This window comes from Rhipicephalus microplus, chromosome 3, assembly GCF_043290135.1.
Source record: "Rhipicephalus microplus isolate Deutch F79 chromosome 3, USDA_Rmic, whole genome shotgun sequence".
NCBI classification, from domain to species: domain Eukaryota; kingdom Metazoa; phylum Arthropoda; class Arachnida; order Ixodida; family Ixodidae; genus Rhipicephalus; species Rhipicephalus microplus.
The window spans coordinates 211,874,686-212,135,943 of NC_134702.1; the positions used below are offsets into that span (position 1 = coordinate 211,874,686).

At 45.7% G+C, this 261,258-nt stretch overlaps 3 protein-coding genes, 1 long non-coding RNA gene and 1 other non-coding gene across 5 annotated transcripts; 3 read left to right on the forward strand and 2 right to left on the reverse strand.

Moving 5' to 3' along the window:
- Positions 1-95,856: 95,856 nt before the first annotated feature.
- LOC142803124 (caspase-2-like) lies at positions 95,857-100,860 on the reverse strand. The gene is made up of 4 exons (XM_075888227.1): positions 100,834-100,860; positions 99,661-99,883; positions 96,476-96,567; positions 95,857-96,401 (listed from the first exon to the last, which is right to left on the reverse strand). Exons 1-4 carry the CDS (start codon positions 100,858-100,860, stop codon positions 95,967-95,969), a joined length of 777 nt encoding a protein of 258 aa, XP_075744342.1. The 3' UTR covers positions 95,857-95,966.
- A 39,121-nt stretch (positions 100,861-139,981) lies between these two features.
- On the forward strand, positions 139,982-142,488 carry LOC142804120 (uncharacterized). The gene is made up of 2 exons (XR_012894465.1): positions 139,982-140,120; positions 140,774-142,488. It is a non-coding gene; the product is annotated as an uncharacterized LOC142804120 (long non-coding RNA).
- Positions 142,489-143,430: 942 nt separating this feature from the next.
- LOC142803125 (caspase-8-like) lies at positions 143,431-190,356 on the reverse strand. Its single transcript, XM_075888228.1, has 6 exons — positions 190,080-190,356; positions 185,581-185,718; positions 181,916-182,055; positions 164,321-164,397; positions 143,896-144,060; positions 143,431-143,460 (listed from the first exon to the last, which is right to left on the reverse strand). Exons 3-6 carry the CDS (start codon positions 182,028-182,030, stop codon positions 143,431-143,433), a joined length of 387 nt encoding a protein of 128 aa, XP_075744343.1. The 5' UTR covers positions 182,031-182,055; positions 185,581-185,718; positions 190,080-190,356.
- Positions 190,357-190,908: 552 nt separating this feature from the next.
- TRNAM-CAU (transfer RNA methionine (anticodon CAU)) lies at positions 190,909-190,981 on the forward strand. Its single transcript has one exon. It is a non-coding gene; the product is annotated as a tRNA-Met (tRNA).
- Positions 190,982-191,473: 492 nt separating this feature from the next.
- On the forward strand, positions 191,474-242,272 carry LOC142804121 (caspase-14-like). The gene is made up of 6 exons (XM_075890703.1): positions 191,474-191,692; positions 215,211-215,439; positions 218,635-218,711; positions 221,682-221,852; positions 224,987-225,209; positions 239,407-242,272. Exons 1-6 carry the CDS (start codon positions 191,555-191,557, stop codon positions 239,787-239,789), a joined length of 1,221 nt encoding a protein of 406 aa, XP_075746818.1. The 5' UTR covers positions 191,474-191,554; the 3' UTR covers positions 239,790-242,272.
- Positions 242,273-261,258: the final 18,986 nt, after the last annotated feature.

The window sequence follows — 261,258 nt, forward strand, 5'->3', positions numbered from 1 at the left end:
ACCGTATATGTATACGTAGCTATATATATATGAAAATGCAAGAAAGAAAATAACTAAAGACTCCGGCCCGTCAAATCAAACATGAGATCTCTGAAACGTGAGTGCGAGGCGTTAACCACACAGCCATGGAGGGGCACGTCCTTCACCGTTCAAGCGGCAAGCTATTTATATCTACAAATTTAACGCTGTTGACGGGCATCTCAGTGGGAACCATCGTGTTTTTAGCATTACCAGCAAGATGGTGCAATGATCATGCGTCGTTTTAGCATGTGGAGTTGTGGCGTAAATTGGACAGGGACACAGAAAGCAAGAAGAAAGACGACACTCGCTACACTCGCAACTATCTTTTTTGTTTTGTTAAGGATTTGGGTTATACATATGAAGTGCTGCTTCAGAAATAAAATTAGTTGCGAGTGTAGCGAGTGCCATGTTTCTTCTTGTCTTTGTGTCCCGCCGAAGTTACGCTACTACACCATATGTTAAAATGATATATGGACAAATCGCCCAGCTCTGAAGCCTACTGAGCGTGCGTCGCCACATCATCACGACGCGGCGGCGCGTACTCTCGTCTACCACGCGTACTTTGCCCCGCGGAGAGGAGGGGGACGGATGCTCACTCGCGCGCCCTTATCCGTCACCCCCGGAAGCTTTTCAGGCCTGCGTGTCACGTGACGTGACGTCGACGACGTCACATCGCGCCGGCCGGCCGGCCGCCCTTCGCTGGGTGGCTGCGCCAGCCGCGAGCGCTTGCCGCGCGCGCCCTTCACGCCTACCGACTCAGGCGAGGTTCCTTGACACCATTTCCGCACGATTTATCAAGGTATCGATTGATTGTATGGTTTAACGCGCCGACGCAACGCAGGCGATGAAGCGCGCCGTAGGGGAGGGCTCAGGATCAGGTTTGACTACCTGGGAATCTTTATTGTGTGCCGAAATCTCGTACACACGGGCGTTTTTGCTTTTCGCCTCCATCAGAAATGCGGCCGCCGCAGCCGGGTATCGAAACCGCGCCCTAGTGCTCAGCAGCGCTACGCCTTAGCCACTGAGCCACCGCGGCGGGGCAACTTATCAAGGTATCAAGAAATAATGAATATCGTGAATGGAATAATGCATATTTATTTATCACAGCCAGACGCCGTCTGTACAAATATCACAGTGCGCATTGTTCTCGGTCCAGGCAGACTACAGGCAACACAAGATGGTGCCCTTAATGCTGAAAATATGCCAAAGTACAAAACACAATATCTTGCCACATAAAACTCAGAAAACAAAACAGATTGTAACAGCAAAAACATCCCCGAGCTTTTGAACAGAAAAAGCACACTTTCATTTAAATTGTAGGTTAGAGGAAAACAGACCATTCGTTTATCATAGTAGCAGTAGCAACACAAGGTATCAGGTTCAAACACTTGCCAAAAATACAATACATAAGAACACTGGCGACTAAATTGTGGTCCACAGCATGATAATTGACAGAAAGAAAAGTAATTATACTGCCACAGGTAGGTGCATGTCCTAGGGAAAAAATCAAACAAAAATCTAAGAAAAAACAAATCACAGTGCACAACATGTCTGTACACAGAGTGCACAAGGAAAGTATACACAGCTTAGGTACCAAAACAGACTGTACAACTGCTACAGGAGGCACCGAGGCAGTTCGAGTTAAAAAAAAGAAAAAAGTACAGCACTTTTAAAAGCTAACAACTTGTAAAGAGATACAAAACAGGAAACAAGGCTCATTTTACATAAGGCAGAAGTATACCAAGGAAATCAAGTAATGACATGCAATCAAATACACTCTGTGCAGTTTCACAAGAATAAATGTGAAGAGAAAGACGCGACGCTTGGAAAATTACTTTCCAAGAAAAATTCGGGCCTTTCTATTTTTCGCCTTCTGATCTTTTTCAATGCGTAAAAGATCGTTCCTTTGCTTGCACAAGTTGTTGAGCATTATATTTGCTGCACAGTTTGCAACCAATGTGATGAGGAGCTCGTAGGTGTGCCCGTTTTCACACGTATCTATGTCCTCAAGCCTTGGCAGAGAGTCCAGTGTAAGTTGCCGAACGACATTCTTTTGGTTCAGCCCATGGAGAAACTGGGTAGAGGTACTTTCGGTCATGAGCTTTCTAACTACAACCTCCGTGTACATAACTACTGCGATTACAAGAGCAGAAGGAAATTTGAGGCCACCCCGATCCAGTTGTGCGATTAAAGATGGAGACCACTGTGCTGATGGAGACCACTCCGCCAGAAGCGCTCATCTCCGCTGTTGAGCTACCCTCACCTAGCCACCTTGGTCATTCAGGCGGCAGCCCTGTTCTACCAGCTGTGAAGCCTCTAAAAGACTGGTATGTGGATGCTTGGAGGTATACTCATGTTGTACGATAATCTATGGCTATGCAAGCAAAGCTGTGAGGGCACAGCTATTCCTGAAGCTCACGTGTAGGGAGGAAATCTATAATACCCTTCACATCACGTTCAGAGTCACTTTCGATGGAACGAAAGCAAAGTATTTTTTAAAGACGTGCATCATTTTCCCCTCAAAAACGTTTACGAATTCATGCCTCAAACACAAATACAAAGTGATATCATTTCACCAACATTGATTGAGGAGATAAAAGCCACTACGACGTCCTACAAAATTTTGGTGCCCGGCACGTGTGACAGCATTTCTTTTCTGCTTCCATGCTATACACAAGCCGCCACACTGGTGACTGGTATAACACTCTCTTCAGAAAGCACTGGCGACAACTTACTGTCGACCCTGTTGGCTGCAAGCTGATATCGCAATGTTGCAACCCAACGTGTTTATATTTTTTCTGCAAACAAGCTTCCATATAACATATGCACTCTTATGTGGAAATAGGTTCCTTCTGAATTTCCTACCAAAAAACTATGAACCGTCTCGGCGGAGGAAACTCTGATGGGATGCGAGGCAGCAGCGGTGCGCATGGCGTTGACCCGATTGAAACGTGTGTCGACACGGGTCCTGAAAGAACGGTTTAAGGCGGAACTCGGTGTAGCGTTTACTCGAGTGAACGCTTGCTTGAAATGCAAAGACAAGGAAGGCTGGATGCGTTGAAGACGCTTGCGCTTGGATTCCTTGGTTCTCGTTTCATCAGTGTTACCCGCACGCCATTTATACTCTCGAACGCAATTGAAGTTCTTGGCTCGCACGGTTTCGCTGGTCTTCTATTGCCGACGCTTGCGTTCAGCTTCCCTGGCTCGCGCCTTGTCGGTGTTGACGTCGCCATTCGCGAATGCAATCGGCTGCGATAACTCTCATAACGCTGGCGAAAGCCGGGAAAGGTACGCACGTGCACACAAGCTGGAAGCGTATCGCGACGGCGTCCTGCCCGTCGGCACGAACGCACGGCAAGCAGCGGCACGTTGTCCACCATGTCGGCGCCGTGATATGCTCGAGGCGCGCACAGCGCGCGCATCCACCGGCTCGCGGCTTCTTCTTGCCGTGAGAGGTGATAACGAACTTAATCGAGGGCCTATGATGAAGGTCAACGGAATCTGGACGTTGTAGCTGGCACCAGTTTGCAACTGGAGCTAGTAACGCCTTATTTTTTTGCATCTCTAAACAAACTGACATGCATGCAGACTTAGATGCTGATCTGTATAAACTGAGAGGGCATATCCGTGATTGAAGCAGGAATTTTTATCTGTGTTTGTGTGATAGTTTGTCTCTCTGTCAACCGAAAATATTCATCCACTGTGACAAAGCTTAACCATATCTTCAATATACGCGCATCTTGCTTGGTCTGGTGAAGACGTTTATACTAAAGACGATAGTTAAATACGATATTCTTTGTGGGATACCTAAACGCAAAAATTTGAGTGTGAATGTGAACCGAAATGATTCAGCCAACTTACAAAGCTTAATTCCCATCCATCTTTTACCTTGTGGATGCCTTCCTTTTTTTTCAATTGATACTCATGTATATTTGCGACATGACTTCGAAAGCATCGGTATCAATCACCAAGAACTGTCCATATATTTGCTATCAGAATAACAGGCAATAGACCCAACCTGGGCGACAGGTACCGCCGCTGGTAGCAGAAAATCTTTGCTTCCACCCACCACCTACGTAGCCCAAACACTACGCAATCAGTCCAAATGTCACGCAGCATCTCTATACAGAAGACTATCGCTTTTCGAGCTCCTTTGGAGTGAAGCACGCATACGGGGCAAATGTTTTAGTTTGTGCATTATTAATATGCACGTAGTACAAGTTTTCACAGGACTATCGAAGCTTTACCCCTCACTGGATATAGGGCATTTTATTTGAGTATACAATGTTTCCGAAGCGATTGTTTCCTCAATGCCCTACCATTATAATGAAATTCATGCATATACACTCATGAAATTTATTACTTATATTACTATTTAGAGGTGATAAAAAGCTGGTGGCAAAGTCCAGTAGAATACTGAAGTAACTACTGTAATAATCCTACAGATAAAAAAGTTGTAAAGGAACGAACTGCAATGTCGCAAAACCGCATTCGTATAGTGGCTAAGGTACTCGGCTGCTGACCCGCAGGTCGCGGGATCGAATCCCGGCTGCGGTGGCTGCATTTCCGATAGAGGCGGAAATGATGTAGGCCCGTGTGCATAGATTTGAGTGCACTATAAAAAACCCCTGGTGGTCGAAATTTCCGGAGCCCTCCACTTCGTCTCTTATAATCATATGGTGGTTTTCGGACATTAACCCCACATATCAATTAACAACTTGTCATGTCCCACGAAGAAATGCAAACAGCTCGAAGATTGAAGCACGCAGCCTAAGCAGAAAACACGAACGAAAACAGCATACGCTGCACGAGCGCGGTCTAGCAACTGCCACAGCTCGAGATTTGAAGCACGCTGCTCGAACAGAAAGAAACACGCACGAAACGAATGCGCAATTGTACACAGGACGAGTGCGAGCAGCTCTCAAAGTGACTTTCTTCATTGTATGTGGCCAGCGCGCTCCTTTCGTAAACGCGGCATCGGCAACGAGTGGAGTGACGTTCGTGCTCTCGCGAATCACCGGTCTGATAAGCGCGCTCGTGCAGGGGAGACCATCCCCCGTGCAGGCTCACGCTCATCGTAACGCTAGTGACGACGACCTTTAGAGGGCACCCAGCATGAGCTATTTGCGCCTTCTTGCAAGTCAATACAAAAAACATGCTGAAGTTGCGAAGCTCTGTGAACAGCTGAGTGGTTTAGAGTGTATATGAATTGCTTGCCGATAGCGACCTTGACAACGTACGCTTAGTGACCTACGCCATTTTCGTGATGCAAGTATGTCAGTGGAGCCGTGGTGGACCCCTGCACAAAACACTTTCGTGTTTTAAAAATTGTGGCAGATCCTATTCATTTTGGGAGCTGATGTCAGGTAGAACAGTAGGCCAGGGGTAGCTTGTATAGCCTTTTTATGGGATTAAGTCAAGCGTTGAAAATCTGACCACTTTCTTTGTGAATTTTAGTGTGAATTTTTTGTGCACGCAAATAGCAAGAATTTTTTATGGGGAATAACTAGTTGCTGGAGGCCTTAACTAGTAGCGAAGCTATGAGAAAGCAACAAGTCTTAGGTGGAAGTGGCTCGTAGGAGCATACTCATCTCCGGACCCCTGGCTGTCTCTGATCACGGGTTTACCATCTTAGAACGTCGACAAAACTGACGCTCAAATGGTGTCCCGTGGTAAGATGTATTGTCGCTGCTCACCTTAGAGCGCAAGCGTCGGCTTTATTGAAATGAAGTGCACATTACTATGCTGGAATGTGCACAAAGAAAACAAAGTTCCGAGGCCTGCAGTCATTGATTGTAGTTTTAAATTCATCTTGCACGTGTTCAGAAAATTACGGAGACTTTACCCAGCCCATGTAAGAATGTTCAGCCGTGGATTCTGCAGCATTCCCTCAGCTACAAATGAACACATATACAAACACCTACTGATTAGATATGTACAATCTCCCAGGATACAAAGACATGTGCCCACAGGGCGGGAGCACACCGATGCTTTACCACATCACGTGAGAATGCACAGCTCAAACCGAAAAGCAGGAAGAGAATAAAGGTGTAGCGAGGGGGGTGAGGGGCGGCAATGCTGTCTAGCCCCACTCATGGCTATCAACTGAGGCTCGTTAGGAGGGCTGAAAGGATGACGACAGCCAGCGGTGCCTTGTAATTAGGGCCGGACAACGCGGTATTTGCCCAGTTTAGGTGGCAATAGAGTTTTTGGACAAATTAATTTTTATTTTTCTGATCATAATGCCAAGTTCGTCACTCAAGTTTTCTTATGACCCAAATGAACCGTACGTGATCCTCAGCGAAACCGCGCTTACAGTGTTCTAGAAGCTTCTAAACTGCAGTAGATCTTTTTTCGATATACGTCCACGCTGTTGGCATTTCAGATTATTCTGGAATCTTCATCGCCGTAGCGATAACGCTAGAATGTTCGATGGCGAGTGTATAAATGTCGACACAATTTGCCACTTGTCAGTTGATCGACGGCCGACCCTGCATTTGCTGTTCTGAGTGCAAGTGGGCTACTACAACTCAACCGTCCGGTATCCTGCTTAGAGCCACGTCATGACCCGTGACATCGGGCGGAGGTGCTGGTTTGTTCATGTAACGACGCCTCCGTCAAGCCGTGAACCCAGACCATCACCCGGAGAAGACGCCGACACCAACCAGGAGCAGCGATTAAGCCGCTGGCAGCAAGGTCTACCTCCTGAGTACGGGCCTCTACAAGCCAAGGCGTGGAAGACCAAGAGCATGACCTCGAATGCGGCGACAATGGCAGCCGCTGCATCACAGCCCGCGGTCGTCGTGTGCTCAGGGAACCACCAACTTCCCGCAGGTCATCGTTCGAAGACCTGGAGACCTGGCTAGAGACATATGACCGCGTGGCAGCTCTCAATCACTGGAGCACGGAAAACAAGCTCCGTCACGTGTACGTCTACCCAGAAGGCACCGCAAGGACTTGGATCGAAAATCGGGAGTCTGCGCTTCAAACGTGGGATGCCGTCTGCGGCGCATTCCCGCAAACGTTCGCGAGCGTCACTCGCAAAAAAGGGCCGCTGCTGTGCTAGAGACACGGAAGCATCTACCAAATGATTGCTATTTAACCTATAAGATTATTATTTGATATGACCCGCCTATTTCTTCAAACGAGCCCGGACATGCCCGAGGAAAAGAAAGTTTGTTTGCTCATGCAAGGGGTCAAACAGAAGCTCTTTGCCGGATTGATGAGAAATCCACCAAAGTCCATCCAAGAATTCCTCTCAGAAGTGACAACTATTGAAAAAACCTCAAAATGCGCATTCTACAGTTCTTCAGGTCTCTGCATGGCTCCAGACCATGCAGAGATACAACCATTATGCTCTGGCGACCTGCGCGAGACCATAAGGGCTGTAGTGTGCGAAGAACCTTGCCGAATGTTTCCGTCATGCAAGCTTCAAGTTTCGTCGATCGCAAACATCGTCTGAGATGAAATAGAGCAATCACTGTGCATCTCTGACATACCGTAACTGCAACCTCAAGCCATGAGCTACGCTGTTGCTACACGGCGCTATACTTCACGTCCACGTCAAGAGGCCGTGCCGCCACATTTTCATCGCCAGACACCGCGGCTGCCACTGCCGACGCTATACCGTCGACTCGCCTGTCAGCGCAGTGCTCCGACTTAAACTGACGTGTGGCGCGCCCCCAATTACTGGCCTCTCTGTCACCACTGCGGGGAAGCTGGCCACACCTACCATGGCTACCAGTACTGCCAAATACGATTACGTTGTTTCAAAATCGACGCGCCGTGTCCACCGTGCGGTGGAAGACTACGTAACATTGCTATCTCGCTGGAGTGCAGAAAACACCGCGGGGATCTTCTCGTTCTCCTTTACCGAGCCTCTTTATATCACTGTGCCGACGTCATTACACTGGCCCAAGCTGCAGCCGGTCGTATAGTGTGTATCAAAAAAACTAAGGGCAGCAACCGATGGAGGTGTGGTTGCTGCACGGCGAACTGCCGAAGATCCTTAACCACTGACGACGACGTCACAAGGAAACTCCAAGAACCCGCTGTCACCCTCAACGTAGCCCCTACGTCGAAACTTTGTGACCAGAAGTCCTGATGACGCAATGTCGAAACAGTGGTGCAAAGCGTCATAGTCGTGACCCATCGCACCACCCCACCGCAACACCAGGTGATGAACTAACAACGTCGACATTCTCATCGATTATCACAGCGTCACAGCTCTCGTCGACACCGGAGCCGACTATTCCGTCATTATTGGAACTTTCACCGCGAAGTTGAAGATTGCTAGAACCGCTTAGGAAGGTGTCACAGGTCCCGTTAATTAGGGAGGCAACCGCCGGGCTAATTCCAAGGGCCGAAGTATCGGCCCCCCGAACCGCACCACGAAAGCGTGGACAATTCAGAAGTGGTCCTATTTGGCGCGCCAGTGGACGCCGGCTGTGGCCCAAAGAACAAGTCAGAACCGAGAGTTGATAAACAAAACCAAAAATTATATTCTCAATAATGGCAGATCAAAAACAATACACAAGTATGCACACTCCACAATAGTTGAATACAATATGTCACCAATCAAACAACGTACTACACAGTACAATCAGCCACACTCGAAACAACGGACACAGACAACAATACGCACTACAATGCAGTCGCATGCATTGAACAACCAAGACACTAAAAGACAAAAGAGATAGAAAACCTATTCAGTGCAAAGTTCTTGGAACAAAAGTCTGGATGATACTCTTCCGAGAATCACTCACTCAAAGTTCAGCATTGTAGTCGGTCCGCTGCCCCCGAAGTTTCTCTTCCAGGAAACCTCGCGTCTTCACTTGGCCGCTCTCCAAGCTTCAAACTTCTTTGCTGGAAACACGTCGGCTTCACATTCGCAGCTGTTGCCACGCGTCTTCGCTCGATAGCGGTAGACACACACTCTTGTCTGTAGCTCGAGCCTTCATTCCTGAGGTGGAAATCCTCTTCTTCTCCCCCTTTGTCAAGGAAGACAAAAGACTTCGCCCACAAGGCGGAAAACCCTACGCGCTCTGGCGCATACTTTCTTCTTCTTCTGCTTTGTCACTAAGGACAAAACCTTCACCGACTGACGCGGCAGGATACCCTACGCACTCCAGCATTAACTTCCTTCTTCTCCTGATCTCCCATCTCGGCTGCTCAATTAGATACCTTCCGCGCGAGATTCCAGAAAGTTCTCATCATTTGGTCACCGCGATGCGCAGTGAAGGCTGGGGAAAAGGGCGAGACGATACGGGGGCCGTTCGCGACGGATGACGCAACCCGGCATCACCACGCCCCTTTCCATCTAGAACATTGGAGGGCTTGCTCGGGCGCCATTGAGAGGAGGTTCGTCGGCGAACCCACGCTTCCGAAGAGAGAAGGACGCGTGCCCGGGGAGTCTTTGGATGCTTGTTCTTTTTTCTTTTTTTATCGTTGACCTCTCGGCGCTTCGTCGCGAGAAATTGGCGGCGCGCCCGTTTTTGAGCGCTGGTTTTGTGACAGAAGGCCCTGAAATCTGTACAGCTGGAAGTCACCTAGTGATACCAGCGGGAATCTGCGATGCTATAGTGTCCATTACGAGCCGCATTTATCCCGCAAGCTTCGTTGTACTGAAGCGTTCCTCGAGAGATCTCATTCTTGGATGGGACTTCTTGAGCCTCCATGGTGTGTTCATCAATCTGAGAACAAAGTCGATAACACTATTCACAGAAAAATCACTGCTGCCGCACACGCCGTAAGAAAGGCACGCCCTAAATTTGCTGGAAAACCAAGTCACCATTCCTCCTCACTCCAGCGTCCGCAATTCAGTCGGGACTCAAGAATCAACAAACATGCAAGGCGTCGTTCAAGGCGACCTGCTCCTAGTGATCAATCGGGAAGTTTGCGTCACCAGAGGAATAGCGAAGTTGCGAGGAGGGAGTGCAGGAGTGATACTCACGAACTTAACCAGTACAAGAACGTGAGCAAAGCATGACAGTTGCCTACATCGAAGAGATACTGAAAGCCAGCAACGCTTTCGCCCTCACCAATTCTGCTGAATCTACTCCGACGACTGAATCTCTTCAACCAGCTTTGAACGTTAATCCAAGCATTCCAACGCGCAAACAGGAGCAGCTCGAAAACCTGCTCCTGAAATTCAAGAATTGATTTTTTTCGTCACCCAAAATTCGACAGACCCCTGTCGCTAAAAATTGAATCGTAATAGAAGAAAACGCCAGGTCACTTCCATTAGAGTCCATACTGAGTTTCGGCGCGAGAACCCGAGGCCATAAAGAAACAAGTCCACAAATTGCTCCATGATGATATTATCTAGATTTTAAAGAGTCCATAGGCGTCATCGGTGTTACTGTAGAAAAAGGATGGAACACTATGCTTCTGCGCTGACTATCACTGGCACAACAAGATAATGAAGAAAGACGTATCACCTCTCCCAAAATAGATGACGTCCTTTATCGACTCCACAACGCCAAATACTCTGCATCGATGAACCTCAAGACAGGCTATTGGAAGATCAAAGTACACAAGGCAGGGAGAACGAGAAATGACTGCGTTTATAACAACAGACGGCCCTTTTGAGTTCAAGGTCATGCCCTACGGTCTTTGCAAAGCATCTGCGACTTTTCAACGCGTTATGGACACAGTATTGGCAGGATTGAAGCCGCAGACTTGTCTCGCTAACTTGGACGACGTCGTATTTTCTATTAGCTTCGTCGAGCATCTTCGGCGCCTTGAAGCTGTACTTCAAGCCATCAAGAATTCATGACTTACCATGAATCCAGAAAAGTGCCGCTTCGCGTATGATGAACTTTTGTTTTTGGGCCACGCGATAAGCATGTCCGGAGTAACATTGATCCGCAGAAGACAGCCGCCATTTCTGCATTTCCGCTGCCCACCAACATGAAGGCCGTGCGTTGATTTCTCGGCCTGTGCGCCTGTTGCAGGCGCTTCGTAAGAAACTTTACCCGCATCGCCAAGACACTCACTAACCTTACGATGACTGACGTCGAGTTCAAGTGGAAAACCCACAGGAGGAAGCACGCGGGGAACTAAAGCTACACCTTTACATGCCTCACATACTCTCGCATTTTGATGAAAACGCCGAAACAGAAGTGAACACTGACACAGGCAGCGTAGAATTCGCCGCCATCCTTGTGCAGAGAACTGACAGACAGGAAAGGGTTATTAGACAGGCTAGCCGATCGCTATCCAAGGTAGAAATCAATTATTCCACAACAGAAAAGGAGTGCCTTGCCATCATCTGGCTGAAGTCAAAGTTTCGTCTACCTCTACTGCAGTCCCTACAAAATTGTGAGCGACCACCACGCCTTGCGTTGGCTAACAAACATCAAAGACCGTTCAGGTCACCTTGCCCCATGGAGCCTGAAACTTACAGAATACAACATTGCCGTCATCTACAAGGCCAGCAGAAAACACTCCGACGCCGACTATCTCTCGCGAGCTCCCGTCGACCCGCCACCACCCGAAGACCTGAATGATGACTGCTTTCTGGAAACGAAAACTGCCGACAACTTCGCTGAACGCGAAAGGGCTCACCCGAAACATGGGAGCCCAATCGAATACATCGAGGGCAGGACTTCCGATGTTTCGAAGGCATTCATACGGACACTCACGTCAGTTTTGCTGCAAAATGTCCTTCTCCAAAAGAAGAACTTCTGACTGCTTCAAGCCAATTACATTCTTGTGGTGCCTTCAGCTCTGCGTCCAGAACTCTTCCAGGCCCTGCATGATAGTCTAACGGCAAGACACCTTGGTATTTCTAACACGCTCGCGAGGATACAAGAAAGGTACTACTGGCCGCGCCTTGCTGCCGATGTCGCTTGTTACGTGAGGACGTCCCAAAACTTTCAGCGCCACAAGACACAGCTGACAAGGCCAGCAGGCTTTCTTCAGCCGATTGAACCACTTCACCGACCGACGCAAAAAATCCGGATGGACCTACCAGGGCTGTTTCCGACATCAAACTTAGGAAACAAATCGATCGTCGTAGCTACAAACTACCTCACCCACGACGCCGAAAAAGCCCTACCGAAAGGTATCGCTGAAGAGGTAGCGAAGTTTTTTGTTGAGAACATCGTTTTTCGTCATGACGCCCCAGAGGTTGTCATCACCGATGGAGGTACGGCCTTTACTGTTGATTCGAATCGAGCGATCTTGAGACATAGCCAGACAAGCCACCGCCCCACCACCGCCCACGTTCAGCAGACAAGTGGTCTCACCGAGTGGCTAAACAAGGCAATCACCGACATGCTGGCCATGTACGTTGGTGTCCAACACAATACATCAGACGCCATCCTTCCGTACGTGACTTTCGCATACAACACGGCTGTGCGAGAGATGACGCAAATGCAACCGTACAAGTTGGTCAACGAAAAAAAAAACCGGCAACGACGCTCCACGGAATGGTGCCTATCGTCACTGACGGAGAAATGCTCGACGTAACCCCCTATCTTCAGCGTGCTGAAGAAGCCCGTCAACTCGCCGCCTGCGCATCATGAATCAGCAGGCGACCGACTGCCGCGTTTACAACCTTCGGTGACGTTTCTTAAAATGCCAGCCCAGTGAACTAGTTTGGGTATGAACGCCAATACGCCGACGTGGACTCAGTGATAAACTTCTGACACGGCATTTCGAACCATACAGGATAGTACGACGTCTCGGCCCACTCAACTAGGAGGTTGTCTACGACGGCATTAAGAACTTTAAACGGTGCCGATCGCGACCTGAAGTCGTCCGTGTCACACGCCTCAAGCCGTTATATGAGCAATAACGAATTCATTGATATGTGGGGTTTAACGTCCTAAAACCACCATTTAATTATGAGAGACGCCAGAGCAATAACGAATAGAAAGAGTGTATTGTGTTGTTGATATTATTGCTGTATTGTACTGTAACTTTGTAATTTCTTATAAAAACATTGCACTTTCACATTTTGCTAAAGCATCGGAACGATGCCTTTTTCTAAGGGGGGCAATGTCACGTTCCTTCCTCAAGTGTTCTCATCACCCAGTTACGCTGCACTTTGTAGATAAGTGTTTTGCATGTTTCCAGCTTGCCTATATATAATAAGGCAGCAGTTTAAACATTTATGACACTTATCACATTGTATGGCTTTTTCGGGGGTTAGTCACCAGTAATTTGCTTGTTTGGGTGTGTGTGTGTGTGTTTGTGTGTGTGTTTTCTCTTGCCACCCCATAGGGAAGGGGCACGTACACTGAACTCGCAATTTTTTTTCTAGTATTGCTTGAACTTTTTCTTTCTTAAGCCTGTTTCACATGCTAGCGATTTTGCTCCAAGAGTGGAGCGGCGGCTGCCGCGCACGGCTAAAACAGGTTTCTACCGCGGCGACTGGACGCCCTTGTGAAATTCGCCCGAGTTGGAAAAATTCGCTAGAGGCACAAGCGGCAGAGTGACCAGTGACGTCGTCAGACACGTGATGACGGGGGTGGAGTCGAGAAGTTGACGCGCGCGCTGCGAGGAACTGGTTTCACAGAACAACTCGCTCTGACTGAGTAGCAGACGACATCCGTCCTCTCCCCGGCTCACAAATGTTTCGCACTGCTTTCAACAAGCCGCTGATAGAAGTGTTGAAACGATCTCTTCTTTGGGACGTCAAGATGAAGGATTTCCGCAAGAACCATAAGAAGAGCATTCTTTGGGAATAAATTGCCGAACTCGTATAGTTTCATAAAGAAAACGTCGCGGCTTGAACTGGCCATGTTCACTGGTGAAGTCGAAGTGCAGCTGTTTTTCTTTCGTTGCTCTCGACGATGCTTTCGCCGTAGTGACAATCGCGTGCGGTGCCTTTTTTAATTCAATAACATTATTATAACATTATTTTTATTTCGATAACTATATTATGTCGCAGCAATTGTTGCTAAGTAACAAATGATGACATTTGGTGTCACTGTGCATAGATGAAAGGCTTCACACAAACGAGAGGGCACGGACGACTTCTACGGTAGTGGACTTGAGAAGGAGCATTCCACAGAGGTCACTGAAAAGGAATTTCATGATGTGACTCAAGAAAGAAGGGGCGCGAAGCTTCCTGTCATGGTTCGGAGAAATAAGGCACTCATCAGGGGCCTTTATTTTTGTTCTCCCCTTCAACAACACCTTGAATTCTCACTAAAACCCTGGCTGACTTGTCCGTGTCCTCTGCGACGCTTCTCTCCCAATGAGCAATAGCACCGCAGGGCGCTCAAGTTTGCAGGCTGTCGACAGGTCCTGCCACACTGGCCAGCTCCGTGACACTCATTGCAGGCTGGCGAGGCGAAAGTAGATGTTCGGTCGCGATCACAACATACACTGCGTAGATAACGAAGAACAGCTGTTGATTTCAGGCACCAGGGCAGCAACACATGCCTAGAAACATGCATCTAAATTAGACGGTCGAATACTACCAATGGAATGTCACTATGTCCCGACGGCAAAGGTGTGTTGTGTGAAATGATGTGATACTTCGGCTTTCGGCTCACCACCGCAGCATTTATGGACGCAAATGCAAGCTAAAGCAAGAATTGCTGCGTAGTTCCTTACCTGCGCCGCACGCAAGTGTATATACAGCAGCTAAAGAACCGGAAAAACGAGCGTATCACGTATATTATGCTACCTGCCGTGGGTGAAACTCTTCCTGGAGTGCTTTACTGAATCATTGAATAATCTAAGAGGCTTACTCTTTAGGGTGGAAGCATACGAATTCGAGCGCCAGAACAGATGTAGACCATTCAGAAAACCCCAATGAAGGATGTGCTCGCATGAGCCAAAGAGTGACCACAAACACTGCCGAAGCTTACTACTTAGAGTTTATAAAAACTCTTATTTTGACTCGAGCGAACAGATACAAAAGTTTAGGTATAAATTTTGCGAGTTGTGTATACTGGGCTGACAGAAACCTCGTTCAGTGTCCCAAAGTTAAATCGCTGAAAGCAAAAGCAATGAATTGTAGAAACATGGGAAGTGCTGCGCAAAACGCGCTCGCAGTTCTTAAGCATTCACCTAGCTGGAACAGCTGTATAATAAAACCATACAAGCAAACTCTTTTTTTTGCTTCTCCATGGTCAGCTATATCAGTTTTATAAGCACGCAACAAGAATCATACGTGAAAAAGCCAGTACAAAACAAAAAGCAACTGCAAACATTGCTTATTTCTTGTAAGATACATGTTAAAACTAGTTCATTCAGTGTACAGACGCGTAAAAGTCGAGCGGTGATTGATGATGAACCTCCTAGCACAGGGGCGCCAAATGAAGGACACTTGGAGGAGAGCACGGCTTTCTGATACCACTGAAAACAGCGGTTGACCGGCGCCTTCCGCGGACAACACTGCCCGCTATAGCGGCGGGCGTCGCGCAACAGCAGCGGTAGCAGCGGCGCATGTAAAACGAACGCGCGTCCACGCGTCCTCCCGCCGCTCGTTCGCTCGCATGTGAAACAGGCTTTACGGCAGGGTTTGTCGTACGCCGTGTTTAGTAATTGTCGAGTGGAACGATTCATAAGGACGATTCGTGTCAAAAAGACATGGTTAAAGAGACTGTAAAATGTTCAGGATGCGGGGTGGGCTTGAAAATAGACACAAGCGCAGACACGAAAGCAGATGAGGCCAATGACAAGAGTAGGCAATGCGAGGTCGAGAAAAAAATGGAGAAAATGGTGGTTGCCTAGAATAAACTGCTTATGAGAATCCCCAGAGCGTTGGCGACAGAGCAAGAAAAAAAACAAGGGCTATGGGAGAAAGGTTCAGGTCTACCGAGGAAGCACTAGCGAAGGTGAATAAAGTATTAATTGATTTTTGTGTTTAATATTCCAAAACCACGACATGATAATGAGACGCCATAATGGAGTGCTCCGGAAATGTTGACCCCCTGGAATTTTTTAACGTGCACCCAAATCTGAGCACATGGGTCTACAACATTTCCCTCTCTATCGCAAATGCAGCCGCCGCAGACGGGATTCGATCCCGCGACCTGCGGGTCAGCAGCCGAGTACCTTAGTCACCTGACTTCCGCGGCGGGGCGACGTGAACACAGGAGCGGCTGAGGGAGTGAACGGTAGGGAACCAGCACCCAGAACGGCAGAGAGGCAAGAGCAAACAAGTTCGGAAAAATTAGGTTTAGCCGGTTTAATGGTCGCAAAACCCAGCTTCAGCGAAGTAGTGTTGACGTTGGGATGCAACAGAGAAGCCGGTGTCAAAGGTGTAAGTAACCCGGAGGTACAGAACGTTCCAGCTGAAAACTCACAGCATGTAATAAGAGCCGGGGATTCGAATTTAAGTCGATGCGTCGAGGCAATCAATAAGAGGGTAAGAGTGGACAAGAGCATTGCAGTAGGGATGTTCCCAGGAGGCAAGCTGGAAGCAGTCACGACGAAAGCGAGCACAAAACTCAAAAGCACAGTTGATGGACGATAGCTTGTAATTATTGCAGGTGGTTTAAACGATGTCTTAACTAAAGATACGGCAGCACTAGCCACCACACTGGGGAAAGCGGTCGATGACATGCGCGCCATTTCTCCTCAGGTACAGGTAATAGTATGCACAATACCGGCGTTACCGGTACGTGACAGCAACCTGTAAAAGCGGTTGTCAACGCCAATCAAGAGATATGGCAGATCAGTCGAGAGAAAGGCTAAGAGGTGGTGGAAATAAACAGAGAGTTGTATGGGGGGGGGGGGGGGTTCCACAAGACAGAATTCACTTCGTTGGAAGGCTAATCATAGGGAGGTTGGCGACTTGCAGGACGCGCAGTAGCTTTCTTTTGGCGGGGGGGGGGGGGGGGGGGGGGCACGCGGGCCCTTTAGAGTCAATGATAGCTAGTAACTAGGAAACCAACCAGGGGGACTCTTTGACAGGTGGTATAGACAGATTTGCAACAGCACCGATCAATGCGAAGGGCAGATAACATTGGAGGTCGGAAGACTACAGTCGATGATAGATTACGCTATAATGTCCCATAGGATGTATGATCGGCTGAGGGTGATGAACACAGGTGAATATGAGCCCAGAGGTTTAGGTAGTGATCACAAACGTATCAAGCTGAGTTTTGGAAGAGAAATGACAATGTGAATACGACATTACGAGCAATCACACGGTAATAGTTATTCAGAAAGGCAAATATAAAAGGCAACAAAGAGATTGAGAAAATAACCACCACGGTACAAACAGTACCCTTTCTTGCATCGACGTTTTAACTTCTGGAGTGCCTGTATGAAGTTTAAAGAAAAATGATTTTGAACTAGGTAGGACAGCCATTTTGTTTTTAGTCGGGCCACTACATTTTGGCCACGCCCAGCAGGATATGAACTCCTGTAAAGTGGTACCGATAAAACAATGTCAAGGAGGTCTTTATAAAACCTTTTTCATTTTACTACCGTTAGATATTCGCTGGAAAACTGTGCCAATAAAAAATTGCATGCACCAACTACTTCTTTCAGATAACCATAAAGCGTCCCATGCACATAGCCCGTGGTGACAACGAGTGAAGGTAAAACTCTTCAAAGGCTCAGCCGAGTAACTCAACGTAGAAACGAGTTCCTTGTGTCTTGCAGAAACATAAAGTGACTAACGATCTGTTTTAAAAACAAATGTGGCAGACTGAGACCACCGAACTGAGCACGACGAAAAAGATTAGTGCAATTAGACCGTTCCCACACTAATTTACTTAAAAATACTGCAAACACACGGTCTAGCTTCTGCACGTTGTTACGCGAGCAGTGTAAAACCTGTATTATGCACGAAAGTTCAGACGCAAAGAACACAGTACAAATGCAAGCCCGCGTAGAGGTCGACAAGTCCAATCCTCTAACATTACCCGTTTTTTCGCGCATTTCAGTGGTTTGCCGCCGGCAGTGCGGCTCACGGTCATGATAAAATTCCAGTGGTACACCCAAGTACTTTGCAGGCTAATTCGCCCAGGACATGTTGGCAAAAACGTCTGGAGTGGAAGACCAATCCACATGCCCATATCCCAAGCACTTTTACCGGTTTACCGAACTACCACTGTCCCTACAAAACTATTTCGCAATATTGACTACTTCGTTATCACTGTCGCGATATGAACAGAATACTGCCACATCATCAGTATATGAAGTTATCGCACTCCATTCCCTTGCAATATGAATCCACGGATGGCACTGCTGTTCATCACACTCGCACAGAAAGGCACTAAAAACAACGTTAACAACTTTGGTGAAAGAGAGCAGCACTGACGCATGGAGCATTGCAGGTTACTGCCCGCGCCCACAAACTTATTAACAATTAATTCTGTTGTACAGCCCTTATATGCCATAGACACTCCCTCTTTGATAATACAGCCCACGTTTACGAAATGCGAGGCACTCATCAGAACATCAAGTGACACAAGATCATAAGCTTTCTCTAAATTTTACTGAATCATTGCCACAGATGTCTCAGCCGCAACGAAGAGCTCTAGAACAGCTCTGGCCTTATGTATATTCGTCACAATTGTGCACCCGTTGATTTCACACGTCTGGTGTCAACCTACTGTTTCATTTACTACACCCTGTAATCGCTTAGCTAATATTTTCATGAAGATCTTGTAATCTACATTTGTTAAGCTAATGGGGCGATCCAATTTTATTAGGCGGAGTTTAGTTTTATCATCTGTTCTGGGGATTAGTATGGTGTGCGCCGTCAGAAAGCTGGGCGCAACATCTTATACTTGTCAACTTCATTAAAGAGACTAGTCCAAATTGGAGAAAATTTGCACTTAGACGTTTAGTAAAGAATTGCGCTCAAACCATCTGATCCAGGTGATTTCCTGGGTTTAGCTGTTTATTAGCTTTTTCAACTTCCAAATTTCAAATAATTTTCTTCACCATCAGCCTGGCTACGTCCACTGCAGGACAAAGGCCTCTCCCTCGTTCCACCAGTTTAGTCAGTCCTGCGCTTGCTGCTGCCAATTTATACCCGCAAACCTTTTTGATCTCATCTGTCCACCTAAATTTCTGTCTTTCCCTAACCCGCTTTCTTTTTCTCAAAATCCAGTTAGTTACCCTAAATGACTAGTGGTTATCCTGTCTACGTGCTACATACCCGGCCTCTGTCCATTCCCTCTTCTTGATTTCAACTATGTTATCCTTAACCCCCGTTTGTTCCCTAATCCACTCTGCTCTCTTCTTGTTTCTTAAGTTTGCACCTACCATTTTTTTCCGTTGCTCAATCCGTCGTCCTCAATTTAAGCTGGACCCTCTTTGTAAGTGTCCAGGTTTCTGCTCCATAGAGTACCAACAAGATACAGCTGTTATATACCTTCCTCTTGAGGGATACTGGCAATCTACCTGTTATGATTTGAGAGTGCTTGCCAAATGTGCTCCACCTCATTCTCATTCTTCTAGTTACTTCGATTTCATGATTCGGCTCCAAGAGTACTACCTGTCCTAAGTAGACATAGTCTTTTACAACTTCAAGTGCACTATTAACTATCTCGAAACGCTGTTCTCTTCCGAGGTTGTTGTTCATTACTTTTATTTTCTGCAGTTAATATTAAGACCCACCTTTCGCTCTCCTTGTCTAACTCTGTAATTACCAGTTGCAATTCGCCCCCGAGTTATTCAGCAATTCATTGTCATTGGCTAAGCTTACGTTACTTAGGTACCCTCTATTAACTCTTATTACTAACTGTTCCCATACTAGGCCTCTGAAAACCTCCTGTAAGCACGCGGTAAATAGCACTAGGGAGATTCCCTGCCTTACACCCTTCTTAATTGGTATTGTTTTGCTTTTTTATGAAGCACTATGGCAGCAGTTGATATTCTGCAGATTTCTTCCAGGAAGTTTATATATGCTTCATTGACGCCATGATTCCGCAGTGTCTGCATGACTGCTCATGTTTCTACTGAATCAAACGCCTTCTCCTATTCTATGAAGGCTATGTATTGTCCTTCACTTTTTATGGGTCAACCGAATCAATGACAAAGAGGCGACACCACATTCCATCGTCGAATTGCGCATGACTCGTCTGCACTTTTCAGTGTCCTCAAGTACATTTTTTCGGGCTGCTGGACTGCAGCATCACATAGACGATTGGAAGAGGACAGAGCTCCTCAAATTCATACAGGCATTCAACCAGGTACACCCCAGCATTTACTTTACGCACACCTGCTCTAACACTGAAATAAACTTTCTTGATGTACTCATTCGAGTTGACGATGGTGCGTTGGTAACTAACGTATACAGAAAACCTACAGACAGGCAACAATACCTGCACTTCAAAAGCTGCCACCCGCGACATTGCAAGACCAGCATTCCCTATTCCCAAGCACACAGATTTCGACGAATCTGCTCCCGCACCGAGGACTTCCACAAAAACAGCACACATATGCGCGAAGTACTTAATCAAGAATACCCGCCAGCTATCACCGATGACGCCATCAAAAAAGCTGAAAATCTGGACCGCCAGATTCTTCTCAACCCCCAGAGAAACGCCGACCAACACCGCAACAAAAACTTGCTATTAACTTTCACGAGCAACCCACCGAACATAAACAAGGTCCTAAGAAAACACTTTAACATATTGGAACAGAGCGTGCGACTATCCAAAATTTTCACTTCCCCTCCTTGTGTTGTATACAGAAGGCCGAAAAATATAAAGGATCATTTAATAAATTCAAAGATAGGTGTGAAACCTCAAATTGGGTGTCACCCTTGTGGAAAAAGCAGATGCAGGGTATGCAAACACATGCAAACAACGACAGTGGCGAAAAGCACCCACTCAGATTTGAAGCGCAGGATAAGAGGTGCACAAGACTGTGACTCAGACAACGTCATATACCTCCTGGAATGTGGGGTATGTAACAAGCAATACGTGGGCCAGACAGACACTCCGTTTAGAATTAGATTCAACAACCATCGGGCACATGTACGATCTCTGCCAGGCCTTCCACTTTCAAAACACTGCACATTAAAAGACCACAGCTTTGATGACATCAGGATTACACTACTAGAAAACAACTTTCGAACAATCAGAGAACGGGAACAACGGGAATCTTATTTTATCTACAAATTTAGCACGATAAAATACGGAATAAATGAACACCCAGGCACTCTGTCTGCGTTACGACCGCTAAAAGACGCAAACGCTTCTCTCTAATCAGTCCGGTTTCATTACGACAATAATATTACCCGCTAACAAAGCTTTTGGCCTATGCATCTGACAACATAGAAATGATTTGCCTCATCAAGCACAGCCGGAACGCACAGATAAGTGGTCCCGGATGTCGTACGGTCCCCCCCCCCCTTCTTTTTTTTTCTTTTTTTCTTTCTCTTCTTTAAGTTGCAACTCACATTCTGTTCCTTCACTGACAAGGAGCTAACAGCTAGGTGGTTTCGTAAACTTTTTCATGCATGCGCGCATGTCTTCCCAGTGAGCCGCAACTGTGTGGTGATTGTCTCGGATGTCGTACAGTCTCCCCCCTCCCCCCCCCCTGTTTTTTTTTCTCCTTCTTTAATTTTTAACGCACATTCTGTTCCTTCACTGACAAGGAGCCAATGCATGTAATGAATATCGATGGCGGTGCCTCATTCACCGGCTTTTTCGCTCCTCCCGACGCCACCAGCACGCACTCAAAGCGCTTAAGCCCTCCCCATTAACTTGTCATACACTTCAAAGAGGAACGAGCCGCCAGCGGACTACACGGAAAGGTGAAATACAAAAACGGCGGCTTCCTGCCCACTTGGGGAAGTGTGGGTGCGGGGGAGGTATTGTTGACAATGATGACATTCCTCATCTACCTCTGCCCTACTCTGTTGAAATACTGCCCCTTTCTAATTACGCCGTGTCGGTCTTGCTTCTTCTCCTAGATTTTCTATATTTTATTTAAAGTTTGTCCTCCCGTTTCGCTGTTTCTTTTTTTTCTCTCTTGACCCCTCCCCTCCTGTCTCGACAGGATATAAGAAGACACGGAACATGTGTAAATAGTATTATGCCTTGAAAAAGACAGGGTTCCTGTCGAAACGTCGGCACAATAAACAGTTGTTATGTGAAAGTGCATATACTTTCATATATATATATATATATATATATATATATATATATATATATATATATATATATATATATATATATATATATATATATATATATATATATATATATATATATATATATATATATATATATATATATATATATATATATATATATATATATATATATATATATATATATATATATATATATATATATATATATATATATATTGCTACGAGAAAGACGGACTAAGAGAAGTAGTCACAGATGTATTTACAGCCGGTTAAGCGAGCAGCGCCAGCCACAGAGATTGCCTCGCGCCAGTCTATCTGCTTTGTCTTCTTCATCTTCATGCCCTGGCATGTAGCATGACCCCCAGCGGGGGAGGCACCGTCCTGGTGCTTTAAAGGTCGTTATCTGACGCATTCTTGTGGCGCTTGATCGGGGAGACGTGTACGATATCACTGTACCGCGCAGCATATGATGATGGATACATGGGGCTGATCTCGTAGGTGACAGGTGTTACTTGATGCAATACACGGTTAGGTCCCGTGTAATGATACAGAAGTTTTTCTTATAGGCCTAGCCGACGATGAGGAGACCAGAGTAAAACGAGAGTAATGGGAGCGAAATGTACGTCTCTATGTTCCGCATCGTACATACGGCATTGGTTGATTTGCGCGACGCCATCAGCCAAGCGCGGGCAAGATGACGGGCATGATCAGCTCACGCAATCGCGTCGCGGGCATACTCCTCGCTGCTGGACAACATATCAGCTGAGATGACTGTGTCCAGTGGTAAAATTGGCTTCTTCCACACAATAAGTAGAACGGTGAAATGCCCGCTCTGTCGTGACGGGAGGAATTATAAGCGAAAGTTGAGTATGGTAAGGCAAGGTCCCAGTCTCGGTGGTCGGGCGACACGTACATAGCGTGCATATTTGTTAGAGAACGGTTAAATCGTTCCGTGAGTTTGTTTGTTTGAGGCTGGTAAGCTGTTGTCAGGGTGTGTTGCGTGGAACAAGAATGCAGAATGTTGGCGATGACTTGGAATAGAATTGTACGGCCACGGTCTGTGAGGAGTTGTCTCGGAGCACCGTGAATCAATATAACATTTCGTAACAAGAAGTCGGCGACGTTGGTTGCACAGCTGGTCGGTAGAGCTCGCTTAATAGCGTAGCATGTAACGTAGTCTGCAATCACGGCTATTCATTTGTTTCCCAATGTTCATGTGGGAAGCAAATGACCAAGCAGGTCTAACCCAACACGGTAAATTGGTTTTGCAGGTACGTTAATTGGTTGAAGATTGCCAGTGGGTACCAGCGACGGTGTTTTACGACGTTGGCATAGGTCACAGGTGGCGATGTATCGGCCTACCGAGCAAGCAAGAGGTCAGAGGAAACGGCGCCAGACGCGCTCCTACGTGTGGGATACGCCAAGGTGTCCCGCCGTGGGAGCGTCGTTGAGATCGGTGAGAACACAGCGCCGCAAATGCTTAGGCACAACGATGAGAAGGTCAGGCCTGTCAGGTCGGAAGTTGCGGTGGTATAGCACACCTTTTTCAATGACAAAGTAGCGGACAGAAGCATCATTTGGGGAGGATTCCGTACGACTGATGATGTCAAGCAGCACTGGATCGCGCTACTGTTCTTCCCCAATGTCGGACACTGACAATATAGAGGGCTCTGGGGGCTCGTCACTGTCTTTAAGATCGTCGACAGGGCACCGGGAGAGGCCATCGACATCATGGTGTAGGCGGCCAGATTTGTACACCACCAAATAGGAAAACTCTTGCAGGCGCAAAGCCCAGCGACAAAGGTGGCCTGATGGATCTTTGAGAGAGTTGAGCCATCAGAGCGCGTGGTGGCCGTTAACTACAGATAATAAGCGTCCATGCAGATGAGGTCGAAACTTCGCCACCACCCATACGAGAGCCAACCACTCACGCTCTGTGATCGAATTGTCACGTTCAGAAGTGTATAGGAGGCGGCTGGCATACGCAATAACGCATTCATTGCGACGTTGTTTCTGAGGCAGCACTGCACCAATGGCATGTCCACTTGCATCTGTACGGATTTCCGTAGGGGCAGCAGGGTTGAAATGTCCCAGAATTGGAGGAGTAGTGAGAAGAGCGATGAGAGTCGAGAACGCAGAAGCCTCTTCAGAGTCCCATGAAAATGGGACGTCTTTCTTGGGGAGCTACGTAAGTGGCCTCGCTATGTGCGCAAAATTTTTCACAGAGTGTCAGAAGTAAGAACATAGTCCCATAAAGCTGCGCACATTATTCATAGATCACGGTACAAGAAAAGTTCTTGACGGAGGTGATTTTTGCCAGGTCTGGTTGTACACCATTGGCGCCTACTAAATGGCCAAGTACTGTGATTTGGTGACGTTCAAAGTGACATTTGCATGAGTTTATCTGCAGGCCAGTGCGGCGGAAGAGCCTTAGATGGCTGAGAGGCGCTCTATATGAGTTTCAAATGTTGGTGAAAAGACGATGGCGTCATCCAAGTAGCACAAACATGTGGACCCTTTTGGTGAAAAGACGATGGCGTCGTCAGAGAAACACAAACAGGTGTACCAGTTAAATCGTCTGAGCAGGGAGTCCATCATTCGTTCGAAGGTGGCTGGAGCGTTACAAAGGCCAAAGGGTATGACCTAGAACTGATACAGGCCATCGGGGTTGATGAATGCCGTGTTTTCACTGTCCATTTCATCTACCTCTATCTGCCAGTAGCCGGAACAAAGGTCTATGAAGAAAAAATAGTGGGACCCATAGAGGCAATCAATGGCACCATCTATTCGTCCTTTTTGTGTAACCTTGTTTAGGTGTCGATAATCAACGCAGAAACGCCATGCACTGTCTTTCTTGTGGACTAGCACTACAGCCGAAGCCCAACGACTGCAGAATGACACAATGATGTTTTTGCCAGCATTTTGTCGACTGCACTAGAAATAATGTGACGCTCAGCCGCCGACGCTCAATATTGACGCCTATGAATAGGATGCTCATTTCAAGTGTTTATGCGGTGGGTCATACCAGTAGCTTTCTCCAACGAGCGGCCGCTGAGGTCAAAAACGTCGATGTAGGACAGCAGAACCCGGTGGAGCTCGTCAGTCTGCTGCGGCGTCAAGTTGGAAGCGATCATCGACCTAACAGCGCTGTCGGAGCATGCGTCAGATTGATGTTGAGCATGGGGATCAGAAGGAGGGGCTATCGTGAGAACATCTACCGCGTTGTTTTCTAAGGGGCCGTGCAACGCCAAAGAGATTCCTTGTGGCAGCACTTGAGGTGTCAAGCTAATGTTGACAACTGGGAGGAACGTGGGATTCCTTGCGATTTAAAGAATCGTGTGCGGTAATGTAATGTAGTGGTTGTTGAGGACATTTGTGATAGGGGTCAGATCATAGTAACCGTCGGGAACAGGTGGTATTGAGACGAGCTCTACGTATAGGTCAGTGTCTGTGGAGGGAGGCACGTATGTTCCGTTGTGCAGAGATGACTAGGCCATTGTGCAAGAAGTTCTGTTGCAGGCAAGTGTAGATAGGGCGTACTGGTCTAACAGTCTATGAAAGAAGAATGCGCGGAAAGGAAGTCAAAGCCTAAAATTACGTCGTGGGGGAATTTATCAAGGACGGTGGAGGGAACGACTGTGTGTTGATCCACAATGCTTACATGAGCGGAGCACATTCCAACGATACATGGTACTCCGCCATCCGCAACACGGTCGAACTGAGCGGTCGCAGGTGTGGAAGTCTTCTTGAGGTTCCGGCGAAAATCACTCGTGATCACGGAAACAGGAGCGCCGGTGTCGACAACAGCAATGACAATTACGCCGTCTACTTGTACGTGTGTAAGGTTTCGTTTTGTCTGTATCGTCAAGAGAGGATTTTCTGTCAGTCCGAGTAATGCAGTGCCACCTCTGTGGGCTGCAACACTTAGCTTTTCGTCGGAAGACCTCGTGAAAAGGCAGGAAGATGGCCAATGGGGCAGTGGAAAACAAGACTGGCGACGTTGGGGGGATGGAGAGCGAGAGTAGTGGTGTTTAGAAGCAGGTTCCTGGGCGAAATGGTCGTGGCTGGTCTCATAGCGATAGGCGGGACATGCATGGACTGTTCGAACTGAAGCTTGGGCAGGAGGACCCCAGCGACTTCTGCAATGGCGAGAAATGCGCCCAATTCGGTGACACGAGAAGCAGGTCGGCTTGTCATCGTGTGTTCGCCATGAGGACGGATTACTGAACGTTGAGGGAGGGCTAGGTGAAAACGGACTTTCAGGCGTGTATTGCGGCTCGAATTCGATGCGGGGAGGCAGTGAAATAGAGTAAATTTCCAAGCTGGCGATTTCCTGCCTGACGACTGCTTGAATGATGGGCAACGTAATTTGAAGAGAGGAGCCAAGTAGTAAGTGGACATATTGAAAGCCGCGAGAAAGCGTCCGCTTCATACTTCCGTGGCGAGCACGGGGATCGCACAACTCCACCAAATATGTTACGAGAAGAAGACCGACTCGGAGGAGTAGTCTCAGATGTATTTACAGCTGGGGTTCAGCGAGCAGCGCTAGCCACAGAGCAGCGCCAGCTCGCGCCAGTCATTATGCTTTGTTTTCTTCCTCGTCATGCACTGGCACGTAGCAATATATATATATATATATATATATATATATATATATATATATATATATATATATACCAAAGAATGTACAGGGGAAGTTATTAGAACCAATGAAATGTAAATAAGAAGACAGAAAAGTGGGTGAAAAAATAACCAGCCGTGAGCATCCTGCTCACGGCTCACGGCTGGTTATTTTTTCACCCACTTTTCTTTCTTCTTATTTACATTCCATTGGTTCTAATAACATCCCCTGTACATTCCTTGGCATTACTGTCAGGCGTAGGTACTGTCACCGAACTGCTTTCGAGCTACGTTGATAGCCTGATTAGTATGCTTCCTCCCACTTTTCCATCTTATCCTAAAGACGCTTCCTGCCCGGCATCATTGACCTAACGGTGCCGAGTGATTCATTGCTGATAACATTAGATGGTGCCTCCCTTTACACAAGCCCCGTCATGGTGGCCTAATGGGTAAGCTACTAGGCTACTGACCCCGCAGGTCGTGGGATCGAAACTCGGCTGCGGCGGCTGCATTTTCGAAGAAGGTGAAAATAGTATATATATATATATATATATATATATATATATATATATATATATATATATATATTGCACTGTCGACTATGGGCACTGCTGGAGCAACGACGAAGACGACGTTTTTTGTGGCTGAGGCTCGTGGTGCTTCTGCTGAAACGACTGGCTTCTGTCTCGTTGCTGTCCTGCACATCAAATGGTTGCCTTATCTGAGCGTCTAAAAGTATTCTTACTTTGGTGGAGAGTGCTGGTTTTTTCAATCTGGAACCTTATTTTCGGACCCTAACACAACCTTCCACCACGCCTCAACGCCCGACGACGTGAGTCAGCCACCTGCAGTCCTAATCCCATATTTATACCTGTACTGAAACGTCACGACAGCGAAATCCTGTGCTTTTCAACGCGACTGACGACCAAGACTCTGAAATCTCGCTGTCCCAGTATGACGTAGTAAGCGCTCAAAATAAGTGGGATGACACAGACAAGCTAGCTTACCTTGATTTCTATCTTCTGGGTGTAGCACAGCTGTGTTTTAACAACCATAAAGCTTAAATTTCCTCATGGTCAAACTTTAAGACGCGCTTTGCGGAAGTCTTTTTCCGACCCACTGTTCGCAAGCTCCGCGCCGAACTGCGTTTGCGCAACCGCGCAGAGCGCTCTAGCAAGACGTGTACATCATATATTGAAGCTGTTCTGGACGTCTGCTGTCATGTTGATCGCGACATGTCCGAAACAGAAAAAATACGGCACATCATGAAAGGTATCGAGGGCGACGCCTTTCACATGCTTGTTGCGAAAAAACCCCAAATTGTTGCCCAGATTATTCAGCCCTGTCAAAGTTTCGAAGAGCTGCGGAAAGAACGCATTTCCATGCGACTTTCAAACCTCAACACGACCACCACATCTTTGTTAACCATTGGCGCTGTTTCTTCCGAACAAACCACACTAATGCAGCAAATCCGGCAGTTCGTCTGAGAAGAAGTGGTGCGACAATTGTCTTTTGTGCCCTACGTTCCAACCTGCTCGACAGCCTCGTCTCCTCTACACAGTGAGTCCGCCTATCCGTCCGCACCCACCTCCTTTTCGCCACGCCGCACCACCGTCAGGTAACGCTTGGCCCACACCAGACAACAGGCCAATCTGGTACTACTGCTTTCTCCCCGGCAATATAGTACGCTACTGCCGTCGTCGTGATTAAAACCCAAGCGCCGGTGAGGCGAGCTGCGGCTCCTATCATCCCGAGCAACCACAGTCGCCTCCGTTCCCCTCCATGTCGGTTGAGTCGCTGCCACGTCGCCACGGCTTCGACAGGGATCGGTCGCCCTCACCACGACGTCGTTCTATTTCTCCTATGCTTCCTCCATAGCCATCCGCCCAAGCGGAAGAGTGACCATCACAGTTTCCAAGGCAAGAGCTACGCCCAATTCGAAAACTTAAAGGCCTCCATTTTTACCCGCTAATGAAATAATCGTGCATATTGATGGTGTACCTGCGCAAGCACTCATTGATACTGGTGCTGCCGCGTCTGTGCTAACTGGTGAACTGTGCTGCAAGTTGAAAAAGCTGATGCTGCCACTGTTCGACGTCTCTCTCCGCACGGCAACTGCGCATCCTATCCAACCTTCTATGGCGTGCACAGCTTGACTGCTCATCCAGAATTTTTTTGTATCTAGTTGAATTCATTGTGTTTGCCCCATGTTCACACGACATTATCTTAGGCTGGGACTTCCTTTGTGCTCATATCATGCCGTCGATCACTGTGCGCGCGCCGAACTAGAGTTGCGGACGTTGTGCGAACTGCCCCTGTGTAAAGCGTCGACGTCTGACAGACCCTCTTTCCAGCCGTCATCATCTCGAGTCATCGTCGCCAAGGACACTCGCATCTATCTCCTCTATCCCGTGTTCTCGTGCCACTTTTCTGCGACGATGCGCCCTCTGTCGTCGCCCTCTTTATCCCCTCAAACACCTTCGGCTATCGTAAAAGCTTCCTTCTCCCGTTCACAGTTGTCACTGCTGAAAACTCACGTGGCTTCATCTATATAACGTACTCGCTTCCTTGCCCAGCCATCTTGTTCTGTGGCAAAGTCATCGGTCACCTTGAGGAAATTGATTCTGCTTAGCGATCTTGTTCCGTGGCAAAGTCATCGGTCACCTTGAGGAAATTTATTCTGTTTTGTCCAGTCACCTATCTGATTACTTACAATCATCTCACGTAAGCACCATTACTCATGATACCACTGCCACTTCATCTCCCGAAGTTTTTTTTTTCCATCGATTGACCCCGAGCTTCCCGTTGCTCAGCGTACCCAACTCCCAGCTCTACTTGATCGCTTCAGGATGTGATTTGATAATAGCCAACCTTCTTTAGGCCGCACGTCTGCCATCGTTCACTACATCGACAACCGGCAGCCATGCACTTTCGCGCCAGCGCCCCTATCAAGTTTCTCATGCTGAACGACGTGTCATTGATGACCAGGTGAACGATACGCTTCAACGCGGCGTAATACAACCTTCAAACAGCCCTTGGGCCTCTCCAGGCGTACTTTTGAAAAAGAAGGATGGCAGCATCAGATTCTGCTTGATTACAGGCGTCCTAATAAGATCATGCGAAAGGACGTCTATCCACTGCCCCGAATCGATGACGCCCTTGATCGCCTGCAAGAAGCAGAGTTCTTTTCTTCTTTGGACCTTCGATCTCGCTACTGGCAGGTCGTTATGAATGAAATCGACCGCTCCAAAACTACGTTTGTAACACCTGACGAACTGTACGAGTTCAACGTGATACCGTTCAGTCTCAGCAATGTGCCTGTCACCTTCTAACGTCTCATGAACAACATCCTCAGTGGCTTTAAATGAATCACATGCCTCTACTATGTGGATTACGTCGTCATTTTCTCCAAGGACTTAGACTCCCACCTCAGCCGCCTGGCAAGTGTCCTGGCTTGTCTTACGGACGCTGAACTGCAGCTGAATTCGAAGAAATGTCACTTCGCCGCCTGCCAGCTTGCCATCTTGAGGCATTCTGTTAGCAAGCATGGTGTCCGTCCTGATCCAGCGAAGCTTCGTGCTTTAACAGACTTTTTCAGGCTGGGTACACTAAAAAAACGACGCAGATTCTTAGGCCTCTGCTCAGATTTTCGCCGTGTTTTGCGCGATTTCACTACCATAATCAAGCCCCTGACACAGCTACTTGCCGACAACCAAGACATCTTGTCGTGGTCCCCCGCATTCGACGAAGCATTCACCTCTTCACGCCGTCTTCTGGCATCACCACCTATGCTACGCCATTTCGATCCAGACACTCCAACCGAAATTCATACGCACGCTAGTGGAGTAGGCCTTGGCGCTATTCTTGCCCAGCGTAACTCTGGTGTTAATGACTACGTTGTTTCTTACGCTAGTTGCACCCTCACTAACGCGAAAAAAAGCTACTCAGTCACGGAAGAAGAGTGTCATGGCGTTGTGTGGGCAATCACAAAATTGTGACCTTACGTATATGGCTGCCCATTCGGCGTCACGACTCACCACCACAAATTGTGTTGGTTGTCGTCATTAAAAGATACATCTGGTGACCTAGCTTTACTGGGCGCTACGTCTTCAAGATTACGACATACGTGAAGTCTATCGGTCAAGTCGCAAGCATTCGGACGCCTATGCTCTTTCTCACTCGCCACTTCTCCATGAATATATTACAGCGTCTGTTGCCAGCTGCGAATGTTCTTCACTCGAACATGTGGACATGACCTCTGAGCAACACCAGGATCCATGGATGATGATGTATGTGAGGTTTGACGCCCCAAAACAACCATATGATTATGATAGACGCCTTAGTGAAGGGTTCCGAAAATTTCGGCCACCTGTGGTTCTTTAACGTGCACCCAAATCTGAGCACACCGGCCTACATCATTTCCACCTCCATCAGAAATGCAGCTGCCGCAGCCGGGATTCAATCCCGTGACCTGCGGGTCAGCAGCCGAGTACCTTAGCTACTAGACCACCGTGGCGGGGCCAGGATTCATGAATAACGCCACTACCTGTCAGACGTCTACAAGTGCTGACAGTTGTTCACTTCTACGAATCGCCCGCCATTGTACAATCCGTGACGGCCTTCTGTACCGGCAAAATTACTTATCTGATGGGCGCAAATGATTGCTGGTAATCCCTCGCCACCAACGTTCTGAGGTTTGTGCCTCCTTCCACGTGGATCCGCAGTGCGTTCATGCTGGTGTAGTGAAGACGTATGCTCGCCTACGGATTCGATACTACTAGCGCGCAATATAACGCTTTGTTCGGCAGTACATCCGTTCATGTTCCTTGTGCCAACTCCCGAAGAACTCTCCTCGCTCAACCACGGGGCCACTCCAGCCACTGCCTTGTCTTTCTCAGCCTTTTGACCGCATCGTAATCGACTTGTACGGTACCCTATCATACATACCAAATAGAAATCGCTAGGTAATCGTAGCCATGGACCACCTTACGCGCTACGCTGAAACTTCGGCGCTTCTGGAGGCCACTGCACGTGAAGTCGGCTTGTTCATTCTGTGCAACCTCGTCTTCGGCATGGTGCCCTCCACGAGCTCTTCAGTGACCAGGGGTTGTTCCTTCTTGTTCGAAGCTGTAGAAGCCCTCCTATGCGAATGCGACGTATCGTCCATTGGAAAACCACCGCATATCGCCCGCGTATGAACGGGATGACCGAGCGATTTAATCGCAAGCTAAATGATATGCTCACCATGAATGCTTCCGATGACCACACAAATACTGATGCTTATAGGAGCGTCATTCAATATAAAACTAGATTTTCTACAATTTTCTGCTTTATGATCGGGAGACTTCCTCGTTCTTGGACACTATTTTTCTGTACCGCCCAGACTCTTTAGAATCGACGACTTTGGCCGAAAACACCGCTTATGCCGAAGAATGTCGGCAGATCGCATGTTCGCTTACCACGCACGATCAGGCTCGCCAGAAGCACGCTGATAACTGACGCTCACTACCTTCGTCATACGCCTCTGGAACAATTGTGTTCTGCGTGCAATCTTCTGCCCCGAGCCTTTCCTCAAAGTTCATACCCAAGTACGACGGTCCTTACCGGGCCTTGCGCCAGACATCGTCAGTGAACTACATTGATGAGCCTATTCAGGCACCTACAGATCAACGGCTCCGCAGGCGCGAAACTGTACGTCGACTGTTTGATACCTAACTACGGCCCACCAGTCTTGTCTGTGTCATAAGTCACCAGGATGACTACTTTTCGACCGGGGAGTTATTGTAGTGACAAATACGGACACTGCTGGAGCAACGACGAAGACGACGTTTGTTGTGGCTGAGGCTCGTGCTGCTTCTATTGAAATGACTGGCCGCAGTCTTGTTGCTGTTTGGCACATTAAATGGCTGCCTTACCTGGGCGTCTAAAACTATTTTTACAATGACACCACTGATACAGGGCGCCAACAATCAGTTTTCGCACAAGTAACGTGCCTTTGTGTTGTATAATAGCTAATCCTTGTAGTGAAAAATGTTTTTAAACATTACGCAGCTTACCTACGATAATGAGAATATAGTGTCATTAAAGGTCTCAGCTGCCAAATTAGCTTGTCATGTAGATAAATCTAGTGCAAGGTTTTAGTTTTGTTTATTTCAGCATATTTATCTTTTACAGGACATGCAATACTTTTGAAAAGCACTCTAAGAGAGATTTGTTGTTTACAGACGACTCATCAACTTGTGTTGTGCCAAGCTCGTCAGCTGCCCTTCCTAGGAGTTTATGTATATGCTCCCTAGGGGAGCACAGTTGCGCATAGGTCAGCCATTTTGTTCAACGGTCGTGCAGTAAAGCCTCTCGTCGCAGCAGAAAAACACAGCGCGATGTTCCGGTCCAAGCGGCATGCCGCACACTTATTTGCGCGAACTAAACAAAATTGCACTGTTGCATAGCTATAGGTTGCGAAAATGCTTGATGCCCATGTGCTTAGATTAAGGTGCACGTTAAAAACCCCAGGTGGTCGAAATTTTCGGAGTCCTCCACTGCCAACGTTTCTAGACCAGGTAAGTTGCAAAACTCTCCGCGTCAGCCAACCCGTCACGCGGCGCCGGAACAGTTTCCGGTATAGTGGCGCTAGCGGCGCAAGAAGCTTCCGCTAGCAGACGAAAACTCGTAGTCGCCGTGACAAGATGCCGGAGCGGCTGTTCAGAAAGGGCTTTGCGAACAATATATTGCCGGGATTTACTGTTATGCTGCCGCATCAAAGTATGACTACTTCTTATGTAGCAGTGTAAGGCAAAAACAGTATAATTATGGTTGTCTAAACTATCCATGATAAACGATGCTTTATAGCATAACATACGGGTCTGTTCATTAGCTGATAGTTGGTGTACGTTCGCAATTGATTTTTATTATTCGCAAAAATCACACAATGTCCCATGCCATCTCTTGTAGTTGCATTTTTCGTGCCTTAAAATAAATTACAACAATGTGTTGAAATCCCGTGCCATAATTCACTTTCACTTTTTTCGAAGGAGCTTCACTCCATATCTAGGTTGTCATTACTTCCAGTGGCAGAACCGCCGTGCGTACTGCAAGAAGAGTTGAATTTATTTACACATGCGATGCAGTGAAACAAATTTTCAGATACTGCATGTTAAGTGGGATGCGCACAGACTACACAATTGATAATCTCAGGCGTAATGCCTTATCAATGCAGCTCTAACTCCGAAAAAATTATTTACAGCAAGATTTTCATAATAAATTACACACACTTGTGCACTTAACACACACTTTTATTGACACATTACAGAAATATTTTCAACATTGACTTTTTGAATGAAAATTTATTTACAAAACTCGTGACTGCTTCCTGGCTGCTTTCACTTGCTCACTAACCTGGTTACTTTCAGCAAGAAACCTGGAGTAGAAATGCATTCGCATTACTAAATAAAACTCGATTATTTGGGCAGTGAACTTTTCGTAGTGGAGGTCACAGCCTAACCTTACAAGTTTGCGCTGGGACACAACGTCTACGATACACCAAAACAAGTTTCCAAAAACCTTTCAAGTTTTTGTTCCCTTCTGTACAGCTGCCTCTACAACAGCCAACAATGCGTTCAGGGCTTGTGATGGTTGCTTGAGGGCCTCAGGAATGAATGAGCGCTTTTCAGTCAGAATAGCTGCAGGAGAATTTCGTGTTAATGACACTCGCCTGGCACTCGTTGCACCTGGAAAATTTCAAAGCTTTTTCGCAACGCAGCCACTAGGGTTATATAACACACTGTCTTGAGCACGTGCACGATTGTAGCCATGCTCAAGGGCATTTGTGAAATAGACTTCAAAAGTTATAGACTTAAGAAGGCTGCCGAGTTTCTCGTTTCTTTTCTGCTTCTCAGTCAAAGCCAACATCTTCTTGCTTGTCAACGTCTTTTCCAGGGATATAAGCACTGGTTCGGATTGACCTGTGCAGTTACCCCTGACTCCCATTTTTAGGGGTGTATTTAAACTGAGGAGCCGGAAAAATTGGCTGAAACTGGTGATAGTGAGATGGTGCTCATCACCTCCAAATGTTCGAACCACGCCGAAAAATCGCTGAAAAAGATCGATTCACGTTATGGTTCTATAGAGAGACTTATAACAAACTTCGTTAAATTGCTTGAAGCCTCTGAAAATTTAGAAAAAAGGTACTTACCTCCAAAGGATCCTGGTTTAACTTTGCGGTGAGCACGTATGGCACTCCTTTGCTGTGCAAAATATCGATAATGTCAAGTACAGACATTATAGTGACAAGAAAGGACTCTACTGTCATCTGTGAAGCAAACATCTTTGTGTTGGTTTGCTGTCATTGCTGTTCCGTTGTGTTGATCATGTTGAAGAGGTCTTTGAGAAGCTGTGAAAAATAGGGTGTTGATAGATTGTGTACTGTTTCAAAAAAACTGAATATATTTTCTCTTTTTCGCAGTCTGATGACAACTAACATTTATTGCATTCTGCTACTAAAATTTTAAAAATTGGTTCACATGTAATTCAACTTCTGTAGGCTGAATGAAGGAAAAGAGATTTTACCTCGATTTCGCGAGAACCCTTCCGTATTCCCTCGGCAGGAATTCTTGCATTCAGGGCGTCAAAAACATTGTTGAGGAGCAGAGTAAAGCTCTCAGTGCCATGGGTGTCCTCAAATTCCGGTGTGTTTTGTTCTCTGCAGATACTAAATCCAATTGAAACACTCCTGCTGAAAAGCTGAAATACGAAGTTCGGCCTGTATATTAGTCAGCATGCACTTAAAACAGCAATAGAATGTACACGTGTACTTTTCTGCAAATAAGATATCTACCTGTGTGGCCAGTGACACCGACATCTACTTTTCTGCAAATAAGATATCTACCTGTGTGGCCAGTGACACCGACATCTTCTGTACGTTACTTGGATTGATGTGGGAGGTTGTCAGCTTCGGAAAGACTTTTAACTGGCTGTTTTGTTTTGTACAGCAGCCTGTAATGATCAAAAGCTGATCTTGTGCGGACCAGCCTGAAATACATAAAGCTTGGAATGGTCATCTTAGTGAAGAACGGGAATACAAAAAGTAGTCAGTTCTATTTCCAATTTAATTTGAAATCCTGCATAATTGTCAAAATTTATAAAGGAAATACACTCACCATTGCATAGTTGTGGGTCAGCAGGTTATTTCTGATACACTTAATTATGTGCAGGACATCACACAAAAAGTGAAGTGGGCACCTTCCGTGAAGTGATAAGTGTGGGATCTTGTTTTTGGCTCCATCGCGCTTTCCCGAAATACCAAGATGTGTCCACATGGAACGATTCTTTCCTGCACCATCAGATACAACGGCCATGATACACGCACCATTGCGTTCCAGCTGGAGAATAGACTCCAACACCAGTTTTGCAAGCTCAATACCAGGTGCTGCTCCTCTGGTTGCAAAGCTGGCCACATGTTGGACCCATGATTCGAAAAGGGGTGCAAACATAACAACGAGTGCATGGTCCGCGAGCTTCCCATGTTCACTAAGAGCTGTGCCAGCAAAGTCAACAAAGCCATCGAACTTGGCTCCATCGCGATTCATAACCAGGGGATTTGCGGCCGTGTACTCGATATTAACGGTGGCTGTTTACCTTGTGTAGGTGGACCACGCAACTGCTGTACAACGCCGAGCCCAGCTATCGTTGAAAGACGCTTGATCTGCGCATGCTGCACCAGTTCTTCTGATTGCGAGCAAATAGCGGATCACCAATCTAGAGGCCTTGGATCTGGGCCTGTCATCTGAAAATATCGCGCGTGCGTTCTCCCCTTCGCACTGCGCTGTCAACGGCATCGACAAGTGCGGCACCCCGTGGTCCATGGTTACCTACAAGTAGCTGCGGCGACGACGGACTTGCGGGATTTGCGGCCGTGTACTCGATATTAACGGTGGCTGTTTACCTTGTGTAGGTGGACCACGCAACTGCTGTACAACGCCGAGCCCAGCTATCGTTGAAAGACGCTTGATCTGCGCATGCTGCACCAGTTCTTCTGATTGCGAGCAAATAGCGGATCACCAATCTAGAGGCCTTGGATCTGGGCCTGTCATCTGAAAATATCGCGCGTGCGTTCTCCCCTTCGCACTGCGCTGTCAACGGCATCGACAAGTGCGGCACCCCGTGGTCCATGGTTACCTACAAGTAGCTGCGGCGACGACGGACTTGCGGGATTTGCGGCCGTGTACTCGATATTAACGGTGGCTGTTTACCTTGTGTAGGTAAGTGTGTAGCACCTATTTCACCTCGATTATTACCATTGTCACTGGCTGCAAATCCCAACTTTCTATTATTGCTTGTTTGCTATGGGTGTTGATGTGTGTACGTATCGCGCGCGCATAGGACGCTTCCTCGCGCGCCACTTACAACTCAAACAGCAATTCGCTGTCTGGCTCCGTTCAACGGCGTTTTTTGGTTACTGGAGACCAGGATGCCGTCTACTTGTAGTCTTGTTCAGTGTTGCACACATACTGCTTTGCGCTGGTGACATCGAAACAAATCCAGGGCCTGACAAAGTAGAGCAGCTATTAGTTTTGGTGAAAGATATAGGACAGACAATTGACAAATTCCAGAAAGAAACTTCAAGCAAGTTGAAGGACCTTCAAACGACTATTACAGATACAAAACGGCGACTTTCGAAAATAGAAGAGCGACTTGACGTTATAGACGTCTTACGTAAAGACGTTACAAGCGTGAACGAGGTCCTACAAGAATCACACGCCCAGCTGAAAAGCCTTGAAACGAAACAGACAGAGCAAGCAGACTTACTGGTCGACGATCTGAATAACAGAATGCGAAGGAATAACCTAGTCTTCAAAGGTATTCCGGAGCAGACAGCAGAAAAATGGAAGGACACAGAAAAAATAGTATCTGAATTTGTCACACAGCATCTTGGAATTCAATCGGGTGAAATAGAACGTGCCCACAGAGTAGGGCGAGTCACAGATGATCGAGTTCGGCCGATTGTAGTGAAATTTTTGAACTTCAAAGATAAGAGTAGCATTCTAAGAAACGCCTACAAGCTACAGAAATCTTCCCCTCGAGTCTGGGTAGAGGAGGATTTCTCGCCAAGGATACAGATGATAAGAAAGAAACTTCGCGATTTCGTAAAGGTAGAACGAAAGCCTGGCGAAAAGTATAAGCTGCTCTTTGATAAGGTTCTTCTGGGAAATAGATTGTACGGATTAGGGAATACTAACGACAGCACAATTGTTCAAATACCAAGGCACGAACCACGTGTAAACACGGCTTGACGCAGGAATCGTTGTGCGCATACCTTATCTCTCGTTGTATGTAATTTTCGCAGCATCTTGAACAAACAAGATCAACTTGCCACAATCGTTGAATGCTGCACTGCGGATCTAGTTCTTGGTACGGAGACGTGGTTAAATGCTGATGTATCGAACGGCGAACTCGCTTTGTCTGCTGATTTCAATATTTTCAGAAAGGACAGGTCATACCAGCGGGGTGGCGGCGTAATGATTGCCGTAAAAAGTCATTTTAAGGCGCAACTATTAGACACAGACTCACACTTAGAAATTTTGTGGATTTTACTGCAACTGTCAGCAGGTGAAACTTGTATTGTCGGGGTGTGCTATCGTCCGCCAGACGCTTCTATCGAGTTTGTCGATAATTTGAATGACTCACTTAGTTTTGTTCAATGCAAACATCCAACATCACCAATAATATTAGCCGGTGATTTTAATTATCCGGGAATAGACTGGCGGACATGCACACCTACGGGTGGTACAGGAAGAAATGAATGTATTGATTTCCTTGATACACTTTCATTATTTAACATGACTCAAATGGTCTCTGTCCCTACACGCGGAAGTTCTGTTCTTGATTTAGTGCTCACTACTGAACCTGAGAATATGCGCGTCCACGTACTAGATTGTATTAGTGACCACAATGTTCTACACTGCGAGGCCATGATAAAAGTGGTAAAACCAGAAAAACAGATGAAAGTATTGTACGACTACAAACGAGCTGACGTACTGAACATTCTGTCCGACCTGTCGTCTTTCTCTGATCATTTTCTCACCAGCCTCCATTCTCGTGACACGAATGAAAACTGGCAAATCGTTCACGAGAAACTCATACAACTAAAAAACCAATACATTCCTACAATTACAATCACATCTTCGACTCACAACTCATGGTTCACCTCGCATGTCAAGCGGTGCATCAACAAAAAAAAGCGCTTGTATTCTAAGGCAAGATTCTCGGGCACCGATGCTGCATGGGAAGAGTACAGAAACTATGCAAAGATATGCGACAGAGAAATAAAAACAGCTAAAGACAAATTTTTTAATGAGGATCTACCTGCGCTGCTAACAAACAATACTAAAAAATTTTGGAAAGTGGTAAATCCTAGGAAATGTTCGGGACAGCCAATTCATCTAACTAAAGACGATAAACTGTTGTCACCGTCAGAGGCTGCAGAAGAACTGAACTTATTCTTTGGATCTGTTTTCACTGAAGAGGAGCCCATTTCGGCCGATTTAAAATTTGACTCCATTAACGCCACAATGAATGACATCGTGATCACTCTGGAAGGTATCGAATCGGCTATTGAACGTCTTGCAAACAATTCATCCCCTGGACCAGATGGTATATGCCCGAAGTTACTTAAAATTACTAAGCCAGTCATATCCCGTATTTTTGTAGCTTTATTTCAGCAGTCAATTGACACTGGATGTGTGCCTGACACATGGAAAATCGCTCGCGTGACGCCGATATTTAAATCCGGTGATTCATCGATGCCATCTAATTACAGGCCCATTTCACTCACCAGCATACCCTGCAAATTATTAGAACACATCATATCATCTGCAGTAATGACGTACTTAACCGAGCATAATTACTTTTTTCCTAACCAACATGGTTTCCAGCGCGGGCGTTCATGCGAAACACAATTATTCGAATTAGTTACTGACCTCCATTATGCCGTTCATGCGTCTACAAAAATTGATGCCGTATTTATCGACTTAGCCAAAGCATTTGACAAAGTTCCCCACAGTCGTCTATTAATGAAGCTAGACTGCCTTAAGATAAACCGAAACGTTACCACTTGGATAAATAACTTTTTGTGTAATCGTTATCAATTCGTGACTGTAAATGATTGTTCATCTACATTGATTCAAGTTAAATCCGGGGTACCCCAAGGCTCTGTACTTGGACCGATACTGTTTCTCATCTACATTAACGACATTTCTAAAAATCTGGCATCTACTACTCGCTTATTTGCCGACGACTGTGTGATTTATAGAAAGATTACTAACCCAAACGACCACACTGCTTTACAAAAAGACCTCGATAGCATCGCTACTTGGTGCGATCAATGGCAAATGAAAATTAACGCTTCCAAAACAAAAGTTATAACTTTTACGAATACTACCCAGCCCCCGATCAATTCCTATCTCATTAATGCAATGCCAATAGAACACGTTTCATCAATAAAGTACTTAGGCGTCCATCTTTCCGCCGACCTGTCATGGAATGCCCACATTGACGCAATAACATCTAAAGCATCTAAAACACTTGGATTCATTAGACGCCACTTACATCAAGCTAACTGGAAGACAAAACTTACAGCATACACCTCACTTGTTCGGTCTAAAATAGAATATGCTTCATTCATTTGGAACCCACATCAAATATACTTAATTAACAAACTTGAATCCATGCAAAATAAAGCTGCCCGATTCATAACCAGAAACTACTTGCGTCATTCGAGCATCACTAATATCAAAGCATCACTGAGCCTCCCATTACTAGAGAAAAGAAGAGTGCTGGCCCTGCTATCCCATTTTCACAAACTTTATCATAATCATTCGTCATTTGCTACCACTTACATATTGCCTGCCCATCGCTATTTTCCGCGCCTAGATCACCCCTTCAAAGTTTTAGTTCCATATGCGCGTACAAACATCTTCTATAACTCGCCTCTGTTGTGCGCACTCCGTCTTTGGAATGACTTACCACATGATGTTGTGTCTGTAAGAAACTTCGACGCCTTTGTAGAAATGTTAAAAAGCTCACCTAATATTGTATGAAAAAAAAAAAAAAAAAAAAATTAACCCGTATGTCTAACCTTGTGAATTATTTTTTTGTACGATAGTGTTTCATTGTTATTTGTTGTGCTTTAGTGGTGTTACCAACTGTTTATTTGTTCAAATGTAACCTAACCCTCATCCAGTTTACTGTAACCCCCCCCCCCCTATGTAATGCCCGGCAAGGGCCTTTAGGGTATGTGAATAAAAAAAAAAAAAAAAACTTGTATGTCGATGGGTTGAAGACGACTGACTGCCTGAGTTTGATTTCATCAATCAGTAGCGTGCCGCAGTTACTGCTCCCTACTTTCCCTTGAAAGTATGCCTTGATTGTTTCTAGAGCAACTTCGTTGAAACCATATTGGCATGGCATGCCTGCAAGAATTTGGTTCAGCCTGTTGCAGGTTGGCAATGCGAGGAGATTCATTGACCTTATAAGCTTGTAAGCCTTCGGGCTAGCAATTCTCAAAAGAAGGCAGTTCATGATCCAAGTGCTGCTATAACGCATTTCTTGCGGGCCTTTGGCCTCTGCCTACTTTAGCGACGATTTAAATGCCACTTGCTGACTAGGTGGGAGTACGCTTCAAGCCTTCTGAAGGCTTTTATCTGGTTTTGTAGTCAGCTTTTTTTCATGTCAGTCACATTCTTTTCTAACTTGGACCATCAGAAAGCTCCGCGTGAGGCCCTTTGCTTGAGCATGTCTTCCCTCTGCTTCTTCTTCTTCTTGAGTTGCTCTAAAGAAGCCTGCTTACAAAGCTTCAGCCAAAGCTTCGAGCAGGGACCGCAGTTAGGGGTATCCCTGAGCACCTGACAGTCATTGCTCACGAGACTACCTGCTGACGAATTAGGACAACCTGAACACACTTTCAACTTTTCGATGTTTTTCGGTAGTTCGGTCTATCGGGTGATCCTATTTACGTCGTCGGGCGACTTGGCTAAGCGACCACGGCTAACGGTGACTGTCATGTCTTCGGTGACAACTACGCATTTCTCTACAAATAGCGCCTTGTTTTCGTTCTCGAGCATGAGAAATGCCATGAAACGTCCCATTGCGTCATTGTCAACAACTTTTCTCCAGCATGCAGCAGGCGAAAAATTGTTTTCCATGTCCTGAAGCGAAAAGACGCCATTCAATGACATGTCGGGACTTACTTCACTGTCTTCGGGCGCAGTGCTCGAAGATAGTCTTCTCTTTCTCGTCTATGACATTCCGGAGAATCTCCCGCTCCTATCGGGCAGCTTTCGTTTCTTTGTCGCTGGTTTTGACAAGTAAGCGGGCAAATTCGGAAATGTTTTTGGAACGCATCCTTCGACGAAGTCCCACTTTCCTCTGGCGATTTGTATGTTCTCACCATTGATGATGTGAGTAAAAGTTTTTAGGATGTCTTCCTCACGAAAGTGCATATCACACACACGTGACGTGTTGGACAGTTTCCTGTCTACACGAGGAATAGCGTTATCCCACGCCGCTCGCTGCTCAGGGTCACGCGGAGCACAAAAGAAATGTCATGGTGTCTCTGACGTCCTATAGCCACTCGTACAGCAGGGGACGCAACATGTTGGCATGATGAAGACATGTAACACATACACAGCACAACTTGGCACGGTGAAGCGCAAAACTGTTCGCGCAAAAGGCAGCCTCCACGAATAGCGACGCGCTGCAACATTCACAGCCGACGGACGTTACGAGAGTGACAGGAGACATGAGCGAGCATTAAGTGAGTGATTTCGGATGCGACCGCAGCGCCACATTTGTCACTGACAGCGGCCGCGCCGCACAACATCGCTAAGTTTTGCAACTTACCTGGTCTAGAAACGTTGTCCACTGCGGCGTCTCTCATTATGGTACCAGTGGTTTTCGGATGTTAAATTCAACAATAATTAAATTAGGTGAAAATGACTGAAAGGGTATATAATTCGAAATAACGTCGCTATGTGGTTTTTAAAGCAAGCGTACAATTCACAAAGTTTCTGCAATAACAATTTTGTGAAATGTCAATTCATTTTGAGCCCGCAAGATAGCGCCACATATCTATTTTGTCGGGGGCTAATACCTTTGCGGCTTTGATGTCTTGGCCATTCTAGCTTTGGTATTCCGGCTGAAACAATGTAATTGCTATTATTTCTCGCACTTCTGCTTATTTTGACTCTATGTCCGGAGTCTCCGCAGTGCGGATATTGCGAGTTCCTAAGAACGAAGGTAGATTTGCGAGATAGCGCCGCAAACGTAAAGCCTATTTGGCGGATAGTTTACGTTACGTAAAAGTTTACGTTCTGTGAAGCCCCGCACATGTGCAGATTCTATTCGTTAACACAGTAACGTAAAGAAGTATACGTACAAGCTAAAACCTGCTAATGGCAGTCACAATGAGACTGAAATCGGTGCGGGCAGAGAACGCGCGGCTGCCGCGCCATCGTGCACTTAAAATTGGCTTCGCCGCGTGAATTCAAAGATTTGACGTCACTTTGCACCACGTGACAGCACTCGCCGAATAGTGGCGTGGATGGCGGAAGGAAAAGGTATTTAAAACTCTGCTACCTCGAGGTAGCTTATACATAACTCTAACGCATAATGCGATGAGTCCATATGTTAATAAAATCAACGGACAAATGATGAACTACGTGAAGACCCACCGATTCCTCGGAATCATGGTTTATTGCGACCTCTCTTGGAGCTCTCACATCGCCCACATGAAAACGAAACTCACCATTATCACCCACGTGCTGAGGTTCATTCACATTTACACGGATGGGTCGGTCACTTCAACAAGTTCGACAGGCGCAGTGGTGATCCCGAAGAAATCCATCACGATAAAGTTCAGGACCTCGCATCTGACATCATCCACGGCGGCAGAACTCGCCGCCATTCGTGCCGCTCTGGAGTTTCTAGTTGAAGAACCGCAACAGACATGGTCAATATTCTCCGACTCCAAAGCAGCTCTCCAGGGAATTGCCTCGCCATATCGTCATGGACCAAACAAACAGCTAATTGCTGAAATACGACTGCTTCATCACCGGGCTATAGAGAAGCAACATGACATAGCGTAGCAATGGATACCAGGCCACTGCAGCATTGATGGAAACGACCGTGCAGATGAAGCAGCCCGAACTGCTCATGATGATGCCCCTTGTGTAGCTATACCATTATCAAGAACGGACGCCGCTGCAAGGCTTCGATCACTAGCACGAGAACTGACACTCGCTCAGTGGAATTCACCGGCATTCACCAACGTCCGCCTTCATAATTTGGACCCACACCTACAGCTCCGTCTTCCATCAGGAATAACCAGAGCAGAGGAGACACTTTTGTGCCGTCTGTGGATTGGGGTGGCCTTTACGAATGCTTATTCGTTTGGAATCGGAATGGCCAGAAGCCCGACATGTGACAACTGTGGCTGCGCAGAGACTTTCTCCCATCTTCCCTGCGAGTGTCCCCACTTCAGCGTACCAAGAAAAGAACTGTCAAAAGCTTTAGATAGAATAGACAATCACCAATTGTCGGAAGAAAGGGTATTAGGACACTGGCCGAGACCGTCCTCTGCACGCAAGGCATTGAGAGCGTTGTTGCGCTTTCTGCGGGCAAGTGGTCTTAGAGACAGACTGTAAACAGCGTCGTGGATCGTCTGATGACCTTCTCTCTTTTTTTTACAACGTCTCTTTTCTCTCATCCTTTATCCCCCTTAGCCCCTTCCCCAGTACAGGGTAGCCAGCCGGTCTGAGAACTGACTAACCTCCCTGTCCTTCCTCATTTATTCCTCCTCCTCCTCCTCCTTTCTTGTTGGAAAAACGTGGGGTGCATCGGTACGAGCAATGCTTTAACTCTACACTGTTCTGTTCCTCGGTTATATGCGCTACAGCTTACCCGTTCTTTGCGGGATCCGACGAACAAACTTGCACGTCCTCCAGTCAATCCAAGCCCAAGCACTGCGAATATGTTTTGGTCTCCCGAGATGCGCGTCTACAGCAGCGACAGTCATCATTGCGCGTGATTATCCAGTCAACGCATACACCCTCGTAGACACTTTGAGAATGCACTGAAGACATGTCGCTCGGTTTACATCACATCACCTCGCCTCACTTCTAACTTCTAGGCCCCACTCAGCGTTAAGCGCAAGTGTAGCTCAACATTTCGCAGTGCTTCCATTGCACTTCACACATGCAGCACGGCCGCCGTTACCATCGTGGTGCCTACACTCACTCAAAGCCCTTCTTATCATTCCTGGCATCCAAAATAAGAAAAAAGGCGTCGCATCTGGCCCTGAAACAGGCCACATTACTCTTCCTGCAAGAGAAGCACAACGGACGCCCTTACATTTACACGGATGGCTCTGTGTCTTCAGTAAGATCAGACGGGGCAGTGATTATTCCCGCGAGACACATCACAAATAAATTCATGACATCGCATTTGACGTCGTCGACAGCTACAGAACTCGCCGCCATACGTGCAGCTCTGGAGTTTATAGTTGAAGGACCTTCGGAAACTTGGTCTATCTTCTCGGTCTGGAAGGGAGCTCTTCAATGTCTGATGTCACTCTTTCGCCATGGACCTAATGAACAGTTAGTAGCTGAAATAAGGCTTCTTCGTCATCAAGCAATCGAGAAACAGCAAAGCGTAGTGTATAAGCGGATACTAGGTCATCGCAGTATACATGGCAATGACCGCGCAGATGAGGCCGCTAGATCTGCGCACGACGGTACTCAATACACAGCCATCCCGTTCTCAAGGAACGACGCAGCTAGAAGACTTCGTTCGCTTGCACGTGATCTCACACTGGTACAGTGGAACTCGACAGAATTCACAAACGCGCGCCTGCATAATTTGGATCCCGATCTGCAGCTTCGTCTTCCCTCAGGGATATCTCGAGCTGAGGAGACACTTCTATGCCGCCTGTGGCTTTAAAATGTCTTTACGAACGCATACTCCTATCTTATTGGAATGGCCAGCTCTTCTACATGCACTTACTGCAGCTGCGAAGAAACCATCGCGCACCTTCTATGTGAGTGCACCCATTTCAACGCACCAAGACAAGAACTTACTGCAGATCTGGATAGACTACATGATCGGCCTTTGTCGGAACAAATGATTCTGGATCATTGGCCGAGCCCATCCTCAGCCCAGAAGGCTTTGACAGCTTTGCTATGCTTTTTTGCGGAGAACAGGCCTCAGAGACAGACTTTAGTGTCTTATACTCTTTGATTTTGCCTTTTTTTCTGTCGCTATTTTTCGTATTTTCTCTCATTTTCTCTGTCTTTTTGCAGCATTTTTTTTTCTCATTTTTTATTCCCCTTACCCCTTTCCCCAGCACAGGGTGGCTAGCCGGTCTAAGAACTGGCTAACCTCCCTGCCCTTCCGCTTGACCTTTTCTCTTCCTCCTCCTAACCCCCGTATTCAGAAACGCTGCTTAACTTCAACTAGACTTGCAACCGACTTCAGTGCAGCACAAACGCATTTCGAACGCGCTGTCATTAGGCGGTGCAAAGGTATGCTGCAGCACAAACACACAGACGCGTTTTGAACGCGCTGCATTAAAGGCGGTTTCAAGTCAATTTCAAGTCAAAGAGCGTTTCTGAATACGAGGGTAAGGCTCAAGTTTGCGCAGCGCCATTCGCCGCCCTAGTGGGAGAGGGCAAAGCTCCGATAGCTCGGACGGGCCGCGCTTGCTTTGCACGCATGGAAAGCGTGTTCTTTGAGGCTTTTATTTCGCATGTTATGGGCACCGCTCTTTCGTCATCCTGGAAAGCAGGCGCACACTCCTGCTGTGCTGTGAGCTGCTACAAAAGTTTAGAATTTTCTCAGAGATTAAAACTGCCCCGCCGCGGTGGTCTAGTGGCTAAGGCACTCGGCTGCTGACCCGCAGGGCGCGGGTTCGAATCCCGGCTGCGGCGGCTGCATTTCCGATGGAGGCGGAAATGTTGTAGGCCCGTGTGCTCAGATTTGGGTGCACGTTAAAGAACCCCAGGTGGTCTAAATTTCCGGAGCCCTCCAATACGGCGTCTCTCATAATCATAGAGTGGTTTTGGGACGTTAAACCCCACATATCAGAGATTAAAATTACCTGTGATGTTCTACCGTTTCTAATGCAAGCAGTGCGAGAAGAAAAGGCTTCAAGAGTGGATTATGGCAGGTCGTCCATGATGATGCGATTTTGTCACTTAGAAGAATCTTTTCTCGTGCACTGTATTACCAACTATTAACGGGGAGAAATGATATCGCCGGACTTATATGGAATAAAATTGCGTTTGTAAACTGAAGCTACAGCAAAGAGACAACTGCTCTAATTTTCGAGATCTGGCACCAGTTTTCCGAGACAACCATTTGTACTGCAAAAGTGGCTGAGCTTGCTAGCTTAATACACAAGAGTTAAAATACCACAGCGTAGCCCTGCAAGTGCCTTAATCAGCTGATAATTGTAGACTTCTCGTCACCGTTCAGTGTTAGCAGGCTTATGTTGTGTGTTCGCGCTGAGCGTTTGCCTGTACATGTCTTTCAAGCAACACCCACTGAAAAGTCAGCAGGCTGAGGGGTTGTGATGCTGGGATCTAAATCATGAGTTTTGTTACCGCATAAGCCTGCTACATTTCCATGGAAGCGCAACGTAGTAACATTGTGGTTAGATTTATGTGCAAGAAGGGTAGACAGGGAGTGTTGGTACTGCATATCTGAAATGTACGATGGAATGACGCTCAATATAAATAGATGTGGCACTCGGTGTGTGTGCACCCTCTCTCCGTTGTTTTCGTCGCGCGTTTCACCTGAAATAGATTTAGGTGCACGCTAAAAAACCTCAGGTGGCCGGAATTATTCTAGAATCTCACGCCACCGAGTGCCTTATATCAAATCGACATTCGAAGCAGAGAAGACGCTGCGTGATCAGGCGTGAATAATAATCCAAAATGAAACACGCGCTGCAAGAAACATGCATGGTCGAAGTGGACATAATGTACTTTTTTGTGCGCATCATCATGCTTTCTAAGAAACTGTAAAAAAATCCAAGGTGGCGCGAAACTCACAATACGACGTTGTTAACATCTTATAAAAACCTCGGCAAGAGTTAAACTCTGATGAAACTAAACAGTGCGTATTACAATGGTGCCAAGGACTCAACAAACCAGACGTAAATTTAGTCTCTTCACACTGAGCTCCTAATAAATTTAAAGCAGTGCGACAAATTTTGCATCCAAGCTATTGAAATCTGAACGCTATATACAAAGGCACGCAAAAATGTGGTTAAGATTTGCCGACAGCTCCGGAAAGACACGACTGCCGCAGCAAATGCGCGTCTTGCCAGTAACATACATATAGAATTCGCTCCGTCATGTCACTTTTGATGTCATAGAAAGGTGGTTGTTCCTCATCGACATGCACATAGCACTCGCTCAAAGACATCATGCTTGCTTTCGCAAAGGTTATCAATGAATTGCTCTCTTGGCTCGCGAGATTCACAAAGTGAAAATGTTTTTACAATCTTTTTAAACCTTCGGAGCAAGTCACAGGCTGAGGTGACGCTGCGCACGCAGGGCGACCACACAACAGCACGTGCAGAGAGCGTGAACGCGCTGAGAGAGTGCAGGCACAAGGCGGGATCGGAGTATCGTGCGACCAGCTTTTGCTAGTAAGGTGGCGAAACGTTCGCAGCGCAGCGTCCCCTGGCCGAAGTTGGGTGGCTTATTGCTCACGATAGTACGCAGTTTACGTGCCCCAGGTAGGATGGTGGCACTATTTATCGGAGGGTTAATAAGGTAAATAACAGTGAAAAGGAAAAGAAAACGAGAATGCGTACATGTGTCACCACGCGAAGCAGTGTTACAGTTTATTTTGGTAAAAATAAAAGTGGATCAATATGAACCAAGCACAAAACACAAATACATTTATTTGGGCATGACGACAATCGAAATGGGAAGGTATCTCAAATAGAAAAAATTACGCTAACTTATCCGTAATACTCGACCATCGAAGCTGACTGCAGGCAAGCGAAGCCATATTAAACATTCGTTAGCTGCGAACAAGGAAAACCTTTCAATAACTACGCAAAAATCATTGCGCCACCACGGTTTCGTACACTACTTACACCACGCTAACACTGTAACGTTAAATTTAGAAAATGCGGTTCGTGCGGAGAGCGGTACGGGATGTTACTGCGAATGCGCGCTTCGATTCCATTATATCTGTAAGCCCGCTATTCCGCTAATCCCGATTAAGTATAACTGTCTGAACTTCGCACTGTTAGAACGTTGTAGAGGAACTAAACGTGACGGCGGGTGACAAGGCCGCGCCGTCGTCTCAGCTTCCATTCGAACAAGGGCGCAGAAGCGGTCGCAGCTTCCGCCCAGATCACGAGCCTGTTCGTTTTCTTGTTTTGTTCTGCAAAGCGTTGGCAAAGGCTTCGCCACTGAGGAATGGGAACCGCGTGCTGTTTTCGATGGAGATGGGCTCCGGTGTTCCAACTGGGTCCCCCCATCCATGTCCGTATTGCGGCTTTGTCGGTGCTTTCAGGCACACTTGGGGCCAGGTCGTTGTAGTGTCGACTGCCGCAGTAGGTGTACAGCGGCAGATCACTTCGTTCATTTCGGCTGGTAGTGTCGCTACCTCCGACACGAAGCTCCGTGTTGTTTAGTACTTCTCGTAGCCACCCCAGGCTCCTTCGTGCTGCTTCACTTCTTTTTTGGTGGCCTTCTTTTGCGCGGTTGTCCTCGGCAAGACGTTCTGCATTGTCGCGATATTCAAGTTCAGCTTTCACGCGTTCGGCATGGTGAACTCGCGTGCTTCGTAGAACCACCGGGGCTATTTCTACAGTCGGGTGTACCACCTTAATCGACTCCACTGGTTTTTTCTGTGAGTTAATGAATGAACTCTGACCGTCTTTGAGGAACTTCCTGTTACAATCCAAGGGCACCTGTTCATTCCTGGGTTCGGGTTACAGTGCGGCCAGTGTCGCGTCTGCCACCTGCAATTTGTCAGTGATGTAGCTTGGTTGGTTTGGTGAACGGCAGTCTACCCAAGGTGGTCATGAGCTGGCCAAACAGTTGGAAGGCTCGATCGCCGGTGCGTTTCACGGGCAGCGACATGCGGAAGTAGCCGGAAATCAACCAGAAAAACATGCACGCATCGGAGAAGGGTCCGTGCACACCACCCAGATGGTCCTTGTAGAGCCAGAACTCGCAATCACTGTAGCCATTCGTGTCGGGCGTCGGGGCATGTTGTTGCTTGGATGGCTTGGCGGAACGCAGCTTGACTCTGGTCAAGGTCGGAGTGGTTTGGTGGCGTTCCAGACTCGAACCCGACGTTTGTCTCCCCAGTTCTCTTCTGCACCGCTTCAATCATGGCGCTGTAGTCTGCTGACGGGTCGGAGACTGCACTGCCCTTTCTCAGAGCGGAAGCTTCTCGGGACGCCGGTGACATGGGCCACACCGCATGCACGCGCGGAGGCGAGAAGCGAAATGTAGTAGAACAAGAGACGGCGGCTGATGAGGCCGTGCCGTAGTCGCAGCATTTACTTGGGCGAGAGCGTAGTCAAGCGCTATCACCTACAGCGCCCAGCTAGCTCAAGAGCCCGCGCGTTCTCTCCAGCACGTGGCCCGAACCTTTCGTGCCACGTGGCTGACTTCTTTTAGATGCGGAGCATCTAATACTCGAGGCTTGTAGTGCGGCGCCGTCCGCAAGCTTCCTCCTCCTTCTTCCACCATCTGTGCATCCCTTCCTCCTCTACACACCGCGCGCGCTTCACTCCTCCACCATCTGTGCACCCTTCCTCCTCTACACACCGCGTGCGCTTCTCCTCTTCACGAACATTCGCTAGCTGTTTAATGTAGCGCGCATGCGCCGTCACGCTTCGAGAACATCGGCAGCTGACGCGCGCGCATGCGCCGTGGCGCTTCGAGAACATCGGCAGCTGACGCGCGCGCATGTGCGGTTGCGCTTCTCCCCCTTCTCGAACATTCGACAGCTGACAGTGCATGCGCCGTCGCGCTGTATATATACTCAAGGTCGGCGCTCGCTCGCTCAGTTGCCGCTCGTCGGTTGGTTTGTACGGCGCGTCGACGTCCAAGGTCGCGGTGAAATGAATTCCAACGAATCCACAAACACAATGATCGACGTCCCTTTGACCAGCGCCACCCTTTCGCATACGTGTGTACGTGTTCACTCATTTAACACCCCCTCCTACAACCACGTTAACCAATTTAGCCATCGACCCAAGTAAGTCGCAATTTAACACCCCATTTCACAACCACGTTAACCAATTTAGCCATCGACCCAAGTAAGTCGCACTTTAACACCCCGTTAACCAATTATATGCTCCGCATCCTCCTCAGTGTTCCCCCGATGGGAAGCTGCGGGCAATTTTTTTATGCGCGGCCAGCTGGCCAAAACTGGCGTGGCGCTACGTAGGCTCGAGCTAAAAAGGAGGCGTGGTGCTACACAGTTTGCACAGTGGTGGCCAACATATGTGGCGTGAGCTCGAGCGATCTCACGGTGCAGAAGGCTCTCCGAAAAGAATACCCGCTATCACCGCTCCTCTATATGCTCTATGTTGCACGGGTGGAGCGTCAAGTTGTGCAGTCACAACTGGGATTGCAGCTGTGGTATACTTGAGCGAGGGCATGAAAGGGCGCTGTATCTTGCCCTGCCAGGGGTATGCTGACGATCTCAAAAGTGAATACATTTCTTAGTCGGCATATGTCAGGCCTCCATCGGGATCCGTCCACCGCGCTCTCCCATAGCAACAGCTGCGGGTGTGCGCGTCCCTAGCAACCGGAGCCTCCACCATGTCACGCTTCGGCGTCGGCAGCTGTCAGAAACAACTGCGGGCGAGCGCGCTTATCCGCGCCCCTAGCAACCGGACTTTTCTGCTACTTGACTTGAACGTGGCTTGCCACCACCTCAATGCAGTTCATTTAAAACGCGTTCGTAACGTTTGGATACCAGCGTCTGTGTAGCGTTTTTGTTAATAGGACGCTGACATTATGGCCGTCAGGTAAACGACCGGTGCAGTGCTTCGCCACTCCTCTCACCATTCACTCTCTCCTCTCTGAGCCCCACTTTCTCGTCCACTCGCACCTCACTCTCGACCAGTCGCTGGCTGGGCACCTCTCAAAAGCGCCCGGAAATGTGTGCTCGAGACGCTGCTGTGAAACACCAAAGCCAAGCCGAGAACGCTGTTTGTTTTGTTCACTTCATAGTATTTTTTTAACCGCGCACTCTCGCTACTATACTCGGGGACTACTTTCTGTGACAGTGAAGAGAAGGCTACAGAGCCAAAGTCGGCATGTGCCACCACTGTAGAAGATAGTGCCAAGAATGAGTCCATGTTTTCCACGTGAATATAATAAAAAGAACAACATTATTTTTTAACGGATTTTCTTTATAGAGATACGCACACGCACCAAGATATTATTATTATTTGTTTTTGCTTTCTGAAGAGACATTTCACGTTTTCGCGCATTTGAAAAGGTCGCACGTTTTACGTGCACCACACAGTCAAAATGACCCCTTCGTCTTTAGGTGAGTGCGCGTCGCTTGGCCGCTATTCTGACGACTCGCCGAAGGAGCTTGTGTCAAGTTTCACTCAATAATGGCTGTGTAAGCAGACGTATTATATTGAGTGCAGGAGGGTTACTTGAACGCGGCCGTCATTCGGAACGCGAGCCGAACCCGACTACTTCGCGAAGGAGAACAGGAGCAGTAGCCCCGCCCACGTAGCTTTTCCTTCATTACCACAGAAAGTTGAAACGCATAGCGTGTTTCTAGCAACAGAAAAGCACCACGTGCGGCGAACAGCGCAATCGGCTGCACGGTGTAAAAAAAACATTGTTCTTCTAACATGGGGTTCTCACGTGCGAAACGCTGTCATAAACGCTAAGCAATGCATTCGCATTTCCTCACTATTCCCTTCAGGGAGGTGGGGGCATTTTTCATGCTGTTTGAGGCTCTGCTTAAGAGCTACTAAGCCTAATACCTGTGTGCGCTTAGGGGATGATACTTGAGCTGCGATACAATGCGAAAATGCCAGCCTTGGTGTCCTTCTCTCATTAAGCTGATTCAATGCTGCAGCTATACACCTTGCCGATGGAGAAGAGATAGCCCTTGCATCAAGGACATATACCTGAGCGTTCAGTTCGCTGGACGTGGCGCATATTTGGCGGCACACGAAGACCATCTCGGGCAGGCATCAAAACGCGCTAGCAAAATATTGGGTAAAGGTGTTTGTGGGGGCGCCACCGTTTTCTGATTGTTAGAGAACTGTGGAAGGTGGCACACGTTCTGGTGCTAACTTTTGCCAATGCCATCCTCTGCCTGACTGCACCGACACGCGAGTGGTTGGAGCGTGGACAGTGATCGGTCAGCCGACTGGTGCTTACATGCCGCGGTCGGGTTGCCAACGAAGCTGCCCAAGGCATCCTGGAATGGTTAACTTTTGAAGCACGTGAGGCACGATGCTAGGCGACGTACGACGACAGGCTGCGGCACACGCACAAGCGTAGGTAGGCACGCAAAGTATTGGAGTACCCGAGCCTAATCTGCGTGCACACACAGTGGGTCAGGCGCCTTCAGCACCATCGCCGCTAGTGGGGCTTACTGGCCAACCCAGTGCATGAAGAGAACGCAAAGGAATGCAGCGAAATGGTGAGTGTGCTGGTCAAGCAGCATGACAGGGACGCCTGGCACGCCGAGATGAGCAGAAAGCCAGCGCTCCAACTCTACGTGAGCACCAAAGCCAAAATACAATTGGAACGGCTATACGAGAAGGGTATTGGCAGCAGTTTAATTTTAGAGGCGTGTGTCAGAGTCCATCGAACACTCGGATACCACAGCCGCTTCAAACCTGCAGTTGTGTGCATTCGGTACACGATATGTACCAAGGACTCTGAGACTACTCAACATATTGTGAAGATGCGCAGAGCCCTTGCACCACCGCCATCACCAGTGCACCTCATATCTTCGAGCGCTCAGGTTCTCCTCGTCTGCCGAATATGCCTCAGAAGTCTGGGCGCAACACCCTCTAAAAATTTAAATGCCTCTTCACGTCCTCCTTTCCCCGCGTGCTACGGCACGCGAAGTGTCCTCCAGCCACGCTTTTGTCGGTCCAATGCACCGAAAAAAGCATGGCTTCGAGCTATTCGCAACTTTAACCGCCTAGAGAGGGCGCTATAGTAAGCCCAACATGGCTTACTATCTTCTGAATCGATCTTCTGAATCGCGGCGGCGGTAGAGGTCGGACGTGTTTTTGGAGAGCTCCGGAATGACAGCTACAGATAAGTGTTTTTGCATGTTTCCAGCTTGCCTCTGTCTGTAGCGTTATGAGAACGTAAGGCGCTAGCGTAAAGCTTGATTAGGTCTATTACGGTGTACGTTTTTTTTAGTATTTTGTACTGTGTCTTTTTTTCTCCAGCCACCACGTGGCTGAGGTCTGCGCGTAGACCGACCACGTGCATGCGCAGGTGCTGTGAAGTGTAGCGTATTTATTTATTATTGTGGTTCTTTTTGGCTTAGACCAGTGTATTTTAGTACAGTTTTCTAACACGTGGGCATCGGTAAACTGAGCTAGCCATGGTCAAAAAGACCGTAAAGTGTTCAGAGTGCGGGGCAGGTTGGAAGGTGGAAGTTAGTGCGGAGGAGAAAGCAGAAGATGACGCCAAGTGTAGACAGTGCGAGTTCGAGGAGAAAATGAAAAATATGATGGCGGTCCAGAGTGGGCTCATGGAGAAAATCGCAGAGCTGGAGAATGCATTGGCGAAGGAGCGAGAGAAAACGTCAGCCATAGAAGAAAGGCTCCGGTCAGCCGAGAAGGGCCTATCGAAGGTCGTGAAAGGGAACGAAGACGCAGGTGACGGCGGAAGCATTATGGCGACGACCCCCCGTGCGGGAGAGATGAAGGAAACAGGCATGACAAAGGCAGATACATTGGCCACAGGGCCCAGCTACCGGGAAGTAGTTTTGAGGGAGGGAGGGAGCAAACCAGCAGCCGTGACTCACGCTAGTCACCTAGTCAGCAGCCAGGTGCAGGTTTCAGAAGGAATGTCTGAACAGGTCATCATCGCCGGTGACTCAAATTTAGTCCGATGCGCAGCGGCAATCAAAGAAAGGGTGAAAGGCGACAAGAGAGTTGCGATAGGGACGTTCCCAGGACAAACGCTGGGGACAGTAATGAGTCAAGCGGGTGAACAACTCGCAGCTAAAGCTAACAATCGTAACCTCGTTGTAATTGCGGGAGGGCTAAATGACGTCCTGAAAAAAGAATCGTCAGGACTAGCGACGACCTTGGCGAAAGGGGTGGATGACATGCGCGCCGTGTCCCCCCAGGTGCAAATTGTAGTATGCACAGTACCGGAAGTACCAGTACGCAACGTCAACCTGCAAAGAGCGGTTGTCGACGCAAACAAAGAGATATGGCGAATTAGTCGAGAGAAGGGTTTCGAGGTAGTGGATTTAAACAGGGAAGTGCACAGGTGGGGTGGATTCCAAAGAGACAAGATTCATTTCGATAAGAGGCTTGGACACGAGGTGGGCTGGCGACTGGCAGGACGCGCAGTAGCTTTTTTGGGGGGTTCACGGGCCCTTCGGAGTCCGGGGTAGCTCGTAACAGGGAAAACAACCAGGAGGACGCTTTGACAGGTAGAATTGCGAAAAACCAGAAAAAAGGTAAAAGAAAAAGGAAAAAGGCGCGTGTTGCAATTAGTTACATAAACATGCAGGGTGGCAGAAAGAAGGCAAAATGGTTAGAGATTGAGGAGCAGTTAAACAAAGAACAGATAGGCGTGTATGCGGTTACAGAAACACACCTTAGAGACTTGGAAGAGCCACCACATATTGAAAATTATGTTTGGGAAGGGTGTAACAGGACCATATCGGAAAGGAAAGGTGGGGGTGTAGGAATGCTAATTCATCGCGGAGCCAAATGGGTTAGAGTGAAACAGACGTGTTCAGAGCACCTCTGGGTTCTGGGCACAGTAGGTGGAAAGGAAACGTGGCTAGGGGTAGCCTACTTGTGGACGGGGAATAACTGCAGAGAAAAGAATCAGGAGATAGTGGATTGCATGAGTGCGGATATTAAGGAATTTGGTAATGGGGCAGAAATCATCCTTCTAGGGGACATGAATGCCCACATACATGACCTTGACGGATATTCAGACACCAATGGGAAGTTATTACTAGAGCTTTGCGAGCAACATAGTCTGGAGATAGTTAACACGGGGCCTAAATGTGACGGCCAGATCACATGGGAAGTCGGAAACAGGCAATCAAGTATTGATTATTGTCTCATGACTGAAGGAATTTACCACAAACTCACAGAAATGAGGATAGACGAGGAAGGCATTAACAGCTTGGGTAGTGATCATAAACGAATAACATTACAAATGGGATACGAAACTGAAAATATGAGCATGGAATCAAAGTCTGGCAGCTCGTATTTAAATGACAAACAAATAATAAATATAGCCGCAAGAGTCGAGGAAGAAGTAGGCGAAATACCAGGCAAGGACTGGGAGTATAGTGAGCTGTTACATCTAATGACGAAGGAGATAGGGAGAGAGAAGAAAACTGTTTGCTGGAAAGGAAAAAGGAAGCCAAAAAGTTGGTGGAACAAGGAAATCCGGGAGGCGATCGAGAAGCGACGCGAAGCATCACGGGAGCATAGAAAGGCAAAAAAGGAGAAGCGGCCGCAGGACGAAGTCAAAAAAATATGGGAAATATATTTAGAGAAAAAATCCCTTGTACAGAAATTAGTCGAGGCAAAAATTAAAGGTGAAAGTGAACGCTGGATGACAGAGATACACGAAAAAAAGGAGGCCGCGCCTAGGATTTTTTGGAGCCACATAAAGGCGCTAGGTAGGAAGTCTGTCACAACGCAACAACATATTCTAGATGAAGGAGGAAATCAATTGGAAGGGTACGAAGCGCTAGGTTACATCCAAAAGGTAACAGCCGATTCGTTTCAAAAGAGCGTCCAGGGGATCTCCCCGGTGAGTAAAAGTGTGGCGGAGAAAGCAACAGAGGAAGAGCTAGTACTTGATAATTTCAACTGGAAAAAGGCCGAAGGAAAAATTCCAAAGCGCACTGCCGCGGGTTTAGATGGGATTCCCGTTAGCCTCATTAACGAACTAGGACATAACACTAAAGAAGCATTGTTAAAAGCAGTAGAAAAAAGCTTAAAGGACGGACAAATACCGGACAGTTGGCGACAAAGTAGAATGAACTTAATCTATAAAGGCAAGGGAGAAAAGGACAACATTCGCTCGTATAGACCACTAACCATTACATCGGTACTATACAGGATGGCGATGCAAGCAGTAAAAATGAAAATAGAAACATGGGCCGAACATAACGATATTTTGGGAGAACTTCAGAACGGATTTCGAGTCGACAGGCGGTTAGACGATAACCTGTTTGTTCTCACTCAGTGTATAGAAATATCTAAAATAGAGAATAGGCCCTTGTACGTGGCTTTTCTAGACATCACTGGGGCATACGACAACGTTAATCAGGAAATTTTGTGGGATATATTGAAAGGAATGGGCATGGGCGACGACTGTATACAGCTTTTGAGGGAGATATACCGAGAAAATACAGTTTGCATAGAGTGGGAAGGAATGCGTAGCAAAGAGAACGTTGAGGTTAGCAAGGGTCTGAGACAGGGATGTCCTTTGTCCCCGCTGTTATTCATGCTGTACATGGTGGGTATGGAAAAAGCGCTAGAAGGTAGCAACATTGGTTTTAATCTGTCACACAAACAGGGCGGCATGATGATTGAGCAGAAGCTTCCAGGTTTATTTTATGCGGACGATATCGTCTTATTTGCGGACAGTCGAGATGATATACAGCAGCTGGCGAATATATGCGGAAGGGAAGGTGAAGCTCTTGGACTAGGATTCAGTGTAACGAAGTGTGGATTGATGGTTTTCAATGATCCCTGTGATCAGACGGTGACCATACAAGGCCAAGAAATACCGAGGGTAAGCGAATACAAGTACCTTGGAGTATGGGTAAAGGAGAGTGATAGATACATGGAGGTACAGGAAAAAGCCTCGGCAGCAAAGGGAAAGAGGAATGCGGCAATAATGAAGCACAGAGCGTTGTGGGGATACAATAGGTATGAGGTGCTTCGAGGTCTGTGGAAGGCTGTAATGGTTCCAGGGCTTACTTTTGGGAACTCAGTGGTGTGCATGAGGGCAGAGGTGCAATCGGGAATGGATGTAAATCAAAGGACTGTGGGACGCCTCGCATTGGGTGCTCACGGGAAGACGACAAACGAGGCTGTAAAGGGCGATATGGGGTGGGCAGGTTTTGAGGCGAGGGAAGCGCAGAGCAAAATAAGGTTCGAAGAAAGGCTAAGAAATATGAAGGAGAGTAGATGGGCAGAGAAGGTGTTCCGTTATTTGTATAGGAAGAGCGTGGACACACAGTGGAGAAAAAGAACTAGAAGACTCACTAGTAAATATACGGCTGGTATTGTAAGCCATATGTCAACAAAGAGCGTTAAGGGAAAAGTCAGGGAGGCGGAGAGGATTTACTGGATGGCAGCTATGGAGAAAAAACCGGCTTTGAGTAACTATCGAAAGGGCAAAAATGAAATAAGGAGGGAGGCATTTTACGATAATTCAAGGGGAAGCGCTTTACTGTTTGAAGCGAGATCGGGTTGCCTTAGAACGCGTAGTTATAAAGCAAGATTCAGCAAAGAAGAAGAACAATGCACATGCTGCGGGAAAGATAAGGAAACGGCGGAGCATGTTCTGATTGAATGTGGAGATATCCACCCAGGTGTACGTTTGGGCACGAGCCTACAGGAAGCCTTGGGTTTTAGGGACAACAATGGAAAGCTGAACACACCCGCGATTGAAATAAGTAAGAGACGGTTAGAGTATTGGTGGCAGAAAATTAGAGAGAAAGGACAAAAATAAATATTGGAAAAATAAAATATGGACAGTGTGCCGTAAATGGCAGAGAACTTAAGCTGAAAATTTACATTTTTTTTCCATTAAGATAGAATTTATCGAAGTAGAGGCATTAGGCCAACATCAAAAAAGAAAAAAGGGTTTTTTTTTTTGTCGAGCCTGGTGGCATACTTGTCACCACCCCGTTATAAAGGGGACGCTCATAGCATCCATCCATCCATCCATGGCTGTCGTTTGGGGGACCGTGCAACCGGCACGCCGGCAGCTGCCGTCAGTGTGCCCGTCACTTCGAACTGTGTAGTATTTTCGACTGCAGCCACCGTGTTACGTCAAGGCTTTGCTGAGAAGGTCACTGCCTCTAGCATGTATTAAATCTAGAGACCGGATTATAGGTAAATGCCTATTTTGTTCCTTGCGTTCTAATCGTGTCATTTTGATACATGAATTAGAGGTGATGAAGAGCTTTTATATTGTTTTCGTAGTGCCTATAAATGCCTATTTTTGGTATTTGTGCCTAAATGCCTATAAGTGCCGAAAATTTTGACCACCTGGGCTTTTTATTGTGAGTACACAGGCCTACATAACTTCCGCTTCTATCGGAAATGCAGCCACCGCAGCCGAGATGTTCCACCAGTCAACTTTGTTCTGTGCTTGTTGCTACAACTTTATACCCTCAAACTTGTTGATCTCATCTGCCCACCTAACTTTCTGTCTCCCCCTGACCCACTTGCCTTCTCTGGGAATCCCGTCAGTTACTTTTAATGACCAGCGGTTGTCCTGCTAACGCGCTATCCCTGCCCATGTCCATTTCCCCTTCTTGATTTCCACTATGCCATCCTTAACTTCGGTTCATTCCCTGATCTACTCTGCTCTCTTGTTGTCTCTTTAGATTACACCTATTACTTTTCTTTCCATCACTCGCTGCATCGTCCTCAATTTAAGCTTAACCCTGCTTAACCCTCTTTGTAAGTCTCCAGGTTTCTCTTCCATAGCGAAGTACCGGCAAAATGCAACTATTATATAACTTCCTCTTGGGGGGTAGTGGCAATCTACCAGTCACGATTTGAGAGTGCTTGCCAAATGTGCTTCACCCCATTCTTATTCTTTTAGCTACTCCAATATCGTGGTTTAGCTCCACGGTTATAGTACCTGTTCTAAGTAGACGTAGTTTTTTACAACTTCAAGTACGCTATTACCTATCTTGAAGCGCTGTTCTCTTCCGATGTGGTTGTACTTTTGTTTCGTTTTCTGCAGATTAATTTTAAGACCTACGTTTCTGCTCTCCTTTTCTGAGTTGCAATTTGTCTCCAGAGTTACTCAGAAATGCAATGTCATCAGCGACGCGTAGGTTACTAAGGTACTCTTCATTTACTCTAATTCCTAACTCTTCGCACTCTAGGCCTCTGAAAACCTCATGTAAGCACGCAGTAAATACCAGTGGAGAGATTGTATCCACCTGCTTTACATCCTTCTTGATTGGTATTTTATCGCTTTCTTTATGGAGCACTATGGTGGCATTTTATCCCCACTAAATTAATCCTAGGGTATTTATATATGCTTCGCCGACGCCCTGATTCCGCAGTGTCCGCTTGACTGCTGATATTTCTACTGAATCAAAGGCCTTCTTGTAATCTATGAAAGCTATGGATAGTGATTGGCTATATTCTGAGCATTTCTCTATTACCTGATTGATTGTACAAATGTGGCCATTTGTGGAGTATAGCCTGTCCGAAATTCTGCTTGTTTCTTTGGTTGATTGAATTGTAGTGCTGTCTAAATTCTGTTAGCAATTAGCTTTGTAAATAGCTTGTATACGACCGAGAGTAAGCTGATCAGACTGTAATTCTTTAAGTCCTCGTAATCTACTTTCTTATGTATTGAGATGATGTTAGCATTCTTCCGAAATTCTGGTACTCTTCCCGTCCAGACACACTTCGTAAGAAGGATGACTCGTTTTTCTAAGACAATCTGTCCGCCATCTTTTAGCAGATCTGATAATATTTAATACTCACCAGCAGCTTTGCCTCTTTGCCATGCCTCCAAGGCTTTTCTAACTTATTCTATCTTTACTAGTGGGATGCCATCTGGGTTACTGATAGTTCTTATATTAAGGTCATGGTTGTCCCGGCTGCTATACAGATCTCAGTAAAACTCCTCTGCTATTTCAACTATCCTATCCATATTGGTAGTTACTTTGCCTTCCTTTTGCCTTAGTAAATACATCTGGTTGTTGCCAATCCAAAATTTCCTCTTTACTGATTTGACGCTTTCTCCGTTCTTAGAGCCTGTTCAATTCTCTCCATGTTATACCTTTCTACGTCGCATACCTTACGCTTAATAATCCAATTTGAAAGCTCTGCCAATTATATTTTGTCTTTGTATTAGAGGCTTTCATGCTCTGACGCTTTCAATTGAGGTTTTTCGTCTCATAGGACAGCTTTCTAGTGTGCTGTCTAAGTACCGTACTTTCAACTTCCACTGCATACACCGTAATGATACTCGTCAGATTATCATTCATTGCATCAACGCTAAGGCTGGTTTCCTCGATAAGATCCGGGTACCTGTTCTGAAACGAGACTCTGAATTCCTGTACTTTCTCTCTCCGTACTAGCTCATTTACTGGCTTCTCGCCTATCAGTTTCTGTCATTCCTGCTTTAAGCCTAGGTGAATTCGAGACCGTACTATTCTATCACTGCATCGTACTTTGTCACTGCATCGTACTTTGTCAAGCACTTTCACATCCTGCGCGATGCCTGGGTGTGCACTCAGTATAAAGTCTATTTCATTTTCCCTTTCGCCATCATGGCTCCTCCATGTCCACTTACGGTGCGCTCATTTTCGGTAGAAGGTACAAAATCAAAAAAATATTGCATTCTGCGACATCTACTAGTAGCTCCTTTCTGATATTTCTAGTACCGATGCCATAATATCCTACTTCCTGGTCTCCAGTTTGCTTCTTCCCTACCTTGGAATTGAAGTCGCCCATCAGATGTTAAACCCCATTAACTGATTATTAACAACCATGGCTTTACTGCTGTTCAGAACATCTCAATCAAAGAATAACCTCTGTTAACTTGAGCCGGCGCCTATAGTTGATATTACACACACATTCAGCTGAAGAGGACTACGTTTACGTTAAAGAACAGAAAGAATGTTTTGCGGGCGGACTTGTACTTCACAGTGAATGTTCAGAGAGCGATGACAAACAATCTTTCATGTGTTGTTGTAGCTCTCAGGTACAATTTCAGGCGTCTCAGGAAAAAAAGCATTCTGCTTCAGCTGTGCTCACCGGTAGAGTTGCAGGAATCTTTCGAAAATGATGCACGTTTGGGTAGGATACCTCTGGGCAATTGCAACCGCTTGCTTCGCAGACATGCTCAGCGCTTGTCACTTCTCTCGCTTCCATTTCGCAGCATATACTGCTTGTGCCGCCCCCTCTCGAAGAGAGCGGCCAGGAGCCGTGTTTGCCTTTCAAGTGCCGCCAAAGGAAGTCGGGGGAGACGCTTAATCCCTTAATAGGGGCTACTTCCACGTCTTGAAACCCCTTTTTCCTTTGTTATGGCCACTTTAAACGGGCGCCGCAAACGACCTTCAGAGCGTCATTTGTCATCTTCTCTGTCAACTCATGGAGAGAGTGAAAACACCGGTCGTCGACGGAAGAAGAAATGCCAAGCGGCGGGCAGACTCACCCTACCTGCCCGAGCAACAGCACCGCTTTTTTACGGGGAGGACTTACTGAGTGCTTGTGAATGTTTGTTGAAATGTGACCCCAATTCCTGTTAATTAAAGTTACTTTTGTTTAAATGTTCACGAGTGTTCGACCGTTAACTGGCTGGATAGCGGACGCTTTGACCCGTCAAATGCGAGCTGCGAGACCAGCAAAGTAAAAAAGCGCTTCAACTGCCATCGGCCGCCAACTCAACGTCCGCCGGCAATGGGATACGTCGCCACGGCAAGACCCCCGGTTGAACCCAGACACACGCCCATTGCAAGGATATCATCACCAAGGAGTTGAGCAGCTGACAGCAGAAGGGCAGCAACAAGGTGGGCTCATTTCATCTTTCAACGCTCAACGCGCAGCTTAGCACCATTGTTTCACATACGTCCGCTCCGAGACAAAACGTGCAAGCAAGAATGGACCAGGACGAGCTGACGCATGAGTGTCCAAATGTCACACCACAAGATGAAGTTTCCGCATCAAACGTTCGGCCGCAAAAAAAAACAACCCTATCGACGAGGGCTAAAGAAATGTACCAAACGAGCCGCGAGGAGCACTGCCGCAAACTAGATTCTGTTTGGAAAAACGTGGAGAGCGCTCTTCAGGCACTGTCACGCGCTAAAGGAGAACAGTTTACCGGCGCCAAAACGCAGCTTCGTGCAAGTTACGAGTGCTACCAGCATGCTACCGCAAGATACTCATTCTTTCTCGAGAAGGCGAAGACGCCTGAGGCCAGGCACGAATTACAGCTTCAACAGGCAATCGATGAAGACCGTGAGGCGATCGTGAGCGAAAAGTTACGAGAGGCTACGCCACAAGAACGCGACAAGGCACATAAAACAGCATCGCAGTTCTCTCTGTCGGTTCACTCAAGAGCTTCCTCGCGATCACGACGATCGGGCCTCTCCACGATTAGCCTGGCTGCTGTGCAGGCCCGCGCGCAAGCAGAGGCCGTCAAAGCAAGAGCTCAGTTTGGTCGTAAAGAGGCCGCATTGCGCTTAGAAAAGGCAAGAATTGAGGCCGAGCTTGAGGTACTACAACATGAAAAAGAGGCAGCTGCTGCAGACGCTCAGGCAAGTGCACTCGAGGCAGCTGTGGAACGGGATGGCGGGGAGTGTGTGCGCCCACACCCACCTTTAGACCGGACACTACGGGTTTCGAGCTACATCACTGAGCAAGCCGCCATACGTGATGCCGAGCTTGCGTCTCTTCGGGCGCCTGTTGTTCATCCGAGAAGCCAGAGCTTGAAGCATGCCAAAGTAACCAACTACCTCATGGACTTGCGTGACCATCATCAGCCGCCTGCGTACACGCCGGCACCTAACCTGTTCGAGACAACGCGAGAAGAAAACGAGCATTCCCTGTCTATAGAAGATAGAGCCTTCCTCAATATCATGGATAGGGAATTATACAAAGACAGGTCAAACAACTGGGTTGCCCCTCTGCCTTTCCGCTCACCAAGAAGACGGCTTCCGAATAACCGAGAACAGGCTCTCTCTCGCCTGTACTCGCTGCGACGCACGTTGCGAAAAAACCCTGAGACAAAAGAGCGCTTCGTGCACTTCATGAAAGAATATAAAAGAAGGCGACGTCGTGCTCATCAGGGACAAAGAATCAAATCGCAACGATTGGCCCATCGGCGTTGTCACCCAAAGCCTGCCCAGTGCGGACGGAATGGTGCGCAAGGTGGAGGTGAAGATTGCAAGGAATGGTGCAATAAGGAAACTCTGCCGACCGATATCGGAAGTGGTGCCCTTGTTTTCGCCATCAACAAACTGTGGCGTCTAGCAAGCAGACACCAGACGGGGAGTGTGCCGCCCCCTCTCGAAGAGAGCGGCCAGGAGCCGTGTTTGCCTTTCAAGTGCCGCCAAAGGAAGTCGGGGGAGACGCTTAATCCCTTAATAGGGGCTACTTCCACGTCTTGAAACCCCTTTTTCCTTTGTTATGGCCACTTTAAACGGGCGCCGCAAACGACCTTCAGAGCGTCATTTGTCATCTTCTCTGTCAGCTCATGGAGAGAGTGAAAACACCGGTCGTCGACGGAAGAAGAAATGCCAAGCGGCGGGCAGACTCACCCCACCAGCCCGAGCAACAGCACCGCTTTTTTACGGGGGACTTACTGAGTGCTTGTGAATGTTTGTTGAAATGTGACCCCAATTCCTGTAAATTAAAGTTACTTTTGTTTAAATGTTCACGAGTGTTCGACCGTTAACTGGCTGGATAGCGGACGCTTTGACCCGTCAAATGCGAGCTGTGAGACCAGCATACTGCTAACTCCCCTTGCAATGCTGAATTTGGATAATATTCGAGTATACACGTCAGTAAACTTCCGAGTCGGCAGTGGGGAGAGTGGCAGATTCGAAAACGTTCTGTGTTATATTCGAGTATACACGTCAGTAAACTTCCGAGTCGGCAGTGGGGAGAGTGGCAGATTCGAAAACGTTCTGTGGCAGACGCAAAGAAAGCATCTTCAAGGTGTGCCGATGCCTTTTAAAGCGCTCATTGAAGTGGCCTAATAAACAGTCGAGGAAAGACCATAAATACTGAAAGCCTAAAGTGATCTCCCATGCCAGCCACTGGTACGTTACTTTGATGAAGCTGCCTGCCTGTGACAAGTGGCCATTTCATTTTCGTTTGTTGTCAAGTGTGCATTGGGAGCAGCGTTGCTTTTCGGGAAATATTCATCAAGCGTAATATTATATGGTACTTCGGTGCGACCATCAAGTTGATACAAGGGCGCTGATCAGCCCAGGACACTAACTACCAAACGATACGTGTAGGCAGCGTATTTCAAGGGGGTGACTTGCATTGCTAGGAAGCAACGAGCTCAGCAATGTTCGGGCAGTGACCCAGTATGCGTAAAACAAGATTATTAGTGACGATACATGTCAGCTGGTTAAGTTCTGCCTTAAATATATCACTCGTTTCTCGCCTGGCGAAAAAATTTGCGGGTATACATTTCCTCAGCTTCGCTTCAGGCGCCGGTAAGGTCGCGCTCACCCAGTATCTTTTTACTCTGCGCGCGAGATGTCTCTCGTTTGTGATTGTGCGCATACGGAAGGATGGCAATTTTGTAGCATTGTGATCAAATACCAGAAACGTGAATGAACACGAATGAGGTGATGGCAGTAGTGAAATTCCAGCCACTTTCATCAGAATACCCGAAACAGACAACCAACGGGGATAAACGGAGCACAGTATAGCGTAAGTAAACTCGTGTTGCATGCGCTGGCAGTTCTCGTCGGAGTCCACGCGTTCTGAGGAATGCATTATGGCGCACTACGATCTGAGCAACTCTGGAGTTTATTTCTTCATTACTGATGAACCGAGCACTGAAGATTTTGTGTGGTTCGAGGCTGCTCCTGTTGACGCTGGTGCTGGAAACATGAATGCACGTATGCTGCATGGTGAAATATTCTGTACATTTCTTAATCTGTTGAGGTAAAAAGAAAAGCTGGCTGCACGCTTGAAATTAACGGAAGACACCTTGCCACAACGCTATTGTTCCAGAGAGCCAAAAGAAGAAAGCTACGGAAAAAAAAAACGGGAAAATACGGCGTTTTTTTTGCGCGTATTTAAGTGTTTTAGCGCATATACACAGCGACAAAGTTTTATGTGAGTATGTATAGCCTGGTCGCACTTGCGCTTTTGATTGAGACCAAGTGAACATTTCTCATCAGTGATTACCTTGCCCTCACAGATTTCACGATAAAATCTTTACGATTGGAGTCCTTCATTGCTATCAATAGTCACAGTGCAACTGAAAGTTTGCCCGAAAAATGACGCGTGCAAAGTGGTGTTGCCAATATACAGCATATCTTTAAAAATGACTTATTGCGTAATGCAAGCATGCTTAAATACGCGCAGTAAAGTAAAGAAACGCTGAATAAAAGCAACCACTATGTTAGGGCAGCATGACATATATAGATGAATATGAAAATCATTCTCATAGGCATGAATAACGTACATCGACAGCAAGAAATTCACTCTACAAAGTAAGAAAAACCAAAATTATATGTAAAATGTAAAATATATATATGTAAAATGTAAAATGTAAATATTTATATGTAAAATGTAAATATTTTTGTACAAAAACATGCTGCGTATACCTCTCATTTCTCGTTGTAAGCAGAACTCTCCTTTTCCTCTCAAACACACTTCGCCCCGATGAGGACTACGCCATCTATGCTTAACAAAGATTAACAATGTCTTCTTCAATACGGCGGGTAATCGCAATAATGCATTTTCGAAGAGTAGTCCATTCAATAGTGCGGCGAGAGGCGGTTGCTCAAAACGGTCACTGGAGCTGTCGTTTACTATATTTGGAGTACTTTTTACAGTATACTGCCCCGCCGCCGTGGTCTACTCGGTTGCTAACCCGCAGGTCTCGGGATCCAATCCCGGCTGCAGCGGCTGCATTTTCAATGGAGCCGAAAATGCTGTAGGTCCGTGTGCTCAAATTCGGAGGCGCGTTAAAGAACCTCAGGTGGTCTAAATTTCTGGATCCCTCCACTACGGAGTCACTCATAATCATATGGTTGCTTTGGGACGTTACAGTCAATTCATTTTACAGTACTTCCCCTCTTCACAACCATACGCATGGGGAGAGGAGTAATCTCATGACTTGATATATACGTGTGCGCCATCTGTTTAAACTACTGCCGACAGTGACGTCACAGAGAAAACATTATGCCTGTGTGCTCGCCCCCCCCCCCCCCCGAGAAAAATTTCTGGCTACGCCCCAGCACGCTACTGAAGTAATCATGAATCGTATAGTTTTTATTGCCTATTTATGCCTAAATGGCAGTTTTCAGGGCATATTCTAGGCACCTATAACAATATTTTTTTCGTGCCTAAAATTCCGGTTTCCAGCCGTCATCGCCATAGCGTCGCATACCGAGACGCGAGCCACACGCTACATCATATTTCGCCCGCCTCTGCCCTGCAACTCAGCGTTGGTCATACTAGTCGTCGCACCGTGAGGTCTTCGGAAATTATTTACCGAACTCTCATAAGTTATTTTTTATGTTACCTTTTCTCAGTCTTCATGTATCCTATAGTGTTTTTTCTAGCTATCTTTCCGTGCTTGACGTAAGTCGTGTGTGTTCTTACCACGTCGTCTAGGTGTCAATTTCTCTTATCATGGCGCCCACAACTAGCATTGACGAATATTGTTTTTATTTTCTTCAGAAATGGCTAGAGGGGACTTTCTCCTTGAAATAAAATGCAAGACCCAGCAAAAAAAAAACACCCAAAACTTGCCTCCTTCGGAACCACGCCTGTTTCTGTCACACCGCACCACTCCTTTAACAGCTGCCAAGGTGTGATGTCTGACCATCATCTGCTCGACTTGCCAGATAATGCGCTCGTATAGTGATCCGAATCACACGTGACAAAAACGAATCCTGCCGAAACACCTGATTGTTGCGTTTTGCACAAGCACCCAACAAGATTGTTTTGAAACAGACTAGCCGAAGCAAGACGTAAGACCCGTGATGTCGCTTTAAACGGCAGTGTTTCGGTCACGGCTTTCACAGGTGCCGCGGTCACCAAACCTGTTCCAAGTGCAGTGCACGAATCAGCCAGTAGACGACGGTGCCGAAACTCTATACTGCAAACTGCGACAGCGGGTATCTCTCATGCCTGCCTTGCATGGAAGAAATAAATGGAAAGTAATTTATAGCACTGAAACTAACTGAAAATATTTCCTTAAAAGGGCATGACCACACCTGTCTTTTGTACAGGCTCCTTCATTCGCAAACGTGGCACGCAAGGGAGCATTGCCACAAAGGCTTGCGCGGCCGCACAATGGACAGGCGGCCACGCTTTGGCTCCCTCTGTGAAAGCATCCCGTGCTGCTCCTCAACCAAAGGTCATGCAGGGCTCTAAATCGGGAGCCCAAGGGCCTTCTGTTCAAACAGAAGGTCCCAAAACTCCCGTGCGGGTGACGCGTCATTGCCAAGGCGTTAAGAACGACATCAAGTATATAGCAGTGTCTCAGGCACTGAACAAACGATGCAGATTGTTAGAGCGCGCCAAAAAGACGAAAAAAAGTCGGTATCACGGGGCTTGACAAGACTTTCTGAATCAAGGCAACATTTCTTTTTGAAAAGGCAGCACGAATTTACCTTCAAAATTGTTCGACAAGTTATATTCCTAGTAATGTGAGTATTCTCAGAAACCCCCCTGAAGTACGCATTACGTTTTCACAAGCTGACACGAACGCTCTGCTTCGCTGCGTGATGCGTGGTACACACTTCAGCACTGGACCAAATCGGAACGGCGACACCGGCGACTTCACAAATGGGACCCGGAAATGAGATTCCGCATGCCCCCTTAACCCTTAATTGAAACGGCAACTCACAGGTATGATCCACCGCATTCGTCTTGGTGTGGCGTACACCAGACGTTACGCACTTATCGCAGTGACACCGGTCTTAATTGTGAACGATGTGATGTGCCAGAAACACTTGCGCACATATTTTGTGTCGGCCAAGCATACGCACGTGAACGGCCAACACTGATTTTTTCTACTGAACGATCTCGCTGATGATGATGATGTTTGATGTTTTGTGGCGCAAGGGCCATTTCACGGCCAAAGAGCACCAGTTACTCCTACTAAAAATATGGACAATGATTGTGATAAGCGGCTGTACAAGGGCCATAAAACTCCTCGCGGTAAGGCGGGTAAAAACATACAAGAATTAAAATAATGACCATGCCGTGAAAGGTGTGTATGGTGTGAATAGATGGAAAAAGTTGGTGATAATAAAAACGATGTCGGACATGTATGGCATTAACACAAGTGCCTCGCTCGTTCACACCCTTGCGTCCAAGGGCCGTGAGGCAAGTGGTTTGTTGTGTAGCCACCGCATCGAAAACCTCTCTGGAGAGGTCTTGCTACGGAATGCCCGGGTATATGATAAAAACCATGAATTTCTTTTAAAAACGCTAACAATGATTTATGACTAAAAAGGGGTTCCCTACCGGCGAACATTGCAGGTTGTAAAGGTATATGTTGTCGGTAGGGTAATGAAAAATGTTGTTTTCTTAGAGTTTTTAACTGTTTGCACTGGATTAACATGTGGAGAACTCTTAATGCTTCACCACATCTGTCACACAATGGTGGATCGCCACCGGACAAAAGATGTGTGTGTCGTGTTTGTGTGTCCTATCCTGAGCCTTGTTATTGTTACCTCTGTATGACGTGATTTTGATACTGGTGGCCAATGGCCAAAGTGTGGCTTGATAACGTGTAGTTTGTTTTGTATCTGTCTATCCCACTTGCTCTGACAGTAGTCCCTGAGGTTTCGTTTGAGAGACGGCTTAAGATCAAGGGCCGGGACTGATATGGGTGTAATGGCGGTGCTTTCGTGGACAGATGCAGCCAGCTGATCCGCCCTGACGTTGCCTTGGATCTCACGATGCCCTGGCACCCAGCACACTACAACATGTTGTTTGAATGTGCAGAGTGTGCATGAAATGGAGTAAAGTGAGACGAGAACATGTTTTTTTTGTTTTTTAAGAGTGTGCAGAGCCGTTACCTCACTGAGGGAGTCCGTATAAATTACTGCTTTTTGTATTTGTAATTTCTTGATGTGTTTAGCCGCCACAAGTATCGCATAAGTTTCCGCTGTGAAGATACTTGTGCCTGGATGTAGAGGGACAGCATCCGAAAAGGATGTGCCGACAGCAGCGTAGGGCACAGAGGAGTTAGACTTGGAAGCATCTGTAAAGAACTCAGGATGTGTGTATTTGTGTTGAAGTACCAGAAAGTATGTTCGGATATGGGCAATAGGCGCATGTTTTGTAACTTCTAGGAAAGACACATCGCAGTCTATAGTTTGCCACTGCCACGGTGGCGGGTATGCTACAGGAGCCATTAAACTGTGTTCAAGTGACACTCCAGTTTCCTCAGCTAGACCCTTCAGGCGAACTAAGAAGGGCTGCCTCATCGAAGGCCTGTTTTGAAACAGAATGGAGCTCGACAAATCTATAATAGTAGAGTATGAGTGGTGCTTCTTGTCTGCTTTCACCTTAAGGAAATAAACAAAGGACATGTAAGTTCTCTGCAGATGTAGCGACCACTCATTTGACTCAACGTAAAGACTTTCTACGGGGCTGGTGTGAAAAGCACCCGTAGAAAGGCGGATGCCCAAATAGTGCACGGGGTCCAGCATCTTCAAAGCGCTTACTTTGAGTCGCAGACTGATACACAACGGCCCCATATTCAAAGCGGGTGCGAAATGAGGCTTCTATACAGATTCATGAGGCATTGCTTGTAGCTATCGCACATAGTACGTGACAACATTTTTAAAACATTCATGGCTTTTAAACATTTAGTTTTTAAATACTTGATGTGCGGTGCGAAGGGCAACTTGTTGTCCAAGATCAAGCCTAAGAATTTATGTTCCGCATTAACAGACAGACGTTGACCGTTCAGTTCAATGTCGGGTTCTGAGTGCATGCCTCTTTTTCGGGAGAACAAGACACACGTGTTTTTTTTTGTGGGTTCAGTCGAAATCTGTTTTCCTCTGCCCATTTGGAGGCCTTGTTTAAACCTAACTGAACCTGCCGCTCAAACATTGCCAGATTGCAAGATCTAAAGCCAAGCTGGACGCCATCGACTTATGTACAATAAAATATATTGCGAGGGATGGACAAGCGCAAGGAATTCATTTTGATGAGAAAAAGTGTGCAGCTAAGTACACCACCTTGCGGCACGCCTGTTTCCTGGACAAATGTTTGGGAAAGAACGTTGCCCACTCGGACACGGAATGTCTGGTTTGACAGGTAACTTTCGATTATGTGAAACATTCTTCCGCGCACGCCAAGGTGGGACAGGTCTCTTATAATTCCAAAGCACCATGTTGTATCATAAGCCTTTTCGATATCGAAGAACACAGAGAGAAAATATTGTTTATGGACAAAGCGTCTCTGATCTGTGCCTCGATATGAACAAGGTGGTCTGTGGTTGATCTATTCTCTCGAAACCCGCACTGAAATGGGTCGAGTAAATTGTTTTTTTTCAAGGAAATGTACAAGTCGGCAGTTTATCATTTTTTGGAAGACTTTGCACAAGCAGCTTGTAAGTGCAATAGGCCTATAACTCGAACCTAAAGAAGGGTCCTTGCCCTCTTTCAAAATAGAAATAATAATAGCCTCTTTCCAGGAGGAAGGATAGTGCCAGATAACCAGATAGCATTGTACAAACAAAGCAAGGTTTTTCGCGTTTCGATTGGTAGGTTTTTTGACATTTCATACACCACACGGTTAGAACCTGGGGCAGAAGTACTGCAGGAGTTTAGAGATGTTCGGAGCCCAGCTAGTCTGAAAGCTTGGTTATATGCCTCGTATCTAGTGCATTTGTGTTCGAGTGTCTGCTTTTCTATTCTTGTTCTGTATTTTCGGAAAGTGTCAGTATAGTGGGACCAGCTGGACACCCGTTCGAAGTGTGCACCGAGGAAGTTTGCCTGATCTTTCAAGGTATCACCCTGAGTGTTTACGAGTGTAAGTGTGTGTACTTGTTTTCCTGCTATCCTACCGACCATGTTCCAGACTTTAGCCTCCTGTGTGTATGAATTGATCCCTGACAAAAACTTCTGCCACCTTTCTCTTCTGGCCTGCCAACGCGTTCTCCTGCCTTGAGACTTTATTTTCTTGAAGGTATCAATATTTTCGGCTGTCGGTGAGTTCCGAGCTCCATGCTCTGTTTTGCTGTTTGCGCGCGTTTCGGCATTTAGAGTTCCACCATGGCACACGCCCTTTTCCAGGGTGTCCATTTGTTTGTGGGATGCATTTTGTTGCAGCATCAATCAAACACGCTGTGAAAGAGTTGACAGCCACATCAATGTTCAAAGTACATATGTCAGTCCAACCTAGACAAGCGATGGTATAAAACTGTTCCCAGTCGGCTCTGTTCGTGAGCCATTTGGGAACACGTGGTGGACATTCAGTTGCTGTAGTTATGCTCAAAACTACGGGGAAGTGGTCACTTTCGTACAGATTACTGACAACTTTCCACTGGAGTAGAGGCACAAGAGATGGAGATACTATGCTTAGGTCTATGGAGGAGTAGGTGTTATTAGCGAGATTATAATAGGTTGCTTCTTTTCGAATAGGAGACACGCGCTCGACCAGAAAAGGAACGTTCAAGCAGTCGACCACACGCGTCACAACGAGAGTCACCCCATAGCCTGGTATGCGCATTAAAGTCGCCAAGGAGAACATAAGGCTCCAGAAGTTCGTCAATTAAAGAGTGTAAATCACGTTTTTGCAGCTGATAGCTAGGAGGAATGTAAGTGAATATCGTGATCAGTTTATGAAAAAGAACCGCTCGAACAGCCACTGCCTCAAGGGATGTTTGGAGTTGTAAGTGTGTGCATGCAATTCCTTGATTCACTATCATGGCAATACCTCCGGATGATGTCATGGCATCATCACGGTCCTATCGCAAAATAACGTATTTACGAAGAAACTTTGTGTGTTTTGAATTGAGGTGTGTTTCTGTACACACAGCACTTTTGGTGAGTGTTCGTGTAAAAGTTCTTGGATGTCGTCAAGGTTTCTGAGAAGGCCCCTGACGTTCCATTGTATAATTTGAGTGTTCATGGTGAATGTAAAATAGTGCTGTGTGTACGAAAAGCGAGTGGCTGTTTAGACAGGGAGTTTGAGTTCACGTAAAAGGGCCGTCACCAGGCCCTGTTATCTGCTTTTTTGTTTTCTTGGCGCGCTCCAAGGAGCCACGCCGCTCTTTCGGCACCAAGGGTGCCGACGTATCCATTGCCTCCTCGGGGGCACTGGATGCCCGCACGCGCGGGCTGTTAGTTCAAATTTTGGGCCTCGCCTGGTGAGGTGAGGCCTTGAGACCTGAGGACTCTGGAGTCTCCGGTCTCTGTTTGGGAGTAGGCGGTGTAGCCTGGACTACAGCCGTCTTGGGGGAAGGTGCCACAGCCGCCGGCTCGGTATGCGCGGGCCGAAGGAGTGGCGAGGGCTGGTGCGACGCTGCCCCCCGACGCGCCGCGTCAGCATGAAATGTGCTGTAGACAGGAGAGAGCCTCTTCCGGACTTCCTTGAATGATATATTTTCCTTGACATTAAGAGTTATTATTTCTTTTTCTTTCTTCCAGTTAGGACACAAACGCGAATACGCGGCGGGTTCCCCGTCACAATTCACGCAGTGAGGCGTAGTAACACAGTTATCAGATGGGTGGCCGTGGCTACCACATCTTGCACAAGTTTCCTGACCCCGGCAGTTCTGCGAGCCATGACCAAATCGTTGACATTTATAACACCGTCTTGGATTGGGAATGTAGGGACGGACAGAGAGTTTGATGTAGCCTGTGTCCATAGATGAAGGCAATGTGCTAGATGCGAAAGTGAGTATTAAATGTCTGGTAGGTATTTCTTTGTTGTCGCGTCTGATGACGATTCGTTTCACATCCGTGACATTTTGCTCTTTCTACCCTTCAAGCAGTTCCTGTTCAGACATTTCAAGAAGGTCTGCTTCTGAAACAACTCCGCGTGAGGTGTTCATTGATCTATGAGGTGAAACAGATATTGGGATATTACCAAGTGCTACGAGACTGCCAAGTTTTTCATTCATAGTGATCTTTTTCAGGCAGCTCAAGGAGAAGGTCTCCGCTAGCCATCTTTGTAACCTTGTATCCTGGGCCAAAGACCTCAGCCAGAGACTTGGCAAAAAGAAATGGAGATATGGCTCTGGCTTGTTTTGTTGGATTTTCGCTGTGCACAACATGGAATTTCGGAAAGCATTGTCTGGGTTGGCTGAAAACTGATATTTCATTGGTGCGTCCCCTCTTAAGCGGAAGACGATCTAGGAGATGGGGAAATACAGGTGTTCCCATAGTATACAGTGTACTTTTCTTTCGGCAGCAATGGCGACCACCTACCATGGGGGACGCTAATTCCATTCATCACCTATGCTTATAATACAGCGAAGCACGAAACCACGGACTTCACTCCGTTCTACCTACTCTACGCTCGACCACCGCACAGCTGCCTCAATACGATACTTCCATTCGAGCTCCATACGGACAATTCAGTTGCTCAAACACTGTGCCGAGCTGAATAAGCCCGCAAAATTGCCCATATTCGCACATTGGTATCGCAAGTTGCTCCAAAGAGAGGTATGATCAACGCCCCGACACCGTTTTATTCGAAAAAAGAGACCTCGTGTGGTTGTGGACCCCTCAGCGGAAACGTGGCTTAAGCTAAAAATTTTTAGCGCAATATAAGTCGGTCCATTCGTTATCGTAAATCGCCTGAGGGACTTGACCTACATGGTGGCACGCTTGACGTCAGCTGGTCGTCGGTCAAGCCAAACACAGTTGGCGCATGTAGCTCGTCTCAAACTACGCCAATGATTCAGCTCGCCCAGCGGGCTTCGTCTGTGAACCGGGAAATGATAAGGTATGAGCCGGGCCATGTTTTGGGGACAAAGGTGGAGGAAGAGGAAGTTACTTGGTTCGGCCTATGTTCGCCATCATCGCGGATCGTCGCCTGATCTTTCCTGTAAATAAACATAGTTGAACTCAATCTAACCGTAACAATATATATAATATATCGTTACGTTATATATATATATATATATATATATATATATATATATATATATATTAAAACTCAAGTATGTCTGATATGTGTAATTTAAGCAAAGATGCAACTGCAGACTGATGCTACAAAAAGTGTATCCCGCTAGCTAACCGGAATTCCCGCCAAACAACGTGTCGCGCAGTGCAACGAGTGTGGAAACGCACGCAAAAAGAAAAACAAAGCATGGTGGTTGCTAAAGAAGTCTTTGACAACCGAGATTCTTGAGTCTATAAAGCCTCAAAGCAGATCAAATGCATCGACAGGCCAGAAGGGAGATTTGGCAGAAGTTTTTATCGGGCATCACTTTATATTCGCATTACGCTAAAGTCTAGAACACGAGTATAAAAAACAGTTGTTTGCCAGAACTTATGCCAGCGTCAACTTCACTCTCTGCTTCGCCACGTCGTCTGAATCAGCTCGGCCCCCGCCTGAGACACGAACCGATGAGCGCGCAGCTTCGTAGAGCCTCGTAATAAAGTCTGGCGCAGTGCATTGTGGGTGGGTTTATCCACTCGCAGTGTGTAAATGCGCCGCCGGCGCGAGCCAAGCGAGAGGGCGGGGCCGCCCCAAAAACGCCGAAAAAGAAACGCGGAATATGTTTGGCATATAGGCAACCAAAGCAATGCATGGTAGCGCTGCGACTCTGGAAAGGGAGCTAAGTGGCTTGGAGAAGTACATAAAAAAGATAGAAAGACAGCTGCGAAATTTCGGAACTATCTAAACTCCCTAAAAATTGAGACGAGCCTAGAGCAGAGCTCTATAACTACAGCTCAAGGCGCTAGGCTAGAAGGGGACGAAGCTATTGAATATATAGGAACAAAAGTGACAGAAAATGCACCACTATCAACAAGGATGAATCAAGTGGCGCAATGGCTCCATTTTCACAACGAAAGGGGGAAAGGGGTGAAAATAAGGTTCCTAGTGGTACATCAACAGGCTCAGATGGCATTCCAATTATGCTGATAAAGACATTAGGTTCGAAGTCTAAGCAGGCTTTTGGAGAGGCAGCGAGCAAAATAGTAGTCGAAGGTGAAGTCCCCGATGAATGGAAACTTAGCAGGATGAGCAAGATCTATAAAGAAAAGGGGGACAAAGCTGACATAAAGAACTGCCGTCCAATAACAGTGACATCAGTGGTGTTACAGGCTGGCAATGCAGATTTTAAAGGAAAGACTGCAGGCATGGATAGAGGATGAAGGGGTGCTGGGGGAATTGCAGAATGGGTTTCGGAAACACAGAAGGTTGGAAGACAATTTGTTCTTACTGACACAGTGCATCGAAATAGCGGAAAAGGAACACAGGCCCCTGTGGCTAGCATTTTCGGATATCAAGAGGGGGTACGATAGCGTGGTGCAAGAGGACTTGTGGGGAATACAGGACACACTAGGTGTGGAAGATGGAGTCACTAATCTTTTCAAGGATGTGTATAAAGATAACGGGCTGTTATAAAGTGGAAAAAACAGGTATCCAAGCCCACAGAGGTAAAACGGGGGCTTAGGCAGGGGTGTCCTTTGTCACCCTTGTTATTCATGATGTACCTACAAGGATTAGAGGCCAAATTAGAAAGAAGTGAACTGGGCTTCAACCTCTCTTTCGTCAAACAACGAAAACTCATTGAACAGGAACTGCCAGCATTGATATACGCAGATGATATAGTTCTAATGGCCGACAACAAGGAAGATTTGCAGAGATTGGTGGACATTTGCGGTAATGAGGGAGATAGGTTAGATTTCAGATTCAGTAAGAAAAAATCAGCAGTCACAATTTTTAATGATAATGAAGGTAGTGAGCTTAGAATAGAGTAGGTCACGCTACAGATAACAGATAAATACAAATATCTGTGTGTAATAATAAGCAATGGGGCCGAGTACCTAAGGGAACACGAAATATACGTGACGACTAAATGTAACAGGAATGCAGCGGTGATGAAAAACAGGGCATTGTGGAATTACAATAGGTATAATGCTGTGAGAGGAATATGGAAAGGGGTCATGGTTCCTGGTCTGATGTTCGGCAGTGCGGTCTTGCCCATGAGATCAGATGTTCAAGCAAGATTGTAAATTAAGCAACGTGGAATAGGTAGGCTTGCCTTAGGAACTCATGGCAATACACAAAATCAGGGAGTACAAGGTGATATGGGATGGACATTATTTGAGGGCAGGGAAGCTAGCAGCAAGATAAAATTTGAGAAGTGATTGAGAGAAATGGGGGAGGAAAGTTGGGCTAGGAAGGTATTCAGCTACTTGTACATGAAGAATGCCGATACAAAATGGAGGAAGCGAACCAGAAAACTGACTGGTAAGTACTTGGAAAACAGCAGGGGGCCCAACCAAAAAGAATTATCGGTTAAAAGAAGGTGAAGGAAGCTGAGACCGATATGTGGAGAATCGGCATGATTAGGAATTCCGCGCTAGAGATCTATCAAACTTTTAAGCAGGAAATTGCCAAGGAAAGGATCTACGATATTACTCGGGGTAGTTCTTTACTGTTTGAGGCCAGGACGGGAGTATTGCGAACCAAGATATATCGGGCCAAATACGAAGGGTAGACACGGTATGCAGTCCGTGCGTGTGGAGAGGAAGAGGAAACTGCTGAACACTTGATCATGTTCTGTAAAGGGCTTCACCATCTAGTTCAGGATGACGGCACGGAGTTTTTCAAAGCAGTGGGGTTTAGAGACAGGGAGGGCAAAATAGACTTGAAGCAGGTAGAAATAACTAGGAGGTTGTCTGATTGGTGGCTAAAGTCAAGGCACGGGTGAAAATTAAACACTTCACTGCAAAGTACGAGTCCTCAACCTCACTATTTAAAGAAGAACAATAAATCTAGTTTTTGGATCACTAAGTATTACGGCTTGGTCGCGCTAGCCACCACCCTATCTAAAGGGTACAGTCATATCAATGCATCCATCCAACGGCAGCACCATCTCTGATAGAAAAATAGAAATCTGGGATGTATAGGGAACCGAAGCTCAAGTTTGCGGAGCTATGACAACGCCACGCTTGGCCCACGCGGCGAGGTCCGGAACACTTGAGGAGAGACGTGGGAGAGGTCGCAGGCGAGTGAGTAATTCGAAGAAAGGGGAGCACGTACGACATGCGCGGAACGCGTTCTGCAGTCGGTGCGGGGAACCTTGGCGTGGTGCCGTCAGCTTGGCGCGCTATTACGAGACGCTCGCTTTGCGAAGTTGCCTTTCCGCGATGGAAGAAACGGCCCCATAGAAGCGTCGGCGAGGTTCGAAATATTGTGTTGTGGGCTGCTACAACAATGAAGAAAACACCAAGGGACGTTCTCAACGTGTAAAGCTGTGTCAGTTTTTCATGTAGTCACAGCCGGCGAACACAGCCGCGTTCGCGAGCATCGCACGAGAGCCGGAAAAAAAAAAGGTGAGCACTGCAACTTGACTCGCTGTGGTTAAACTTAGCTTGCTGCTTAGCGGCGACGTCAGCGGGTCATGCGCGGCACGGAGTACATCACTAAAGCTTCTCGGACATTTTAATGCCATGACCATATAATAGTTTTTTTTTTCAGCGCGCCACAAAAGTTTGCACATGACAGCACATGGCTGCTACTGCTAGATACCACACCAAAACAACAATTATACGGTTTCCATAACCGTCAGCACAGCGCATTGATAGAGTACGCAGCTTCATGTCGGCAGAATGAGACTTACCTCGAGGCATACGTCGTACACGGTATCATCACGGAGAACCCGAGCAATGCATTTCGCAGTGATTCGGGCGTCCTCGTCTTCCGTCGTTCGTTCCACAACATAAACTTGACTAACGAGCTTTACTCCTTTTGTTTGAATCACTTCTCGCAAATGCTTGTCCAGTTCAGGGATCTTTGTGAAGCCGCACTGTAGGCAGTACATTGTGAGGTGACTCAAACGCAGCGCGTGCACTCTGCACAGCACGTAAGTGAGCGGCAGCGCGTAGGAGCGAAGAGAAAACGCGCCATCTACATCCCCGATTTCTAATTTTCTACCAAAGATGGTGCTGCCTGTTCGGTGTCACAGCGCCACTATGCATTGCTTTGGCCTCCTATACACCTTTTCACAGGAAGGAAAAAAACACCGCCATGATGGGCTATGCGCGGGAGTACAAAGGCTAAGGGTGCAGCGTTGCCAGTACATTTTCGAGGTGACGCGCCAATTTGCACAGCCCAAAGAGGACTATGGCGGCGCCCAGGGAGGCGTTCATGAAAAGGTGTGTATTGCGTGCTTTCCCTTCCCTCCAATGCGAAGCCGCTCCCTTGCGTGCTCGTGCAGGCACTGCGCCATGCTCCCTACCAGGCTGTAGAAATTAGGCGCCTTTTTCCTCTTATAACCACGACCACCATAGAGTTTCATACAAAAATTATTATATAAAACTCTATGACTACCACCTACCACCACCACCAAGAAGCGCGCGCTGCTTTTGAGTCACCTCACAATGTACCGCCTGCAGTGCGGCTTCATCACTTCAGTGTGGCAGCTTGGGCTAGCTCTCGTGTCTGTGTCTTCGTTCTGTTTTCGCGCTATAACTATCATCTCCGAGCTGTACAAGCACTTCCGAGAAGCAAACCTAACAAAAGGAGTAAAGCTCATTAGTCAAGTTTATGATGTGTAGCAGACGACGAAAGACGAGCACACCCGAGTCACTGCGAAATGCATTTCATAGGTTCGTGACAATACTGTATACGAGGTATGCCTCGAGGACACGAAGCCGCGTACTCTATTGATGTGCTGTGTTGATGTTTATGGAAACTATATAATTGTTGTTTTGATGTAAAATCTAGCAATAGCAGCCATGTGCAAACGTTTGCGGCCGGCGTGCTAAAAAATAACCAACAACTAAAGTTGCGTGCTAAAAAATAACCAACAACTAAAGTTATACGATCATAACAATAAAACGTCCGAGAAGCTTTAGAGTCATGTCCTCCATGCCGTGGGCGCATGACCCGCTGACATCGCCATGAAGCAGTAAGCTGAAGTTTAACCGGAGCGAGTGACCTTGAAGTGCTTGCCTCATTTCTTTAGGGGCGAAGCTCCTTAAAGCGGCACCCGTTCGTCCCTCAGTGTCGTAGTGTGTAACCAGTGTTACATTCCGACCTGCAAGGTGCTGCCGGTGGGAGATTTCTCCTGTGCTTTGTTGAACAATAAAAAGTTCGCGGCGTGCGCTTTAACTAAAAGCCGAATGCTCCTGTCTCTCAATCCCCCTTAACAGCCATTGGCATGTACATTGAGACAAGAAAGGGTTGCTACGTTATACTCGTTGGGTGTAACCTCCTTGGTTTTAGAAAAGTTGAGCGAGCGTTGAGCCGCAGTGCCATGAATACAACGAACTAGTATATAGCATGAACTCGAGGTGGTTAAAGGTGGGAAGTAGATACGAAGCGCAAGCCGTAAGAAAGTAAAAGCCGAATTCTCCTGTCTCTCATTTCCCATTAGCAGCCATTGGCATGTACATTGAGCACTATCTGACAGGAAAAGGTTGCTACGTTATACTCGCTGGGCGTAACCTCCTTCGTTTTAGAAAGGTTTAGCGAGCGTTGAGCCGCAGTGCCATGAATACAATGAACCAGTATATCGAATGAACTCGAGGTGGTTAAAGGTGGGAAGTAGATACGAAGCGCAAGCCGTAAGAAAGTAAAGGCCGAATTCTCCTATCTCTCATTTCCCATTAGCAGCCATTGGCATGTACATTGAGCACTATCTGACAGGAAAAGGTTGCTACGTTATACTCGCTGGGCGTAACCTCCTTCGTTTTAGAAAGGTTTAGCGAGCGTTGAGCCGCAGTGCCATGAATACAATGAACCAGTATATCGAATGAACTCGAGGTGGTTAAAGGTGGGAAGTAGATACGAAGCGCAAGCCGTAAGAAAGTAAAAGCCGAATTCTCCTGTCTCTCATTTCCCATTAGCAGCCATTGGCATGTACATTGAGCACTATCTGACAGGAAAAGGTTGCTACGTTATACTCGCTGGGCGTAACCTCCTTCGTTTTAGAAAGGTTTAGCGAGCGTTGAGCCGCAGTGCCATGAATACAATGAACCAGTATATCGAATGAACTCGAGGTGGTTAAAGGTGGGAAGTAGATACGAAGCGCAAGCCGTAAGAAAGTAAAGGCCGAATTCTCCTATCTCTCATTTCCCATTAGCAGCCATTGGCATGTACATTGAGCACTATCTCACAGGAAAAGGTTGCTACGTTATACTCGCTGGGCGTAACCTCCTTCGTTTTAGAAAGGTTTAGCAAGCGTTGGGCCGCAGTGCCATGAATACAGTGAACTAGTATATACCATGAACTCGAGGTGGTTAACGGTGGGAAGTAGACCACACGCGCAAGCCGTAACAAAGTGTGCGTGTGCCACCTCTCGTTTAGTCCTTGGAAGGTCCGCTGGATGGCGGTGCTTCTACATGGGGAGTATATGATGAAAAGATGCGAGATGGAGGTACCTGTAGTGTTAATTAGATGGACGAACGGACACACAGACAGATGCATGGATGGACGCATGAACGGACGCAGGGGCGGATACATGGACGAACGCGGGGCGGACGCACGCACGGACGGGCAGATGGACGCATGGACAATCACACAGACGGACACACGGACGGACGGAAGCAAGAACGAATGGACGGACGAATGCTTCGCCCCACCCTCCATCATTCACTCCGTGGATATGCTGCCATTTTTTTTTTTTTCTCTCGTGGCTCTCGTGCTCTATCTTTCGCGAACTCAGCTGTGTTCACCGGCTGTGACTTGCAAAGAAATCTATAAAGCTTTACACGTAGAGAGCGTCCCTTGATGTTGCCCGCATTGTTGTGGAAGTCCGCAACACGCCAATACTTCAGACCTTGCCGACGCATCCGTGGGGCCGCTTCTTCCCTCGCGGAAAGGCTACTTCGCACAGCGAGCGTCTCGTTTTAGCGCGCCGAGCTGACAGCACGGCGCCCACATCGACTGCAGAACGCGTTGCGGGCCTGTCGCACGCGCGCCCGTTTCGGCGAAACAGACTAACCCGCCTGCGACCTCTAACTCTCCTCAAGTTTTCCGGAGCTCGCCGCCAGCGCCAGGCACGGCGTTGTCGTCGCTCCACAAATTTGAGCTTCGGTTCTCTATACGGCGGCGCCTCGATCACAGAAATCAATCAAGACGCGTTTAACGAGAGTTCTGCGACTCCTCTGGAAAAAAATTCGGCAGATCCCAGGTTTCTTGCAAATCAATATGTCATGCAAAGCATCGCATGGGAGGTGACTGCGTTGTAATTGTTTTATAGAGCAAAACATTACGGAATGGCGCTAAACATCGGTACACAAATGCATGCACATGCATACGTCAAAGAGCCGCATGTTATATATAAGCAGTTGTTTACAGTTGCATAACGATTCCAACAGCAACATGGCTATAGCAACACCAGAGGTAAGCCGATATGAAGCGCTGGTCTTCGCGTGGATGGTATGGCTGGACACTGCTCCATAAATCAATTTCAGCGCATGACACCTATCACCAATTGACGTTAGCCCAACGTGACGGCACCATTGGAGTACATACGTGTACTTTAATGTTTATAAAATTAGGTAGCCAGCACTGAAACTACAATTGAGATTTCACGAACATTTGGGTCTATTTGAAAAGTAGTTTGAAGACCCAGCGTTGCTCTGAGATACGCTGGTAGCGCCACCTGCTGCGCCGTGTCGCACTTGGAGCCAGTTCACCACAGTATAATTCAATGCAACGGAGAATGCTGCGGTTCAATTCCTGCTGGGACCCTGACATTTATTCTCTGCATACGTCAGGTCAACGCTGCATGCCAATGTCAGCTCTTAAATGCGAAGCATTTTTTAGCGAACTTCGGTGACTTTGAGCGTATCTATCTATCTATCTATCTATCTATCTATCTATCTATCTATCTATCTATCTGTCTGTCTGTCTGTCTGTCTATCTAGCCACCTATGGCTTTTAGCTCTCCTGGTCGTTTGGATAATGGCATCGATACCAAACTTGGTATGGCATAACATGACTGTATTGTGAGCATATTTCACTAGTCATAACATGAAAATCATGACATCTATGTCATGAATGCCATGATTTACATTTCATGGTCTTGCTGCTCTTTCAATGGTTTCGTTAACATGACATGTTGCAAAATTGGTATGGTATGACATGATTGCATGGCGAACACAAGCGACTGACCCTAACATGAAAATCATCACATGCGTGTAATGTACCAACACGACAACATTCCACGCTCGTGATGCGCTCTCGGCCGTTTCGCTAGCTTCACATATACCAAACTCGGTATTACATGACGTGAACGGACGTCGTAGGTAAATAACACATCCAAACATGATAATCACGACATGCGTGTCATGCAGCATGACACGCATGTGTCATGTTGTTGCGTCAAACAACGCGCCGGGCTGCGTTGTTTTGACGCATGTGCTTTTCAGCGCGCCCGGCATCCCTCCGTCTCAAAAAAGAGGTAGACGCAGTGCTGTCTGGATAACGCATCGGCGTCAAATGCAGGATGTCGCCTTTCGCGCCGGTTGCTGTCGGGCCGCGCCGACAGACGCTGGTCGCACCGGTCGCGCCTGGCGTCAGACGATAGGCACCGTTCAGTCGAGTTTTCCAGTCTGACTGCAGCGCCAGAATACATAGCCTAGCGGATAAAAAAGAAACCTTGAGGCGACATCGGTGAAAATGGAACGCGACGCGCGCGTCTCGCACCCTGCATCTGTCAGCGGATGGTGCCCGGGATACATTGATTGGGCACTGCAGACGAGCAGGCGTCTCTTTTCTGCGTGCCTTTAACGGTGAATGTCTGAAAATTTGAGACGGGGAAGTGTGAGCAACGCAGCTCCCTCTGGTTAGTGTGCGGTGCCTATAAAGTGCTCGCGTTTTTCTAACGTAGCGTTCGTGTGCCAAGCGTGCGCGCGGGTCAACGTTACGTTGGAGCATACTGGGCCCTTCATGGTGCACTCGAGGCCGTTTCGGGAGCTCCACATACACCACATTTGGTGTAACGTGACGTCACTGAATGAGGAATGTATATGACTGGTGCAAACATTAAAATCATGAGACGCGTGACATGTGAGAACATGACAATATACCACGCTCATAGCGTGCTCGCGGCTGTTTCACTAGCCGTACATATACGAAATATGGCATCACGTCACGTTAACCAATGAATAAGATGTACGAGGCATTCAAAAATGATGATCATGACACGAAATTCGTGTACGGCATAATTTTCGTAACGGTGTGGTGATTTGAAATCGATATATCAAGCTTCCTCATTCGTGCTTCGCATATCATCGATTCCCACTGTACGTGACATCTGCCAGTTTTTTAAATGCGAAGCATTTCTCAGCGAACTTCGGCAACTTTGAGCGTATCTATCTATCTATCTATCTATCTATCTATCTATCTATCTATCTATCTATCTATCTATCTATCTATCTATCTATTTAGCCGCCTATGGCTTTTAGCTCTCCTGGTCGTTTGGATAATGGCATCGATACCAAACTTAGTATGGCCTTACATGACTGTATGAAAAACATATTTTACTAGTCATAACATGGAAATCATATGTATGTCATGATTTATATTTCATGGTGCTGCAGCTCTTGCAGTAGTTTTGTTAACATGGCATGTTGAAAAACTGGTATAGTAGGACATGAATGCATGGCATACACAAGCGACAGACCCTAACATAAAAATCATGACATATGGGTGCCATGTAACAACATGACTACATGCCACGCTTGTGATGCACTCGCGGCCGTTTCACTTGCGTCACAATTGGTATTACGATACGTGAATAGATGACGAAGATATGTCACTGGTGCAAGCATGATTATCATGAGATGCGTGTCATGTAACAACATGACTGTATACATGCAACGCTCATGATGCGCGGGCGGCCGTTTCGGTATAGGTTCATTTATACCAAATTTGGTATTACGGGACGTGAATGGCTGACGAAGGTATGATACTGCTGCAAACGTGATCGACATGAGATGCATGTCATGTAACATGCTACGCTCATGACACGCTTGCCGCCGTTTCACTTCACATGTACCAATCTCGGTATTACTTTTTTTTCTTTATTTACCAATCTCGGTATTACGCGAGGCGAATGGACGACATAGGTAAATGACGCATCCAAACATGATGATCACGACATATGCGTGTCATGTAACAACACGACTACATGCCACACTCATGATGCGCTCACGGTCATTTCGCTAGCTTCACATATACCAAATTTGGTACTACGTGACGCCAATGGATGCATGACGAAGGTATGTGACTGGTGCAAACATGATAATCTTGAAATGGGTGTCATTTGAGAATATGACTACATGCTGCAGTCTAGGCGCCAATACATTTCGACATGACGCAGTGCGCGTGCACGCCGGTGTTCATTTCGTCGCGTCACGCCGGCGTTGCCACTCTAGGCACCGGTCCTACCATATATATTCGCAGGCGCGCGCCACGCTGCGTTGCTTTGACTCATGCGAGTTTCAGCGCGCCCAGCGTCCCTCCATCACGAAAAGAGGGAGACGCAGTGCTGTCTGTGTAACGCAATTATGGTGGCTAGAATAACGCAATGGCGCGTTATTCTAGCCACCATAACGCAATGGCGCGAAATGCAGCATGTTGGATTTCGGGCAGGTTGCAGTCGGACCGCGCCGACTGACGCCGGTCGCGCCTGGCGTCAGACTATGAGTGTTCGCATTTTGCTTATGTAGCGCCTCTGTGCACAGCGTGCGCACGCGTCAGCGCTACATTGGGCCCTTCATGATGCGCTCGCGGCTGTTTTCCTAGCTCCTGATATACCAAATTTGGTGTTACGTGACGTCGATGGATGACGAAATATGTGACTGGTGCAATTTTTCTTTAATCCTCCTTGGTGAAAACATGATAATCCTGACACGCGTGTCATGTAAGAACATCGCAACATATACCACGCTCATAGTGTGCTCGCGTCTGTTTCGCTAGCTCCACATATACTAAATTTGGTATCACGTGACGTGAATAGATGACGATGGTGAACGACAGATCCATACATGATAATCATGGAAGTCATGTACGGCATCTTTTACCTCCACCTCGTAACGTTGTGCTGATTTTAAAGTGGCATATAAACATTTCTCATTCGTGCTTCGCATATAATCCCACTGCACGTGGGATCTGCCATTTTTTTCCAAACGTTCATGGTCTAAATTGCCAGTGTGTGTTCTCGCCGTTCCTGTGCAGATATGAAGTGTCAATCACTTGTGGCACATAGCTGCAAAGCAGTGGCACATGCCCGCCCTCGGATATGTCCAACTTTACGAATGCGACGGGATTGCGACAGTATTCATGTCGTGAGCAGCGAGTCGTATTCGTGAAACCATCTCACCCTCCCATACTAATTTTCGTTTACCCCAAGTTAAGGGGGTTTACGCAGATATGTAGGGGGCTATAGATAGATAGTAGAGAAGTATATGCTCACAGTGCTTGCAAAGAATTGATTTGCATTCAATCGCAATTAACTCTCTTTTTCAGCGTCTACCTTACCAAAGACGTGAATACCCAAAAAGAGTTGGTGTTGCCACCCTATTTTGACTTTCTTTTCTTACAGTGCGCATTGCAGGCCTACGGATTCCTTTTGACAACTTTTAATTTTTCTAATTAAGAGCACCTAAATCTAATATTGTGGATTTTCGTGCATTTTTCCTTCACTAAATAATGCCCTGGTGACTGGCATTCAAACTTGTTTCATCAAGGTTATTAGTGCGGTACCTTGTCCGCTAAGATTATGCGGCAGGTCCCTTCACGCAGCATTCTCAATAGAAGATCGAAGCAGGCAGCAAGGTACACTGGCATGTCGGTCCCTTCACCGGGAGAAAACCAGGCAGTGAGACCAATCGGTATTGGACCGGCTACTTCATATGACCAGAAGCGTGATGGGTAGATTGACTCCAGCGTCATGTAAAAATTCAGTCATAAAATTGATCTTCAAGGAACAAACAGTGCAACAGAAAACGAGGATGAGAAGAGGAACAACAGATTCGTGTGACCACCCAAATGCACGTTTGGCATCAAAGTTTTTAAAGCTACCAAGAAAGCCTTCAAATCCTTCATGAGTAGTGTTGTGTTTCTGCTTTAGTTTTGCACCACAAGTACAATGAATTCGTATAGTTCAGATGTGATCACTATAAAAAAGCATGAACATGTAGCTCAGTGGCCAAGGCAGTCACATCCGAAGGGTGGAGGCCCCGAGTTCAAGAACAGCCCTGCCAAGAAAATTAATGCGAGAATTTTTCATAGAAAGAAAAATATGCACTGAACACTAGGTATATACAGCTTTACTGCAAAATAATTGTAGCCATCCGTTCCATTGAAGAAAGGCTATATCAAAGTCTTTTTTAATTAGAAGATTATAATGTAGACATTAGGCATAAATGCACACTAGGCGGGATGAAAAACAACTTCAGTTTTATTAGCATGAATACCAAATGCACACCGAAGCGCAACTAAGTAGCTTGTACATTCATGTTTGACACTCTACAGGTGTTATCGTTACCTGTTCATGAGGTATTGCACATTTGAAAGTGTAGCATACTTACTAACTTCTCATGCGATAACTAAAACAGTTCTCCCACCAGCTGAAGAATGTCAAAGCTACAAAGTGGTAATTTTGAATTACATATTGAAAAAAAAACAAAAAAATTAAAGCAATTTATGTATTATAACAAGCTATGTAATATAGATCTATATAAACAAATTTTGACAGTTTTAAGGCACTCCACACTATTTGGCACCCACAATCCAGGCAGCTTAAAGGCTATATGGCACACACATTTTCACAATGAAGCTCCATTGCTCTTCTCACATAAAAGGCACTGCCAAAATCTCATTGAAGTGATAAGCACTATAGTCCGATACAACATTAGTCTTCCGAGACACTTCCCCCTCAAATACAGTTGTATAAAAGCCTACCCCAATGGTCACGCACTCTGGACTGACTTCATGAGCCAGGTGGACGGTGACCCCGCCTTCAAAGAACATTGCCGAGTGGGTGAGCAGGACTGTTTCATTAGTCGTAAAGGCAATCAGCCATCACGATTCGGTTGTCAGAGCGAGGTCATTTTCAGAATTCTTAAGTTGCATCTGACTATAATTGAGCATAATCACTAGTCAGTACGTAATTAAATATAAATATACTTATATAATAAAAACTAGTGACAAAATACGTCATTTCTTCTATGCAGGTCGACGGATACATTCAGTAACTTCCCATGGCACTCAAGTTATAAACAAAGTGAAACTATGCCAAAGCTACAAAAGTATATTTTGTTTGTAAATAGGACAAAAGTATAAAAAATGAAAGCAACATAAATAATAACGAGCTTAGTGCTATAACATGCTACGCAAGGCACCTTGTCCGATTCTCGTGTATAATGCTCATCTTCTTCGGAGGATACGTCAACATTCATGTATGTGAACTAAGCGACTGTGCAAAGACAAATCATCGATTACCAAAAAAGACAGGAAACAGTGTACGAACATGATGCATGCAGCCTACAACATCCCACAAAACAGGTCAAGAGGAATGCACGCACTCATTTATGAACACTTCGGCAGCTTTTTACTGGCAGTGAGGCAACAGATGTGATCAACCACTTTTACTGCAATAGAATTTCATTTAATAAGGCTAATCCGCAAAAATCGCAAAAACTATTGAAATTCAACAGGAAAAACAGTTGAATTGACAAATATCTATCTAACAAATGCATAGTGTACAGACTGTAGAAGCGGTATTGAGAATTGCAACCAGATGTACTCACGTTTATGCATGAGCCATTAGAGAAATTCAGGTGTCAAACAAAAACTAATGGGCTCATGGAGAAATTAAACCAGTATTATTTATTGAAATCATGCATTAGAAATGCAGCCATTCATGTGCAAAAGCTCTGCAATAATGCATACCAGGTAGAAAAAAGAAAGCATAGTTTTGAACAAATACTTCCATTGCACTTGGCCTCTTCATGAGCAGTGGTTGTCACAGTCAACAGTCATTGAAAGGGGAAACACTAGGTTTAACCAATGTTTTTTGTGTGTTCTTAAGGGTGCTTAAACAATATTTCAAAATAGGCCTGGATGTACTCTTATATACCCATCTGCCAATAGTAAACAAATACAGGTGTCAACATAATCTTAAGCAGCTAAATGAGAAATCGCAGCTGCTTTATTACATGTAAGGGCACATGAACATTTGTATGCAAAAAGTTCAACATCACGATGCACACGAAAGCAAAGAGCACTTTGGAGCAACTACTACAACCGCAAGTGCATTTTATTACGTGATTCATTACACCTATGAGGGAATCCAAAATGAAAGACGAAGTAGAATATCTTTTATCTATATTTGTGGATGCGTAGTTATTATTGAGAAATATGCCCAGACTTATATGCAAGTGCCCATAGTAAAGAAACAGAAGAGTCTACAAAACTCTGAGTAAGCACATCTGAAGTAACACCGGCATCATTTCATCAAAGGGCACATTAAAAACGCTGACGCTTCTACACCAGAAAGTGTGACGTCCAATGCATGCGAGAGGAATGTAAAGAAGGGCAGTTTTGAGCAAGTGTATTCATCGCAGGTGCATTTTTTTCAGCAGGGCTCATCACAGATAAAGGACATTAAGAATGAGCAAGTAGATTTTCATTTATTATTCTGTTCTGGCAGCTAAAACAATATATAATGCACTCAGATGTACATGCAACTTACTATAATCCTCGATCTGTTCATGTCTAGCCAGAACAAAGCCTCTCCAAGTTATTTCTTATTTACCCTGTCTGGCACGAGCTAACTCTACCTTAAGGCTGTTTCACATGCCGCGATTGTAGCAAAAAAATTCGTTCTGTTCGCTCTATTCGCGCTGTTCACAACGGCTGCTGATGGCGGTTTCGTTTCACATGGACCGCGAACGGTCCGCGATTTTCGCTCGACTGGAGCGGCGAGTTTTTGCTACCGCTCATTGTTACAGACTCGAATGTAATGTAATATTATGTGCATTATGATATCATGCAATTACCGTAAATGGTAACGAAGGGCCCGCTTGTTTCATCATTTAAGAACACTTTCCAGTCTGACTTCATTTAAAATGCACAGCATCGGCCATTACCAAAACAAACACGTCGACTGTATTTCAACGGTTTGGTCGGACCAGCCCTATTTCGACGGGTCCCGACCGAAAATCACTCCTGCCACTGCGACCAGAGGAAAAATTTCCTGGAAGCTCGCCGCGGACCGCTGTGGCGGGAGCGAACTGCCTTTTTTTTTTTCGCTGTGAGCGAATTCGCAGCCTGAAATTCGCTACTTTTTGTATCATGTGAAACAGCCTTTAGGTCTACGAACTTCTAATATGATGCACTAAATTTAAGTTTCCATTGTAATCGGCAATGTGTTTACCCCCTGGGAACCCATTCTGTTAATGTCAACTAGACTGACAGGCTAGGCTTGTTTATTCTCTAAGCCATTCTGCTGTCTTAATGGTAACTTCCCAAGCTCCTAATATTAAGACTGACATTTTCTGCTATTGCACATTCTGTGCTATGTAGCCTGTACTCACAAGATTCTGTGTCATCTTCCACATCTCAGCCTGGTGTGTTACTACTGTCAATATCGATTGATTGATATGTGGGGTTTAACGTCCCAAAACCACTATATGATTATGAGAGACGCCGTAGTGGAGGGCTCCGGAAATTTAGACCACCTGGGGTTCTTTAACGTGCACCCAAATCTGAGCACACGGGCCTACAACATTTCCGCCTCCATCGGAAATGCAGCCGCCGCAGCCGGGATTCGAACCCGCGCCCTGCGGGTCAGCAGCCGAGTACCTTAGCCACTAGACCACCGCGGCGGGGCTACTGTCAATATCGAACTATTGCGTAGATTTTGCTGCATTAAATTAGTTTAGTAGACCTCCTGCCATAATTTGGGAATCTTTGCCATAGGCACTACAGAGCATACTTATTATTTGATATATTTCTTTCTCACGAATAGGCTCCTGTGATAATAAATGGCCCAATACGCTTACACATGAACATTCAAGAGCAAGTGAAACATTAAAGCTGTCTACAAAACTCAAGTACTTATATGAGAAGTGGCACCACAAGTGTTCCATGAAAAGCGCACTAGGAATGCATAATCGCATTTACTGTATCTTGTAATGCATTTTTGAGTGGTCATAAAGCACCTTCCATTATTAGACCATATCTCTGATTAAAGCTTGCTGCCAGCAGGAGAAAGAATAAATGATAAGAGCTCTGCAAATACAATTGAACCTCGTTATACTGAAGTTGCATGTTATAAAAAATAACCTCATGCCCAAAAACTTGCTATTAAGGCATAATCCTTACACTATATTTATTGCAAGACTATCCTTCATTTACTTCGTTATAACCAATATTTCACTATATCCGGGTTCATTATATGAAGGTTTCAGTGCACATTTGTGACTTTGTTTGAAATTAGAATGCACACAAGTGAAATGCCACTGCAATAATTTACCACACAATAATGTGGTGTTCCCAATGATGAACTCAAAATTTGGCACCAGCTGTCTATACAAAATCATGAAAATAAGTTTCCAGGGTGTATTTCTGCAGAAATAAAGAATGCTCGCTTGCTGCGGACGGCCATAGATGTTCCAATAAAAGGTCGACAATAATCAAAACTAATGAAGGGAAAGGCAACAGTGTTACGCAAAAGAAGCACGTCACATGCTGGCAAAAGGGTGAGCCAAGCACACGAACGAAGCGCACACCTAAATGAATAAAGGCAGCTACGACCGCAGTCCGGTAGTGATGGCAGAATTTGAAGGGATGAGAGAGGATAATAAATCAGCAGGACATATTGCAGCTTCAGGCATACATTCGCAGAAAATTGAAATGGGCTTCCCAGCGGGTGAAAAATTGTGCCTTTGGTTTTTTGGTTGAACTCACAGAAACTATTTTGATTCGTCAGTTTGCTATGTTTCAGGAACACTTCGAATGACATTGCAAGAAACTCGAACAACTTAAATTTACAGATATAGTTGTACCACCAGCATATATTGTAAATTTAGCACTAAAATAAATAGCTACAATAATACTACATTGAATGTTGAAATGTGCATCTTTTATTATCATGTTGTAGTTTTGGCAAGTAAAGCCCCACCATTTATTTTTACAAATACTGACATGTAAAAGAAACGGGATGTTGTGTAACGCTTTAGAAAACACAAGTCTCTTTGGACCTGGAATTATTTATTTGTACATACTGGTGCCTACATTGAAGGTAGGGCTTTAAAATTCATAGAGGAAGTTCCATCTTTCCAATGATCGAGCCTATGAGAAATAATCTATTTTTCTTTCTGGAATTGTCTAAGACACCAGCCTCAAGTTTCTGGCTCCAGCGGGCCTCACCACCCTTTAAACGAATGACTTTCCTTAGTGCTCCCACTTGCCCAAACAAGAGAGATAATCTCTGGCCAAGCTACTCTCTCCTTCTCATTTCATCGTCCCTCTTCCCGCTCCTAAAGATACTTGCCTTCACAAAGAAAGGCTGGAAATAGTATTCTGTTCATTTCTTCTTTCACAGGCCCCTCCATCTCTCTCTGCTGTAGTCTTCAAATAAACTGCAATTAGCTACCTTGTCTCCAAGACATTTAAGGATAGATTTTTTTAACTAACAATGAATACCACTTGTTCTTATCTTTTGGAGGCACATAATGATAATCATTAGGGACCGTTACACTTGTTACAAGATCAGCTTAAATTCACAAATAGAATTTTCCTTCGAGATATAGGTAAAAACAGGAACAAAAAACATGTACTGGCCATTACTTATGCCCAGCCAATCATCTTTCTTAAATAGTACAACATATCACTTTTGCGGTCTTCGCCATTGCAGGAAGGAGTATAACGATTGAGGTACCCAAGGTTTATGCATGCACAAATACCTCGGCAATCCCTGATGGCACCAATTTCGCAGTGTCACTGGTATACAGTAGGACAAAGACTAGAAAGTATTATGTAAACCCCTGTAGGTTAAAAAAGTGCGTGTTCTCATTTTGTGGAAAATCAAGAGCAGGCAATTTTGCAAAAGTATCATAATTGTTGCTGATGACCAAGTGTTCTACAACACTAATGGGCCGTGTTCTGGCATGACAATTCCTGTCCTTTGTAAGCACTTAGTTTCATCGGTTCACTCCCTATTTGTCACCTCAAATAGTACTACATATCACTCTTGTGGTCTTCGCTATTGCAGGAAGGAGTATAACAATTGAGGTACCCAAGGTGTATGCATGCACAAATACCTCAGCAATCCCAGGTGGCACCAATTTCGCAGTGTCACTGGTATACAGTAGGATGAAGACTAGAAAGTTGAAGGTTCAGCTTATCTAAAAGTTTTTCACACTGAGCAAGTAGAAACCATCTTAAGATTATACGTATTCCCGTTTTTTCATAATACTTTGATTTTATTTTGGTATACTGTTCAAAAGCCCTGAGGTTTGCGAGCATGGTATTTTACAAGTTCACTACAGAGCTGGTCACACTTTGTTATAATCCTAAATAAGTATTCTATGAGCTAAGGTATTCTTCTAGGTCTATACATAAAATTTTCTCAGACAAAGCATTCTAAATATACATTAAGAAATGTTAAGATAAATTTACTACAGGTCACTTTTGCATTCTGATCAATGGTGCAAATTATTCCACCAATTATATGATTGACCAAATCATACAGGGGTGTTTTGGTATGCTATTTGGTCATGGCCTGTCCATTCAGCGAGTTTTGTCAAACATGACATAAGTTATGCCGGAAAGACTCCAACCTTTCATGAGTACTATCTTGTTACAATATATCAGATGTGTTTCTGCATATTGGAACATTGGCACTTTCAACATACATACAAAATCATATGTTGCAGCCGATGTGACACAATGCCAACAGGAATAATGCTAACAAACAAACACTACTAACAGGAAGAATGAAAACTTGTCAAGAACAGAGCAAGTGAAGTATTGCTTGAATCAGTATTCTTAATCACTGGCTATATGGCACTAATCCAACTGTTCTGTCCAAGTGTGTTTATAACGGCCAGCGACAATGCATTTTGGGAACCCATTACAGCATTCGTGTTGCCACCAATTTTTAAAAATTTTTGGTTTTCAGTTGCAAAGGATGTCATCCATGCATGTGAAGAGAGCGTTCAGCCAATAATGCAATTACATTTTTTTGTCGAATTGACCCAACTCTTGTTCGCTTTGCTAAGCTTGTGCTCATTGTTTAACCAAACATTGAGTTTGCAGAACAGAGTTCGCACTATATTTTTTTCTTCAACCATCTTCTCCACTGTTTCTTGGTGGTATTAGAACAACACACCAAAGGCACAAATGTTGGCAGATGTCGCTTGCAAGTGACGTGCTGGAGACGCTGAACCATTGTGAGCAAATGTAGAGGAAAGCCCCTGGCAAGTTGGCATAAATGACTGGATGCCCTTTCGGCATTTGCCAAACGAACCCTGGGAGAGATGCGAGTTACGGGCCTGACATCCATTCCTTAGTCGCACCAAGATAACACAGGAAGGCACAATGTTCCTGTCCCACAGCCACTCACACAATAAAACGCACCACAAACCCTACATTGAGAATCACCACGGCCAAGCAAGTAGTAGGAGGCTATGCTATTTAATTTAAAGCCTCCTCACCCAATGAGCATGGAAGCTTAAGGAGCGACCCGTTTTCCAGCCCCCTGCCACATTTGACACCAGCTGGGGCACTTTTATGAAGTTTCTCGATCTCTTTCTCGCCAGCCCACATTGCTTAACGGCACCAACACAACAGACTAAGACACATGTGTTGGTAGGCGTGCTAGAGAAGTGACGAGCTAGGCATGCTGAACTGTTGTTGATCATAGATGCAGAGGGAAGCCCCTGGCGAGTTAGTTTCAAAGGCTGGATGTCATATCAGCATTTGCCAGTCGAACACTCGGAGTGATGCAAGTCACTGGTCTTGTTTGACATCCATTTCTTAGCGACACCAAAACAACAAATAAAGGCGCACTGTCCCAGGTGCTGTTTTTAAGTGGCACCAACACAGACGAAGGCACAAGTGTGCGCAGGCGTCACTTGCAAGTGACGTGCTAGAGATGCTGAACCGCTGCATGTAGATGTAGGGAGAAGCCCTTTGGCAAGCTGGCATCAGTGGCTGGACGCTCTTTCAGCACTTGCCAACCGAACGCTGCGAGTAAAGCAAGTTGCCAATCTTGCCTGACAATGCCAGGTGATGAGAAAACCTGGCCATTGCCCTCAATAGCTTCAAAAAAGAAACTCTGTTGCCCGCCTCTCCCATGCACTGGTCTTTTTTTTTTTTTTTTTTTTTGCCAAGACTCAGCTCTACAGAGCTGTTGCCCATGCTCCTTTTCCAAACCAGCGGAAAGAATGTTCATTGGTTCGGCACGATCCCACTGACCTATAGAGCAGTGGCTTGTAGTTTCCATCATTTTTAGCTTCTTGCATGGTGCGCTTTACAAATGTGCACTGCCCTCACCATAAACATCTTGCTTGTACAATGAGGCAAACTGCATAGTTAAGAAAAAGCAATTTACCTTCCTCAACAACTCATCTCCGTATGCCCCAATCACACCATGAATTTCCAGAGTTAGCCGGGAACTTTGTTGCTGAGGTCCCTCAACAAGACATTCTAGCTTTGAATTTTCTTGAGCTCTGTTTTGAAACTTTTTAGTGCCTTCTGACACTTAACATCTTTTATAACTTTATGACATTACTGTATTGCATTGGAGACTTGAACAGATTTTGTAAATTCATGAAGCCTGAACGGCAAGTTCAAGAAGGAAAGGCAAAGTGCAATCAACTTTGATGACAATGAAATGAATGTCCTTATCAGGTAGCAGATTTGTAGCAGAAACATCGCTCTCACTATCAACAGGGCTCATTAGCAGCGTTCATTGTCAGCAGGCTCATTGTCGCGTCCTTGGCACGTTTTGAATGGAGTGCACAGGCACTGTTTTACACAGCATAAAATACTGCTTTCACTTGCTCTGACCGTGAAGCCCGGGTTGAAGTAGAGCTTCTTTTTCCAACCATAAATTTCCTTGCTAGGTGTTTGCTTGCTGCCGTCAGGAGCAGTGCGAGCCATCACATCCTTGCAAACGAGCTTCATTAGCATATCCAGTTCCAAGGTGCCAGCGTGTTTGCAAAAAACATTGTACATGGATAATAAAAACCAGGAACCAACACCCTCGATGTAAAACGCCAGACTGCCAGGCGTGGTTGCATAAGCAATGTAAATGTCCGACCAGGTGGCTCTGCGCTCCTCTCTCATCAACGACGGCATGGGTGCCCCAGGCATTGTCATTATATCATCAGCCTGGCAACCAGTTATTTTTTTCTAGCGCAGTGCTTACCTGCATAGAAACAAGACCATCATCACAATAAACGCACAATCTGCCGCTTTACTAAAAGACAATCAACAGTGAGAAGTGATGACAGTACGGGTGTGGCCATGCCAGCAGAAAATATGCGATCGAGTGCACCTATAGCCAGAGCCAAGGGAAGTGTCAAAAGCACACGGCTCTTATGCTCAACACGGTGCCCGTCATAGTATCTGATTAACTCAAGAGAATGGAGTTTCGTGTCTTCAGCGTCAGCTCATAGCAGGGCCAACCTGTTGAAGCTTCATTTTCTAGAACAAAAATATAACTCACTTCAACTACTTCTAAAAATTTATTAGATTACAATACCATATACTTCTCTAAAAATAATTTAGCAAATACACTCAAACCTCATAATAACAAAGTTGCATCTTACACGAAAATAAGTTTGTTATACTCCATAATTCGTTATAAAGGTTTATTCTTAGCATTATGTCTACTGCGAGACTATTCTTCATTAGAATCGATATTTCGTCATATCTAGGTTAGTTATAACGAGGTTTGAGTGTATGCTAGAGTATTTCACCGCTTCTACATCAATTTTCGCATAATTTTTTTCAACAGTGCACAGATTTAATAAATATGACAAGCTGAGTTGGCTATTTCACCAACTACTAAGTGTCAATTCAAGTAGCTTCTGCTCTGGTCAATGTTGGCACACAGACAGCATGCAGCACTTGCACGACAGAATTTGCATGTATGCTGGCACAACGTTTTGCATTCCTGTAATGACCGGTAGTGTCCGCATCTGCGCATGCGCAACAGAGAAGTGATTGAAGTCTGCACACCCATCCACTGGTTTACACACACACGGGTGCAAAGTTAGTGCAAGAGCCCAGTGCCACATCAAAGTACCTGTGCTTAGAGGTGGTACCTGTATAGTATCTGTGCTCACAAAGTAACCTAGTGCCTCAGAAAAAATAACAATTTCCGCATGCTATCAAAATTCCTAGACTACGGGATATTTATTCAACTTAATGCCTTTTAACAGTCTATGACAACAAAGTGACTGGTACTTAGCGAATTTCACACCAAATTGATCAACTAGCTGTGATGTGCAGTAGAGTAGTATACCCTTCCCATTGCCAGATTTCTTGCTGCTTCAAGTGCACTGAAGTGCTTTTCATAGAGTATTCCAAGTTGACTAAAATTTTGTACACACAAAGTATGAACAGGTCTACCACTGTTTAGTTCTTTCACAAGTATCTTCTTGTGTGATAATATAACGGTGACAATGCAGTGGTGCAGTAGAAGTCTTAGACATTCCACATAGATTGTCGCAAGCTATTTAAATATAGTCTCCTGGAATGCTAGTGCCATGCAAACCACGACATGCAACTGGAGCAAGACCAAGCACCAAGAACGAACGAAGACCACCTAATCGAAACGTGGGAGGCCAAGCTCGTCCTCGAGGACCTGTATGACCAGCGTCAACTCGTCGCCAGGGCCAAGAGGATAGTTGAAGCCAGAGGGTTCCTGGACTAGGGAATCCTCCAACCTTAGGGTCATACCGGGCATCGCTCGGAACACTGTTGCAAAATAATACTTATTTCTCTCTCTCTCTCTTCTGTCCTTGATAAATATGACTGTTATACTATCTTGTTATTTACGATGTTGAGACGAATGCAGGCAGTGGTGTGCTTTTGTGCACGAATGGTGAATAAGGTGCATGCAGCGTTTATACAGATGAAATGGTTTCTGTCTACATCGCCTCCTCCAATGTGGAGACACGAAAAGTATTTCAAACATTATGCACCGCCAGAATATATACCTCTCGTATACGCGAGTTAATACAACTTTGCACTTCGCAAGGTGTCGCATAGTCATGCGAGCTATGCAGGACATAATTATCACTGGAAAGCACTGTGACCCTCTCACTGTAAGGTACAGTTTCATCTCCTACTTTCATTGAAGTTATGCATTCTATCGATTCCCACAGTCAGTTGTATATGGCATAAATTTCGTTTCAAAGAAACTTGCACTGGGTGGCAATAGATCACTTTTAGACGACAGCTGCATGCAGTTCATCTTTCTCAGGAACGTTACCGATACTTTCTCAAGCATTTGAGTTCTGTATACTTACGGACATCACAGCAGAATTTACCACCACCGCACTTGTTTCTATATGCATGGGAAGCTTCATGTTTCAGAGGAAATAGTGACTGAGTGTGCCCGATGGCATTATTATGACAGCTGAGATATTGTGCGAACACTTTACACTCAAAATCAATGTTGTACCACCTCCAATCCATTGGTCTCGTTCAGATCTGTCTGCACCAAATCAAAAATGCTCTTATGATCTCTGGTGTTTGAAAACAATCTGCTAGCTGAGGCATACGTGAGGCAACCTAATCACTCCACTTTTCCTGAGTGCATACTGGACAGTATTTCAGATGCTATGGAATGTTTTTGGGAAGGGTATATTTACTGTAATAAAATAAATATATTTATACTATGTTTATAGTACCCTGTACTTGAAAGGAAAATTCAATTGCTTAGGAAGAGAGTGCCAAGCTTTCACAGCCAATATTGTATTTACTTGTGTAATGAGCGCAGTCTCATAATTTATGCATCCACAATTAGCTGTCGAAATTTGCATGTTTTCGCAGCGAAATAAATGCACCTTCCCCTTTCATCTGTTGCAGTCCTGCCAACTGACAAAGCTAGTTTCGCCCTACTCTCATTCTTTTTTTGTACTGTGTCAATCCCCTTGAGGTCCTTCCACAACCCCCTTCACCCCACCATTCTTTGTTTGCTTTTCTACCTGTGCATGGCACGTCGCACTAGTATTGTACTTGTTTTTGAAGTATTCGTGCACTACAGCAGGGTTTATGAATGGCGTGTGTGTAAATGTTTTGTAGTGTGCAAGTATACAATGAGCAAAAATTGTTGAATCACCCTACAAGCCACTGTTTACCTTCTTTAAACACACCACTTTAAGGAACCGGTGGCAAACGGTGGCACCAACACAGTGTGATGGGAGTGCACAGAGAAAGACGCAGGTAAGGTTTCAGAAGGTAGTTCCATTCTTCATAGTGACCTCTACCATTGAAGCAACAGATTTTCAGAGGCCGGGTGGGACAGTCACTCTTTCTTAGTCCACATTCATTTTGCGCTGTTTCACCTATACCTGCTACGAATCGACACCAACCTGCCCGGTTTAATTTCTGTTCAGAAAAAGAAACCACCACTTACTTTCTCGACATGCCTGGACGAAAAACAACTTGGGCTTTCCTTGAAGAGCTGGGCAACTTTCGTTGTCAAACAGAGAGAAGACCTCATCCTCCAAGCGGACTGTCTCGAGATCCACGCCATAGATAATGTCCTGCCCACCATGTGACATCAGGACAATGACGAGGCAATCGGCCACTTTATGCTTCCTTAGTTTGGCTGCCTTCTGTAGCGTCTTTTTCATCGCCTGGAAAAAGAACGATTGACAGCAAGAGTTTGCCCACAGTTGTAAAGCAGAACATTTTGCACTCAAGACATTACTCAAGCATCTAGCTAAGCATTTCTGCAGCAATAAGTGAATAGTACAGAGATGGGCCAGAGCATGAGGTTTCGCACTACAAAAAAAAAAAAAATACGGTCAGCTAGCTCTAGTTGTGCAAAAATGGAGCAATCAACTGGGCTAGTGATCGCATGGATTTTTCCAGTTTCTTACGTGGCTATACATCAAATGAACCGGCTTCCATGTGAAGAACTCGTAAGCTCACTATTATTGGTCAGGGTATTATCTTGGCTTTTTTAGCATTTTTGAGCAACCATTTTGAGCATTTTAGAGATGCACAGGCTGTTTTGGTAATGCACGAGCGGTTATTTTGAAAATTTTGTTACCTGACATCATCACAACTAGCCCAACTGCTGCATGGTCACCATAATCAGTACTGCATCGTGACGTCAATATAGTGTCCATGTCGGTAAAAGTACCATGTCAAAAATGACTAATATGAACAAATGAAAAAGCTTATCACCATTTGCTGTGATTCAAACTTTCTCAGAGCCGTCTCTACATACAAGAGATTTTTATGGCAGGGTAAATTCACCTTCGAAAAATGGTGTCAGGACCACTTTACGGTTACTTACACTTATCATTTTCTTTTCTATTGCTTACTACATTGCAAGGGTTTAATGAACATGGTGTCATTTACCCTGGCCTCAATATTATGATGTTAATTTAGGATGAATTGACATGGAATCATTTAGCACTCTTCATCAGTACTATTGCAATTGTCAATGTCCTAATCACCTTGGTCTTGATTAGAATTGTAAATAATGTCTTAAATTGCACGTCATAACTAATGCAGCCTTAGCATGCCAGAGCTAAATTAGTGTGGTCATTATTAGCATGTTCTTAGCAAGACACACCTTAATTCGCTCAGTCTTAGATGACATGGCTTAATTACTTGGTCTTAGCTTGTTTTGGCTTAACTAGCCAGGTCTACTGCCAAGCTAACTAGCTAATTAGCTGGGCACACATCTACAAGACAGTATAAGATGAAGGAAACGAAGACAGCACAAACCAGCTTAGCAATGAGCTAGAAGGTATAGGCTGAAGGTGATGATGATAGTTCTCTGGTGGCACCACAGCACATAACGAAAAGTCTTATAGCTCTGCTGTAAGAAAGCGCAATCTCATGCAGTGATCAGTCAACCACCATGAAAATGGAAGAATGTACAGGTTTCTTGGTGATTTTATTTCGTTAAGTAGCACAGGTTTCTTGGTGATTTTATTTCGTTAGCTAGCAAACTGTCTCAAGGTCTTTTTTTTTTTGCAGTTTCAGTTTCATTCTTTAAACAACAGCTGTATTCTGCAGTAATATCACAGACAGTGTTCCCTGTTTTGGGTAGCAGGGTGCAGCACAAAGCACTCAAGTGGTGCCTTTGTTGCTAAAAGTGGCTGAGGTGTGCTAGGACTTGTAGTTTGTGGTGATGTTGTAGCTCTAAATGTTACAATTGAGAGTTTTAGAAAAGTGTCGTTCATGCAGCAGTTTGCAAAGTTGTAGCATTTCATGCCAGTGCATGAAGCTTAATCAAAGTCACACATTCTTGATTAGAGTGACTTGCCATGGGGATGGTGAAAAACTTGGTTCATGAGAAGGCCACTAGTAAATAAGCTTTATCTTTTGTGCATCAGTGGGACACATATGCCCCCCTTTTCCTTCTACAAGAAAAATTTTTCTTTTACATCACCTGTCGCAACCAGTGCAAGGGGCTAAGTGGTTGGTATTTTACCTGAGTCCATGTAAACTCGAGAAAAAAATGTTTTACTATGGTTTCAAAGGTAGCACTTGTGCCACAATACAGTTCATTTTTATTTCATTTTCACAGAAGCTTATGAATTTTTGCTCTTATTCTGCTAAAAAACCTTTCATTCAAAATGCCTGGTTTTTTCTCTTTCCCTGGTTTTCGAGAGAAGAAACCAGCTCCCACTCACCAAGTGCTTTGTCCTTGTGCAGTAACTTGACTGATAAATGCATAGAAACACAGTCTTTTGAGACACTGTCATGCTCTTCGCTAAGCCTAATTGCGGATAGTTGCACATGAGAATGTTCTTCACACCATATGCTTTTTGAAAAGCGGTCATATATTTGGGGACAAGATCAGTACTCGACCATTTCGACAGGTGAAGAAAAGACAACAACCCATAGAAAGCTTGCAGCGCGAACAACCTAGTGAGCTTAGGGCTTGCCACCCCCTTGGAGTCAAGCACATCAGGGGAACGGTTTCAAGACACAGGTATCAGCCAGATTTTTCAGAAGTGTTTTCGGCGATCCTACTAAGGCATTGCCAATCATTCTAGGTTATTTCTGAGATTTATGTCATTTTAGATTATGCGAGCTTATTCTGCACTGTTTTTGAGCATTAGCCTTGTTTTAGGAGTGACCATGCGACATGAGGCAGTGGATAGATGACAAGCTGAGCCGTTATGGTGCCATGCACTTGCATTAAAGGGACATTAAAGGCAAAGGACATTTTATGTCACAGTCAAAGCTCAATTTCTAACATTGTATAAAATGGCAATATTATCAACAGAAGTGCCTTATTTATCAAGAAATGAGGCTCATACGTATTTATCAGGAATTAAGCATCATACAACGTGCACCTCAAGTGGGACATTTGCAAAATGATCCTGATGACCTAAGAGTGTCCAACTACAAATAATCACTAGTAATCAAAGTAGCTGCAATACGAAAATAACTTTTTGTACATCAAGAGACATGATGAAATGCTTTTTATCTGCTTTTCCTTGATATTTAAAAAAAAAGAACCCTCTGGCGCTGGTATGGAGAATGGCACAAGTGGTTCAAATGTTTAGATTGGCCGGTTGGGCTTGACAGATAGTGCCATCTAGCGGGGCTCAGTTGAACAAAGTAGAACCGTGGTCTCCTATGGTGGCTGTTGCTACTGTGGCTCCTGCTACTCGCTCTGCTGGTACTGGTGTAGGCGGCCGTGTAATAAAAGTGGGCAACTTTGGGCACGAAAATAAAGATGTTTAACAGGCTGCTTCCGCGCAGGTGATTTAAAGTGCACTAACAAGATGTGGTCTGCTAAAATGTAAATTTATTTCAAATAAGAACTTTCATGGCTCAGATATAGCACTGTGAGGTTTCTCGGCCACTATTTCAACAATCAATGCCAACTGAATATTTGCCTTCGTTGTCCCTTTATATTGCACAAAGCTGAGGCACAGCAGAGCTCACGGGCACCAGCTTGTTTTTGCTTGGCTGGCTTTCACCCTCTCACCTGTTTTTCCTGCTATTTCCTATAACATTTATTTATTTTACATACTGAAGCCCTGTAAAAAGGCAATTACAGGAGTGGCATTATACAAAGCAGAAAAAAATGACCACAGGAAAGATACGTGAGCAATAACATGAAAACAACAATAATAACATATTTATAACAATAAAGGAATTAATATTTTGTTATAAATTATTTTCATCAAGAATAGTCATAATATTTCAGGGGACGTGCATGAATGTGGCCACCTAAAGAATATTATAATTCTAGCGTAAGAGGAAGGAAACTATACCTAAATCTATCTGTGCATGCAAAAAAGGTAGCAAGATAGAGCTTGTGAAAGTTACGTGTGGAGGAAGGCTTGGAAAATAACAAAAAGGCTCTGTTTAAAATGTGACATGCATTGTTGATTATGTAATGCAAAACATTTAATAATTCTACATCACATTGTACCGAAAGAGGTTCTAGCTTAGTTCGCGTAATGCTAATGACAGTGAGAAGTAGCGGTCGTACCTGTGAGAAGTGAAACAGGCAGCTTTCTTTTGAATTGCTTACAGTCTGAGTACGTCGCATTGGCTGTAAGGTGACCACACTGTATAGGCATAATCGATAATAGGGCAAACAAGAGATTTATAGATTAAAAGTTTATTATCTTTTGGGACATTCTGCATTGTTTGAGAAAGATATCCTAGTTGCTTTAGGGCTTTAGAACATGTTCAAGTTCAAGTTCAAGTTTATTCATTGCTGAGTACATGAGTACAAAAAAAATGAGCTCACATATACAGCGTCAGGAGGTCCCAAAGTAAGAAACTGTCAGGGGGACCTCCTATCGTTAATGGGGTACATAAAAGATAAGTAACAGCAGCAAAAGCTACAAGTGCGAACAAAAATAAAAAGTGCATTCAACACAGAACAATAAATAGTCAAATCAAAAAAGTTAATTTACCAGAACAACATTATACAAAACTACAAGAATACGTAAAAGCAGGAATTGAAAACGTAGAGGTAATAATGAAAATGTTTTATTACAAATGAACAAGAGGCTCAATTAACAGTATGCTTTTCATGTTATGTTTAAAAGACTGCAATGAATGAGACGACTTAACATGAAGAGGGATATTATTCCAAAGATGAACACAAAAGAAGCGTGCTGTGTATCTGCCATAGTTTGATCTGATTTTAGGTAAAAGGAAGTTATTACGCTCTGAAAACCTGGTATTATTGTTGTTGACGAAGATATGGAAAGGAATATTATCAAGTGATATTTCGCGATGAATGAGACGGTATGTGATCAGCGACAATCTATGATAAAACAATTGTTGAATGGGTAGGATTCGAAGATGTTGATAGATAAGTAGAGAATGGCAACGGAATGGGCTAAAAGTCATTAACTTGATCGCCTGGTTTTGAAGACGTTGAAGCGGTTTGAGATGAATCGCGTATGTGTTACCCCATGATGATATGCAGTATGATAAATGGCTATTATATAAGCATGATAAAGTGAGATGAGAACATGAGGTTGAAAAAATGCACGTGTTGTAATGATAATGCGGATACCAAATGAAACCCTTTTTATAAGTGAATTGGCATGACTATTGTATTTAAGATGTTTATCGAGAGTAACACCAAGGAATTTAACATTGTCAGATGCCAGTAAAGTATAATTATCCAGCAAGACAGTTATGGAGGAAGATACCACAGTTTGTGGGCTATGAAAGAGTACGAAAGTTGTTTTAGTAGGATTAATCTGAAGTTTGTTATTTCTACACCATGAATGCACGTTGTTAAGATCTGCATTAAGTGTGTCTTGAAGTGCGGTGAGCGATTTATGTGGTGAGTAAATGGTCGTGTCGTCAGCATATAGCAAACACTTAGAAAACGTAAGCGTATTAGGTAAGTCATTTATGAATAGTAGAAACAACAACGGACCTAATATAGAACCTTGGGGAACACCGCAGTTAATTAATTTAGTCGATGAAAATTGACCATTAAGATATACGACTTGTGGCCTGTTAGACAAGTAGCTACGAATAAGATTTAGAGTTGGGCCAGTAATACCAAAAGACTCGAGCTTATCCAGAAGAATAGAATGTTCTAGTGTGTCAAATGCCTTTGTTAGATCAATGAATATGGCACCTACAATGAACCCTACGTCAATAAATTGTTTAATGTTATCCGTGAATTTGAGCAATGCTTGTTCCGTTGAATAACCATTCCTAAAGCCAAACTGGTGTGAGGAAAGAAGATTAAATTTGTTTAGATAGTGCATCAGACGACTGTAGATAAGCTTTTCAATGACTTTGCCAAAAAATGGCAAAATGCAAATGGGGCGATAGTTGTTAATGTTATCACGAGAGCCTTTTTTATACACAGGAATTATTTTACCACGTTTCAACAACTCAGGAAATATACCGGTTCTGAAAATTTTGTTAGCAATATCTGCAAAAACTAATGATATGTCTGCAGCAACCAGTTTTATTCTAGAGGGCTGGATGGAGTCCAGGCCTGGTCCCGTAACTTTGAAGGAAGAAATTACGTTAAAAACTTCTGAAGAAGAAACCAGGCGAAGGAAGAAGGACTGAGGGCTATGTGGAAGATGGGCTGGAACGCTAAGTGAGAGCGTATTTTGGCACGCGGCAAAATGATCGCTAAAAACATTTGACATATCAGCTTCGGTAGAGTATTCCTTGTCTTTGTAAATTATTTTTTTAATGCTGGCATCGGACTCCCTAACATTTAGAAATTCTTTAATTAGCTCCCAATTATGCCGAGTATTTATTCCGTTTTCAATTATTCGCCGTTCATAATATTCCCGTTTTGCACGTTTGAGGACGCTAGAAAGAATGTTGCTATAATTTTTAAATCTAGCTCGCAAAGATGCGTTGAAAGGCTGCCACTTCACCTTTTTGTGAAGATTATTTTTCTTTATTATTGAGCGCAGCAGCGCATTTGTAATCCATGGATTCCTAGGAGACGAGAATGTGCGCTTATGGGTTACATGGGTTGTGCAATCGTTAATGTAATTCGTTATTGTTGATAGAAAAATCTAATATGCCTTCTCAGGACAATCTTCTCGAAAAACGTTATTCCAGCATGTGTCATGCACTTTTCGTGCAAATAAAGCTTCATTGAAGGAATTTTTCGTATATTGACGGTGCTGTGCACGTTTTCCGGTACCAAGAACGAAGAACAGGGGATAATGATCTGTAATGGAATAATCTATCACTCCGGTCGTGTAATCAGAGGTTGATGATGAAAATATGTGGTCTATTAACGTGCAAGAACCGGCAGTGTCACACCTAGTTGGAACATCAATTAAGGAAGAGAAACCATAGCTAAATAAGCAGTTGATATAATCAGAGCACGATTGACAGCTAGGAGGAAGTATGTTTATATTGATGTCACCACAAATGATGATGTTCTTATTTTCATTGGTTAAGAGATTAAGTATTTCTTCTAGCTGTGAACAGAAGTCCGAATAAGATGATGACGGGGAACGATAAATGGATGCCAGGATTGTAGGCCTGTTATTGAGTGGCAAGACATTCCGGTCGAACTCTAACCATACAGACTCGCACAATAAATTTCGGAATGAAAGATCGAGACGACGGGTGTACGCGATCGACGAATTCACAAAAATAGCAGATCCGCCACTTCTCTGATTTCCTCGGTAACTATGTTCACTGATGTACCCTGGCAGATCAAATAGATTGCCATCTACCTGTGTCAGCCACGTTTTCGACAAACAGATGATTGAAAAGTTATGGTCAAGTATAGAAAGAAAGTTGATCATATCATCGTGATGCTTACGAAGACTGCGAATATTGCAATGAAGGAATGAAAATTGAGGCGCTTTATCATGGAGCAATGCTTTCGTTTTGTCACACGAGAACATGCCTCTGTTCATGATAGAAACACGAAAAAAAAAGGATGTGCAGGCGCACTGATTATATAAATATGGCCAGGTCGTTTGCGTTAGAAATATGATAAACACGACTATTTTCAGTCTTTCTGGCCTTAATCACACAATTTTCGGTCCAGAGGAATCGCCACCCTTTAGCCTTCTTCAATTCGAGAGCTTGCGCGAAAAGACGCTTGTTCTCTGGCGTGAGATGATCATTCACAAAAAAAGGTGAGTCACTGCTTCGCGAAAGACCAATTGGAGAAGTGGTGAGTTTAGCTTTCCTAGCTTTACTAATGAATTCCGTTCGCTTCGATCTCGAGCAGAAACGCGCGATGATGTTCTTGTCCTTTTTCGCGGGGACACGATGAGCGATGTCAATGTCAGAAGGTACAACAGGACAACCAATTTTTTTACCAATAGCTTGCATTACAGCCAGGCAATTTTCACCTTCCGTGACGGGAACACCTTTGATTTCTACGTTATTGAGGCGTGAATACTGCTCGAGTGACGTAAGACGTTGAGACAGCTTCGTGTTTTCTTCTTTCAGAAACTTATTTTCCTTCAAGATGGTTTCATTCTGAACTTTCACGGATTCATACAGTCCATTAAACATGCTCAGACTTTTTGCATTGATGCCAATTCAGCACGTAGTATTGCTATATCTTTCGCTAGCTCAGCACACGACGGCATCTTGAAAAAAAGCACGAGACACTGATGGCAACAGGGCAGCGGCTAAGAAGAATTAGTAGATGCAAAAGTTTATGTGACAAACCTGTACGAAGTGCAAGGACGAAATTAGTTGCTTGTCCGCTGCCGCAACCCTTGCTGCCAAGGAAATGTGAAGGAAATGCGAGTAGAACATCTAAGATCATGAGCGAAGGTGACACCAAGATATTTGTACAGCATTACTCTGGTTAAAGGGCACGTTAGAGTATGTTGCAATCGCCAGAATTACTTCTTTTGCAAAGGACAATAAAACAGTCTTCCTGAAATGAATGTCATTTTTCATTTTTCACAGCAAGCACAAAATTAGTTGAAGGAATCAAACGCTTTTCATCATCTGTCGAAAAAAATCACGCCATATACAGCACAATCATCTGCGTAATGACGAATGTTTGAAGATGCATATTCTAGAAGGTCAATTATATAAACTAAATATATTAAGGGGCTGAAACCGGACCCTTGTGGAACCCCAGAGCCCACATCTAGAACTGATCTCTTTGTGGAACTGGTCAACATATTGAGAACGAATATGAAGAAAACTAGCAATCCAATCGACCAGGCATGAATTTTTAGGACGATGTGTAGTTTTCGCAGAATATGAGAGTATAGTACCATGTCAAAGGCTTCTGAAAAGTTGATAAAAAGTGGATCGATTTGATGGCCCTGGTCTAATTGATATTGTGGGAATTGAGGCTGGCCCGCTGCCTTTGCGCGGGCTTTCCCGCCTTTTCTGCAATTCTCATGTCCCGACATGTCTGCCCTCCTTTGCTCTCAGCCGCGCTGGGAAGGGCGGAGTGACGTTTAACTCCCTCACCCGGTAGCGGATGTTGACTGTGGCGCCGCGCGCGGGGGACCCCCGAGAGGTTTTTCGCGCGCTGCGTCGGGAGCGGTGAGTACAGTCCGGGACTTCAAACGGTGAGCCACGCATTCTTTTCCGTCCGTCGAGTCCCGTCGCTCGGGGCTCGTCGGACTTCGCTGACGGCGCCACGCGCCCGAGGCGAACGCTCACCCGCTGTTGCCCCGCTGCGTACGCACGGCCGAAGGGCGGTACGGTGTCCTAGTGCGTGGCCTCGCTACGCCGACCCGTCTCCCTTCGAAGCCAACGCGAGCGCCTTTGCCCTCGCTCGAGCAACCGGGCCTTTGCTCCGGTGTCTCCGTGGATCACTTTTACCGCGGAGACGTGCTCGTGGCATCCCTGTGTAGTACTTTGTGCCCGTGGCGTGGATAAGCCTATTTGCTTTCCCGCCGCGCCTTTTGCAACGGGCTGTACTGCGTTTGGTTGCCACAATAAAGTGTTGCGACTTGAGCAGTATCGTGTTTCCCGCCACGGCGAAGGTTAACGCGTGCCCTGCGGCTCGCTAAGACCGGACCCACGCTGGTGGCCGTACTCCTTCGGGATACGTGTACACCACACTGGCGCCCAACGCGGTATCAAAAGCTCTAGCTTTTGACTGCTCTTAGCGAGTCAGTTCGCCTGCGCGATTCGGGCTCGTCGCAACATGGCTGCTTCGCGGGACTTTTGTCCGCTGTCCCTTTTAGCGGATGCCGCGTTGCACACGGAGGCCATTGCCTCTATGAACGGGAACCCTTCTGCACCCGTCCGTGTCGGCACCCCCTATTGCGGTGACGACACGGGGCGCCTAGCCGCTCCCTTTGGAGATGGCGCGTCGCTTCGGAATGGGCCTCTTGCCCTACCCGAACGTTATGTCTGCTTCGTGGCATGCCGCGTTGCACAAAGAGGCCGCCGCCTCTATCGACGGGCGCCCTTCGGCGCTCGCCTGTGTCGTCACCCCTTTTTGTGGTGAATACACTCCTACGTGGTAGCTGACGCGCTATCTCGTGCCCCCTGTTGTCTGCCGAGAACCTGGATTTCGGTGTGACGGCCGCTCGCGGTGCCTTAGCACATGCAAGCGTCGGGGGTGAAACAGCGGCGAGAAGGGGGGGAAGTGGTTCTTAAAATTGGAAAAGAAAAGAAAAGTGAACCCCGCAACTGTCTGCAGCTAAGTGCGACACCTCAGCAGTGGTTCACATGGGAAGGGGAATGGGGGATAATAGACTTGAGCGAAGAGAGGAAAGAGAAAGGAGAGAGCGAGCAAAGGAAGGGGGGGACGCACAGATCGTCGTAAGCCACAGCGAGCGAGGACAAACCGAGGGGATAGAAGAGATAGGAAAGATGGAGCACGGTCACTGGAGTCCGAGGACGGGGCGCACCTGCGAGAGCTCCTTTCGGCGTCGGTGGATGGCGTAGAACAAGTCCAGTAAGTCAGAGCTGCACTGTCGTCGGAGGTGGAAGGTCGTCGGCGGCAGGAGATGACGTAGGGCGAGTCCAGTCGGCCAGAGCCACGCTGACGCGGGAGATCGCAAGCGTGCGGAGCGCGCGAGCGCACGACCGGTCGGCCCGAAATCCAGCAAGCGAGTCCCGGCGAGAAGGGGGACTCCCCATGAGGACGACCTTGGCTGCTATCCAGGTAAGCGGCGCACCGCGAAGCGGCCGAGCGGGGGAGCTTTCCGAAGGCCACGAGGCCGAGAGCGAACCCGTGACGCCATGCACGCGGCCGTTGCTGCGGTCCTGAGTGGGCGCGATACCAGACTCCCCCATTTGGGAGAATGGGAATTGCTTTCGGCAGCGAAGAGCTACTGAGGGCTCAGCAGAGTGATCCGTTTCGAGTCTCGGAGGGACGGAGCGCCGTATACGCTGCTTGCTTTGCGGCGGGCGCCGTTAAACTGTCTTGAGAGGCGCGCCGTTACGCTGCTTGTTCTGCGGCGGGCGCGATTAGGGGGCTGAAACAGCGTGTGTCGCTGAGTCCCCGGCGGATTCATTTTTGCTGGACCATGACGGGCTCCTGCTGAAGTATATAGCCACTGACGACGAGTCCTTAGACCCGTTTAAGGTGGTTATGCCCAAAAGTCTGAGAGCCGCACTGTTGCGATCCTCTCACGACGAATCCATGGCCGGTCACCTGAGTGGCTCGAAAGTTTTTGCAAACTGAGCGATGTTGTGACCTGGCCCGGCACGAAGCGTGGCTTTTATCGCTATTCCGTGCCTGCCACGTCTGACAAACGGTTGAGCCAAGGGTTGGAAAGCCGCCCGGTCTTATGAACCGATTGTCAGTGAGCGTCCGTGGCGCGTACTAGCTGAAAGATCCCCTTTGGGAAAACTCAGCCGTGCCCACATCGCAGACCTGAAGCCCTTTGTCACGGTCTGACGAGCTCGCGCCAGCGCCCTGCGGCACTTCGCGCAAGCAACGGGCACACCCGGAGCGGCGGACCGCATTCGGACCCCGCACCGGTATAATCTGAGGAAGCGGTCACCTTTGTGATTTCGCGCCGGACGGCGGACTTCTCCGCAACCGAAGGCCCTCAGTTTACCGTCTAGCCTCAGTATAGGTTAGCTTCTTTACGGCCTTTTCTCGTAAAGAAGTTAACCCCGCCCTGTCTGCTGCCAGTTTTTTTCAAGTGTTCATGTGTATTTTATGTTTCTTTTGTCTAATATTAAGTGTTATTTGTATTTTATGTTTTTGCCAGATGTTTAGTGTCAGTTTGCTCTGTGTTTACTTTTTTTCGTGTTCGTTTAATCTACCGCGAAGGGAGCTGTGTGTGACCTTGAGTGTCGGTTCTTGCCGGGGGAGAGAGACGAAGGACGCTTTGCGCCTACGCTCGCGCAGCTGTCGGCGGTGTGCGTGCGTGTGTAAGTGCGTGACGCTTCAGTGCGAGCCCGCGAAGAGTGCGTCGACTTCCCCCATCGATGCGGACATTGGAGGTGCTGGGGGGCATTGACACACTGACGTCAGACCATCTGGCTGTGCTCTGCTCTCGGCTGTCGCCGAAGAAGCCCTGCTGCCTTTCCCACCATGGCTCCTGCGCGAGGCCAGCTTAAAGCAGCTATGTGCTGCCGGCCAACGCCAGGGCGCCTCGCAGCCAATTTTGGTTCGGCTCCCTGACCACCGGAGAGGCCCGGCTTCCCGCAACGTCCAGCTCCGTCATCGAGCCGGATATGCGGGGCCTCCGAACAACCGAAGCGGCTTTCGTCGGACTCGCGGCTTATCAAGAGCAGCAACAAGCCATCAGTGAGCCACCTCCCGTACCTCTGACCTCGCACTCGGGCATCACACCCAGCGGACACTGTCACGCCCTTCCGTCCCTACGCGCAGTGGACGCTAACCCCCTTCAGCACCACGAACACTAGTCCCACTGTTCTGTGCTCCCTTCCGCAGTTATTTGTGTAGTGTCATGTGTTTATTTTGTTAGTTATGTTTTGTTTCTCCTTTGTAATCATTTTTTAGCAGCAGTTGCAGGGCTGGACTGAGGTTAGCTGTCGCTCATAGCAGTGTCATTTTAACTGCATGGGTGACGTCCGGCTGCCTTTTGCAGACCGGTAAAGGGCAAATTTAGGAGAGGGGGATGTGGGAATTGAGGCTGGCCCGCTGCCTTTGCGCGGGCTTTCCCGCCTTTTCTGCAATTCTCATGTCCCGACATGTCTGCCCTCCTTTGCTCTCAGCCGCGCTGGGAAGGGCGGAGTGACGTTTAACTCCCTCACCCGGTAGCGGATGTTGACTGTGGCGCCGCGCGCGGGGGACCCCCGAGAGGTTTTTCGCGCGCTGCGTCGGGAGCGGTGAGTACAGTCCGGGACTTCAAACGGTGAGCCACGCATTCTTTTCCGTCCGTCGAGTCCCGTCGCTCGGGGCTCGTCGGACTTCGCTGACGGCGCCACGCGCCCGAGGCGAACGCTCACCCGCTGTTGCCCCGCTGCGTACGCACGGCCGAAGGGCGGTACGGTGTCCTAGTGCGTGGCCTCGCTACGCCGACCCGTCTCCCTTCGAAGCCAACGCGAGCGCCTTTGCCCTCGCTCGAGCAACCGGGCCTTTGCTCCGGTGTCTCCGTGGATCACTTTTACCGCGGAGACGTGCTCGTGGCATCCCTGTGTAGTACTTTGTGCCCGTGGCGTGGATAAGCCTATTTGCTTTCCCGCCGCGCCTTTTGCAACGGGCTGTACTGCGTTTGGTTGCCACAATAAAGTGTTGCGACTTGAGCAGTATCGTGTTTCCCGCCACGGCGAAGGTTAACGCGTGCCCTGCGGCTCGCTAAGACCGGACCCACGCTGGTGGCCGTACTCCTTCGGGATACGTGTACACCACAATATGCAATGTCGTGAGTAAATTCAGTTAGTTGGGTGGCGGTGTTGAAACAACTTCTGAAACCATGCTGTGCATTGGTTAAAATATGATTTGACTCAAGAAAATCTATATGTAGTTGTATAATATATGCTCTAACATTTTGCACGAATACAAAGTCAGAAAAAATGGTCTTTAATTAGTCCTGTCGAACTAGCTGCTCAACTTATACAATAGTACTACTCTTGAGAGCTATCAAAGTGAAGAAACGGTACAAGCTTTTAAACCTTTTTTAAATAGCAAGGTAACGAGAGGTTCACTGAGAATAGCACAGTAAAAATGAGTTTAAAACATCATTTCAACCACTAGATGTCTCTGTCTAGTTTTGAAATCACAATAAGGAGGGACACAGGTCTTGGCGACGAAAAAACACTAAAAAAATCTATTTTCTCAGTTTGGTGATTTTTATTCTTTTCGTATCATCCCACGCCTGCCTGCAAAAAATGAATTCGAAATGAGGCATCATTGAACCAAAAGATGTCATATTTATTCATCCCAGCACTTGGTTTCACTTACAAACATGCCAAAAACAGCCTGCTTTTGCTTTGCTCGGTTCCCGCTAACCCCTTATCGGATCGCGGCCATCTTAGTCTCGTTACAGTGGCTAGAATAGGGAAGTGCGATGAACGCGCCGGCTAGCGCGTAACGCCTTGGGAGGAAACCGCCCTATGGCGCTGGCACACGTGTAAACGTGTGCCAGCGTCAATCTAAAGTATGGGTTGGCAAAGCATCAAGCAGAGATGCTAGAACACTTACGGTTAAGAGGGAAAGTAGCTGGGCAGATGACGCTTTTTGGTGTGGTGTACTTATGAACGGGAGCAAAGGCCAGCGAGGAAAACCAGGCAATGGTGGAGTGTATATCAAAGGGCATTGAGGAATCAGGAGGAGAGATAACTATACTAGGAGATATGAATGCGCACGTAGAAGATATAGATGGGTATACTGACCCAATAGGCAAAATGATCATGAATATGTATTAAAGCCATGATTTAATCATTTGCAACAGTACTGAGGAGTGTGAAGGGCAAATAACATGGGAGCTAGGAAGGCTGCAGTCAACTATAGATTATGCACTGATGTCATATAGGATGTGTGATAGGTTCAGGGGAATGCAAATAGATGAATGTGGCTCCAGAAGTCTGGGTATTGATCCCAAGTGTATCGAGCTATGTTTTGGAAGAGCAGTGAAAGTGGGATGGAGACAAGATGAGCAACTACAGGAAATTTTTTTTTCAGAAAGGCAAATAGCAATAGCTAGTAAACAAATTCAGAAAGTAATCACTGAGGATAATAAAACAGTGTGGACATACACGAATCTATTTAGACTGTTTCAGCTAGAGCTTGCTAAGGCACGTGGCAAGTCACCCCGGGAAAGAAGTCACAAACCCAAGAGTTGGTGGAATAAAGAAGTTGACAGAGCCATAGCAAAATGTCAGGAAGCCTCTAGGGAACACAGACAGGCTGAGCAGTGGGTTGAATCGACAGATGATGTTGAAAGAAAATAGGACACCTTTCTAAGCTGTAGAAGGGAAGCATTCCTTCTGATCAATGAAAAGGTTAGAAGAAAGGGGGCTCAGTGGCTGGCAGAAGTACATAAAAAGGATAGAAAGGCAGCTGCAAAGTTTTGGAACCATCTAAACTTCTAAAGAAAGAAGACGAGTCTAGAGCAGAGGTTTATAACTACAGCTCAAGGTGCTACGCTAGAAGGGGACGAAGCTATTGAGTATGTAAGAAGAAGAGTGACAGAAAAATTGCAACAAAGAAGTGTCTTATGCACCACAATAGACAAGAATGAATTAAGTGGTGCAATGGCTCCATTTTCACAATGAGAGTGGGAAAGGGCTGAGAAGAAGGTTCCTAGTAGTCCATCAGCAGGCCCAGATGGCATTCAAATTACGTATGCTGATAAAGGCATTGGGTCCGAAGTCTAAGCAGACTTTGAGAGAGGCAGGGAGCAAAATACTATTCAATAGTGAAGTCCTCGATGAATGGAAACTTAGCAGGATAAGCATGGTCTATAAAGGAAAAGGGGACAAAGCTGACATCAACAACTACCGTCCTATAACAGTGACATCAGTGGCCTACACACTGGTGATGCAGATTATAAAGGAAAGACTGTAAGCATGAATAGAGGACGAGGGGGTGCTGGGGGAACTGCAGAATGGATTTCGGAAACACAAGAGATTGGAAGACAATCTGTTTTCACTGACGCAGTGCATCGAAATAGCAGGAAAGGAACACAGGCCCCTGTGGCTAGCATTTTTGGATATCAAGGGAGCACACAATAGTGTCGTTCAAGAGGACTTGTGGGGAATAATGGACACACTAGGTGTGGAAGATGGAGTCACTAATCTTTTAAGGAATATATATAAAGGTAACACGGTAGTTATAAAGTGGAAAAAACAGGTATCCAAGCCCACAGAGGTAAAACGGGGCTTAAGCAGGGGTGTCTTCTGTCACTCTTGTTATTCATGATGTACCTACAAGGATTAGAGGCCAAATTAGAGGGAAGGAAACTTGGCTTCAATCTCTCTTTTGTCAAACAAGGAAAACTCATTGAATAAGCACTATCAGCATTGATGTACACAGATGATATAGCGCTAATGGCCGACAATAAGGAAGGTTTGCAGAGATTGATGGACATCTGCGGTATTGAGAGAGATAGGTTAGATTTCAGATTTAGTAAGAACAAATCAGAAGTCATGATTTTTAATGATAATGAAGGTAGTGAGCTTAGGATGCAGGAAGTCACGCTAGAGATAACAGATAAATACAAATATCTGGGTTTATGGATAAGCAATGGGACCGAGTACCTAAGGGAACATGAAATATACGTAACGACTAAAGGTAACAGGAATACAACAGTGATGAAAAATAAGGCACTGTGGAATTACAATAGGTATGATGTTGTGAGAGGAATATGAAAAGGGGTCATGGTTCTTGGTCTGACGTTCAGCAATGCGGTCTTGTGCATGAGATCAGAAGTTCAAGCAAGATTAGAAATTAAGCAACGTGGAATACGCAGGCTTGCTTTAGGAGCTCACGGGACAACTAGGAACCCTCTTCTCAGCCCTTTCCCGCTCTCGTTGTGAAAATAGAGCCATTGCGCGAATTGATTCATCCTTGTCTTTTGTGGTGCATAAGGCACATCTTTGTTGCAATTTTTCTGTCACCCTTCTTCTTATATATTCAATAGCTTCGTCTCTTCTAGCCTAGCACCTTGAGCTGTAGTTATAAACTTCTGCTCTAGGCTGGTCTCTTTTCTTAGAGAGTTTAGATTGTTGCAAAATTTCGCAGCTGCTTTTCTATCCTTTTTATGCACTTCTGCAAGCCAGTGAGCCCCGTTTCTTCTAAGTTTTTCATTGATCAGCAAGGATGCTTCCCTTCCACAGCTTAGAAAAATGTCCCATTTTCTTTCAACATCATCTGTCGATTCAACCCACTGCTCAGCATGTATGTGTTCCCTAGAGGTTTCCTGACATTTTGCTATGGCTCTTTTTAACTTCCTCATCCCACCAACTCTTGGGTTTGTGTCTTTTTTACCAGCGTGACTCGCCACATGCTTTAGCATGCTATAGCTGAAACAGTCTAATTAGATTTGTGTATGTCCATACTGTTTTATTATCCTCAGTGATTACTTTCTCGATTTGTTTAGTAGCTATTTCTATTTGCCATTTTTAAAAAAAATTTTTTTCCTGTAGTTGCTTATCTTGTCTCCTTCCCACTTTCACTGCTCTTCCAAGACATAGCTTGATACATTTGTGATCACTACCCAGACTTGTGGAGCCACATTCATCTCTGTGCGTTTCCCTGAGCCTATCATACATCCTATGCGACATCAGTGCGTAATCTATCGTCGACTGCAGCCTTCCTGCCCCCCCCCCCCCTCCCCCCCCGTGTTATTTGTCCTTCATACTTCTCAGTACTGATGCAAATGGTCAAATCATGCCTTTCACACACATCCATGATCATTTTGCCTGTTGGGTCAGTATACCCATCTATATCTTCTATGTGCGCATTCATATCTCCTAGTATAATTACCTCACACTCTCCTCCTAATTCCTCAATGTCCTTTGATATACAGTCCACCATTGCCTGGTTTTCCTCTCTAGCATTTGTCCCATCCACACGTACACCAAGCCAAGGAGTGTCATCTGCCCAGCTACTTTCCCTATTAACCATAAATATTCCATGCATCCCTGATTGACTCTTTGCCAACCCATATTTTTATGTATGAATGCACCAATGCCAACCACCTTTCCGCTGTCTTCTGTTCCATTACAATGACCCCACGCATAGTTTGGGTTGTTAGGAGGTTGTTTCATGTCAATAAGATGTGTTTCTACATAACCACCTTCCATCGGCCTCTCCTCCCTTAGCTGTTTTTCTATGTCTTCTCACTTCAGCCTGTTCTTGCCACACTGCATATTAATAAGCCCTACGTCTGAATTGGCTCGGCCCTCGTGGCTACGTCAATTTCTGCCCAGACTCTACCTGTCTTAGATATTGGTGACACTTTCGAATCGTATCTGTTCATACCACCTGTCAAAGTCTCCCTGGTTGTTTTTCTCGTTACTAGCTATCCTGCACCCTGAAGGGCCCGCGTGCCCCCCCAAAAAAGCTACTGCCCGTCCTGCAGGTCACCAACCCACCTTATGACCTAGCCGCCCATCGAAGTAAATTCTCTTTCTTTGAAAACCACCCCACCTATGCGCCTCTCTGTTTGTTTCCACTGCCTCAAAATCTTTCTTTCGACTCATCCTTCATACCTCTTGGTTTGCGTTGACAACCGCTTTTTGCAGGCTGCCGTCACGCACCGTTACCTCCGGTATCGTGCATATCACTACCTGTATCTGAGGAGAAGTGGCGTGCATGTCATCGACCCCTTTCGCCAGTGTGGTTGCTAGTCCTGCCGTATCGTCATTTAGGAGATTGTTTCAACCACCTGAAATGATCACGAGGCTTCGTCCATCAACTGTTGTTCCGAGTTTTGCACTCGCTTGCCTCATGACTGCTTCCAGTTAGCGTCCTGGGAATGTCCCTAGTGCAATGCTCTTGTTACCTTTTATGACCTCTTTGATGGCTTCTGCGCATCGATTTGAATTCGAGTCATCTGCGATTATCACATGCTGTGACTTTTCAGCTGGAACGTCCTGCACATGGGGATTACTTGCTCATGTGAAGCCAGCTGCTTTGTCCCCTCGCAGCCCCACCACCACTTCGCTGAAGCTGGGTCTTGTGAGTATTGAACCAGCTGAACCTGCTTTTTCTAAACTTGCTTGCTCTTTCTTCTCCGCTGTTCTGGTTGCCAATGCTTTACTGTTCTCTCGGTAGGTCGCTTCTTTGTTCAGCTTCGCTAGCGCTTCCTCGGCGGACTTCAGTCTTTCTCCCATTGCCCTCGTTTTTTCTTGCTCTGTCGCCAACGCAGTCTCGAGCTCGGCGATTCTCATCAGCAGTTCACTCTGGGCAACCATCATTTTCTCCATTTTTTCCTCGACCTCACATTGCCTACACTTCGCGTCAGCCTCTTCTCCATCTGCTTCTACGCTTGGGTCCACTTTCGAACCCACTCCACATCCTGAACACTTTACAGCCTTTTTAGCCACGTCTTTCTGACATCTATTGTTCTTATGAATTGTGCTACTCGATAATTAGAAAACAAAGCATACGACAAATTGTGCAGTTATCTTTGGAGCACGCGAAGAATGGCCAGTCGGTAGACGGCGCCCGACGAAAAAGAATGTTAATGAAAAGAGGCTGCCCAGACGCAGATTAAGCCGTTCTCCTCGGAACGCGTGTTTGTTGTCGAAGCCCGTGAGCCTTCGTTCACCGCACTATGTGCTGGAGAGTCACCTGCATGGCGGTAGCACTCTCACGGTGAGCCATACTGAGAAATAAGTGGTCGCTGTCGCAACAGGGCTCCCAACAAGATAATGTGCCGCCATGCTTTAACAATAAGTGTGGATATACGGCAGAATCGTGTCTACTAACTTCAGACAGCCGACTGGCCGTCTAGACAGACTTGTTGTCGCACGAAAGTATAATTTTATCATTTAAGGTGTACGTTGTTGAAATGACGGAGTTCTTCTTAGCCGATGCTCGGAGGATAGCAAAGTGTGGGAACGCAAAGGCTGAGACCTATCTCTGAGGAAAGGGCAGTTGTTTGCTTCATTGGTGGAGCATCGAGCAGGGGTTCATCCCACGAGGCTGTCTCAGATGAGACAGGAGATATTTAATGAAAAGAAATGAAGAAAAGGGGGGTTTAGTGCGGGAGTACGAGATCGGGAAGCGGGCACAGAGGTCGTACTTAGCGCAGACTCTGATCCAAGGTTGATACTACATCGAGAAGTTGGTGTCGATGTGTGGAGTATACGAAGGGCTCGACATGTAACGCCGACGTTGATATTAATACAGGCCAGTGTTTTCTGTGCGGTTTGTTTAGTGGCCACCTCGGCCTTTGTTTGTAAATAAGTGTCAGCGTATAAATAAACCGAAGTTTGCCAGGAAGTGAGCAAGCAGTCCAGTCTTTCAACGTGTCGTCGTGACCATCAGAACCCTCAGGATTACATCGATCATCCCAATCTGAACTGGCGCAGTCGAGCAGGAGGTCGCGGCGGCTTCCTGGAAGACAATGAGACATCCTGCCTTTCTGGCACACAACTGGCGAAAGCGAAAAGTGGGGGCCAAAGAAAAATATCATCAGGTGACGTCAGAGCAGAGATGAAGATACGCAGTTCAGGAAACCTGAACTCTGCGCAACACTGACCGTGGCAATCAGCTGAGCCGGAATTGAGAGTGGCGGCTTCTTACGCTCGGACATCGGCTTTTCACCTAGAGTAGCTGGCGACGACTGGAGTAATGGAGAGCCAGCAGGTGACTGGCGACCGGCCCATTTATCAAGGGAAAAAATGAATGGTGCACGTGCATCCAACTTCAGCGGAAAATCGGTTCCACTACCTGCTGACTGGAACTTCTACCCGGAGGCGGTGCGGCAACTCATCTACGCACAGTGAACCACAGGTGGGTCCCTGTTCCCTTTTCTCTGGGAGCACCATGGCGACTAGGGTGACAAGAAGTCATACGGCAGACGGGACTACTGAGGACCAAGAGTCAGATCGTAATGAGGCATCGGCGGGTATGACAGCCGCAAACGTGGTTGCTAGTGAAAGCACGGATCCTGCTGTTGAAGTTCGAATGAAGGAGCTGGAAATAGAGGGTTTGAAGCTCCAAATTGAGCTACAAAAATTGAAGCTTCGGTCTCAGGCAGGAGTTGAGATGGAGAGGAGTGACAGGTCTGGTTTGGCACAGTATGCAGATTGGTTGCGAGCAGTTCTTCGACCAATGCCGGTTTCTGATGAGTTGGTGCCTGCGTGGTTCCACAGTGCTGAAAATATGCTTAGAAGTTGCAGTATTCAGGCAGATGTTCAAGGTGCTATTATTATGTCGTTCATGAATGAGAAATCTCGGACATTGGTAGCAAACCGAGCTGAGGAGCGAGTCTTTTCTTACGAAGAGATTTGTCACCTCATCTTACGGGAAGTGAAGCTTACCCCCGAGGAATACAAACGCTGTCTTAACACATGTAGGAAGGGAGGTGAGACAAGGGGGCAGTTTTTCAGTAGGCTTGAGATCCTACTTGACTATTACCTTCGTAGTAGGGAGGTTAAAACATTACCGGAGCTATGTGCGTTATTGATTTCCGACCACGTCAAAAGCTAATGAATCAAGACATGCGAACATATGTCCTACAGAATGAGACAGCAGAGTGGCTCAGGCCTCAGCCCCTAGCGAAGCTTGCGCAGAAATATGATGAGAGCACAGAGAGCAGGAGATGGGGAAAAACCAACGTTGCTAAATCGAAGAGGGGGGAAACGTTTACAGTGGAATCTCGATGCTACGATCACGGCTAATACGAATTTCCGGATGATACGAATTTTTCTGTGGTCCCTGCCGAGCCCCATTACTTTGCAATGCGCTAGAGTACGTTTGTTACGAATCGATTTCCTGCCCGCGACGTTTGATACGAATGAACGCCGCCCCGCTGACGGCCGCGAAATAGAACAGCGCTCAGTCGCACGCCGGAATGCGCGCTGCACCGCCGGTTTGACATTTTGCCAATGGTGCCTGCCAGCAGCGCGTGGCGGCCTCCAACATCGGCACGCGGCGTCCGCAATATCCGAGACCTCAGGGACCGCTTTAACCTGCAACCCGAAAAGAGCCTCTGTTTAAAAGGCGAAGCATGCAGAGGAGGCAAAAAAAGCAACGAGCGTATTACTGTGCTCTTGTGCTGTAACGCCGACGGATCTGAAAAGCTTAAGCTGACCGTAGTCGGAAAGTTTCAAAAGCTTCGGTGCTTCAAGCGCGAGAGTCATTTGCCGTGCATCTATCGCGCAAACGAAAAGACGTGGATGAGGGCGGCGTTGTTTGAAGAGTTTTTGTCACATGTTGACAGGAGGATGGCTTGTAAGAGTCGGAAGATTCTTCTTTTTCTTGACCAGTGCGCCGCCCACCCGAGGCAAGTAACGCTTCAGAACGTCAAACTCGTCTTTTTACCCGCAAACGCGACGACGCACCTGCAAACCCTTGACGCTGGGATTATTAAGAATGTGAAGCACCATTTCAAGAGCCTTCTTGTGCGTCGCCTACTCGCAAAAATTGAACGAAAGGACGAAGGTGACCTGAGAATAAGCCTCTTGGACGCCATCCATTTTATAGCTATGGCATGGGATCGGGTAACTTTGACTAACGTAGCGAACTGCTTCGGCAAATGCGGCTTCTTCGAGAGTCCATAAGAAGTGCCCCCAGAGCCGGAAGATCCTACAATTGAGGACTGAGAACAGCTCAACGTCGAGTGCACATCTGATGATTTTTCCACGGAAGATGACAATCTCGCCACCTGTGGTGCGCGCACGGTCGAAGATATTGTTGAGGAGGCCACGTGCGGGGCTGCCGATTTTAGCGATGATGGCGACGACATAGACGTGGGCGACAGCGAGGGACCACCCCCGGCGGCTGAAACGCTCGCCCGCTCGACGTTCTGAGACGCGCTGTGGCGGCGGATGAAGTCAGCGACGACACATGCAGGCGTTTTTATGCTTTCGAACAAAGTCTGCTAAGTGACCTGGCGAAGAAAAAGAGGCAGAAGGACATCGGAGACTTTTTCATCAAGAAATAAATGCTTTTTACGTACTTGTGCCTGGATGAATTCACGTCTGACTCTGTTAATTTAGCTAGTTTTATTTGTTTCGATGATACGAATTTCGGCTAATACGAATATTTTTCGTCACCCTGTGAGATTCGTATCATCGAGACTCCACTGTAATCACCACATGGCAGATCGGCCATCGCTAGGAAACGGGAAGACGACGCTCTGATGCTATGCTTGTGGGGAAAGCGGACACTATCAATGGCGATGCCCGCAAATGACACCGAAAACATCAGCAGCAAAAGGGGGGCAAAAAGTACAACCGCCTGAAAGGTTGACGGCGATGGGAAGTGTGCGAACCTACGACAGTAGGCAAAGTTTCTGCCAAAGACATGGTTAGTACGCCAAGGTTGACATGGGTTGAGTTAGTAAGCGGGGGGAATACGTTTAAGGCGTGTCGAGATTCAGGATCTAGCATAATTGTTCTCGAGAAGAGCTGATTCCCGCTGTAGCAAAATACCAGCGAATACGAAAAAGTATGCCTGAGAGGAGCATTTAAGTATGCTGTTCAGGCTGACCTGACGTACGTCCCATTGGGGCTAAACACTTCTGAAAGAGGTGCTGCTCCTTAGCAGATTGAACTGTGCGCAATCACAAATAAACTTGCAGGAGTGGATGTTCTACGAACGCCAAGCACTTTGGAGAAACTCAAGCAGATTCAAACAGGGTCGGCGCGATTGGCGGTTCCTATATTAAAAGCGGAGCAAGTTATAGTTCACGTGGTCGATCGTAAAGATGAAATAAAAGCAGATAAGATGCGGGAGCAGCCAAATACAAAGCTTCCATTTGTCGGGGCTGCGATGCAAGGACAGGCTTCAGGTAGTGAGACCGGGGGCGAGATGTTCGTGAGGAAACGACGAAAAGAAAGCTCACTGTGGATGACATGCGAGCACGAACTGGACAGAGAGCGGGGAATGTTCATAGGACAGAAAACAGGTGAGTGCATTCGAAGAGCACATTTTCGGCTCACACTAACTTCGGTTCTGGGTGTTAAAAGGGCAATGTGCCTTGCGATGAACCTGGAAAGATGTTCAGTCCCACAAACGCAGATGAGCTACTCTGGACACATTGTTGACACTTGTCACTATCCTAAGCTTGATAGGTTAGGTGCGGTTGTGCAACTTAACACTCCACGCGCTAAAGGAAATTTGCACAGTGTGATGGCACAGGTAAAATATTACCGAAAACAGATAACCGCACACTCAGAGTTAATGGGCCCATTTGTGGACTTTACGAACCACTCTGTACCTAATTTCCTAGGGAGCTTGAAGGGTAAAAATCTTTTTCAAAACTGTTACGCTGGCTCTAAAGGCCGTATTTATTACATGCGTTCCGCATCTGAGAAACGACAAACCATTAGTGACAGGTGCCTTAAAAAGGCGAATAGGGGCCCGTGTTTCTCAAAGGATAAACGAAGAGAGACCAATCGTCTTTCTCAGAAATATCAGTCCTCAGCAACTAGATTGGTTGCGAAGTAAAAGAGCGTTGTTTACCGTCGTGTGGACACTCAGCCTGTCGGACATGCGGCCAGTTCGTGACAGAGTTAAGGACCTAACGGCACATAACCCACTCACGTACCTGACCCGCTCCATATGATCTGGTGCTCGCCTGACCCGCTGGGCTTTGGCATTGCAAAAGGACATCTCTTTTTTTTTGTCACATAAAGGGATGCTTTAACAAGTACACCGATGCCTTGTCGTGATTGGACAGCGAGGATCACTAGAGTAAGCTTAGGGAGACGGGTGGAAGGTTTTTTCTCCTTTTTTTTTGACTACTACTACTACAAAACAGGTACGTAGTGACGTAGTAGTATGGAAGTTTCTTAGATTTAGGTAGGTAGCAAGAGCATGATGTCTCAATGTTCATTAATTGCTATGGTGCACCAAGGAATGTACGGGACAGGGTCCAACCTGCGAGTTACGATCCGACCAGTGCGCGGGTGTGACTACTAATGTGCGTTTCTCTGCATTTTTTTTTTATTTTCGAGTGTGAGTCCCTCCTCGTGGTCTTCTGCGTGACTTTGTGCATGTGGGTGACCACAAACACTTTTGGAAGGGACACTTGTGTGATATTGCTTTGCAATGATGTAATGACGTTATAGTGAATGCCTTGTAACATGTTTTTGTTGTTGTTTTAGTAACTTTAGTCAGATGTTTCAAACAACTCGAAGTGAGACAGGGGGCGAAGTGTTGGCAGTGCGCCAAGTGTAACCCTCCCTCTTTCTATGCGGTTCTTGAAGTTGTATGTAAAACAAGCGTACATACAACATTCTTGGGTTGGAATGAGTTATGTTTGGGGCACGCGAAGGATGGCCAGTCGGTAGACGGCGCCCGACAAAAAAGGGAAGTTAATGAAAAGAGGCTGCCCAGACGCAGACTAAGCCATTCTCCTCGAAGCGCGTCTTTGTCGTCGAACTCCGTGAGCCTTTGTTCACCGCACCTTGTGCTGGGGAGTCACCCGCATGGCGGTAGCGCTCTCAAGGAGAGCCAGACTGAGAAATAAGTGGGCGCTGTCGCGACACAGCTCCCGACAAGATAATGTGGCGCCATGCTGTAACAATAGGTGTGGATATATGGCAGAATCGTGTCTACTAATGCCAGACAGCCGACTGGCCGTCTAGACAGGCTTGTTGTCGCACGAAAGTATCATTTTAGCTGTACGTCGTTGAAATGACAGAGTTCTTCTTAGCCGATGCTCGGAGGATAGCAAAGTGTGGGAACACAAAGGCTGAGATCCATCTCTGAGGAAAGGGCAGTTGTTTGCTCCATTGGTGGAGCATCGAGCAGGGGTTCGTCCCACGAGGCTGTCTCAGATGAGATGGAAGGTATTTAATAAAAAGAAATGAAGAGAAGGGGGCTTGGTGCGGGAGTACTAGATTGGGAAGCGGGGACAGAGGTCGTGCTTAGCACAGACTCTGATCCAATGTCAATACTATATCGTAAAGTTGGTGACGATGTGTGCAGTATACGAAGGGGCCGCCAAGTAATGCCGACGTTAATATTGATACAGGCCAGTGCTTACTGTGCGGTTGGTTTAGTGGGCACCCCGGCTTTTGTTTGTAAATAAGTGTCAGTGTGTGAATAAACCAAAGTTTGCCAGGAAGTGAGCAAGCAGCCCAGTCCTTCAATGTGTCATCGTGATCATCTGAACCATCGAGATTACATCCATCATCCCAATATTAACTCCTGCCCTACGAAAAAGAGAAATTATAAGCTCTACTACAAAAATTTGTGTGTTCAATGTACGTGCACCTCCCCCACGGGGTGGCAAAAGAAAAAAACAAGGAAAGAAACACACCTGCCCTACGAAAAAGAGAAATTCTAAGCTCTACTACAAAAATTTGTGTGTTCAATGTACGTGCACCTCCCCCACGGGGTGGCAAAAGAAAAAAACAAGGAAACAAACACACACACACAAACAAGTAAATACCTGGTGACTGACCCCCGGAAAAGCCGTACAATATAATAAGTGCTACAAAGGTTTTAACCGTTGCCTTATTAATTATAAAGGCAAGCTCGAAACATGCAAAACCACTTATCTGCGCAGTCAATCGGGAGCGCTCAAGAAACACGTCCATCCACTCTGCCAGTCTGAACTGAATGTATAAACGATCGCACGCACCCCAACGCGACTCCTCCTCCGAGGCTTCAGTGCGCTCCGTAGACCCGCTTGCCGTTCATCACACTTTCCTAATCCAGCCACTGTAGTCTCCTCTGAAATAGCTTCAGGCACGAACCTCTAATGCTGTAGCCAGTCTGCGCTACCAGGCAAAAACAAGTGACAAAACCGTGCCGTATCATTGGTTCATAGGAGTCACGTGAGTGAACGGCGGCTTGTGATTGGAGCACGAGGACTGAAAACACTGGTGATCATGCGGGCGCGGCTGCAAACACGCGCGTTGTCACCGCCATTTCGGAAGTTTCGTAGTTTAGCAATCGAAATCAAGATGCCAAGCCGTGCTCGAAAGTTGCCCACACTGCACAAATTCGGTAAGTGATGGAAAAAAATGTGCTGTGCAGCCCAAGGAGTCATCTCAGACAGCGGCGGCTACGTGGGCAGAGCCGAGCGGGACAGGAAACCGGCAGACGCCTCAATGCAGCAGCCCAACACAAAGGCAGCTTTCGATCGCCGCAAATTCTACCAGTGGCGGCACGCGCCCAAAGTGCCATAAATCATTGCAACTGCCGATGAAGATATCTGCAGATCTCAGCGGAAGAGCGCAACCAATTCTACGACGAAGCGGCGCTGCAACACAAGTGATCGCGATAGCGACCACGGTGCTGTCGGAATCTGTTAAATGCGGTAATATTTCAACAAGGTGCCAGAAAACAATGGCGCTGCTTGTGATTACGACAGCAGAGAATAATGCTGTAGCGGATCTCGCAGCCGGAAAAACTGTGGCGGCGATTGCGACCGCTGCCTGCAGTACTTCAAGTATCAGCAATCGAGCTGTGAGGATATACGCAACATTTTTGACATCGGCTGACTGGAAACTGATCGAGTGTTGTGCACAGCAAAAACCAGCGGAACTTTCCTCGGTCTCAGCAACCCATTGCGACATGAGTGTTCTCGCGAGTCAGCGTGGCACTGAAAGCTTGTCGGCCACGGCGTATATCATGGTTGACCTGGACATGGTGAACAGTTTACTAAGCGAAAGTTCTTCTTGCCGAGTGTGTTGTGGTCAGTTGACTATCAAACGCGACACACGTGAGTACGGCGTAGCCATTAAGCTGAAGCTTCCCTGCAGCAACTGCGGAGAAGTTGGTTCGAAATGGAGCTCGTGACGGGTTAGTGGCAGCAATAACTGCAACCCGTTCGAAATCAACGTTCGCACGGAGCATGCGGTACAGAGCACTGGGAATGGTCAGACAGCTCTGAATGACATCTTTGCTGCTATCGGTGTTTCACATCGGGGCCTTCACACGAAAACGTACCAAGAGTACTTGAAAATGAAGCTTGAGCCAGCAGCAACGACAGCTTGTGCCAAATATTTGACTAAGTGTGCCACAGTGGTAAAGTGCCTCTACAAGGACCTCAATTTCGGCAACACCAAAAATATTGCCATCTCTTTTGATAGAAGCTGGCACACAAGAGGACACACCTCTCACATTGGAATAGCCACTGTGATAAAAGTTTTTCAGGTTATGTGCTAGACTATGTTGTGCTTTCTAATTTTTGCCTCAGCTGTGAATGTGGTCCAAAACCCGAGAGCCCAGAATACTCTAAATGGAAGGCCAAACATTCATGCCACAAAAATACCTCATGCAAGGCAGGCCAAATGGATGTAGAGGCAGCAATGATTTTATTTCAGCGCTCCCTTTCAGTTCATGACATCAGGTACACCACCATGCCTCGTGATGGTGACAGCCGGTGGTACAGTGCTGTCAAAGATGCTAAGGTGTACGGCTTCAAAAACATTGAAAAAGACTGCTCGAACCATGTGCAGAAGTGCATGGGGACTGCGCTTTGAAACCTCGTGCAGAAGAACAAAGTGGACAGCAGCGAGCGCATCAGTGGCAAGGGCCGCTTCATGGGTGAATTGATCACAAAATTGACGAGTTATTATGGCCGGGCCCTGAAATCCTATTCTGGGAATGTGGATGAGATGCACAAGGCTGTGTGGGCTACGTATTACAAAGTGACATCCACTGGCGAGAAATATAACCACAGTTTCTCCCCACACAGCTCTGAGTCTTGGTGCAAGCATAATGCAGCCATGGCAAGGAATGAGCCCATCCCAAAAGGCAAGTACAACTTACTTGCCAAAAGCTGTGAGCAATGCACTGCGTCCTGTTTATGAACGCTTGTCTGACAAGAAGCTCCTGCAGAGATGCACCAGAGGAAAGATGCAAAATGCAAATGGGGCCTTGCATTCAGTTATTTGGAGCCCCTCACAGAAGGACAAGAACGCGTCATTATTTGCTGTTGAGACTGCTGTGGCAGATGATGTTATGCGTTTAAACTTAGGAAACAAGGAGTCTAGTTCGCTTATTTTGCATGAACTGAACCCAGATCAAACGTGCACAGGTAACTAGCATGTAGTTGAGGAAGACTATCGCCGTGCCATTGGCTCGGAAAGGAAACATGCACCTTCAGCGGCGTTCTAGGCAGTCGCAAAGAATTAGCATAAGCAAAAGCCTGCTTCAGACTTCGCAGGGGCTTTCTGAGTGATTGTCAATACAAGTGCTGTGGCTATCATGCGTGAAATTTTCATTTTCACAAATTTTTCAGTTTTAATGCATTTTTCTCATACACAGATTTTTGCATTTTTTAAATTTTGGGATGAGCACTGTGCCGCTAATACTAATTCGATTTTCTTGATATTTTTTGCTTGAATGGTAGGGAATTAGAGAATGCAAGAAAACCTTGATAAAATGTTTAAGGACAATTTAAAAGTTCTTAAATTTCCAGAAATCACCAGGGAACATTCAGAGCTAAGAGACTGGGACATAAAAACTTCAAAGCTTTGAATAAGACTTAGATACTAGCATTAAATTGCATATTTGCACTATCTGAATAACCAGCAACATACAGGTTCAATTTCAGCTCTATTGATGCATTACTTTTTATGCAAGTCACATCCCAAAGTCGTAAAATAAAAATTGTAACTTTTTTTATTAATGTAAAGAAAATCTAATTACATATTTTTAATCAGTGTACAAAGCTGAATAATCCCGAAAAATTATGTATCGAGGCCTAATACTAATATATTTCACTTTCGGGTCTCATGTCCCCCCTTAAGAACACTGTTAACACTACATGTATTGTCTGGAATAGCCCCGCCGCGGTGGTCTAGTGGCTAAGGTATTCGGCTGCTGACCCGCACGTCATGGGATTGAATCCTGGCTGCGGTGGCTGCATTTTCAATGGAGGCGAAAATGCCGTAGGCCTGTGTGCTCAGATTTGGATGCACAATGAAGAACCCCAGAAGGTCAAAATTTCTGGAGTCCTCCACTACGACGTTTCTCATAATCATATTGTGGTTTCGAATGTTAAATCCCACATATCAATCAAATCAATTATTGTCTACAATAGAGTGACCTGAATGAATATCAAAAACTGCATTAGATATGCACATGTGATCATTTACACTTTCATTTTCGATAGTAAATGAAGATACAGACACAGTAACAGGCATGAAAGAACACCGAAATTCTTGCACGTTATTTTTGAGGAGCGCCGATACCTCAACACTATAAGAGAAGTCCTTGGCAACCGTCGTCTTCTGCTTAAGTTCCTGCTTGATGGATGTGAATTTGGCATTGGCAATGGGGCTGTCACTGTTTAGAGTGTCTGAGGTGCCTTACACAATGAGATAGCTGCAACATTTCTCTGTTCATTCAGAAAATGACACGATTTAGTTTTTTTAATGGGAACAAAACAATGAATGCATAGATATAAAATGTTCTCAAACTCTCGCTCTCGAACTAGCGCATTGAAAACACAGCCTTCACTGAGCATAACAAATGGTTCATAGTTTTCAGATAACACATCAAGAATAAATGTATTGTCTCAGCAATTGAGGTTAAAAAACCTCTGAATGGCAATGTGTGGCTCGCGGAATGGACATCTGAAAGATATGACACTGCCTTGTGAACAGGAATCCCATCAATTATTTCTCATTCATACAGCTCATCAACAAGGTCAGCACTAAACAAAACAAGGTCAAGGCATGCATTTTGTCTTGTTGGACCATCAACTACTTATGTAAGCCCGAAAGACAGAAAAAGTTTACCAGTTTTGGCAATGTGTGGCTCGCGGACGGGGCATCTGAGATACGACACTGCCTTGTGAACAGGAATCTTATCAATTATTTCTCATTCATACAGCTCATCAACAAGGTCAGCACTAAACAAAACAAGGTGAAGGCACGCATTTTGTCTTGTTGGACCATCAACTACTTATGTAAGCCCAAAAGACAGAAAAAGTTTACCAGTTTGTTACCTGAAGAACCACGACATGAAAGAGAGGGCCAGTGAATGCATGAAAATTGTGCATGTTGATAACGCGGGAGAAGTTATCGGGCGATGAACCAGGAGGATGATGAAAAACAGTGATGATAACTCATTTATTGCCTAGACACAATTCACGCCGAACGAATTCGAGCTCAGCCGTGTGAGAGATAAAAAAAACATTATATCTGATTTTAGAAAAATGGCAGCTCCACTGCCCTTGCCAGTTTCATGGTCTGTTTACACAGCCACATAACTGGGCGGCGTGAATTGAGAATAAAATATTTGATCGTGAAGTCAAGTCTCTGTGACATTAATAAAATGATGGTGTAAGTTGTTACAAGACAACTGCAGCAACTTATTGACTAAACTTCTTGCAATGAAGTCTAGGAAAGTGGCACTGTATGAGCCATGGATCTTTCATGTCGAAGACGATGAAGGTGGAAGTGGGTCTGAAAATCTTGGAAGGACGCTGGAATTGTTAAGGGAAGTGTTTACTGGCAGACCTGACTCATTCATCAGGGAATTTGATGCCTCATTCCAATTGTAGCGGACACAAGCATAGTAATAACGTGATTTCACCACAGAACCACAGTCACAAACTCAAGAGGTTCAATCGAAGGTTCAATCAAGAGGTTCAATCAAGAAAAGGATCAATCGAAGTGAAAAGAAAAAAAAAAGGATATGCTGCTTGGCAGCAAAGTTGGAGTTATGCACCAACATAAGGCCACTGGTGCCAAATGATCAGTTATATGTATACGATTACATTGGTCATAACTGGGACTTGTCTGTGATGCAAAACATGCTTATTTTATGAGGTAAAGCACTAAGAATTAGGAAGAGCAGTACAATTAAAAAAAATGGTCTATAGAGAAATAAAATAAAAATGTTTTGCATCATGAACAAGTTGCAATTAGGACCAACATAATTGTAAATAATTGACCACTTGGCACCAGTGACCATATGTTGGTGAATAACTGCAACTTAGCTGCCAAGCAGCACATCCTTTTTACAGCGAAGGCTGTTATGATAAGAAAACACGAATCATGCGCGGCGCCGTTGTTTTTCGTAACCAGCATCGAACAAAAAAAAAACCTCAGTAAATAAAAAACGATAATAACACAATCGAATTCAAACCCGAATCTGCTGCCTGCCAGCCCAGTATTCTACCATGGAGCCACGCATGCTTTTTTTTTTGCATGGTATTTAATAAAGTATTTGTGCAATAAAGACAAATCAAGCCAACAAAAGTACAATCAAATCGCGAAAATAAGCACTCAAACGTTACTCATAAACACTCAATGGCCAACACAGCGCGAGTTCCTCAAATGGAGAATTCTTCACATCGTGTTATACAAAGAAAAAAAAGGGGTGAGGTCAAACCGTTCCCTAACATGGAGTACCAGTCCGGTCTAAAGTCTAGCTCGTCGTAGATGTTTTTGAGATGAATAGCTATTTGAATGAAGTGTGTGCTTGATGAGGTGGTGGGCTATGCATTGCGGTCTTGCATTCGTGTCTTCCACAAGCTGTGCAAAGTACTTATGAAAGTGTACTTATGAAGTGTACTTATAAAATATCTGCTTTGTTAACACAATCTGTTCCTTTAAATGCATATTTATTTAGACCCCCTACTAGCCAGTGGCTATGGGTCTAACCAGTGTTGTGTATTTTCATGTAATAAGAAAACTTGAAATAAATAAAAAAAACCCATGAGGAAAAACATGTCATATGGTACTTCATCAAGCGCTGCTGGCAGAAGGTAACGTATTGTGTGAGCATTAATGACGAAACCTTTAGTGCTCGCTGAAGGACATCCCAAAACAGTATGGCATCTTTGCAGCTAACAAAGCAATGTTCAATCATTTCCGGCACATCACATAGACGGCAGTTTACAGATGGAATGAAAATACCCTTTCTTTTTAACCAAGTGTTTACCGCCAATGTTTCAGAGTGGAGTTTATAGAAGAATGTTTTTGGATTCGGCGGAATGTACAGTTTGTGCACTCGCTTCAACACATCGTGGCCTGGAAGATTGGAGTACAGTGAGCGGTACAATGGAGGTGGGAAGAGTGTACTCAGTACAACCTGATACAGCACCTTGCGCGATACTGTGTACAGGTATTCTACAGAAAAGCGAGCTTTAAGGAACTGAGCTGCGAGGTAAACTTCCTGCATGAATCCCTACAAGCATGGGCATTCTGAGAAGTTTGATGAAACAATTAAATCTGGTAAGTAATCAACAAGTGTAACCTGCAAGAAAGAACGGATTACAGGATGTGAATTGTCTCGAAAAAAGAAGAATCTTGACACTATTTGCCATAGGTAAAGGTGTTTTAATCCTAACCCACCTTCACAAACTGGCTCGAATATATTATCACGATGCATGGGCTCAAAAGTCGAAAACCATATGAAAGTAGCGAAAATCCGATAAAAGCGTTGTATATGGAATCTTGCACGATGAATAAGTTGCAATACATAGTAAAGCTTTGTTGCTAAAAAAGTATTGCAAGCTTCAGCTCTCCCAAAGATTGAGAGTCGATAGGGAACAAATGTCTGGACCTGTCGTTCAAGCTTGGGGACGCATTTCTTCCAGTAATGCACATTGAATCTATATGCATGCAATGGTACACGGAGGTATGTTGGAGGAGTTCTTGTCCAATTAATCCCTGCAAAGTGGTTCGGTGTGCTACCCCACAAGCCAAACCACAGTTCTAAACTTTTAGAGGCATTTAAACGTGCTCCTGATACTACCCCAAACTTTTCAATAGTATATAAACACATTTTCGACACTTGGCTTATCTGTGCAAAAGAATGCGACATCGTCTGCATAAGCTAATACTTTAACCACACTGCCTAATATATTGAAGCCACGAATGCAACTTGACTGTATTATGCTTAAGCACAGTGGTTCTAGATAAAGTGCAAATAGGAGAGGTTACATCGGGCATCACTGTTTTACAGAAGAGCGAATAGAAACAGGCTTGGAGAGTTAACCATTAACTATCAGACAAGTTGGGCATACATTATAGCATAGTTTAACGCCTTTAAGAACAACCTGGCCAACATTGGCTTCTTCGAGAAGAGAAAAAAAGAAGGAATGACGACTGCGATCAAAAGCTTTTACAAGGTCTATCTATAGCATTGCAAGATGTTTTTGAAAACCATGACAGTACTGAAGCACTGTTCGAGTGGCATGCATATTGGTTTGTATGGATCGACCCCTAATCACACATGTCTGATGAGACCCAATGAGGATCGACATAGCAAATTGCAACCTATTTGCTAATACTTTTGCAAAAATTTTGTAGTCCACATTTGACAGCGATATTGGTCTGTCGCCCTCGATGAAGCAAAGTTTTTTCTTGTCAGTTGTTTTCGGTATTAACACAGTGTGACTTTTGCAAAAGGATTGCGGGAGTGTATGTCATAACTCATTTCAAAAATATTCACCAATATAGAAGCAAGCCTTTTCTTGAAAGCTTTGTAAAATTCGCCTGAGATGCCATCAGGGCCCGGTGTTTTCAATAAAGGCAAGTTGTCGATTGCTTGCTCGATTTCCTGTATAGTAATGGGTGCATTAATGACTGCGCAATCATTGTTCTTCAAGGGTTTCACAAGAGAAACAAAACTAGTCTTGAGGTGAGCGTCAGGATCATCAGAGGGAGAGCTAAATAAACTGTTATAGTCCTTTTCGAACGCCAAAGTAATGTCTGTATTATCTTTTATGAGCACATCGTTAGAGTACAAGTCTGGAACAACTTTAGAAATGGCATGGCGTTGCTCATCAAGTAAAGCTTGGCGCGTCTGTTGCTCAGAATTTAAGGTGCGCTGCTTTTGAAATCTTATACGTGCCCCTTGATAGCGAGCAGCATCATAACTCTGTAGTTGGCACTTAATATTCTCTTTCCCGGCATTTCACATTCCATCTCATAAAGATTGCAGACATTTAAAAAGCATCTTTTCATCATTCTTTCTATAAAAAGACTTGACAGCCCTGATTTCTAAAGCTATAGCACGAACTTTTTGTTTAAAAAGCTCCCAAGCAACAAAGATATGCAAACCAATCGAAAAGGATTGCCTCATTGCCATGTGGACACGATGCATGAATTCCTGATCACAGAGGAGCTTCGCATTCATTTTCCAAAGGGCCCACTGGGGACGGAATCGTTTGTGAAGATTTTCACGAATTTGCGCTATGACAATACAATGGTCTGAGAATGATACAGCTTTGGTGCTGCCGGACATTTTACGAGATAGGAGTGATGAGGACACGTAAATCCAGTCAAGGCGAACATGAGAACTGCCCTGTACTCTTGTATATGCCGTTGCCCGATTCAAGACACCGATGTCGATTAGTCCTACATTATCTGCAATGGCGGATAAAAACTCACCACTCCTGTGTCTCTTTCTAAGAGGATTATTATGATCAATAGCTTCACATACCCAGTTGAAATCTCCCATAAGTACCGTGCATCTGTCGACGTCAATTAAATTACGCACTTTTTCAAATCATTCAAGTTGTTTCGGAACCTCATTAAATGCATATAGATTGATAATTTGCCATGGCACTCCTTGCAACAAAAATCACAGCATATATACCTGCCCTGTTCATGAACACTAGTGTAAAATGCTGAACAGGATAGGCTCTTTCTCAGAAACAACCAACAGCCCGCGGATAAACTTTTTGCATGTGAGACACGCACATTATACTGATAGAAGAGGCCGCAGGGCCTTCTCCATCTCTTCCTCGCTCTCGATCTTTGTCTCTTGGATGGCAACAGTCAAGACGCTTCCGATTGAGAAGTCTACGAAGCTGTGCTTGTTTCTGCGAAGATCTAAGGCCGCGTACGTTCAAGGTAGCAAAGATGAGTCGCTCAGACTAAGCTATGGTGACTGCCTTCCAATGTCACTTGATCAGTCTCAAAAGTTGGCGCTGAGGCTTCCCGTGAACCTCCACCAGGCCTCCCAGTGTTGGCACTCATTTCTAAACTTGCCTTATGCAGGCTCAATGTCAGAAAAGGAATCGGGTTAATATGAGAAATAAAGTGTTTTGAAACATCAAAAGAACAGCAAGACGTCACACAATGCTAATTGCGCAATGAGTGAATCGTTCATTGCTCAAACCCACCAGAAAACTTGTTGTTGATCCCCTATTAGCTATGGTGCATGCCCACTTCAGACATATTTCTTCATCGTCCTCAGCCACTGCATAAAAAATTGCACAAAATTCAAAACAAGTGTGTAGTGAACACCCTTCTTCTCCAAACAAGAGAGAGAACAACCTTATTGAAAAATAAAAGAACCCCAGTCCGGGTCTACTAAAAAAAAGCCTATCTATCAGACAGGCCTAAAAGTTGCAAATGCTGGAGCAGTGTCTTCATGATGTCCTGGGAGGAGTCTGCCAGCCACTCCTCCAGGGTCGCAGGTCTTAGGTTTATTGGTATGTGCTTGAGGCTCCTGGCCAAGGCTGCGCGACCACCCAGACAATCCCACAGAACGTGAGCATTATCCGGGAAGCCACCACATGCCATGCAAGCAGGAGACCCGTCTTTGCCTTGTATGTAGTGTTGAATGTGTGGTGTCATTAAAGAGTGAGTTTGGGCACGCCTTATCAGGGATGCGTCGCGTCTTGTCATGAAATGAGAGGATCGGGATAAACCCTGCGATTGTTGCGCATCTCATCTAATCGTTCGCACCTCTCCAAACGTGCCATAGCAAGTAATTCGGTGCGTTTTAGTGAATCCGGCCACCACAGAGGAGGGCCTGGGAAATTTACACAGGACATGGCGTGTGCCATTTCATTCCCTCTGATCCCCGAGTGAGCAGGTATCCACTGTATACGAACATGTAACGAAGGGTGGTCAGCTAAGTGCTTCGTAAGTTTGTTCTAATGCGCGTCTGGAATGTCACCTGTCGCGAGGGCTCGACAGGCAGCTTGGCTATCTGTGCGTATCAGTAAATTACGGGCATTTGGATTGGGAATGGTAACTGCTTCTACTATGGGCGTGATTTCTGCAATGCATTGCGTACTAAAGTTCTTATGGAATCCCCATGAGAGTGGTAGTCCATCGAAAGCTATTCTGGTTTGAAAGCCCTCGCCGGTATGAGACGGAGATGCATCCATGTACAAGATCCACTCTCCAGTGGTTTCTTGGAGATGTTGTACTCGTGATTTACGTTGTCCTGTTTGGTTATCTCGATCCATGTGCCGCGGAACTGGTTCAACAGTGATCTGGTCGAGTGTCGTCCAAAGGGGCCGGGTTGCTTCAAATGCCACAGGTGCAGCAGATATGTCGTAGCCTAATTCACGAAGCAGGGCGTATTCTTGTGCGGAACGTTTGAGGCACGTGAATTGTGCTTCACGGTGAATTTGGGCCAACTCGCCAAGGTTTGGTAGGATCGCAGTTCCTTGAAACCTATCAGACTTTGCATAATGAGGGGTACCCAGTATCGTGCGAGAAATCTGACGAAGCAGGGTCTTGAGCTTCGATTTTTGGGTCTTGGTGATGTCAATATATGGATATTGATACATGACGCGGGGAATGGCTAAAGCTAAGGTCATGCACCTGAGTTGGTGTTCTTTGATGCCTCTCAACTTTCGCGTTATGCGTTTCAAAAGACTGTGTACTTGCTGCAGCTGTTGTATTGTATGTTGGAGCCACTCCTTTGACTTGCCGTCATCTTGCAATCAGAAGCCTAGCACTTTGATGCAGGGCTTCCTGGGAATAGGGTCATTCTGTATGGAGAGTGTAACGAGTTGTCGGTCTTCCTGAGCGTTTAGAAGCTTCCCATTGGCTACGACGATAAACTCCGATTTGGCACTGAAAAGAGTGAGCCCTCTTTCTTTAAGGTATCGAGAAGTCATGTCAATGGCCGATTGTAGCGTGTGTTGTATTTCTGATGGGGAACCCCTTCCGGCCCAAAGGGTGATGTCATCTGCATATATTGTAAACTGATGGTCTTGTATAGATCCGAGTTCCTGCGTCAGACCATTGAGAGCGAGGGAAAAGAGTGTCGGTGACAGAATTGATACTTGCGGAATGCCTCGTTGGAGGTATCGCGTGTGCACTTTTGCTTAATTTACTTGCACGGCGACTGTGCGGTCGGTAAGAAAACTTTTAACATAGTTGCATAGCTTCTGTTCCGGTCGGATCACCCTAAGGCCCTCAAGAACTGCTGCATGGGTTACGTGGTCAAACGCCCCCTTAGTATCAAGGCCAACTACAGCACGCATTTGAGAGGTGCTGTGCATGGTGTACACATCCTGCAAAGCAAGCATTGCATCTTGCGTAGACATGTGTTTTCGGAAACCAATAACGCGGGGGTCAACCGAACAGGCTCTATCCTGCTGCCAGAGTAGTCGTGTTAGTGCCATGCGCTCCATAAGTTTCCTGGACACGATGTCAGTGAAATCGCGCGAAAATTCCAATTTCGTTTGGTGCCTTATTGGTCTCCAAACAATGACGAATAACAGCATAGTAAATGCTGGCCTAGTGCACAAAATATATGATTATTTATGGCTTGGTGGGTGCCCAGCAGTGTGCTTTTGGCCCCCAAACAGTGTTCAGAAAAGGCTCTGAAAGGCTGCTCTTCTAGCTTTGGCTCTGACGGTGCTGTGCGTTACGTGGAGGCCTGGCATTTTTTGTTTTTCACTTCGATTGGTCATTTCATACATTGTGCATTTCCTACTTCTAAATGTTAGCATACAGGTAGTGGTGCGTTGCACACATCAGTACCACTTCCTGGTGCTGCGTAAGCGTATATATACGCAGGCTCTCACACGGCTGCATTTGGTTAAATGGTGTCTAGTAGGTCTTGTGCTCCTCATAAAGGGTAATACTAGCTTGTGAATAATCAAACTAAGCATGGACAAAGTTTATTACATTGTCCAGATGATCCCCACATCCCCGCAGCTTGTACTTAGCGCTAGGACATATTGTTCCGTCTATAAACACGTCCAGACACCGAGAGCGGTGCACAAATTCAAAAATATTTTCTTCTCTCCTAAAACAAAAATTATTTAATAAAAATTTCTGAGTGCATAGCCAATAAAGATTGCTACTACATTTGCTATTGAGCATATCTTTAGTAGGTCTGCCTCAATGTTGAATTCACAGCCAAATATATGCGAACGTGAACATTTTTGCAACTTTGTCACCATCTGTAAACATTATTTCGCACTGTATATGCCAGCAATTATTCTTGGTCTACAGCAAAACATTCTGACAATACACTAAAGTCAACCTTCACATTTCCCCTGATGTAGTCTTTTTATGAAAAAATTCCCAATATGAACCAGATTCTCCATACTCGTTGCCACATAAAAAATCAACGAAAACGTAAACACTCATAAACTTATTTTCAGTAAAATGCTTACTATTTTTCTAAGGGCAAATATTTGTCTTATCCTAATTTAAGAAGAATGAATTTTTCGACATGTTTCACGAGATATGGTTCGGAGCCTTCCGAATAATTTCAAATGAGGCTTGCGTTACTAGAGACCTTTTTTTTTCGCAAGAAAATGTGTTGGGGAAACACTTTTGGTTTTAGGTAGACAATTCTGTATTTTTTTAAGTAAATGAGATATGGTCGAGCACCAAGGTTTCGACAGTTGGTGTGGAATCACCCACAGAAGTATTTCATACACTGGTATTTATTTTGTCCTTTTTTTATTTTCTTTTTGTAATGTAGCTGCCTTTCCATGTGATACCCTCAGAAGAGAGTCCGTAGAGGTATTAACAATGAATATATAAATACAAAAGTACCACTCGCTTCATTTTTCCTTCTATCTCCTGTTTTCTTTCTACCTCTATGCAACAATATGCTATAAAAGGCTATGTTATGCTCTGCTAGCGTGCCTGTATAGCTAGCTGAGTGGTTACGGCGTTCCCATTCAAATCATGAATACTACACAATATAAATTTTGGAGTAATTGTCTTTTGCTTGATATTCCCCCAAGCATACAGAGTAAACGTTAAAATTATTGAAGTTCAAGCATCCTTGAGGCCACACAAATTTTCATCAACAATTGTGCATTGTCTCGGGTCATCAGATTATGAAAGATTTTTCCAGATGACTATGTCATATTTGTAACTAATTGTGCTAAATTTTGCACACAATGCTTGTTTGCAGCTCTGCCTGTTCTTATGATTCCTGCCACTGTACTATTATGTTCCTCTCTGCATGTTTTACCCTGAAAAAAGGTTCGTTTTTATGCCTTTTTTGCCACTAAATTTAAGGGCAAAGTCACCATTTAATGCTCCTCTGCAGCCTGTAGAGTAATATGAGTAAATGAGTAAATATTTACACACTCGTGCAAGGGCCGCACTTTTTCCCGTGATTTTGATAGGGTGTGGCCCTTCCACAGAAGTGGGAAACCTTTTTTAAATTTTTTTTGTCCATGCATGAAAAAACCTATTTATTCAAGCCATATATATCGAACAATAAAATATCTAGCGTCTAGCTCCGGACATCACTGCTAATTTTCTTAATCAGTATTGCTGCTTGTGCTCGGACCGTCGCCGCTGCTTGGGTCATCTACGCATTCGTGTATCCGACAGTACTCAGTGGCATCCATGGTATTGAAAATGTGCTGTATGCAAGACTTGACGGCACACTCCCGCGAAACGTGGCGTATGCCAGATGTGACGAGACTCCCACGCGCTGGTTAGATTTTCTTTTTTCAGATTTTTGGCTGCGAAGTTGGAGGGAGTGGCCATAACATGAGTGTGGCCGTTAATTGAGTGTACAGCACAGTAAATACATTCTGAAAACGTCCACCTTGTCATGAATCAACCTGTAAGGAATTGTCACTTACCGTAATTACTCGAATCTAACGCGCACCTTTTTTCCGGTTAAGCGGGTTCATAAAACGCATGCGCGTTAGAATCGAGTACGAACAAAAAAATTACGGTCAATCTATTGCCATCGGCAAATCCAAAATGGCCGCCCCCTACGTGCGTCGGCACCATGACCTACTACACTCCTGACCTGCCCAGAGAGCACCTCTTCCAGCGCCCACGTTCTAGTTCATACCTTCTGCCGCTAGGGCCGTCACCTACGAGCGGCGTGGCGCTAGTCAGCACCTGCTCGCTGACGTCATCTTCACTCTTTGTGGTCAAATTTTGACCAACAAAGCACTCGTAGTGCGTATTTATGATCCAAAATTTAGAATTATTCAGAAATAATAATACTAAAAGACATTCAGAATTTTTTTGCAATAAAATGCACGCTACCACGCATAGGCTGCCCTACATCGTGTAAATCTACGGGTTCCCACGTTTGTCAACCAGTGTGCTATAAATACTCAAGCGCTCTGAACACCTTGCTTAACCAGCAATGTATGGGAAGAAATAGTCACATATATGCCGCCAGTTCACTACAGAATGCAGGCATTCTTATACCAGCGCCTACAAAACAACCGTAAAGAAACAGACGAACAGGTTATAGGTAGCGCCACCAATGGTGAGCGGTTGAACGAGAGCGGGGACACGCGCTCCCATAGGAACCCCGCTATCTGAACAGGTCAGGAGTGTAGTAGGTCATGGTCGGCACCACGGAGGAAGGAAAAGGTTTCCTTCCTCCGTGGTCGGCACGGAGGAAGGAAAAGGTGCGTCGGCATGACGCATCGGCCATTTCTGCCTATGTGTTTCCCATGTGCGGCACTTCGTACGTGTGCTGAGCAGTTCGTTATCTAGTAGTGCATTAGCATCGACGGCGTGGAAGGGCTGACTCCAAAAACTCGAGTGCACCACGATGCCGCTTTTAAAAGAAAAGTCATCGCGTGTGCAGAAACGGACGGAAATCGGGCCGCATCGCGGTCGTTCGGAGTTCCCGAAACGTGCGTGCGGGACCGGCGGAAACAAAAACAGAAGATTGTCAACAGCAAAGCTTCTCGCAAAGGCTTCAGTGGACCACAGCAGGGTCGGTTTCCGCAAATTAAAGAGCTGCTCGGCGAGTATGTGCTTGAGCAGCGAGCGGCACAGCGGCCCGTGACGACAGAACTGCTCCAAGTGCGGGCTATGCAATTAGTCTTAGAAAAAAGTCTAATGCGGAGCCAGTTTAAAGCGAGCAGGTGCTGGCTAACTAACTTTATGAAGAGGAAAGGCTTTTTCCTCCGAAGGGGAACATGCATATGCGAAAAGTTTTGCGGAGGAATACGATGAAAAGCTTCACAGTTTTCAGAGGTTCGTCCTAAACTTGCGGCGCAACAACGGCTACCTGCTTGGGCAAATCGGGAATGCCGATCAGACACCTGTTTACTTCGACATGCCTGGCACCACAACCGTCGAGAAGAAGGGGACGAAGCAAGTTCATGTGCTGACATCGGTCCACGGTAAAACTACAGTGACGGCAATGCTCTGTTACACGTCAGATGAGCACAAGCTTCGCCTGTACCTCATATTTAAATGGAAGACGCTCACGAAAGGAGCCGTTTTTTCGAGTGGTGTGATCGTGCGGGCCAGCCACAAAAATGGGTGCGCGTTGCAATCGATGTCTTACGTTTTTTTTTTTCGCATTGGAAATCGGGTGCGCGTTACAATCGAGGGCGCGGTAGAATCGAGTAAATACGGGGTATACCTATTCACTTACACTATCCATCTGTGGCAGTCTAATATTTAGGTGTTCGGGGTGCATTCACTATGTTTGGTGTAGTTTCACTTAGTACGTGGACTTTCTGGTATTGACTGCCGCCAGGCTCTGCAAACAGGTTCTTCCAGGCACTGTGTCCCTGGTCAAGAGTATGACTCTGTCGTGATAATTATGCATTGTTCTGGTTAGAACCAGGGTTGTCAGGTTTGGCTACTTTGTGACTCTTTGACTATTTCTTGAGGCTGGTGGCAGTGGAAGAAGATAGATGGCTACTTTCGGGCTACTATTTAGTTACTTCTTTCTCCCCTCGGTTTGAGCCAAATAATCAATGTCTGGTAATTTCACAGTCACGGACTTTCAATTAAGTGGTGTCAAAACAAGAACTAAAGCATGCTTCCGGCCTCTTAAATTGAATGGAGCATTTTAATTACTCGAAGAATAAATTTTAATTATTTGAATGGCTCATTTGCCTACGCAGGGGTTAGGGTCAGTGGTGAAGATAAAAAAATAAATACAAGAAAGGTACAGATCTAAAGCCACTTTAAAACCAGCTATGTAAAGCAGGCATCGCGTGCAAAACCAAAATGCATCTTGGTATGTTGCTGAGAGAAATCTTATAATGAAGCTTCCATATCAAAAGAAGAATATCAATGCTCAGAATATCCACTTTCCTGGTGACAGAGATCACTCTAAGGTAAACAAGAAGCACCAATAAAACTCAATGATTACATACCACTTTTTTCATTATATGCTTTATGATTAGTTATTACATAAGAAATAGTACAGCAAGCTCCTTCTGTTAGTGACTCATGCTTTCAAGGCATTGTGTGTAGTCGCATGGACTAAGTGAACTGGGCATAGAAAAAGATGCGTTCCTCGACATGGAGATTAATGTACATTGATTGAAATAGCTTTCTCATACACGCACAAAATACCTCAGTGAATGGTGGATTAGTATAATGGTTTATTCAGGGAGGCTTCGCAAACATTGCGGCTGGTACAATGAATGGTTCATGGGAATAAGGCAGAGATTGTGCTTTAAATAATTTCTACATGGCTGGGCTCACCTTCTGCTGAAGCAAGATCTGGGAATGCTAATGGTATGAAAGGTTTAAAAAAATGTCTGATCGATTTGTTAACGTATTTTGAACTGTTGTGATGGAGCTAGTATTCCGACCAATGTGGGTACAGACAAGCCATGCATCTAAACCACGTCCTCGTGTTTTACAGCGAAAGCTGTTATGAGATCAATACTCAGGTCACGAGCGGCGCCGTCGTTATTCACCGCCGCCACCACCTTTCATACCATTGTCCGTAACCACATCGCATGAAATATAGATAGGAAAAAAAAACCTAGTACCGCATGAAATATACATAGGAAAAAAAGCTAGTACCAATGACACAGTGGGGCTCGAACCAGGGTTCGCTGGGTGCCAGCCCAGTATTCTACCACTGAACCATGCCAGTGTTTGGGACTTGTTGGCAAACTTGCCTTAGGCAGGTCTGATGTCAGGAAAGAAATTGGGTTAATATGACTTATAAAGCGTACCGAATTTGTGAAACGACAACCAGTCATCACACAATTCCAATAGTAGTGTAACAAGTGGGTTGTCCGATTCTCCAACCCATTACAAAAGCTTCTTGTTCACCTATTAACTGTGGCACATACCAACTTCAAGCATTATTCCTCATCATCATCAGCCACTGCATGAACAATTGGCACAAAATTCCTTGCAAGTGTTTAGCCGATACCATGCTTCTCAGAAGAATGATGAAAAATAGCATGGCGAATGCCGGCCTACTAACCAAACATTTTTATTATTAATTCCATAGTGGGTATCAAGCAAGTGTGCTTACAGCAGTTACCCGATGAGTGTTTAGAAAAGGCTCTGAAAGGCCGCTTTTCTAGCTTTCACTGTGACTGTACTCACCTGCCACGGAGGCCTGGTGATTTTTCGAGAGAAGTCAATGTCACTGTGCATGATGTCAAAGCAGTGTGTCATGCATTGGTTTTACAGACGGAACTAGGTCACTATATGAGAAATGATAAGAAAAAAAGATCAGTTTTCCTATATCTCCTGCTGTCACTTTCTGCACACAATTTTACTTTTGACAAATGAACATCCATGCTAGACTCACAGATGCAGTAAGGTCCTGGTGCACAATGCACTTGAAGTGAAGCGCTTTGAAGAGAGTTTTCATGCGACGCACATCATTCATTGATCCTTCACGTTTTGAAAGTCCAAAGTCATAGTTGTTAATAATGATGCAAAAGCCCCTTCGTGAGTGAACCATGGTGTACACCTGGAGAAGCAGAAAATATAGCAAGATATTAGAGGGCTTGTAACCACGACATAAATGCATACCACTCGCTTGTGAGAGATTTTGTTTGGCTTTGAGCACCTCATCAACTTGAAAAATTTTTGGCACAAAGTGTGTCATGCCAGGGTCTATCTACAAAAGCTTCAGTGACAAATTTCAGTCATGAAAATGGCACAGAAATAATGCACACAATTAGATCGTGAAAAAACTTCAAGAAAACAGCCTCATAAGCTTCAGTTGAACCCACGATCTCCAGGTCTGCGACAACAGATGCCGGACACGCTAACCCCTCCACCACTCTTAGACATGCAGCAGGCTTTGCAAATGCACCTATTTTCTCACAGTTTTCTCCCAGAGTGCTCTCGCTCAGTGGGGTGGAGTCACCATTTGTGGACGGTAAAGCTAATTAGGCATCATCATTGCCTCTGCAATTAGCTCCGGTCGCACCACTGCAACCAGTGTTGTATCGAACAATGTTCCAGGAACTAGTTCCTACTAAGAGGAACAGAGGAGCAGTACCCTTCCAATCAGGATCGATGTAACTGTAACAATTACTCATTACGTTTACATCCAAATGGTAGAAGAAAGGGTGTTCCTTCTGTAAACGTTCCAAGGCAATGAACAGGTTCATGAACGCACACATCATGCAGAACAGGATGGATGGGCGACAGCATGAGGCCTAAAGATGTTCGGCTCACTTGTCACATTACTATAATCCATATCTCGGTTTTCACTTCAAGGCACTCACTAGGGGTGCCGAGAAGCAAAAGATTCCGGGACTGCATGCAGGAGGAACATTCCACAGTTGCAGTGTGTCGTAGAAAGGAAATCATCATCATTGTGAACAAGCATGTGCTCCCTTTATCCTCCTCTTCTCTTTCACTCCTAAAAGACATGCCCTGATTTCTCTGGCGTGGGATTATATCACTATGATGCACGGGAGAGCAAGTACAGAGAGAGCGTAAGAAAAAGATATAGAAAAAGAGCAACAAAACAATGCCTGAGGGAAAAAAAAATGAATTTTAGCAAGGCTAGATTCAAAGCCGCCTACCCACTATCTGAAGGTGAGTGCTGTTACCACTCTGCTAACCATTTTTTCTTTCTTTCATGGTATTTATTTAACTTAGGCACGATACTTTGAAGCAATTCAATCCCGACAGAGAACTAATATGTTCGATCTGCTTGTATCACAATCCATCAGTGAACACAAAGCATTAAATAATTTGCTTTGATCTGTAGAGCGAATATATCAAGTAATGAAAATTGACATTTATGCACTTTAACGATGATAAACATAAACACCTCACCAATGCAAATACCCTTATAGCTGGCTTTCCATTTGCTCACATACATCTCTTTCCTAAGTGACCATCTATATGAAGTGGGATGATGAAGAAATCACTCGCTGGAAAACATGCATGTACACTAGAATAGCATAGCATAGCCTTGATTAATACAGTATATCAAGGGGTGGGGAAGGAAAGTAAGAGGGAGGGGAGTGAGCATAGAGGGAGAGAGTATAGACAAAGAGACAGACAAATAGAAAGTGAAGAGAAAATACAGAAGGCTGGAAAAAGCTATAGCACAGATACAGGGAAACAAAGAAAGATATATAAAGTAAGTAAAAAAAAACAAATAGAAGTGGGAGACAGGTAGAAAAAGATATAAATACAGAGAAAGGAATGTACAGAAGTATGTTCGCTGACTGTGAACATGACACTTTACTAAGCTGCAAATGTGTATCCACAACATTATTTTCTACTCACACTGAAATACTGAATCAGCATCATTAAACGCCCAAGTAGTGTCCCGTTCGATTAAATTTTCTGTGCAAGAATTTTATATACTGGGGCCTTTCTATTTGAATATTTGGGGCACAGTATCCTGACTGCACCTTTCAAGACTAACGAAAGTGACGCATGTGTTGGACTTGAAAAAAATGCGCACAAATGTTGCAGTTACTTATGCCTGTCGTAGGACCAATAGTCTCTGATAAATTACACTTGAAGTGTTGATTTAAATTCCATTTAATTACATATAACCTGCTGCCAGCAATGTTAATGTTAAACTCATATAATAGAGTAAAAGCTCATTAATCCGATCCTTGTTGATATGGAGAACTGGACCATTCGGACATGTCCTCCAGTGCTGGCCAACATATACACTGTTTAATGGAATCAAACTATCATTAATTCGGTCATGATAGTCTGCAATCAAGACGATCCTGCGAACGTCCCAAATGTGCGACGCACGAGTCAAAACAATGTTCAGGGACAACCGAAACGAGATGGCGCAGTCCGCATTACAATCGTCATCATGGCTAGCTCTGTGGTAACAGAAAAGCCAGAACAGTTCATGCCTATTTCCGTTTATTACAGCCTGTGACACCTATCAATTGTGGGCATTCAAAAAAGCTACGGCGACTGAGGCTTCTGTGGCTGCGGCAAACTTTTTTTGTTTACCGGCACAAAAGTTGGTCTGAACTGCTTGTGATGGTGGTAGCACTTAGAGAGGGTGTAGAGCACGTTCAGGGCTAATTAAGACGTGTGGTCATGCACAATGATAGTGCTCTGAAAGACGACACAGGCTGACGGAAAGCATCGCTTTTACGCCGATTCTATGCAATATAAGTACATTTATGTATTCATCAAGAAAATGAAAATATATTGTGTATTATACAGCTGCTTATTATTCTAATGATACCATTGATGATTCGTGATTTCGTTAACCCGGACAGTTCTTTCTGTCTGGTGAAATCTGAATTCAAATGATTTTACTGTACGGGTATTTGGGTGTGAGCTTTAATGTGCTCACTTTATTTTGTCTCAAGATTATTTGACACAATATATTTATTAAAAATTTCAATTTCAAAAGTACCATAATAGTAAAAACACAATCAATTTTCAAAATGTGACTGGAACGAGTCCCTTTTGCCTTTCAGGAGCTTGTCATGGGAACTCATTCGAAAATTGGGAAGGAACAAGGAATGGACCTTTGTTCCTGTTTCGGTTGCACCACATCCGTCTCGTTCAGTGTATCTCAAGCAAGTGCAATCTTGTCAGAACCTCAACACAGCACAAGGTGGCCCTATAGGCTAAGCCTTAGCCTTGTTCATAGCATCCATGTGCTATATTAAATATAGCTTTTCAATGCTCGCCTATCCCACTATGTTCTAACAATGCAGCGCCTACTTTTTCTTGTCCAAACAAAAAACAAAGGCAGATCCCACGTACTGTGAGAATTGCTGAGTTGTGAAGCACAAGTGAGAAAAGTTGATAGGTCACTTTAAAACCAGCGCAACATGACAAGGCGGACGATTGTAGTACACAGTAAGCACAAGTAGAAATGTTATTCCCACTCACGTATCTACATAAGATGCAAGTATATTATATAAGTCACGTAACGACAGCACCACTAACGTTTGCAATACCAGCACCAGCAGTGATAGGCACAAAAAATTATGCCGTAGATGATTTCAATGTCATAATCACTATGTTTGCGCCTGGCGTTTGTGCTTGTTGTCCTTTCACGTCTTGTAATACCAAACTTGGTATATATAAAGCTAGCGAAACATTCACGAGCACATCATGAGCCTGGTATGTAGTCATGTTTCTACATGACATGCATGACATGATTATCATGTTTGCACCAGTCATATACCTCCGCCATCTATTCACGTGATGTATGTAAAATAGAATTTGGTATATGTGAGACAAGCGAAACGGCTGCGAGTGCACTATGAGCGTAGCATGAACAGTAGACTCCGATTAAACGGAACCTGAAGGGACCAGTAAAATGTGTTTCGATGAACAGAAGTTCTGTTTACTGAGAGATGAACAAGGGCGCACAATGCAGGAACGACACAAATCTTGTCACAAGCATCTGTTCCACTTAAGCAGCTGTACCATTAAACAGATTTCCATTTACTGAGAGTTTACTGCAGTCATGTTTTACCTGACATATATGTCATAATTATCATGTTTGGACGAGTCGTATACCTTTGTCGCCTGTTTGCATCCCGTAACACCAATTTTCGTGTATTTGAAGCTAGCGAAACAGCTGCGAGCGCATCATGAGAGTGTCATGTAGTCATGTTTGACATGACACGCATGACATGATTATCTTATTTGCACTAGTCGCGTACCTCCGTCATTCAATCACGTCTCATAATACGAAGTTTGGTATATGTGAAGCTAGTGAAACGACTGCGAGCGCACCATGAGCGTAGCATGTAGTCATGTTCTTACATGACAACCATTTCATGATTTCCACATTAGGGCTTATGTCACTTATGTTTGCCATGCAGAAATGTCATACCATACCAGTTTTGCAATATGTCATGTGAATGAAACTACCACAAAAGCAGCAAGACCATGACATGTAAATTATGACGTTCATTTCTTACATGTCATGATTTTCAGTTTTGTATTTTAGACATTTAGATACAATGGACCATTATTGAGCCTAAGGTTATTCTGTGTATTACGTGAACACAGTGAAATTCGCTTTTAATGGACCAAGATGCAGCCGATTCTTGGCTAGAGTGGACGAAATCAGCAGCATTTTTCTTTGAAATTTGGCGCATAAAGCATACTTTTGTCATGTTGACGCGGCCTATTAACAGACTTGACCACGCCACTCTCTGCACATTACACTCTAAGAAAAAATGGAGTGTAATAGTTCTGCTACACAGCAATAATTTTTATCTGACTTTCTCGCATTTCTTTTCTTGAAAACCCAGTGCTGGCTACTTTCCTGTCATGAATGCTTTGTCACACTGAGTCACACTGATAATGTGTCTGCCACTCACGACCGCAAACTATCAGAACCGTGGTGATAACCACAGACCTGAACTTAAGGAACGAAAAAATAATGTATTAGGCACCTATAATAGGCCCTAAAAACTGCCATTTAGGCTTAAATAAACATTAAGAACCATCTTTTAGGCATGTATAGACACAATTCATAGTTACTTCAGTAGCGTAGTCAGGACAAATATTCAACTTTTAAGAAACACGGCAGGCAAATTTTGTGCTTTCGGAAAGATAAATTTTTTTTTTTTTCATGAATAATATTAAGATGAGAATAAGCATTTGAAAATATATAAGCGAAGGCCGAACTAGTTTGACATTGTGGGAAAGTCTATGAAAACAGTGACAAAACACCAACATCTCAAGGTTTTTGGGCTTGAATTGTGCTTGCTTTCAGTCAGCATTTGCTTTTATGTGAAAAAGAAAGCTCAACGTCCACTGAAGCTAGTGAAGCGTACTTGTTATGTAGCACTTTGAATGTTTTATTGGCATCCGGAATATTTGAATCAGCACGGCTCGAAACATCAAACACTTGCTTTAGCATATACCATCCGGGATTCTTTCCAAGGCAGATTTAAGTTTTGAGGCAACCCTGTCAGGGACCAGTCTATTGGGGACGGGCTGAACCTTTTCTGCACATCCAAAAAATACTGGTTGTCTTTAAGCTTTCCCTTTAGGCATTGAAAGCGATAGCGTTCCTGTCCCTGATGCATACTTCCACCACTTAGTGCATACCTTTGTTGCATGATGTTATTCAACAAGTTTCAATTGTGGGTTACTATACAGTATAATTGATAAAGTTGAAAGGGGCTTCTGTCAGTGAAGCTTTCACATATGGCTGCATACTGTGTAATGGGTGCATGCGAGCTCACAGATACAGATATAAAAATAACAAAATGAATCTGTGTGCCCATGGTATGACCGCAAAATTCATGTTAGTTGTGTAAGAAATGTTGCGAGCTTCATGCTTATGCGTGCTCAAAGCAGACACAAAACTTAAAATATTTTTTACCTTTCCAATGTCTTCTTCCCTGCTTTCCACACGAACTGTTTCTCAATCGAGGGAGTAGTGCTGTGATCCACTGGTCCATTGCCTGCCAAGGACACTTTAAACGGCTTCTTTTTATTCCGCATTACTCGGCAGACTTTCAACAGCTGCCGTTATGAAGAACATAAATGTCAATGATTCTTACATGTAGGCTGTAGGCGACAGCGCTAGCCTCATTTTGTTTCGGCTGATTAGACTATGTTATAGCTACACTGCACTCTAGCCTCCCAAACGCAACTGCCGTGCTGCACTACTATCGAACTTAGCGAAAGGGATCTTACAGGGGCAGGGATTACACTAGCATTAGCCTCTCCTTGCTTTGCGACAGTACACTATAGCCATGCTCACGCAATCGCTAATCTACGCTACTCTCAAACCAAGCAACAAAACGGAAGCCTTGCAGGGGGGCCCACTAGCGCTATAGACGCTAGCCTTACTTAGCCTCGCTGGTGTACAAGCCCCGCTCACGTAAAGGCGCGTTCATAGAGCGACGTCATCAGATCGTTGGCAAATGTCACATGCGTCGGAGCGCACGTTGGCTGTGGCAGTACGTCGACTCATGACCTGTTTTCACCAACACGACACAGCGTATGCGTGCGTCGTCACTACATTGAACCATAATCGCACCTTACCAGAAGTTGAAAATATGAATAAAAAAACAAAAAAACAACTAGCACGCTATGCACGTGTTGTCGGTAATATGACGGCACCAAGTGCTTCTTGTTTTCCTCCATATTAAAAGCTCATTCGAGCAAACGTGTACTCGAGTAACGTGAAAAGACACTTATAGGCACTGAAAAGCTGATATAGGCACAAACCTCAAAATGGGCACTTATAGGCACCTTAAATGTGTGATAAAAATGTTTCCCATCCCTGATTTCGTTTTTATATATTAAATAAGCTCGAAACCGACTCCAAGAAAAAATAGGCATTTTGCCTAATGTTCCGGTCTTTAGCGATAACTAGAGGCCAGATTTATAGGCACTAAAAACCGGGTTTTAGGTGCCACAAATAGGCGGGCAAAACAATGTTTTATGCTCCCAAAATCGTAAATATAAGCACAATAAACTTTGACTAAATTTAAATTCTCGAATAAATACATGTGGTATCTGTGGCTACGACAGGAAAGAAAACAAAAATGCTTTAGTTTATGATGATACAGAGGCGGAATGGTTAAGCATAGCCATGCAATTTTTTTCCCGCAGGGTTCGCAGAATACGGTCTCTCGATTTCTATTCCAGCATGGTGAGTTGAGTGTACACCTTCAAATACACATGCTTCTGGGTCTCTCTTTTCGGCCTGGCTGAGAAGCTTTACACATATGCAAATAGCCAGAGCGCAATAGGCCAAGAGGACCTGTTTGCCTCGTATTAACTTGGTTCAATTTTATTAACACAGGTTCAATTTTTCTCTTGTCTAAGCAAACCTTAAAGGGCGCTTATGCAAGTTTGAGAATTTCGAGGAACAAAGAAGGATACATGCACTGGGCGCTCATGATCTCATCTGCCAATATTTGCAGCGCTAGCGCGCCATAAAGAGGTGACAAGTCAGACTGAACACCGCTTGACCTTCATCTCACGGGTGTGCGCCCCAACATGGTGGAGATAATGGAATGGTTATGCATACGTCAAAGTAGTACATGACACTGCGAGAAGTCCGAGACGTGTGAAATTTGTGCAATCTGTCGCCTGAATCAAGGTTGACAGAAACGTTAAAACACACAGACGAAATCTATGTGCGCTATTGTTTTTAATGTGGTATCGAGCGAGGTTCGAGACTAAGTTGCCTCCATTTCGTTTGCGTTAGTGTTCTCGCCGTATTCTGATCATGCTTGTGCCAGCATTCACAACGCTTGGGGTGTTTTTGGTGCATCGTCCCTTAGATGAGTTCTTGCGGTGCAATGCTGTGTATCGTGGTAACGATACATGATCCATGCCAGCCTCTCCAAATGTGCGCGCACAGAGAGATCCACTCCACAGAAACAGACAGTAAAATACAGAGAACGTCAAAACGACAGAACAACGTTTGCGTGCACGGCCTGGCTGGGGCATGTCATGTGAATGTACCTCATGCACGCATTACGTGCTGATGCGTCCGCATTCTGTGATCATCAAGCTACGAGTTGCTCCGATACCAAATAGGGCAGGGAAGGAATTAGACTTGCGAAATGGTCATGGAGCGAGTGGTGGAGGTTTCAAAATCACCTCCTCACATCGTGTTTTCGCAGCTTGTAATGAACCAATTGAAAGAAATCTAGGGACACAAAGCTGTTTATTGGGTATGCAACAACTTCCACTGCCCAAGGAAAATTTCTCATGTGACCTAGTGAAGCGCCACTTAAGTAAATGACAAATAAACAAAAAATCTGCGGATATATTTTTTTTTCATCTACACATTACTTTCGCTTGATGATACTTAATAGTTTTGCACTCGTTCGTGATCATCCTGCCGCTGCACAGAAGCACCTCCTGCTCTCTATGCAAGCGAGAAACTGCCGCAGAGACGCTGAGCAGGCTATACGACACGTATGAATACATGTGTAGAAGCTAATCGACCTTCCTATTGGCTAAAATGTCTTAAGGCTTGACAGTGCAGAAAGTAACCTATGAGATGGAGTACAGGTTGCACCACACAGTGTTCTGAAAGCTAAATTTGGCCGGGTGATCGGAATACTAGACTCGAGCAGCACTTGAAAATAAAATTTGATGTTATATAGCATTTAATAGGCATCAATTTTAAAAACACCCATTTAAGGCACTTAGAGCAATTTAGGCACCAACGTCCAAAATAGGCATTATAAAATAGGCAATATATCGGCAAAATAGACACTATAAAAACACTATAAAAGCTCTTCTTACCCTCTAATTCGTGCTTACCCTCTAATGGCACGATAGGAATGCGAGAAACAAAATACTAGGCATTTGCCTATAATCCAGTTTTTGGTGATAACACAAGGAAAGTACTCGAAATAGATGATGATTATTGTTGTGTGGTAGAAACACCTACCAAATACTCGACTTTTTTTAGAGTTGAACTCTAAGCCGCAGTAATTTTAAATTGCAGCTCATAACACTTCTGGCTTCCGGCAAAGCCAAGTCTCCAGCCAAGCAAGTCTGAGAGTACGTTTGTCCATTATTAGGATGGCTGACGAATGACTCGTGCTTCCAGTGGAGTTAGCCTGCCTTCAGTTTTTAGCAACCGCTGTGTGGCGCTCGCGACCAACACTGCGGAGTTCAGTTCAGACTGGCACGGTGGATAGACGTGTTTTTGAGCGCTCCTGATCGACTGCGCAGATAAGTGGTTTTGCATGTTTTGAGCTTGCCGTTATAATTATTAAGGCCGCAGTTAAAATCTTTGTAGCACTTATTACATTGTACGGCTTTTTCGGGGGTCAGTCACCAGGTATTTAGTAGTTTGTTCGTGTGTTTCTTTGTTTTTTGCTCTTGCCACCCTGTGGGGGAGGTGCACGTACATTGAACACACAAAGTTTTGCAGTAGAGCTCAGACTTTCTCTTTTCCATAGGGCAGGGATCGTGTTTTGTAATTATCAAGTGAGACAATTCATAAGGGCAATTGGTGTCAGAAAGACATGGTTAAAAATGTTGTAAAGTGTTCAGGATGCGGGGTGGGTTTGAAAATGAACCCAAGTGCAGAAACGAATAGAGAGGAGGCTGACGCCAAGTGTAGGCAATGTGAGGTCGAAGAAAAAAAAATGGAGAAAATGATGGTTGCCCAGAGTGAACTACTGATGAGAATCACTGAACTGGAGACACGATGGCGACAAAGCAAGAGAAAACGAGGGCTATAGGAGAAAGGCTGAAGTCTGCCGAGGAAGCACTAGCGAAGGTGAACAAAGGAGCAGCCGATGGAGAGAACAGAAGCAAAAGTGCAAGCAAGTTCGGAAAAAACAGGTTCAGCTGGTACAGTGGTTGCAAGACTCAGCTTCAGCGAAGTAGTGGTGGAGCTGGGAGGGGACCAAGCAGCCGGCGTCAAAGGTGCAAGTAACCCCCAGGTGCAGGAAGCTCCAGCTGAAAAGTCAAAGCATGTGATAATCGCCGGGGGCTCGAACTTAAAGCGATGCGCAGAAGCAATCAAAGAGAGGATAGGAGGTGACAAGAGCGTTGCAGTAGGGACGTTCCCAGGACGCAAGCTGGAAGCCGTCATGAGGCAAGCGAGCGCAAAACTCAAAACTGCAGCTGATAGACGAAACCTCGTGATAATTTTAGGTGGTTTAGACGATGTCTTAAATGAAAATGCAGCAGGACTAGCGACCACACTGGCGAAAGGGGTCGATGAGATGCGCACCACTTCTCAAGTATAGGTAGTGATATGCACGATACCGGAGGTATCGGTGCGTGACGGCAACCTGCAAAGAGCGGTTGTCAACGCGAACCAAGATTGATTGATATGTGGGGTTTAACGTCCCAAAACCACTATATGATTATGAGAGACGCCGTAGTGGAGGGCTCCGGAAATTTAGACCACCTGGGGTTCTTTAACGTGCACCCAAATCTGAGCACACGGGCCTACATTTCCGCCTTCATCGGAAATGCAGCCGCCGCAGCCGGGATTCGAACCCGCGCCCTGCGGGTCAGCGGCCGAGTACCTTAGCCACTAGACCACCGCGGCGGGGCAACGCGAACCAAGAGATATGGCGGATGAGTCTAATGAAAGGTTTTGAGATGGTGGAAATAAAGAGAGAGGTGCTTAGGTAGGGTGGTTTTCAACGAGACAGTGTTCACTACGACGGGTGACTAGGTCAAGAGGTGGGTTGGCGACTTACAGGATGAACAGTAGCTTCTTTGGGGGGCACGCGGACCAATACGATTCCAAAGTGGCACAAGCATCTAAGATAGGTAGCGTCGGGGGCAGAAATAGACGTAGCCATGAGGGCCGAGCCACTTCACACATAGGGTATATTAACATGCAAGGTGGCAGGAACAGGCTGAAGTGGGAAGAGATAGAAAAACAGCTAAGGAATGAGAGGCCGATGGTATACAGTTTTGTAGAAACATATTCTTATGCACAAGGAGGACCAGGACGTATACGGCTGAAAGGGGCCGTTTATTTTGGTCACGAAGAGAAGCGCCGGATCAGCCAACAGGTTGATGACCGCAGTGTCGTCGTCTTCTTTCTTCCTCCAGCTTCGGGCAGCCAGCACGTTCACCTATCTTCATTTTCTTCCCATGCATGCGCAACATTCCTCCCCTTGCAGACAAAGCCCGCCGGGTGAGGTAATTGATTCACCTTGGTGTGTACAACTTTAGTCGAGCGACATGAACTGCTTGGGTTTTAACGGCTCTTCTACCACTTCTTGTGAGGTGAGCTATGGTGTACGTGACTTCCGTGATTTTGTTGAGAACAACAAACGGTCTGTCAGTGGCCAAGAACTTTTGGCATAACCCGGGTCTTCATACTGGAGTCCACAGCCACACTAAGTCACCTGGGTGGTAAGTTACAGGCTCGTGGCGAACGTCATAGCGTGCCTTCGATTTTTCCTGTGACGCCAAAGTGCGTAGATGAGCAATACGACGCGCCTCTTCTGCAAGGCAGAGGATTTCGGTGACTGAGAGGCTTTCGTGCGCCGAGAATGGCAAAACTGTGTCGAGTGTGTGCTGTGGCGGTCGTGCGTACGTCAAGAAAAAGAGGCTATAGCCTGTTGTCTCGTGCTTAGTGGTGTTGAACGCGTACGTTATAAATAGTAGCACGTCATCCCAGTTCTTGAGGTTGAATGCCACATACATAGAGAACATGTTTACAATCGTTCGGTTGGTGCACTCCGTGAGCCCATTTGTTTGCGAATGGTATGGCGACGAGTGACGAAGGCGGGACTCACTTAATCAAAGCAGCTCTTCTACTATATCTGCCGTAAATTGTCGCCCACGATCACTGATTATCACGTGAGGTGGGCCATGTCGGAAGATAACGTGCTGCAGCAGGAACACAGAGACGTCGCTGGCAGTTGGGGTTGATATAGCCGCCGTCTCGCAGTAGTACGTGAGGTAATCGACGCATACAATTATCCAGCGAGTGCTCTTAGCCGACTTTGAAAAAGGGCCCACAAGGTCAATGCCCACCTCTTGGAAAGGTGTGCTTGGAGGTGGCAAGGGCTATAGAAGACCAGCCGGAGCAGTAGATGGGCGTTTGTGGCGTTGACACTGCGTGCAGCTGGCCACATACGCCTCGACTGATTGTCGCACTCACGGCCAATAAAAGCGTTCCTTAGCACGGTAAAGCGTCCGCGCAGAACCTAAATGCCCGGACGTAGGATCGTCGTGCATAGCACCTAAATCGCTGTCCAAAGGCTTTTCGGCACTACCAGGAGGAAACGTGCACCAGTGCTGGAAAAGTTCTTCTTATACAGAAGTCCGATGTGTACACAGATATGGCATGCCGTAGGAGCTGTGCAGAGCGATGATAGCCTGGTGTCCTTTCGCTGTTCATCTTTGAAAGTACTGAGGTCAGGAAACTTTGGTGACACAGAAGCTACGAGGTAGTCGAGGTCATCGGTGTCACACTCTGTAGTGCTCAGTGGCATGCGCAAAAGGCAAGCTGCATCGGCGTGTCGTCGACCACTCTTGTACGAGACTATGAAGTTATACTCTTGGAGCCGAACTGCCCAGCGAGCTAGACGGCCGCAAGGGTCCCGAAGGTTGATGAGCCAACACAATGAGTGGAGGTCGGTGATGACTGTAAAAGGGCATCCATATAGGTAAGACCGAAACCGCTGAATCGCAAACACTACCGCAAGGTATTTTCGTTCTGTGACAGTGTAATTCTGCTCGGGCCTACTCAAGGAGCGACTTGCGTATGCAATCACGTGCTCGCGGTTACCATAACGTCGAACTAAAATGGCACGAATCCCTATGCAACTGGCATCCGTGTGCAGTTCTGTTGGAGCTGATGGGTTGAAGTGTTGATGAACAGGCCGCGACTTCAAGAGGAACTTCAGTTGACGAAAAGAGGAGTCGCACTCCGGAGTCCACTCGAAGGGAGTATTCTTCCGTAGAAAACATGTCAGCGCATACGTGACATTGGCAAATTTAGGTATAAAGCGGCCGAAATAGGAGCAAAAGCCAAAACTGCCGAGCTCCTTAACAGAGCACGGCGCACTGAACGTTTCAACGACTGCTGTCTTCTGGGAATCTGAACGGATGCCATGCTGATCAACTAGGTGTCCGAGAACAAGGATTTGTCGGTCTCTGAAGTGGCATTTATTTGAGTCAAGAACAAGGCCAGCGCTTCTTATGCAAGTAGGCACAGTATCCAGACATGAATTGTGTTCGCTAAAGGTGCGGCCAAAGATGACGACGTTGTTGAGATAGCACATGCAAATGCTCCACTTCAAGCCACAAAGAACAGTGTCCATAAATCGCTCGAACATCGCTGGTGCGTTGCACAGTCCCAATGGCATCACGCTGAATTCGAAAAGGCCGTCAGTGGTTACAAAGACTGTCTTTTTTTTATCTTCAGAATGCATAGGAATTTGCCAGTAGCCCGATCTTAAGTCTACAGAGGAAAAGTAAGAGGCCAAATGTAGACAGTCTCTGGCTTCATCAATACGTGGAAGTGGCTACACGTCTTTTTTTGTTACAGCATACAATCGGCGATAATCGACGCAAAATCTCCAGGATCCGTCTTTCTTTTCAACGAGAATTACTGGAGCTGCCCATGGACTTGCTGACTCTTGAATGACTCTGTTTTAAATCATTTCGTTCACCTGTTCATTATTAATCCGCCGCTCGTATGGCGAAACACGGTATGGCTTTTATCTAATCGGATTGGCCAAACCTGCAAAACAATATCTTAGGGACATGCAACAACCTCCTAACAATCCGGACTATGCGTGGGAATATTGTAATAGAACAGAAGGCAGCAGAAAGGGGGGTGGTATTGGGGCATTCATTCATAAAACTACAGACTGGCAAAGGGTGAAGTAGGAGTGCGAAGAACATTTATGACTAAAAGGGAAAGTGGCAGGGCAAATGACAATCCTTAGTTTGGTGTACTTGTGGACGGGAGCAAAGGCCTGAAAGAAAAACCAGACAGTAGCAGAGTGCATATCAAAGGACATTGAGGAATTTGCAGGAGAGTGCAAGATAATTATACTAGGAGAGTGTGAAGGACAAATTACAGGGGAGATAGGAAGGCTGTAGTCGACGATAGATTACGCATTGATGTCACATAGGATGTACGATACGCTCAGGGGAATGCACATAGATGCATTACCCTGAGCCTATCAGTGCTCATATTTGCAAGGTGTTTCAGCGCGCGAACAAAGGAAAAAAGGACAGGGTAGACAGAAAGAGCGCTGACTTCCAATTAACTTTATTTCGCAGAGTGGCAAGAATTTATACGTCTAAAAAGGAAGATTACAGAGCATGAATGTAATACCGTACGTGCACGACGTCTCACACAGGCTAAAAAAGATTGCTCGAGACGCCAACGTTCTTGTTGTTTTTTCAGCACCTGAAAAATTGCAGAAGCTTTGCAAACGGGTAAATACACCTCGCGCAACTTCTGCCGCGTGCTCTGTCGCGCACAGGACATGCTACCTCCCATGCGCAGTGGGAGTCGTATACTTAATTCCACTGACGTGTGGGTGCGTCTATGTCGGCCAAACCGGCAGGTGCATAAACGACCGCCTGCGAGAACACCGAAACAATGTGCACAATGTGGCACAAGGGCATCTTGGCATTCATTGCCGAGATTGTGGGTGCACCCCCCTCTTTGATCAGTGCTCTATATTGGCAAGGCACAGGGTGCAAGTTACCCGAGAAATTATCGAAGCAGAAAAAATACACGTGCTGGGAGATAAATGCGCAAGCACTTCATCGGTTGCTTTATCCCAGGCTGAACGCGATTACCTGGCTGGGCTTTGAGGCATTAGAGGACCTGTCACACGTGCTGTTACTGGTGTGTAGATTGGGCTTGTTTTTTACATTCATGCTCTGTAATCTTCCTTTTTAGACGTATAAATTCTTGCCACTCTGCGAAATAAAGTTAGTTGGAAGTCAGCGCTCTTTCTGTCTACCCTGTCCTTTTTTCCTTTGTTCGCGCGCTGAAACACCTTGCAAATATGAATACGCACCAACTAGCCCAAGCTTCCACTCCTATCAGTGCATTCCAAGCCTCTTTTTTCGTAAGAGCAGCAAAAGACTGGAATGGCCTTCCTCTCGCCGTCTGTGCCATCACTAACCCATCCATGTTTGCAGAAGCCATAAAAAACTCCATTGTATAGTTCTCTTTTTTTGTTATACACCACCCCTTATGTAACAACCCTACAGGGGGTCTTTAAGGGAATAAAAGTGAAGTGAAGTGAAGATGAATGTGGCTCCAGAAGTCTGGGTAGAGATCACAAACGTATCGAGCTAAGTTTTGAAGAGCAGTGAAAGTGAGGAGACAAGATGAGCAAATACAGGACATTTTTTTTCCATGAAGGCAAATAGAAATAGCTACTAAACGAATTGAGAAAGTAATCACTGAGAATATTAAAAGAGCATGGACATACACAAATCTAATTAGACTGTTTCAGCTAGAGCTTGCTAAGGCACGCGGCAAATCACCCCGGGAAAGAAGACACAAACCCAAGAGATGGTGGGAAGAGGAAGTTAAGAGAGCCATAGCAAAATGTCAGGGAGCCTCTAAGGAACACAGACACGCTAATCAGTGGGTTGAATCAACAGATGATGTTCAAAGAAAATGGGACATCTTTCTAAGCTGTAGAAGGGAAGCATCCCTTCTGATCAATGAAAAGCTTAGAAGAAAGGGGGCTCAGTGGGTGGCAGAAGTACATAAAAAGGATAGAAAGGCAGCTGTGAAATTTTGGAACCATATAAACTCCCGAAGAAAGGAGACAAGCCTAAAGCAAAGGTTCATAACTACAGCTCAAGGTGCTAGGCTAAAAGGGGACGAAGCTATTGAGTGTGTAAGAAGAGTGACAGAAAAATTGCAACAAAGAAGTGCCTTATGCACCACAATAGACAAGAATGAATTAAGTGGTGCAATGGCTCCATTTTCACAATGAGAGTGGGAAAGGGCTGAGAAGAAGGTTCCTAGTAGTACATCAGCAGGCCCAGATGGCATTCAAATTATGCTGATAAAGGCATTGGGTCCGAAGTCTAAGCAGACTTTGAGAGAGGCAGGGAGCAAAATACTATTCAATAGTGAAGTCCTCGATGAATGGAAACTTAGCAGGATAAGCATGGTCTATAAAGGAAAAGGGGACAAAGCTGACATCAACAACTACCGTCCTATAACAGTGACATCAGTGGCCTACACACTGGTGATGCAGATTATAAAGGAAAGACTGTAAGCATGAATAGAGGACGAGGGGGTGCTGGGGGAACTGCAGAATGGATTTCGGAAACACAAGAGATTGGAAGACAATCTGTTTTCACTGACGCAGTGCATCGAAATAGCAGGAAAGGAACACAGGCCCCTGTGGCTAGCATTTTTGGATATCAAGGGAGCACACAATAGTGTCGTTCAAGAGGACTTGTGGGGAATAATGGACACACTAGGTGTGGAAGATGGAGTCACTAATCTTTTAAGGAATATATATAAAGGTAACACGGTAGTTATAAAGTGGAAAAAACAGGTATCCAAGCCCACAGAGGTAAAACGGGGCTTAAGCAGGGGTGTCTTCTGTCACTCTTGTTATTCATGATGTACCTACAAGGATTAGAGGCCAAATTAGAGGGAAGGAAACTTGGCTTCAATCTCTCTTTCGTCAAACAAGGAAAACTCAATGAATAGGCATTATCAGCATTGATGTATGCAGATGATATAGTGCTAATGGCAGACAACAAGGAAGATTTGCATAGATTGATGGACATCTTCTGTAATGAGGGAGATAGGTTAGGTTTCAGATTCAGTAAGGAAAAATCAGCAGTCACGATTTTTAATGATAATGAAGATAGTGAGCTTAGAATAGAAGAGGTCACGCTACAAATAACAGATAAATACAAATATCTGAGCGTATTAATAAGCAATGGGGCCGAGTACCTATGGGAACTCGAAATATACGTGACAACTAAAGGTAACAACAACGCGGCGGAGATGAAAAACAGGGCACTGTGGAATTACAATAGGTATGATGTTGTGAGAGGAATATGGAAAGGGGTCATGGTTCCTGGTTTGACGTTCGGCAATACGGTCTTGTGCATGAGATCAGAAGTTCAAGCAAGATTATAAATTAAGCAAGGAGGAATAGGTAGGCTTGCCTTAGGAGCTCACGGGAATACACCAAATCGGGGAGTACAAGGTGGTATGGGATGGACATCATTTGAGGGCAGGGAAGCTAGCAGCAAGATAAAATTTGAGAAGCGATTGAGAGAAATGGGGGAAAAACGTTAAGCTAGGAAGGTATCCAGCTATTTGTACATGAAGAATGTCGATACAAAATGGAGGAAGCTAACTATAAAATTGATGTATAAATACTTGGAAAACAGCAGAGGGCCATACCAAAAAGAATTATCTGTTAAGAATAAAGTGAAGGAAGCCGAGACCGATATATGGAGAATTGGCACGATTAAGAAGTCCTCACTTGAGATCTATCGAACTTCTAAGCAAGAAATTGCCAAGGAAAGGATCTATGATACTACTTGGGGTAGTTCTCTACTGTTTGAGGCCAGGACGGGAGTATGGCGAACCAAAACATATCGAGCCAAGTACAAAACGGTAAACACGGTATGCCGTGCATGTTGGGAGGAGAAGGAAACTGCCAAACACTTGATAATGTTATGTAAAGAGCTTCACCCTATAGTTCAGGATAATGGCGCAGAGTTTTTCAAAGCACTGAGGTTTAGGGACAGGGAGGGCAAAACAGACATTAAGGGGGTAGAACTATCTAGAAGAAGGTTATCTGATTGGTGTACTGCAAAGTACGAGGGCTCAACCTCACTATTTATAGGAAAAAAATAAATCTTGTTTTCAGTTCACTAAGTATTACGGCTTGGTAGCGTCAGCCACCGCCCAATCTAAAAGGTACAGCCATATCAAGCCATCCATTTATCAATCCTTGATCACGTTTCTTACTTGTGACCCATAGGGGTGCGTCAATCGAGAGTTTTTGTGATCTGCAACTATACACCCCTGTTTCAGAGGCTGTGCAAAATGTCGAGCTGTTGCACTGCCCACCATAGGTGTCGCTAGCCACTGACACTAATAAAAAAAGAAGCAGGGAAAGAATGTGACAACTTATTTCTTTCTCATGCAGCAGGCATCTAGTCTAGGAGGCATTAGTTGATCATTCTAAAGTTTCAAGCAGTTCCAAGTGTTGCAGCTGACTAAAATATGGAGCAAAGTGATTGCATCATTGCTTAAGGGAGCTTGTGAATCTCTTATCACAACTTTCTTTTCGATGCAAGCGTAATTAAACTGTTATTGTTCATGTTTTATGTTGGATATTCATCACTCATGGTGGTAACGTTGCTAGGCACTGCGACGTTCAAAGTTTTGACAGTAAAACATTCTGGTCTTCCCAGCAGGTGATTACCACTATCAGATTAGAATACTGAAGAGAAAAGTGCCTTAGAGCTGCTGTTATGATCAGCCTCCGCGGCTTGAAACCGTTTGGACGCTGGAAATGAATTTGGCAAACTCTGCCCTGTTTTATTCCGGCGCCTCTGCTCGACTCGACTTCTCCCTGATGCGTGGTTCGTTCCTGGTCTTATGGGCAGACTCCCGATCACACCACTGCTGAGCTCAGAACTCTCGAACCAATTGTGGACCGCCCAAAGAGCGGCGGAGGCTGTGAGGAGGCAACAGTTTTCAGTGACCAATAGGCAGCCCCATTTAAGCAAACATGCTTTTCTGTCCCCACAAACAAGAATTTATTTCAAACTGATCAACAGAGGTGGCTGAAAAATACTGCAAGAACGCTTTTTTGTAGGGCCACACTTTGCCACTGTGCAAAGACTGCATAGTGTCTTTGCACCTGCTGTAACAGCCTTCGATTATCAATTAAAATTTGCACTGCAATTTTGTTAATGACACTACTGGTGATTGAAGTCTTTCATAATAATGCTGTCGATTACATTCAATATGTACCAGCGGAACTAGCCTCTTTTTTATTGCTGAACGAAATCGACGGGATTGTCAAAATACGACATGCAATGCCCACCTCCTCCCCACCCTCGTTTTAATAAAAGTAGACAGCACCATAATTCTCTCAAATAAAATACTAATCCAGATTAATTGTACATTGAAGCTATTTTGGATAGTTTTTTAATGTTTAAAGAAAGCTTTTTCATGAGTTTGACATTCAGAGTTTCTGTTGGGCTTCTGATTAAAAAGGTCAACTAGGTTAGAATGGACATGTCAATGTACAATGTACAATACTAATTTTCTGTATGTACTGTCATTTTTAAAACATTTAAAACAGAAAAGCTATGCAGCTGCATACTTCCTTTTTTGTGTTTTCAGGTGGACTCTCAAGGTCAAAGCTTGCCTTGGGACGATTCCAGTTGTCTTCTGGCAAATAACACATTTCCCTAATTCGTGTTCACAAGCATGTGCCCCCACCTAAAACATTCTTCGCGTGAAAGCTAAGCTGAGACAGCGTTCTTATTTCAATGTTTTCTAAATCCCATTGCTACAAACTCAAGTCATCACACTTTATGTGAGACAACTAAAAAAACACAGTATGGTCATGCACCTTGCTCGCTAAATCAAACAAAAAAATCACAACTGCCTTTGTATGTGGCTATGAATATGTTAAACTGCAAGGGAAACTTCAAAAACGGACCATGTAACATAATTTCCATAAACAGCAACGACACCACGAACTATCAAACATAAAAGCAGAATCAGTAATCAAAGAGTGTTCGGATCTTACTGCCACTTCTGGTCCCAACATCTCAAGGTATAAGATGATATTCCAGCCGAAATTAAAATGTTTCCCCCAATTTCTAAGACTTAGTGTGAGCAATGCTAAGATCTGTATCTGCCGGTTAAGCTTTTCAGCAACAAGGCCTCTCTCCAAGACTTCAGTAATTCTGATATTACGACCTAAACAACTATAAGCTTTGCACCTGCCAGATTCTTATAAGGATGGTAACTCTCCTCCTCTCACTCAATCACAGAAATTAAATATGCTGCTTTTCTCAAGGACAGTTTTCCTGCTGGCTGCGGAAGGTCACTTGCTGACACCCATCAATATAAAAGTATTTTGTCCATGCTTTGTTTTTTCAAAAATTTCTTCCACTTTTTGGTCATTTAAATAAACATATAAATCTCACTCACATTTCTTTCTTCTCACAGTGGTGATCTATATGAGCTGAAATGTTTCAGAAGGATGACAGCCTAAATTACGAGAAGTACGTAGCAATTAGCAAAGATGATGTCACGATACAAGACACAACACACAAAGGGTCCTTACATTGTTTCCACTTTTAAATTCTTCAGCTGGAATGACTTGCAGCTCACACACGCTATGTTCACCAACTGTACCATGACCTGCGAGAAGAAAGGAGCATTCAACAGAACAGTAACGAGAAACTTGGTGCCCTAGCTGCTTGTAGAACCTCGCATATTATCAATGTCACTGTAACATAATATCAGCAGAAGTGTTAACTTAACATACATGATGGAGACACAGAAAAGCATTGGGGCTGCTTCAATTCGTGACCATTGGTAGGTTGTCAGACCTTAACATAAAGCATCGAAAACTCCTTTGGAGACAATGCAGATGAAAGAAGACATGCTAAATTTACGTGCACCACGTGCACACTACCTGACCCCTGCAAATTTTTCAGCAACAAATGAAGCGTGACAACAAAGCTCTCAACAAGCTGAGTGTACTAGCATAGCAGACCTGCCGACACAATGACAGCGATAGATCTTGTGGCCCTTTGCCCTGCATTTTGAGTAAAATACCACAGTGCAGATTCTGCGACATTTAAAAGAAAATCTATGTAAAGTCATAGCTGTGATACTCGATTGTGGGACAAACATGCCCCTTCCCATATAGCTCTTCATTCTATGATGAACTACTAACCACATGCATGATTTATGCCAGTTAATACACAGTTAAACCTGTCAAAATTATCTATTTTTGCGCATCTCCTACAATGAGCAAGTGCTGCTTTTTTTCCAATTATATGGAGTTATACACACAAGAGGCAATCTCGATTTTCTTTTATTCAGTTTCAAAGCATTCTCAAACCCAGACCCAGTAGTAGTGACCTTGTAGCACGCAGCACACAGTGTATGTGGGTTGTAATAAAAAAAAAAACTAGAATTTATTTATGTGCATTTACCACACTCCTTCAAACACACAAGAGATTACCTATATGTCAGTGCCTAGAACCATTTGGCTGGGCTAGAGGCCCAGGTTTCAAATATGCCAGTGTAAGTGAGACGTTCCAGCAATGCAGTAAGATACAAATTAGTATTTAGCATGTTTACGTGGTTATTTTACTAGTAAAATAAATATTTATTCAGCAAAGCAAACAGTCAATACACAAAATACAGTACCAAATAAAGGAAATTGAGCTAAATAACCAGCAGCAACAAAAATAGCACATGTTAACCAGATAACAATATAGCTTCAAAAGAGTCATTTCAGAGCATCAGGAATAACCAATACCACAACGTAATGTTCATATCAATACCAAGCTTCTTAATGACGACGCACTAGATTACAAAAAAAGGTAGACTACTATTGTTTAGCATGTTACTGTTGCTAATTGTTGGAAATAGGAAAAAAATAACAAAAGTAAAGCCGGCTCGATAACAACTGTTGGAGCTCCTATTGAAGGAGCTGCTGACTTGATAAGAAATCTCTTAAAAAAGATTGAACAAAATGTCCACAACTATAGAAAGGACACTAAAATTTTTTACGAAAAAAGTGAACTTGGTTAAGAAAGAGAGATTGCAGTACCCTACGAATGATGCGTGCTTTTCAGCCAACATCCTATCAAAAATACTGTAACCAAATGATCAGGCTACTATTTAAAAAGCTGAAGCCGAAGCTTGAAAGCAGGAGACCTCACCTTTGAAACGAAGTGCACTTTGAATTTCTGCAAATGTAGGTAGGTGGGAGGGCTTGTACTGTTTTCAATTTGTGTATATACATAATAAACTCATGCCATGAAGTATATGGAGCAATTTGTATCGTAATCAACACGTATTTCGCGACTAAGCAGTATTTGCACATCACAAATAAAGCAGCTGTAGATGAGTTATTAGAGATAACTAATTAACTATCATTGGTGAGAATCAGTGAAGTGTGTGCGAGCTGTAGACACAGCAAAAACAGCGAATCAGCGTCAGACCGGCCAGCAGACGTTATGACAAGTGTAAAGACGTTTATTGGACAAACTTAACGGACAGGCGGAAGATTGGAGATAGCCACAGGACGGGGAAGATGGTGGCGCTCGAGCGCCGATCTCGTGGTGCCTTTCTCCGTGATGATGCTTGTTCTCTGGTGTTGTCATCAATCCATCATTCATTATAACTGCCCCTGTCACGAAAAATGAAGCCATCCTGGAGTTCTAACAGGTGGGAACAAACAGGTTGAAAGTACGGCTTCAAGCGGTCCACGTGAACAACATTGTTTCCATGCTGACGATGGTCACCGAACGGCGTAAGCAATACAATGGTGTAACGGGCAATGTGCACTCTACCATGAGGTATGGACCATGGTAATTTGAAAGTAGCTTCATAGACAGATGAGATGCACAGGGTGGTACATACAGCCATACAAGGGTCCCAGGGGCAATTTTTGTGGTAGGAGGGTGGTCGTCACCACGGGCCTCTTTCTGGCGTTGCTGGTCGGCCATAGTAAACTGCTTTGCTAGTTGGCGGCATTCTTCGGCGTGACGGGCGGCTTCGGACACGGTCATGTACTCATATACATCTGGTGCGTATGACAGCCAAGTATCAGTTGTGTGCGATGGTCGACGTCAGTAGAAAAGAGAAAAGGCCGGTGGTACTTGGGTAGTGGTGTCGTACGCATAGGTCGCAAATGGAAGAGCCCGGTCCCAGTTCGTTTGGTCAGATGCAACATGCGTCGCGAGCATGTCACCCAGGGTCCAATTAAACTGCTCAGTCAAGCCATTCGTCTAAGAGTATTCATCCGCTGTACAATATGGCACTGGTGGAGAAGTGCTTGAATTACGTCGGATATAAATACATGGCCATGGTCACTGAGGAGTTCGCGAGGAGGGCCATGACATAGCACTGAGAGTTTCGTTGGGCTCACTGCAACTGTAACTGTCTAGTAGCGCCTTATTGCCTCTCTTCTACCTCTAAAAGCTGAATCCTTATCTGAAGTGTATTTGTTCCATCTGTTCAAGTTCCATCTCCTTCCTACCCTATTTTCTTTAAAACTCCAACTGCTGTTTCCGTGCATCTACTTCAGCGTTCTCTTGGTTCCTAGCATGATGCTCTCATTTCTTTGCCTTCTAACCCCGTTCGCTTAGCCTACTCTTCTTCCCCTACTCATCTAGTCGCTATGCATCTGAATCACACCACGGTGTCAGAGTCTCGTTTTGTCGCAGATGCCAATTGTCACGAGACTATTTGAATTAACACACTCGCGTGTAGATTCATTACTCAAGCAGTGATACAAATGTCACCCAGAAAAGATGAGACTTGTACACATGCACACAACTCTAAATATATTTACAAGACAAAGAACTATTTCGTATAAAACAAACCACTCAACACTCGAAATCAAAGGTTCGGAAATAACTCATCATTATTGAACTGAATGGGGCAAACGCTCAAGAGTTGTTCGAAAGCATAAGTGCCCATGATGAAGGCACGAACACCATTGAGAAGAACATGCGCTGGCGTTGGAGGCAGGTGAAGTTGTGGCGACCCTCGACCACCGGCGAATTGCAGATGGATGCACTCTGCGAATAGGGGTCAAGGTTCGGGCGCTTGTCGACGTTAACCAGTTGAAGACTGTACATGACGGGCAGCTTCTGGTTTTGTCTGGCCAACGCTAGATGATGAGAATGTGGATCTGGCCAATGCCAGATGCTTGGAGGAAGGTTGGGCACATGCCGAGGTCAGGGCCTGCAGCGGCCATTGCACAAGAACTACGCTGGCCGGTACTCCGCGCTCTGAACACCTTCTTCATTCCGCCACATCTCGACGATGCCTCGGCCATGTTTCATTCTTTTTTCGTGTTGCTTGCAAAGCAGCGTGGGTGCCCCTCATTGGTGAATTTTCTCTTGGGGCACTTCATGTGCCCAGTCTGTACATTGCCTTCTTCATTGAATACATGATGACGGCTTGTGTCTGCCCACTCAGTTGTCGTCTTTGCTTTCTCACACCAGTGCATTCATGCACATTTCAAAAACCTCACTGATTGCACTCACGCAATTTTGAAAATTCGCACTTCTTACCTCATGTCACGCCATCTTGCGGGCTACAGTCACCAAGTTTAGCCTCACTAGGGCTAAATATTCTGACTTTCGAGTGTGAGAGGGGGGGGGGGGGGGGATTTGTTATGCACGAGATTTCTGCCACTGTTGCCATTTGCAAGACGGCATCGCCCCTGTATAACATATAGGTGATCGAATAAGACACAACGGCAGGAATCCGACCACACATTGACTAAAGCATACACACTGATTCGGAAATATAGAGCTTTTCTTTCAGGGTCATGTGTCCATACATAGTTACTGAATTAATTCCCCCTGCATAAAAATATACTTCAGACCAATTATGTCTGAGTCGCTCATGAATACACCTATTAAAAAGACGGAAAAATATGGGACGAAGATAGTCATGTGTGGACTGTGAATAGAAAGCCTTGGATTAGCTAGTTGCCAAGTATAGCAGCGCCACCCATCAATTACAAAAATTTCAGGCAAAAGCCACTAACAGCGCAGCGTTTAAATAGCTGTCATGTTAAGTAGCTAAAGAAATCCTGATCTATTGTTTTGGAATGAAACTGTTATACCTTGAGCAAGATAGACATAAATCATGTAACACAAAAAGGTATCTCATTAAAATTAAACAATGTTAGTCGCCCATGTACAAATTTGTATAGGGCTTTACTGCTTCATTATATAAATATATGGCAGCTAACTAGATATTGTATCAAAATATTGCCACGTTCCATTTCCCAAGTTTTTGTTATCGTCCCGAAACACCGCACGATTCTCAGCGCAAACCGCGCCTGCAGTTTTCTAGAAGGTTCCGGACTGTAGTAGATCATTTCGATAAGATCACGCCCACTGTGCGAACGGTACAGATTGTTCTGGAACCGACTATTCCGTCACGCTGACCCAGACATGCCTGAGGAGAAAAAAGTTTGTTTCCTCATGCGAGGGGTCAAACAGGAGCTCTTCGCGGGACTGATGAGAAACCCACCGATAACCGTCCAAGAATTTGTAGCCGAAGCGACTACTATCGAAAAGACCCTGGACATGCGCACCAGACAGTATAATTGTCGCCTGACTGCAGACTGCGTTGCTGCTCAAGCCAGTAACTCCGGAGACCTGCGTGAAACGATCCGAGCGATCGTGCGGGAAGAGCTGCGCAAGCTGTTGCCTTCGGCACAGCCTCAAGTGGATTCAATTGCCGACATTGTGCGAGAAGAAGTTCGGCAATCGCTTCAAATTCCCCACGCACCGCTGCCCGAGCCGGAAGCTATGAGCTACGCCGCTGCACTGCGCCACAACGCTCCTCCCCGTCCACGCCAAAACGCCGCCCCATCGCACTTCCGTCGACAGACGCCACCGCCGCCACCACCCCCACCGACGTCATACCGTTCGCCAGCGGCCCAGCGCAGTGCACCGAGGAAGACTGACGTCTGGCGCACCCCTGACCATCGCCCGCTCTGCTACCACTGCGGCGAGGCCGGACACACATACCGCCGTTGCCAGTACCGACAGATGGGACTGCGTGGCTTCGCCGTCAATGCGCCGCGTCCACAGCCAGGAGAACGACCACGTGACATCGCCGACTACCTGACAGGAACTCGGTGGACATCACGAAGCTTTTCGCGTTCGCCGTCGCCCAGCCGCCGCACGTCACCGCACCACCGGCAGTACTCGGGCCCAACGCGGGGCCGGTCTCCTAGCCCGTATCCGGGAAACTAAGGGCAGCAACCGGTGGAGGCGCGGTTGCTGTGCGACAAACTACCGAAGATCCTCCTCCGACGACGACGCCGCGACGGAGCTTTCCGAACACAACGCCAACCAGGCAAAGCCCTGACGGCGAAAGCTCATTTACCGAAGGTGGCCTGACGACGCAGCATGGAAGCAGCGGAACAAGCCGACGCAGCTGTGACCCGACGCCACGCCCTAACTGTAATGCGAGACGGCGAACTAGCGACCTCGACGTTCTTATCGACGGCCACAGTGTGACCGCTCTCGTCGATACTGGAGCCGACTATTCTGTCATCAGTGGGTCGTTCGCCGGGAAGTTAAAGAAAGTTAGGACAGCTTGGAAAAGACCTGAAATCCGCACAGCCGGAGGTCATCTCGTAACGCCTGCAGGAATCTGCACAGCGAGAGTCACCATTAACGGCCGTATTTATTCTACAGACTTCGTAGTCCTACAGCGTTGCTCGAGAGATGTCATCCTTGGCATGGACTTCTTATGCCTCCATGGTGCTGTCATCAACCTAAAAACAAAGTCGATAACGTTATCCACAGAAGAAGCACTACCGCCGCGCACGCCGTCAGGACACCATGCCTTGAATGTGCTGGAAGAACAAGTCACCATTCCGCCTCGCTCAAGCGTCATTATTTCAGTCGGCGCTCCTAAATCACCTGACTTGGAAGGTGTCGTTGAAGGCAGTCAGCATCTGTTGGTCACCCGAAATATTTGCGTCGCAAGAGGAATTGCAGAGCTGCGGGGAGGCAAAGCAACGGTTATGCTCACGAATTTCAGCAATGAGTACAAACATGTGAACAAAGGAACAACGGTCGCATACATCGAAGAAATTGTCGAAGCCACCAGTGCTTTCGCCCTCGCCGATTCTGCGGAACCTGCTCAGAGGAACCAAGCCCCTCCCATAGCTTTCGACGTCAATCCAAGACTTCCGAACGATAAGCGAGAACAGCTCAAGGCCCTGCTCCTGCAATACGAAGATTGCTTTTTGTCGTCATCAAAAATTCGGCAGACCCGAATCACGAAACATCGCATCATAACCGAAGAAAATGCCAGACCACTCCGTCAGAGTCCGTACGGGGTTTCGACGCGAGAACGTGAGGCCATGAAGAGACAAGTTAAAGAAATGCTGCGGGATGACATTATCCAGCCGTCCAAGAGTCCATGGGCATCCCCCGTGGTGTTAGTGAAAAAAAGGGACCCTACGTTTCTGCGTCGATTATCGCCGCCTGAACAAAATCACAAGAAAGGACGTGTATCCCCTCCCACGAATAGACGACGCACTTGATCGGCTCCATAACGCCAAGTACTTTTCGTCAATGGACCTCAAGACTGGCTATTGGCAAATCGAAGTCGACGAAAGAGACCGAGAGAAGACGGCGTTTATAACACCGGACGGCCTCTTTGAGTTTAAGGTGATGCCCTTCGGCCTTTGCTCAGCGCCTGCAACGTTTCAACGCGTTATGGATACAGTACTGGCAGGATTGAAGTGGCAGACTTGCCTTGTGTACTTGGACTACGTCGTCGTGTTTTCCTCGAGTTTCGACGAGCATCTTCGGCGCCTTGAAGCTGTACTTCAAGCCATCAAGACTTCCGGACTCACACTGAAGCCAGAAAAGTGCAGATTTGCGTATGAGGAGCTCTTGTTTCTGGGGCACGTTATCAGCAAGTCTGGAGTTCGTCCCGATCCACGTAAAACAGCCGCCATCGCCGACTTCCCGCCGCCCACTGACAAGAAAGCCGTGCGCCGATTTCTGGGCCTGTGTGCCTATTATAGGCGGTTCGTGAAAAACTTCGCCCGCATCGCCGATCCTCTCACTAACCTTACCAAGGCCGACGTGGAGTTTAAGTGGGAAACGCCGCAGGAACACGCTTTCCAGGAGCTTAAACATTGCCTCCAGACGCCTCCGTTACTTGCCCATTTCGACGAATTCGCCGAGACAGAAATACATACTGACGCAAGCAGCGTAGGTCTTGGCGCCGTTTTTGTGCAGAGGGCTGACGGACTTGAAAAGGTTATTGGTTACGCCAGCCGATCGCTATCAAAAGCAGAAGCAAATTATTCCACAACAGAAAAGGAGTGCCTCACCATCATCTGGGCTACGTCGAAATTTCGCCCCTACCTCTACGGCAGGCCCTTCAAAGTTGTGAGCGACCACCACGCATTGTGTTGGCTAGCCACCCTGAAAGACCCCTCAGGTCGCCTCGCACGATGGAGCCTGAGACTTCAAGAATATGATATTACTGTCATTTACAAGTCCGGCAAAAAACACTCCGACGCCGACTGTCTCTCTCGTGCGCCTGTCGACCAACCGCTACCCGACGACCCGGATGACGACTACTTCTTAGGAACGATAACTACCGACGACTTCGCTGAACGACAGAGGTCCGACCCGGAACTTAAGGCCCTAATAGAATACCTCGAAGGCAGGACCGCCGAAGTCCCGAAGGTATTCAAGCGCGCACTTGCGTCGTTCTTTCTACGAAACGGTCTTTTACAAAAGAAAAACTTTTCACCGCTTGGAGCTAAGTACCTCCTTGTGGTGCCTTCAGCTCTGCGACCAGAACTCCTGCAGGCCCTTCACGACGATCCGACGGCAGGGCACCTCGGTGTTTCTCGCACGCTCGCGAGGATACAAGAAAGGTACTACTGGCCACGTCTTACCACCGACGTCACTCGTTATGTGAGAACATGCCGGGACTGTCAGCGACGCAAGACACCGCCGACAAGGCCAGCGGGACTTCTGCAGCCAATTGATCCACCTTGCCGACCTTTCCAGCAGATTGGTATGGACCTACTGGGGCCGTTCCCGACGTCGGCTTTCGGAAACAAGTGGATCGTGGTAGCTACCGACTACCTCACCCGCTACGCCGAGACAAAAGCCCTGCCAAAAGGCAGTGCATCCGAGGTAGCTAAATTCTTCGTCGAAAATATCGTCCTACGTCATGGCGCCCCGGAGGTCCTTATCACCGACAGAGGAACGGCATTCACTGCCGACTTAACTCAAGCAATCTTGGCATACAGCCAAACAAACCACCGCCGGACGACAGCGTACCACCCACAGACCAACGGCCTCACCGAGCGGCTTAACAAGACGATCGCCGACATGCTGTCAATGTACGTCGATGTCGAACACAAGACGTGGGACGCCATTCTTCCGTATGTGACCTTCGCATACAACACGGCGGTGCAGGAGACGACGCAGATATCTCCATACAAATTGGTCTACGGAAGGAGCCCGGCAACGACGCTCGATGCCATGTTACCCAACGTCACCGACGAAGCAAACCTCGATGTTAGCGAGTACCTTCAACGCGCCGAAGAAGCCCGACAACTTGCGCGTCTCCGTATCAAGAATCAACAGACGACCGACAGCCACCGTTACAACCTTCGACGACGCTTCGTGGAATACCAGCCCGGTGATTGTGTTTGGGTGTGGACGCCGATACGCCGACGTGGACTAAGTGAAAAGCTTCTGCGACGGTACTTCGGACCGTACAGGGTGGTTCGACGGCTCGGCCCACTTGATTACGAGGTTGTCCCCGACGGCATCACGAACTCTCAACGACGCCGATCGCGACCTGAAGTCGTCCATGTCGCGCGCCTCAAGCCGTTTCATGCGCGTTAACAAACTGAACTAGCGTTTTTTTGTATTATTGTTGTATCGTAATTTATTCATTGTACTTTCTTGCATTATTATTGTACTTTCATCTTTAGTTAAAGCATCGGGACGATGCCTTTTTTCAGAGGGGGGCAATGCCACGTTCCATTTCCCAAGTTTTTGTTATCGTCCCAAAACACCGCACGATTCTCCGCGCAAACCGCGCCTGCAGTTTTCTAGAAGGTTCCGGACTGTAGTAGATCATTTCGATAAAATCACGCCCACTGTGCGAACGGTACAGATTGTTCTGGAACCTACGCCACCGCCAGCGATAACGCTAGAACATTCGACGGCAAGAGTATAAATGCCGACGCGCTTCGCCGCTTGTCAGTTGTTGATCGAAGGCCGACGCTCCGTTCGCTGCTATCAGTCCGAGACTGCTATCTGTGCGAGACTGCTGCTGTAATTGGACTTTCCGTTTACCGGGCACAGGTTCGCCCAAATAAACAGTTAAATCCCAACACGAAGTCTCCTGTCTTCGGCCACGTCACGACCCCGTGACAATATCTTAAGATACATCTGGCAGGTATCGTATCGGATAAAATTATTCCAAAAGCATATTGTGTCTGCATCTCAAATAATTATTGGCCGAGTATCTTGTATTGAAACGCGATACAGTTTTAAAGTATCTTTGCCCAGGTCAAATACAAGCCAGCTTAGTAGCCTGTGATAGTGCTTGTGATGAAGGATTCACCCCTTCTCGAGTCCGCAGTACACAGCTTCCTTGTGATGCTTTACATACACATGAGGAGATGGCACCCTAGAGGGCGTAGACGAAGGGTAAGCCCCTCGGGTCCGACATGGCCAAGTATCAAGACCATGGGTGAAGCTGACTTATCCGATTGTTTGCGTTCAGCTGAGCCTATGCGACCAGGAGTGCTCTCCCTCTTTACCCTCTCCAAAGAGCGGCCTAGCAAGACTGGACGTACCCTAGTTAGAACCGTCCCCACTAACAGAATGCAGCATACCAGCCAACGCATTGCTTTGCAGACTCAGGCCAATTCGACCTGTGGTGCACATCTCCCGCACCGCACGCAAGAGGAAGTAGGCCACCCGCGCTATTTGTTGTGAGCCAGTGGTTACATGTATAAGCACGTGTTTACACCTTGTTCCTCCTTCGCTGCAGCCACGGACCATCCAACTTTACCTCTCGCAGCCTTGGCCCCCCTCTTGGCCTTGCGAGCATCCGAAGACGCCCGCCCATTGCCTGTGACGCATCATGTGGACGTGGCAGGGGCTCTGTAACTCGAAAGACTGCAACTCAAAGTAAGCTCGATTACATGGGCATGTAAAAACCCATACCGTTCTGACACCCCTATATCACGAGTGGATCTGTATAAGTCCTGAACCTGTAGCGAGATTCACGACCTCTATCCCGGCCTCCTAATTAGCTGGATTGCAGGGTCTTGCAAGTTCCCCCAGCCATATCGGTATGTATCTTGAACTCTCTCATAAAGGAAGCAATCACATGCTGAGGCCTCTAAGAAGTTGGATTACGGATGTTTATCAAATTACCCAGCCAAGTCTGCCCAGTTTGTATCCCACGCCCCCTACAAGCAGTGAGATAACGATGATAGTCCTCCTTGGATGGTTGCCCGTTCTAATCTATTCATGTCCACCGTCCACTCAGAGTGAACTTTAATCAACCACCGCACCCCGAGGCGATTGGTGACAGAGGTCCACTACAGACCTCCAGTGTAAAATGTGTGGTAGCTTGCCCAAGATGAACGGCGCCACAGCACACTGACACATCGCAGAATGACAAGCTTTTTCAGCCACAGGGCCGATAAAGATGCTTATTTTTTTAATACTTTCTTTCATACTCTGAATAATTTGGACTTTTTGAAGGTCGCTGCCAAGTACATAGCAACGGTTGGCAATTGTACTCAAGAAGGCCACAAAAACAAATAAAAACTATTGGTTTAATGGGTATTCTGAATTATATCAAGCCCACTGGAAGATGGCCTGTCACCCAGTGAGCTTCTGCATTGCAGGCACCTGTGCATACCTACCGAACTTTGGCTATCGCATATGTCAAGAAACATGACCTGAAAAGTCTCTCCGCTTGATGCCTGGGCCCCCTTCAAAGCAAGGACATCATTTGCATCAAAGGGTCGTCATGGAATCGGAGAGACAAGGTGATGGCATCTGCCTATCCCTCCCTACTTCTATTACATAAGACGTGAGAACCGTAAAATCTTGCCGTGCAATAGCCAGATTTTGCTGGCTACCAAGGAGCAATTCGTCTCGGACAGCGATGAATGCTGTGAGAAGACCTCAATCCAGGTAGTGACATACACCCTCCAATCATCGCTAAGGATTGGAACTGTCCCCAGTGGAGCAAGAAGATCACCAGTACAGCTACCCTTACAGTCCACGAGAGCAATGTGGCCACCTGATTGTGTTTGATATAACAAGAACTCCAAATAGATCAGCCATTGTTAAAGGAAGTTTACGTAAACTTGTGAAAAAGGGAGATGTTTTACAGTCAGCATGTACAACTCAAAGCTCAGTCATCTCTTTGACGTGACAACTGTGTTCCCTTCCTTTAAACCCCCTTGCCAAAACTGCCCTTTGAAACAGTTTACACATTGCATCCTTGACACTGGCATGCATCCCTTGATTCCACACAAAATAAAACACTGAAAAGCAATTGCCATTCATTGCTAATGCCCCACACTCGCTCTATTGAAAGTAACATATTGTCACGTGTGTACCGCGAAAAAGACGAAGGCGACAGCGCATACGCACATCTGCACGCTTTTATGCAGAGCGCAACAACAAAAAAGACAAGAAACTCTCTGGTGCGCGCGGTTAATAAAAAGACCGACCCGCCGCTGTTTCCTCAGCGTCTTCAAATATGACCTCTGTCTTCACGTCGCGACACTGGTGGAGGTGCTGGCGTCTGCAACCTGATGCAAGAAAGCATTGTTCGGGACTGTACACCCAGTCCGGAGCCTCAACATCTTGTTACGATTCCAGTACACCGATTCAGTCGGCGCCTACCAGGCCTAAGTCCAGAACGCTTGACGGCATCTCCTGTTACCAACATGGCGGCCCCTTCAACGTCTGCGAATCTTCCTCTGGCCCAGACGACTCATTCTTACCAGGTAACTTTTGAGACTCCTCGTGTTCCCGAAGCCTTCCGTGGAGAACCGTATGAAGATGTCGAGGACTGGCTCGACCAGTTTGAGCGGACCGCTGTGGTGAATCGTTGGATCGTGCAAGAAAAACTTGGCCGTGCCTACTTCGCAATAAAAAATAGTGCTCGCACATGGTACGAGAACAGGGAGCCTACTTTCCAAACCTGGGACAATTTTCACCAAAAGTTTCTCCAGACCTTCCCGAGTGCGGACCGATGGGACCTCGCACAACAGATGATTGACGCCCGCGTGCAAAAGCCGAACGAAAGTGTGGCCATGTTCGCTGAGGATATAGCCCGTCTATTTCGCCGCACTGACCCTGACATGCCCGAGGCAAGAAAAGTTCGTCACCTGATGCAGGGAGTTAAGGAACCGCTTTTCGCTGTCCTTGTACGAAATCCGCCAACAGCAGTTAATGAATTCATCAAAGAGGCGACTGTCATTGAGCGGGCGCTCCGGCAACGATGCCGCCACTTTGACCGCCTGCCCGACCAAATGCCTCTTGGTGTCGCCGCTCAAAACGCTGCCGTTTCCGAAAACTCTTTAGGGCAAATGATTAGGAAAATCCTGCGGGAAGAGCTGCGGGCCTTCAGTCTTCCGTCTACCGAGCCCCCAGTTGCTTCTGTTGCGGAAATCGTGCGCCAGGAATTACGACAAGGCTTTCCATCAGTGGCGCCACCATCCGAACCACGTCCACTGACCTATGCTGACGCCGTCCGCCGTCATCCGCCTGCCCCAGAAGAAGCACCCTTTCAGCCACGGCCCGTTATCTTGCCGTGATGGCAGCGGGAACCTGTGCGGCGACCACCAGTACGTCGGACCGGTTTGTGGCGCAATGCCGACCCTCGACCCCATTGTTTCTACTGCGGCGAACCAGGCCACATCTCGCACTACTGCCGTCATCGAGAAGCCCGGTTTGGAAACTTTTCTCGGCCCACTTCATTTTCTATTCAAGAGCCTCGTGACCATGGTGCTGATCACCTGCCGACCAACACAGCGTCTTCAACAAGTCGTCGCTGACGGTCTCCCTCACCTGCACAAGGTCAGAATTCTCCGAATCGCTAAAGATACGCTGACGCCGTCGGAAACCGCTCCCCAAGCCCATGCCAGGGAAAAATAACTGCCGCGACCTCCGGGGGCAAGGTTTCCAATCGCCGAGACACCAAAAAGACCTCCTTGCCTCTACACAAAGACGACGTGACGACGGTGATGACGAAGACGACGACAACAACTAGTACTACTGCCAATGAATTTGTACGTGCCGACCTTAGCGTTATTATAGACGGACATTACGTAACAGCACTGGTTGACACTGGTGCCGACTTCACTATTATGAGACAAGAGCTTGCCGACCGCCTTAAGAAGGTCAAGACGCCATGAAGTGGGCCAAGCATAAGGAGTGCTGGTGGACAGATAATGACGCCAACTGGTAAATGCACCGCTCGGCTCGTAATCAGTGATTCGAGCTTCGTCGTCACTTTTGTCATTTTACCGGACTGTTGTAAAGAGTTGATTTTGGGTTTTGGGTATGAATTTTCTGCGGGAGTACGGTGCTTTCATCAACATTCCAGAACGTATCGTCACCTTTTCTGCCCATCCTTACGTCGACGCCACCACTGAAGAACAACTACAACGTTTACGTGTAGCCGATGATGTGATGCTCCTGCCAAGATCTTGCAGCCTTGTGTCGGTGTTATGTGAACGGCCGTGCCGTAATGAGGTGATAGCGGAGCGAATAGACACGCTATTGCTTTCGCAAGGTGTTTCAATAGCGAGAGGCGTTCTGGCACTAATTGATAGGCGGGCATAAGTGCTCATCACTAACTTCAGCAACGAGCGTCGTCACATCCAGAAGGGCATCGCGATCGCCCACTACGACGACGTGGACCAAGCCAGAGATTGCTTCACTTTGCAGCCGGACGACGCGACCGTCCCAGCCTCGACCCCTTTGTCTGTCAACATTTCCTCTACCCTGTCACCCTCGGATAGACAGCGCCTACTAGAGCTGATACACCAGTTCAAAAATTATTTTTCGTGCACGTCGAAAGTCAAGCAAACACCACTGATCTGGCACCGAATCATCATTGAAGAAAATACGAGACCGATCCGTCAAAACCCATACCGTGTGGCTTCAAAAGAACGTGAGGAGATCCAAAAGCAAGTCTAGAAGATGCTCCAGGATGACGTAATACAGCCTTCCAAAAGTCCCTGGGCATCCCCCGTTGTATTGGTTAAAGAGAAAGGCGGCAGCTTGCGTTTCTGTATAGATTATCGCAAGTTAAACCAAGTAACGAAGAAAGACGTCTACCCACTGCCACGCATAGATGACTCTCTTGATCGGCTGCGGCATGCACACTATTTCTCATCAATGGATCTGCAAAGTGGCTATTGGCAAATAGAGGTCGACGAGAGAGACCGCGAGAAAACTGCTTTCGTGACGCCCGACGGTCTTTATGAATTTAAAGTGCTTCTATTCGGGTTATGCTCAGCGCCAGCCACTTTTCAGCATTTAATGGACACTGTGCTATCAGGACTGAAGTGGCACACATGCTTGGTCTATCTAGACGACGTTGTTGTCTTTTTAGCTACATTCGAGGAACACCTAAGTCAATTATCACAGTTCTACAAGCTATACGTTCGGCTGGCCTGACTTTAAAACCAGAGAAGTGCCATTTCGGTTTCAGCGAACTTTGCTTCTTAGGCCACGTGGTCAGCCACGAAGGTGTTCGACCTGACCCGGGCAATATCGACGCTGTCGCAAAGTTTCCCGCACCACATGACAAAAAAGCAGTGAGACGCTTCTTAGGCCTGTGCGCTTATTACCGACGATTCATCACCAACTTTTCGTCTATTGCGGCGCCTTTGACGCGTCTCACACGAGAGGATCTCCCCTTTCTTTGGAGCGAAAAGGAACAAACAGCATTCAATGAATTACGCCAGCACCTCCAAACACCTTCGGTTCTTGAATTTGACCAGGAAGCGCTAACAGCCCTTCAAACCGTCGCAAGCAATGTAGGCCTGGGTGTCGTACTGATACAATGGCAAGACAACTTCGAGAAAGTGATAGCCTATGCCAGCAGAGCTCTCTCTCGCACGGAAGAAAACTACTCGACTACCGAGAAAGAGTGCCTTGCCGTGGTTTGGGCGGTTCTCAAATTTCGACCGTATCTGTACGGCCGCTCATTCAAGGTCGTCAGTGATCACCACTCGCTTTGCTGGCTCACTAACTTGAAAGACCCATCCGGCCGTTTAGCACGCTGGAGCCTTCGGCTTCAGGAGTTCGATATGACTATTGTTTACAAATCAGGGAAAAAGCACACCCACGCAGACTGTCTCTCAAGGTCACCCGTCGAGCCTGCCGCTATTAATGACGAGTCTATGGACGCCGCATTCTTGGGAGTCATCAACGCGGCCACTATTTCACAAGAGCAGCGCAGTGACCCCGACCTGCTTCCACTTATCGACTTCTTATAAAGGCGACGTGAAGACGTGCCGCGAGGTTTTGCGAGAGGAGTGCCATCTGTTTGTTTAAGGAACTACGTCCTATACAAGAAAAACTTTTCTCCCACCGGCAGCCCATACTTGCTCGTCGTCCCTGCATCACTGCGGAAATAAATTCTGGAAGCCTGCCATGACGAAGTCATCTCCGGTCATCTCGGTTACACTCGAACATTGTCCCGTCTGCAGAACAGTTACTACTGGCTGAACCTACCTGCTGCTGTGAAACATCACGTCCAAAAATGTGCCGACTGTCAAAGATGCAAAGCACCACCCGGCAGACCGGCAGGCTTATTACATTCCGTCCAAGTACCAGCAAAACCATTCGCCCAAATCGAAATGGATTTCCTGGGCCCATTCCCAACTTCCACCACAGGGAACAGATGGATCATTATCGCCACAGATTACTTGTCTCGCTACACAGAAACTACAGCCGTGCCGAGGGCCACAGCAGCAGAAGCGGCTCATTTCTTCATAGAAAACATCGTCTTTCGGCACGGTGCTCCAACAGTTTTCATCACGGATAGAGGAACTGCATTTGTGGCAGAACTATTGGAGTCGGTTCTCAGGCTCAGCGGTACAGCTCACTGGAGAACAACGGCGTACCACCCAGAAACAAACGGACTAACAGAGCGGCTTAATAAGACCCTCGCAGACATGCTCTGCATGTATGTCGACACAGAACAGAAGAACTGGGACGAAATCTTGCCCTATGTGACCTTCGCCTATAATACTGCCCGGCAGGAAACTACCGGAATGACGCCGTTTAGTTTAATACACGGGCGTGAAGTCACTACAACGTTGGACGCTATGCTGCCGCACGAGTGTGACGACTTTCACGCTGACGCCGAAGAATTTGGTCAGCGCGCCAAAGAAGCCCGACCGCTAGCCCGCGTGCGTATTTGTCACCAGCAACACAAAGATGCGAAACTATATGACCTACGACATAAATTAGTAACCTACAAACCAGGCGACAAGATATGGGTCTGGATCCCAATACGTCGACGCGGACTTTCAGAGAAGCTATTACGACGATACTTTGGCCCATATCGAGTCACCCACGATTGAACGATATCAACTATGAAGTTATTCCCGACGGCGATTGGAGTTCCAGTCGCCGAAACTGCTCGCCCAAGATCGTGCATGTCATCCGGATGAAACCCTACTTGTCCAGCTAACTCTCGTTTGTCCTGTGGGTGCCGGTGCATATGTGCGTTTTATAAGTAGAACGCCTTGGCTGTGCATCGGGATGATGCCATTTTTGGAGGGAGGCAAATGTCACATGCGTACTGCGAAAAAGACAAAGGCGACAGCGCATTCGCGCATCTGCACGCTTTTATGCAGAACGCAATTACGAAAAAGACGAGAAACTCTCTGATGCGCGTGGTTAATAAAAAGACCGACCCGCTGCTGTTTTCTCAGCGTCTTCAAATACAACCTCTGTCTTCACATCGCGACAATATGCATAGATATATATATCTTTTCTGGCTTTCCTTTACAAACATATACGAATGCGGTCTCTGCACTCGTAGCTTTGCAAACATAGCCACAGAATGGTGTCACCCGAATGTATAACTCAAAACATTCACCTACCATCCTTAGTAGAGTGTACGTCCAACGAAACGGGGCTGCCACCGGAAGGACTCAGGGAGCGAGGAGAGGGTGGCCCAACACCTGAGGTGGATGCTTCTTGTAAAGCGTCCCCCATTTTTTTTTGTCAGAAAATTGACAATCTGGAACGGGATGAGTATTTCTCTAAGGATAACAAAAAAACAATCCATAATCACCAGACTCCAAGTTCACGCTATGTGGGTTCCGTCACACAACTCTTGCCTAGCACTAATTATTAATTTGAAATTGACTTATGATACTGAGGTGATGACACATGAGCATTTAGTAAAAAATTAATAAAAAAGTCAATCAACTTTTACGTATTCGTGAAGCAAGCAGTACATAAATATAGTACATAGAAAAAGAAAGGAACGCGCATAATATGGTGGTCTACAAAGGCTTCAGCAATGTACTTCTGTCATGAAAATGGCATAAAAAAAGATGCCTTACATCAAGCTTTAAACTTACTTAAAATAATGGAGCACTGAGCTAGTGTGTAAGCATTCATTCTAAAAAAGACAGGACAAGCAAACAATGGCCCATGAAGAAAGTTAGAGCACCACAAGCACCAGGCGTTTGCGATGTCCAAACTTGCTTCTTTGATGTTTCCTTGCCCTGTCTTTTTTTAATAATTTAATCTTACATAATGCTTCAATTATATGTGCCCATCCTCAGCCATAACGAGGTGTAGGTGGTGCGAAATCGAAGACTTCATCACACCACCCTTGTGAAACTTTTAGCTGCCATAGTATGCATTGTCACTAAGAAATTGCTTCTTTGTTTTTCTTCTTCTTTCTGACTATCATCCCACTTCTGCATAAGCGACACATGTCAGAATAACCACAATAACTAACCTCTGCTCCAAAAAATATGAGCAATAACTCTCCATGAAAATTAAGCTTTCTAAAGCAGGAATTACGAGAATTATATGGCCTAAACAGTGGAAAATAAGCAGTTGTGTAGACAAGCTGAATTTGGGTTATGTAACGTCTCTTAAATATAAGCCAGCACCTTCAGCTGTCACGTCATCAGGAACAGTATTCGTAGCGATTCTGTTTCTGATGATCTCGCATTTCCAAAACCACTGTGTCAAATTAGCATCACATGCATGGGTGTGTGCAGTGTTCCTTTTTAGGGTGGGGCAAAGTTTCATCGCAGTGCCCCCCCACCCTATTAAAGTAATGTACAGGGGCCAACATTGTGGCAACTTTCCTAGGTGACTTCAGAGGGGCAGCCGACTTCCCAATCCTTTATGCACACGCCTATGGTCGTACCTCGGTCATGCCCCACTGGCAACACTATCACATTACTGTATGTAGGCAGAGCACACTCTTCGGAAGCCCAATCACTATAGAATACAGCCCCATCACGCGCCAATATTCTCGGTTTAAAATTTCTACATGCGATTGCAACCCTGCCACTCTTAACTTCTGACAACCAGTTCAATAAACCGGTCCCCGTGACACGCATACATCCTCGCCTCCCCACCACTTTCTCTTGTTTTTTCACAGAATACCTGTTCTTTCTTAACTCATACAATTGATCACAGCACCTCCTATCCCCTGCTCCCGTCTCACACCCATGTATCCAATATCCAATGTGGCCCATCCTTCTTCTTTGTTGGGATGAAGGAGCGGGTATGAAACGTACACAAGCTAGCGCTAAAAAAATCAGTTTTGTTCTAGCCTTGAGCAAGACAAGTTTGCTTGTCGAAACGTCAGCTCGACACAGACCCTGTTAACGAATTTTTCATTGTTATCTATATAAGCACACATGCGGAAAGCCACTTGTAACACATTTTTTTTTTTGGCACATCAAAGGTACATCTCCTCCCTATGGTGTTATGATGCACTACAAACGCTAGATGGCAATCTGGCACTACAGTCTATTGGGGCTCCTTGAGGGCCACTTCAACCACCATGGAAAGAGGCTTTGGATCTGCTTCTGAGGAATTTTGTTGAAATTAACAACACTTATTCACTGAGCTTTAAACAAATTGATATGAAGTTATTACCAACTAGAATTCACCTTTCTACATGTAGAACTTCTTGCAGACAGTGGAGTTGAAGCGGGGCATGGCCAAACTAAATCGCCAACACATGCGTTGATTGGCAATTCAGTTCTAGATTTGTTCTTACAAAGTAATGAATTATTTTATTCACTACCCAATAAAAACACAATATCCGTTAGACATCCGAAACAATTCCGAACAACTGCGGACGACAATGCACCTGTGAGGGATAGCAAACGGACATTCATTACTATCTGAGTTTATAATTTCCCACAAGAGATATCTTAAAGATATCCTTCTCAGAGGTCCGTTAAAAAATGTAGTTCCGTACACATTTTGCGCTCTCGACCTGCTTTAGTAATTCTGGCTGTGGCTCGGTGCCCATTGCGCACAAAATAAAGCTAGCTACATTTTGCTTCACTTATAGATGATTATCGAGTGAAGCGAAAAAAAGTGAGGAAAATATAAATATATTAAAAATGAATAAACAATAATGATGAGGTATATTTTCAGCATACAATTATATATTTATTTGAAATTTCATGTCTTGAAAACGGTAAAGCTATGCGCATTAGTGAATGACAGAAATTTTGATCAACTTTGTTTGTTTAAACACCATGCCATTTCATCAGTCTTTCAAAACCTGAAACATTGAAAAAAAAAATGCAATTGTTACTTGCTTTTATTTATTAACTCATAAGATTTTTATTGTTAAATAAAACATATGAACTTTGCAACTAATAAATTTTAGCAAAATAATTTACCATAGTTGTGTTGTTCCCCATTGTTTATTCTAAGCAGCTGTGTGTGCACGAGTGACGTGCGTGATTCCTACCCCCTTCGTGGCCTGCGTTGCATGGTTTAGCCTCTGTACAGCGATGCTGTGGACGTTGAGAAATCTGAAAGGTCTCAGAGCGGATACAAAGGTAAGTTAAAGGGGTACTGACCCGAAAACTTTGGCCTCGTGTTTCTGCTGCAATGCATTGCTGGGGGCCTATTATTCATGACACGACACATCGTTTGCAGCAGCACGTGAAAGATAATTAATTACAGGCCCCTCATTACCGATCAGTTTCAGTTTTGGTTTGAGAGAGTTCCAAAAACTGGGTGCAACTGTTGCCACCTAGCGACCGCAGCTCTTGTCCACATCAGCACACAGAGCTGTGATGCACTTCGGTACGGTTCGCATCAAGAAATACTTTTGAATAGGAAACGAGACTGGAACGTCACCAAACACAAAACTTTCTAAGCGTGTGTCACGGCCACGCACTCGCAACCAGCCGCCGAGAAATGTAGACTTCCGGAACTAACGCGGCAAAAGAAAAATGGCGGCTATGACGTCCTCTAAAGTTGTTTTGTTGACCGAAGCGTGGTCACGTGAGGGAAGTAGGGGGTCCCCTCGGGGTCACCTTCGAGGGTGTCTATAAGTGCTATGGAGTTGTTCGCTCATGCAAATTTCCAAATTATTTTAAATACCTTCCAAACTATATTTGCTGTTGATATCTTACAGATGATATACGAATGTTCATGAGAATCGACCCCGCATGCTATCTCGGCCCCGAAATTTTGGGTCAGTACCCCTTCAATTGTCTTCGAACTTGTGGTACAATGTTTACAATGCACCAAAACGGTATACCTGCAGGTGTTTTGTGGGCCTGTTTGTTTCCGTGCCATGTTAGAGGTGTCGCAGCCAGCCTCGTGATATTGTTGCTCTCCGCAGGCTCTTCGGCTGTTGTCAAGTAGTAGGTGTTCTCTGCTGTTGTAGGGAATTCATCTGGATGAATAGTAAGTGTGCAGCTATCATTGCGACCAAAAAGTGTTTCATGCGCTTGATTGTGGTGTTGGTTAGATCATGTTTTGGCTGTAGACAGTGGTCTTCAGCCGCACTGACGTTATGAATGTTGTGAATGACGAAAGAGGCAGCTTTTAGATTGCTCTTATGCAAAGTAGACGGATGCTCGATTTACACGTTCATCGAAGAAATGAAAACGCAATCTGTAATAGAGTTGTTTGTTGTGTTCTTGGTATTTTGGGTAATTCAGCATTCGTTTAATTCGGATAATTTTGCTGGTACCGTGACAGTCAAATTAACAGGCTTTTACTTTTAATGTTTTTCATCACTGGTACCGAGAAAGGTGGGGAGAATTGAGTTTTTAAAAAAGTAAGAAAACCTTATATCACTCTTTGCCGGTTAAGGGAAATAGAAGGAGGGGACTGTTTCTGTCAAGTAGTGAATAAACTTGCACAAATTAAGTTTCAAACTGCTGCGATTTCAGGGCGCAATCCTATAATGACAAACAGACGTGCTGATCTAAATCATTTAAAATGTTTAGCTGCGAAATTCATTTGTGTAATTTTCTGGCTGGATCAATTTACCGTATGTACCAGCATGTCACTTCTTTCTTCAAGTGTTGTGTTTTGTTGCTATCACAGAAAAAATTCGGTGAAAGCTTGCCAGACGCGGTCAAGAGAATGAAACAGACCAGCTTTCAGATAAGATGGCTACAAATTACGTTTGGCTAGCTGCCAAAGGGAAATCGCACTTCAGAAGGCAGCATGCTGCCAAATCCTGCTTGGTATGATTCTTTCCGCACTTCTTTATTTCTTCAAGCAAATCTCTCTATCACCCATGGCATTGTTGCTGGCATATTTGGAAAGCATATTTAGCTGCTCAACACCTGAATGTTGAGATCTGATGATGATGGCTTATGTGAGCTGCAATCAGGCATAGAAACAAGAGTGCTTTTCAACACAGTAGTTTTGACGTTTCACTTGCAGAGAAGGCTCATAACATTAGTAAGTCAGACAAGTTGGTTGTTAAGAGAAATGCTTATTGTTCATCTGCTGTTCTTGCACTGTTTTTATGATCGAGAGAAAGTACAGAGGAAATTTCAAGCAAAATATGATAGGATGCATAAGACACACTATTCTCTCTCTCTCTCTCTCTCTCTATATATATATATATATATATATATATATATATATATATATATATATATATATATATATTAATTAATATATATCTCACCTTTGCAGCATGCCAGGATTTTAGTGTTGTGTTGGGTTTTCCTTCTGCTCTGTGCACAACAGAGATGTGTTTTAACCCTTTGTAATTGCCTATGACATTGTTAAGTGTTTTTGTGGGTTACAATTGGGTTCCTCTTTAACAAAGTGCTTGATTAGGCTGGTTGGTGGAGCATGGTAGACGAAGAAAGTGCTTAACAGCACAAACGACAGGAGGGGATAGAAGAGACGAGAACACAGTGGTGTACTATCAACCTGCTCTTCTTACAGTTGCACAAAACCAGATTTGTTGTTTCACAGATCCATAATATTGGTAATGTGTTTATATGGTTACCACCTTTCAATGAGCAAAACATGCTTTATGTGACCAACTACGTGCACTACCACTAACAAGAGACGGTCATCTTTGTATATTTTTTTGTTAATAGTGCAAATATTCTTCTTTTGTGCCATTCTTAGTAGGCTTCTTAAATTTAGTGAAGAAATTGCTGTTGCCAGCCCTCACTGTCTAGAGCCACATTACTTACTGCTTTTCACCTCTTGTCAAAGAACATAATTTCGAACATTATATTCTGGAGTTTCACTTTCAAAAACTGTAATGAATTAGGTGGTATAGTGGAGGGCTTTATATTAACTTATACCCCCTGGGGTAGTATGATATGCTTTACAATGAAAGCATGTAGGCACAATGATACTATGCGGGTTTGCTGTGATGGTGTAGCGGTTACAGCACTTTGCTGCTAACCTCAAGGTCGTGGATGTGACCCCACAAAGGCTGCCCCATTCGGGTGGAGGCAAAATGCTAAAGGCACATATGCAATATCTGTGCACCTTAAACACTACCAAATGGTAAAAATTGCCAGGAATAAAAATAGGAGGAAAAGAATGGCAAGGAGGTTCAGCAGTCTATAAGCAGCCTGTTTGCTATCATGTGCATGGGAGAGGGATGGGGGAGATGAGAGATAGAGGAGAGAGGTAAGAGAGATAAACATAGCACATTAAGCAGTACACGCACGCACACTCAGTCATAAAAAAAAATTGCCCGAGCCCTTTACTATGGCAACCTCATAATCATATCATGGCGTATCATTAATATTATTGTAGTTGTTATTATGCCTCCATCAAAATGTGGCTCCATCAGCTCAGATTTAATCCCACCTTTTCAGGCTCAGTGCCAGAACACCTTGGCTGTCTGAGCCAGTGCACCTTGTGGGAATGAGTTGTGTTCTCCACTTCACTTTCTCAATGGGTACGATTGACAGCAAGCTTGCAATTTGTTTTTCTCAGTTACTTTTAATCATTTTTGCAGTCTCTGTCAGTTTTCCTGTGAATGGGATGCATGTAGTGGGAAAATTGCATTTTATAGAGGCATTTGCTTTAATTGCATTTGCTTAAAAGAAACCTCCTAATTCAACAAGTCCCCTCCAAGGCAACATGAAGACGTCAGGGCATCAGTTGAACAAATAGATGAGCACGATCATACTGAATATGATAATCATTTGATACTCACGTATCTAATCAGCATGTCATGTACTGTTTTGTCATATCACAGCTTCTTTTTCTCTCGTTTGCAGTAACTGCCATACTTCTCTATTCATACTTCTTTAATATTAAATTCTGGATTTTACTTGTAAACTTAAAACATAGTTGTGTATGTAAGCAACATCTAGTCACAGTGCATAATGCATGTGTTTTGGGCTTTGTTCTTGAATAAAAAATGTGTGTGCAATACACTTGGCTCAGTGTTTCTCTAGAACAAGCAGACATTTAGCATTATAAGTTGCCTTCTGTCAAATTTCATTTAATAAAAGTTATGCGATTTCACAAGTTCAAATCATACACAAGTTTTCTTATGCTTACAGGTGTTAATATGATTAGTTATTTTCAAAAATGTGCTTGGGTAAAAAAATTGTTTGTGCTTTAGCGTAATTTCAGTAATTTTAATGCATGTCCAGAAGAACTAACTTAGCACTTGAAAGCACAGGAAAACTTATCCATGATTTCATATTTCAAAATTTCAACTTCAGAGAGTAAAAAAAATGACTATAACAGACTGCTTTAGAAAACACCCTGAATAAAATACATCCCTTCACTTCCCTGTCATGTACGCAATGTGTCCTTTGGGACTTGTTTGGGACTAGCAAAGGATAACCCTGGGTTACAGAAGGTGCAGCCAAATCGACCTGCAAGAGATGTCCCAAGCTATGGTTTCAAAAATCCAGTGGATATCTGATATCCAGTCAAAGTTGTCCTGTGGATGTCCTGCAGATGTCTTTTTTGTAACTGGGTGCAGTGGTCACAGATGTGTCTTTTTTCCCCAAAGTATGCATAAATTATAACTAAAGATGAAAATACCGTAATGTGTGAAAAGTATTTTGTACCTCAGTAGGACAGTAAAGGCACAGCTGCATATGTACATTGAGGTTTCTATAAAGCCCGCTCTATTTGATGTATTTATTGGTTTTCTTTTTTTATGTATAGTCTTGATTTCTAGCAATGTAACTAGAATTTTCATTTCAAGTATTGACATTCTAGCAATTTTTTGAGCAAAAATTCGGTCTACAATTTTTAAAATAAATTTTAAAGTGCCGAAAAGAAAAAAAAGAGCTATTCAGCATACACACAGCATTTTTGCTCGGTAGCCTTATATTGTGGTAAGCTTATCTTGGTTTAAAATCAGCTCTCTGTCCACTCAAAGTGTTCTGACAACTGAGCAAGTGTAACACAACTGATTGAGCCCTAAACAGAAAGAAAGATTTGCTAATTTTTACATGTCTGTCGTACTACTGTCGGCGGCGATCGATCTCACCCAACAATATCGCAGTATTGCGCCTTGTAGTATCACCAACGCAATGAAAAATTTACTGGGACCATGCAGCCTTCGTTGAACATTGGAACAGGTGGCTAGATGTTATTCAGAGAGATATTCCATTCCAAAAGACACGGTCCTTAGCGTCCTGCAAAAGCGCTCTCCAGCGTTCTAATGCAGACGCAACTACTCGTAATTACACTTTGCAGACGCTCTAAATCAATCAATGCGTAGCCACTGTCACAACAGGTGACACTGGATGGTTCGTCCCCACGACGACGCGGAATGAGGACGAAACTTACCTGCTGAAGTAGTGTGGCAGCTTGGGCTAGCGCTCGTGTCTTTCGTGTCCTTCTTGTCTCTGTGCCGTCGTTTTGTTCTCGCGCTATTAATATCGTTCTGCTGAAGTACTCTCACGAGTCACGGTCTATAGTTTCTCGCAGTAGCCGAACCGTGCGATTTCCAGTTAAACTACGTCCACTACGCTTTCGGCACAGTTTCTTTGACTTTTTCATAGTGAGAACATCTTTCGCCGCCCCTACACAAACAAACCTCGGCGCAAGTAGAGAGCACACGCAATCACAGCAGATGTCTATGCATGGCGCAACATTCTGTGGCGCGAGCGCATCATGAGCCGATCGAACCAATGATCAAACGGAGCACCGCCCAACGAAAGCAACGTCACAAAACCCTTAAGCCAACGTGATGCATTTTTTGGTCAGGCGCGCTGTTCGAACGTGCGCCACCCATCAACCGGACTTGTCGCTGCTGCGCTGCTGGTACTCCTGTCTAGGTACGTCATTCCACGGCTAACCACGGCCTAGATAAAAAAGTGCCGGCGCGCTTTTTACATCCAGCGGCTGTTGTCGGTCGTCATTTCGAAAAGTGCGCTTTCACACTTGCTTACACGTGTACCGACGTTTGACCAATGACACGATTCTACCGCACCTTCCTTTCTTACAAAATGCAGGTGTCTTCCAGGGACGGCCAAATTGCGCATTGTGAATGGGGCCAGATTTTATTGTAAGTTATGATAGAGTATTTATATTGCACTAAAAAACCTTCTCCGAAGAAATGAATGACGATTAGTTCAAATTTTTATAAGCTTTTTCAAACCATGCACAGCTGTCCGCCTCGGTAGCGCAGTAGGCAGCGCGTCAGTCTCATAATCTGAAGGTCGTGAGTTCGATCCTCACCCGGGGCAAAGGCGGCAAATTTTTTCTTAAATTTTTTTTTCCAGATAGACACTTTAGTTTTATGCGCAGTGAGCCACGGTATCACTGCGCTATTGTTTTTCAATTACTTTTCCCAAAACAGCTGTTCATAAACTACAATCTTTTGGCGCACGATTTTTTTTTACACACGTTAGACAAATATTCGAAAACATTTACCGCTTTTCAGCAGTCCGTCTGGATTGCGCAGGTAGTGATTTCGGCAATGGTGAGCGCGTACATGTACCACTTTTTCACATATGACGTAACCTAAGGTACGATCGTGGGTACGACAAGTTCTTTCTCTATTTTCACGGTCGCCGTCAACATTGGGTCGATTGAGCCACACGCTCACCACTACTACTACTGCACGCAACACCTTTTTGCCCTGCGGATCCTCTCCTATACCCTCTCCATTTCACGTGTCACAGTAGTGTCACAATCTGTCCGCGCTTTTGTTTCTCCGCTGTTGCGTGTGCACGGTTGCGTGAGTTTAGTGAGTGCGACAGTCGTGCCCTTTGTGCTGCCTGTGAAACCGGTTGGTGTAATAATCGAGTGCGTGCGCGATGGATCCCGAGCATCGTCGGAAGTTGAGGGATCCCGATTTGATCAGGGCCATGGTGGCGTGCATCGATTTCGACAGGTTAGCGCCCAGTTTGCACTCCCGAGGCATCCTGACGGCCGCGATGGTAGACGACATTAAGGTGAGATCATCGCTCAACCCTGCACATCACTTCTTAGCTGAAAGCCCAGCCGACAGAGTGTGCGATCGCGGGCCCTGAAACATCGCACGTGCTGGTAATCGCATACTCTACACGTACACTAGACGGTGAGCGCATGGTTAACTAACGTCTACACGCTGGGGTTAACGTTCGCTGACCTTTCTGTTAGCGATTTAGTATTCCCGGGTCAAAGTTGGGCTTCTTTGAAGTGCGCGTACGGAGAGGTCTTTTGTTTTACTCAGGGCAGTCGATAAACACGTACGCCGTTGTTTCCGGACTGTTTTAAAACCCAATGAACAGAAATATGCCCATTTGTAGCACTCGGTGACCCTGTCGATTCAGCAATGCCCTCGATCGCTGATAAGATAGTGCAAAACTATTTCCAGCCGTCGGTTGTTTTTCGATTGGCCCAACAACTACGTGTACAGTCTCTTATGCAATTTTGATCGGTCGGTGGAACGCAAACTCAGAAAAAGCGAGTGTGCATTTAGGAATGCCTGAATAAAGTTTTCGGAACACCAAGGGTAAATCGTGCACTTCATGACGTCGGCATGTGCAACGTGTGAGAGTGCAGGACTTACAACGCAGACAGCATGGGCTTTCAAATTTTGCGCCTAGAATAGCACCAGGGTGGGACCAATTTCAACTGTTCCTAACATCTCTGGAGAAAAAAAAAAAGCTCATTTCTGCACATTGCAGTCTGGTGAGTCGCACCTACGTGCACTTACGGCTGTTCTTGTAAAAGGACACGTTTCAAAACATATTTTAACTGTTACAGTCGCAAATGTTTTTTTTTTGCATAAATTCATATGCTTGAAATGTTTTTGACAAACTGCACACTTGTGCACTCAGCAATCCAATGATTACATAGTAAAAGATGTTCTTGGTCGAACTTTTCACGACCAAAATCCGTTGTAATGCTTGTGGGCATCATCAACAGGTATACGTCTCAAACATTGAGTAAATCCACTGATTCCCCAAAACTGAAGGCAACAGTGAGCCCAACAGACATATATGCGCCACAGAAATCTGCGTGGTTTATGGGAAAATGTCTTCACTGTGAATGCATATATGCCACTGAAGTTGAGTAAATACCGCTATGCACAAGTTCCACTAAAAATGGAAAAGACGGCAGTTGGCTACTTTGGGCATGTATGTTACAATAGCCACACCTCTGTGATGTACTTTGTGGTTATAAATGTTGGTGGCCATACTAGCACCTCAAAACTTAACGAAGAGAGATTATTACTTATGACAGTAGTATTATATCCCGGTCACATTGCACCCATAATGTCATTTGCTGGAATAAAATTAGGCATTAATGTCATTTTTGTTGCTGCTACACAAGCACAGCATTCTCACCTAATGACATCTGCCCATTAAATCTGTTCACTGAACTCATGGAAGCGTGGCATGTGTGCTTGTCAACAGGCACCAGACAAGAGGTTACTAAATCTACACCTTAACGCAAAGGTAAACGATGCTTAGATGCTTATTTAAGGTTGTTGTTAACTTTTCGGTAACTTGTCAACGTGCAATGGGATTGCGGAAGCAAGTTGCACAACTATATTGAAACGAAGATGCGCGAGCCTACGGGGCGCGGAAGAAGAAGAAGAGTAGTGGAGCGGCGCCTGGACTGTGTGGTTGGGTGGGAGCGTTCTTGGCCTGTCTCAGAAGTACGCTGCTATTTAACAACGCCTTTTCACTTCATCTGTAAATAAACACAGTCGCTCGTAACAGTTTGGTGGAGGTGCGGGGTACATCGATCTGGACGACCCAGCTCTACCGATTTTGCGACGGAGCAGACGCTTGGCAGGCTTGCCACCGCAGCTACTAGACATGGAGGACGCGGGAGCGGGCCATAACAACCTCGTTGCTGATTAGCAACACGCTCACCCGCCAGGACAAGATCGCTGCGGCATGCCGGAACGTCAGCCGAGGACCTTTTCGGGGCAGCCGGATGACGATGTTGACGACTGGCTCAAGCACTACCAAAGAGTGAGTCGCAGCAACCGCTGGAGCACTGCTAAGCAGCTCGAGAACGTGGTGTTTTTTCTCGTCGGCACCGCGTCTCTTTGGTTCGACAACCATGAGAGTGCATTGACCACATGGGACATTTTCGTGGACGAGCTGAAGAGGTGTTTTGGTGACTCAACAGCTAAGGTCAAGCAGGCGGAGCAAACGCTTTCACGCAGAGCTCAGTTACCTGGCGAAACATGCACCACCTACATCGAGGCCGTCTTGAATCTTTGCGGAATCGTGAGTGCGACCATGTGTGACGAAGATAAGGTAGGTCATCTGCTCAAGGGAATCGCGGAAGACGTGTACAATTTTCTTATCACTAAGGAAGACTTACACACACCTTTCGACCTAAGGAGACACTGCCGAGCGTTTGAAGCGCTAAAGAGGAGGAGAGTCCTACCGAAATTTGGACGTCTTGAGAATGTGCCCACAATTGCAAGTGTCAACCTTCCATCGCAGGACGACATCTCTTCTCTTATAAGACGAGTGGTTAAGGAAGAACTTGCTCAACTGCAAGCTGTGGACACCGCTGGTGTCTGCCATCAGTGTGCATTCGACCAACGGCCCCGTGAACCACTGGTACCTCGGATGCGACAGAGCTACTTTGAGCCTCGCCCGAATTACACCGATCGGTTCGAACGGAGGAGTGAACGACCACTCGGAAACCAGGAACGCAGGCAAGCTGCGTCACAGCGATTTACTCCTCGACCACCATCGCCCGGTTTTTATCAACCGACGAGGTTTACTTCGCCGGGCACGACTAGGCGCGACACCCGTACTTGCTACAACTGCGGGCTACCTGGACACATCGCTAGGTACTGTTACCGTCGCCAGCAGCGAGCTCCACGATTCAACGTGTAGACGCCCTATGTACCTGCTGGCGAGTCTCGACCATTTCAGGGCTCTTTCCAACAACAACACGCAGCACGTGCTGACTCGCCTTGCTCCGACCGCAGCGTTACCCCACCACCCGCACGCCAACAGCGATCCCCGTCTCCGCGTCGCCGCTCGGGGACGCCACCACCACTGGGAAACTAACTGGTGCGACCAATGGGGGCGAGGCCGCAAAATCATCTTCCGCAAGACCCCCTTGTGTTGTAATGGTTGAGAATAAAGTGAGTGTTTTTGTAGACAATGTGAGTACTGTTGCACTAGTTGATACCGGTGCTGCCATTTCCATAATGAGCATGTCTTTTAAAAATCGCCTAGGGACGAAAAGTAATGTTTGCTTGGAATCGGAGTGCTACGTTCCGCGGCGTAGGGGGAGAAACGTTGAGCCCGGTTGGAGTTTGTTCTGTTTTACTTTCTATAGGACATAAAACGTTTCGAGCTGAACTAACGGTGCTTGCACGAGCGACCCATGACGTCATTCTAGGTATAGATTTTTTGCGGGAATGTGGTGCAACTCTAGATTGTGGTAGTGGTGGGATTATTTTTCGTCCCGTGTTGCCGCCTCCATTGACAAAAGATACCGTTGATGACTGCTTGGAAGTGTTTTCCGTGTCTGAAGACGTCTGCTTGGCCCCACATACCGCAATGTTTGTGCGTGTTAACTCTTCGCGTTCTTGTGCGGGTTCTTACTATAGTTTAGCCGAGCCGAACTTCAGTAACGCCCTTAAGAAAAATGTTATTGTGTTTCGTTGCCTCGTGCTCATCGTCGATGGTTGTGCCGATTTGTGGACTGTGAACGTTTCCGCGCAGCCCATATATCTGCCTGCAGGACTTAAATTGGCAAGCTTTCAAGAGCAAAGTACTCTTACCATACGGTCACTCCAACTGTCGGTGGATGTAAAGAAACCCCACGCCAACTCGTACCGCGACTATTCTGCCAGCATTGACCGTATGATTAACAAGTCACTTCCATCAACTGAACGGTCGCTGCTGCAGGAGGTGATCACACGCTACGCCTCAGTCTTTGACTTTGCCCAAGACGAGACATCTACCGTTACGCCACCATCTTCACGTACGCAACACCGCATCTATACAGGCCAAGCACCACCAATACGCCAGAAGCCCTATCGTGTCTCGCCTTCCGAAAGGAAAGTCATCGGCTGAGCAAGTTGAAGACATGCTAAAGAAGGGCGTCATACAAGAATCGTGTAGTCCATGGGCAGCTCCTGTCATTCTAGTGAGGAAAAAGGATAATTCATGGAGATTCTGCGTAGACTATCGTCGCCTAAATGCCATCACAAAAAAAGTCGTCTACCCTTTGCCACGTATAGATGACGCCGTGGACTGCTTGCATTCTGCCTCCTATTTTTCTTCTGTTGACTTGCGTTCTGGGTATTGGCAAATTCCTATGCATCCCTCAGATAAAGAGAAGACGGCCTTCGTAACACCAGACGGTCTCTTTGAGTTCAACGTTATGCCCTTTGGTTTGTGCAATGCTCCAGCGACATTCGAGAGATTTATGGATACAGTACTCCGTGGACTAAAATGGGAAATTTGCATGTGCTATTTAGATGACGTGATTATCTACGGCAAGACTTTTCAAGAGCATAACCACCACTTGTCGCTTGTGTTTGAATGCTTACGCGAAGCTGGCCTTGTTTTAAACTCAAAGAAGTGTCATTTTGGAGAACGTCAAGCCCTCGTATTAGGCTTTCTCGTTGATAAAGAAGGCGTGCGACCAGACCCACAGAAGACCGCAGTGGTTCGCAACTTTGAACCACCACGAACAGTGAAGGACCTGCGAAGTTTTCTGGGTCTGTGCTCATATTTCCGCCGATTTATTAAGAACTTCGCACAACTTGCCTCTCCACTGACGTCCCTTCTTCATAAAGACACACCGTACTTGTGGGATGATAAATGTGAGGCTGCATTTCAACAGCTGAAGTTTTTATTGACTTCAGGACCCATCCTAAAGCATTTTGATCCTGATGCTTTGACTGAACTTCATACTGATGCTAGTGGGCTAGTGGACAGTCGCTCGTAACAATGTTTTCTTTCCCAGGCTCTGACTTGGCATTATAGCTCCTCCTGTCAGCCATGTTTGCGCACGTTCGCTGCTGTTATGGTGCAGCGTCGCCGCGTTAGACTCGCTAGTAGCAGAATACGCACATATGTGTTGGACACCAGGAAGGTATTTTTAAACCAATTTGCCTTTCTTGAGAAGCACCACAATTCTCCGTTAATCGCTGACGAAGTTAAAGCCCAAAGAACAGCCAATGTAAAGGAATTGACGTGTAGGCGCAGCTCCAAATCCCTCGTCATCTATGGAGTGCTTCAGTTTGTTATGATGCTTCATTTGCAGTAGCTGGAGAGCAATTAAAGTTGGTTTACACTGATCATCATTAATTGCAAACACAAATTCATGAATGCATTTGCGGCCTCAAATATTGCCAACCACAAGTTGTGAGCGGATTTAACGTAGTCTTTCTTTGCATATATAAAATTTTTATTTTCTACTGATGCTGTTTTATGTAGTCGTATATTTTGAACAAGCCAGGCAATGTCATGTAAGTTAACTGCGTGATTTGTAACTTTTTGGTATCACAGCAGCCTGCTGATAAACGTTGACATCAATGGCGAATGTCATTTCACGTGGCCGTGTGGACCAGTAATGCAAGATCGCAGTCACTTTCATTTTGAGTTTCATTCGCTGGGAATGAAATTAGACGTGCCGTGTGAGAGGGGCGTTACATTGTAGCGTAAACACCATGGCATCTAACCAGAACTGTGGAAGTACAATGACAACTATGTAATACAGGATTGCTGTGGGACATGTATAGCAAGGAAGGACCCAACTTTGCAATTTTTGAATCGCACGAAGTGAAACTTGCAAGGCATAGCACCAACTTCTTCAAGCTCGCAGACAGCGGGAACTCTCTGAACGCAAACCCTAGTAATTAACCACAGGGATGGTCTTCTGGCCTGCAAATTCAACAAGAGGCTCGAAACAATGGCGCTACATTGTTGATACAAAACACAGAAGGCGAGAGATGGCAGAACCTGAGCGAGTGGACCCAAGCTACGTACTTTTTATTTTTACTCGGGGTTTCGTGTGAAGCAGCACACGAAATGTACCCGGAAATGCTCAGCGAGTATCAACTTGCCCAAAGCAGTGCTCTATTGAAATTCAATGACCATTTTTGCACTGACACGAGGGGCAACCTAGCGTAACAACTTCATGAATGGATTCCGAAACATTCGTAACGAGTGGGCGCTCCAGTTCTGCTTTGCTATCACTGAATTGAAATGTAGGTGTATTCTATTATTCAGGCAATGAAAAAAAAAAAGATTCTCCAACAGGCAACAATCATAGCTTTCACTGATATATATTGTCACAGATTCATCATGGCATATCTGACACAGTGCCTCATCCGATTGATATTTTCTGATTTTATGAAAATTGCTAAAGGGATTCTATTGCATATAGGTGGCTCTGGTGTTGTTTGAATTAGAATCAATATCTATACTCCTGTATTTTTTATTTAATTGTAAAAACTGCTTTTAATGCAAAGTAAGGTCAAAAGTTGGGTTCTGTAGTTAGAAACGTTGCATGTTTAGTACACCGTTAAACTATGAAGACGCCCCCGCCGCGGTGGTCTAGTGGCTAAGGTACTCGGCTGCTGACCCGCAGGGCGCGGGTTCGAATCCCGGCTGCGGCGGCTGCATTTCCGATGGAGGCGGAAATGTTGTAGGCCCGTGTACTCAGATTTGAGTGCACGTTAAAGAACCCCAGGTGGTCTAAATTTCCGGAGCCCTCCACTACGGCGTCTCTCATAATCATATAGTGGTTTTGGGACGTTAAACCCCACATATCAATCAAACTATGAAGATGGTAAAACGGAGGGTACGCATTAAAAGGCACTGTAAATAAGTTTTTAACTTATGATTGGGCCCATATTAATTAACTGTTGGGCTGTGGCAAATTGAGTTTACTTAACTGTTTCATGTTAAGATCAAAGGACGAATTCTCGATGTTTCTGTGAAAAACTTATTACATGATTCGTTCTCTTCCGGCATATCAGAAAAGCTATTGACTTAATTAACGATATCATCATATTGACTGTCATTCCACAGAATCTAAGTAAGCGTGGTTCGAAATTACTTCACTTCTAAATTACAGTGCATATGTCACAATGGATTCTATTTGCAAACTCAGAAATTAACTCCTGGTGTTCCTCAAAGATCTGTTCTAGGTCCACTATACATTATTTTACAAATAAATCACTTTATGAACATCCCACTCACTGCAAATGTAGTTTTGTAAGGTGACAACAGAAGTTTGTTGTTGCGAGTTAACTGCCTAGGTGTGCTTGAAACTGATGCCGATTATTGTTTATTTGAACTTTAAGTTGGGCTCTAAGCAAATCACACTGAGGTATTGGTAAAGCAAGATATGTTGTTTTTAAGCCGGTAAATGCGCATGATGACAGTGCTCCTTGGGTCGAGTTTGTTAATTGAGTGAACTTTATGGGTTTCTTTTTTTTTTACTTTGGCATCGGTCAAGCAGATGTTCTACCTTACCTGGCCATTCCAGACCTTCTCTGGGTCTGAAAAAAACTCTCGGATAAATAACGATATAAATGCTCCTTTCTATTGATGTTTTAATAGGCAAGCTCTATGTAAATACTTACTTAGGAAATGGAAAGCGTGCCATCACTGACAGTGGTTTATTGAGGTCATATAGATCATACCCCGCACCTCCACCAGATGTCACGTAAGAGTGAGGGTGGCCCGAAGACAGGAGACCGGGAGGTTAGTAGAAATAGGAAATGCGTTTATTTGGCGGACTTGCGCCCACTAAAGGAAAACAGACACACCGGCTTAGCGGGAGGCGAACAGCGCGTTCGACGGCCGTCGGGGAACAGAATGTCCCACTGGAACGCAAGGCGCGTTCGACGGCTGTCGGGTAACAGAAATGTCCCACTGGAACGCAAGGCGCGTTCACCATCCGAGATACAGTCGACGTAGCGTCTGGCGCTATCTCGGTATCAACGAATGGTCGAAGTGCGGACCATGATCTTCGCAGATGAGTCGCGGTGCATCCTGGACCACGACAAGGCCGCGTGCCGGCGGCATTGGCATGCGCAACACTATCCGCAATACGCCTCGCGGCAATATCATGCCCACTGAGAATTAGGCGCACTCATCTGACACACAGTATTTTTCTCATAAAGAAAACGGCGAAGAAAAAAATGCTTCTAGCTATTCACAGTATTACAGTTAAACCTGTTTCTCATGAACTCACAACATATTGAATAGTTTCATATATATCTTTTAATAGAAATATTGTATTTTTGGTGCAAGTTGGCTTTATGGCACTCTTTACGGCAATGTGCAGGATTTTTTCTTTCCCTTCTTTTCTTCAAAGTTTTGTATTCTATCATGGTTTTGAGCTGAGGTTGTGGGGCGAGTTACAGGGCAGGTTATACGCAGTAAGATATGATATAGATGTATATGCTCTGTCAACATCTTCGTACACAGCTGTGCTTGCTTGTCGGGCACCGGAAGAGTGTTCTCTGTCTTGACTACAATGTTTGCTTTTTTTTTAATTTCATACCTAATTTTACTTTTGCGATGCTGTCAGCAACGGCAACATCAGACTTTTCTCCATTTTTGATAGTAATATTTATCTCCAGCTTTGCAACGAACTCAAGTTTCCTTCTTAGGGCATTCATCGTGCAAAAAAAAAAAAACAAGCCTAGATGCGAAGAACGGCCTCACAGTGTGGACGAGTGGCACAACAATGAGGGATAAACAAAAAATAAAAACTTCGCCCCGCACCCCACCCGAGTCTACGCAGGAAGCAAGCGACTGAATGCCTGCAGTTACAAACATTGTCCTACCCAAACCCCATGCACCCTAACAGGAACTTCCCACAACTATGCCTGGGCACAGAGGGAGAAATATTTAAAAGGTGAAACTCCCGTTAAAAGTGGGTGTCCGCTGGCGTTCATATGTCACATAATATACAAAAATAACAAGCTCCGGCGGCGCCACTTCAGCTGCCGACACCTTGCAGCAAAAGTCCGCAACTGCAAAAAGAAAAAAAAAAAGACGTTACCGGCGGGGCGCAGCCAAATAACTGCTCGGGAGAATACAACAGTGACATTTGCCTCAGTGGGTCAGTCTTTAATTATAAAAAAAATTGTTGAGCAAAAACAAACATGGCCAAACGCACTCCGCGTTCATGCTCCAGGACTGCGATGGAACATCGGAAGCCATAAAGAAGTTTCATTGGAAGCTAAAACGGTGGTGATTCACTTGTTTGCCGCCAGCAAGGTTTGACCCTCTAACAATAGGAAGTTTTAGTGCTGGGTACCCAAGCGGCTTGCATACGCAGGACGTTGGGGCGGCGGTATTGCGCATGCGCGAAACCCCAAACAGATGCGTCACAAGATCGCTGGGGCAATAGGGCCATGCGTCCGCGCGGTCCACCTTCACAAGAACTCACAGTATCCGCACTGCGTATACTCTAGCCGTCGAGTTAAAATAAGCCAAAGTGCGAGCACTTATAGCGATTACACGGTTTCAGCCAGATTTCCAAAGCTAGAGTGGCCTGGAACATAGAAACTAACAGGCATATGCCAGCGCCCAACTACCTGAATAGGTGGCGCCATCTAGTGTGGCCATAGTGAAACACAACCACAACTTTGTTATTGCAGAAACATTGTGCATTGTAAATCTGGTGCAAAAACTGCGCTGCGACAATATTACAAATGAGTAACCTTTTTATTCATTTTCATCTCAAAAACATTACGCGTAAACTAACATGTTCATGACTGCGTTTGCACAAAGTGTCACAAGATGTCGACACTGTCGTTACAGTAAACTTGTGTTTTTCACTTTTTTGCGTATACCAGATTGCTGTACACAATAAAAAAAGTGTCCTGATCACTATTTATGTTCAATTTAACATTTTAAATCATAAAAAGACTTAAATAATACTCACGCGACAAGACGCTATGGCTCTGAGAGCGTGTGTGAACTTCGTGCGGCTTGCGTTTGCGTGCGTGCCACCGTGGCACCAACTAAAAGGCATTCCGGTTGGGTATGGGTTGGGCACGCAACGCCGCGCGCTCCCAAGCCAGCATCGTCCCAAGAGAATGCGTACCCAGCACTAAAACTTCCTAACGCGATGTTGTCTGGTCTTCTCGAGGAGCAGAGCTGCATTTCCTGAATGTTTCTTCCTATATGTACCCAGACAACAAAAGCAAACTGTGCAAAACAAAAGGGACATCATGTAAACATATACTGTGGGAATTTCCCACGCTATCGAGTTCTCCTGAGGCCCTTTGAAAGCATTGGCAGGTAGAGCTGCTCAGTTCGGAAGTCGAAGACTGAAAATGTGCGATGCAGCGGGCAAAGGGAGGTTAAAGAATGACAAGGTCTCCTGGCTCTTACCTGTGTAGTCTAGTCTGGACCATAAACATGCCAGATGTAAAAAAGTTAATTTGCTTACTCGCCTAGCAGTTTCACAATGGTGGTCTGCTGTAATGGGTCGCATTGGTAAATTATTGGCATTTAGGCCCCATAACTCAAATGCAGTCAATATGCCCACACTGAAAAGACAGTAAGTTATCTGTGGTATCAGTTGATCTCTAAACTTTGCTCGTTGCTGCACACTATTGGCCCAGGGCGTACATCCCGCTGTGGCCTGCATTCTGAGAGAACAAGAGCGTTTGATTTTCCTTTCTATTCTCAGCTATTGTAAGTTTTTTTTTTTTTTTGAGTCGGTGCTGTTGTGGAAAAAATGTTTATTGTATGTCGGGGTGGCAGAGCTCCTAAGGTTGTTGTGTCTGACAACACAACAACATTTGAAGGAAGCGGCATAGCTCATTTTGATATTGCTTTTAAGCATGCATCGAATACCACAACACATGTACGTACAGCCTGCATATTCGTAGGCAAAGTGATCACTGATCAGTAGTAGCTCGCCCAAGACAATGACCCTTTGGACGGGGGATACACGCACAGAGCTCTTGATTTTAGTTCTTGCCCATATATATTCTGCTGCCAGGCAGCAAAGAATAATAAACTGGCATAAAATAGAAGACTACAAGTCTTACCTTGACCTGCTCGACCCATCTTCACAGCATAGATTTTCTCGCACAGAAAATGTGATGATGGAATTAATCCTTCGCAGACAAATGAAATGCAATAGATGACCAAAATATTCTAGGTATCCCATTCCTTTGCGAGCGTCACCTCTTTGTTAATGAGTTGTAGCGCATGTCCGGTTTGTCTATATTAGCTTTAACCGCAAAAAAAAAGAACTGAGTAAATTTACCCAATGCTGTATAAAGGCCCTACTGTATGGCAGACGACACTGCAGACGGCTTGCTGGTGTGCACCACATCAAATCAAGCTTTCCATTGCTTATGTTGACACGCATTTGTTGCCTGTCAATTGCATTTAGCTTCATTTCTCTGATTAGATAAAACGCATTTCCGATGGAGGCGGAAATGTTGTAGGCCCGTGTGCTCAGATTTGGGTGCACGTTAAAGAACCCCAGGTGGTCTAAATTTCCGGAGCCCTCCACTACAGCGTCTCTCATAATCATATAGTGGTTTTGGAACGTTAAACCCCACATATCAATCAATCAATCAATCTGATTAGATAAAACAAAAATAGCGCCACTAACTAGGAGATATCAAGCACGTTGTTTACTCAGGGGAAGAGCGGAGCTTCTGAGTTCACTAGTTCAAAATTACACATTAACGGTTGAAAACCAGAAATGGTAGTTATGTGGAAGCAAAGAACAATGCATGAAAAAACTGCTCGCTCACTATAACTCACAACTGCACATTATGCCATGAACAGAAAAGAAGCTCCCACTGTTTGGTAAAAAAGAAAAAAGGACTTGCAAGCAAAGAGGAACATCCACATGACGCACAAGTGTCAACTTACAAACCGAGATTTATAGGTTGGGGCAGCTGGACATATATTTCTATTCAATGCTATATGAGAACTGTACACGTATACAGAAAAGCTAGTGAAATAGTTTGCATGAAAAAGGTACCATTGTGCAATCAGTGGAGGCAACAAGATCTTGAACTCTGCATCACTATACTCTTCCAAAAAGTTTGGACGATCACCTAAACAATCCTCAGGCATATAATTCGTTGCTTCAGCCTTGTTTGCAGGTTCGTCAGAAACATGGTGAACTTGAAAAGCGAATTCTTAAATCAGCCGAACGATGATACATCTACCTTGTTCGCGTGTAAGCTAGCCTGAGGAGCACTCAAGGGAGCTTCTGATCTACCTTAAAATTTTCGAGGAGCACACTGAGATTTTCTCCATTCGAAGCTAACCTGAGGAGTGCTCAAGGGAGCTTCTGACCTACCTTGAAATTTTTGAGGACCACACTAAGGATTTTCTCCATTCGAGGAGCGTTTCGAGTCTAGAGCAATTTCTGCAACGCAAAAAAGGGCTCGAGGATCCCTGAAAGTCGAGTTTTCAGTTGGGTGAAGACGGGCCTATAAAATCTTCTAGTGGTTAGGAATGAATGTTGCCAGCGAAGGTATCTCAGAGCTTTATTGTATCTCGAGAAAGAAAGTGAAGAATTTAACCCTTTCAGACGCCACTTATAAAGATCTGTTAGCAAATGTGTCAAATCGCTGCAGCGTTACTGCAAGACTCTCTCAATATGCTATTGCGGCAAAAATAATGAGATAATTTTTGAATTTAAGGCTGTTATAACAACTCATTCTAATTAACTTTTAATTGAATATCTTTTTACCTTAAATTCATAGATGCTTACCTTTCACATAAATAAAATAAGCTCACAAGCAAGGAATGTAGTGCAAATCTATTTTCTGTTATGTTCATTTTAAGCCCAGAAAAATTTTTCTTTTTTACATTGCTCGAAGGAAGGGGCACGTTGCACGACTCATCGTATGTGGTAGTGCCTTCAGAAAAATGACCATATGTGTCAGCGCACTGCAAAATGAGGTTAGATAAAAACTAATTTATTATGCCGGAGGGTCTATTCATCCCAAGTGTTAAAATATCTTGCCTTTTAATTGCATCTACTTGATGCAAATAGTGAAAACGAGTAATGTACACAATTGTGTACATAGTGTTTCGAAGGGTTAAATTTAAATGCTTTATTACGAGCAACGATAGGTGGTATGTTCAAGGCATAGGAACTATATGTATAGCCACGGCCACGGCTGTGTAGAGCATGCAAGCAGATGGTTTTTGCTCTGTGGGGCAAAACCTTAAGGCAATATTGGGCTCTGATGTAGTCAGCCTCACAACTAGGACATGAATGCTCCTGATACACCACTTCAGAGCCCCAAACTGTCTCAAGGTTTCGCATCATAGAGTAACTGGCTGCTCGCGTGCTTTACACAGACGTGGCCACGGCTGTACAATTTTGGTTAGTTAATACAATGAGCTTATATAACGTCCATTGTACAACTGCCTTGGGGATAATGAAATTTTTCCAAAAGTAATCGGCTTATAAAAAATATGTTTGCATCAATGCTTTTATTGCGTGTGTCACAAAGTGGGCAAAATGTGTCATTTCCCCTGGCATGACCACAAAATGAGTTAGACTGTCTAGCCTTAGAGTATTCACTTTGTTATCTCTGTATCACTCAATGCAGAAGTTCGCCTGGGGTTAATGATCCACCATTGCATTCTGCATATTTTCTCATGCCTTTCTGTAATTGGTTGAACTGCTTGCATTTCACAAACCTTGCATACTAAATACATTTGAAGCTCTTACAAAGGTCGTGAATAGGGGTGTGGTATTAGCTAAAAGTTTCAAATAAAAATCAAATAGCATTTTATTAGATTTGGTACTCGAATAAACTATTGCATATTCGGATCGGCAAATATTTTACTAAGAATGTTAGAATAATCGGCACCAATGGGAAAATCCCCAAAGAAAGAACATGTCAGAAGAGCTAACAACTCTTTCTTTTTTTTATTTAGTGTACAGCCAAGATGCGTGCAATTCCAAGATTTTATGTGCATATAGAAGCTTTACCCATCACAGGAGGATTTCTCACTTTAAGCACCAGTGTCATCGAAGCAAATGTGTCCTTAATCCACTATCATGATTATTAGATTGACAATGTTCATTCATGAAACATTATTTAGCTTTGAGGTCTTTGTATTATTTAAAAAGCTGGTGACAAACTACTGCCTCAAAGATGGAAGTAAATGCTACATTCATTGCATAGTTAAAAAAAAACAAACATTGAAGCCTCTACTCACTACTGTATGCGAGCTTACTTCAGTTTGCATAATTGGAGTATCTTTGGTCGGTTTTATATTGTGGTAATGCTGCTTTCTTGAAGCTTGTGAATATTTGTTTGGAATAAAAAATTGCTAGAATATTAGGTCTGTCTTGAACATGGTTGCCTTGCTATTTGATAGCTATTTGAGTTGTTTTTGATATGTATTTCTATTTGATTTGGTGTAGTCATTATTCAATTGGTATTTGATTCAGTTTTAAATTTTACCATTTGCTAAACCATAGGGATCAGAGTTGTGTTGTGTTCACAAAGACTGTGTCACTTGCGTATTCCTACCGTGAAATCCTGCACAAGTGCCCTTTCCAACAGTGAAAGAGCAATGAGGCCAGCTTTGATGCAGAGGCAGGGTTGGGGTGGGGGGCTTGCTCGGTTGTGGACGAAAATTGACAATGAGAACAAAAGAGCCGTTAAGTGAATGTGCACCTGTTATTTTAATGAAATGCCTTATGCAATATGTATGCGTTCACTGTTTTGATTGAACAGGACGGAATCCTTGTCTGAAATTTCAAGTGTTATGACAAGGGGGAAAAGGTGTGGTGATGTGATAAATTGTGACAACAAATCATGCAACCCTGAGTACTGCAGAAGCGCACTGTAGGAGTACTAAGAAATCGTGCAGTTATCGAAAGACTCAGAACTGGGCTTCCGAGAAACCACAGCTGCAGATTCTGTGGCGAAGAACAGGCTTAAAGAAATGGGAGGGGGGGGGGGAGGTTGCGCTCAGCTGTTCACTGGTGCATTTTAATGGAATAGTGTTACAGTCCTTCTTATGCAGATGTTCTGGTGTCAGCGTTACGGTTGTTGGCTCTGAGTGAAAAATCAGCGTAAACTGTGACTGGAAAATCCAGAGAGATGCAAAAAAAATAAATGCAAATATCTGTTTGGGTCATAATTGAACCTGGGCTTTCTGTGTGGCAAGCAGGCGTGCTAACACATGGCTATGCTGTTTCTTAACACTGCTTCTTCAAAAAACCGCCAGGCCTGCACGAAACGCACAGCACTGTCCCAGTGAAAGCTGGAAGAGTGGCCTTTCAGACAAGACAAGACAAACAACTTTATTTGGTCCTGAGAGGCAAGGCAGCGGGCCAACTATGTAGGTCCCCACCCAGCCGTTGGCTAGTCCCATGTCGGAACAGAGAGGCCATGCCTCTCCGCTTGTTCACGGGCCCTCTGGACAGCCTGAAGCTGGACGTCTTCTCTGGGGTCTGTGATTGCCGTCGTCCAGTCTTCTTCTGTTTTAAAATCCTGTAACGCAGGGCACTGCCAGAGTATGTGACTCAAAGAGCAAAATTCACCACAATCTGGGCAAAGTGGATCAATATCCGGATGAAGCATGCTCAGAAAGCCCCTAGAGGGGTAAGACCCCGTCTGGAGCATGCGGAGCGTGCTTGCTTGTGATCTGTGGAGCTTATGATGGGGAAAAGGAAAAGTCTGTCGCTCTCCTCTGTAATGAGATGTTATCTCGTGAAAAGTAACGAGAGGATCACTGTGGACGAGCTCTACCGCACTCACCCGAGAGACCACCCCGTCGCGGCTTGTGAAACCTCGCGCACAGTCGTGGGCTATCTCGTTTGGGTTCAGGTGACCCGGCAGTACGTCTGGTCCCATGTGAGCGGGAAACCAGACTATGTGGTGAATAACGTCTGAGGGGGGTTTGCTCTGGAGAATTCTGGCTGCCTCTGTGGCTATCAATCCCGATGCGAACGCCCTAACGGCCGCTCGGGAATCGGTGTACACCGTGGTGCGTTTCGTGTCCAGTAATGCCAGCGCTACAGCAGCCTGTTCTGCTACATCGACCAAGGAGGTCTTCACTGAAGCTGCCGAGACAAGTTCTCCCCTGTCATTGACGACTGCCACGGAAAACTTGCTGCCGCCGGCGTGGCGCGCCGCGTCCACAAATGTCTCTGTTCCGGAGAGGTTCTTTATGAAAGCCCTAGCCCTCGCCAACCTACGACCTTTATTGTGTTGGGGATGGATGTTTCGTGGAAGAGGGTCAACAATAAAGGAATTCCTTGTTTGATAATCAAGCTGCGTAGTTTCTCCTTGATTGAAGATAGGATGGAGACCTGCCGCATCGAGCAGTTTTCTTCCTGTTTTGAAACTCGATAACCGAATTATTTGTGCTGACCTTTGCGCTTCAATTAATTCCGAAGTGGTGTTGTGCACTCCCAACTTCATGAGTTTTTCTGTGCTAGTCGTGATTGGGACGCCGAGCACCTTTTTGACACTTTTGCGCATGAGCGTGTCCAATTTATCCCTTTCCGTTTTGGTCCAATTGAGAGCCGCCACTATGTATATGATATGGCTCATGAGGAAAGCGTGGTGGGCCCTAAGGAGGATATCCTCGCCTATGCCGCCCTTCTTGTTGGACACCCGCATAATTAATCTCAGAATGTTCTCTGTTTTTGTGGTGAGATGGGCTATAGTCTTTGCGTTGCATCTCTTAGAGTCTAATAAAAGCCCCAGAATTTTCATAGAATTGACTCTAGGAATTGTGCGACCATCCTTGGTGCAAACGCTAATGGGCACCTGATCGAGAGGGGTGAGTCCCCTAACACCTCGTCTAGCCTGTCTGTACAGCAGGAACTCCGACTTTTCCGGCGAAAGAGCCAGTCCCGTACCTTCCAGGAAAGACTCTAACGTCCAGAGCCTCCTGTAGAGCTTGTTCAACCGCCGCCTCTGATCCTCCGGGACACCAGATTGTAATGTCGTCAGCATATAAAGCGTGTCCGACATTAGGAACTTTAGAAAAGCTTGCCGACAGCTTGCGCATGGCTATGTTGAATATAAGGGGGGAGATAACTGCCCCTTGGGGAGTACCCCTTCGTCCGAGTTTGAAAGGCTCCGAGACTGATTGTCCCAATTTTATTGCCGCCGTCCGACTCTCGAGGAAAGATTCAACGAAGGAGAAGAATTTAACTCCCAGGTTCAAAGCCGATATCTCCTTAAGAATATAGTCGTGTTTGACAGTATCGAATGCTTTAGTAAGGTCCAGTGCGAGGACCCCTTTTACATCTTTGCTTGGAAAGTCAATTATGTGTGCTTTGAGGAGGAGCATGACATCTTGCGTGGAAAGTGAGGGCCTGAAACCTACCATATTATATGGAAATAGGTCATTCCTCTCGATGTAGCGCGATATCCTGTTGTGTACTGCATGTTCTGCTACTTTGCTAAGGCAAGAAGTAAGGGAGATCGGGCGGAGGTGATCTAAGCTGGGTGATTTACCTGGCTTGGGGATTAAGACCACTGTTGCCCTCTTCCAAGTTTCTGGTACGACGCCCTCCTCCCATACCCTGTTTATCTCCTTCACTAAGGCCTGAATGGCTTTATCATCCAAATTTCTTAAGAGCTGATTCGTAACTCCATCGGGACCTGGGGCAGACCTTCCGTTTAGGCTATGGAGCACTTCCCTGATCTCAGCTTCCGTGAAGGGAGCGTCCAACTCTGGGGAAGGCACACCCTCATACCGGTGGGGGACAGAAGTTGAGCTCTGGCTAAGCGGAAGGTACTTGTTGGCAAGTATCTGAAATTGGGAAGCTTCTGAGATGCCTGCCATTTTCTCCTTATTAATAAGTCGGTCTATGGCTAGTTTCTCATTGCCTTTGGATTGTCCATCATCTAGGAGGTGTTTGAAGAGGGTCCATTTGCCTCCTTTGCGCATTTTCCCGTCCGCAGCCGAGCAGGCGTCCCTCCATTGTTGTTTATGGAGTTCGGAGCAGTGCTCCTCAATATGCCGATTGAGCTCCGCAATCTTTTTCCGTAGCCTGCGATTTAGCCTTTGTTTTTTCCATCTCTCGATGAGAGAGCGTTTGGCGTCCAGGAGGTGCGCTAACCTTGCATCCATCCCCGGAGCATCAAATTCTGTTACTATTTCTTTGGTGGCCTTCTCGACATCCTTCTGGATTTGTACAAGAAGTTCACTGAAGGTGTCATGTACTGACTCATCTTCACCTCTGATTTGCCTAAAAAGGTCCCAGTCTGTATATTTATAGGTTCTTGGGGGTGGTGCTCTTATTTCCATCCGGAGTTCTATGATGCTGTGGTCGCTTCCCAAGTTCTCCTGTAAGTTGGACCACTCGACCACCGCATTTCTAGTGAAGCTGAGATCAGGCATCGTGTCTCTGGCGACCGAGTTTCCCAGCCTCGTGGGAAAACGCGGGTCGGAGATAAGCGTTAGGTTTAAGTCTATACTGGCTGCAACTAGATTGGCCCCTTTCTTTGTCCTCGTAACATAGCCCCAAGACGGATGGGGAGCGTTGAAATCCCCAGCTACTATTAAAGGGTGCGATCTGGCGGCAGTTGCGACCCTATGAAGGAGTGAGCGGATATTGTGTTTATAAGCCGAAGGAGGGCTATACAGGTTAAAAACGAATATGTTGCTTCGGATTTTGCCGTTGGGAATGATTTCAATTAATTGTGCCTCGAGACCGGATCTCTTATCCGAGTTGCAAATTTTGACTTCGTGCTGCTCAAAGGAGGTATCTTTCCTGACCAACGTGGCGATACCTCTGCCATTTGCGCCTTTTTGGCTAATCGAACGGTAGCCCGAGAGAACTACCTTCTCGCTAAGGGTTTCCTGCAAGAGCAGGACGTGCGGCATTGACACCTGTGCTTTGATGAGCTGCAGTAGAGCAGCTTTACGCCTTAAGAAACTTGCGCAATTCCACTGCCAGATAATTATGTTTCCGGTTTGGCCCGCCATTTTGAATATTATTGAAGGAACATAGCCTGCGGCGAACTCGTAGCGTCCGAATCCTGCTGCACTATCTTGGCTTTTGCAATCGTACCAGTGTTGGTCGTCTTGAGTTTGCTAGAGTCAATCATTTTCATTTTAGATTCGAGGATTCCTACTCGACGTGTCAGGTGGGAGACGCTCCCGTCCATACGTTCGATTGTGCTAGATTGAATGGCTAAGGCCTCTCTCACCTGCTTGAGCGATTCCTCAATTGCCGTTAAAGAGGCGAGTACATTTTTCTCAGGGACCTGAGCGGGGGACTCGTCACTTTGCATTGCCTCGCTTTCCGCGATCGCGGGGGGCGAAACGGCCTTGCGCTTATTCGACCCTCCTGCTTGAACCGGTATGGGTGTGGCTACTTCACGGGGTTCACGCGAGTTGCGGAAGAGCTCGAACTCGGCCCTCAGCGTTCGTAGTGCTTCTTTAAGTTCTGCATTTTCTTTTTTAAGCATTAAAATCTCTGATTGTTCTCTTTTTTGCTCTGGTAAAATGCCCTGCGTTACCTCTTGGCCGCTTGGGATGTTCATCCTGGCCTTGTCCGCCCAAGACATTTGCTTCTGAATGCGGCCCTTGGAACCCGATCGTCCTCTCGAACGGAAGCGACTGCTGCCCTTGTCACGCCCTCTGGAGCGAGAGCGCGATTTGCTGCCGGAGCGTCCTCTGGAGCGGGAGCGTCCTCTAGATGCCGATCTGCTGCGATGAGTGCTGGAGAATGATTCTTCTTCCGCCAGTCCTTCTTCGCCTCCAGCTGTGTCGGAGCCACGCCGCGCGCGCCTACGGCGGCGCCGCCGTCTTTGGCGCACGATGTAGGGCACCTGGAAGCGCTTTCTGCACTTGCGGTCCGCCGTTGGGTGCGCTCCGCCACAGATGACACACGTGGGATCACACTGATGATCCGGTGATGGTGACTGCATGCCGCATCCGCGGCATTTCTTCTGTTCATCGCCCTTGGGGCAAACATCGGACCTGTGGCCCAAATCACCACATGCATAGCACACGTCCACTTGCCTGCGATACAAGGAACAAGGGTATCGAACACCATCACACACGACGTGCTGGGGGACCTTTTGTCCGTCAAACAACACGATCACTGTTGGTGTCTTCTTGATTCTTCGAACCCCCAGAGCGTCAGGGTTCCTCCGGTTGACGATCATCTCCGTCAGTTCTGCGTCACTGAGATCCACATTGATACCACGGATCACTCCTTTACATGTGTCGTCAGACGCAGCCACGTAAGCCGCCAAGCCTATGACAGTCGAGCCCATACTTATCTCTTGGACCCTGGCGTAGGCGCGCGCGTTCGCCTCGAACGGCGTGGCAACGACGAAAATGTTCTGGAAGGGGTTCGTGCACAGCGTGTCGTCGAACACCTGCTCTGCTGTTAGGGAAGCCGCCTTTGCGAGCGAGCGCTTGAAGATAAGAAGGTCTGTCTTCTTGACATCCATCCCTCCACGTGGCCGTATAATGGTCCTAAAGTGATCCCTGGGAAGGTTTGGGATCCTGGAAGCTTTCACAACACGCCTCAACACGTTCTGTGAGGCGGCAGTGCGGGAGCCGCCTTTACCGCTTCCTGTCGCTGACGTGGGCGCATTACCAGCATTACAATCCGCCCGCTCGGCAAGTTTCTTCTTCTTGCTGGCTACTTCAATCCATCCCGCGCACTCCGCTTCTTCCGGATTGATGTCCATGCCTTCTACAACCGACACATTGAGTTTGGAGGCCATTCTTCAGCTCGACGACGCGTTAGGCGTCGTCGCGACGCTGTTGCAGCGCCCGAGAAACGCGTCGACGCGCGAGGCGTCTGCGTGGCGTGGGTAAAAGTCCTGGGGATGTCCAAAAATTTCACTCACCGGTAAGATGTTGGTATCTGCTGGTTCACTACAACAACCGGCGTCGAATGATGCACAGTTCTTGCTAGTTGAGGCAAAAAATCCGTGCCAGAACGCTTGAACAAACGGGAGCCGACGTGTTCGCACATCCGCACTGGACGAGCGCCCCCTGGCCAATCCGTGGCCTTTCAGAGCCTTTTTTTTTAACTCTGGGTAGCTGCTGCAAGCACACTTGCAGGGTATCCGCTATAGAATTAATCATTGTGTAGTATGCAGGTATTCACTATGCCATCCTTTGTCATTCTTCGGAGAAGCATCGTAGTCACTGCACCCTTGCAAGGAACCTTGGGCATTTTTTTTGTGTTGTGGCTAATGACCGTGAAGAATTATGCCATAAGCTTTTGTAATCCCCACAATTCCCCACAGTGGATATGCACTACAGTTAATAGGTGAAGAAGATGAAGCTTTTATAAATGGTTTGAACATTTGACGACACACTCATTCTGCTATTCGCATTGTGTGACACCTCGTTGTTTCTTACTGTTCTAAAACACTTTATTACTCATAATAACACGATTCCTTTCTGACATCAAGCTTGCCTAAGGCCAAGTTCCCAGCACTGGCGTGGCTCAGCGGGAATACTTGGCGTGCACACAGGGGACCCGTGTTCAAATCTCGATGTGTCTTGGTGTTTTTCGTTTTCTAAGTTCTTTTTCTTACTTCATGTGATAATGGTGTTATGGACACCGGCGACAGCGGTGGCGACGGCAGACAACTACAGCCCTGCACGCGACCCTTGGGATCCCATAACAGCTTTCATTCATTTTCATTTTTATTTTATTTCAAGTTCTCCTATTACATGAAAATACACAACACTGGTTAGACCCATAGCCACTGGCCAGTAGGGGGTCCAAATAAATATGCATTTAAAGGAACAGATTGTGTTAACAAAGCAGATATTTTATAAGTACTCTTCAATCATACAAGAAAAAAATCGAAACAAAATATAAGAAGGAAACATATTTGTGATAAGTCATTTGCAGTATCTTGCAGCATTGTTCCATGCAAACAACGGATTGTATGTATGCAATACATCAAATACATAAAGGTACGTATATCATGTCAAGTATGATTTTGTTAGACATATAATCTATACATAACGAAGTGGAGATTACAACGAGGTGTGTGTTAGTGTACCTGTTCATTTTTCTGCAGAAAGTATTTTTTAAGAGCACAGGCAAAACTTTTGCTTTCTTTTATTTGGCATGGTATATCATTCCAGACCTTTACTCCAGCAAATTGTAGCAATCGTTTGCCATAAACATTGTTAGTAGGCGGAAGATTGAAATTATGTAATGTGGCACGTCTGGTAAGGCGGCAAGAGGATGAAAATACTGATATATGAAAGGGCAGGCTATAAGAAATGACATTATAGACGGTAAGTGCAATTTTTTGCTGTCGTAAATTATCGAATGGTATGATTTCCATATTACGAAACAATGGCGCGCTGTGTTGATCATATCTAGCATTGTTTATTATTCGAAGTGCTCGCTTTTGTAGTATACGTAAGGGTTCTAGATATGTTTTAAAAGTCCATCCCCATGAATCTATGCAATATGTGAGGTGACAATGAAAAAATCGCTGTAATAAAGAAAGTATCAATTTTATGTAGTAGGGATGTCCTTAAAGCATGTAACGTAGCATGGCAGAAGTGTAGATTGCGACAGGTATCATAGATGTGAATTGCATGATTGTGTATATAAAGGCCACTCATAACAAATTGTGCTGGCATTTTCAATTACCATCATCAGCAAAAGCACTGAGAAAGTGAGCAGCTGCATTGTTTTGTGTGTTGGCTTAAAGGCACATGGTGAGCTTTTCACTGATTCACAAAAGTAAGAATCTTGGTGTAGTGCACACTTGACAACTGTATTTCCAGTAGACATTCCAAGATTATTCGAAACGGCCAGTGTCACTCACAGTTGTTCGTTTCCTTGCAGCAGGTTTGAGGCATGCACTGAAAACCAAGGCCTGACTAGCAGTTGAGAAGGCAATGTGCGCGATGCGCAATCACACTATCGCTACTCTTGAAAAGGAAGCTCAAACGTCCTCCAAGCCTTTTAGATGAGAGGCGTTTTGGGATCGAGCTCAATTCGGTGTGCGGTGTGATCCCCCTCACTGCACATGTGTGTCTTCCCCCTTCTCACCTCACAACGCCAAAGCAAGCAGCGTCTGCTAGCTAGTTTCTTGATTGAAAAAACTGACTGCTCATGCTGCAAAACTGTTCACTGGCTGGTCTGTATGTGTAGGCACTCGATCTTGACCTCCAAGGTAGTTTCGGTGGGAGATTTCTCCGATGCGTTGTTGAACAATAAGAATTTGCAGCGTGCACGTTAACTAAAAGCGGACTTCTGGTCTTTGTGTGCAATCGGAGTCTTCTGTCTCTCATTGCCCATTAGCAGAGATTGGAATGTTCTAGTGGGAAACACCGGCCCATCGCTGCCTGGTTTGCGCCTTCCCAGGTTTTTCTCTTGCGCAACGCCATGATGAGCGCCAGCGTCATGCCGCTGCCTGTACCCACTGCTTTTCATCTATTACATGATGCTGTTTAGCGGGAGATGGGGTAATTGTTTTTTAATCTACTAAAAAGGGAGAGGGTTGCTTGCTAAGGATCTCACAACACTTGCATGTTGCAGGAAAAGAAAGACCTGAACGAGCGCAACCTGTGCCTGCTGTACCGACTTCCTAAGAGGGGGCCACTGGCCTATGACCGCTTCCTCTCCATTCTTCGAGAGAATGGCATGTTCCAGGCCGTTGGGCTACTAACCGGGCGGCCTCCACCAGAACTGCCCGCAGTGCAACCTCTACCACACGGGGTGCAGCCTTTTGGCGGTGGCGATGCCCGTGTTGACTCTGCTCACAATGGTGGGTGGTGCTCGTGAGTGGCAGAGTTTGAGCTGGCCGTTGCTTAAAAATAGAAACAATCCTTGTATATTACCAACAGATGAATAGATCCAGCTCTTGATCACAAACCTGTTATTGTATTATTCCGTGTTAGCTTTGTACGTGCAACCAAGTTTTTATCATGTGTGTCAACCTTGGCACTTCCCCTATTTTTGTAGAGTTTCTTACCTGAGAATAGGTTTAATAAATACATGAACAAAACTATAATCACACTTTAGGATGCTCTAGCGAATGTCTGGATGCCAGTTTTGGCAGTGTGGGTTTTTAAGAGCATGTGCGGTCCACTGTCGAGCTCCAATTAACAATGCCACATGGCCGCAGCTCTCCATTTTCAGGAACTGCTGGACATGCTCTGTAGTTACTGATTATTGCATGTATTTTCTCAATGCATTTTGAGCCATTTCTACAAGAGTAAGTAAACTATTCATCTTCCTTTCATTCCATTCTGAAACCAAAAATGTCAGTCTAATGCTTAAATAATGCGGAAAGGCTGGCTAGTTGGTTTTGCTGCATACTGAAATTTTAGCAGACACACTCGAGGACACAGAAAACAGGTTCAGGAGGACCAGCGCTAGTCTTTGTGAACCTTTCGTCTGTGTTCTTGTGTGTGTTGGCTAAAGTTTCAGTACCATATCTAAAGCTTCTCCTTCTCTCACTTTTTTTTTTTTGGTGACTGGAATAGATAGAAGGAGTAGGCAAAGGTTTGGGACAGCAAATGCTTGACAGGCCCCTCACTTGGTTTGGATATTGCAAACAAAAAAGCTCAGTGTATAGATCACTTAGAAGCAATTTAGTTTCCGCATTCCGAGGGGCATGGGTGGCATGAAAACAATTGAATGTTGCTCTTCTTCGTTCCACAAGAATCACATTTAGGGAGACAGTGCAAGCTGGCAGGCACGTATCTACATCAGCTGCATCATTTAGAATAGTCCATGAAGTCACATACTCTCGGCCATGCCAGTAATGTCATTTGCATACGACTTCAGTGCATCATTTAAAGAAACAGTAAAGGATTTTGAAAAAAATAATGTTATGTAGCTTTGTTGCAGGACGTGTGCGAGCTTGAAAATCTGCTAAATGATTTGCTTAAACCATTGCACAGTAATCCTAGTTTTATATAAATGTGGAGCAAGAATCTTGGGTGGCATTGTGAAACTCATCAGCTCTAATTGGTTGAGCCTTTGTGACATTATTGCAGGTGGTGCCAAGGTATTTGGCTGCATACAGGAGCAGGCAATGGTTCATTGTAAATGTTTTTTTTTAATTTTTTGTTTTAAACAAGCGCATAGCTCTTTTTATAGTCCGCCGTGGCAGTCCGGCTTTCATTATACATCTGTAAATGATTGCACCAGTTGCCTATGCCTGGACGATGACTGGAGATACTGGTTGCACCTAAGATGCAGCACATGAAAGAATGGCCCGTCCCTCAGCGTCTGCCTGTGCTGAACACAAGATGAAAATACTTGTGTTCTTTGCTTATCTCCAATTCACTGTTGTCATAACTATCGCTGAGACTGGCCTCAATTGAGCCATTTTCATATCACCATATCTGAAGCAGTTGCTGCGACATGAACGCCTTAGATTCTAATTTTGCTTGATCTAAGCACATTTGATTGTGATCAAATGTCTTGGTTGCAATTATAGGCTGTCGTCTGCATCATGAGTGATTGTGGCATCATGTAGCAGTGACAATTCCTGCTCTTTATAGCAAAACACGACCAGTGTCGGGTTTAACAGAATCTATCTCGTGTGACATTGGCTCGATAAAACCATTTTTGCTGGTAATTGAGTTCAGCTGGGTTAAATATTTTCCATTTACAAAAAAACTGTTGCTCCTTCCTGGGTACAACAACCGAGTTTCTTGTCAGTGTGTTGATTTTAACACCCCGAAGCAATGCAGGCTGTTAGAGGCCATAGTAGAGGGCTATGGATGAGGGCTACTATCGGAAATTTTTTTAACATGCGCTGACATCGCACATTATACACGGGCTTCTATCATTTCAGTTCCATCGAAATGAGACTGCTGTGGCTGTGATATAATCTGTTTTTGTCAGGTCAGCAGCCAAGCAGTGGAACCACCGTGCCACCTCTTAGTTTCTAGTTGATTTATTTCGTTTGGCACAACGATACATGCAACAGTCAAATATTGCAGCCAATTGAATCCCAGAGGGAGGAAACTATAACGAAAATCAGTGCCTGTGTGATGGTATACAATGGGGAAACCATTCGATAGCGATTCAAAGTGAGTGTTTTGTGGAAGCAAACGTAAATGTCTCAAAGTGAGTGTTTTGTGGAAGCAAGTGTATAATGTCTTGTTTGGACGTAACAATAACCAGTATTTTAACAAATAAATGTTGTCCAATAATCATTTACACTGTTCAGGTTTGGGGACCCAATGAGCTAATGCACCACGAACCACTTGGACTGCGCAGCTGTGTTCGCGATCATGTCACAACTGCATATGATATTGCATCTGAAGGCTGTGCATAATTTTGGCATGCCGAGTTCACTTCAACTCGTTCGTCGAGAGAAGTGGTAGCAATTTCTATCTGACTTCGCAGAACTGAGTGTAAATTGTAGGCCATGTGCTGTGCCATGCTGTTTGGCCCACGTGTTCTCAGAAGCCTGGACTACCTATCGGCATTGTTCTCTGATGATGCTCGAGAAGTGTTTCAGGGCCCCTTTAAAGCAAGCAGCATACGTTCAGTATTCAGTTTGTTTTACATTTTACTCATTGATAAATCAGCTTGGTATGAAACCAAAAGCCTTGTTACAAGAAGCCTGGAGCCATGGGAAGAGTTTAGTTGGACATTAATGTGTCCTATGGCACAACTTGGGAAAAAAAGATTTGAAGCTCGCAGCTAAGGTGGGCATGCCTCGCTTTATGTACAGTGTTCTCCTTTTGCATGAACTGCCCTTGTGTGCCATTATCTTGCACTGATAGCACTGTAGGCTTTCTGGAACACACTTGTGAGTGCTGTAACTGCAACAAAACAGTTCGCTTCATTCCTCTTGTCTGGGAGTGTCAACTTTTGCCTGTTGTGAACATTTTGTTTCATTGTTGGCAGGATCTTGTGGTCGTGACTCTTATGCAAGCTACAACATACTGGGTACTGTTTACTCCTTTGCCTGATGGTCTTCTTTTTTTTTTTCCAGGTCATACTACGACAGCTGAAGCCACTGATTATGAGTTGCATGTCGTTCCAGCCAAGGAGCTCAAGCATGGAGATGATGTAAGGACCTTTTCTCTTACGTCTGCGTGCATCTGTGGCTATATCCTTGTTGCGCCCTTGCTGATAGGTACATGCTTGATGTCTGTCACCTGGTTGCAAGACATTTTTCTATCGACATTCAGAGATCAGGAACGAGAAAGGAAAGAACACGTGATCACTGAAGTGACAAGCAGCTGAAGCGAACTTGTTCAGAAATAACAGTGCCAAGGAAAGGTGGCGGTCAGATTGGTAAAATAGAGTGAAATACAGTTTAACCCCTTTATAAGAGACGAGCACCAAGGAGCAACGCATGTTTTTTATATGAAGTGTGTCTTATAAGCAAGGTAGTAAGGGGTGCAACAGCTGTGGCAGTTTGATACAATTCCCCATTTTATTGTACCAAGTTGCGCCAAAACCACGAAATTTGCTGAAATCGCGCCACGCTGCGCTAATTTCAGCGAGAAATGAGGTCCACATTGGCCACCTGTAGTTTACATCGTCAATCAATCCAGAGATCCAGGATCGCCGACCCTAACCCTAAACCAATCGACATGATAGAGTAACAATTCTGTGTGTCTATCGGTCTGCTGACCGCAGCGGATATAGCACAACTGCAAGACTGAATTGCGTTGCTGTAGCCAGCAACACTTCTCAGGAAATATGAATTTCCTCATCAGCAAACACGATTACCTCAAGTTAGGAATGAAAGCTGGAAGCGTATCACGCTGTTACTGTATGCAAACGAACTCTGCATGCTGCGAATGCTGGCATATCCAGCGACCTCGTTGGTTGCCACAGTAACGGCACATGGGATAAATATGCAGTGTTGTTGCCGTGTCAGCAGGTGCGTGCCGATGTTACTCTATCTAGTCAAACGCACCTTGAAAGCAAGCTGAGAAGTTGTGTCCTAAACATAACTCCATCGTGAGAAAAAAAGGGGGGTGGGGAGCTGTAGCGGTTCAAAAATTTCGTGGCCTTGTTCTAACCCATGCAGAACCCAATTGAGCCATCTTCGCTGCGGTGGCCTGCGGAAAATCATTTTAAGGATTGGAAGGGGCTGTATTAGCATTAGTCACAGGACACAACACAGTTTGGCAATTTACTCATGATTGTATATGCTACATAATTGTGAGTACTAGTATGATCGCTCTCGTCTAAAGAAGTTACGGGCAATCATTTGGAGCACTGTATAACATTTGTGCAGCCCTGAAAAATCAAACGAAACTGTGTGTGTGCGTGTGTGTTTTTTTTTTTTTCACAACACCTTAGGCCGCCAGCTTGGCAGATCCACATTCGGATTATCAGAGTCGGTAAAAGGATTTGATTGGCGTGGCAAATGCTAATGTAAATTTTATCATTGTTTGCTCAGTGGGGTGGTTTAGGGGATGTTGAATGGTTTGTACATATCTTTTTTCCAAGTGTAAGCCTTTTTTTTGATACTGCACCAAATGTAGTCACTTGTGATAAAGAAAGTTCGTGTTCTTCTGTGCAACCTGCTGCAAACTTGCATTTTACTTCTCCAAAAGAAACATTTTGCCGCTCCAAAAATTGTTCTGAATTCTATTTTGGCTGTTGCACCTCTGAAAGCACCATGTATTCATTTTCTTATGAATGCCCTATTTCAACGTAGGCACACTAGTGTGTCTTCTACCCAATTGTCTGTTACATCAGTGCCTTTTATAAAGGGGGCTCAGCTGTATTGCCGAAAAATATTGTTGCGTTCGAGAAACATAACACACCCATTTCTCTTGTGGTGCTGATGAAACGAGCAGCGTTCTTGTCATCGATGTTATTGTCCTACACTACAGCTTTCATGTCTCTAATTTATCTGTTGGTGACAGTAAACAGCCAGATTGCTATTCTTGCTTAACAGCATTGTAGCATTTTGACCTGGCAATGTAGATTCCAGCTGAGTACGTACGTATAAAATAACTCGAACCTTTCAAAGCTATTTTGGATAACGATTCAAGAATCTGAAAACTTTTTCCAAGAAACGTGTACAACTTGAATACCTTCTGAGTGTCAAATTCTGTACTGGCACAGCTTTGCTGACACCATCTAGATAACTCGCCTTGCTGGGGCTTTGTGATAGTTGTGCAGGTTAAATCTCAGTAACATTTGCTGGAATGTTAGTTTATGATGCACAATTCATAGGCATAACAGTTTAAATGTAACGATGCACGATGACAAGTGACAGTGCTGGCTTCAACTTACCCAATTTGTAAGCAAAGAAAACACATGGCAGTAGACGATCACAGAGCTGTGTGAGTGTTGCCCTAGTAAGCTCTATAGTCCGTTCGTCCTGTTTTTTGATACACAGTCTGACATGTGCACCTGCTTCTTCATTAAAGGGTCAGAAAGTAACCTCATGGTCTAGTTTGTCTGGTAAAGCAATAATCGTGCATGTGTATGATGGCATCATGCTGGCTCAAGAATTTAGCACATAAGTGTCGTAATAAGGAAGTTACAATGTATACAACAGTTTTGTCTGGTTTTGGTTTCTCTCTGGACCTTCCCACTCTTCTTGGCAGCGAAGAGGTGCAGGCATAGCTCTTTTTCGCTATGACGTGCACTTTTGTAACATAACATCATGTCAACGATTACATTATCAGCAAGGAGCCAACTACTGAGCAAGGCTTCCTTCACTAAGGTCTTATATCCTCTTGGCAAAAGGGCGCTAAATGAGCGGTCAAAACCAAGTTGCTACATTGCGAAGGTGCGGTTTTGTAATGCCTAGGACAGCCTGACAAAGTTGGTGATATTCAGAGTTGGCCATGAACAACTTCACGCGGCTTCTCGGACAAGTGCTAGGGAGGGGCCCCAGAATGGTTTTGGAAAATGGGAAAATGAAGCATCGCTACTGCTTTCTGCGCAAATTAGTTAGCTTATTTGGGAGATTTAGAAAAAAAAAAAAGTTGGAGCCATTTCAGTGGCCTGATGGGCAATAGCATTTTAACTGCCCATTCTTATTTGTGATTTTCATATATGCAGGTATACACCATGGTGCACTCACCGAGAGGCCTGTGCATCATCATCAACAATGTTGATTTTGGACGTTTCGCTGATCCGCGTGATGGGTCGGAGCACGATGTGCGTCGCATGAAGACCCTTTTCGAGGAATTCCACTTCAAGTGCATTGTGCGCTATGACCTGTCTGCATCTGTGAGTAGCCGTGTTCTTGCTTTAGTCTTCAGACCAAGACCGTGCGTTTGAAGTGATAGCTGGTCATATGACAAGACAGGAAGCCTGTCATGTGTACGTTATTGTACTTTCATAGATGTCGTTACTTTTTAATAAAAATCATGAAAAGCTTAGCTTTACATCGATTTCAATCAGTGGCTGTCAATTTCGCTCTTTCCCTGTATTCTCCCTTTCATAATGTACAAACTGTACCCGGATCCCACCAGAAAATAAATAAATGTGCCATGGTTTTTGTGGCGAAACAAATTGAAATGCGGTCATTTGGATCTTGCCTGTCAGTACTTTTGTTGCTACATCCAGATGGTGCTTCATGTCTTTCTGTGAGCATTTCACAACCTTCCACCATGCCAAAAGTCTGGCTTGTACTGCACAGTGTTTTAGGGTTAGCTTTGAGATGTGCAGTTGGACTAATGTTAGCATTTTATACTTTACTAAAGGCCTCTCCCATGTTGCCTCTTCCATGTTGAACTCTCCAAAGGCCTCTCCCATGTTGAACATGGGAGAGGCCTTTGTCCTGCAGTGGACGTAGTCAGGCTGATAATGATGATGACTTTACTAAAGATTTCTGGTAGCTTTTTATAGATTCAGCACGCTAGGCAGCATGTGCACTTTCCAAACTACGTAGGTACTCTCTATGGCTGCCTTGCTAATGTGCTTGTGACTGCTGTTTTCTTCACAATGGTTGCAGTGCCCAGCATTTCAATTTTTTCTCGACATAATGTGTGTGCACTGATAGTTCCTAAAGAACGTGTAAAAACAGTTCCTAAAAAACATGTGTGGATTTTGTTATATGCAGGTTTGGTACAAAAATTTGGAAAATAAATACGCAAATTAAACAAGAGGAGTACTGAAAGAGAGCTAACCCAAAACACTTATTTTATAGTAAAAAGACTGCGCTATTATTACGATAGCAATTACATGGACACTCTCGGCAGGTTTTTTTCGTTGCCGCCATATTTCGTAATGAGTCCAAATTGATAAGATGCCACCGTGCATGGTAACTTTCACGAGAGAGTAAAAGCGCGCGAGCGCTGCTGAAGCAGAAATCAAATCAGTCGGCCCATTCCTATCACCTGGAAAATGCATAAAATCTCCCACGTGTTAGAACTGCGGTCGAATGCTCAAACAGAGAGTAGACCACCCGTCTTGAACGAGCATGAAACAACACAGGGACGGGGGGGGGGGGGGTGTGGCGGAATCGATCGAGTAGATCGCTAGCACACTTGCTATCTCGGCAAGTATCAGTGCGGTTTCAACGCGAAGGGACTGTGTGAAAAGAGCACTTCTGCCTGGAGATGCCGTATTTGCTCTCACCAGAATTTTGTAGGAGTTCCGCGATATATGATCCAAAAAAGTTGGCTGCAGCCTTACTTCATATACCGTTACAATTTTTTGCTATCACGTTCATTGCGTTGCATTTAATGCACCGTCGCGTTGCCAGAACTAATCGAGTAATCACAAAAGCTACCAGCCTGCGAACTTGCTCTGCGGCGCAAGATGGAAGCGCGTGACGAGTCGACCTCTGAAAAGCCGTCGTCACCGTGGTCTCGGAGAGTTTCCATCAACGCCTCATCTGACATCCCCTCGGTGACGTCGACACAGTTGTCCGAAATTAAAAAAGGCCAGTTTCGCCGCAAGGGCGAAGCAATTAATGACTGCAATAGCAACAACTTTGAATATAACGCTAAGAATGGCAAGCAGATCGAAACGTGCAACGCGCTGCTCATACACAATTGACACACGAAAACAATTCGCTGGACGAGAGCAAACTAACATTGTTTACCGCTCAACACCTAATGCGCTGTTTAAACAAAATCGAGGCATGAAACGTAATCACAGGTACAGATATGAGTGTGAACTAACAAGTGCCTCAGTTGTTCTTTTGCTCTTTTGAAAAGCACACTCTGTTCGCAAATGGTGCCTGTACAGCGAGCGAAGTAATCTTTGTGCGCCCGGCAACTAAGCGCAGTCGTTCCGGTCAAAGTCGCAGGCGCTGCTTTTCCCACCGAAGGATAAGCGCGCGTGCACAGGCATTTAACCTCCCCACCCCCACCTTCTCTTCTATTCGCGGGGCAAAGTACTCGTGTGTGATTAGCGCGCATCATGACAAGCTGGGTGGGTTTTCTTTTTTTTTTGAGTTTTCATATTGGATACGTATCTGTAAGGTGAATGACGGCTGTGATGAGACGGCGATAAACTAGCCGAGACTCTCTGCATAGATGCTATTGCAATAAAAAAAAAAGCAAAGCTGAACGTCGTCAGGGGCCACACCATGCACGCTCAGTGAAGCTATCTATGCATGCGCCCACGGCGTCAAAATCGAAGAGCGAACGACTCGTACACAGACACGGATACCGCGGAAAACTATTCGGTAGAGTGCCCTCCATATGCAGCGTGGCAACACATATGTGACGCTAACTAAAGCGTGGCACTGGCAACGCACAAAAAGCGCAAAAGTAGTTTTCTTTCTTTTGTGGGGTGCAGGCCCGCCTGCCCGCCTCGCGCTCACACGCGCACAATAACGAGTGCTTGCTCTCACCTGGGGCGCCGTGTGCGCTGCGCCGCTTTGCCCTTTGTCAGAAGTGGGGCAGCCGCGGAAGATGCTTGCTCATAACAAAATGCGGAGCAAAATTTCTAGATTGTCCGTGGGGAAAATTTGTTATATCAAGGTTGTCTCCCGCTGTTACTTTGTTACATAGAGGTGGCAAATACATGGGCTTCTATGGAGCAACGGCGGGGAATAGAAAAACTTCGCTATATCGAGGAATTAGTTAAAATTGATTGATATGCGGGGTTTAACGTCCCAAAACCATCATATGAATATGAGAGACGCCGTAGTTGAGGGCTCCGGAAATTTCGGCACCTGGGGTTCTTTAATGTGCACCCAAATCTGAGCACACGGGCCTACAACATTTCCGCCTCCATCGGAAATGGAGCCGCTGCAGCCGGGATTCGATCCCGCGACCTGAAGGAATTAGCTATATGGAGGTTTGTTATAAGCAGGTTTAACTGTATTTCATGGCTGTGTCCTTAGCGTAAATCGTTTCCCACATTAGTAGCTGGGAACTAACCATGACTCATCTTGTTTTGTTCAGCAAATCAAGGCACTCCTGTCGTGGGCAGCCCAACCAGCGCAACAGAAGGGGGCCGACTGCCTGGTGGTAATTTTGATGTCACATGGCAAGAAGGACATGATTGATGGCATAGACGGTGATCAGGTGCACTTGTTTGATGATGTGTTTACACTTTTCAACAATGAGAATTGCCCTGCCCTGCAAGGAAAGCCCAAGCTGTTCTTTATACAGGCCTGCCGCGGAAGTGAGTGGTGTTTTTAATTGCATTTTATTGGATTGTCTTAATGACTGCATTTTCTAAAATTCTATATCAAGGGAAACTAGAGGGAAGTATTAGGCCAATGCGTTAAAATAGCAGTTCAAAAACCTTGTAGTGCTTGCAGTGCACGAAAACACCATTTTTGTCGTGTTCTAAAAAGAAAAGAAAACAAAACACGATGGCATGTGCTTGAAATGTGCAGGCCTAAGTTACCATTCTAATTTTTAGCATTCATCGGAGCAGACAGGCTAGAACTGTGTAGTTGAAACTCAAAGCCGATAGCTGCGTACTCAACCGGGAATGTCATTCACTTGAGGTAATTGTGATGAGCAAGTAAATAAACTTTTGCATTGTCCAAGTAGATGGCGGCACGGGAAACCATATAAGCTGGCCGGTTGTATAAGAACGTCATGTGCTCACCTAGGCTACAATGCTGGAGAGGGGGGGGGGGGGGGCGTGTAAGCTGACGTTAAACATGCTTTGAGGCAGGCATGCAACGTCAGTAATTGTCTTGATCAGAATGTGAAGTTCATGTATGCAAGCTTTATTTCTGCACCCTACTGCATGTCTAGATTCATTCCAACCATCCGTTCGGCATGTTCAGTTCTCCCGGCCAAAAAAAAAAATGGTGGACATGGCCAAACAGTGCCAACTGCCCTATACTGTAAATTATACTGTAAAAGTTTACGCAACCCCCGCCCCTCTCAACAAAGTCAAAATTGCTGGTAAATGGGGGGGGGGGGTTCTAATTCGGAATAGCACTGAAATTCAAGATGAGGGCAAGATTTTTTCATTAGAAAATAAAATGCAGTGTGCACAGATTAAAATTTCATTACAGTGAAATTTTTTTAGGCCCATGATTTGCTATAGCTTTTAACTGCTTTCAAAACCATCGAAAGACTCCTCCGAGTCAGTTGCAAAAAACAGGTCACTGCTTGATGTCCGCGGCGGTCTTCTGGCACCATAGCTCCAACATCGGCCAGTCCGCTGTGCAGGTCGCCGACCTCCGAGCCATCGTGCACGTTGCTATTCCTGCATTCCTTGAAGGAACGTGCCACTGTCTCCTCAGGTACAGCGGCCCACGCCTCAGCAACGAGATCAATCAGATGTTGCCGCGACAGCTTCTTCAAGTTTCCTTTCGGTGTTCGTGCTTCCTAATGCATATATTGCACCCAAAAATGCCACAAGATAGACTTGGAACAGCTTATTCCAATACACGTCAGCAGGCTGCAGGAGGTGCGGGCACCCCGCAGGCACTTAAGGGGGGACGCGGCACTTCGGGACCGAAAATCAGCCAAAAAATCGAGTTTTCGCGGACCTTCTTTTCGCGTTTCCGACATCATTGCGCACCTATTTACAAAATTTCATAGCCAAATACCATCAACTTTTATCGTTATTCAACTTTAAAAAACCGAAAACGGGCGTCCTGCCCTTTAAATTGAGGGCGAATAGCGCAGGTTTCGGCTCTACGATACGCGGGAACTACGCGCTCGATCGACGCCATTTTGGTCTTGTTTGAAAGAACGCGTTTTCAGCTGTTTTTTTTTATTCAGTAAGCAACATTGAGCGTTTCCCCGGCTCGAAAAACGGGGCCTCAAAGACGAAGAGCCGCGCTCACTGCCATTGGCTAATTGGCGCACGTGACTGAAATGGCGCTTTCCGGTTGGCTGGAAGCTCGCGGCTTGCGCCTGCATACGCGACCCGACGCCATTTTGAAAGGGTTACCGCTGTGACGCCTCGAAATCGGCAGAGCACTCTGAAGCTTCTGATCGTATCGCCATGCCTGGAAACGCAAAAAAGTATCGGACCGTGCACGCATTTGGTCGCAGGAAACGCAAAGGTCGTGGGAGAAAGTCTACAAAGTCATCAGAGCCCTTGGTTGACTCCGACGAACGATGTGTCGACGCTCCGCGGCCGTTCAGCGATGGTGCGACCGAGCGCGTTGCCTCCGACGACGATGACGGTCAAGCGAACTCCGGACGACTACGAATCGACGCCAAGGTGGTGACAAACGCCGAAGTTGAAGAAAATCATGCCCGGGAGAAAGCGACGCTCGACCGGCTTTCATCGGCGCCAGCAACTGCACGGAAAATTGACTTTTTCACCGCGAGTTGTAGCGAGGCAACCGCACAGGACTCGGACCACGCTGCTCCTTATCTGCTTATGCATCTAGATATCCTAAACGCGATAATGGGTGCCTTGTGTTGCAAAGCCTGCCACGGACCGGCTACGATCGTCAGAGGGGATCGGGACTACGGACTTGCCGTGAAAGTGCTAGTGCAGTGTGAAAGGTGCGGCGAGATCGCGAATGAATGGACTTCGCGCCGCGTGAACGGCACGAAAACGTGCAATCCGTTTGAAGTAAATCTTCTCGCTACGAGGGCGATGGTGGCTACCGGCAACGGCCAAACGAAAATGAACGATATTTTCCCAACAATGGGCATCTCACACCGCGGTATGCACCACAAGACGTTTCAGCGGCATTTGAAGAACACGCTGGCACCCGTTGCAACGCGAGCGGCTGAGTCCGCTATGAGCGAATGTGCGGAAAAGGTTAGAACAATTTATGATGACTAGTGCTTCGGCCACCGGGGCAATATTGCCGTTAGCTACGACGGCACGTGGAAGACGCGAGGCCATTCTTCCCACATCGGCGTGGGCACAGTTATCGAATTATTTAGTGGCTACGTGTTGGACTACGTCGTTCTTTCCAACTTTTGCCTAGGCTGCGAGGTGGGCCCAAAGCCTAGTAGTGAGGGCTATCAAGAATGGAAGGCTAACCACAAATGCCAAAAAAATACGAACAGCAAAGCGGGGCAAATGGAAGTGGAGGCGGCTCTAATTCTATTTCAGAGGTCGCTTGAACGCCATGGCCTGCGCTACACAACCAACTATGCTGTCTGATGGAGACTCTAGGACATTTTGCGCCATACAAGACGCCAAGGTGTATGGTTACATTGGCGTGCAGAAGGAAGACTGTATTAATCATGTACAGAAACGGATGGGCACCGCATTGAGAAACCTGGTGCAGAAACAAAAGTGCGATGGGAAAAGAGGCCTTGGTGGGAAAGGCAGGCTCACAGGTGAGCTGATCACCAGACTGAGCACATATTATGGCCGGGCTCTGAAATCGCATGAAGGTGACGTGGGCGAGATGCAAAAGGCTGTGATGGCCACATACCGCCACGTCACCTCCACTGATGAATGCTCGGACCACAGTCTGTGCCCAGCTGGTGAAACTTCATGGTGTCGGCACAATGCCGCAAAAGCAAAGGGTGAGCCCGACCCCAGGCATGCCTACAATCTACCGAAAGACGTGGCAGAGGCATTACTACCGGTTTATACCCGGCTTTCGGAAAGAGCCCTGCTTCAGAGGTGCGAACGCGGCAAAACGCAGAACTCCAACGAGAGCCTACATTCGGTAATCTGGAGTTTGGCCCCCAAGGAGCACCATGCGTCCCTGTTCGCTGTTGAAGCAGCTGTTGCAGAAGCAGTGCTGCGCTTCAACACGGGCAATTTGAATTCTGCAACGGCAATCTTAGGTGAAATGGACATGAATGCGACAAGTACTGGTGCCAGGAGAGCGAGAGAAAAAGACCACCGTCGCAGCATTGTCTCCAACAAGAAAAGAACAGCCTCATTGGAACTCCGGAAGCTAGTGAAGAGGAGGCATGAGCACAGAATGCATTCAGACTATGCTTCTGGTGCGTTTTGAGGTTGTCTTGTTGCATCTTCTGCAATAAAAATGTGTGCCCACGTTTTTTCTCGATTTCTCAAAACGACAATTTTCATGTGCTTCCCATTATGCCGGAGCAATATCTCTTGTTCTATCTGGGTTATCATTTCGATTTCTTTTTTGTTTCGAAGATAAATGCAGGGGATGTGTTGTAAAGTAAGTTTTTTTGTAATAATTTTTGGAGAAAATTCTCTAAATGGATCTTTTGTTTCAAGTGTAGATGGGGAAATTTTTCATGTCATATTCAACATCCCACAACTTTGCTTCGAAATAGCCCAGAACAATGATTTATACTTTATTGCACACTGTGAACATACCGAATTGGTTCTATAGGTTGCGCATCAATATCCAAGTTACAGTTAATTAGCTAATTAGACCTTAATTGAAAAAGTCGCAGTTCATTATATCTTTAAAACTAATTGTCACAGCAAAAAAAGAATTAGATTTTTGAAACCAGCAGTAAAATCTACATAGGCTCTCCAAATTTGACTGAGGTACTTGCAAAAATAAAAGAGTTTTTGGAAGGTGTAGCATCCCCCCTTAAAGCACATCCGTGTCGCACTCCTCGAAGGTTTTTAAGGCGGCTTGTGTCTTATGGATGGACGCTTGTAATACAAGTAAGCGTCGCATGTTGTCGACGCTTACGCCCAAAACTCTGGACAGCCATTCTTGCGTTTTCTCTGATATCATCGAGACATTTTTCGTGGGTGTGAGACCAACATTTGCTACCAATGGGACAAGAAGTCAGCGTTATGATAAAACAAACTCGGCGACAAGGTGACCCCTTACACCCATAAAGAATATTATTCTGACCTGGTATGCGAATGCTTGCAAAGGCCCTGATTGGAATTTTTTCCCTTTGCTCCTTGAAGATAATAAAGACCGGGAGCTTGTGGCCAGTGTTCCAAGCAGCTAGGCAAACTGTGAAGCCTCGACAGAGACATCTAGTGTTTGCAATCCGTATAGTGCTTCTGCCGACCACGTTGTTCATCCTGTTGGCAAGATGGTCTATACATACTATTGTCCGATTTATGTTGGTCTTGTTATGTATGGTGTATCCGCCGCGTCGTCGCAGCGAGTTCACGGGAGACGGAAAGGAACTTGCTGCCTTCGTTGGTTCCTTGGGCATCTGGCTTTCGTTTGTAACGTGGTGCATTGCGATGCGAAACCACTGTGGCCAGCAATTTATGCAATGGCTGGAGGCTACAAAGTTTCCCTACTGCATGCTGTTGGCAATTTTGATGGCATCTTCGTAAAGAATTCAATGACTGACGACACGTTGTGCACTTCTTTCGCACTCAAGGTACAGTCAATTGCCGATTTTTCGGACCCTCTAGGGAGCGAAAAACCATCAGAAAATTCGGGCAGTTCGAAAAAATGAATGAAAGCAAAAAAAAAAACGCTATATTTTACTGATAATTTCCAATGCAAGCAAAAAAATGCACCATTTTGCTAATATTTCTGAATGCAACCAAAAAAGGCACCATTTCATTGATATTTCTCGGATCAAGAGGGTCAAGGTCGAAGTACTATACTTACGGAACTCTGCTAAAGCATCAGTGGGGTGGCTCTGAAAAGAGCCGTTAAAAAAATGCATGCAGTCGACAGCGGGTGCCGCAATTAAGCCACACGACGAGGACGTCCTGAAGCTTTGGCTGAACACCTTGGCTTGCATTCATCTTTTGGGCACCAGACGGTTTTTCGGCCACTTCCAAGATCTTGTCTTTGTTCCTTAGGAAATCGGAAACTGTTAACTGTTTGCTTAAAATGCCGAACTCCTTGCTCCTGTCAGCCTGCGATTGACCTCTCTTCAATAACTTAATAATGGCGGCTTTCTTCTCCATCTTTGAGGAAACGCGTGAGGCGCCGGCAGGAGCAGTCGCTCATCGCGTCAACTACGTGTTTTCTGGATGTTTCTCGACGGAAATCATCTTATCCAGCGGATTTGTCGTTACAAATCGACGCCACAAGTCATCGCGACCATCCTGACGAAAAATCAGGTGGGAGGACTTGCATTTGACCATTTTATGCCCGTTTTTGTGTTCGCTGTGCCGGCAGAAGAGCCACCTGCATAGCGTTCGCCGTAGACACCGCCGTCACCGCTGCGACACAGCTAGGTGTCGCGTGGAACCACGAAGAATGCGGCGCCCTGCACGCTTGGCGTTCCGAGTTTTTTTACACGATGGAAGTGACCGTGGAGGGAGAAAGCATTTCGAAAGAAGAATTTGAGGATAATACCGGATGGCGACCGGTGGGACAGCGAAAAATTACAGAGCAAATGTTAGACCAACCAAGTGAGCAGCATTCGACAGGGCAGAAGGACAAGAAACTGAGAGAAAAACAGCTTCGCCAAATCACCATAGGTAGCAGAATACCGCCCCTTCCAAGGGAAGACTACAAGATAATTGTTCGACCTTGTGGGGCTTCGCGTCAGTGACCACGGTGCCGCTCGCATTGCCAACAGCGTCTACGAATCGGCCAATATATCAAGGGAAGTGCGAGAGCAAGACACAATCTGCCTCAACTGCCAACAAAGCATTGTTGTGATCAGCACTCCTGTTGAAGAACATGCCAATAGATACCAGCGAATTGCCTGTATCGAAATAGGCACGCAAGCTTTTGAAGCCAGCGCTTATGAAGCAGCCCTAGAAAACACCTCCAAGGGAGTGATCCGGGGAGTACCGCTAGAAGACACTGCCCGAGATATAACTGAAAACGTTGTAAGCCCCAGGAACCCAACTGCGCTCGTGGCCAAGCGAATGAGCAATACCACCAATGTGATTGTACTATTCGACGGCTACCGTGTGCCAAGCTACGTGAAATACGACGGGACATTGCTACGATGTTCGTTGTATAGAAAACAACTGGACGTGTGCTACCACTGTGGACGCTTGGGGCATAGGGTGGATGTTTGCCCCAACCCTAAAGATAAGATCTGCCGAGGCTGCAGGATGCCAAATCATCCCGAAAGCTACGATTGCAAGGCCAGGTGCCAGCTGTGCAACGAAGACCACCCCACAGCAGACCGAACCTGCAAAGCAAGGTATAAGACACTATTCCTAGTGCGGGAACCCCGCTGGGAAAGAGCCAGACAAGAACAAGAGAATGCGTCCCTCGCCGCACAAGACAGGTCATCTCACGCCAACCTAGCAAGGGACAACATATCGGAGTCCTCCCCCAGTTTGCCGCATGAGAGGAAAAGCCGCTCAAGGTCGAAGAACCGCTCCAGGTCCAGAAACCGCTCCAGGTCAAAGTCACGCTCCCAGTCAAGGGCCAAGAAACCCCGAAACCCCGGCGCTGATACATCGTTCAAGGTGAGCTGGGCAAACAGGGTCAAGGGGACGCGCGCGGAGGCGGAGGCTGCTTCTGACCAGAAAGTCGCCAAACTCGAGGCAGAGTTAGCACAACTGAAACAAATCATTATGCAAAACATTCAGATAATTGAATTGCCGCCATGAGGGAGGAGAGTAAAAAATTAAGGGAAGAAATTCATAACTACAGAACAGGCACGGTACAGTGCAATGATGCAATAATTATAACACAGGATAGTGTAACCAGTATGGAGGAGAGCAATGATTCCCCTCTCCCAAAACGTAAGGCTTTAGAGAACAACGACGATGGTACTAGCAAGCTCAAGAAAACCAAGACTGCTAACATGTTGCACAAAGGTCAAGAGAAACCTGAAGAATGCGTAGATTTATGAATAAGCAAAGTTGAAGAAGCTGTGAAAGTTCAAATTGAGGCTATAAACGACATTAAGGAAACCATGGGAGCACAAATCAAAGAGTGGGGAACGGCTGTTATGCAGCAAATTAACACATTTATACAACAGCAGCAGGTTCACCAGCAGCAACTAGATAGCTTATCTACTATGGTAACAGAACTTGAAAAATGCCCCTCTGCTACAGGCCTACAAGCCAGTGGAGTAGCGCCCTTTAAACCAATCATCAAACCTCCACTACTAAAGCCGGCTATTATGAACCCAGCGCCTCCTCAGCAATAATTGCCGCCATGGACAGACGCAATAAATACGTATTATGGCAAGGGAATTGTAGAAGTTACCGAAACAAGAAAGCCAGTCTACACCACTATCTTAAAGACAAATAAAAACCAGATATCATCATCTTACAGGAGACTCATGGTCTCGCTAAGTTGTCTGGCTACGGCTCTATCGGCAGTGCCGAGGGGGAGACTAAAGCCCTTACAACATTAGTGCGTAGGGATCACATGGCAGTGCAACACAGCACACAGGTTACCGATATAGAAAATATACTAATTGAAATCATACCCACAAGAAAAACGGGACAGTGTGTTCATCTTAAACGTGTACAGTAGCCCGAAATTCACACGGCACAGATTTTTAACTCTCTTTAAGCGCACGCTTACCATAGCGGGCGACCGAGTTGTAATAATCGGAGGGGACTTTAATGCCCCTCATTGTACATGGGGTTATAAGCACGTCCACCCCAAGGGCAGGAATCTCTGGCTGGACTCGCAGCAGGAAGGGCTAATACTCATCACTGACCCCACAGTACCCACTAGGCAGGGGAATAGCGTCTGTGGTGATACCACGCCCGACCCTACTTTTTTAAAGAACACGCAATCTGCGCGATGGCTGAATACACAGCAAGACTTTGGAAGCGATCATTCTATCATTGAAATCTAGCTTATTGGGGGGCCCACCGAAACCGTGGGCAAAAAGCTCAGACTAGTTGACTAGGTTAAATTGAGAAATATGCGAGATGGCATCACAGAAAGCATTACAAACCTTGACCAATGGACAGCTAATCTGAAGAAGGATATTTCGGAGGCAACAAAAATAGTCCCACCGGAAGCTAAGCTTGAAATTCTGGACAGTAGGCTATTACATATGTGGGAAGCCAAACAAGGGCTACAAAAACGCTGGAAAATGCAGAAACATAACAGAACACTAAGAAAAAAGATATCCACACTTAACAAGGAAATCGAACAATACGCGCAACAGCTTTGTTGCCAACAATGGGAAGAAACTTGTACCGCCATGGACAACCAACTGAGCCTAGGCAAAACGTGGAATTTACTTCGACACCTCCTAAACCCAGAAGACACAAAAACGGTACACAAACAAAATGTGAACAAAATTCTGCATGCCTATAAAGGCACAGAAAAAGACTTTCTCAAAGAGGTCACGCTTAAATACATATTCCAGGCACCACCATGCACTCACGCCGATTACGTAGGAGCGCCAAATCCTGACCTTGATGAAGAATTCAATGAAGCCGAGATATGAGCAGTTCTACACAAACTAAATACTACGTCAGCACCGGGCCGTGACGCCATTACGAACAAAACACTGGAAAACCTAGACGATACGTCCATTGGCAAATTAACAGACTTTATTAATGAATGCTGGAGACAAGGTCACATACCGCAGCAATGGAAAACGGCGCACGTCGTGCTTATACCCAAGCCTGGCAAACACTTACAGCTTGAAAACCTAAGGCCTATTTCACTAACTTCCTGCCTGGGCAAGGTAATGGAACACGCCTTACTGACCCGATTGACAAAGTACCTAGAGGACAACAACGTACTCCCATGTACAATGATAGGATTTCGGAAAAATCTCTGCACGCAAGACGCGATGCTACAATTAAAACACGAGATCATAGATGACCCTAGCAGATCAACTCGACCCATCCTCGGGCTTGATCGAAAAAAGGCATTTGATAATGCCACCCACCAAGCCATACTGAATAATGTCAGTAACTTAGGTTTAGGTGAGCGGATCTATAATTACATCCAAAACTTTCTAACGGATAGACAGGCCAAAATCGTTGTAGGAGGCATCACATCCAAGAAAATATCTATGGGTTGTTTAGGTACACCCCAAGGATCAGTGATATCACCTATGTTATTTAACTTAGTCCTAACTGGTCTCCCAAAAAGATTAGAAAAAATAGAAGGTTTGCACCATACAATATATACAGATGATATTACTCTGTGAGTAAGCAACGGTAGCGATGGGTCAATTGAACAATGTTTACAAGAAGCGATCGACACCGTAGAGCAATACCTAAAAGGAACTGGTCTCACGTGCTCAGCCAAAAAATCTAAGCTGCTACAATATAGACCGACATTAAAAGGCCAACCTCCCAAGCACCGCAACGCACACACCTACATAGACATACAACTTAAAACATGAGATGGACACACCATACCCATTGTCGACAAGATAAAGGCACTGGGGTTAATAATAGAAGCCAAAGGCACCAACAGGGAAAAGTTATGCAATATCGAAGTGAAGGTTTATGAAACGATGCGCCTAATCAAAAGAATTACGAATAAGCATAGTGGCATGAAAGAGGCAAATGTCATAAGGCTAATCCACGCGTTTGTCATCAACCACATTACGTATGTTTCTGCATACTATAGGTGGTTTGCAGCGGAAAAAATGAAATTAAACAGCATTATAAGAAGAATCTACAAACAAGCACTGGAGCTCATGCAAAGCACAAGTACAGAGATGCTGTTAGAGCTAGGTTTACATAATACACTTGAGGAACTGATAGAGGCGCAACGTATTGCACAGTATGAGCGCCTCTCTAAAACCAAGACTGGTAGATGCATCCTGGAAAAATTAGGAATCACTTACCACACACAATTTGGCGCCAAATCGACATTCCTCGTGACGTATGAGCTAAGCTCATAGTGCTTCTGTTACCTAATAATATGCATCCCGTGCACAACGCAGGTAGAAGGCTGAGCAAGACGATGACAAAGAGCTACGGAAACAACAAAGAAGCGGTCTTCGTAGATGCCGCTCGTTACAAACACAAAAGCTGCTTCGTCACAGCTGTAGTGAACCACAAGAAACAATGCAGCACCAGTCTGACAATACACACGAGACGCGTTGAAACGGCGGAAGAGATAGCTATAGCTTTGGCCAGATCACAAACTGACGCGCGTTATATAATCAGCGATTCACAGGCAGCTGTACGCAACTTTGCGAATGGCAGAATCTCCCCTGAAGCACTGCGTATTCTTAGGACAGGCAAAATTAACCAAGACGACAGATGCATTTGCATTCTCTGGTTCCCAGCTCACATAGCCGACACCATGGGAGATATCAACCCTAACGAGGTGGCACACAACGTAGCTCGAGGACTCTCTTTCCGGGCTACGACTAATGTTGATCCCTCGTCACAATTTCCGAATGTGTGGCAGTTGGAGGACCAAATGACATTGTTCAATGAAATTACGAAGCATTGTAAATTACAGAGGCGTGTTTACCCCCCTCCTCCTCATAAACTCAACAGGGCACAGTCTGTCCAATGTCGACAACTACAAACCAGATCCTATAGAAATCCAGCGCTGCTACAGGCTATGTATCCAGACATCTACGCGACCGCTCAATGCAAAGATTGTCAGGCACGAGCTTCCTTAGAACATATACTATGGGAATGCCAGGGATAAGAGGGATAAGAGTAATAAGAGCGCGGCCTCCACCGACAGCCTCCGCGTGCGTTGGCTAGTCGTGCTGTTCAGTTCGGCCCTGGACGATCAGCTATGGGCAATCTAGCGGGACGAGGAAGTCGCTAGGAGGCAAGACCTTCTAGCCGACACCTAGGCGGGAGCCCTGCCCACTAACACGCCGGATACAAAATAAAGTTTATTCCTGCCTTCCTTCTTCATCGTTAACCGACGGTACGGTTTTCCGCGCTTCGATGCCATCCGCTAGGACGAAGAAGGCGGAGTGGGGACCATCGCAGGCAAGCGAAATCCTCATGATGTGGACAAAGGAGTTTGCTGATGAGCATCAAAGCACGTAGGCTTAGCGTTGCAGAGCACACTTCACACGATCGCACAACCACGCTTTAGGCTAGCCAAACACCATGTGGGGCTGCGTAAACAAAACGGCGTGACGGCAGGCCACGGTGCCTCGGGCACTCCATAGGTGACGCTGGTAAACATTCAAGATAGGCAGCGTGGCCAGACCAAATCGGTGTGTGACGGTTAATTCTAGTTTGAAGAGGTGAAACGCTTCGCGAAAGCGCTGCGCGGGAAGCCAGAGTGGCACGCGCGAGCACAAGCGCTAAAGCGAAAGGAACTTTATTGGCGCCAAAAAATTTCTGGGTAGATAGTGTCGATCACGGAGAAAGGAAAAAGGTAAGGAGAGGGCATGCCCAGCCGGCGCAGGGCGTAAAAAATGTGGCGGAAATGACATCATGGCGGCCATATTCACTAGGCACAACGGTGGCGTTGTTATGGTTACGTGTTGCGCAGTGGAGCTGGTCTAGCAGTGAGCGGCCGCGGCTGCCAGCGGAATGTGTGCCTCCCCAGGTCTCGTGCTGAGCCGTGGCGGACAATATCTGTGCTCTGCGCCGCGTTATTGGTTACGCAGTGTTCTCCTGGCTGTTACATTACTCTTAGCAACGTTTACAAATCCCTTTGTCCATCACGGGGTTTCAACAGTGCGTAGAACAAGTGCATATCCATGTGTCGTGCGGCGGATGATGCGGATGAAGCAGTTAGTGTTCGGCGAAATTGCGTTGGGCACCATGACGAAGCTGAATGACGACGAACGCCTTGCACGTCAGTGACGGTTGAGCGGTGCTCCTGCTTGTGACAACGGACGACGCTGTTGAGCCCAGCAAGACGCCATGAGGACCATGTGCACATACGTTGTTTCGTGTTGTGTGTGTACAGTAACAACTTGCATGTGCGTATTAAAACACCTTTTCTGTTCCGCTTGGTACACTCTCCACCAGCATTGCATGTAATCTCAACGTAACAGCAACCACGTTCAACTGCCACTAGCACCGTGCTCAAAGTCACCATGGTCGCAGAATGCTGGCGCCGATGAGTTTCACGCGGAACACGGACACAGTGGCAGGACGCTGCGTCGGCCACGTGGCGGAATCCAACCGTAGAAGGCGCACGACCGATCGTGTTGTCTGTACAGTTGATGAATTAATGACGTGAAAGCACTCGCCGTTGTCAGTACATCTAGCGCGCGTTCTCTCGTAGTTGCTTCTTTGTCGGCGAGCTGTTACTCCCTGTTATTACTCGGACGAAGCGATTTCGCTGAAGGTGCCCAGCTGGCTCAGAGTGATGAGCCCAGTTCCATTAGTTTCGGATCGTCACGACACACGCGCTGCGCAGCCCACGTGCTTTCTGAGCCGGAGAGGGAGTCACGCCTTCTGCTTCGCATTCATATGTAAACAAGAGAGGAGAATTTGCCTAGTCAATATGGCTGACTTCCGGCTTCATCGCGGCTTCACAATGAGTGACGTCAGGGCCGCTCCTTACCTTTCCTTCCTCCGTGGTGTCGATTGTCAGCGAAGCACCCTTGCACGATAAACACGGCCAGTGTTGGGAATCTTGGAGGCCGTGTGTGTTTCTCCGCTAAAGGTCAATGAGTCTAAGCAACAGATGCCGCCACAGTAGACCGGCGCGCTCATTTATGTGATTGTAATCGCGTGTGACGCAGTTGTGGTGGTTTCCACTGGAGGTCAGGGGTGGTTTCCGACCTTCCGTCGCGTCAAAAAGTCTGGAAAATCGGACTACGGGGGGTTCGAGCGTCCGAAATTTTAGACTTCTTTTTACATTGATTTTATGGGGCTCGTGGCGGTGCCGCAAAGATGTCTGAATTATCGGGCATGTCCGAAAATTCGGGTGTCCGAAAAATCGGCAGTTGACTGTACTCAAAGAGCGCATTGTTCACATGTTGTCTGAACACTAGTGCGCAGTTACTGAGCTTCCGTCGAAGTTTTGCCTTCACGTAGTTTAGCTGCAACAAATTATCGAAATTGTTCTTCCATTATGGTATTCGCTTCCGGAGTAGCTTGAAATGTCGAGACGTCTGGTGCACGTTCTTTCCGTTTTCTCGATGCCATCGAATCGCCTCTATTTTCTTCATCGCTTTGTAGAACTGCGTAGGCATAGCTGACCTCCCACCGCAAATACGCAGTGACAAATGGCGCAGAGCAATCAAGCTGCAGTGCAAAGCAGGATTGGATTCAATTGGATTGAGGGGAAGGGGGGTTTAATTGGAAATTGCCAGGGAAATGGGGGGGGGGGCACTTGCTCAAAATTTTACAGTACTGCTATTGTTTGTTTGCAGTGTTCTTAATACCTCTCTGTACTGGTCATAAAAATGATCTGGCTCATGATTCATTGTTCAAAAGAACAATTGATTTCCCCTGTTCTTATAATAATATTTAAATGAGTCATTTCTGCATATTTAAGATCATAAAGTTGTACACGCCACAATTTGTTGTTTAGTGCGTGAATAACTACTTGGAAAGTTTACTGGGAAAGTTTACTCGAAACCTCATTTAGCACAAGTTCATGATGTCTGCAACCCTTGGAAGAGTTGTTACTCTCCTGTAGTCCTATGTTCTTTCTTTTTTTTTCAAATGTAAGCAACATATGTATTTAATGATGAACCGTGTGTGTTTTGTGCAGCCAAGGACGATAGTGGAACAGGCACAGCCACATTTGACACTGCGGATGCTGGTCCGATACCGGCTGATGTGTCTCAAGCGTCCCCGGCCAGACAGGAGCGTTTGGCGACTTGGTCCGACATGTACTTCGCCTACGCCACCATTTCCGGCTACAAGGCGCTCAAGAACCGCACCATCGGTTCGTGGTTTCTCGCGGATGTGTTCACAGTGTTCAGCCAAAATGCTGGCACCATGCACCTAGAGGCCATGATGCGCCGTGTTCAAAAGAAAGTTCTGGATCGGTCCGCCCACGATGGCAGCAAGCAGACGTGCAGCCTGGAGTTGCAAGGCTGGACAAAGAAGCTGTACTTCAACCCGGGATTCTTCGTTGACCGCAGGTCATAGGAAGCCAAAGGGGAGGTATTACCACTGCTTTGTAGGTCTCAATGTGCATGTTCAGTGTATTTTGAACATGCCAGATCATTGACAATCGGCCTCTTTTATAAACTAAAGTGTGCCTGCAAGGATGTCCTCACGTAAGGTCAATGCTAGCCTGGAAGGCTGGCATTGACCTTATGGGACCCACTTATAGAATGAGTGTGTGCATTAAAGCCACTGGTCATAGAGAAGGCCAATCGGACAAAACCGTGTACCGTAAAAACCAGAATATAGGTCTGACCAGAATACAGGTTGACCCCCTCCACCTCATCTTTTTATCTCGGAAAAAGAAATTTTAAAATATTGCAGAGTTTCACGGTGCACCTTTACTTTGATAAATATGCGACAAAACCAGCTGCACTGTTGGGACGTTTCTTTTTATTTCGATGCTAATCTTATGTAGTTAAACACCAGAAGTCAACAAAGTGCTGTCACACAGACTTGTCCAAACTTGAGTCCGACGTTTGTTTTTCACTAGTTATATCCCAGAGTGCATTGTCCACTGTTCTGTCTAGTGCGTTGCTGATGCAGCATTTGTGGAAAGGCTCGTGCACGATCTCTTCTGGGAGAGATTCCCAGCCACAAACGGGCCGGAGTGGTGTACGTCGTAGGCGGCCAGCAGGAGTCTTGGGATTGTTGCCCGGCATTTACTCATTGTAGAGCTCGCGCACGCGATCTTTGAAGGGTTTCTTGAGCACTACGTCCAGTGGCTGAAGGATTGATCTTAGTCCCCCTGTGATCACGACAAGGTTCGTCTTGCCATTGGACAGAGCTTCCTTTACATCGGCCATGAGGTGGCCTCGAAATGAGTTGAGCACCAACATGCTCGGTTGCTGAAAAAACGCACCAGGTCACCGATTCTACGCGAGCTGGATCCACTTAAGCATGAGGGACTTATTCATCAGCCCTTTTTCATTCTCTCTCTCGATAACATCTCAGGAAAATTATTTTTTTGGTAGCCCTTTTCTTTGGACAATGATATAAAGGGGCAGCTTCTTTCCATCGGCTGTGCTCGGGAGCATCGCTGTAAATCGCGAATGCTCGTTGCCTGTTGTCAAAAGCTTCACTTGCTTGGATCCTTTAGCGGTCATAGTCCAGTTCGAGGGCATATCAAACCAGATCAGAGTTTCGTCAGCGTTGCCCATGTGTCCCATCATGTAGCAATGCTGTCGATGAAGCCCTATGACAAAGCGCTGATACTCGACCAGCTTGTTATCGAAATCTTTTGCCAGTTTTGGCACACAGAAGTACGCTGCCTCAGCGCAGAGTCCTTCCGCTACGTATGTCGGCGCACCCACGATGGTGAGCCCTTGAATTGCGCCCTTGTGAGCCCAAAGTCGTGTGCTATCTCGATAGCTTTTACGCAGAAGCACTCGACTGTCACTGGTAGCGAGCTTGCACGCTTCTCCCGGACAAATTCAGCAAGTAGTGTTTCTCTTCCAGTTCGGGTCGCACTGCAGACTGTCTACAAAACAAAGTTTTTTTTGGTTGCTGCAGGATCTGACGCGCTGCTTTTGGCTCCTTCAGTATCAGACACTTTTCTGTGATGCACCGAATTACCATTGTGCCGCCAGGTTTTCTTTTGCTTTGGCATACTCAATACTTTTTTCTTGAAGCGTATTGTAAACTGCCGTTGACTACCACTCATTTCTCAATGAAATAAAATAGAATGAAGAAAACAGAAGACCGACAAAGCTAACCAAAGCAAAATGGTGTTGCTAGTACACTGTACACTTCGCCCAGTCTTGCCCAATGGCACTGCTACTGATGCTCACGATGGCAATGGAAGCTTTTGACTTCGGCTGTCCATTGTTGCAAGACTTCCAGTTTTAGTGACTGGTATGTAAGACAAAGATCGACTTTTCATCGCATTTTATTTTTTTTATTTCACCTATATTCTGGTTTTTATGGTAGTTCTTTCATAAATTATTTGTATCTTTTGTGAATGTGCCAACAGTTAGGAGGAATGACTACTGATACAAGTAAGGCTACATGCATTTAACTAAAATGCAATTTAGCATGTGCCTTGTTGAAACACAATCTATGTAACATGGTTTCCCGCTGATTTTTCAGTGTAGCTATGTCGCTTGAAGGTGTGATTTTTATAGCATCATTTGTTCAATGTAATGAATGCGCTGAAATCTTTTGGGTTTCTCTCTACTCAAACTTGTTCTTGTGCATCCAATGCAACATGTTTTCTAACATTAACTGCAATGGAATGCAGTAGTTCTATTGCTAATGTAAACCAACAGTACTCTGGAGCAAAATCTTTGAACTTTTTATATACTCTACAGCTCATACTGACCTTGCACAATGTTTATAATGTGGCAAGGCAAATGACATCCGTGTACTGTGTTTCATTCCTGATATATATATCTGGCGACTGTTTCACTTTGCAACACTAACCACAGACTGATAATTTGGGCTCATGGGGGGGCAGCCTAAAGGTTCACGTGATTTCCTAGGAGCCCAAAGCATTAAAGTGGAGAACTATAACGACAATTAATTACTAAGTTAATGCAATTTCAATTATAATGCACTGCTGAAGCATTGAAAATAAGTTACTATTCTACAAGTGGTAACCAAAAATTGGTATAATATATTCTCAAAATCTGTTGTTCTGGTAATTGGTGTCGGTTCATTTCTTCATATGCAGGCGATGGCATTCTTGGTGCAGTGCCAAACAGACTGTCTCATCACACTTTCAGGAATGCTGCTTTTACTCTTTTTGTGTCATCAAATCTGTTCTGTTGACATGGGTTGCACAGGCACAGTTGAATGGTGGCAGCAGAAAAGATAAGCTCCATGCAGTTTTATGCAGAATGGATGAATAGGGAGATTATGAACACTCATTTTAATTCATATGACTGTATGCGTGATGTTACAAAATTTGAAAGGAAAAATTTTCTGGGTACGAGCTGGGGGCAGCAAAACTGTCCATTATAAATCTGAGCACACATCTGTTTTAGTGAAATTCTGCCTTATACTACATTCAATTCTAGATTACCTATAGTGCCTGTGTCATGTTCACTGTTGCAGTACCTATTCCAGCAGGCAGCGTGAAAGTGGGAACCACAGAGGTGGCTTATATTTCATTGCGACTTTGGTAATATTTTAACTGCTGAAGCTGCTGACACTGTGTTATGATTCAACAACATCACACAAGTCTGCTGTCTTACTTTTATTGCTGAAGTTTACGAATCAGCACATGTACCTGTCAATCGGTTCCTACATAATATCTCAATGGGACAAGTATAGGACTACACTTAAACCTCATTACAGTCACCTACTGATTTTTTGAACCTGGTGGGGACTGGGAAAAAAAGTTCAAAATATCGAACAGTCTGCGAAATTTTTTTTTGTCAGAAATGTGAACTTTATTGCATCAGGAAGGCTTAAAGAAGTTCATAATGCTGCCTTGCCTCATACCACGCTTGGAACCGATTTGGTTTGCTCGTATTTCAGCCAAGGTAACATCCTCACTGTAAACGCTCGACAAAAGCATCACTGCGGTGGCGATCTCCGCCACCGACGGCTGGGGGTGATTATCGTCGTCATCAACCAAGCCGCTCTCTGACTGCGGCGCAACCTGGCGAAGAATTTCTTCACCTGTGGGCTTCGCGCTCGAAACAATGTCATTGTCCGCACGGGCAAAGTCCTTAAATGTCATTGTGGCAGTCACATTCACTCCACCACTGTGCAGGTTGCGCATTAGGTCCTCCACGTTATCGGTGCCGTCCGGGTCCCCTACGTCCAGGTCATCTGCCTCAGGCTCTTCGGCAGCAGCGAAACCCGCATGCCTAAAGCAATGCACAATGCTGTTTGCCTTCACCGCCTTCGAAGCTTCAGCCAACATATGGATGGTGGCCAGAATGTTGACCTCATAGGTCTTGCCACTGTTAAGGCACAAGATGGTGCGGCTGAGCTGACGGGAACGATATTTATTTGATGTTTCGGATCACCCAATGGCTGGAGCACTTTTGTGGTGTTAAGCAGCGAAAATTCCAACCAAAAGGCCTCATGGTTCGGCACGCTACCGTGCGTGCCACCTGTTGTCAACAAAAAATATCGCTTTCTGGTCTGGCCGCGCAAACTTGAGGGCAAGTTTGTGTATGTATTTTTCAAATAAAGACTGCATGATTCATGCCTTGGAGTTACTGTCGTACTTCACAGGGAGGGTATTCACCATCTTTAAACAGCTAGGATTTCTCGCCTTGCCAATTACAAAAAGAGGCAGTTTTTCTGTATCGGTGGTATTGGCACCTACCTTTACTGTTTACTGCTCGAAACAATGTCATTGTCCGCACGGGCAAAGTCCTTAAATGTCATTGTGGCAGTCACATTCACTCCACCACTGTGCAGGTTGCGCATTAGGTCCTCCACGTTATCGGTGCCGTCCGGGTCCCCTACGTCCAGGTCATCTGCCTCAGGCTCTTCGGCAGCAGCGAAACCCGCATGCCTAAAGCAATGCACAATGCTGTTTGCCTTCACCGCCTTCGAAGCTTCAGCCAACATATGGATGGTGGCCAGAATGTTGACCTCATAGGTCTTGCCACTGTTAAGGCACAAGATGGTGCGGCTGAGCTGACGGGAACGATATTTATTTGATGTTTCGGATCACCCAATGGCTGGAGCACTTTTGTGGTGTTAAGCAGCGAAAATTCCAACCAAAAGGCCTCATGGTTCGGCACGCTACCGTGCGTGCCACCTGTTGTCAACAAAAAATATCGCTTTCTGGTCTGGCCGCGCAAACTTGAGGGCAAGTTTGTGTATGTATTTTTCAAATAAAGACTGCATGATTCATGCCTTGGAGTTACTGTCGTACTTCACAGGGAGGGTATTCACCATCTTTAAACAGCTAGGATTTCTCGCCTTGCCAATTACAAAAAGAGGCAGTTTTTCTGTATCGGTGGTATTGGCACCTACCTTTACTGTTAAGCGCTGCTTGCTAAGCTTCCTGCCAGAGCATGATTCTCCCGAAAATGCTGGTGTACAGTTCAAAAGCATCTTAAGGAACAGTCTCGTCTCATGGCAGTTGAAGATACGCTCCAAGGATCCCAACTTCGTGGCACGGTAATCGGGCACAAGAGTCTGGTCGCGCACTCCACTTTCACCGCTCACTTTTTTGAACTGATTTCTGTGCCTCTTCTTGAAGTCACGAAGCCATCTGTCAGTGATTTTAAAATCTTCAATGCCCATTTTGAGTGCGAATAAATCGGCTTTTCAAGAAATCTGTTGACACGGGCAAGTTTTTTGCCGACACTCCTTTCAACCACAACTGCGGAGCCTCTTCAAGGGCTGCATGAACGCTCTTGCTGTCGTTTTTCTGGCTGGCTCTTGTTGTGTGAATTTTGGAACGCTGTCTAAATCTTCATTTGGTTTTTGACTTAGCCAGATATCATTTGCTTCGAGATGTGTTATTCTTTGGTAACATGAAGCTGTGACCGTCCACGTTCTATTTACTTGATAATTGCAGCTTTCTTCTCCAGTTTCATGGTCATATAGTTCCCACACTTCTTCGTACCACCTGGCTCTCGGGAAGCTACATGTGGCAGAGCCATGGCGTCGAGCTCTAGCATACAAAATGACGGTGCGATGACGATAGTGCTGACCACTGTGCTGACCGAAGAAGAAAAAATGGTCCCCAGCTGCGTTTTTCAAAGAAGACACTGCCTGCGAAACTTGAAATATGACGTACGCTTTTCATTCTCGGAAGAAAAAAAGCCATTTTAAAACCAAGCCACCAAGCTTAGTCAAGCTGGCGAAAATTTCAACATGGCAGCGTCATTGTAGGTTCATGGGGCGGCTCAAAACAAGCGATTCAGTCCGAAAAATTCAACTTTTGGGTGTGAATTCGTCCAAAAAATTGGTCGAGAAAATGCATTAGCTTTATGGAAACCCTGACGATGCATTTTTTAAGTCTTAAATATCCAACAAGTCTGAATTTGTGGAGTTCGAAAAATCGGTCGACAACTGTATAACAAAATTGCATCTTACATAAAATTAAGTTCTTAATATCTGAAAATTTGTTATAAAGGTTTATTTTTACACTATGTTTATTGCAAGACAATTTTTTAGTCAATTTGTATAACCGGTATTTCGTTATATCGAGGCTTTAGTGCATAAAGGCGAGTCATAACCATACTTCAGCAAATTCACTTATGAGCCGACTCACTCGGACTCAGATAGAGCTGTGAGCTTGAGCCTGAGTGAGTCCCAGTGTGTAATATTTTGGTTGGCTTGAATCCTAATCAGTCCAGTTGAGAAAAATGTGAGTAAGACTGATCTCTAGTGAGTCTGATTAGGAAAAATGTTTGTGATTGGGCCTGTTGGGCAAAATACGTTTCATGAGTGAGTTTGAGTTGGCACAACATTTTTTGTGGACAATGGTCATAACCTACTTGATTGCTCAATGCATTCATGTGACAAAGCAATACATATCCGTGGCCCGACACTGTAAGCAGGCTTAATTGAGTGCCTGCAGATGAAAACTTTTCAGTGGATAAGCTGTGTGAAGCAGTGAAAGGTATAGTCAAAGAAGCTTGAAATGGCAATAACGCATTGTCTCTGTGTAATTACCATGTGCAATAGTAGTTGCAGTAGTGGAAAGCATTCAATATAATGCTGCATGTGTGACTATCATGTGTTACGTCAGTTTGTTGTTCTTTAAAGTGTTTTTTAGTTACTGAGGCTCTTTTTTAGTTACTGAGGCACTGTTGTGACCACAGTCTTTTCCTATTGCATAGTAGCAGACTGCCAGACTGCATATGTCTCTTTGTTTTCATTCACAGCTCTCTGTTTCGACAACACTGTAGCTGATCTCTTACACTTTGTGTGTCGACAAATAGCTACAGTGGCTACTCCATGTGTGGAGCTGCCTGAACATGCACTGTTCTGAACGAGCCATTTAATGGTACTTCTCTGAATTTTGTGAGGTTCTCTAAGGTTTCGGTCATGGTTACTGCTTCTCAGTTGTGCTCCTTGCAAGCACCGCCATTTTTAGGCCATCTGTAAGTTTACCTTAATTTGGGCCAATCTTGGCATTGAGCAGAATGTGCTGTAATGGTCAATTGTGGTACTTGCACTTCAACCCATAGGTTACTGCTACTCAAAAACTACTGCTATTCCTGCTCTTAGGAAAATATGCCAAGCACAACGTTATCATGGTGCTTGTTGGCTTGTTGATCAATTACCCACTTTTAGAGGATGCTGGTTAACAAGGAATGGTAGTGTTCAAACTGTCCAGCATTTGTTCTAAAAGTATTCGGGTTCTTTTTTTTTTGTTGGTGTGCAATATTGCATTACATGGCCTAGTAAGGGCTGTCTAAATATCGATCTTTTTCAATTCTAAGGTGAATTCAAATCATAAAAACAATATACAAATTTAGTGCAATTAGTTTTCAACAAAGGAGATACAAAAAAATACAAGTTTATTGCACAGGAGGTAATATACAGCAATATTGTAAATTGTATTGCTCTACTGGGCTTTAGAGTTTGCAGACTACAGTCATGTATTGTTATCGTGAAAGTAAAATAACTGCTCAACATGTCCGGGGAGCAGCGTCAACCTTCTGCATTTCAGAACTCCTCTAGATCCCAAAAATATCCACTTGCTAGATGCACTAACAGGTGGCCTCAGTAGGTGTCTCCAGGGAAGCTTGGCTGATAGCCGGTAGCGTTGAATACCATGCTTACAAGACCACTATACTCGCCGACAAGTTACCTTGCCATTGGAACGAAGGCTGCGGGGGCGGGGCTTCTGCACATTCGTGTTGCTCTGCGAGTAGTACGGCAGCTTGGAGCTGATTTCGGTCTTGCTCACTCACATCGCTTACACGTGTGATAAACAATGTCAATGAAAAATGTGAATACGAGAGTCATTAAAATTGTTCAGTGCACATTTTAGCGTCCAATTACGAGTATAATTTTCTTGGAAAACTAAACAGCGTACTTGTGGCCGCAAATGGACGTACTACATCACGGACACTATGTTAACGTTGAAAAAGAGGTATGCTAAGAAAGTGTTACTGTCTAAAAAATGAGGAAAAAAAAAAGGAAGGCACTTTTGCGGTGTAGAATAACTATATTACCTACGACTTGCCTCAGCTGTTCTAGTTTCATAATAGATAAAGTAGCATTTATTCCAACAAGACAAGCGAGCAAATTATCAGCAAACTTGACTACTATTCCTTAGCGAGGTATCGGGTGTGTGCTTCGGTTTTGTAGCTTCCACTCTGCTGTCACGGAAAGTTGTCGCCGAGCATAGCAAGGGTCTTCTCATCACGACATTTCATCATGCACACACCTTCCAATCTCTGCTTGTGGGAATTAAGATTGCTGCTTGTTTATAAGCCTATCAGTAGTTTACCAGCCTGTCAGGCTGGAAGTGCAAACAGCCGCATTGCGAGGGCTATAAGAAAGAATGCTTCCGTGTTTCTCCGTTACAGCCATGGAGTGGATAGGGCAAAATTGCAACAGGGGTGGAAGTGGTGCACTAATTTGTGCCAAACTGACCTGCTTGGCCAAGCGGTGCATAAAGGGCAATTTCCGCTATAATTGTCTATTGGAAATGTAAATCGCCAGATCTAGCTGATCATCATCGTCGACCACGCAACACTGAGGGTCGGTTACACTGAGGATGCCTGTGCATCCTATCCAATGTAGTTCTGTCATATTAAAGGAGAGAGAGAGATTTAGACTTTCTAAATTTCCGGCAGATTGCTGGGATGGGCTCCCACCTAGGGGCCAACGGAGAGATCGTGTTTCCCAGCAGCTTCCTTGGCCTGCTGTATCACCCAATGTTGCTTGTCTAGGCTCAAACTGAGCAGCGCAGTCCGCCAACGACCCCAGAATTTCCGACTAATGCTGGACATTCTCATAGGATAAGGATATGGTGAAGAGTGGCTCTGGTGGTATAGTACTAGCATAGATTAGAACTATAGACGACGAGATATATGTGGTGCATCATGACAGGGTTCGTGTATGTGTGTGTTTGTAGGTGCCGCCACTGAACGGACTGGGCCCGATTTAGTTTGGGGTGAGGCAAAGGGTACTCCTGCCTTTGCAATCGATAGTGTTGAGTTATTTCATTAAATTTAGTGAGCCTATCATCCCATTCCAACACCGGTGCAGAAAAGTTTATGTGGCCGCTTCATCTGACGTGACTCGGAACGTAACACTTGAGCCACGTTGTGCGCCAATTCATTCAGACTGTCCTCCAGGTTACCTAGTGGTGTGTGGACAGGGAACCACAGGATGTGCACGTATTTGTCCGCCTCAAGAATTTTGCTTGTACTAAGAATCCGCAATGCCACGGAGAGATTCTGCCGCTGGCGTAGTTTCAAACGGCTGTCTGTGAGTCGCTGATTACACGTGAGGCGTTAGTGTGGGCTATGGCCATCGCGATAGCCACTTTCTCTGCCGTTTCTACATTCCGTGTGATGATTGGCGCGCTGCTTTTGCATTGTTGTGTGTGGTCTACGACAGCAGCCACGAAGCGGTGTTGTTCCTGGTAGCGTGCTGCGTCGACAAAAACTGCCTCATCGTTGCGCCCAAGCATCTTTTACATGGCTCTGGCTCTACTGACACTTCTGCCCTTGTCGTGTTCAGGGCGCATGTTTCTTGGTATGGGTGGTACTGTGAGCTTGGTACGGATAGTGCGTGGTATGTCGTGTTTGCCTCCGTGTTGGATGTGGTAAGAAACACCGAGATTACATAAAATCTGGCCGCCTGGTTTAGTCTTGGCTTATCGCTCGAATTGGGAGATTTGTTGCACCTCAATAAGTTCCTCAAAGGGTTGTGTAAACCAAGTTGAAGGAGGAGTTCGGTGCTAGTGTTTTGAGGCAAACCTAGCACTTGTTCGTAAGTTCTCCTAATTCGGCTGTTGAGTTTTGACTTTTCTGCAGTGAACCATCAATGGTACGCCGCCGTATAGGTGATGTGACTTAGAACGAATGATTGGATCAAATGGATGATGCTAGCCTCTTTCATGCCTTTGTGTTTATTTAATGCGCCTAATGAGGCGCGTTGTGTTAGACACTCTGGCTTCAATGTTGCGAACTGTCCCTCTGTTGGTACCCGTACTTTCTATGATCAGACCTATCGGATTTTATCCACGGTTGGTATAGATGCTAGCCTTATTCATGCCTTTGTGTTTATTTAATGTGCCTAATGAGGGGTGTTGTGTTAGACACTCTGGCTTCAATGTTGTGAACTGTCTCTCTGTTGGTACCCTTACTTTCTATGATCAGACCCAGCACTCGGATTTTATCCACAGTTGGTATGGCGTGACCGTCGCTTGTAGTGAGTTTTTTATCAGCGTGTACCTGCGCTTGGGGATGTTGTCTGAGTGGCCGACCTCTAAGTGCAGGGCGATATAGCAGTAGCTCAGATTCCTCCGCCGAGCAGGATAGTCTAGTTCCTTGTAAATAACGTTCCGCTGTGTTAATCTCCTCCTGTAATCTCTGCTCAATGGAACCGTCACTGCCGTCGCACACCAGAGGGTGATGTCATCGGCGTAAATGGTGTGACAAAGTCCTTGGATGGTTTGTAGTTTTGAAGGAAGACCAATTAATGCGAGGTTAAACAACTAGGGAGAAGTCACGGAACCCTGCAGGGTGCCCGCGCTTCCCATGATTATTTTGGGCGACCTGAGTGCTCCCACAGTGATCGTAGCCATTCTTCCCGTAAGAAATGCTCTTATATAGTTGTACGTGCGAAGCCCCAAGTTTAGAGTATTGACCTCATTTAGAATGGTGCTATGCGTGACGGAGTCAAAAGCCTTTTTGAGATCTAAACCAAGTATGCCCTTAGTGTAGCGTCCTGTACTGTCTATGATGTGATGCTTAAGCTGTAACTTGGCATCTTGCATTGAAAGATGCCTGCAGAAGCCAATCATGGTGTATGGGAAAAAGTCATTGTCTTCAAGGTAATTTGTCAGTCTAGCCAGGAAAGCGTGTTCTATCAATTCGCCTATGCAAGATGTTAAGGAGATGGGCCTAAGATTGTCAGTATTCAGTGGGTCAGTATTCAGTGGTTTGCCTGGTTTCGAAATCAGAATCACCTTGGCCTTTTTCCACTGCGGAAGCAAGATTCCGATGTTTCAGCAGTTATTTATGTAGCCTGTGATATGCATGATTGACTCATCATCCAAATTGTGTGTTATCTTGTTCGTGATATTGTCCGGACCTGGTGCAGATTTGGTGTTAAGTTTTTGTAGGGCGGCACGGATATCTGCTTTGGTGAACTGTGAATTGATCGTCTAGAGTGGTGTTGACCTGACCGGTATAATCTGGATGCTACTGAGTAGGAGCCTGAGAGATGCATTTGAGCTCTACCTCCCTAAGAAACTCCTCACCGGTGCCCTTGTACGCACGGATTAGTTGGTTGATGGTTTGTCGTTGGGCACTTTTGTTGTCTTCTGGATTGAGCAAGAACCATAGAAATTTCATGTTTTACTAAGACTTAGCTGCCTGTTCATCGCATCGCAGGTTTCATCCCAGTGTTGCCAGCTTAGCTGTGTTGCATACATCTCTATCTCTGTGTTAAGGAGTGCTATGCATTCCCTGAGGCTTCTGTTATGTTTCTGTGTCTTCCACCTCTTTTGGAGCGATTGCTTTGCCTCCCACATGTAGAGGAGCCGGCTATCGATCTCTTCGAGGTGTGCCTCGGGAGGTACGATTCGGGTGGCATCATTAATATCCTGTTTAAGCGTCTGTTTAAGCGTGTGTAGTCGCTGATGGGTTGGACCTGGTTCTCACGTGATATGCAGAACTGGGTCCAGTCTACCAACTTCAGCTGTTTTTCCATGGGTTTACGTGGGCCACCTTTAACATGTATCTCGATGCTGTAGTGGTCGCAGCCCAGGTCCTCTTGGGTATTTTTCCAGGTGGGTGCAGATGTGTTTCTCGTGAACGTCAGATCAGGCGTTGTGTCTTTACTGGAGCTAGTGCCCGCATGTGTTGGTGTGCTAGGGTTGGTGATGAGAGTTAATTCCTCCTGCTGTGAGTCAAACCAGAGGGCCCTACCTTTGGGAAACACATAAGAGTATCTGCAGGCAGTGTGTTGTGCGTTGAAGTCCTCCGCCATTAGAATGGGATTTCGGCCAGCGATGTTGAGGGCGCGTTTAACGAGTGTGAGAAATCTGTGCTTCTTTTGTTTTAGGGTTGCTGTATATGTTTAGTATAAAAAGACTTTCGTGTGTCTTGCATTGCGAAACAAGTTCAATAAATATTGTCACGGTTTTTGTCTATATTGGTAATTTCCCTGTCGTGTTGCGTGAATGTAAGGTTTCGTCTAACTAGCGGGGGGTGGTAAGGACAGTTGTCTCCCTGTTGGCATGTCCAATCGAGCGAGAGCCTGCCTGTTTAGCGAGAGAATGTGTCTCTTGCAAGGAAATGATATCAGGCTTAACTTTCCCCTTATGGTATTGGTGAATATTTGCTTTCTTATTCGCGTAGCTTCTACAATTTCATTGCAAAATCGTGTAGGCGGAGTTTTTAAGCTATGATGAAATGCAGGGGGTAGGAATGTCACCGGCTGTATCACACCGAATGCCGACGAGGAAGGTTGCTTTACTGTCGCCATGGGGTCCAGTCCGCTAGGTGGCAGAGGGGTGACTCTAGCCTCCAAAGCGATGAGTCGCTGTTGTAGGTGTTCGTTTTGTTGCTGGGTAATTTTAGCTATATTCTCTTTGCAGTCAGTAAGGGCCGAGATCAGTAGGAATTAGTTGCTCATGCACTCATTTAATTCTTTGACTGATTGCTGAATTTCCTTCAAAACTTTATTGGCCTGGGTTATAGGCCTGGGGTCATTGGCCTGGGTTTCGGCTCTGCGTTTGGGAGGTAGTAGTGTTGTACCTTCCTTCATTTTTTCAGTTCGTGTTACAGATGAGAGCGGTGGTACTACTGGTGGAGCATGTTCCCTTATTTTATAATGATGTAACTCCTCCTTGAGGGTCCTGTTTTCCTCTGCTAAAGCTGTCACTTTCTGGTTGCATTGAGCTAACATCTGTTTTAGCTGTGCTATTTCAGCCTCTAATTTATCAAGTTTGCCTTGAGAAGTGGCCTCCTCAGACCACGAGCACGCCCCCTTGACTACGTCTGCCCAGCCCACCTTGAAGGTTGTGCCAGGTCCAGGCACACGGCTCTGAGATGTTGACTCCAACCCTGAGCGGGCCCGGGAGAGAGATGGCGACGAAGACCGCGACCGAAATCTCGACCAGGCTTTCTTTCCGGGCAGGAGTAGTGTCCTGCTGCTCGAGGCTGTTGTCAAAAGGCGTTGGCTTTATTGGGTAGTCTCCATATTGTTGTTGTTGTTGTGGCTCCCATCGTCGGCGTTTCTCTAGGCACGGCATCTTGTAACGTGCCCTGCATGCCTTCTCAGCCATCTGGTGGTCACCGCTGCATAGTTGACAAGTGGGCTTGCATTGGTGATCTTGCGGGGGGTTGATCGTACCACAGCCACGGCACACGTGGTCTTTCGGGTTTGGGCATACATCTGTGCAGTGCCCCAGGTAACCGCATTGATAACACGTGTCTATCTGCTTGCGGTAAAGAGAGCATCTCAACAATTCTCCACTGTATAGAACGTATGTTGGGATATGAAGACCAGCAAACAGTACGATCACGACTGTTGTGTTGCTGAGGCGTTTCGCAGCGATGGCTGTGGGGTTCTTTGTCACAATCACATTAGCCGTAATATCTCGGGTCGTATCTTCCAACGGGATATCACGTATCATACCTTTTGACGTACCGTCTGGTGCTGCTTCGTATGTGCTGGTATCGTACGTCTTGTCGCCGACCACAATGCGAGAGATTTTCTGGTATCTATCAGCATGCGTCTCCATGGGTGTGCTCACACTGATTCTATTTTGCTGGAAATTTCGGCATGTTGTGTCCTCATTTTGGGCTTCTCTCGGAATTTTAGCGGCGTGGCAAATGCTAGTCGCCCGTCGGGTGGCTCCATCATCGGCAAGTCAAAGGCCGCCACTAGGTCGGATGATGATCTTGTAGTCACCTCGGGGCAGTGGAGTCATCCAGCTTAATCTTGTTACTTGACGCAGGCATTGTTCACGCTGTTTCTTCCTGTTATTCCCTTCTTGAGAATCCGCACCAGGTTCCAGTGATTGCCCGCGTGTCGACTTCTTTGATACTACTGTGCTCCCATCCAGTGCTTTCTTCGAATTCTTCACGGAAAATGGGTTCTCCCTCCACAGCGACCTTCATTTGCTCTCAGAAAGTCGGACGCGTCAAACGTGCCGACCGGCGTATCTTGGTGTCCGCAGAGCTAGGCCGGCCTAGGCAGCAGCGTCTCTGGCAGCTGCGCTGCCGGTGGTTTGGCAGGCGTTGGGCGTAGCTCTCCCGCCAGCATGGTTGACGAAAATGCGTCGGTAAAGGTGTCGAAATTCAAGTCCCCACCTCGAACTTGGTGCCGGGCGATTCCTGGTGACAAGCTGAATACGCAGGTATCAAAGTCTTGTGGGCTTCCAGGTGACTTCCGCTGCAAAACATTGGTTTAAACCAGAGCCCATACGACGTGCGTCCACTCGCTCCGACGAGAGCAGCGTCTCCTCCATATTCAAGGAGGCTTACAAATAAATGTCACATTGTAATTCCGTTCTTTCATGGCCCAGCCGCGGTGGTCTAGTGGCTAAGGTACTCGGCTGCTGACCCACAGGTCGCGGGTTCTACTCTCGGCTGCGGCGGCTGCATTTCCGATGGAGGCGGAAATGTTGTAGGCCCGTGTGCTCAGATTTGGGTGCAGGTTAAAGAACCACAGGTGGTCAAAATTTTCGGAGCCCTCTACTACGGCGTCTCTCGTAATCATATGGTGGTTTTGGGACGTTAAACCCCACATAATCAATCCATCCGTGTTTTTATGGGTATTGAAAGTGCTTGTCTCAGCGCTGTTAAAGCGGTGGTTTCCCCAAAAAAGTGCTGGCACTAACATGATCAACTGTGTTATTAGTCTAGTAATACAATGAAACCACGATAATTTGTACATGCTAGGCACGCGAGATCATTACGCACTAAACGGCTATGCACGTTTACTGCCAAGTACAAATGTGCATCTCTTGACATGCATCCTCGCCACCAATAAAGAAATACAGTACCACAGCAGATGTTGCCCAAACCCACCTGGAACTCTTTACTTAATGTTGGCCAAAGTGCAGAAAAGATACTGGGTTGGCACTTTCGTTCGACGGCTCGAAGTCAAGACACAAAGCAGCATTTTGAAACTATTATAGGGTCCGGGTGACGCGACGACGGAGATAAATTGACAAAACAAACAGTATATACATTCCACTACATATATGTGCGCTCCTGTACCGCTATATGATACTAAGCAACAACTTAGTTTGATTAAAACACGGAGCCGTCACGTGCACTCAATGATCTCTTGGTTATTTGTGTGCAGTGCGTCGCCTGTGCTGCCCACGCCGTCACTGTTGGGCCACTTGCTCCACCGTGCGTGCGTATTTGCTGTGTGAATTGCTTGACCGCACTCTGCTCCATTCGGAGTGCAGATCAGCAGAGCAGCTTGTTTACTTAACTGTGGGATAGCAAACTTTCTGTAAATTAAGCGCACCACAATTATTTAGCAGTCATGAAAACAACACCTAAGTATCACTTATACCTTATTTTCTCAGAGTTATTTCTCTATCAGCTGACAGAGAAATAAGCTGACAGCTGACACAGAATGCACATGGCAACTATGCCTGCAAGACGCGCATATATATATATATATATATATATATATATATATATATATATATATATATACACACACGCTCACACACATATTTTTGTGGGTGGTGGTAAGCCGGGTCAGCTCATTAGTACTGAATGTTCACTGAAACCCATTTGAAATTTTGTTTTGTTTACCAGAACTGAATACTTTCATTTTCAATTATCATTGATGTTTGACCCTAAAAACCCTAAAAAGCCAAGCTGCTTCGAAACACTAAAGTCCACTTCCACCCTTCTTGTAATAAAGAACATCGAAAGTGGCATTTGGAAAAGGCATGAGTTTATATCTCAAAGCCTTTCTATTATAAATGCCCTTAGTCAAACAATAAACAGAACAAAACTGAAACGAGCAAAACATCAGGAGATATTTCAAATAACTTATTTTGCTTTTACTGCACTTGTACCTTGGGCTTGAGTCCAAGCCTATCTTAATTATCAGGCAGGCTGTTGATGTTGCCATTTTCACCATCTCTGTTCCCGAATCATTTTTGATTCTTACCATGTGAACCGAGCTGTACGGCCAGATTTTCTCGCTTACTAAATCATTTTCTGCAAGCAAAGCGTTTTATACTTCCTCAGAGGAGTGCCAAGGGATAGGCACAGGAAGATAAAAGGAGGGCATCACCTAAAAAGTTTTGCCTGCCCTCCCCCCTCCTTCATGTGATGATCAAGATGTATGAACATAAAATTGCTGGATGAATTGGGGGAGGGGGATAGTGGTTTTAAATGAGGAAATGAAGACAAAATTGAACCCCGCAACTGTCTGCATCAAAGCGCGACATCTCTGCAGAGGTTGACAAGGGAAGGGATCAGAAGGAAATACAAGAGATAGGGAGAAAAGTAAGGATGGGGAGACAGTGAAGTCAGCGGACGGGGCCCTGATTGGGGAGCGGTCATCAGGGAGGACATTATGGATGAGACTGTCGTCAGACATGATATTCGCCGAGCGTCTCCCATAATATGTCAGAAGGGCGAACTGGGGTCTTCTTTGAAGGCTTCCCCTGTTTTTCTTTTGACTGTACCTTTAAACAGCGTTTTTCACCACTGAAGTCAAAACGACATGTGCTGACAAGTTACACAATTTTGTTGGCTTAAAGAGCTGCAGAACACCTCTCTCACCCTGATGTGCCTTGAAAGCTTTTGCTTTAATGTGTACATTTCTCAACATTTTACACGCTTATTGCATTGCCATCTGTATCTCATTATGTGCTCTGCTCATGCATTAGTGCAACAAGGACATCCTTCTTTTGTGTGAGTGTGATGGTGCAAATTTCAACTTTACCGAGACGTATTTGGTGACACCTTTATTATTTAAGCTTAATATAGCTAGTATTTGCTCATGTGCGTATTTCCCATTGTTTATGCTTGACAAGTATTGCTTGGATGGCCAGAGAGAAAGATGGAGACATATTTTGTCGAGAAACGAATGATGCAAGTGCTGCTTGATTTTCAATGCACTCCTTCGTAGATGAGTTGTGCGTGGTCTCTTTAGTCATTTCTACTACTTCTGATAAGATTTCATCACTAAAATGCACTTCTAGTTGCCCACAATGGTATGCTCTCTACTGGTTGAATTGCTTATGAACATCCTTGCTGCTTACACTATCATGTCATACTTTTTGTGCCTGAGTGTTGTCACTTAGTAATGCGCCCTTTTATAAATTGTTGGTTGTGGCCAGAATGGTCTCATTTTTGTATATGTTCTATTGTTTTTCTCTTGTGCAACTGGCCTAGTTGTTCATTCAAGCTATTGTAAATGTGTTCATCACTGAACAGTGCTATAAGCCTTGTGATTAGCAAGAGTATCATGGCAGTCATTATGTAAGCACTTGAAATGATCAAATATCAGCCCACAGAGCTAGTTAAAAGAATGATGCTCATCGAAGCAATTTGTAACCATATTTGCCCAGTGCTGATGTACTGTAATAGCTACAGTAAAAGCTTGTTAATTTGAATTTCATCATACTGGGAACAATGACTGAATCAACCAATTTATTTAAAGTATCAAGAAAACAAATAAGCCGAGTCCATCGATGCGCTTTTTTTGCTTGACGAATACATAAATTCTATGCTTACTTTGCACAAGAGAGGCAATTTTTGTCACTCATGACACTGGGGACAATGTGACTGCTGCTCAAGACTATCCGGTCTTGAGTCATCTGAAACATGCTAACCCAACATGAACTATATCATGCTACCCATTACCATCGTTACTGTACTGAAAGCGATGAATTTTAGGACTGCATTACCTCATTTCAGTTGTGCAGGAATGCTATTTTTACTCCTTTGCATTGCAAGTTTGCAGTACTTCGCTGTCAGTGCACTCCCAAGAATGGCACGAATGAACTGGATCGCTGCCGTATACTGCTGAAATAATGAGAGCTTTAAACAATTAAAAACACTTATGCTTACAGGACCAGATAACACATCTGGATTATCCTGTTTTCTAAGTTAACGAGTGTTAAAATAATAAGCTTTTACTGTACTGTCGTTATAACTGTCATCACAAGAAATGTAAGAAGAACAGTTCATTTTTTTTGACTCGCTGTCATATTTTGATTGCTTGACACCATCTTCCTTGAATGCTCAGTGCCACTGGACAGACATGAATTACTCAAAAGTAGTGCATGCAAGCCTTGTGTGTAATGGATTGGAAAGTTACTTCAGCAAACATTAGACCTGGTTGATGGCAGTGTGTCTTGTGCTCATTCTGCCACTGTTTTTTATTGTCTGCTGCATAGCATGTTTTGTATATGTTTATCAAGTGTGTGTGCAGTTTCGCTTTAGTCTGCCTGCTTTGTTGGTGCTCAATACCTTTGCAACAGGTAAGAAAGTGACTTTGCACTCGCAGAGAGCTCAATTTTATGTAGGTTAGTTTTAATTAAGTATATTAGAACTTTAGAGGAGTTTTTTATTCTGTGACCGTCCGGTGATGTACCTTCTGTTTTGTTCATAAGAGATAACAGTGTGCCGGCTCTCTATTCCTTGCTTCGCAAGTGAAGTTTTTGTCGTTTATACGGTAAAGATCTCAATAACAGTGAGCCATGACTAATATGCAGTGTTTTTTAACATGGCTGCAGTGATCACTTGTGCCTTTTGCGAGATTTTATCTGCATGTAAATAAAAAATATAATTTTTTTCTTTGGCTGTCCTAATATTGCAGCCTGCTAAAATTCTGGCGATATATATATATATATATTAACATTGAGAAATGCCACTTATACTAACACTAAATTCAATGTTTAAACTAGTGATTTGGGAAACAGGTGTTTATGAGGCATTCGTGAGCAAGTGAATACGTCAAAATAGGAGATAAGATTTTGAGCTCCAGAACACGGTGTCATGGGATTAAATCTCAGGCAGCGCGACTTCCTCGCTGTGATGGTGAAATGCAAAAAAAACTGCCGTGTACTTAGATTTTAGTGTAAATTAAAGGACCATAGATGATCCAATATAATTCATTGCCAACCCACTGGGCCAGTCGTCCTTTTTATCATTGTTTTAATACAAAGTACTGCACGCTTCATGTTAATTTTGCGAGCAAAAGCAATGTTGATTATGCTCAAGCTTGTTGGCTATCCTTTGTTTTTGGGAGAGGAAAGGACATAACATTCAACGGCATTTATTTGCTGCACATAGAAATACAGCCCCCGGTCTAGTTTCTTTCTGTGTGATAGGCATATGGCCAATTCTAAAATTGTGGCATGGTGAATCCTTGATTTATTGAAATCTGTAGACTCCTGTACAATGAATGAATTGGGACAATTCTACAAACAATAGGGGAGTAAAAAAATGAAGTCTACACTAGCCGTGTAAAGCCTAAAGAAGTGCTTTTTTTTATTGATATGATATGTAAGGAGATGGTGGCGCGAAAAGAAGTGCTATGATTTTCTGACATCAAAAGGATGCCTCTTGTTTCTTCAGTGCACAGCATTAATGCTATCCACGCACCAGAGTCAACACGCACAGAAAAATATTACTTTGGTAATAACGTTTTCCTCACTCAGCGTTGGCAAGCTAGCCTCACCGCAATGGACATTATGCCGACGAGTTGACACAAAAATATTGGCAGTTCTAAGCCGGGGACTATATTTAGGGTACTATCGGTACTGTCTTTGGGGCTGTTGGTACCAATGTTTTCATTTAAAGAGGCAATCCAAAATTATTGAAAATTTGTGCCGGAGCCAAGCTGGTCGATCTTGGAGGATTCTAGGTCATTTCATGGCAAACGCAGAGTAGAGCATATATTGCCTCAGCCTGTCACAAATATTTCGAGAATTCATACTCCAATGCCAGTAAGCTGCCTGTAAGCTTGGCTATGGCACACCCAGTAGAAGTAGACCTCTCGTCGCTGGTACTCGGCACGTGCCACGCATGAAAATCAGCGTGGCGTTGCGCAGGCTGTTTCTGTCAATGGGCATGGCTCGGCAGTGGCTGCACATTGGAGCATGTGTATCTAGGTGTGATTATATGCTGGTGGTGTGCATCCTGGCTTTGGAAGTTGCTAGGTAACGCGAGCAGAACGTTATTGGTGACAAAGGATGCTTTACCTCGAACCTCAAGAGTTAGCTGCGCTCTTGGATGACCATCGAAGCTCTTTAGTTCTCGCCAATCAGTGTGGGGCGTCTTGAAAAACAGTTTTAGGTATTGGGGAGCATGATGTAAGTGACATTTTAGAAATCCTAGTGATTTTGAGAGGAACAGCGCGAAAAACAGGATGCAGAAAGGATGAACACACAGCACAAGCGCTAGCAAACAACTGTGTGTAAATTTATTGCCCTGGGAAATATATAGCTGAAAACAAAAAAGGAGAACGAAACCGTCACGTTCACATAAGGGCGAAAAGCAAAATGAATCTGCCACGAGTCGAAATTACCGAAGTTAACCACTCAAAAACATCTCTTTTTCCAGGAGTGCGAGTGACGGCTCACTGACGCACATGTTTCCTTTCGTCTATATATGGAAAGCCTCGTAAATTTCGCACTCTGTCTTGTTACGATATTTTGAGAGTATCTTGCAGTTATGGAAAAGTGGGGCACAGACACACAAGAAACGATGGGCTGCCAAGGTGCTGCTTGTTGAAGTGACGAGATTGTTGGCATGCTTTCTCTAGCGGTCGTTGAAACAGGGACCAGTGTGTTCAGTACAGGAGCCACCACAAAACAACGGACTGTCGTACACTGCATATTGCTCTTGCACTCAACGTACTGCGTTCTGTGTTTCTTGAAGCGAGCATGCTCCTTCGGGTTGTCATCGTTCACTTTCTTACAAAGTGAACGATGAGTGCAGGGCTCACACCGTGTACCTAAGAGATGACATATTTTCTTTCTTTCCTGTGTTGGGCGTGTCTTGGTGCCATGTTTTGAAGACCGCTCATTGGATTCTTTCGTGATCCTTTCGTGGAAGAATCTTCCGGCCACAGCTTCGCAGAAAATTTAGCCAGGAGGCACGCGAGACTTGCCTAAACCTGTAAAAAAGGTGCTCAGCCTCAGCCCAAAGTTCTGTGAGCATCCGAAGTTAAACAAGACGGAACTTCTTTTCTTGACCCGAAAGAGCTCCTCGAGAGTTTTTTCGGAGCACCTTGACAGATGCGCTAGCGCCGGTGTGGACGTACTTCCGAAGGAAATTATTAGCCACATTTTGATTCACTGAAGCAAGATTGTGTCGCTTTTACATGATTACCGATT

Coding starts and splice junctions, on each gene's coding strand:
- LOC142803124 (XM_075888227.1), bottom strand. CDS start 100,860: ATGTCATCTAAGACTGAGCGAATTAAG. Junction 96,568..99,660: donor CGTCCAGGCATGTCGAGAAA/GTAAGTGGTGGT, acceptor CTCTGGCTATAG/GTGCACTCGATCGCATATTT. Junction 96,402..96,475: donor TTTTAGTAAAGCGGCAGATT/GTGCGTTTATTG, acceptor ACTGGTTGCCAG/GCTGATGATATAATGACAAT.
- LOC142804121 (XM_075890703.1), top strand. CDS start 191,555: ATGGATCCCGAGCATCGTCGGAAGTTGAGGGATCCCGATTTGATCAGG. Junction 218,712..221,681: donor AGCTCAAGCATGGAGATGAT/GTAAGGACCTTT, acceptor TCATATATGCAG/GTATACACCATGGTGCACTC. Junction 225,210..239,406: donor TATACAGGCCTGCCGCGGAA/GTGAGTGGTGTT, acceptor TGTTTTGTGCAG/CCAAGGACGATAGTGGAACA.
- LOC142803125 (XM_075888228.1), bottom strand. CDS start 182,030: ATGGGGGACGCTTTACAAGAAGCATCCACCTCAGGTGTTGGGCCACCC. Junction 144,061..164,320: donor AATTTAAAAGTGGAAACAAT/GTAAGGACCCTT, acceptor CTGCTTCTCCAG/GTGTACACCATGGTTCACTC. Junction 143,461..143,895: donor ACCAGGACCTTACTGCATCT/GTGAGTCTAGCA, acceptor TTGTTCATGCAG/TGGCTGATGATGATGAGGAA.